The 288,358-nt window shown below is 44.3% G+C and overlaps 3 protein-coding genes and 1 long non-coding RNA gene across 5 annotated transcripts; 1 reads left to right on the plus strand and 3 right to left on the minus strand.

Moving 5' to 3' along the window:
* Window positions 1–23,184: 23,184 nt before the first annotated feature.
* Window positions 23,185–162,156, minus strand: LOC147700738 (olfactory receptor 5V1-like). Of its 2 annotated transcripts, XM_086929739.1 has the most exons (4): window positions 162,029–162,133; window positions 48,036–48,102; window positions 46,611–46,714; window positions 23,185–24,365 (listed from the first exon to the last, which is right to left on the minus strand). In XM_086929739.1, exons 3-4 carry the CDS (start codon window positions 46,612–46,614, stop codon window positions 23,389–23,391), a joined length of 981 nt encoding a protein of 326 aa, XP_086785865.1. In that variant the 5' UTR covers window positions 46,615–46,714; window positions 48,036–48,102; window positions 162,029–162,133; the 3' UTR covers window positions 23,185–23,388. The 2 variants fall into 2 exon arrangements, 1 of the variants encoding a protein (XP_086785865.1); XR_015297408.1 differs by lacking the exons at window positions 23,185–24,365; window positions 46,611–46,714; window positions 48,036–48,102 and adding an exon at window positions 153,943–156,032 and having other exon boundaries at window positions 162,029–162,156.
* LOC147700739 (olfactory receptor 5V1-like) lies at window positions 146,895–147,827 on the minus strand. The gene has a single exon (XM_086928470.1). It carries the CDS (start codon window positions 147,825–147,827, stop codon window positions 146,895–146,897), a length of 933 nt encoding a protein of 310 aa, XP_086784596.1.
* Window positions 153,301–165,342, plus strand: LOC147700740 (uncharacterized). The gene is made up of 2 exons (XR_015297409.1): window positions 153,301–154,815; window positions 162,041–165,342. It is a non-coding gene; the product is annotated as an uncharacterized LOC147700740 (long non-coding RNA).
* Window positions 165,343–272,255: 106,913 nt separating this feature from the next.
* LOC147700741 (olfactory receptor 5V1-like) lies at window positions 272,256–273,188 on the minus strand. The gene has a single exon (XM_086929206.1). It carries the CDS (start codon window positions 273,186–273,188, stop codon window positions 272,256–272,258), a length of 933 nt encoding a protein of 310 aa, XP_086785332.1.
* Window positions 273,189–288,358: the final 15,170 nt, after the last annotated feature.

The following is a 288,358-nucleotide window of genomic DNA, read 5'->3' on the forward strand; positions in this document are numbered from 1 at the left end:
CCACAACAACCCTCATTATTTAAAAGTAAATAACTCCCGTTTGCTAATAAAGTAAAGTCGGGACAATAGCAGGCACCGGTGTACCTTTCAAAACACACGCCAAATTAGGGCGGTCCTGGTTACAGGAGCCATGCAATTGGATGTGTCTACACATCAATGAGTGATCTGGTGTTTCTGTACACTCTTCTCCTTTCAGATAGACCTCTTTCCCGTCCCGAAGGCATCTGTAAGTGAAAGGGAGAGACCAGGCTTCATGTAAATAGGAGGTACCAAGCGGCTCGTACCTGCCAATGGCAAAATAGTTCATGCAATTTGTAAACTGGAAAAGCGCAAAAGGTAAAGTTATTAACCCGTGGATAAGCCACGTTGCAGCTGTTTTCTCTGTCACTGAAAAGGGTAAAGACTCTAAGCGTTCAATGTGTGACATGGAAAAAGAAGCATCTCTAATTGAAAGCAAATATTGTTTTTCAGTTAAATTAAAAGGAGCAAACAGAGATGTAACATTAATGTAAATCCAAATCACTTTTCCGTTTTTTAGAGTCTGTAGGGTCCATGCAAACTGCATAATAGAACGCAATTGATTTTGACCATGGTATAAAACAGATACTTCATCCTGTACAATTTCAACAACAGATGACACAATATTATCCAATGTGTAAATTCGGGAGGAAAGGGTGTTAATGCTGTTATCCACATCTGCAAGCACTTTTTCCAAATTAGCTTGTTCAATATCCCTGAGGTGGATAGCCGCTTCAATCTGTGATGTTTTCCAGAGTTCATTATAAACGGCATAGATCCATCTTTTAGATCTACCTTTAGCCGAGCCCTTTATGAAGTAATTGAAGTCAACCTCGTCAGTCAGTTTACACAAATGTAATTTTACTGACGCCAATGTAGAGTGTTTGAGCCAATTCTGACATAATTTGCCTACTGAATAAGTGGTAACAGAATGATCACTCTCAAAACGGGGATCAACTCTGACCTGTGTAAAACCCTCAGCTAGGCCCAAAAAACGATGCTGGTACAAATCTGCACTTCTGTGCCACATCAACCAACCCTTGGGATCCAAACTGGATATGTTAAAGGATGAATTTAGCAAAAGGGTCTGCAACTCTCTAATTGAAATTTTAGTTGAATTTTCCCAACCCGAATATTCTTCCAAATCTGGGAAGGAAGGAGAATTACATTTTTTAGAAGTAGCCAATCCAAAGCATGTTGTCTGTGAGATAGTAGAATTCAAAAACAACATATGATTTGAGAAGAGACATGCACGGTGCAAAGCCTCAGTGCCTCGTACCTGCCAACTTTTAGAACCCCAAACTTATTTAAGGTCAATTGTTTCCTTCCACAACTCGTAGCCACCTATCAATCAATCAATCAAAAAATGTATAGAGCGCGCTACTCACCCGCAAGGGTCTCAAGGCGCTGGGGAGGGCGCTATTGCTCGAAAAGCCAGGTCTTGAGGTGCTTCCTGAAGGAGAGATGGTCCTTGTAAGTCGCAGATGGGTGGGGAGGGTGTTCCAAGTCTTTGCCGCCAGGTAGGCGAAGGATCTTCCTCCGGTGGTGGGTCTGCGGATCCGTGGGACGGTGGCGAGGGCGAGGCTGGCGGAGCAGAGCTGGCGGGTTGGCGTGTGGAACGTGAGGCGGTAGTTGAGGTATTCGGGGCCTGAGTCGTGGAGAGCCTTGTGTGAGTGGGTGAGGAGTCTGAACGTGATCCTCTTGCTGACTGGGAGCCAGTGCAGGTCCCACAGGTGGGCGAAGATGTGGCTGTGTCAGGGGATGTCCAGGACGAGGCGTGCTGATTCGTTCTGGATGCGCTGGAGTCTTTTCTGTAGTTTGGAAGTGGTCCCAGTGTAGAGGGCATTCCCGTAGTCAAGACGGCGGATGACGAGGGCTTGGGTGACCGTTTTCCTGGTTCCAGTGGGGATCCAGCGGAAGATCTTACGGAGCATGTGGAGGGTGTTGAAGTAGGAGGAAGCAACAGAATTGACTTGTCTCACCATTGTGAGGGAGGAGTCAATGATGAAGCCCAGGTTGTATGCGTGGTCCGTAGCCTTGGGTGGGGGGCCCAGGGCGGGGGGCCACCAGCAGTCGTCCCAGGCGGAGATGGATGGTCCGGGGATGAGGACTTCCGTCTTGTCTGAGTTCAGTTTCAGACGACTGAGCTTCATCCAGTCCGCGATGTCTTTCATGCCGTCCTGGAAACAGCTAGCTGGTCTAGAAAGGACTTTGAATACAATAACTTAGTATCGGTATGTCTAACTTTGGACATGGATTTATCTGTCATTTTAAAATAAAATGAAGCGGTATTGGACTGATTAAAGTCTGTAAAATAAGTGTACTTTTTCAAAAATGTGTTTGGTCTGCCTCTTAAAGGAGCTGGGCAATGTTCCCACTGGGTATAATTCCCAGTACTCCTCCTAGAATTAGTTTTGTGTAAGTAATGATTGCCAAAATGCTGGAAACAAAACAAATCACCATAATTAGCAGATTCTAAATACAAATCCTCAGGATCAAAGGCAGCATAATATTTCAAATCAGCAAACAAAGCCTCTACGGCCTGAACATCCCAATCATCAGAACGTATGTTTTGTTGAACTACATCCCCCATGTTTACTCTAAGTACATTTGGAACGTTAATAACTTCAGTCGGGCCATGGATTTGAAATTTAACTGCATCCTAGACTATTCCATCCAGGACAGGCCATGCGGTGATGTTAACGAAGGTCAAGTCTATCTTCAATCTGTGTGCTGGATGTGATGAGGAGTGGGGAGCCAATGTTCCATTCAGATGTCTAATGCATGTTCTCTCCTCGACATAATGTCCATTTATAAATCAAAAAAAATAAATAGAGAGCAAAAAGCCCCAGCCAAATGTAAGTTCAAGGGGGGAATCAAAAAAATGTTTTTTAAACAAATTCGCGTAGGCTCTCAACCTTGTGTACTTCCCTGAAGTATGTGAAATAGTGTCAAATGAAAATCTGAATTCTGTGGCTAAACGAGTTTGCAAATCACGCATTGATAAGTCAGTTGGGTAGGTGTAATCTGTATCATCAAGGCGAGTACCAGCCAAAGCACTCAATAAAGGACTTGAAACTGCAGGCATCTCAAGGGCCACCTCCTGTGCACAATCCGAAGCAGTGGCCAAAACAGAATTTCTCACTATCGAAGGACATGAGACTGTCGGTGTCATGCTAAGAAGAATCGGCCACTCTGTGTAAAAAAAGCTATGTTAAAAAGTATACAAAATAATAATGGTTACATGGTTTAAAACACTAAGCGATATGACCAGAAAACGTGAACATTTGTGTAACGCTAGCATTTTCAAGAAGCAAACGTAATTGCCAGTTAGTTTCTGATATGGCCCCTCGGTGATTACAAGACTGTTAATTTATATTGAGTCCGACTATATACAATCAGTTTCGAAATGTTCTAACACAGTCTCGCTAATTCAGTTGTGATAACAATCTCATCCTAACTCAATCGCTATCTCAAATGGAAAACATTGCTATTGTTTACAAAATCTTGTCTATTAAATTTTCTCAAGCCGAAACGACTCGCGTTTCATGTCAGTTACTCACGGAAATGCTCCTGCACGCTCTGCTTCTAGTTTCCACCAATGTCAGTGTAGCTGAGATAACCCAGATGGCTATTATCTCTTATTTTATTCTTCATTGGTTGGTTGCGCGATCACGTGACCGCGATTGCTCAGAGCATGGGAAATTATATGCTGAGCTATGCAATGGTAAACAAAACTTTCTAAGAGTGCTACGTTTCCCCTAATCAGTATACTCACTCGGTTTTTTTGAAAAGAGATTTCAAATGCAAATCATAAAATACATTCAAAATCATGCTATGAGTGAACTTGAAACAAAAATGATTAGTTGACAGTTAAACATTATTACGATGATAGCGTGTCGGCCATGTTAGAGTGGAGTATAACCAAGGTTCAGCAGAGTGAACAAATGACCGTTTTCATGATGTTAACATGTTATAATGAGATATGACCAAGGTTCAGCAGAGTAAACCGGTGTCAAATTTAGGAAAAACAATTAACTTCCTGATATTTATAGAAAACATGATAATTCTAATCTGTCATTAAGCCCATGTGGCTGAAGGCTCCCCATCTTTTTTATCCAGAAATATTCAGCTCTTAGTCTCATTTTATGTGTATCCATATCTGAACGTGTTTCAATTACTTCCAGTATTGTAAAGCGTAACTGAGAAATATTGTGTCCTGCTTCTGCCCAGTGTGCTGCCACTGTTGATTTTTTAAACGGATGTTGCTCTTATGTTCTGTTATTCTTATCTTGATTTTCCGTTCTGTTTGCCCAACGTATAACTTACCGCAGGGGCATTTAACGCCATAAATCACCCCTTTGGTATCACAGGTGCTCGAATGTCGTAGTGGAATCAGTTGCCCAGTTCTAGGATGAGTGAAGGATGGCCCTGTCATCACATTATTACAATGCGTACAGTTCTCGCATTCGCGCATTCCTTTATGGACTGTCTCTTTCTGATTCATTTTTTTCTTTTTCAATAGTTCTTTTACATTTTTACATCTGTTATAGGCAAATGTTATGCATTCTGCGAACAGTGGTTGAAGATCAGGTTCTTGAATGATGATAGACCAATGTTTTCTCATGATATTGGTGATTTGACATGCCTGCATGGAGTGTTTAAGAACACAAACTGTAAGTTTCTGGTTGGATTTGTCCTTTTTTGTCAGTAAAGACTCTCTAGTCATGGCCATGACTTTGGTTTTTGACTCTTGCAGTAGTTTGGTTGGATATCCTCGTTTTTTGAATTTTTTGATCTGTTTGTCGATAGTGTCTGAGACATCATTGGAATCTGATGTAATTCTTTTGTAGTGGATAAATTGAGATAATGGCAAATGACTCTTAAGAGAATAATGGTGAAAGCTGGTGAAGTTCAATCCGCTATTCCGATCAGTTTCTTTTATGTGTACATTCGTGGACATTTGACCCTGTTTTATGGAAATTTTTACATCCAAAAAAGATAGTTGATGCTGATCAATCACATGTGTGAACTTAATCCATTCATGTTGCAAGTTCAACATCTGAATGTTTGCTTCCAATCTCTCCTTCTTCCCTCTCCAAATGATGAAAATATCGTCTATATAATGTTTATAGACCAGTAGTCCTGTTTTCCAATTTGGGTTGTCAAGTATGTGATCACTCTCAAAATTGGGCATGAAGATGTTCGAATATGACGGTGCCCCAGCAAAACCCATGCTGGTGCCACTGCATTGTGCATAGTATTCTTGTTCCCATTCCAAATAGCTATGAAAAAGTGCAAAATGTAGGATTTCCATCAGAATTTTTTTTTCTGGTCCTTCTATTTCATTCTGGAGTAAACACCACTCCATTGCTTCTAATCCCTCGTTGTGGGGGATCGAGGTGTATAGTGCAGTTACATCAGGGGCACTAAGAGTAATTTTTCTAAGAAAGGATGGAATACACTCAAATCTTTGAAAGAAATGACTGAAATAACTATACAGAAAGCGGACTAAGGGGGAGCCCTAGTGGTAATGAATTCGACATTTTACAAGGAAAGTGTAAGTCAACATTTGGAAGATACTAATATCTACCATAAACTTGATCAAGACCCTACGGAAATCTTTGCAGCCACACTCAAAGAGATATTAGATAAAGCTATGGAGATAAAATGGTCACTAACAAAACTTACCAATTTCTCAACATAAAACATCCTAGGAGGCCACAGTTTTACATGTTGCCAAAGATGCATAAACATCCTACACGACCACCATTTAGACCTATTGTATCTGCCTGTGGTTCACTTTCAGAACCAATCAGACAATATCTAGACTGGTTTCTACAACCATTAGTTCAAAATTGGTGTACCCACATAAAAGACACTACTGCATTTTTAAACATCTTACAGAGCGTTGAAATTCCACAAAATGAAGAGATATGGCTAAGTTCAATTGATGTAACTGCACTATACACCTCGATCCCCCACAACGAGGGATTAGAAGCAATGGAGTGGTGTTTACTACAGAATGAAATAGAAGGACCAGAAAAAAAAATTCTGATGGAAATCCTACATTTTGCACTTTTTCATAGCTATTTGGAATGGGAACAAGAATACTATGCACAATGCAGTGGCACCAGCATGGGTTTTGCTGGGGCACCGTCATATGCGAACATCTTCATGTCCAAGTTTGAGAGTGATCACATACTTGACAACCCAAATTGGAAAACAGGACTACTGGTCTATAAACGTTATATAGACGATATTTTCATCATTTGGAGAGGGAAGAAGGAGAGATTGGAAGCAAACATTCAGATGTTGAACTTGCAACATGAAAGGATTAAGTTCACACATGTGATTGATCAGCATCAACTATCTTTTTGGATGTAAAAATTTCCATAAAACAGGGTCAAATGTCCACGAATGTACACATAAAAGAAACTGATCGGAATAGCGGATTGCACTTCACCAGCTTTCACCATTATTCTCTTAAGAGTCATTTGCCATTATCTCAATTTATCCGCTACAAAAGAATTACATCAGATTCCAATGATGTCTCAGACACTATCGACAAACAGATCAAAAAATTCGAAAAACGAGGATATCCAACAAAACTACTGCAAGAGTCAAAAACCAAAGTCATGGCCATGACTAGAGAGTCTTTACTGACAAAAAAGGACAAATCCAACCAGAAACTTACAGTTTGTGTTCTTAAACACTCCATGCAGGCACGTCAAATCACCAGTATCATGAGAAAACATTGGTCTATCATCATTCAAGAACCTGATCTTCAACCACTGTTCGCAGAACGCATAACATTTGCCTATAACAGATCTAAAAATTTAAAAGAACTATTGAAAAAGAAAAAAAATGAATCAGAAAGAGACAGTCCATAAAGGAATGCGCAAATGCGAGAACTGTACGCATTGTAATAATGTGATGACAGGGCCATCCTTCACTCATCCTAGAACTGGGCAACTGATTCCACTACGACATTCGAGCACCTGTGACACCAAAGGGGTGATTTTTGGCATTAAATGCCCCTGCGGTAAGTTATACGTTGGGCAAACAGAACGGAAAATCAAGATAAGAATAACAGAACATAAGAGCAACATCCGTTTAAAAAATCAAAAATCAACAGTGGCAGCACACTGGGCAGAAGCAGGACACAATATTTCTCAGTTACGCTTTACAATACTGGAAGTGATTGAAACACGTTCAGATATGGATACACATACAATGAGACTAAGAGCTGAATATTTCTGGATACAAAAGATGGGGAGCCTTCAGCCACATGGGCTTAATGACAGATTAGAATTATCATGTTTTCTATAAATATCAGGAAGTTAATTGTTTTTCCTAAATTTGACACCGGTTTACTCTGCTGAACCTTGGTCATATCTCATTATATCTCATTATAAAGGCCCATAGGAATCAATGGGAATTGCGAATTCGTAAATTAGAATTCGCAAAATGTTGATGCATTCCATGGGTGGCGGGGGGGTCCAAAGGACCCCCCCTGCACCCCTGAAATGTATTTTGAAGTGCATGTTTCAAACACACATGTCCTAAGGACATGTGTGTCTGTAACATGACAGTGTTTTGAAATGCAAATTAGCGCATTTTAACACATTTTCGCAAATTACCACAAGGTTTAACCTCGTGGTAATGTGCACCCCCTATTTGCGAATTCGCAATTTTAAAATTTATAATTCATTGCCTTTAAGGAATCGCAAATTTGCGATTCCTTAAAAGCAATCGCATTTTTGGAATTCGCTAAAAATAGAGATTTCACCAAAAATGCTTGATGCATCCCAGAAACCTATTTAGGAATCGCAAACGGCCGAATTTTGCGATTCGCACCGTTTGCACTTCCTAAATAGGTTGATGCATGTGGGCCTTAGTCATTTCACTATCACTGCAACCATCCTTACCTGAAACTGAGACTCTCTTTTATATTTATATATCTCTTTTAATATTATAGATAGCCCATGGAAGATGGCGGTCCCGGGACGCGGAGGGCCGCTGAGGTCCCCTGCATCACTATTTACATTTTCCCCTGGGACCTGGCCCTCCTGGGGGCCTATATTAAACAAAGCATGGGAGCCTGTGATTCATTTTTTTTATTTCCATTTCTGTTGGAGTCAGAGATCCAGTGCTCCCAACTCCCGACAAAATATTTTATACAAAATGTTTTTTTGGCCTAGGGGTCCCCGTCGTCTTTCTACCCTGCACCCTTTCCATTTCTGTACATTTTGTCTTGTGACTGAGTCACAAGATGGCCGCCAACATTTGCTGGTTTGAAGTGTTGACAACCAATCCTATCTCAGCACAAGATTGAGAGGGGCTGCATATCCACAACATCCCTATTTATACTACTGGAGATTTTTTGAAATTTCTCTATAACTACTGAAGGGATTTGCACCAAATGACAATAAAGCACATCCCTGGACCAAAATCAACATTCCTGCCATTCTAGGAATTAACTTTTGGAAAATGCTTTTAGGCCCCCTCTGGTTCTCAGCCCCTGTTTGACGGATCACTAGGAGAATTTCAAAATTGCTGCTGAGGTGAGCATCGCATTACTTTTGAAAATGTTGGGAAGATTTGATAAACAGATTTGATAAACAGCACAAAAGTTATTGCCTAATCATTTCCTAAACACTTCTCATTTGTTTTCCCTAATGTTGAGACCAGAGGCTTACCAAGAAGAATTACGTTATAACTAAGAGACTTTAGGAACTTCCCTGGTAGCATTTAGGTTTGCTGTTCACTTACAATCTATTTGTTATGTTCTTTGTTTTACTGTTTATACTCACCCACCCTCCCCCCTTCCACTCTTTTCCCATCCTTTGGCTTCACCTAGAATGTTGCCACATGGGGCAGCAGGTACTGGTCTTTCTCTCCCTGAATGTTGAGATATATTATTAAAGTCTCTATTTACTTTAACTAGTTCTCTGGCCCTCTCTCTGCAGCATGATTAAGGGCCTGTTTACGAGTTTGGGCGGTACTCACTCCAACCTGCTGGATTACAATTATAATCCTTGGTGGACAGGTGGTGCTGCAGTGGTGTCACAGCAGTTCATGTCTAAAGGCCCACGTATAAGCCTCAGATAGAAATTGCTGTGATACTGTCACAGCATGTTTCTGCATGGTAGGGCATGCACCATGTGGTGCATGTTGCACCATGCAGGAAATGGGGTACAAACCTTCAGGCAGCACACAATATGCAGCTCTGTATGTAGACCCATGCCCAGAGGCAAAAGAGGTCCATATTAGAGTCCCATGTGTTGCCTCACTGCCAACCTTTCCAAGGCAAGCTTACTCACAGTCTGAATAGATGATTTAGTGGGTGGATGACTGACTGTATGAGTGTGTGATTAAATGTGTCTTAGTGAATGCATGGGTGAATTACTAATCTGTGTGAATGTCTCTATCAGTCTGTCAGTTGGTGTGTAAGTGGCTGCATGGGTTGGTGACTAGCTACATGAGTGTTTATATGGGTTGGGGGCGTGGCTTGGACGCCGATCGGATGGCGGCGTGAGCTTGCAGCTCCGCGCATGGTCCCGCTATTTCTCCTGAAAACCACACCATTGGCGCTCCCTGAACGGCGGTTTCTCCGTGGGAAGTGTTGAAGAAACATCGGAGAGTGGCTGGGGGCTTCCAGGAGACCAAACATAGAGCTGAGACCCAATGACGGAAGCCGGAGGTGCTGCACCGAGAGTGAAGAAAATGGCGGCGTAGGGAGCCAGCAGAATCTGCTCGAAGGGCGAGGCGGGTCAGAACCGAAACGAACTGTAAGCGTCTTCCAACGGGGCTCGAGGAGCTAGGGCCCATTTGAACGGCTTTGCGGAGAGGACTTGGAGGTGTTGGGGCCCGCGTTGGACTGGGGCACGGCAGACACGGCATTCGCTTCTAGCGCCCCTCCCTCCCAATCTCTGCCAGGGCGATTGTCTGTGAGGCGGCCCCGGCTTCCGGTGGCTATCGGTACCGTCGCAGGAGATCACGGCTCTGCAGCCCAGTTAAGGCATTTAAACGAGGACCGACAATAGTGGGCGAGGCTCCCGAGACGGGGATACGAGGCCTGGTGGTATACCTGAGGCGGCCGTATGACGACACACGAGGCAGCTAAGATGGCGGCTGCTGGCGGGGCCTCCGCCATGGAACAGGGCCGGGAAGACTCGGCCGCGCTGGCTCGAGATGGCGGGGCTCAGGCTTTCCCGGAGGTGACGGAGCAGGAACAGACGCTGAACCAGCGACTGGACAACATTTTGGATGCTATAACAGCGACCAAGGAGGCTTTGCATCAGGACATTGCACAGGTCACCACAGGGCTGGGTCTCCTGAAAGCGGACCATGCCAAGCTATCGGACAAAGTAAAAGATCATGAACAATTGCTTCAAGAGCTGAAACCGGAGGTGGTGACTGCGGAACATAAACTGACTGATATCCTCAGCCGCCTGAACACGCTAGAGAGACGAACAGAAGATGCAGAAAGTCGTAATCGGAGGAACAACATGAGGGTAGTAGGTCTTCCGGAGAAAATCGAAGGGGACAACGGAGTGGCCTATATAGAGAACTGGTTCAAAACGGTGGTGGCGCCGGAGGGCCTATCTCCTTTCTTCTCCCTGGAACGGGCACACAGGGTACCAGCTCGCCCACCAATGCAAGGCCGACCACCTAGGCCGATGGTGGTGAAACTCCTGCACTATAAGGATCGGGACCTGTTAATACAGAGGGCTTGCACATTGGGCCCCTTTCAGGTAGACAATAGCCGGGTTACGGTCTTCCCGGATTACACACAGGTCGGTCCAAAAGAACGGAGCGTCCTTCCTGTCTGTGAAAAAAGAGCTGAGGGAGGAAAGCATTCAATACTCCTTGCTTTTCCCGGCCAAATTACGTGTAATCCTGGATGGGAACACCCAATTTTTTCAGACCCCGGATGAAGCAGGGTCGTGGCTTGAGTTGTATTGAGCCGGTACGGACCAAAATGGCAAAAATCAACGGGAGAGACATAAACCGCCCCAGATCCGAAAATCGCAACGTATCCGCTCACGAAACAAGCTCAAGAGAGCGGTGCAGGATGGTCAGATGGCCGCGGACAAGAAGGGGGCTCTGGCTGCGACAGCGAGTATCACGAGGTCGCAACGGGAGAGGGCGCTAGTTAAATCGGACTCTGGTGAGGACGGAGGAAGATCTGGAGACGAAATATCGGAGGCTGAAAGTACGAAGGGCCCTGCAGTCACCCCACAGACATCGGATGGACTCTTTAATGAGTGACTATTATCAGGGCTGACCAATTCCATTGTTTCTGCGGGGGCAGGCTCTCCTAGTGATTGTCGGGCTGGCAGGTATGGTGCTGTAAGAACAGTGTGGGATTGAGGGCGCGGGGCTTGGGCTCTGCCTGCCCTGGGTCGGCGGTGACTCACCCCCTTGTGGCCCTTATGGCCTTCTTTGGTGGCGACCACAGATTAGTCTAATGTGTGCTGTGTTACAGGTTTGGAACAGGGCTGAAACTGGGTTAGTAGGCTCTGTCCTGGGGAGTGGGGTTTGGGGAGTTTTTTCAACAGTTTTGATAGGGGGAAGCAACTGCACTGATGTGGGCAGCAACTGGTTGCCATTGAACTGGTACGGTAACAATTACCATGGGGACGTTACCTAATCTGAAATGCATAACATGGAATGTCCGGGGACTACGAACAATGGTCAGACGCCACAAGGTGCATGCTTATCTGGTGAGGCGAGGTGTCCAGATTGCAATGTTACAGGAAACTCATCTAACTAAGCAAGAATGCACTGCACTGCAGAAGAGATGGCGGGGTCAGGTATTTGGCACCACGTATTCGGCGTTTGCGAGAGGGGTGCTGATATGGGTAAGGGCGGGCATACCGTTCCAGGTTACAAACCAGTTGGTGGATCCTGAGGGTAGATATGTGGTGGTGGAGGGGAGGCTATATGGCAGGGATGTGACTTTATGCAGTGTGTACACCCCCAATGTCGATCAGGCCCATTTTTTTGATGACCTGACGAGTTCACTGGCCTATTTCCTGGCGGGCCCCATCATTCTGGGAGGTGACTTCAATTCAATTACTAATGTGGCGCTTGATAGGTCGCACCCGCCGTTGGCCGATTCCCCGGTACGCAGGTTAGCCACACATAGGAAGGATTGGCAAGAGAGGTGGGGATTGCTAGATGTATGGAGGGAGCAGCATCCTGATAGTAGGGATTATTCCTTTTTTTCGGCTCTACATGCATTACACGTCAGAATAGACTCGGTCCTGTGTAGTGGCCCCATAGCTGCCATGGTCACTCATACGGAATACCTGACTAGGACCATCTCAGATCACAATCCCTTGCTGATATTGGTGCAGTGGCATTGTGCGAGATCAGCGGTTCCAACATGGCGTATGCGGCCTGACACATTGGAGGATTTGGTGTTTAGTGATACGGTCCAACAGGGCATAGAGCACTACTTTGAGGAAAATGAGGGTTCTGCTACTGCGAGATCAATAGAATGGGATGCGATGAAAGTGGTGGTGAGGGGAGTATGCATGGGCAGGTTCTCGAATGCAAGAACGTCAGTTTTGAATGCGCGAGCGAAAGCGGAGGATGTATTAAGGGACTTGGAACAGCGTAGGCCTGAGCGACCGGAATTACAAGAACGGTTACTAGAGGCTAAAGAGGTAGTGGCGACCGAAACGGAACGGCTGCGGAGTTATGATTATAAGCAATACACCATTAAAGCACATGCTGAGAGGGATAAAGTGGGTACGCTCCTTGCCAGGATTGCTAACCCGGACATTAGAGGCTGCCCCATTATGAACATAAGAATGGACTCAGGAGAGATGGTCTCCTCGCAGGCAGCGGTGCTGGTGCATTTTCAGTCTTATTATGCTAAGATGTATGAATGCCAACCAGAGGTGGAGGTATCTGAAATCAGGGAATATCTGGACTCAGTGCCACTGCCAGTGCTGGATGATGACGAAGCGAAGGAACTGGGAGGGCCCATAACGCTAACGGAGATTAAAGTGGCCATTAAACAAATGGCAAGGAACAAAACACCTGGGGTAGATGGCCTGCCGATAGAATTCTATCTGAAAAATATTGATATTTTGGCGCCCAGACTATTGGTGGTGTACACTGAGGCTGGAAAGCTGGGGTGCTTGCCCAGATCAATGAGGGAGGCACTGGTGGTGCCACTGCTGAAACCCGGTAGAGAGGCATCTGATTTAACGTCCTATAGACCTCTGTCCATGCTAACTGTGGACTATAAGATATTGAGCCGTATCCTGGCCACCCGATTGCTTCCACACATGACCAGATTGGTACACGGGGACCAATCAGTGTTTATTCCTACTAGGAACACATCACTAAACATACGCCGACTGATCCGGATATTGGACAGTGCTGAGGACACTGACAGAGGACCTGCGGTCTTATCAGTTGATATTGAGAAAGCTTTCGATAGCCTTGAATGGGCTTACTTGGATGAGGTGCTGGGGAAGTTTGGTATAGGTGAGTGGTTTGGCAGATGGACAAGAGTGCTGTACTCATCAGCCACAGCAAGGGTACGACTGGGTTCGATTGTATCCTCAGACTACCCGGTCCGTAGAGGGACAAGGCAGGGGTGCTCGTTGTACCCACTGCTGTTTGTCTGGGGTCACGGGCGACGCAGAGTAGCATTGAATACTTTGATTGAGGACCAAGCTCGAGGGGGGGATGGCAGTCCCCGATTTTGAGCTATATTACTTAGCAGCGCAGCTTCAAATATTCACACAACACGTTGCCAGGGAATTCAGAGGACCGGAGCACGAACCAGGGACTGGTATACAACGCCACATCCTGGCATACATAGTTATGCAACAGAAACTAGAAATAAGGGACCTTACAATGGAAGAAAAGATGATCAGGCTATGTTGGCAAAGAAGCCTGAAGAGAGCAAAGAAGGCCCGGCCGTATGCCCCAGAGATACCACTGGGAATGTTGACTGCTCTGCCGCATGGGGTTGATTGGTCCCCGCTGTCAGAATGGGAGGAACTAGCCTTACAGATGGTGGGAGATCTATATGTTGACGGAATGTTGGTCCCCTTTCAGACGTTGCAGGAACAGTGTGGTCTACCGGACGGGAGCTTTCTTTTACATGCGGCGGTGGTAGCGGCGATTCAAAAACACTGGAAAGGAGGGCTCATTGAGCCAGAAACGACCATGGCCTGCCAATATGTAGTGATGGCCGCGGGTACGTTTAAAGCGGTGGCCTGCTTCCATAACAGGATGTTAAATGAGGGATTGGAACCGCTCCTGGCGCTGAAGTCGAAATGGGAGGATAGTATAGGTAGGCCCATTCCAGACACGGTGTGGGGACATATTCTGAAACGAACATGGAATGGGACAAGGAATGCACGTTTTCAACAGGTACACTTTTATATCCTGCACAGGGCATACCTGACCCCGGAAAAGATTAAACTGTACTTTCGGGTACATGAAGCAATGTGCCCGAGGTGCCTGGCGCCTGAGGTTGACATAGACCACCTGCTGTGGAGTTGTCCAAAATTCGGGACATATTGGCCAGAAGTGGGGAACTCCTGAATGTGGTTACCAACAGGGTAGTGGACTTTGACATGGCGGCGTGCCTATTGCTTTGGTTTCCGCACACAAAGTACACAAAAATAACGAGCAAATTCATTGATCTAGGGCTCATGTTGGCGCAAAGAGAAATTACCTGGCACTGGAATTCCAAGGAGGGTCCGTCAGTAAGGAGATGGATGAACGAACTGCTGAAATGGTCTGGATGTGAAAGTGTGCTCCGAATGAGACAGGCTGTCAGGACTGACAATGACAAGAGCTTGGAAATGGCTAGAGCGTGGGAGATGATAGTCCAAGCGTTGCGTGACTACATGGTGGAGGATGAAGAATAGACACACTATACACTTAGGGCACCATGAGGCTTGAAAGAACGAAGGGACCACCCGATTTGTAGCATGCTCCATTATTATGATAGCGAGACTAGGCCCACATCAGCAGCGGTTGGGGGGGAGGAGGGCAGAGGGGATTGTTTGGGGAGGGTTGTTAGGCACCGAGGCTTCGCTCTGGGAGAATCTGAAGCTGAATCTAGGGCTAGGTACATTGCAAAGGGTTCCGAGAGGGCCCGAAGAGGCTACCAGGGGTGACAATAGATATACCCCGGACCGACACAATAGGCGTCCACTGGTCGATAGGAACAGGACCAGGGCTATATATAAGATGTCGCTTATATGGATCGCCGGAGCGTGCTGGCTGGTGTAAGGGGAGGGGCGGGAGTTTAGGGGGGTAAAATGCAGATACAAAATGATGCTATTAACCAGCTATCCCTCTAGGATAATCACTGTGACGCTCTTGCTGGACGAATCGATGCGCCGCCCGGCCTCCGGGTTGTGGGCTAACTGGCTGTGTACGGAATTATGCTTACCTTGTCTATGCATTGTGACGCCATAAGTGTACTGATTGATCTATTTTGTGAACTGGTTTCTAATTCTGCAATAAAAACATATTTAAAAAAAAAAATGAGTGTTTATATGGGTTAATGATTGGTTGTCTGAGTACGTGTATGGGTGCCTGAGTGTCTGTGTGGGTGGGGGAGTGTGACTCCCTGCATGGATGTGAGAGTGTGAGCTTTACTGGGTGTATGGGTTCATGAGTGCATCTGCGAGGGGCTGTATGGGTAAGTGAGTGTGTGTATGGCTGTGTTGGTAAGTGAATAGATGTCTGAGTGGTATATGTGTGAGTAACTACATATGTGAAAGCCAGTATGTGTGACTGTTGGATTATATGTTTGATTACATGTGAGAGTGAGTGATTGTGAGAGTGGCTTTATGGATGAGTGTGTGTTTGTGTCTGTGATTGTAGAAGAACGTAAGTATGTGTTACTATCTGTATGAATAAGTGAAGGGGTGTATATAGAACTGTATAGATGTTAAATGGCAGCGTGATTGATTCTTTGGGTGACTGGCTAGGTGTGTGAGCAACTCTATGGGTAAGAGGCAGTGTATGAGTGTCTGTGTGGGTTTATGAGTACATATATCTGTGGCTGTATTGAGGATGAATGACTGCATGTATGAGTAAGTGAGTGAATGAGTGTATAGACCTATGAATCAGTGGGTGGGTATGTACCAACTGGTATTGGTGTGTTTATGGTTTCAAAAATGTTAGTCTGTATTTTAGAGTGGGTGTATGAAAGGTTATATTAGGGTGTGAGGAGGTGCATCAGATATTAAGTGGATGATGTCATCAGTGATGTCATTTGAGATGTCAGCAGTTGTCATGTTCCTCTGTGGGTTAAATAGACACACAAGGACTGTATAAACTACAAGTTCCGATATGCCATGGGTCAACGATCTGGTTTTCCCAGGGAAACAGGGGGAGCCTTTATAAGTCCTTCCCTCAGGGCACACTGGTGCTTGTCAATGTACACTAATGAGCCTTGGACCTTAGATTCTCTTTGATGTGTTTGCTGCCTATAGTTTTTCACCGCGCTCCGTAGGATTGGAGTCTTCCCTCTCTGGTTGAGCGTCTACTGACAGAGGGAGCCTCGCTGTTCCCAGTAATTGTTTTCTGTGCTCCATAGGATCAGAGCCCTCCCGCTCTGAAAGAGCATCTGCAGACTGTGGGAGCTGCTGCCTCACTGTTGTTGGTTTGAGTGCACATCACTCCACAGACAGAGACTATTCGCACTGTGTTGAGCTTTCACAGGCTGTGGGAGCTGCCGTCTCGCTGTTGTTTGACTCACAGGATTTTCTAGAGTCAGGACAGTGAAGTATCAGCGATACTAGTAGGCACAGGGGTTCCAAGATTTGGCAACTCGAATACTAGTGATAGAGCATTGTGGTCACTGTCGTGTTGGGGGAGGACAATGAAGTCACAGACTCTGGACCATAGCCTTGTCTCCACTAGGATGTAATCGAGAAGAGAAGCTTGGCCATATCTATTGAATTTTAGATTTCCTGGGATAAAAATACAATTCCCTTAACTTCAAGTGAAATTATCAATCCAGTAGTCGAATTAATTAATACGTCACTTCAAATAGAATACTTATTTGCATTTATTCAAAAGGTTAAAAAATGAAAGATAAACATCATGTTATGTAATGACATAATAGAGACTTTTTGAAACATGGAGATTGTATATTTTAGTATCTTTGTGGAATAGAAAAAAGTAACAGTCTGAGAATGGCAGATAAAGTAACTGTGTATTGTACAGAAAACTGTGATACGGTGTTTTAACTAAATAATCAAAGTACAAAATAAGTCTAAAATGTGGTTTGTACTACAGTTTCTATAATTGGAAATTGAGATGTGGGATATTAATGGAGAATATATAGTTTAAGCTATATTATAAAGAGCTGACGCTGAATATGTATCTGTCCTACATAGGATTTAAACAAAAACCATCAGGAGTATAAGAATAAGAGACAGAATTATTTGTGGTCTTGATAAAGATGGGAGTATTAACAAAATACCATCGAAACGCATCGAAGCTGGGGTCACACAATTCAAGGAACAACCTAACCTGATTAAATGTTAAAGGAATCAAAATATTGATTGGGTGGTTTTCTGTCAATGTTCCAGAATGTGTATGAGTAATTGACAAGGGGTTAGGTCATACTACTATATTGTCTCTTTTTCTTTTTATGCTGGTCATAAGAAGCAATTGGAAAGCCATTGTGGTAGAGTTTTTCTATGTTAGAATTTCAATATACATTGAATGTTCCAATTTTATGTGTTAATATGAAATGTCTTTTTTAAAATGTTTTGTTTTTAAATTGTAGTACGTAGAAAGATGTTTATCTTTCATGTTTTACCCTTTTGAATAAATGCAAATAAGTATTCTATTTGAAGTGACATATTAATTAATTCGACTACTGTATTGATAATTTCACTTGAAGTTAAGTGAATTGTATTTTTATCTTAGATTGGTACCTTATTTCCATATTCCATATTTGCAGGGACCAAAACAAGCTAGTTTGCAGGAAAGTGCAGACTGCAGGAAGCCGAAAGCTTTGGGGGTCATCATTTCTGGTCCACAGAGAGAAGAGGATGAGGCTTCTAAAGCAGAACAAGTGCTGGAGTCTGGGTTGCTTCTAGAGCTGCAGGATTTGTTAGATGCTGTGTGTTCTACTCGGTTAGGTTTCTGCAAGGCACAGAATGAGTTCCTTATGTTCATGGAAGGAAGCCTGAGAACCGGCCAGCAAGGAAGTATTTCGAAAACACCATGGGTCAGATTTATTTGTTATGTTATGTTATGTTATATAATTTATTGAGCACACTGTTACCCATAGGTGTCCTGGCGCTATGTGAAACATTCTTAGGAATGAGCCCAAAGTTATGCTTGTCCGCAAACAACCAAGGTTTTAAGGCTTTTAAAAAACCCCAGAAGGTTTGACATACCTCTCAAATACAGGGGGAGCTGAGTCCAGGCTCTGTCTGTATTGACTACAAATCTTTTGCCACCACATGTGTTTTTTTTACAAATGGCACATAGACCAGTTTGGCATCAGATGAACATAATGGTCTATTAGGAATGGACCAGTACAGATGCTCCTTTAGATAGGCCGGTCCAACTCCGTCCAGTGCCTTATGAACCAGACACAATGCCTTGAACTGGGTACGCTTCGTAACTGGCAGCCAGTGCAACTTCTGTATCTCTTTCAGTATTGGGGCATATTTTGGGATGCCCAACACCAGTCTTGGCAGCAGCATTCTGCAGAAGCTGCAACCTCTGCAATAATCCTTCCCGCATGTTAAAATACAGACTCTAGCTGCATTGACTACAAAGCTTTTGCCACCCCATGTGTTTCTTTTTACAAATGGCAAATAGACCAGTTTGGCATCAGATAAACGTAATGGTCCATTAGGAATGTACCAGTACAGATGCTCTTTTAGATAGGCTGGTCCAACTCCGTATTGTGCCTTATGAACCAGACACAACACCTTGAACCAGGTAAGCTTCTTAACTGGCAGCCAGTGCAACATCCGTATCTCTTTTGCTATTGGGGCGTATTTTGGGATGCTAAAACCCGTCAGGCAGCAGCATTCTGCAGAAGCTGAAACCTCTGCCATAATCCTTCCTGCATGTTAAAATACAGACTATTGAAGTAGTTCAGCCTCGACATGGTGAGAGAGTTCATAACTGTTTTTTGTCCTTCTATGGGTAAATATGACAGAATTTTCTTGCAGGACCTGAGCACAAAAGACGTGGCAGAGGTCACTGCATTTATCTGGTATTTAAAATTGAGCTTCTGGTCCACCCATACACATAGGTTTTTAACCTTCCTGTTCAGAGCTGGGAGAGGGCCCAGGGTATCTGGCTACCATTCTGGGGTCCACAAATTAGGATCATAGCCAAAGCATAACAACTCCGTCTTGCTTATTTAAGGCAATTTTGTGCCATCCAAAGCCCTATTGCATTCATACACTCTTTAAAATGGCGAGCCGTGCCCTTTGCCTCAGATGGAAGAAGAGAAACCACAATTTGCGTATCATCCGCATACGTAGTCAAACTAAAGCCAAATGACGGAGTAAGAGGTGCCAGCGAGGATACATATATATTAAATAATGTCTGACTCAGTGAGGACCCTTGCGGGACCCCACATGGCCATGAAAAAGGGTCTGATACAAATTCCCCCAGCACCACCTGCTGACTCCGGGTCGACATGAACAATCCTAAGAGTCTCCCTGCTGCCCCCTGTATGCCAATCTCCTGCAGTCGGTCCATCAACAAATCGTGATGGACTGTGTCGAATGCTGCAGAGAGATCTAGCATAATAAGAGCTGCCTTGCCACCTTTATCTAAAATAGTCCGAACCTCTTTGGTGGATTTCAAAAGTCCTGCTTCATTACTGTGGCCCCCTTGAAAGCCATACTACGTTTGGTCAAGAGCTTGAGTGAATTCCAGAAATTTGCTAAGCTGCGTATTTATATGTCTCTCGACAACTTTCGCTGGTATTGGAAGTCTTGATATTGGCCTGAAATTATTAGGATCTTTAGTGTCGAGGTTCAGGCAGAATGGATGTTTTTTTCCAGTCCGACGGGTAATAGCCTTCTTTATACATCGCATTAAAAATGGGTGTCAAGGCTCGAGCAACCAACTCTGCTGCTAACTTTAAAATCACTATCGGACAAGGTTCCAAAGGGGAACCAGATTTTACCTGCATCAGGAGGTTGACAGTATCTGTGGTAGTAAGCTGAGCAAAATTGTTCAACAAACTTTTTTTTCGAGTTACAGGTTATCTGCTTGGTCTGCCCTAGTTTTGGGAATTAAATTGGTGAAAGCAGAAAAGATGGTGTTCACTTTCGCATAAAAGAAACTGGCCAGAGTTTCACAGAGCGCCTGACTATGTGTAATTGCAATAGCCACTGCATTGGCCAGACTGGTGACTGTATTGAATAATTCCCTAGCAGGGTTGGTAGCTCTATTGATCTTCATGGAATAAAAGAGAAGTTTGCCTGATGGATCTCCTGTTCATATATGGCAAGACCTTGTTTATACTCCTCCTTGTCGCTATTCTTGTACTCCGCTCTCCATATTCTATCCAGATGTTTGCAACTCAATTTCTTTTCCCTGAGTTCCTGTGTGTACCAAGGAGCGGAGGGTTGCCTTCTAGTGGGATAGAACTTATTGAGGCCTTGAGTTGCCCTTGTGACTCTCAAGGCAACGTAAGGCAAATCAAGCCCCTAAATCCGATTTATTATGCCACTCAGCACAACCCCACATTGCCCTGCGTGGCATAGTAAAGCTGGAGTAAGCCAAAGCATAGCAGGTTGCTGCCTTGCGTTAATGTGTGTTGGGAAAGCATTCCATAGGTACAGCATGGTGTTGCCACACATCCAGCAATCATTTTTGGCGCATTCCCAGATTTACTAAGTTTAGTAAACCTGGGAATGTGTCAAGATGGTAAGCCTTCACAACAGAGGCATAACCTTCCTGGTACTACTACAGGGCCACAAAATCTAAAGAGGCTTGCGCTGGCAAGATGGTAGCCACAATTGCTTGACAGCCACCGACCATCAAAGTGCAGCCCAGCAGACCAAGTCTTGATGCTCAAAAATTGCACATGAGACTTTCAGAGTGCAGTAGTTTGTTTGCCCAAGATGGACACTAGCTTCACTTAAAGGGAACTGCTGGTTTCACTGTAACCAGATACCCGAAGACCACCATGTTTTGTGGTAAAAATTGGACCACCATGTTTGTGAATCAAGAGGTGGCCACAAGAAGATCCCTGTCACTGGATCAGCTTCCTCAACATCCTTCTGTATCTTCAGTACCCTATATCCCTTGCATCAGGACCACTCATTTGAAATTGATGGCGGTTCTCCCATAGACCCTGGAACTGGACTGGAGACTGCTTTGTCTTCAAGGTAACTGTTCTACCAAGTGTTTGAGGCCCCTGTGGCTCACTTCCTGCAGGTGCTAGTCATAATCTGTGAGTCGGAGAAGCCAAACCCTTCTTTACAGAAGTTTTCAAAGTCACTGTAGTAGTTGCTAATGCTTGTTTGTGAATTGAGTGAAAATCAGTGGTTTACTATTTGCATAATAATTTGAATCTCCAAATCCGTCCAGGGGATTTTGTTTGTTTTGTTATCTAAGGATTCATATAAAAGTGAGATCTATTTTTCTTATTTACCTGATTTTGTACCCTGTGCATGTGTTCCTTTTTTAAAGCCTGACTACTCAAAGCCACAGCTGCAAATATTTGACTAATGATTTTACAATTAAGCTTAACTCAAGATGGTTGTCAGTTTATTACATGGTGATTTGGCACACCCACTATATTTAATAAACTGCTTTCCTCATAGTGACCTACGGCAAACAATCCAACAGTGCCCCTCTGTACCTAAAACATGATGGTATGTCCTTTCTTTCCCTGTATCGAGCTTCTGTGCCCAGCCTAGAGGTATAGCCAGGGAAATGAGCAACTCTTCCTCTGTGCTCACTCAAAACCAGTTTTGGTGTACTTCCTCTCCCACTGAGATTGGTGCCTGGCTGAATAACAAGACGTAGGGGTGATAAGGACTTGGTGTTAGCTACATCACACTGTGACAGTGTAGGTCGCTTTAAAGTTAATTAAGTTCTATGCTCAGCCCAAATAGACATTCTGCCTGGTGAACAGAACACCTCCCCATGAACCCTTTGTCTAAGCTCTGGGAGTAGGGTCACATCTCATCAAGGGGGCTATTTAGACACCGGGTGGCAGTTGTAGCTAATGCATCCCATTTCCTCTTATATTCAGCACCCCACTCCCTAATTTACAATATACTTTTGTTATATCATGCCTATTGTATGACTCTTTGACTCTGTAAAGTGCTCTGGTACCCTAACAGGTCAAGTTTGTGCTCTATAAATAAATAAAATTTAGGGAGGGAAAATGTAACTTCCCAAAAGTAACTTTTACAAAATATTTATTACGAATTCAACTTTTCTAATGCATTGTGCTTGTCATAAATACTTCAAAAGTCAAACCAAAGACTTTGTAATAGTTTGTCAGCAGAAGATAATAATTCTTAATATAATATTGCATCCCAATGCTTTATTATGGAGAAACCAACCCTGCTGCAGCAAATGCAGCTTTTAGGGCATTTTCCATTTTCACTGTAAATATATTTTTACCACTAAACATTTACATGTCCTATTTTTAAATACCATACACCCCACCTTCAGGGGAGTACAGCATACTTAGGGATGATTTATAATATTTAAAAGGGAAGCTTAGGCCCAGCAAAAAGGGTTATTTTAACAGGTCAACTTTACAGTTTTAAAACTGCACAGGCATACTACAGATAGTAAGTCTACAGCCATGTTTACACGGTCACTTTTTCTTGTGACATATAAATGTCATCGGTATACTTTGCATCATATACTTTTGACTCGTAGGTAAATTAACTATGTCAACCAGGGGTAAACCAGTTTCAAAATATTGAAAGGTGAGCACAGTCACTTTACAAATGGTTAGCAGGGCTGTAGTGCACAGAGTTCCACAGCCAGCAATAAAAGAAAAGTTGAAAATCGGGGTGAAACCAGGAAGAAGATGATGATTTCCATCAGAAATATTTAAAGATGCAACAGGTCAAATCTGAAAATTCAAATTGTCCAACATGAACACATGTTATAATATAATGAAATACATAACGGCAAAATACAAAAAAATAGAGTTTATTGTTCCTGTAAATGAGTCCTATAATTCATTTAACATGGGATTTGTGAAGACACAACTGTTTTTCTGAGTAGACTTGGAGGAATACTAAAGGGCACTATGTGCTAGGTAGGTTATCACTAAGTAACATTTACTTGTATGCTACATGATTTAAGACCATATAGAGACACATGTCAGTTCTTTGCTTCTAATCAACTATGTAGTCTATTCTTAGTCTTCCGCAGGGTATTTTTAAACTGGTTGTTTTTCAGACTGTATATAATGGGGTTACACAGAGGAGTTACAGCCACATATGACAGAGACACCAGTCTATTCTCATTCATTGTAAATATTGATGTTGGTCGCATGTATGTAGAAAGGATTGAACCATACAATAAAATTACCACAGTGAGGTGAGAAGCACATGTCGAAAAGGCTTTGCGCCTCCCTTCTGTGGACCTGATTTTCAGGATTGTTGAGATGATGTTGATATATGATGTCATAATTAAAACAAAAGGCCCCAGTCCGATGACCACACCCGTGAAGTAGGTCACTTTCCCAATTGTAGCAGTGCTGCTACAAGAAAGTGCCATCACAGCTATTACTTCACAGAAGAAGTGATTGATTGTGTGAGACCCACAGAAGGAGAGTCCAGACAGTAGTGCAGTATGTGGTATTGGATCTATGAATCCAACTATCCAGGTTCCTACTGCCAGTTTAATGCACATTACGTTATTCATGACATTTATGTACCGTAAGGGATTGCAAATGGCCACATAACGGTCATAAGCCATCACTGAAAGAATGAAGAATTCGACAGACACCAAGGACATGAAAAAATACATCTGCGACAGGCATCCAGTGAAAGAAATTAGTTGTCTTGCCAGAAAGAAATCTGCCAGCATTTTGGGAAAAATTGTTGTTGTGTAAGTGATGTCAATAAAGGCTAAGTTTGATAGGAAAAAATACATTGGTGTGTGCAGTTGTTTGTTGGAATAAACAATTGCCATGATAAGAAAGTTCCCAACCAGTGTTGCCATATAAATTAACAGCAGGGCAAAAAAGATTGGAAACAGCAGATGCGGTAAATCCACAAAACCTTTGATTAGGAACTCATTTTCTGAGGTCTGATTTCTTTTTTCCATTTGTCTCGTGGTGTAGCTTCTCTGTATTGGAACCTTGTGACTTTCTACAATTAAAAGGACAAGATTCATTAATATGGGAAACTCAAAGGTATTGATGTTTAATGGGATATGGGCACTTGGCTATCATCATTTCACATTTCCAATTAGATGAAAGCTGTCAAATTATTGACATGCACATATACAGGAGTACAGAAGTTACAAAGCAGTTTGGATTGTATTAGTTACTTTTTTCCGAAGGACAATAAAAAAGCCTCACATGATCTATGTTCCTGATTTCAATGTTAGGTAAATATGTTGAGTCCAGATGTTACTGTTCAAAGCTCTTTCAATAGATAAATCATTTCTACACATGAATATTATGTAGAGATTGCCCCAGATAATACATTTTATTATATTTTATTTCACAAAGCGTGAAGAAATTGAGAATATAACTTTCATAATGAGGACATAATCGTGTTGGCATCCTTGACCTACTACTTCCGACTGAAACTTAGCTCAATGGACCCTTTTTAGCCAGAGTTTGAATGATTATCTCAAAATAGTATTCGATCATTCGCCTTGATAGAATTTGGAAAAGTAGTGGGAGCTACCAATTACCTGCAGAGTACTATGGATTGAAAAGGTCTGAAAACTGTTCAATTCTAAACATTAACAATGGAAATACTATCAAATTCCACAGTATATACCCTCTGTCTAGTTTTGTGACCAAAGGGTAACCAAGAAGAATAGAGCTATAAATCAAAGACCTCAAGAACATTTATTGAAGCATTTAAGGTCCTCTTTTACTTACAATCTATGTGTTATGATTATTGTTTCCACCTTCAACCTCACCCATCTTCTTTCACTGCTTGCATCGCTTTTCCACCCTTTGGGTTTACCTAGAATTCTGATGCGTGGGGTGGATGGTACTGGATTTTGTTGCCAATCTATGAGTGTTCATATTTTCTATTAAAGTCTGTGTTTACTTTTACTATTTCAGTGGTGAGCTTGACTGTGTGTAGTGGACAGGAAACAATGCATTTCTGAGAGGTCTTGTCGCCCTTCAAGTCTGCCTTCTCCAACAGCCCTCTGAAGCACATGATGTACCGTAGCACCTCAACCCACACTAATGAAAAGGTACCGCCTCCAAATTTAGTAATACCACCATCTATATTCTATTACATACTTCAAAGGATCATGCAATTCAAGCCTCATTTTGACACATAGAGCGCATTTTTAAATTATTTGCTCATCAATGATAAATGTGGTGTCATACACCACAGATGACATTTTGTAAAAAATCATTCAAACAAAACTGAGGAGATTTATGAACTACACAACATTTTCTCTCCAATTCATTTATGGAATTCCATCTACCAAATAAACTTTAAAGGATAATATAAGAACCAGCACAAGCACATCATTCACCTCTAAAGATGCCTTGTAATGCAGTTCTCTACGTACATTCTAGAACAAGGAATCACTTGGCCTACAAACACATCTGAATGATATTTAACCCCCCCCAAAAAATAATGAACAGTTCTGTAAGCTGCTGTTCAAACACTCTCAAGTTCCATCTATTTTATCAATCAATCAATCATGGATTTTTAAGCATGCTACTATCCTGTGAGGGTATCAAGGAACTGAGGGAGGGATTAGGGGGGTACAGCTCTGGGTCATTCGAAAAGCCAGGTCTTGAGACTTTTCCTGAAGGTGTGCAGAGTAGGGGAGCATCTGATGTTGACTAGGAGCTCGTTACAGGCCTTGGATGTGCTTCTGGAGAAGGCCCTTCCACTTTCTCTGCTTCTGTGGATGTTTGGGTTCTCAGTTAGGCCGAGGTCAGCGGAACAGAGGTTTCTTTTGGGTACATTTAAAGAGATGTGTTCTTTGAGGTATTTAGGTTTGATGCTGTGAAGGGGTTTATAGGCATGGGTGAGTAGCTTGTAGGTTACTCTCTTCTTGATGGGGAGCCAGTGGAGGTCTTGCAGGTGTTGGATCATGTGCTCATGTCATGGGGTGCAGAGGACGAGTATGGTTGCAGTGTTCTGCGTAGGGGACATTTTAGTAGTTCAGGCTTCTAGTTATGAGCATGTGTGTGATGTTATTTCTGTCTTCATGGGGGATCCACTTGAAGGTCTTGCTGAGGATGCAGAGCGATTTGAAACATGTCGAGGTGACATCGTTCATCTGGCGAGTCATGGAGCAGGAGGAGTCTAGGATGATGCAGAGGTTCCGGGTGTGGTCCGTCAAGTTGGGTGGGTTTGCGAGGGTCGAGGGCTACCAGGTGTTGTCCCAAGTAGTGGGGGAGGGTCCAAGGACCAGGACCTCTGTCATCTTCAAGTTTAGCTTTAGGCAGATGTTGCTCATCCAGGCTATGACGTCTTTCATCCCTTCCAGGAACCTGAGTCTGGTGTGTTCAGGGTTCTTTGTGAGGGAGAGGATGAGCTGGGTGTCGTCAGCATAGGATACTATTCTGAGCCCAAGCTGTCTGATGATGGTGGTGAGGGGGGCCCTGTAGATGTTGACAAGCGTTGGGCTGAGTGATGATCCTTGAGGTACTCCACTATTGATGTCTATGGGTTCAAATGGGAAGGGTTGGAGTCTGACCTTTTGGGTTCTGTCGGCAAGGATGGAGCGGATCCACTGAAGGGCGGTTCCCCGTATGCCCACTTCATGGAGTCTGTCTGTCTACGTCACAGCCGCCGCGCTCTCATTGGTCAGGGTGCCGCAGCATCATAGCAGGGCCGCGCACTGATTGGTTGAAGGGCCGTAGTGTCTTAGCAGAACTGTGATTGGCTGAGCTCGTGAAAGCAGTGCTCTGATTGGCTGGAGCGCCGTGCTCTGATTGGCTGAGGCATTTGTGACACTGTGATTGGCCGAGGTGTTGTTTACTTCTGCCCAGAGTATTAGGGCTTTGATTTTCCGAGCGCTAGTGCCCAGAGCTTCGTTTTGAAATCTATCACGACATTGGTAGTGAATATCACAGCAGCCACCCTGGTTAGGACAACAACAGCAGAGGTGAAAAGGACACTGGTTTGGCTATTAAAATACTGGGTAAAAGCAGATAACTAGCAGCTGCCATTAGAATTGCAAATAAAGATAAAGTTATAGCAGCAACAACAGTCATAGCATCAACGAGCACTGTACACTAGAAAGAAAGGCTACCAAAGTATCCTCAACAGCATTGTGTCACAAACATGAGTTATTGGAATGATTATGAGAAAAAGCCTTCATGGTTTCAGAAGGTGAAAAATTATTTTAAACCTGATAAAAAAATTGAAACGCGTGGTGGTAAATTACTTCATAAGTACAAAACACCTGCAGCCTATATGGAAGGCGAATATGGTTATCATACTGTAATTTGGTTTGATAACTGGATGCATTATACCAGAAATGTTGGCGTACTAGCCTGGCCAGAAGATGGGTCATTTAATTTGAAAGTTTTACAAAATCTGAGAGGAAAAATGATGGATCTTCTGCCAAAGCCAAGACCTACACAATTTGAAGCTTTAGTTGAATGGGAGATTGAGATGATGGAACTTGAACGCGAAAGCAAGTGTTCAGCACCTAAATATTAAAAATATGTTGTAAATAAAGAAACACATGAGGAAAAGGTGAAAAGCTGGAGAAAGGCAAACATGTATGATGGTCTGTATCCAGTAAGAATAATGATTACTGAAGATTTAGAACAAAAAGCTGGTAGGAGAATTGATGAGGAATTAGATGATGCAGTTTTAGAAGATATTTATGCTGCTAAACCCAAACCGCCACCTTATCTAGCAGGTTCACAACCTACTCTGAGAGTTTCTACTGAAACCTCTCCAAGTGCACCTCCTAGAGAAGCTGAGGAAGGTTCTCCCAGATTTTTAAAATTACCTGAAAGGGTAGGGTCAGTAAATCATTGTAGCACACCTAGAGAAAATAGATTCCAGCAACAGGAAAGGAGAATACCTGTTGATATTCCAGAAATTTCTAGTTATAATAAAGCAAAGGAAGATTTAATTCAACAATTGACAAAAGGCATGGAAGCAGTGACAGTACCAGTATGGCTGAGATACCCGCCACCCCCTCTCAACACAATCCCCAAGGATGGGAAACCGGAAACAGTTCTGAAGTTTTTGGAGACGGGAGGGAGTGACCCTCCCGGGCCGTATTTATTAAAATATGAAACAAAATTAAAACATTAAAATAAACAGTTTCATATTATGTACAATTTCATTACCACATTGCGATGTTTGGCTAACCTTAACATATCCTCTAGTACAAAGGTTCTCCTAGCCGAACTAACATCCTACCAAACATTTACTTAACTTTTGAAATTGTACATCCTAACGTTTAAGGGCCAACGGCAAGGTCGTAACCGGTGTCAAGATCCCTAACCCAGACATATCCCCCTCACTTGAGAGGGGCGGCACGGAGGCTTACCTCAAGTGCAACTACCAATTTCCCTTGACTTGACGGGGGCCCCAATAAAACTCGACGCCACTTAAAGGTCGTACGAGGACTCGTGTGAGGTATCTAGAAGGTAGCGTAGAACCCCCCCCAAACCCCACACAACTTACCACATCTGCCGTCGCAGACGTACTGGCCCCGGGAAATTCCCCAGGAGGGGGCTGTAACCCCTCCTACCCATGAAGGGGCCTTGACCGCCTTCCCTTTCCTTTCGGCGACCCATCCTTAGAAGGGACCGCCTCCCCGTTGAGGGGCCAATGGCCACCTCCCCCGAGCGCCCCCATCCGTAATGGGTGACGCCCACTCATAGGGATCTTCCAATTAGTGCTCACCGATCATGACCTTACCGCCCGACCAAAATAAATACGACAATGATAACTAAATAACTAAAGACTAAATATAACAGACAGTAGCAACAACAACTTTATTCAAAGCATGCCTACTGATGAACACTAAAGCAGAATACTTTATTTGCAAAACATAACACAAAACAATCATTCTTTATTGCATACTCAAAATCTTCACGATAATACCGCAACCTGTAAACGAAAATCAGAATTATCAATCAAACTTTATTTAAAACCACTCGCTGTCTTCAGGGGCTGGTGGGTGGGTCAAAAATGGCTCTTCGTTCCGTCTCGAGCTCACGTGCAGCGAGGAGGTGCAGCTTCAGAGCACAGGAACAAGAGGATGCTTTCTGGTCTTGTTCCTCCTTTTATCCGTCTTCAGGGCGGGCGTAAACCCGCCCCTGCCTGCCCCAAGGGTGTGGCCAGCCGCGTCAGTGTCTAGGCCAACCCACTCTAGGGCGGGAAAAGGCGCGCCCCGGCTACGCCGCTTCGGGCATACCAGCCGAGACACGCCTCCCGCCCAAGATGGCTTCCCGGGGGGATCGTGGTACTCTGCCATACGTTCGGGGGGACCGATTGGTCGCCCCTTGCCATATGGCTGAGATACCCGCCACCCCCTCTCAACACAATCCCCAAGGATGGGAAACCAGAAACAGTTCTGAAGTTTTTGGAGACGGGAGGGAATGACCCTCCCGGGCCGTATTTATTAAAATATGAAACAAAATTAAAACATTAAAATAAACAGTTTCATATTATGTACAATTTCATTACCACATTGCGATGTTTGGCTAACCTTAACATATCCTCTAGTACAAAGGTTCTCCTAGCCGAACTAACATCCTACCAAACATTTACTTAACTTTTGAAATTGTACATCCTAACGTTTAAGGGCCAACGGCAAGGTCGTAACCGGTGTCAAGATCCCTAACCCAGACATATCCCCCTCACTTGAGAGGGGCGGCACGGAGGCTTACCTCAAGTGCAACTACCAATTTCCCTTGACTTGACGGGGGCCCCAATAAAACTCGACGCCACTTAAAGGTCGTACGAGGACTCGTGTGAGGTATCTAGAAGGTAGCGTAGACCCCCCCCCCAAACCCCACACAACTTACCACATCTGCCGTCGCAGACGTACTGGCCCCGGGAAATTCCCCAGGAGGGGGCTGTAACCCCTCCTACCCATGAAGGGGCCTTGACCGCCTTCCCTTTCCTTTCGGCGACCCATCCTTAGAAGGGACCGCCTCCCCGTTGAGGGGCCAATGGCCACCTCCCCCGAGCGCCCCCATCCGTAATGGGTGACGCCCACTCATAGGGATCTTCCAATTAGTGCTCACCGATCATGACCTTACCGCCACAGGTCCGGATAGTTGACCGGCTATCCGGACCCCCCACCACACTCCTACCTAAAGGTCATGTTTAACGTCTTCAGCCAAGCTATGAAGTCTCCTATGAGTAACTCATTCCCCATCCGAGACAAATGAACACCATCCCCCAAGTACATACTGTCATCATTAATACATCCATGCGCGATAGAATGCAGTGCATTGGAACGGAACAACCTACGTACTTTGTTATTAATCTTTCTTACAGAGTGATTTAAAGCAGAAACCGAAAAAGCCCCCCGCCACACTTTTCGTGGGATCATATGGGACCACGCAATCGTGCACCCTGGAACTCTCCTCGCTAACCAACTTACAGTGGAAAGCATCGCTTCCAGGAGAAGTCGTCTACCAGTGGTGACCAAATCATTGCCCCCAAGATGTACTATGACTACAGACGGCGGTGACCTCGTCCGCCCTAGCAAACCCTCGAAAAATGATTGGAACTGGTCAATACAGAGACCGCCCTTTCCGTAGAAGGACACACTGTACCCGTATTCCCCAGCCACGTGCACCATGTCACCTGCCTTGAATACGTCTGCGGCACGCCTCACGTATGAGGGCCCACGACCCACACCTCCTTTTTAACAGCCGGTGATGTCTGACCGCTGGCCCGGTGTTGGGTCGACTGCATAGTCCGCCCCGCCTCGTAGGCTTGCGTAACTGAAAACCAAACAAAAAACATGAAGCGTGAGTACATCATTACGGCTTCACAACATGTGCAAACGCACATACCTTTTATAACAATTGGAGGACCAACGCCCCACACGTTTAACTTGTTCCACATTCAGACCCCTTGCTGTAGCCTCTGTAGCAGCCCCTATCCGAAAGGAATGGGTCCCAAATTCACCCGGGTTCAAGCCCGCAGCTGTAATCGACATCGCAAGCACCCGCTGAAACTGAAACCTCGTCAGTGGGGTGGCGTCCGCGTGTCTCAACAAGGTCCCCCCCCATGATGCCACCCTTTGTGTTAAATAATCCTCTAAACACTTCACTGGGCACATGGACGACCCGGGAATCCTGCGTACAATTATGCAGTCACCCATCCCACTCTGGTCGGTTTTGGACCTCACAAACGAGACAGTCATCGTCTCACCTCTGATCTGAACGTGCTCTGCGCACAGTCCTCCCGTCACATCCTGCTTGTTCCTTGCCACTAATTCGCTTACCCGCATAGCCCCATGAAATGCCAGCGTAAAAGCGGCTCGGAATAACACTGCCTCAAACTGAGATGAACAAGTTGTAGGGAGTCTGGATAATAACTGGGCCAACCTATCCAAACCTATCGGGCGCCTCTCATCTACTCTGCGACCCTCAAGGCGTTGCCACCCACGTAGCGCTTTTTGCACAACGAAAGACGCTGTCGGGTCCTGGATCCCATGAGCCCTAGCAACAAAGGAAATGGCAGCCCGATGCCTCTGGGCCGTGGCCACCGTTTTCCCTGCCAGATGTAATGACATCAGAAAGTCCACAACCCCTTCCTCCTGGCCCCAAAGCTCCTCCCCAGTAGTCCCCAAAAAGGCTAAATAGGACCGGAACGCCCCTTCATATGCCTTCCTCGTCCTGGGTGCTAAACTCTCTCCCACGAGGTTACGAAGTTCGGGGCACCGAGAGACCAAAGAGCTTCGGGGAAGGGTGCCGGCTCCGGGTCCGCTGTGGGCAGAAAACCCCAGAAGGCCTGCATACGAAAACGAGAAAGGGAATCAGCCGCCTGGTTCATTACCCCAGGGACATGTCTTGCTTTGAACAACACATTCAGTTGCATACACAGTAATACGATTTCCTTGAGCAGCCTCAAAACCCACTTGCAACGTGCTGCCTGACTATTGATACACTCAACCACGGCCATATTGTCAGACCAAAATACCACAGAGTGATCTCTGAAACCTTCGGGCCACGTTCTCAGGGCCACGAAAATGGGGAAAAGTTCCAGGAAGGCAATGTTACTTGTCAGTCCACTGTTATGCCACCATGCCGGCCATTTTTGTGCAGACCATCGAGCACCGAAAATGGCACCAAAACCTACACTCCCTGCCGAATCTGTCCACAGCCCCAGCTCCTCAGAGGACACGGCTGGTTTATTCCAGACGACTCGACCATTGAAATCCGCCAGAAATGCCAACCAAATGCGCATGTCCTGGCGGACCTCGGCCGAGAGCCTCGTGCGATGATGGCCCTCCTTCAATCCGACCATGGCTTGAGCGATCGAACGGGAAAAGGGGCGGGCCATAGGTATAACTCTCATGGCAAAATTCAACTGTCCCACTAACTGCTGTAACTGATGCAGCTTAACCTTAGCTTCACTCAAACACATTTGCAGGGATGCCCTGAACTTTAACACTTTATCACTTGGTAAACGAAGACAACCTTCTCCAGAGTCTAACTCGATCCCCAGAAACTCGAGGCAAGTCGAAGGACCCACCGTCTTACCTGGTGCCAATGGCACGCCAAACTGATTCATTAAAACACAAAATGCAGCCAAAGCTTGCCCACATTCTGGATCCCCGGCTGCCCCCAGGAACAAAAAATCATCGAGATAATGCATCACATGTTGAAAACCCGTCTTCTTTGTGAAGACCCATTGTAGAAAACTACTGAATTTCTCGAAATAGGCACAAGAAATTGAGCATCCCATCGGCATACATCTATCCATATAATACTGACCCTGAAACATGAAACCCAGTAGACGCTGATCGTCTGGATGTACCGGGAGCAACCGGAACGCTGACTCGATATCAGATTTTGCCATCAGCGCCCCGGGCCCCAGGCGATTCAAAATGGCCACGGCCTCATCGTACCGCACCGAACACATTTCCGGGTCTATCGCCTCGTTTACGGAAAGACCACGTGGGGCTGACAAATTATGTATCAGCCGAAACTCACCCGGGTCCTTCTTGGGGACCACTCCTAAAGGCGAACAGACAAAGTTAGCCATCGGCGGTACACTAAACGGACCGGCGACTCGACCTCGAGTAACCCCCTTCCGGATCTTTTCCTGTACCACGGTCGTATGCTGCAAGACTGATATCTGATTTTTGCATTTTTCCACACCCTGAAAGTCCCCCACTGGGATGCGGAAACCATATGAAAACCCGTTCCGCAACACCCCAGCAGAAGCACGATCCGGGTATTCACTGAGCCAGGGAATCATTGCCAAGGTATCAATCGGGGTAGGTAAAGGTGCCCCTCGGACTATGTTAGACCTGTTTGGCACCTCCTCTACCCCCGTTATCACCCGTTTTGGCTCTGCACGTGGACTCAGGATGGGATGATTGCCCACACCCACTACATTCGTGTTTAAATTTGCACGATCCCTGGGGCCTAGTACATTTACTCCTGTTAAAATTCCAGCAAACCCCTTCATTTTGGACCTAGACACAGAATCATAACAATCCCAAGTTAAGTTTTTATCATGTTCTTTTGATTTTCTGAACAGATTATCATAGCAAAACCAATGATTACCCTTGTGTGATACCGAGTAGCCCATGATCCTTGACTGATAACTCGGCAACTCGGGTAGCAATTCGGGCCTCCGTTCTCCCAAGATCGATGTGAAAATTCCCCATGCCTTGCCCCAATTGCCAATGTTTTCATTAACCTTAAAGGCGGCCATCTTTGCGCGCCAAACACTCGGATGCATGAGATCCTTCTGACCTTTAACATGCTCCATCTCATAATGATCAGTAAGCAACGAGAAGATGTTTACATATTCCCCTGCCCATATCTTTTCTTTAATAGCTAAAGGAACATGCTGCCCCAACCTCTCCCTTCGAGAGGGAGCCGACTCTTCCCTCGCAATCGGCAATGGCCGCTTACCTGAACTGGACGCTGTCTCTGCGACTAAAACCGTCCCTTGTGGCTTCTCTGCGGCCGCAGCCGGCGTGGATACCTTCGCTGCTTCACGAGTTTCCCGCAGTTGCTTCATTAACACCTGCGCGTCAACAGCCGTGGCGCCCTTGCTACTTTTACCCAACCACGCTGCTACTTGTGCTGCCAGCTCGGGCGGCATGTCTTCCCCGGACACGGGGGTGACCACCACGGGAATCGGATTCCCCTCTCCTGGCACAGGAGTGGGTACTTCGAGCGGGGCACTGGGACCCGGGGTATCTCCCCCAGCTGCTCCTCTCCTGGGCCTCTTGCCTTTTCCTCCCGGGGCCGTTCCCTCCAAAGGACGTTTCGGGCCCCCTTCCTCGTTTTTATCCATCCGCCTCTTTAGGTCGGTCATCTCCTTCATGAGAACACGCAGCATCTGTTCGGTAGTCATCCGCTTTCCCGCCTTCTTCGGCATTCTCCAACAGAGTATCTGTAACACAAACGAGAAAGATTACAACGCTCAAAAATGGCTCTTCGTTCCGTCTCGAGCTCACGTGCAGCGAGGAGGTGCAGCTTCAGAGCACAGGAACAAGAGGATGCTTTCTGGTCTTGTTCCTCCTTTTATCCGTCTTCAGGGCGGGCGTAAACCCACCCCTGCCTGCCCCAAGGGCGTGGCCAGCCGCGTCAGTGTCTAGGCCAACCCACTCTAGGGCGGGAAAAGGCGCGCCCCGGCTACGCCGCTTCGGGCATACCAGCCGAGACACGCCTCCCTCCCAAGATGGCTTCCCGGGGGGATCGTGGTACTCTGCCATACGTTCGGGGGGACCGATTGGTCGCCCCTTGCCATAACTATTGGTCCTGTTGTACCAGTTTTTGATCAAGGAGACAATAGACAAACAGCTTTGACAGTTCCAGTAAATGCAGAAATTCAAAAGGTTGCTGAAAGACTTTATTCAGAACTTTCAGAGATTCATAGAGAAAAATCTATGATGCCAAATTTAACTTTAAATGGAAGTTTGTCGAGTTCTCAAACACCAACTGTGGCAGATTCAGATTCAGGTTTGTCAGAGAAAAGCTTAAAAAGAACAGAAATATCTCAAAATGGATTGTCCCCTGTAGCTCCTGATTATAAAAAGCTTGATGTAGCTAAATTAAAGGCTGACCTGGAGGAATTAATCATTGGCACAATTGGTACTGACAATTTGAAATTGTATCAGGATGATGAATTGCTATTTATTTGCAAAAGTATTCAGTGGAAAACTAAAAACAGGTATGAACAACTGGAAGAAATGGCTGCTGAGTTAGAAATTGATTTGAGCAAACAGAAACATTTACAGAAACATTACAGGGTGGATTTCTCTGAGAGGGACATTGACAATCTAAATGCTGCTGGAAGAATGACACACATAAGAGAATTAATAGGTTTTCTCAGAAAATTTGGTGAATTAGGTAAATGGAGAATAAAATGGTCAAAGAAAGAACAGGATAAAAGACTAAGAAATGATGTAGTTTCTGAATTTCCAATGAGAGAAATAGCTGGAGGAGGGTATGTGCATGTTCCTTGGTCCAGACAGGATATTCTCCTGTTTACTAATGATTTTCCACGTTTGAGGGAAAAACCAGTTGAGTGGTACCGACAGGTAGACAGATTTATAAGTGTCAAAAGTTCTGTGGATTGATTTGGATGGATTCTTTGACATTGCTGTCCCATCAGATCTTTGGACAGAATGCAACATTTCTATAGATTGGCCTAAAGAAGAACCTCCCCGAGACCCGGTTACAGGTGCCCCAGCAAAAGATGTCATGGACATTTATAATAAAATAATGTATTGGCTGAAAGCAAAAGTTCACCCGAAAGAAGTGGACTGGGTTAAAATAGACAGAACAAACCAGGAACCAAAAGAATCAGTTCATTCATTTTATGAAGGGTTACTGTTAGTTTTTAAACAGTACAGTGGCTATGAAAAATTAAGTGAAAAAGACATGAGCCACTTTATATACAGATTTGTATATGGCCTGAGACCTGAAATTGGTGACATGATTAGAAATGGAATTGTTTGTTGGCAAGCACTTTCAGTTGATGACATCCTGAGAAAAGCAAAATATTGCAGTGATGAGATAGACGCAAGGCAAAAGAATCTCAAGCAGAAAGCGATGTGGGCACAAGTGAAGGTAGCTGAGCAGCAACAACAACAACAGTTAGCCTCTATGCAACAGGGAAAGGTCAAGGGTAATTTTAATAACAATAAGCCAAAATTTAATGTAAATGTTGAAGAGCTGAAACAAAAGCTTCCATGTTTTAATTGCGGCGAAATTGGACACTGGAAACGAGAGTGTAAAAACCCGTCCAGAAATTTTAAAAATAATTCGTTGAATCCACAGGTGCAGTGTGAGTTAAATACGCAGCAACAGCAACAGCTACAATAGCAGCTGAATGAGTTAAGTCAGCACCGACAGCTACAGCGACAGATAGCGAATCAGCAGAGCCAGACACAGCAAAGCCAGTTTCAGCAACAGAATCAGGTACAGCAGAATCAAATTCAGCAGAGTCAGATACCTCAAGCACCATTCCCTGGTAGTGCTAACACACAGAGATTTTCTCCTGAAACAGGTTTCTGTGGGAGTAATTCGGTTAAAAATGTGTCAAAAGTTAACATGTCAAATGCTTCTCAATTTTGGTTAAAAGACAAAGAGGAGAGTGATTCATCAGAGGATTACTCATGACGGTGCCTGAGAGAGGAAGAAGAGTGTGTGCTTGGACCCACTCTTGAGGTGGATCAGTCTGGTCCATTTGTGAGTGGAAAAGTTAATGATGTAGATGTTACCTTCCTTGTGGATACAGGTGCTACCCGTTCTACTGTTAGATCAGCAGAAATAGAAAACCTTCCTCTCTCTGGTGAGTCCATCCAAGTTGTAGGTGTAGCTAACCAGCAAATTAAAACAAGTTTAACAGAACCAGTAAAAATAGAAATTGGCAACTACAAAGATAAACACAGATTTTTAGTTTGTGACAGCAGTCCTGTTAATCTGTTGGGTCGTGATATACTGTGCAAAATGAATTGCAAAATATATTGCTCACCAGATGGGCATTGAAATGCAAACTGCAGAAGAAGATGAGCTTTATAAATTGACTATGCTAATGGTTGATGAAGAAAAAACATTACTGTTTCCGGTGTTTGATAAAAATGACTTGCCAGAAGAACTCAAAAAGCCAGTTAATCCAACAATTTGGGACCTAACAGGTAATGATATGGGTCTCATGAAAAACATAGATCCAGTAAAAATCACTGTTAAGCAGGGAATAGTTTTTCCAAATGTTCCTCAATATAAAATGAAAGCTGAGACAATTGAGGGTGTCATTCCAGTGATTGAAAAATTCATAAGTCAAGGTGTGTTAAAGGAAATTGAAAGCAGCCCATGTAATTCACCGATTATGGGTATTAAAAAGCCGAATGGAACATACAGAATTATTCAGGATTTGAGAAAAATTAACCAGATTGTTGTTCCATGTTGTCCCATTGTTCCAAACCCCGCAGTAATTCTTTACCAGATTCCACATGATGCAGAATGGTGCACGGTCATAGACCTGTGTAATGCCTTCTTTACTGTTCCCTTACATCCAGAAAGCCAGCAAATTTTCGCTTTCAGGTTCCAAAATAGGATCCTAGCATGGTGTCGTATCCCTCAAGGGTATACTGAGAGTCCTTCTATCTTTAATCAATTGTTAAAGAAATCCCTGGAAGATCTGATATTGCCAGGTAATTCCACATTGGTGCAGTACATTGACAATTTGCTTGTGGCAGCCAAAACACGAGAAAATTGTGTTACTGATACCATAACCCTATTAAATCGTTTGGCAGAAGAGGGACATAAAGTGTCACCAGCAAAATTGCAGTTTTGTAAACAAGAAGTGAAATATCTTGGTCACAGAATTGCAAAGGGAAAGAGAAAAGTGACAGTTGAGAGAATCAAAATGATTCGAGCAATACAACCACCGACAACACAAAGACAGTTGAGAATGTTTCTGGGAATGGTTGGTTACTGTCGACAATGGATTAGTGGGTTTTCAGTAATTGCAAAACCACTTCAGAGATTAACAAAAGAAGACATAAAAGATCCAATTAGTCTGTCAAAAATTGAACTGGAAGCTTTTGAGCAGTTAAAAAAGAGCTTATGTGAAGCTCCTGCTCTGGGTATGCCAGATTATGAAAACGAATTTGAACTCTACTGCAGTGAAAGAGAAGGTTGTGCATTGTCAGTGCTAATTCAGAGGCATGGGAAGTTGAGAAAACCAATTGCATATTTCTCAGCTGTTTTGGATCCTGTTGCAAAAGCTTTGCCAGGTTGCTTAAAAGCAGTGGCCGCAACAAGTGTAAATCTTGAGCAGAGTGAAGATATCATTATGGGATTTCGTGTAAAAGTATATGTACCTCATTCAGTTGAGATTCTCCTTACCAGAAGCAGGACTCAACATCTGACAAGTAGCAGACTGACAAAATACGAGAAAACAATTCTGGGTTCAGACAATGTGTCAATTGTAAGGTGTGTGAATTTAAACCCTTCTACGTTATTACCAGATGGAGTTATTACTGAGGTAAGTAACCAAAATGACATTGATCATGAATGCCTGGATGTTGTAGATTACTGCACAAAACCAAGACAGGACATAAAAGATGTTCCTTTACCTGAATCAGACATAATCTATTTTGTAGATGGATCTTGTTTGAGAAATGATGAAGGGATTCTGAGAGCAGCATACTCAGTGTGCACAGTCTCAGATGTTGTTGTAGGTTCACCTCTGAATGGAATTCGTTCTGCACAAATTGCAGAGCTAATTGGCGTAATTCGAGCATGTGAAAAAGCAGCAAGCAAAAGAGTAACCATAGTGACTGATAGTCAATATGGTTATGGTGTTGTTCATGATTATGGACAACTGTGGTCCCAAAGAGGTTATTTAACTTCTGCAGGAACACCGATGAGAAATGCGAAATTGATCAAGAGATTGATTGATGGCATTCAGTTACCAGAACAAATTGCTGTAGTCAAATGTGCGGCTCATAAAAAAGGTGATGATTACATCACCAAAGGAAACGCATATGCAGATGAGATTGCAAAGTACTGCGCTAAAAACAATTACTCAATCAATCGGGAAAAAGACGAAAGTCACACAATGAATTCTCTCATGCTAATTTCTGTAGTTGAAACATGGCAGGAAGTAAAAGACTTACAAGATGAGGCAAGTGAGGAAGAGAAAAACACATGGTTAAAAAATGATTGCAGACAAAGAGAGGAAGATGGAATTTGGGTACACAAAGATGGAAGGCCTGTAATACTGGACTGCATGATTGCTGATATGGCACGGATGTGTCATGGTCCAGGACATTTAGAAAGAGATTCCATGATTAGATTATTCAGAGAAACATGTTTTAACACAAAGTTTAGAATAATTGCGGAGTCACTTTGCCAAAGATGCTTGACCTGCCAACAGATGAATCCCAGCAGAAAAATTGTTGTAAGCCTGGGAACCATAGGACGGGAGGGTTGGTCCTTTTACCAGATTACAAATGGATTTCATTGAGATGCCGATGCACAACAGACTAAGATATGTTTTGGTATTTGTTTGTCTGTTTTCAAGATGGGTGGAAGCTTTACCAACTCGTCACAATGACTCAGTTACTGTGGCAAAATTATATCTTAGTGAGATCATACCTAGGTACGGATTTCCAGTCACCATTGAAAGTGATCGTGGAAATCATTTTGAAAACAGATTGATGAAATTGGTTTGTGAGGCTTTGAATATTCAACAGAAGCTGCATTGTGCATACAGACCAGAAGCATCAGGTGTTGTTGAACAAATAAATGGAACTATTAAGAATAGAATTTCAAAAATGTGTGATGCTACAGGAGTAAAGCGGACAGATGCACTTCCACTTGTCAATGAGAAGCATTCCAGACAAAAGGACAGGTCTTAGCCCACACGATATAGTGATGGGTAGAGTAATGAGACAAGCCTTTGTTCCAGTTGGCAAACTAATGAGTATTAATGATAGTGCAATCATTGAATATTGCCAAAACCTGTCTGATGTAGTGAATTCTATATTTCATCAGGTGGGAACAGATGTAATTTCAAAGGAGAAAGTACAAGCCCATGATTTGTTACCTGGAGACTGGGTAAGGACCAAAGTTCATCGAAGAAGAAACTGTTTAGTCCCAAGGTGGCAGAAAGCAAGACAAGTTATTTTAGTTACAACAAATGCAATCAAGTGCAGAGGACTAAAAAGTTGGATACATCCAAGCCATACAATTCGTGTGCCACCTCCTGAAAATCCTGATGAGGACAGTGACACAACAACTGATTCAGATTCAGAAGGAGACCCAGAAGATCCTGAGTCTGATGATCAACAAGAAAATCAACATCAAGAGAATCTGGATGAGAGTCAGAACTTGAATGAAGAAGATCTGAATATCGAAACTGGAGATCGAGGTGTTGATGATGACGATCTGCTTGAAAAAGAGTCTCTGAAAGATAAGGGAGATTCAGAAGAAGCAGAAGATTCGGAGAGAGATGAAAATCTGAACCAGAGTATTGAAAGGCGAAAAAGTAACTCTGGGATCAAGAGCAAAAAGCCTGAGACTGGGAAGCTGAAGGTGATTCCTGAAGAAGAAGAAGAATTACCAAGTACCAGTAAAGGTATTGTTTCGAATGGAGTGAAGCTGCCGAGTAATGAAGTTCCTAGGTACAGATTTGAAGTCTCTGATACAGATACTGATGAAAGTGATGAAGAATCTGAAATAGGAAAACTCAGAAAAAGAGCTTGGAAATCTAAATGTAACGAATGTGTGCCAAAGAAAAAAGTCTTGAGAAAAGGAGACATTTGGCCTGAAGACAATTTGAAATTCAAACTAGTGAAGAAATCAAAAGATCAAATCAACGAGGTTTCTAGTCAGGGAAGTGAATTTGAAAAGAAAAACGAAAACGAAAACAAGAAAATTGAGGTATCACTCGAAAGACAAAAAGAGTAGTAAAGCCAAATCAGAAATATAAGTCCCCAGAGTGGACCTATATTATTATTCCACCAATTGTTGAGGTGGAAAGTAGCAGTCAGGAAGATTTAGAAATCAGTGACAAGGATTGACATTGTTAGAAATTAGATAAAGGTTTATTTCCTGGCATAAGGCTGAAGAAAATCTGTTAGGTAACTTTTTGTTTCCTGGCATAAGGCCGAAGAAAACTTGTTCGGTGACTTTAGGTCAAAGAAATTGTGTTTAGTTGGAGAGCACATATTTATGTGACATAAGGTCGAAGAAAAGGTGTTTAGGGTTTTATTCTATAAAAAAAAAAAATTTAAAGGGGGGATATAATTTTTGTTAGTTACTTACACTTGAATTTAAAATTTTTGTTTTTGAATTTTGAAATGCCTAGATCAGATACTTCTAGGTGTTCGATTTTTAAGAGATGCTGTAAAATGACTTCAATTTGTGTGATATTATTAATTTTACTTTGGTTAATTTTAGCTGTGGTCTATCCTTTTGATGTTAATAAGCAAAAAGCTAAAACTAATATAACTAGTAAGGTAGTGCCTAAACATGAGAAACATGCTGGCAAGTCCAGCAGAGTTATTAATCATGATCCTGAGTCTCATCAAGATAGATCTATTGGAGATTTTTCAAGCAATTCATTTTCAAGGCTTGTGTCTGAATATGTCAAAGTAATGAATGTCAAGGATTGCTATGTTTGTGTGAAACTGCCTGCTTCTGTTTCAGAGGGAGTTACATATAATATGTTTCCTCTCACTTATGGCATTACTTGCAGTGTAATTGCTAGTCTGTTTTATCAAACTGGTCGTTTAGAATAATATTATTCAGACTTTGATGAGGTTTTTGCAAATCTCAAAGTTGTAAACAGCTTGAACAGAGTGAGACCTGGGAAACAGATGAGGGAATACTTTTTAGTTACTAACAAACTCAATTACGAGTATGCTTATAGAAATAATTTAACGTGCAAAATGAGAGCTGACGAAAAGACTTTCCTGAACATGGTTGAGGAGAGAAGGGCTGTTTACAAGAGAAATGAAATGCTTAAACATGCTAAATCCAAATACTGGCAGATGGAGGATGCAAAACTAAATGGTGTTAATACTAATGATGCTATTCATATTGATGAACCAGTTAGTGGTAAATTTTGTATCAGAAGAGATAACACATTGTATGATAATTATTTTGTGGGTGCTAGTCAATGTGAGGATACATATCGTATCATTGGGGGATGGGGATTTAGAGGTGGTAAGGATCCAATTTTTCCTGGGATTTATTTTATCTGTGGCAATAAAGCATATTTTAGCCTCCCAGACCACTGGTATGGGACATGTTACCTTGGTTTGGTTTTTCCAAATTTTTTTCATGTTGACAGAAATGAAAAGGGTACTTTTGAATTTGGTGAACATCTAAATCTGAATAGATACAAAAGAGAAAGTTTCTCAGAAATCTTGGGAGATATCTTACCATGAATTCAATTAAAATCAGAAAGGTTTCTACATTTTTAGATAGATTGTCAACTGATACTGCAAGTGGTTTCCAATTAGTTAATACTGAACTTGTTGCTACCAGAAGTATGGTTATGCAGAATCGTCTTGCTTTAGACATTCTGCTTGCAAAAGAGGGTGGAGTCTGTGGGGTCTTGCATGTTCAACATTGCTGTACTTATATACCTGACAAAAGTCGGGATATAGAGTTACTTGTTAAAAACATTACACATTTTCATGAAGAAATAGAACCCATGGAGGAAGAAAGTTTTACTGAGAAAATTGGAAAGAGAATGGAGGCTATCAAAGAATAGTTTTCTGAACTTGGTAGTTCAATTATTGGCAAAGTGCTCTATCCAGTAATTGTCATTAATATAGTGATAATGCTGCTAAAAATTAGTTGTTTGATCCACAAGAGGAGGAAGCATCAGAAAGAAATGAGAAGGATTTATAAACTCAGAAAGGAACAAGAAAAGGAATATGAGTTAGAGGAAATGCGAAGGGTTCAGTTTGAAAGAGATGATCAGACAGCTGAAACAGGGGTTTAGGGAGACTAATATCGAGAGAATCCAGTGTGTGTTGTCTCCAAAATGGGTGAAAAATTCTGAAATTTTTGGGTATTGTTTGGTGATTTTAAAATCACCAGATGAGGGAGTTGATGAAGCGAGCTTCAGAAAATATCTTATTCTGACTCGTGGATTTAATCTCCCATAACATGAACTAATTTATTAATGAGCTGTTGCATGATTTGTTTAATTAATTCAACCTAGATTAAGTTTGCACCACACATGAATACGTGGGAACTAATAACATGTGCTCTTGTTGCATGTGCAAGTCTGTTTTGTAACATGTGATTAATATTGTTTTGTTTGTCATGTCTGTCCTTTTGTCTTTGTCACTATTAATATGCGGCAGATTATTCATGGCATGTGCTTTTTATATGTGCGTACATGTTTGTCTTATGTTGTGATTGTCTGTCTGTGTATCATTTAATCATCTTTTTACTCTTTCAGAAACATAAAGCTGGATTACATGAAGAATGGTAGATATTTTATGTGCTGCTTTATTTGTTTGCTTTTGCTAGATGTCTTTTATTAGTGGGTTAATTAATAATTAGTAAGGGTCGGGTGGTACAGAAGGGTTTGCTTTACCTGAATTAATCACTCTTTTTGTGTTTGTTTAAATATTAGCCAGAGAGTGATTTGAGGCCTAGCCTCTGATTCTGAAGAAAAGTTGGTCGGCCTGTACGTGAGCAGAGTTGGAGCCAAATACAGTCATCTTGGAAACTTTCCATGGAATCAAGATTTGTGCTTCACCTTTGAAAAGACTGTGGCTTTAACAAAAGAGACTTATTCATGAACTGCTCTGGATGTTCTTTTTACAAGGCTGAGGAAGTGACAGGCATGATTTTGCCGAGCTTTGGTGGCGATACGCTCGGAAGTTGTTGTCAGCCCATGAGAATGAACAATAATGCAATGACGTTTTCTCCCTGGAAGGAGTGATTTTGGTGGTCTGACAGCCATCAACCAATCAGAGTGCTGAACTTTTAAAAAGAAATACATTTAGTTAAATTAGAGAGCAAAAATGATATAAAAATTGGACCTCTTGAAGGGATTGGGGCTGAATGTTTCCTGAGGGCGAAGTGCTGTCCGATTTCCTATGGACTGTAAGCATTCAACTGTTTATTAATTTGTTTCCCTTTCAGGTCAGAAAGCTAACTTAGGGAATAAGGTTTATGTTTTTCTTGATTCATTATTTTGAGCAATGCTGAATTGACAGTTATCTTGGAGCCAATGTTTAATGCATTAAACTGAATTAATAAAACTAAATATTTGATTCTAATAAAGAGAGTTAATAAAGATTAACCAATTATGAATTTTAAATAAACCTTTAAAATGACAAGCTGGTCTTGTTTATTGTAGTTAGCATCAAATCAACATATTTGATCCATTCGCCTCATGATTCAGCTGCTCTGTTGTTTTTTTTATGGGCCTGGTATTGATTGGTAGGTGTGGTAGTGGATTGTGACGTCATTTATAAAGAATTTTAGTAGGAGCGCTGGATCACAGGGTAAGGGTTTAGATGGTCTTATGTGGGTGTTTGTGTTCATAGCTGGTACAATCGTTTATGAGCATGTTCTGAACTAGAGCTCCTGGGTACTCGATTCACTCCAGTGTCAGTGGTCAGCTGGCAAGAATGTATGACTGTATAAGCCAAAAAACTCAACAAAGAAGGCACCATTACTTGAATGAAACAATAAGGTGGATGAAAATGAACTGAGGAGGGATCCAACTCTTATCAAATGCCTCCAAATTAAACAATGACTTGTCTGGAAGTCTTAGCACTTCATTAAGAGGTTAGTGGAAGTGCTACCAAAAAGCCCCAGTCGCAACCCACCTTTCAAATGTTCCCACTGTAGTAGGAGGGATTTTCAGTGAGTGTTGCACAAATGTCAAAAGCACTTTCAGCAAAAACGCTGAATAGAGGCTTGGCAGTCATTTCATGGCACCATGGCAGATGGGCTTGTATTTTCTTCATTTTGTAAGCCTTGGGGACTTTCTAAAGGTACGTGGAGCACCATTTTGATTTTTTTGCCTGCCTTGGACTGCCTTCAGGCAGACAAGCAATAGCAAAGCTGATAAGTCTGGCTTATGAATCTGTGTCATTGATTGATTTAGGCACTCAATAACTCATCTTAGTTGCACTCTGTGACTCATCGTTGCACTCATTCATTTATTCACCCATCCACTCATTCTTGCTTTCACCATCAGAAAAAAATGCAATAAAAAACACACACAAGCTAAAAAAATGCAAACTCATTTAAAAGATTACAGGTACAAAAAGAAAACATGCTACTGTCTACATGTACTTACAACAACAACCCAAATATAGCAGTGGGTGTCAATCTTGTAAAGATATTGTAAATTGTCTACAGTGGTTTTTATAGTTCAAGTATGGCGACCACATTCAAAACCAATGTTTTGTCCATCTTTCAATGGTAAAACGATGATACTCTATGAACAGCATTTCATAATTGTTAACTGGGTTAAGAGTGGCCACATCTGATGCGGAACCCTGCAGATGAAGTGAGCTGCAAACAAGGGACCTGTTACAGCTGCCTAGAGAGGAAGAGATATCCTCCTAAGAAACATTAGAATAAAAAGAAGAGAAAGAACGAAATGAAAGAGAAACTATAAAAGGAGACAATTCAAGAGTAAAGGACTGAGCAAACCAGCCCTGACACTAAAGTGCACTGATTTTCAGGTGGCTGTGAACATGTGATCCTGGTATGGCTTATGAAGGTGATTAATTGATTTAGGCACTCAATAAGTCATCTTAGTTGCACTCTATGATGCATCGTTACACTCATGCATTTATTCATCCATCCACTGATTCATACTTGCTTTCACCATCAGAAACAACCACAATATAACCACACAAGCGAAAAAAAATGCAAAATCAATTAAAAGAAAACAAGTACAAAAAAAACAACATGCTACTGTCTACAAGGAACATGTGCCTACAACAGCAAACCAAATATAGCAGTGGGTATCAATCTTGTAAAGATATTCTAAATACTCTACTGTTTTTTATAGTTCAAGTAAGGCGACCACATTTAAAACCAATGTATTGTCCATCTTTCAGTGGTAAAACGATGACACTCTATGAACAGCATTTCATAATTGTTAACTGGGTTAAGAGTGGCCACATCTGATGCAGCACACTGCAGATGAAGTGAGCTGCAAGCAATCAATCAATCAATCAATCAATCAGGGAATTGTAAGAGAGCTACTCACCCATGATGGTCTCAAGGCACGGGGGAGGGGAGGTCAGAAGGTCAGCAGTTCAGTCTAGTCGAAGAGCCATTTCTTGAGAGCCTTTCTGAAGGTGTTATCACTGCCTGGAGAGCAGGAAATATCCTCCTTAGAAACATTCAACAATGAAACTCTATGATCAGCATTTCATAATTGTTTACTGGGTAAATAAAGTGAGCTGCAAACAAGGGACCTGTTTTAGCTGCCTAGAGAGAAAGAAATATCGTCCTAAGAAACATTCAAATAAAAAGAAGAGAAACAAAGAAATGAAAAGGAAACTATTAAAGGAGACAATTCAAGTCTAAAGGACAGGGCAAACCAGCCCTGACACTAAAGTGCACTGATTTTGAGGTGGCTATGAACATGTGATCAAACAATGTCATAATTCACAGTGCAAGAAACAAGAGAGCCAATAATGGAACAATTATTCCATACAGTGGCTTTCATGGATGAAAGCAGAGTGTAAACAAAGACACTCAGGAAGACCAATGGCAAAACAGGGCTGACCTAGAGACCCTCTATTTTTCTATATCAATATATATTCATTAATGAGGATGTCTGTAGTATTTTTTTGTTTAATATAAGACCGAGCAGACAGCTAAGAAAGGTTACTAGCATGAACTTTTCCACTGAAAATCTTTTCCCCTAGGGTTTGTCAGAGGCGGTAACTAAGACCAAAATCATTCCCTACATAGTTGATCAGTGACATTTCATGTAACAAAATTAATTCCTGTAGGGTTTAATGTAGAGAAACTAATCCGGCTTTTAAAAGCCCATTGGTTTTACTATAACTTTTTCACAATCAATATGTCACGTGTACTGAATGTATCATACATTGAAATCATAAACCGATCAGACCTATGGCTACATTCAGCCCTGTAGCTGTCATCATTGGCTTATCACCATAGAAAACCTCCTGTGCTGAGGGTGACCTGTCCCGCAAGGCCACCATCAGGCAAGCAGTCGTACAATTGCATGGTATATAAAATTAAGTTTAGCAAAGCAAAATACAATATCTCCTAAGAGGGTCTAACAAGCATTACGGCTGTACAAACATTATATACCCAGGACTGTAAGAGGGAGTAACCAGCACAAAAGCCCTGGCCTATCATGTTAATCTGCGAGAGTCTATGTAACTAAATACCTCTCTGTAGGCTTTAATACAGAGTATTACCCATCTACCTTGAAAAGCCCATGTAACTTTCAATGTAAACAATCAGCCCTGCAACCTTTTTCATTGGCTTTCCACCGTAAACAACTCACACTCACTGTGATCAGCTATCCGACCAGGGAACAATCAGGAATATCATAATAACATTTCAAATATGTACAAAATACATTTCCCAAAAGAATGTAAAGTCCCTACTCATAGTCCCTAATTGGAATTATGATAGTGCATATCCATACCCATGGTTTGATCAGGAGGGTCACCAACACAGAAAGCCATGTCTTCTACAGTGATGTGTGAGCTTCTCTGTAACAAAACACATACCTCTTTAGCACAATTTAATAACAATCCACCCTTAAAACATACTTTATTTACCACATGCCTTTCACAATAAGTAAGGCATACTTACCTTGTCATAATATTTCGCTATGAACAGATCGCACTTAAGCAAACTGACATATATTTTCCATGCAAAGCAATAGGTTCTCTAACCTTCACCACTGGCTTGACACTGTGCACAACCCAGACCTACTGATGTGTACTTAAACTGGCAAACAACAGGCATACATTTAGAAAATTACAAATCGCACACAATTACAGTTAGCATAACAATATAGAACCCCTTTCCATAGGGCAAACAAGAAACATCACAGTGAAATTCTACTCCCAGGGTCTGTCAGAGTCGATGACGAACAACAAAAACCTAGACTACTATGGTATTCTGGGGAATTACATGCAACGCATTATCTGACTATGACCTGTAACATGATGTGAAAAAATGCACTGTTAGCGACTATTTGGCTTTAAATTACCATATGCTTTTCACAGTTAATAAGTCAAAGCTACTACCTGTGTGAAAATATTTGTTAATAATCAGGCCAGACCTATGACATCTAGCATAGCAATTCCCTGCACACCAAGCAAGCCTACTGCTTTTATCATTGGCTAGTCACCATTACCAAGCACATAGTCAAAAATACCACATGTAGGAAATGACACTTGAGTCCACAAAATACAATCTTGCCTAAGAGAGCCTCACAAGACTTATTCTCAGTTCTAGAACTTATGAAAGAGAGTCAAACCACTGTATGCTTTCTGGAATAATGGATGGCAGCAAAACCAAATCCCATCAGTTCAAATAATTTCAAAGGTGAAGGAGTCTGAAGCCCAACTAGGTGGACCTTTTGACAGCGGGACCGAACTGGGGGATTGTTGGACTCAAACACAGGCCCGTCAGCGAGAAGCTATGAAGGAGCAGGATCAGCACACATGGCCAAAGGCAAAGGCCTGATAAGTGCTTGGAGCGGTCAGGGAATCTGGAGAGTGAGAAGCAGGAACAGAGAGGGATTGGGAAAGAAACTGTGGGAATGGGTGTGGGAGCAAGCAATAAACAAAAATTAAGCCCAGAAAACAAGAATAGCCCAGTAAAATAATTTAAAAAAAATTGTAAAACAAAAACTTACCACAGTAAAATAAAATCCACTGAGCAGGGATTTAAATAAATAAATGAAAAGCCTACAAGTCAAGGAGTCTGAACCTCAACCAGGCAGACCTCCTGGCAGCGGGACCTCCTGGCAGTTGTGGGGACTTGAACGCAGTTCCAGTAAGTGAGGAGCTAGGCTGGAAAGCGGTGCACACGACCAAAGTCCAGGGGCTACTTCATATCATAATGTTGCCATATCTCAGCACTGTAAAGAATGTGAGGCAGTAGTTCCCAATATGATGTGAATCTATCGACTTAGGAAGGATGGAAGGCTTAGCAAACTTTGCCATGATTCTATGTCATGAACTGCAGGTCTCACAATTGTCAAGAGTAGTTGATGCATGGAGACATATTGATGGCAGAGGAGCATTGTGAATTCCATCCCTCAGGTTTGGAAAATATTGGACAATGGAGAAGCTACATATTAAGCATGCAAAAACTGAATTTTCGGTGCATTTATTTTTCATGAAAGAAATTAATGTTAAAGTGGAGTTAAAGCTAAAGAGAAGACATAATTGTAATAGTGAAACAGTACACCACCAATAAGGAGAGGAAGTCCATAGGTTATTGTATTACATATACTTACTCCAGGACAAGGGTGTTTTGCTACCCTGAGGTTGATGATGAATTTACATTACGTTTGGAAGGATTGGTGTGTATTTATTTCTGGACCAAGCTGCTGTCACTAAAGCAACACTAGCTACCAGCACAACAGGCACACAGAAGTGACAGAGTTGCAGGTTCAGTTGCCAACAAAGTGGTAAACTCTAGCTGCAGTAGACCCTTCAGCAATGATTCTAGCAACTATGACATAAAAATCGTACCTGCCATATCAGCAGGATCACCAGCTCTGCCAACAACAGAGGTCAAAGCAGGGACTACAGCTGGTGTAACAGCACAGAGTATGACTACAAAATCACAGGCGCAATTATGTTTGCCAGCACGTCAGTGTAAACCAAAGCAACCACAGCAGCAACAACAGGAGTAATCACAGCTGCCACCATGGCAGGGACAACAATAGTGACAACAGCAGCAACAATGGTAAAACCAGCAGCAACCATAGGTGAAACTACAGCAACAACCACAGCTTCCATCAAGTCTGGCACAATAGCATAGACAAAAGAAGCCACAATAGCTAGAACCACATAAAAGACCACCACGGCAGGCTGTGCAAGATCAACCAGAGGCGGGAGCATAGCAGCAACAAGAGTAATCAGAACTGCAAGGATTAGAACAGTGCGAACATATGCCACCTCAGTACACTTATACATTCCACAGCAACTGGGACCACAGCTTGGACCCAAGGAGATGCCAGAGAAGCAGCAACAGCTGCCCCCATAGCAGGGTCCACCAACTTTTTTTTCTAATGGACAAACGCATGGAGGCAGGCTAGGGACAACTGATGAACCTCTTTATTTTCCTCTATAGATGCATGGTATTTATCAACTTATTATTAAAACTGCTTGAGAAATATATTTTCATTTTCTTTTTCAAAATGATTGTGCCTTTTTATAAACACTTTCAAGGCGCCTTGACTCTGTCCACCTAAGAAAATATGCTTAAAAAATAGTATTGGGAATTGTTTATACAAATAATTATTTCCTGTCATGTGCTTTCCAGACTTGAACTCTTATGAGTTCTTCATTTGAGCGTCTCACTCACTTTCTGTTTCCACACATGGGAAGATATATATTAAGTGACTGTATTTATGCAGCCAAATAATAAGGCCACACTTTCTATTACTGACACATCCTGCTATCTTAACTCAATAAGTGGAAATAGAGTGGTAGTGTACACTGAGGATCATTACCACTGGGGATGATATCACTGATGACATCTCAAATCACATCACTGATGATATCATCTACTTATTATCTGACACACCTCCTCACACCCTAATATAACATTTCATGCACCCACTCTAAAATATAGACTACCATTCTCGAAACCATAGACACACCAAAACTAGTTAGTACATACCCACTTACTGATTCATAGGTCTACACACATCCACTTACTCACCGATACAGTCACACATACACACAGTCACTCATCAATATATCCTTTGATATATGCACTCATCTACCCATACAGACACTTACATACTGCCAGTCATCCACAGAGATACTCACACACCTAGTCATTCACCCAAAGACTCAATCACACTGCCATTTACTCACCAATAGTTATAGTCACACCACCTCACTTATTCATACAGCTACTAACACGTACTTACTCTCTTATAAAATCACTGACACAAGCACACACTCATCCATATTGCCACTCTCACACTCACTCACTCTCACATAAAGTCAGTTATATACTCCAACATTCATATATACTGACTTTCAAATATGTAGTTACTCACACATATAACACTGAGACATCCATTCACTCACCAACACAGCTATACACACACTCACTCACCCATACAGCCCTTCGCAGACAGACCCATGAACCCATACACCCACTTAATCACCCACTCAAACATTCATGGAGGCAGTCACACCCCATCCACCCACACAGACACTCAGGCACACATTCATGTAATCAGATTACCAAAGGTTATCTGATTACATGAACGCTGCGAACGTCAGTTGGCCGACGGTGCCCCACCAGTTTTTTGAACGTTCAGCACTGGAGCTGAACGTTCGACGCAGGCAAGGTGTTAATGGCTCTATGAGAACTGGGGTCACCAATTCCACAGGGGGTAGCTTGGCGCAAGCAGGCAGGCACCCGGAAGCTTAGGTGTAAAGTGACCATACAGCACACACACCCACTGAGGCAGGAAAAGCACACAATAATGGACACCACAACAACTGGTTAGAAAATCAATACACTTTTATCTAAGTTAAGTTCAGGGTTGGCACATCATCCATTGGAATTAACTCATTGGCAACATCTCATGGTAAAAGCATTGGAACCTCAGGCGACATTTCTTTAGTGAACCAAGGTAAACAATTCATCAAATAACCATAGGCAGGAATGACCATTTCACTAGACTTATTGATCAAGAATAAGCATGGCATGAAGCAAACAAAAACATTTCCTTGGGGACTCAGGTACCACTTCCTTATATACACACCTGCATTACTACTCCTCTAGTGAGCAGTCAACACCCCAGCTCACTATCCAGGGGGTAACTCCTCCTCAAGTTCAGTTCCCAAGGCCTAATTCGGTTTCTTCCCCAGTCCACAGAACTCTATGGGCATAACTGGGCCCAACGGAGCCCAACTGCAGTCTCTCCCACGGGGAGGGGATGCTCCTCGGGGGCCTACTCTTCCTCCTGGCTTCCCGCCCTCCTCCCCGGGGGTTTACCTTTGGCTTTGGCCCTACCCGCGCCCTTGGGGTAGTTTTTGGCTCATGGGAAGCCCTCCGGTAGGCATCACATGGCCTGGTGCTGCCTTGGCTGGTCGGGGAAGCTTGGCTGGTCGGGGAAGCTTGCGGTCCCTGGGGAACCCCCGCGCCGTGAAGGAGTCGGTCCCCGGCCTCTCGCCGACTCCTGGGGCCCGGGGACCAGTCAGGAACAGCCTCAGGGACGGCGCGCCTGCAGCCGCAAATGGAAGTGCGGCCTGCGGGGGCGCGGCAACCAAGGCCCAATGAATAGGCAGCGCTGGCAGGGACAGAGTCCAGGACGCGACCCCGTCACATGATGCTTACTTAACTGATTCGGTCACCCTCATTTCCGATCTAGAAACTCTAGGGCTAAAACAACGGGTTACGTCCCCTACCCACCAAGCTGGCCACATCCTAGATCCCATATTTTTCAACTTAGAAGGCCTACAAATAACCAACATCTTACCCATGCCTTGGACTGACCACTATGCAATTTTTGCAACTATAACCACCAACATTTGTCGTAATAACAAACCCCTTCCCATCCCCAAACAGCCCTTTAAAGATTGGAAAAATATCAATCAGGACGACTTAAAGCTAATACTGGAACACACTCGTCCAACGCTGTCCACAGAGCCTAACTTAGCACTTCAGCAATTTCACACTTGGTTGGGCCAAGCCACAAATCAGTCAACCCCTACCAAAGAACTATCCAGAAATAGATCCAAACCTACTGCCCCATGGTATAATGAAAAACTAAGGGCACAAAAGCAAATCAACCGTAATAAGGAAAGACTATGGAGAAAAGACTATGACGCAGCTAGCAAAGCAGCTTACAAGGAAGCCCTGGCACTCTACAAAGCTATGATCGCTAAAGCCAAAAAAGACTACTACACTGACCAAATCCAGAAAGCCAAAAATTCTAGCAGATTACTGTTTCAAATCACCAAAGCACTGTCAGGCAAATCCCCCGACCTCACTCCTCCCCCATCACAACTTTTATGTGATTCTCTAGCTTTTCTTTACCAAAGTGGATGATATTTACCAGGCTTTTTCTGCTAATTCACTTGCGAGGATAGTCAACCCCCCCATTTTATCTCCAGTCAACATGTTCCCCAGCTTCCAAGCAGTCACCACCGACCAAATAAAAATTACAATGTCTACCATCAAATCAGGATCACCCCTGGACCCCTGCCCACTCTCAGTACTCCTGCCGGTAATGGACTCTATCATACCACTACTCACTCAGGTCTGCAACTCCATTCTCCTATCAGGTAACTACCCAGACCCCCTTAAAAACACTCTACTAAAACCCCTGCTAAAAAAACCGTCCCTGGATAAAAGCGAGCTAAAAAACTACCGTCCCATCGCGAGTCTCCCTTTCATGGCGAAGGTGATTGAAAAAACCATGAACATTCAGATCTCTGAATTCATTGAAAAACACCATCTCCTGGACAACACGCAATTTGGATTCAGGAAATACCATGGGACAGAGACAGCCTTGATTAAGGCTGCTGACGACATCAGGGTAATCAGGGATCAGGGGGGCACAGCCATTCTAGTAATGCTGGATTTATCAGCAGCTTTCGACACGGTCGACCATACCATCTTGGTCGACCGTGTCGAGGGATTTGGCATCTGCCACACTGCCAAAGACTTAATTGCGTCCTTCCTTGCCAAAAGAACGCAGGCTGTCATCTTAGGACCCTTCCAATCGGCCCAACTTTCATCTCCATGTGGAGTACCTCAAGGCTCATCCCTGAGTCCGACACTTTTTAACATCTATGTGTCGGACCTTGCTAAAACCATCAAAGCACACGGGATGAGCCTAACCTCCTACGCCGATGATACCCAACTTGTGTTGGCGATCAAGGGGGACGGAGATCTAGTGGCTGAAAAATTCAAGAAGGGACTTGTAGACATAGGAGAATTGATGGCTACCAACTGCCTCAAATTAAACTCAGAAAAAACCGAGGTGCTCATTTTCGGACCCCTTTCGCCAGCCTGGCCATCAAGCTGGTGGCCAGAGGCCTTCGGTACCCCGCCCATTCCAACTGCTAAAGTCAGGAACCTCGGTATCATCTTCGACGAGGGTCTAAATTTCATGGATCACGCCAACAAAACAGTCTCCATAGCACACCTGAAACTGAAGATGATAAGGAAAATACGTCCTTTTCTTCCTGACTCAGCCATCAAAACACTGGTTACCTCTCTTGTCCTTTCTTCTCTGGACTATTGTAATGGTCTCTTCCTTAATGCTCAATCCAGAGTAATTACCAAACTGCAGACTATTCAAAATGCAGCAGCACGTCTGCTCTCTGGCAAAACAAAATACGAATCAATATCCAACAGTATAAAGGACTTCCACTGGCTCACCGTGCGAAACAGAATCCTTTTCAAGTCCCTCTGTATTGTGTTTAAAGCGCTCAACAACCAAGGACCCCACTTTTTGAAAGAACAGCTACAACAATACAAACCTAACAGAGTTCTACGATCAGCCACCCTCAATCAACTGGTCATCCCTCGCACTAAAACCGTCACCTAGGGCGACTGGCGCTTTTTGGTGGCCGCCCCAAAGCGCTGGAACACGTTACCCCTATACATCAGGGAGAGTTCCTCTCTCTTCCAATTCCATAAACTTTTAAAAACCTGGCTGTTCGCTCAATGATTACTCCTTCCTCCTGTTGACCGTTACAAATAACTGGTTTGACTAGCGCCAAGACGCCCAAGGGTAAATGATGCGCTTTACAAATATTAAAAATAAATAAAAATAAATAAATGCTGGGTACAGGCTTCGGGGCCTAGCGCGGCCCACTCCAAATTCCGGCGGCCCTCTCCTGACACTGGGGGCCGCCGCAATGATGTCAGCCACAGCGAGGGCCTCCGCAGGCAAGCGCCAAGGGCGGGGCGATGTCAACAGGGCCCATTGCACTCCCAAGGTCCTGGGGGCAGCAGCAGCACCTCTACCGCACAGCGCCGCGCCGCGCCGGTGAAGATCGGGTCGCCCACAATGATAACGCGCTTCAGGGGCTCCCGGGGGACGCGAGGCAGCGACGGTGAGTGCCCCCCAATTAGCACTTCCCGGCACAGCGCACTTCAAAGCAGGATGGCGTTTGTAGTGCCTCGGGGGTCACATCGCTGGGGACGAACAGGCAAGTCCCACGGAGCACAACGCTCAGGAGAAACAGAGCTTGGGGCCAGACAGCAGTTTAGGGTTCTAGCGCTAGGAAATGAGCGCTTGGATGTTCAGTGCAGTTCCAGCTGTTTAGGTAGGTCAGGACCACACTGGGCAGCTTGGGGAGAGACACAGTCCAGGCAGTGCAGCGCAGGGACACAGGGCACATGGCAGGCGCTGGTTACCTGGTTGATCCCCAGTAGTCCTTTTCAGCAATAAGTGTCCTCCTGGGTGCTTGATGGCTTTTGTGCCCGGTTTAGATGGTTCCGTGGGGGATTTATATGATAAAGGGGTGTAGTGTAGTTCCTATATACCCAATAGGCTCTGCGCATTGGAATAACATAAACGATAGTTTAGACGTAGGACTGAAGTCGACTAGGTCTCTATTGAATATGTTAGACTTAATTGTGAATGCCAGCTAGCTCAGAGGTCACTAGAAACTTTCTTTAATAAACAAGAAGGGATTCGTTTCTGACAACTGCATAAACATGACAACTTTGTTCCCCAAGAATAAGAAATATATCTCTAAAGTCGCGGAAATAATAGATTGCTATTTCACTCAGTCAATCGTGCATGCTTCGTTTCACCAGATTTGCAGAGAAATAGAGAGACGGCGTTTTCAATAAAACAGGTTATTTATTGAACAGTCTTCCTCTCGTGCAAGAGAAATGAATTGCTACAATCGCAATACTTGTCATGAAGTAAAGTGCCTACAGTAAAAAGAGTATTATGAAATAATACTGTAAAAGCATGATATGGTTTTTACACCATAAGATACATAAAATGGATAAAATACATACAATGATAAATAACGACTAAAAGTACTCAACCGGTGCTTTCTAAAGTACGCCTATCCCGGTGTACGTAACCTAAGTCTAGTACTAGGGAAGAAGTAAGTGAGGTATAATTAAGTTCAGTATTTTTTGCCAATAATCTATCCAAGATTTCTCTATGGGTCTAATCAGCTCCGTACCTTGGCTTTAGAATGAAGGAGGTCTTGTATCTCTCTCCCAGGACTCGATTTCCCAGTAACCCGAAAGGGTAGCAGGGAAACACTGGAGCTGGATTTCTCGGCAGGAGAAAAGACAGCATCTCTCTCAGTGCGTCAGCTGGAGGGTCGGCTTCTTTCGGCACTGCTACAGCAGTTAGTCGATCTGCTCCAAACCACTGTGTGTTTGCTAGGTCAGATGCGGTTATATTTATACCGGGAAGGTGCCGAGTTTGACGTAAGGTTGGACACAATAACATCACTAAGAACTCCATAAGTTCTTGGACAAATCAATACTTAAGCAGGGGGAAGTCCCGTACTGCTGAAGGTTAATTTCTCCAAGAATTTGTTGTGGATTCTAGGAACTTGTGGAAGTAGCCATGCCGTATTTGGACTTCATTGGCTATGTCTAAATATGGTTATGATTCTTATGCCTATATAAGGATATGATAAGTTATACCTATATAAGGGCATGAATCAGGAAAATTACACTAGAGTCCTAGATTCATCTACTATAGGGGGGGGGGGTTGAGTTGGTGGCTGGAAACAAGCAGATCCTTTCAACTCACTGCAGGTGGGTCCCTGGGTTCCCCTCACGCTGGGCCAGATCAGTGGGTTTGGTCAGAGTCCCTTACACAGCTTAGAAGGCAGCGCCTGGGCCCAGTCACTTCTAGTGGTATAGGTTCCCCGCCTAAGTCTCCAGCGTAGGGTCCCCCATATCAATGATGCCCCAACTATCTAAAAAGTTTCCCTCCTTTCCTTAAATAATCCCAGGTCAGGTGACCACTCTCTAAGGTTGCAAAAGAAGACCCCTCACCTATTCCGGAAGGTTCCAGGAGCTTCCCTAGTCTAGCTATGGGCAGAAAAGGTGGGCTGGTGTTGCAACAGTATCTAAGGGTCCCAGTCAGCTAATGGCTAAAAGGGTGCTACTAAAAAGACCACTCCGCAGTAGCAGGGGCCTGTGGCAGCCATGTTGGGAGTAGAGAGCACCTGCAGCTTAGCACTGATTAGCAGTGTTAAGGCGCCCGGAGACCTAGGAGACCTAGGTCCAACGAAAAAGAGGGTGGTGAAAAACAAGGCAAGAGCGAAAAAACGGGGAAAAACCACCCTAGGGCTAACAGGTCTAACATGCGCCCCCCCCCCAGCTGAAAGTGGGGAGAGCTCCCAACCTCTAGGGAGTTCTCGTCACTAAGGCGGAAAAACCGGGAGAGACCGTCAGCATTGGTGTGGTCAACTCTGGGCCGATGTTCCACCCGAAAGTCCATCCTCTGTAGGGAAATGGACCACTTTAGCAACTTTGGATTCTCGCCTTTCATTTGCATGAACCAGCGGAGGGGTGATCGGTCGGTTTGAATGAGGAAGTGAGAACCAAAGAAGTATGGCCTCAACTTCTTCAGGGCCCAGACCACAGCAAAGGCTTCTCGCTCGATGGTACTCCACCATTGTGTCCTGGGGAGGAGCCTTCTGGAGATAAAGGCCACAGGTTGGTCTTGGCCGTCGTTGTTCAGTTGCGAGAGAACGGAGCCCATGCCATGCTCAGAGGCGTTCGTCTGCACGATGAATTCTTTTGAAAAATCAGGTGTTGCAAGCACCGAAGTGGTGCATATTGTGTGCTTCAATGTCTCGAAGGCCTCTTGGCAAGCAGCCATCCAGATCACTTTTCGTGGCTGCTTTTTGGACGTCAACTCAGTCAGGGGGGCTAAGATGGCACCATACCCCTTGACAAACCGGGGGTAATATCCAGTGAGGCAAAGGGAATCTCGCACCTCAGTTTAGGTTTTGGGGGGCTCCCAGGACATGACCGTCTCAATTTTGGCCTGGAGGGGTTGCACCTTACCCCCGCCCACCAGGTGTCCTAGGTTGACGACAGATCCCTGTCAAATCTGGCACTTGCTAGCCTTGATAGTCAGGCCAGCACGTTGCAGGGCCTGTAGCACCTCCTGGGTATGCTGCAGATGGTCCTCCCAGATGCTACTGAAGACAGCTATGTCATCCAGGTAGGCAGCTGAGAAGGACTCCAGGCCAGACAGCACCGGGTTCACCAACTGCTGGAAATTGGCCGGAACATTCTTGAGCCCGAAGGGCATCACCCTAAATTGAAAGTGGCCCTCGGGGGTGGAGAATGCTGTTTTCTCCTTTGCTCCATCCGCCATGGCAATCTGCCAGAACCCCGATGTTAAATCGATGGTACTGAGGTACCGGGCTGCTCACAGCCGGTCAATCAACTCATCCGCCCTTGGGATCGGGTGAGCGTCTATTTTGGTGACAGAATTCAGACCTCGATAATCCACACAGAACCGAAGTTCAGGTGTGGTGCCCGGTGGGGCTGCTTTCGGCACCAACACTACTGGACTAGCCCAAGGGCTGCTGGAGGGTTCAATCACCCTCAGCTCCAGCATTTTGGCCACCTAACCCTGGATGCTGTTCTTGATCTTGTCGGACAGCCGGTAAGACTTGGTTTTCACAGGCGGACTGTCCCCTGTGTCCACGTCGCGTCACAGATGCATGATTCCAGGCGTGAGAGAGAACAACGAGGCATACTGCTCCAATACCTGGCGGCAGTCCCTCTGTTGCTCCAGGGTCAAGGATGGGGAAAGAACCACTCCCTCCACCGATCCATCCTTATCGTGGGCCGCCAGAAGGTCAGGAAGAGGCTCACTCTCTTCCTCCTCGTTCCCATCCGTCACCATGAAGAGAGCAATCTCAGATCGCTCATGGTGTGGCTTCAGGCGGTTGACGTGGAACACCCGATGGGGCTGTCGGGGGGATTCAGATATATGACATAAGTGGTCTGGCCTCGTCGCTCCACAATCTTGTACGGTCCAGTCCACCGGTCCTGAAGGGCACTAAGCTCCCCAGGCTCCATGACCCACACCTTCTGTCCAGCGTCCAACTCCACCGTCCGAGCGTTGGGTCATACCACTCCTTCATGATGGCTTGGCTAGCTTCCAGGTTGTCTGAGGCTTCCTTCCAAATCTTGGCCATCTGTCTGTGGAATGCCAGCATGTAGCTGACTACATCACGGGGAAGCTTCTTCGAAGTCTTCTCCCACCCCTCCTTCACAACGCTTAGGGGCCCCCTAATGGGGTGGCCATAGAGCAGCTCAAAGGGGCTGAACCCGACTCCCTTCTGTGGCACCTCGCGGTATGAAAACATCAGGCAAAGGAGGAGGAGGTCCCACTTCTGCCTCAAGTCCTCTGGCAGGCTCCGGATCATCCCCTTCAGAGTCTTTTTAAAGCACTCTACGAGCCCGTTATTCTGGGGGTGGTAAGATGTGGAGAACCGATGGGTCATTCAGCACTCCTTACACATGGCCTGCATGTAGGCCGACATGAAATTCGTGCCCCTATCTGACACCAGGGCCATGGGGAATCCCACTAAGGTAAAAATCCCCATCAGGGCCTGCACCACCACAGGGGCAGTGATGGTACTCAGAGGTATGGCCTCTGGGTACCGGGTGGCGTGGTCCACTAACACCAAAATGAACCGGTGTCCCGAAGAGTTCAGAGGTTCCATCGGCCCGACAATGTCAATACCGACCCGCTCAAAAGGGATCCCGACAACCGGGGGTGGTTCCAAAGGGACCTTCACCTTAGTCCCAGTCTTGCCACTGGCCTGGCAGGTCTTGCATGTCTTGCAATAAGTGTCAGAGGCAACTTTCATCCTGGGCCAATAAAAATGCGGGGCCAGTCGTCCAAAGGTTTTGTCCTGACCCAGGTGTCCAGCTAGTGGTATTTCATGTGCTATTTCTAGCAAAAAGGCCCGGTAGCATTGGGGGACCACTAAGGCCCTCGAGGATTCATGCACCGGAGCCTTAGGCTCACTGTAGAGGAGGCCATACTCCCAGTACACATGGTAACTGCCGGTCTGTTGGTTGGTTGCTTGGGTTTTGGATCGCTGCCGCATGCCTTCAAGCGTGGGGCACTCTCTCTGTGCCCAAAAAAATTCCTCCTGGGTAGGCCCTCCTTCTACATGCCACTTGGCAGGGATCAGCAGGTCCCCCACGGGAAAAACACCCACCTCCGTGGACTCCGGGGTTACCTCCACGGGCTCCCCATTCATCACATGGGGCGTGTCCTCCACAACATCTTCTCATTGACCAGCATTGGGTTAGGCTGTAGTTTCAGGCTCCAACCCGGGTTGAGTTCCTTGCCGGGCAGCCATGGACCTCGTGACCACGCAAGTTCATCCTGGTAACCCCAGCATCTCAGTATGGGCTTGAAACTCCATTTCCAGAGGGTGGACTCCAGATCGCTCCCGAGCAGACACTCCACTGGCAAGGCAGGGCTTACAGCAACTCTCAACGGGCCTATGACTCCTCCCCACTCAAAGGGAACTTGAGCCACAGTGTATTGACTCACACTGCCGTCAGCCAACACGGCCGGATCGAATACGTCCGGGATCACTTGCTCAGGGGACACCAACCATCTCAGCACCATGGTCATACTGGCGCCCGTGTCCCTCAGAGACTCCACTTCCTGTCCCTTAACCTGCACCCTCTGGCGGTACTTGGCAGTGTTTGATGGTAAGGGCGTCACTGGGACGAACTCTCTGTCCTCGAGTGAAACCAGGGTCAGGCCTGTCCACTCCCCTTCCCTATCTAGGGGAAACTCCTCCCCCAGTGCTACACTAGCCACCCCGGGACTCTTACCTCCTGTGGGGGCTGGGGGTTTCTTGCGACCCTGGGGATCCCCCTTGTAGTGTCCAACCTCCCCATACTCGTAGCACCGGATAGTTCTTGGCTGCTGACTCTTGTCAGGGTGAGTGGGCTTTGGGGAACCAGATTGAGGCGGGCTACCTACTCCTCTCCCAAACTGTCTATTTTGTGGGCCTCATGAGAACTCCTTTCTTTTATCTCCCCCCTCTCTCTTCTGGGGAAATCCCTGTCTGCCTTTCGGGCTATCTTCCCCGGTTCCCTTGTGGGACACCCGGGTGCTAACCCAAGTATCCGCCTCCTCCACAAGTTCACAAGGATCGGTCAGCTTATCGGTCCACCAGATGTTTGCGCAGCTCCGGAAAACATTTATCCACCAGGTGCTCTTTTAAAAATAGATTGTACAGGCCTTCATAATCATGCACCTCGCTGCCACGTGCCCAACCTTCTAAATCCTTCCGGACATAATCAAAGAAATCCACCCAGTTCTGCGTGTGCAGCTTATGGCTGCCACGGAATCTCTGGTGATACCTTTCTGGGGTGAGGCCAAACTTCTTAAGTAGCGCCTCCTTCATGGGGGGATATCTGACTCGGTCCACCTTGTCTAAGTACAGGAGTGTGTCCCTTACTGCGGGTGGTATGTATCGGTACAGGCCACCCTCCAGTAGTTCTCGGGCACCCCATGGTCTGTCAAGGACACCTCATATGCTTCCAACCACTTGTCGATGTCATCCCCCACACAGTAACTAGATATCACAGCCTTGGGTAGATAAAACTTAGGTTCATGTGGAACCTCTGGTACGCTGCCACCATTAGTATTCCCTTGCGCACCTATCTGCAATGCTCACAGTTTCAACTCTTTAAGGTGAAGCTCGTGTGCAAGTTTCTTCTCCTCCATTGCTAACCTCTTATCTTCCCTTTCTTTCTCCATTGCTAACCTCCTATCTTCTCTCTCCTTCTCCATCCTGGCAAGCTCCAATCTAAATTGTCTCTCCTCCCTCCTGTCCTCATACTCCTCTGGCGACGCACTCCTCCTAGACACACTACTGCCTGCCCCGGAACGTCTTCCTGGCAACAAGTTTTCACTAACATCAATGCGCAGTAGGTCTAGCTCTTCTGGTGTGCCGCCTCCCCTGGTGCGCCCTGCCCCTCCTGTCCCCCATCCCTTCTCCCCTCCGGGTGGGCCATTACCCATGCCCTTAAGGCTTTACAGAGCTACTCTCCTTTGGCTCTCCGCCCAACAGACACCCCCATCCCCTGACAGAAGTCCCTCTGATGCACCAATGTATACTCTTCAAGGTTGCCCAGCTGGAACTCCATTCTGACAGGTGGGGACCCAGACAATTTAAGGAGAAGACACTAGGATGTAGGCATGGAATTAGCACAGTACTCTGTGCACTCAGTTTAGACAGTGGGGGTCAATTGATTTGGCTTGCATTTACAACAGGTGTCTAATTGCGGCACACGCTGTCTCACTGGAGGATGCTGTATAGCCACAGGTCCTTAACCCGCCGCTGCACACCAATGTAAGAACTGGTGTCAATAATTCCACAGAGGGTAGCTTGGCGCGAGCAGGCGGGCACCCGAAAGCTTAGGTGTAAAGTGACCATACAGCACACACACCCACTAAGGCAGGAAACTCCCACAATAACGGACACCACACCAGCTGGTTAGAAAATCAATACACTTTTATCTAAGTTAAGTTCAGGGTTGGCACATCATCCATTGGAATTAACTCATTGGCAACATCTCATGGTAAAAGCATTGAAACCTCAGGCGACATTTCTTTAGTGATCCAAGGTAAACCTTTCATTTAATAACCATAGGCAGGAATGAACATTTCACTAGACTGATCAGGAATAAGCATGGCATGAAGCAAGCATAAACATTTCCTTGGGGACTTAGGTACCACTTCCTTATATACACCCCTGCATTACTACTCCTCTAGTGAGCAGTCAACACCCAGTTTACTATCCAGGGGGTAGGGTAACTCCTCCTCAGGTTCTGCTCCCAAGGCCTAATTCGGGCTCTTGCCCAGTCCACAGAACTCTATGGGCATAACTGGGGCCAACGGGGCCCAACTGCAGTCTCTCCTACGGGAAGGGGCAGCCACGGGGCTCACTCTACACTACTCAGGGGCCCTGCTCTTCCTCCTGGCCTCCCGCCCTCCTCCCTGGGGGTTTACCTTTGGCTTTGGCCCTACCCGGGCCCTTGCGGTGGTTTCTGGCTCGTGGGGAGGGCTCCGGCCCTCCGGTAGGCCTTACTCGGCCTGGTGCTGCCGTGGCTGGTCGGGGAGGCTCGCAGTCCCTGGTGAACCCCCGCGCTGCGAAGGAGTCGGACCCGGGTCTCTCGCCGACTACTGGGGCCTGGGGACTAGTCAGGAACAGCCTCAGGAAAGGCGCGCCCGCAGCTGCCAACGGCAGTGCGGCTTGGGGGGGTGCAGCAACAAAGGCCCAATGAATACGCAGCGCTGGCAGGGGCGGAGTCCAGGACACGCCCCCGTCATGTGACGTTGAGTACAGGCTTCGGGGCCTAGTGCGGCCCACTCCAAATTCCGGCAGCCCTCTCCTGACACCGGGGGCCGCAGCAACGATGTCGGCCATAGCGAGTGCCGAGGTCGATGTGATGTCAACAGGGCCCAGTGCACTCACGAGGTCTTGGGGGCGGCAGCCGCACCTCTACCGCACAGCGCCGGGCGACGACGGTGAAGTTTGGGGCGCCCACAATGATGACGCGCTTCAGGGGCTCCCAGGGGACCCGGTGCAGCAGCGGTGAGTGCCCCGCAATTAGCGCTTCCCGGCACAGTGCGCTTCAAAGCAGGATGGCATTTGTAGCGCCTCGGGGGTCACATCGCTGGGGACGAACAGGCAAGTCCCTCGCAGCACAACACTTGGAAGAAACAGCGCTTGGGGCCAGACAGCAGGTCAGGGTTATAGCGCTAGGAAATGAGCACTTGGCAGTTCAGTTAATTTCCATCTGTTTAGGTAGGTCAGGACCACACTGGGCAGCTTGGGGAAAGACATAGTCCAGGCAGGGCAGGGCAGCGCTGGGACACTGGGCAAATGGCAGGCACTGGTTACCTGGTTGATCCCTAGTAGTCCTTTTCAGCAATAAGTGTCCTCCTGGGTGCTTGATGGCTTTTGCGCCCGGTTTAGATGGTCCCTTGGGGGGTTTAGGTGACAAAGGGTGGGGTTGAGTTGGTTGAGTTGGTGGCTGGAAACAAGCAGATCCTTTCAACTCACTGAAGGTGAGTCCCTCGGTTCCCCTCACGCTGGGCCAGATCAGTGGGTTTGGTCAGAGTCCCTTACACAGCTTAGAAGGCAGCGCCTAGGCCCAGTGGTTAGGTCTAGTGGTTTAGGTTCCCCTCTCTGCCCTACCGCCTAAGTCTCCTGCATAGGTTCCCCCAGGTCAGTGATGCCCCAACTATCTAAAAGGTTTCCCTCCTTTCCCTAAATAATCCCAGGTCAGGTGACCACTCTCTAAGGCAGCAAAAGAAGACCCCTCCCCTATTCCGGAAGGTTCCAGGAGCTTCCCTAGTCTAGCTATGGGCAGACAAGGCGGGCTGGTGTTGCAACAGTATCTAAGGGTCCCAGCCAGCTCCTGGCTACTAGGGTGCTACTAAAAAGACCACTCCGCAGTAGCAGGGGCCTGAGGCAGCCACGTTGGGAGTAGAGAACACCTGCACCTTAGCACTGATTAGCAGTGTTAAGGCGCCCGGAGACCTAGGTCCAACGAAAAAGAGGGTGGAAAAAACAAGGCAAGGGCGAAAAACGGGGAAAGACCACCCTAGGGCTGACAGGTCTAACAGGCTCTAATATACGCTTTTCACAATTAATAAGGTACCCCAACTGCCTTTGTCATAATATTTCATAAACATGCATAAGAGACCATAGGCATAGGACATACAGTTTTCAGTCCTCCAAATAAGCATATCATGTTACCATTACCAACTCAGATCTACAGTTTTGAATGTAAGATTTTCCACAAATCAAAGTTGGCTAAGCTGACAGAGAAAACCTTTAGGTTCATGGTTAATCACAATGGGTGACCAACACCAAAAGAATTAAAAATTAATCTGCAGGCCTTAATACAAAGTAACAACGATCCATTCTTAAATTCCTAATAGATATATACTTTTTACAATAAATGTGTCAGGAATATTGCCGTTATTATAACATTTCAAAGTAAACAGATTAGGCCTATAGCCATGATCAACGACTTTATACCGCAACAAACTTAGGGCCGAATGTAGGTAAAGTCAATTTTGCAAGTCCTAATTAGCGTGTTTTACAGAATCGCTAGTAAGTACTCATAAAATGTAATGTATGTATAATTGCGATTCCTTAATATTCCTTAATTGTGAATCGCAAATTGAGATTCGAATTCAAGGAATACCTTCCCATTCATTCCTATGGGCAAAGAGGCCCATCGACACCGCCAGCCATGTTAGTGCTTTTCGGCCGCGGACGAGAGGCGACCGTGGCGGAAAAGCTCAGACTGAAAAACGATCCCCCAGCCATCCTAATCTGGCGGGAGGTCTTTTTCAGTCTGCTGTGGATTTCCCGCATCCTCCGGGCCGGCTGTGGATTCCGCCTGCCCGGAGGATGCGGGAAATCCGCAATCCTAATCTGCCCCATAGTTTGAATGGATGGATGCCTGGATCATGGTACTATGTGACTCTTAGATAGCATATGTGTATCTAGAGAGAGTAGACGGTCACTGGATGAACTAAGTGTTACTTTGAAGAGCATGTAACACCGCACCCGCACGTCCGTCCCAGTGTAGGAAAGGCAAGGGAAAGAAGTTGTAATTTTGTCCGAATACTACCATGAATAGTAGCAGTAGTTTGTATTGGAAGCACAGCATATATCCGGCTATTACGATGGCCACTCACTACCTCTGTTAATACGTTTAGTAGAACTCGGTCATTCATGTGGGGATGTATCACTGCTCACTCAATAAAAAGCAAATCACTTAAAGTCATCCCATAGTAAGCAAATACATACCATGTGCAGTGATAGATAATCAGAATATTTATCTTCTTCATTTTCCTTTTCTAGTATTCATTGGCACTGTAGGGTGAAAGTTAAATTAATTAAGCAGTAGCCCTTGTAACAGAGTATTCTCAGTGCCACCCGTAATAGAAAAGTAAGAGCATCCCCACCTGCATGTACTTGACTGGTACAGTAACGCAAGTCTGTCTCACTCATCATGGCGGGCGTCTGTTTTTCTCGGGTGCAAGTTGACTGCGCTGGCATTATGCCGGCTTGCAGAAGTTAACGTACCAATTTTGCTAAACAAGAGAGAAGAATAAGACTGGTGTACTGTCATAGTCGACTCTAATGGAGTGAGTCCAGAGTGCTCGTAGAATTGATTCCTTAAACTCCCACTAATGTTAGAGCAAGGGTGAAGAAGTGGGAGGTTAGATAGATACTGGCCACAATAGTTATGTACTGCACTTGCAAGTTGCTAGTTCTACTGTGACACAACTTTCTGCTGAGTCATTTTGTGTTAATCTTAAAGAGCATTGGTTACAGACAAGGGGGCAGATTTATGTTAACTGGCGCATCCTCAGGGATGCGCCAGTTAATGTGCGCCACAGTGTGCCACAGCTACGCCACCCATGGTGCGCCGCATTTACAATGCGGCGCACGATGGTGCAAAAACGGCACAGATGCGTGACGCATCTGTGCCGGAAATGTGACGCATTGCTGGAGTTGCGTCGCAAGCGCGACGCAGCTCCAGCAAGGCTCGGGGGTGCCCCATCTTCACAATGCTTCGTCAAGACCTACGCCTGCTTCAAGCAGGCGCAGGGTTTTGACGCAGCTTTGGCCTGAAAGTGACTGAGTGAAATCTCAAAGATTTCACTCAGCCACTTTCAGGAGGCGTTCCTGCGCAGGAACGCCCCCCCCCCTGCGCAGGAACGCCTCCTTATGGCGCAGGGCTTTACAACGTGACGCATCTCCTAGATGCGTCATGTTGTAAATAGGGCGCATTGTTTGCGCCGCCGTTGCGTCAAATAAAGTGATGCAATTGCGGCGCAAAGAGGCGCAAGGGCATCATAAATCTGCCCCTATGTCTTTCTTTCTTCATATAGATGCTCCTTCCAAACCAACCCGGAAGGAGCTGGCTAGAAGGGCCCGGCAACGAAGGCTGGAGGCCACTGTCGCTGAATATTGGCGTCTGGTGGCCCAGGAGGAGGGGGACACGCAGTCTACAACAATATCTACCGGCACAGCTGCATCCTCCTCCGCGCTCCCTGTGTCACCCAGTCAGCACAGCAGGTCTCCAGCGGTACGGAGCCGGGGTGCCGCAGCCACCCGCCACCGCCGAGCAGCAAAGAAATCAGCTGCCCCCCACAGCGAGTTGCAAAAAAAACGGATGCACCGCCTTTCCCTGAGGGTGTCCTACCTCGAGCAGGAGCTCCTCAACACCAAAACCCTGCTCGAGACCCTCTGCAAGGAGCATTCCGACCTGGCCCGGAAAGTCAACAGCAGCAGCCAGCAGTAGGAGGAGACTGTCCTTTGCCCCTTTTTTAAAGACTTCTGGGGGGTGGGAATTGGGAGTTGGTGTTTTTTGGACTTTTCACAGACATTCGTTGGGGTTAGGGAGTGGGGGTGGGTTGGGTCTTGCGGGAGATTATTTTTGTTAGGGATATAAATATACTTTAAACTTTATCTTAGCATACATGTTTTTTTTACTGCTTTTGAGGCTGGTGGGTGGGGTTTTAACAGTAAGTTTGTTTTCCTGAAACTTAAGTGGCATCTTGATTCAAGTTGTGTATTTAATTGCCCAAATGTTTTCAAAACTAAGTGCCTCTCACAGAGTAAGTGAATTCAATAGTCCTAGGACTTTACTAGTACTAGCGTCAGTCTCTCGTCTCCCCTAATACTCCATTATACTTCCTCCCCCAAACGCTTATCTTACCTTTAATTTGTGTTTGGAAATAGGACTAGGAATAGGGCTGGCTGCACGGCAAATGGCGATTAAGGTTGGCAATCCTGGGCGGATGAAATGTCATCATTGCGTTGGTACCAGTGGTGTTACACAGTGGCAGTTGCAGCATCTGAAAAAAAAAGAAAATGAAACCTTGTTTGTCCTTACCGTAGCATTAGAACGGTACGATAGAGAATATAGCAGGTGACAGTACACTAGAACAGTGCCACAATGTAGCCTAACAAATGGTAAAGTATTGAAAGTATAACTATTACTTGCGTTGAATTTCTTTGACATTGGCTACTACTACAAGAAATAGTACCGAAGGTGAAGGACACAACAGCGTAATAATTTGCCACGTCTAGGAGGAGGATGTTCTTGATGACCAATCAAGTTGATGGCGCACATGAAAATCTGCTTTCATTTGCCAATAGTGACTGAGTGTCAAGCTGAGTAAGAACAGAATATATCCTCGGATTCCTTTACCAGCCTGTTGCTACGACCTTATCCTCCCCAGCAAGTGTGTGGAATTATTGCTGTCATTTAGACACACATCAATCAAAACCACACAGTCCGGGGGAAGAGGGTTAGGGTTTGGAAAATGGATGGGAATGGGGGATTTTGGGAAAGTTTTGTTGAGAGAAGAAAAAAAAAGCACAGCATGGACAAACAATAATTGAAGATAAAGAAATCTTTGGGTACAAAGCTAACCATAAATCTTTTAAGTGACATAAAGGAAGTGCATGCACTTCTGCATGCATGGTTACTGAAAAATAAGTAGTACTTTCGACAACCGTGAATGAAAGAATGCGACAGTACAGGGCTGCAGTAATAATTATGCGTTTTCACTTGCCTATCTCTGCACTCAGAGAAACACTTCTTACATTAAATTAGGTTTAAAAAATAGCAGAAGTAAAACCTATAGAATGGCTGTAGGGATGAATTTAGAAGCAGAGATCAAAGAAATGCAGAGTCACACTCATAGAAGTTCACAGCAATAACATTACTTAAAAGATAGTTAGAAAAGAACAGATACTGTATCTGTATGTTGTTGTAGTTGTCCTGTTGAATTTGGTAAGTTGCATGCATCAAACCATTCCTCTTATTAGCGGGATTCCTCCATTCCAGCTGACGCTCCGTCCATCAATGTTGGTGACCAGAAGACACCCTGTCCACTGCCTGCCTGGCGGATGCTGAATTGCGGCTCGCTAATGTGAAGCCTGACTTCATCCTTTTTTTCCCATTGCACAGACTGAAACCCGGCCTGTAATTATTGATGGAAAAACAGGAAGTGATAATAGAACACCACTGACAAATAAATATAAGGTATGTACGCTGTGTAGTGCAAAAAGTCACACTTTGAGTTTCCTAATAGACAGTACAATATTTTTGAAAGTGCGTACTCTGTCTGAGTCTCCTTTTGAAGGATAAATAAGTATGGGCAAATTAATTTAGCGGATCTTTCCCCTCAAGCTAGGTGTACTGTAAAATGTGTTTTAGAACAAAATTAGACTTTCCCAGCAGTGCTCCCAGACCCTTACTAAAGCCAGTCGCAAAAATGTAGAAGACCCCCAATCAGATCTCAAAAAACGAGGCCTAGTAGAAAACTGGTGACAAAACGTACTTTGAAAGTAAAAGTAGGCCCAAATCCCCCCTTACCCACCGTGGATTGTATTCAAACCATTTGCAAGCAAGCAAAAGTACCCATACCCAGCATCGCTCCAAGACTCGCAAACCCCCCCACAAACAGCCCCCCGCCCAAACACATGCAATACAAATACTGCTAACCCTAACGAGCCCTAAGTTAAGAATAGTGGCAAACGCTTTCTTTAACTATGCCAAATCCCCCCTTTCCCACCATGGATTTTCTTCAAATCACTTGCAACCAAAATTACACATTCCCACGAGTGCTCTAAGACCCCAGAACTCAGTTGCAAAAATCTAGAACACCCCGAAACACATGCAATCCTGCTGCTAGTGCTAACCCTAACGAACCCAAAGTTACAAAAAGTGCCAAAAGGCTTTTCCGCATGGATTTTCTCCAAACCACTTTTATCCGGTATTAGACCTTCCCAGCAATGCCCCAAGACCCGCCAACCCACCCGCACAAAAGCACAACTCCCCCAAACAGCCAAAAAGCAAAAATGGAAGATCTCATACTTACAATATTTTTCGGCCTCCTTTCAATTCTGTCCAAACGCGCTGTGCAGCTAGGCCATAACTCCCGTTTTCCACCATGGATTTCCTGAAAAGCAAATGCAATCAAAATTAGACTGTGCCAGCGGTGCTCCCAGACCCCAAAACCCACCCAAAAACACCCGGAAGCCCCCCAAAGAGCACCTCAAAGACAAGCAAGTCAGCAAAAACGCCAAAAAAATTTGCCTCTGATTTGGTCCAGTTTTATCCGGTGTTAGACCTTCCCAGCAATGGCCACAGAGCCGTCAACCCAGGCGAAAACAAGTAGAAGATCCCCAAACAGCCAAAAAGCAAAAGCACAAAAATGGGGACTTAATCATTTTCAGGGCAATTTCCAAAATCACTCCGCGCGCGCTCTGCAGCTAGGCCCTAACTCCCCTCTGCCACCATGGATTTGCTTCAAACCTCTTGCAATCAAAAGTATCCTTACCCAGCAGTGCTCCCAGACCCCGAAACCCACCCACAAACACCAGGAAGCCCCCCAAACAGGCCCCCAAAAATGCTAAATTGAGCGAAATGTCAGAAAAAGCAAAAACCTTTTCCTCATGGTTTTGGTCCAAACCAGTTTTATCCGGTATTAGACCTACCCAGCAATGCCTCAAGACCCACCAACCCACCCGCAAAAAAACACAACACCCCCAAACAGGCAAAAAGCAAAAATGGAAAATCTCATACTTACAATATTTTTCAGCCTTCTGTCCAAACGCGCTGTGCAGCTAGGTCATGACTCCACTTTTCCACCATGGATGTCCTAGAAAACAAATGCAATCAACATTAGACTGTGCCAGCAGTGCTCCCAGACCCCGAAACCCACCTACAAACACAAAAAAGCCCCCCAAACAGGCCCCAGAAAACATGATAGTGAGCAAAAAGGCAAAAACGTTTTCAAGTCTGATTTTGTCCAAACCCCTTTTATCTGGTTTTAGACCTTCCCAGCAATGCCCCAAGACCCGCCAACCCACCCGCAAAAAAGCACAACACTCCCAAACAGGCAAAAAGCAAAAATGGAAAATCTCATACTTACAATATTTTTCGGCCTTCTGTCCAAACGCGCTGTGCAGCTAGGTCATGACTCCACTTTTCCCCCATGGATGTCCTAGAAAATAAATGCAATCAACATTAGACTGTGCCAGCAGTGCTCCCAGACCCCGAAACGCACCCACAAACACCAGGAAGACCCCCAAACAGGCCCCAGAAAACATGATAGTGAGCAAAAAGGCAAAAACGTTTTCAAGCCTTATTTTGTCCAAACCAGTTTTATCCGGTATTAGACCTTCCCAGCAATGCCCCAAGACCCGCCAACTCACCCTCAAAGAAGTAGAACACCCCCACAAGTGCAGAGTTTTTCTTCATTGGGCGTAATCCAGCCCTCTGCTTTGAGGGAAATAGGAGTCTGGAGGATGAGGATAGAGGAGCATGTTCTTGTGAACTTGTGAACCTGAGGAATGCAGACTGCGGCACCTTCAAATCAATAAGCAAATAAGTGAAGACAGTTCAACTGATGGGCTTGTTTTTGTGATTAGGTGATTAAAGTTTGTATTTATATTGACTGTGCAAAACAAAGAAATACAGACACACAGGAATAAAAGTGAATAAGGACGAAAAAGAAAGTTATTGATTCATTGGCTCATTTTCAGGGCTCCGTGTCAGGGATTAAGAGTTTGTCCTCATACTCTGCGAATTGAGGCGGGAGTAGGTCATCTAACAGAGAAGAAATTCCTTCATCTAAGTTGCTGTCCTCCTCGTCTTCTTCCGGCGTGTATTCTCGTACTTTGTAATCTGGTGGTATGAGGTGCTGATTCATCTTGATCATTGTTAACCTCTCCACATTTTTGGGCGAGAGGCGGGTCCTTTTGCAAGTTACAATGCCACCAGCAGCACTGAAAACACGTTAAGAAGACACACTTGTGAGTGGGCAAGACAAGTAGTTTATAGCCAGGTTGGAGATCTCTGGCCAAAATTATTTTTTCCCATGCCAATACGCCAATGGGTCATCATGAACATAGACCTCTGTTGAGTCATTCAGATAGTCCTGCACCATCGACTCAAGGTTCTCCACGGTTCCTCCACTTTTCTTACTTTTTGCTGGGACCTTTTGAGAAGCAAACCCAAGCTGAGTTAGCCAATCCTCTTCTTCACCCAATGTTACTGTTGTGTCTGGTGCAGATGATCCGGATGCCGGTGTCTTTAATGGCTGAGAGGTCACTTCTGCCACAGCCACAGGTGCAGAAGTGGATTCTTTTGACTGGGGATGGCCTGCTGATGCTGATGTACTGCTTTTTCCTTCAATTTTCTGCCGTTCTCTTTCAAACCTCATGGATGACACAGCTAGCCAATGTTTGTACATTAAAACTTGTGCGTCACCAAAAGCAAAGAATGCTCTGCCTGCCAGTGCCTTTTTGTAGCGTGGATCCCGAATAGTAGCACAAATGTTATGCTGTTCGGAGTGGATCAGTTGAAGACGTTCATCGCCAAGTAGGCGCTGTAATAATTTCTCCGCCAAAACAAAAGCTTCTTGCTTTTCTTCATCTTTTTCAAACATAGACGACACCGCCTTCAGTTGGTGCTCTAGCATACGCAACAATGGGATAGCTTTTCGCAAATTACAGTCCTCCCTGCTGACTGCACATTTGAAGACATCAAAAGGATGAAGCATGCCTGTCAGGCTTTTAACTAGCTCCCATTGTGCCGCATCTAGCCTCAGGTCCTTCATTGCTGTACCCAGTGATAAGAAATACTGATCGAGTACCGTAAACGGCTCATACAGACGCTCAAGCATGTAGAAGGTTGAGTTCCAACGTGTTGGCACCTCCTGGATGAGTGCTTTCACTGGCATTCGACGTCATGTAGCAGGCCCCTCAGATGCTTCCGGGCCTTAAAAGAATGGCTGAAATGTGTGCACATTCTATGGTAGGTGTTCACTAACTTGCACACTGGACTTTCTTTACTCAAGAATCTTTTAACAACCAGGTTTATACAGTGCGCCAAACACGGCACTCTGAAATATTTAGCCTGCTCCATGGCCTTAACTACATTGGCGCCATTATCCGTGTAAACATAACCAATCTTGCGTTTTTTTGGGGACAGCCATTGAAAGACCTTTGTGTTAAACTCCTTCAAAATGTTTTCTCCAGTATGACTTGTCTCCATGCCAAACATGGCTAGTGTTGCATGTTTCCGAGCAGTTTTAAAAACGTTGTTCGGGTCAACACCTGCCCTTATCTTTGCTGGAACTCCTGAAAAAGAGACCCAGTGTGCAGTGATGCACATGTAATCAGTGCCTGCACCACTGGTCCACATGTCTGTTGTCAGATGTATAGTGTGAACAGCACTCTTCTGCAAAGCTGCCCCAATCACCTCCAGCACATCTTCATGTAGTGCTGGAACCGCAACTCTGGCAAAATAGAACCGGCTAGGAACCTTCCATTTAGGGCTGAGCGTTGCCACTAATTCTAGAAAACCAACCCCTTCCACAAAAGAAAAAGGGAGAAGGTCCAGAGCTAGCATTTTAGCCAGCTTACTGTTATACAGACGCGTCAGTGGGTGGTTGCGATCAAATGGCGCTTCTGAAAAAAACATGCTTCTAATGGTGGGCTGGACCATGATTTTACGGGATGATGATGATGACTTCTTTGACCCAGTTACGCTCGGTGATGATGAACTTTTTCACATTGGTGTCTCACTCTCTCCCACACTCTTAGTGTGGCTCACAGGGGGTGTGCTGCAGACAGGGGTACTGGGTGTAAGTGAAGTGTTTGACGCTTCTTCCTCCTCGTCATCATCAGATGAAACATCAACGCATACAGTTTGTTAACTTCCAATTCGGCTTCCTTGATCTCCTTTAGGTGTGCATGCCATTGGACAGTTTGCTGTCTCTCAAGATGACCTCTCTGGCCCCTGGTACCATAGTTGGTACCAAACTTACCACGACTAACTGCATGCTTACAAATGCTACAAATGGCTATGTTTTCCCTTTTTGGGCAAACACTAAAGAAGTCCCAAACTACGGACTTGAAATGTCTGTGGGGGGCAGAGGAGGCGATACTGGTGGTCATGCTGCTAATGCCAAATGAAGTGGAGGATATGTGTTGCCGAACTTTACTACGTTGTGCACTTGCACCACCACTATTTGAGGTCGAGGTGGATGGAGGTCCCTTCTGGCAAGAAAGAAATATGGAAGCGGTAGGGGGTGGTGTACTAGTTAACTCCAATGATGGTGTTCCCATTGCCTCCTCGTCGACAACATCACGCTCAGCAGCTTTTCGGGCTAGGGTCAAAATGTCTGTTTGCTGCATGCCTGCTGAGGCTGGAGTGGCGTGTATGATGATTGCGTCGTCGTTGTGAGAGTCTTCATCAGCAGGAGTAGTAGACGCCACTTCTTCTTCAGCACCACACTCCATAAGTACGAGAGTTTCGGGGACCTTCCTTTTACGCTTAGCTACCTTTGTCAGATCATGGTGTGCCTCACTCTCAGACGGCAGTGGTGGTTCCCAAGTTTGATCCATATCATCAAAAGGAGGTGGGCTTGAAGAAGATGTAGACACCATTCTTTATCTTTTCCTTGCTAGGGATGTGGAAGACAATGAATGATCAGGAGGAGTGGCTTCCTCAAATGATACCTCGGATTGAATGTCGATTTCCTGATGTGCCCCTACTTCGGGAGGAACAACTATTGCGGGCACTTGTGCCCCTCCATGCACCTCTGCTTGCGCATCTCCTTGCGCTGCCTCTCCTTCCACATGTACTTGGGCTTGTACTTGCACATGTGGTTGTGGTTGCGGCTGTGGTTGTTGAACACTCGTCAGATGAGTTACAACAACCTGTGTTGATTGAGGGACATTGCTGCTACTTTCTTGCGATGAGCCAACATCACTGGTCGATGGTGATTGAACAACTAGACTGGCTGCCTCTGCAGCACTCAAGGGCTTGGACTTAAGTTGGCATGGTGGTGGTGGCACTAAGCCCAATGGAGCGGGGGTGCTGCTCCCAGCGTGTTCCCCAGCAGATCCCGCTGCTGCTGCAGGCATACTTTTTTTTATTCCCAAAAAATGTGGCGGGCGGCACACCAGTCTCCTTGGTAACTTGCTTCTTCTGCTCCTTACTGGCAACTTTCTTGCTAGAGGAGCTACGGGGAACTTATTTTGGGGCCATCTTCTTCAGAGGTCAGAACAGCAGGCCACAGTTGCACGAGTTGCAGAGTTGTCTGTCTTGTCTGTGGCCAGACGTGATGTCGCGTGATGTTATGCTGCACACACACACCGCTGCAGGACTTCTTCTTGGCACTGGTGGTTCTCTTCAGTCTTGTGCACCTAAAAGCAATGGAAGACAGAGGAACATCAGTTATACACCACAAAAAGTCGAAAAACACATAAAAATCAGCACAATCCCATGCCATCCATGCCCTCAATGATGTTTAAATTCAAGACAACCCACAGAAAGACTAGGCCCATGCACCACTCACTAGCCCTGGGCAAAAGGCCCCAACAGCAGCCAAAGAAATCGAAAAACACACAAAAATCAGCACAATCCCATGCCATCCATGCCCTCAATGATGTTTAAATTCAAGACACCCCACAGAAAGACTAGGCCCATGCACCACTCACTACCCCTGGGCATAAAGGATAAAAGCTGGGCAAAATGGGTGCAGGCCTGAGAACACTGCCTGCCTTCAAAATGGCCCCTTGCCCCCAGCACATGGCCAGGGCCTGTTTGTACCAGCACTCAAAATGGCCCCCACCCACATGGCCAGTCCCCAACAGCATCCAAATAAATAAAAAAAACACACAAAAATCAGCACAATCCCATGCCATCCATGCCCTCCATGATGTTTACATTCAAGAGACCCCGCAGAAAGACTCAGTCCATGCACCACTCACTACCCCCGGGCAAAAGGCCCCACCAGCAGCCAAAAAAAATCAAAAAACACACACAAATCAACACAATCCCATGCCATCCATGCACTCAATGATGTTTAAATTCAAGACACCCAACAGAAGGACTAGGCCCATGCACCACTCACTAGCCCTGGGCAAAAGGCACCAGCAGCAGCCAAAAAAATCGAAAAACACAAACAAATCAGCACAATCCCATGCCATCCATGCCCTCAATGATGTTTAAATTCAAGACACCCAACAGAAAGACTAGGTCCATGCACCACTCACTAGCCCTGGGCAAAAGGCCCCAACAGCAGCCAAAGAAATCGAAAAACACACAAAAATCAGCACAATCCCATGCCATCCATGCCCTCAATGATGTTTAAATTCAAGACACCTCACAGAAAGACTAGGCCCATGCACCACTCACTACCCCTGGGCATAATGGATGAAAGCTAGGCAAAATGGGTGCAGGCCTGAGAACACTGCCAGCATTCAAAATGACCTCTTGCCCCCCAGCACATGGCCTGCCTGTACCAGCATTCAAAATGGCCCCCACCCACATGGCCAGTCCCCATCAACACCCCAAAAAATAAAAAAACACACGAAAGTCAGCACAATCCCATGCCATCCATGCCCTCCATGATGTTTACATTAAAGAGACCCCACAGAAAGACTCAGTCCATGCACCACTAACTAGCCCTGGGCAAAAGGCCCCACCAGCAGCCCAAAAAACCGAAAAACACACAAAAATCAGCACAATCCCATGCCATCCATGCCCTCAATGATGTTTAAATTCAAGACACCGAACAGAAAGACTAGGTCCATGCACCACTCACTAGCCCTAGGCAAAAGGCCCCAACAGCAGCCCAAAAAATCGAAAAACACACAAAAATCAGCACAATCCCATGCCATCCATGCCCTCAATGATGTTTAAATTCAAGACACCCCACAGAAAGACTAGGCCCATGCACCACTCCCTACCCCTGGGCATAATGGATGAAAGCTAGGCAAAATGGGTGCAGGCCTGAGAATACTGCCTGCATTCAAAATGGCCCCTTGCCCCCCAGCACATGGCCTGCCTGTACAAGCACTCAAAATGGCCCCCACCCACATGGCCAGTCCCCATCATCAACACCCCAAAAAATTGAAAAACACACAATAATCAGCACAATCCCATGCCATCCATGCCCTCAATGATGTTTAAATTCAAGACACCTCACAGAAAGACTAGGCCCATGCACCACTCACTACCCCTTGGCATAATGGATGAAAGCTAGGCAAAATGGGTGCAGGCCTGAGAACACTGCCAGCATTCAAAATGACCTCTTGCCCCCCAGCACATGGCCTGCCTGTACCAGCATTCAAAATGGCCCCCACCCACATGGCCAGTCCCCATCAACACCCCAAAAAATAAAAAAACACACGAAAGTCAGCACAATCCCATGCCATCCATGCCCTCCATGATGTTTACATTAAAGAGACCCCACAGAAAGACTCAGTCCATGCACCACTAACTAGCCCTGGGCAAAAGGCCCCACCAGCAGCCCAAAAAATCGAAAAACACACAAAAATCAGCACAATCCCATGCCATCCATGCCCTCAATGATGTTTAAATTCAAGACACCCAACAGAAAGACTAGGTCCATGCACCACTCACTAGCCCTAGGCAAAAGGCCCCAACAGCAGCCCAAAAAATCGAAAAACACACAAAAATCAGCACAATCCCATGCCATCCATGCCCTCAATGATGTTTAAATTCAAGACACCCCACAGAAAGACTAGGCCCATGCACCACTCCCTACCCCTGGGCATAATGGATGAAAGCTAGGCAAAATGGGTGCAGGCCTGAGAATACTGCCTGCATTCAAAATGGCCCCTTGCCCCCCAGCACATGGCCTGCCTGTACAAGCACTCAAAATGGCCCCCACCCACATGGCCAGTCCCCATCATCAACACCCCAAAAAATTGAAAAACACACAATAATCAGCACAATCCCATGCCATCCATGCCCTCCATGATGTTTACATTAAAGAGACCCCACAGAAAGACTCAGTCCATGCACCACTCACTACCCCTGGGCAAAATGCCCCACCAGCAGGATTGTCAACTATGCTGATGACACGCAGATGATCCTCTCCTTGGAAGGTGAGGACTCAACATCTGTGGAGGTTCTCCACAACTGTCTGCGTGATACGTCTCGGTGGCTAAAGGACAACTCCCTCCAGTTCAACACAGGGAAGACGGAGGTGCTCTTTAGTGCGGGGACTAAGATTTCCCGACCATTTCCAAACAACTTTTGGCCCCCGGAAACAGGGACCAAAGTACGGCCGGTGGAATCAGTCCGCAATCTAGGGGTCATGCTGGATCAAAGGCTAAGTATGGAGACGCATGTACAAAAGACGTCTGCCTGCGGTTTTGCCATCCTTCGCTCCCTAAGGAAAGTCCTGCCTCTCCTACCAACCCATGCCTGCGCCCAAGTGGTAAGATGTACCATCCTCAGCAGGCTGGACTATTGTAACACCCTCCTGCTAGGGTCCCCTGGGTTCCTGTTGGACAGGCTCCAAAGGGTCCAATCAGCAGCTGCTAAGCTGGCCTTGGGTCTTCCGAGAAGATCTCATGGGCCGTCCGCTCTGGGCAAACTGCACTGGTTGCCGGTGAGACAGAGGATACAATTCAAGGCCCTTTGCATAGTCTTTAGAGCTCTCCATGGAAATGGCCCAGCCCCCTTACAATCGAAATTTGCATGGTATACTCCTACCAGACAGCTTCGATCCTCTGAGGCCAAGCTGGTAGTTGTACCCAGATTCAGGAAAGTCAGAGTCGGAGGCAGATCCTCTGAGGTGGTAGCTGCCAAACTCTGGAATACTCTCCCAGCCAAGATCAGGCACATCACTGAACTCCTTCCATTTAGAAGAAGGAATAAAACCTGATTATTCCCGTGGTAACCGCTTGAAAGCTCACACTCCCCGTGATCTCTTCCGTTTCCTCTGATCTTATCAGCCCCAGGATGCCTGCAAGGTGACAGCTGCGCTTTACAAGTTCTTAAAAAAAAAAAATCGAAAAACACACAAAAATCAGCACAATCCCATGCCATCCATGCCCTCAATGATGTTTAAATTCAAGACACCCCACACAAAGACTAGGCCCATGCACCACTCACTACCCCTGGGCATAATGGATGAAAGCTAGGCAAAATGGGTGCAGGCCTGAGAACACTGTCTGCATTCAAAAGGGCCCCTTGCCCCCCAGCAGATGGCCAGCCTGTACAAGCACTCAAAATGGCCCCCAACCACATGGCCACTCCCCATCATCAACACCCCAAAAAATCAAAAAACACACCTAAATCAGCACAATCCCATGCCATCCATGCCCTCCATGATGTTTACATTAAAGAGACCCCACAGAAAGACTCAGTCCATGCACCACTCACTACCCCTGGGCAAAAGGCCCCAACAGCAGCCAAAAAAATCGAAAAGCACACAAAAATCAGCACAATCCCATACCATCAATGCCCTCAATGATGTTTAAATTGACACCCAACAGAAAGACTAGGCCCATGCACCACTCACTAGCCCTGGGCAAAAGGCCCCAACAGCAGCCACAAAAATCGAAAAACACACAAAAATCAGCACAATCCCATGCCATCCATGCCCTCAATGATGTTTAAATTCAAGACACCCAACAGAAAGACTAGGCCCATGCACCACTCATTAGCCCTGGGCAAAAGGCCCCAACAGCAGCCAAAAAAAACGAAAAACACACAAAAATCAGCACAATCCCATACCATCAATGCCCTCAATGATGTTTAAATTGACACCCAACAGAAAGACTAGGCCCATGCACCACTCACTAGCCCTGGGTAAAAGACCCCAACAGCAGCCAAAAAAATCGAAAAACACAGAAAAATCAGCACAATCCCATGCCATCCATGCCCTCAATGATGTTTAAATTCAAGACACCCCACAGAAAGACTAGGCCCATGCACCACTTACTATCCCTGGGCATAAAGGATGAAAGCTAGGCAAAATGGGTGCAGGCCTGAGAACACTGCCTGCCTTCAAAATGGCCCCTTGCCCCAAGCACTTGGGCAGGGCCTGTCTGTACCAGCACTCAAAATGGCTCCCACCCACAGGGCCAGTCCCCAACAGCAGCCAAAAAAATCAAAAAACACAAAAATCAGCACAATTCCATGCCATCCATGCCCTCCATGATGTTTACATTAAAGAGACCCCACAGAAAGACTCAGTCCATGCACCACTCACTACCCCTGGGCAAAAGGCCCCAACAGCAGCCAAAAAAATCGAAAAGCACACAAAAATCAGCACAATCCCATACCATCAATGCCCTCAATGATGTTTAAATTGACACCCAACAGAAAGACTAGGCCCATGCACCACTCACTACCCCTGGGCATAATGGCTGAAAGCTAGGCAAAATGGGTGCAGGCCTGAGAACACTGTCTGCATTCAAAATGGCCCCTTGCCCCCCAGCACATGGCCAGCCTGTACAAGCACTCAAAATGGCCCCCACCCACATGGCCACTCCCCATCATCAACACCCCAAAAAATCGAAAAACACACCTAAATCAGCACAATCCCATGCCATCCATGCCCTCCATGATGTTTACATTAAAGAGACCCCACAGAAAGACTCAGTCCATGCACCACTCACTACCCCTGGGCAAAAGGCCCCAACAGCAGCCAAAAAAATCGAAAAGCACACAAAAATCAGCACAATCCCATACCATCAATGCCCTCAATGATGTTTAAATTGACACCCAACAGAAAGACTAGGCCCATGCACCACTCACTAGCCCTGGGCAAAAGGCCCCAACAGCAGCCACAAAAATCGAAAAACACACAAAAATCAGCACAATCCCATGCCATCCATGCCCTCAATGATGTTTAAATTCAAGACACCCAACAGAAAGACTAGGCCCATGCACCACTCATTAGCCCTGGGCAAAAGGCCCCAACAGCAGCCAAAAAAATCGAAAAACACACAAAAATCAGCACAATCCCATACCATCAATGCCCTCAATGATGTTTAAATTGACACCCAGCAGAAAGACTAGGCCCATGCACCACTCACTAGCCCTGGGTAAAAGACCCCAACAGCAGCCAAAAAAATCGAAAAACACACAAAAATCAGCACAATCCCATGCCATCCATGCCCTCAATGATGTTTAAATTCAAGACACCCCACAGAAAGACTAGGCCCATGCACCACTTACTATCCCTGGGCATAAAGGATGAAAGCTAGGCAAAATGGGTGCAGGCCTGAGAACACTGCCTGCCTTCAAAATGGCCCCTTGCCCCCAGCACTTGGCCAGGGCCTGTCTGTACCAGCACTCAAAATGGCTCCCACCCACAGGGCCAGTCCCCAACAGCAGCCAAAAAAATCAAAAAACACAAAAATCAGCACAATCCCATGCCATCCATGCCCTCCATGATGTTTACATTAAAGAGACCCCACAGAAAGACTCAGTCCATGCACCACTCACTACCCCTGGGCAAAAGGCCCCAACAGCAGCCAAAAAAATCGAAAAGCACACAAAAATCAGCACAATCCCATACCATCAATGCCCTCAATGATGTTTAAATTGACACCCAACAGAAAGACTAGGCCCATGCACCACTCACTACCCCTGGGCATAATGGATGAAAGCTAGGCAAAATGGGTGCAGGCCTGAGAACACTGTCTGCATTCAAAATGGCCCCTTGCCCCCCAGCACATGGCCAGCCTGTACAAGCACTCAAAATGGCCCCCACCCACATGGCCACTCCCCATCATCAACACCCCAAAAAATCGAAAAACACACCTAAATCAGCACAATCCCATGCCATCCATGCCCTCCATGATGTTTACATTAAAGAGACCCCACAGAAAGACTCAGTCCATGCACCACTCACTACCCCTGGGCAAAAGGCCCCAACAGCAGCCAAAAAAATCGAAAAGCACACAAAAATCAGCACAATCCCATACCATCAATGCCCTCAATGATGTATAAATTGACACCCAACAGAAAGACTAGGCCCATGCACCACTCACTAGCCCTGGGCAAAAGGCCCCAACAGCAGCCACAAAAATCGAAAAACACACAAAAATCAGCACAATCCCATGCCATCCATGCCCTCAATGATGTTTAAATTCAAGACACCCAACAGAAAGACTAGGCCCATGCACCACTCATTAGCCCTGGGCAAAAGGCCCCAACAGCAGCCAAAAAAATCGAAAAACACACAAAAATCAGCACAATCCCATACCATCAATGCCCTCAATGATGTTTAAATTGACACCCAACAGAAAGACTAGTCCCATGCACCACTCACTAGCCCTGGGTAAAAGACCCCAACAGCAGCCAAAAAAATCGAAAAACACACAAAAATCAGCACAATCCCATGCCATCCATGCCCTCAATGATGTTTAAATTCAAGACACCCCACAGAAAGACTAGGCCCATGCACCACTTACTATCCCTGGGCATAAAGGATGAAAGCTAGGCAAAATGGGTGCAGGCCTGAGAACACTGCCTGCCTTCAAAATGGCCCCTTGCCCCCAGCACTTGGCCAGGGCCTGTCTGTACCAGCACTCAAAATGGCTCCCACCCACAGGGCCAGTCCCCAACAGCAGCCAAAAAAATCAAAAAACACAAAAATCAGCACAATCCCATGCCATCCATGCCCTCCATGATGTTTACATTAAAGAGACCCCACAGAAAGACTCAGTCCATGCACTACTCACTACCCCTGGGCAAAAGGCCCCAATAGCAGCCCAAAAAATCGAAAAACACACAGAAATCAGCACAATCGCATGCCATCCATGCCCTCCATGATGTTTACATTAAAGAGACCCCACAGAAAGACTCAGTCCATGCACCACTCACTATCCCTGGGCAAAAGGCCCCAACAACAGCCAAAAAATTGAAAATTCAAAAATTGTAGTTGCAGCAACTGTAATGCCCCAAACAAACTTACTTTTGAAATTTCTAATCCAAAAGTGATCCAAAGAAAGTCAAAAACGCCTCAAATCCAAATATCCAGCAGCATCCACAAAAAGTAATCCTTCCAGGTCAAGATCCAAATGAAAGTGACCAGCACATGAAGAAAGCACTGGGAGGAGCCTTCTGGACAGGAACAGGTAGTTGGAGATTGTGGGGCACTTCCTTCCTCCAACCCCCCCCCCCCCAAAATGGACTCCTTCCAAAAAAAAGTGCCGGCAATTGTCAACCTGAGGAGTTATTCTGATAAAAATCATCATTTTCAGAAGGTTTATGCTGCTTGCTGGTGGATTTCTTGAGCAGAATTGCAAATTTTGTCATTTCACGAGTGCGAGATTGTTGCTGCCCGCCGAATCTACGTGTTTGCAATTGCGAACTCCCGCGATACGTGATCACGGCGTACTCGCGTTGACAAACTCTCGCTGTGCAAGGTGGCAGCCGCGATGACGTAATCGCGGTCGCCAAACTCCCGCAGCAAGATCCAAAATGGCACAGCACTCGCAAAATATTGAGAAAAACAACTCGGCAAACGCTGAATGACGGTAAGTGAACGCTGCGCGCCGCAATATTGTATCACCAAGCAAAAAAAATAGCTGCGTGCGAATTTGCGGATTTTCTGCAAATTTGCAAGAGTTCGCGGATTGCGAATTTACCGAAAATCCACAAATTCCGCGAGCGGAACGGATTTTACACCCATGCTTACTTAGGTCCACACATTTGGTTTGTTTAATGGGCAGGTACACTCCTGACCTGTGGAACAGGGTCAGATAGATCTCGCCGTAGCACCTGGAGGACCTCAAAGCTTCTCTCACTCAGATGATTCATAATAGGCAGGGTACATCAAAGAATATGAGCAGACCTAGACACTACAGTTGGATTGGTTGTGCATTTGACACACGTGCTGTGCTTGGAAACTATGCAAGGATGGATTGAGTGGCTTTTCTACCAATCTTCAACCACCTATGCCCTTCAAGGGTCCATATTCATCAGAGAAAATGCAGACTCAGTTCTAGAATGTTTCAAAGAGAGTCAAATACTGCATGCTTTATGGAATGATCGACGGCAATAAAAACACATCCTATCAGTTCAAATAATTTCATATATGAAGGCGTCTGAAGCCCAACCAGGTGGACCCTCTGACAGCGGGACCAAACTGGTGGATTGGTGGACTCAAACACACTTCCAGTCAGCGAGGAGCTATGTAGAATGTGGTACTGAAAATTTTGGACCCGTGTTATAAACTTCGTCGTAGCATGACGATTTTGATATTGGCAGGCCGCAAATGATTAGAATACCATGCACAAGCATTTTCATCATATTCGGGTGACGAAATCACCCTGTAATCAGAGTTTCCGTCCTGAACCCTTGGGTTCCATTTTGTGAACGGCAGCCATTTTGTGATTGCCCTCACATAAGCAAATGACTAAGGCCAGAAACGAGTCTGAAGGACACGTACACCTTTGCTGACTCCTCTGTGACCTGGGCAAGCTGACTCCACTGCCTGAAGCCAAACCTGTTCGGCCAGTCCCTCTCCCAGTGGCCGAATGAGATTAGTATCAAGGCGCAACATGTCATAAACCTTTCATCGCACACAAACCATGCCTAATCTTATACATACCTGTCCCTGTTTCTTTCTTTATGACTTGCTTTACGAGGAGGAGGTGCCCGTTTTTATTGGGGGTCCGGCGATATCTGATGAAAATACTGGCCCTTGCCGGGTAATTGATTGAGGGCTGGACAAACTGAAATGTGGGCTTGTCATCATGACTCTGCTTTTTCTTTGTAGTGAAAATATGTGAATAGTCAACTGTAAAATAAGGAATGTTTGCCTAAAGCATAACATTTCGTATAAAAAGAGAAGGCTGGCTTTGTAAATTTGAGCAGTCTCCTGAGAACATAAACTGTGTTGTACTTCTAGGATACCTGTTACTGGCTGCAGCCAATAAATACGATCTTTGACTTCACCAAGAAGACTCTGTGTTTCTGTAGTCTGAAACAGGAAGAACTCGAAGTCTTAGGGTGCGTTCCCTGGCACCGATGGGTTCTAAAAACCCAGTACTTCATTTGGCGCCCAAGGTGGGGTGATTTCAGCGGTACCGGTCCAAGCCAGAGGTTCGTGAGGAGCTTCGTGTGAAAATTCTGGAGGAAGGCCGCCACTTCATCGACCCCTGTATGTCGACATGGTCCGAAAGTCTTTGCTGCGAGGTTCCCCGCTTCCCGACGGCTACGAAGGACTGCTGCCCTGACTATCGCCCTGTTTTGGACCCTTGATGATTGGTAGAGCGAAACGTTAGACGAGTGACGTCATCAATACCTCAGTTAAGTATAAGTGGAGCGTCTCCTAGTCCTTAGTTTGGTTCTTAGTTTGGTATCCCCTTGGGATCTTTGATTTGGAACTTGCAAGTGCCAAAGCCGAGGGACTCGTGTATTCACAAGACTATCGTATTCGATAATCCTTTGAAGTTTGAAGCTAGACTAGAGAGCGAAGATGCCTGGTTTTAGCAGACTTGGAAATTTGTTTTGTCTTAGTTGTAATAGGGATTCCCGATTGGAGGACTCGTGTCCGGTTCCTCCGATTGGAACTCCAACCTATGAATTGTATGTGAAACATGGGGTAGGCCCATCACATATAATGAAGTATGGATCCGATACACCAGGAAAGATGGTGTTTTAAAATGGCCACAATATGGTAGTTTCGACGCTGAGATTTTGCATAATCTGGAGGTTAAACTTTTTAAGAAGAAAGCCCGGCCGGCAATATTTGACTCTTTTCGCATATGGCGCAAAGAAGCCAAACAGAGAGAAATTAAATTAGCGAAGAAAAATAAACGAGAACGAGGTATGTCAATGGTGCAAGCTGCTGTTGCGTTTAGGAATAATGAGGAAGAGCAAGAAAGTGAACAGATGCTTAGGGTGAAGAAGTTAGCGGTAGACAGATGCTACCCAGTTTTGCCGCGTAAAGAACAGGAAGGAAAGAAAGATCTTGAGAAAGATCCTTTAATGTCGCATCTCTTGAGTTCGCCACCTCCCTATGCACAAAATGCTACGGCACCACCGCCACCAGCTGTCGTTGCACAACACCCAGTTGTTGTACCTCCTGTGATTCCACCACAGCCAGCTCTTTTTCCGTTGGCTACTGTTCCTTTGGCGCAGCCTCCTCAGGGGCCGCCACCTTTGTCTCCTTCTTTGCCTGCTACTCCTACGCCTGTTCTTAATGCTCCCTCCATTCCGACTTTGAATTCTTCTGCTGTTGTTCCATCTTCTCTTATTCTTTCACCTTCTTCTTCTGCTAGACAACGAATGACTACTGCAGTTACTGGTTTCTTTTCTTCTTTGTTGGGACAATTGGGTTTGTCCCCTGCTACTGAGCGTAGACAGTCACGTAGTCAGTTGCCGAATATGGATGAGCGTACGATTTTGGACCGCATGGCGCGTAAATGGATTGTGTACGATACACAGTATGATCTTGAGGGTGTCATGCATGTTTTCCTTCAATGGGAAGCGCCAAAGCAACGGTATGTTTTCGATATGATGTGTGCTTTTCTTGTTGAAAAATGGGATGAGGAAGTGGGAGCTCCTGACGAGTTGTATAGCATACGCTCCGAATTTGCAAAAGGAACTAATGTGAGTCCATCTGATGTTGGGAAAGCAGTCGCGATGTTGTTGTCATTGAGGAGTGAGTCTCCTTCTCGACAATTGCTCAGGCCTGATTTGTCAGTTGGGAGAAAAGCATGACAATATCCAATGAGAAAGGTTCCTCCGGTGTGGAAGGAAGAAGTGCCTGCTGGTGCAAATAATAATCCACCAGCTGTACCGGCTCATTTTCAGCGTGTTTGGGTGCATGTTCCATGGAAATGTGCTGAAGTTTTAGCTATTAAGCAGTCTTTACCTGATCCACGCAAAAATCCAGCAGGGTACTATAAAGAGTTGACTCAGACTGTGGGTTCGTGTATTATGAATTTGGCAGACATCGACATGTTGTTTGGCAATGTTGTTCCACAACCTATTTGGAGTAAGATTCGTCATACGGATCATGTGGTTGAATTGGGTGATACATGGGTTAATCTTAGAGATGCTGACAATAGGCACGTAGGCGGTGCTAAGCCTGAGGATTTGATTACTGAACTTCCTGATAGGATTATTACGTATATGAAGACTTTAATGCCCGAATTGCGTGTCAATTGGGACAAGTTGTCTGCATGTAAGCAGAAGAAAGACGAAACGGTGTCTGACTTTTTCACGAGGTTCGAAGAGACTTTCATAGATCATAGTGGTCAGGATATGGCTACCGAGGGTGGTCAGAGATTATTTGTTGACAAATTTGTGCATAATTTGCTTCCTGAATTGTGCAATAAGTTGAAGGATTCTGAAAGTGCTTGGGCTGTTTCTACGTCAGCACAGATTTTAGCTACGGCTCAGTACTATGAAAATAGGTGCAAAGACGAGTTAGAGAAAGTGGATAAGAAGACTAAGGAATTGAAAACTAAAGTTCTTCTACAGCAAGCTTATCCACCCCGTACTAATAGTCAGCGCGATTACCAGCAGCCTCAGCAATATTCGGGAAAATCGCGAATGAACGAGTCTACTCAACAGCGTTCCCCGTATGGTCCTAATCAGTGTGCGTATTGTAAAGAAGAGGGCCATTACAAGAATAGTTGTCAGGTTTTGTTGCAGCGCACGAATGGTGCTTCTGGTGTATGTGGTAGAGGTGCTCAACAAGTGTCTAGAGGTAGAGGTCGCGGACAGAACGTACGTCCTTTGCCTACACAGAACTCAATGAACAGTTTTGACCAGCAGCAAAGTTTGTCTGGTAGAACAGCGCAGTATTATGTAGATGATGGTTACTATGTTGAAGGTGACGAAACGAATGGTAATGATTGTTAGGACAGCCATGGACAAAGAGAGGGAGTTGTTTCAGTTCCAGTAGATCAGAATGGACCTTATGTTGAGGTGATTACATCAGGTGTGTCAGAGCCTTTTCTGTTGGATACTGGCGCTACGGAGAGTTCTATTATGCACTCAAAACTCCCTGGCGCACCTTTGTCTGGCGAAATGAATGTTTCAGTAGGTTTTTCTGGCGCCCCGGCTAGGAACCCAATTTCTAGTCCTATGTCCCTTTCTGTTGGACCTTATGAATTGGAAGCACCCCTTATTCTGACAACAGGTTGTGGGGAGAACCTTCTGGGATTGGATCTGTTGAAAAGATTGTATGCGACGTTGTATTGTTCTCCTTCGGGAGTACAACTTACACTGGGTAGGAAAGTGATCTCTCCAATGTATTTGTTGAAGGATAACCTTCCGACCGAATTGTCGTTTCTTCCTGATACTCTTTGGGCTACTGGTCCTAACGATGTGGGTCTTTTGGAAATACCGCCATATGTTGTGACATTGAAAGCCAATGTTAGAATGCCGCGCATTCCCCAATACAAGATCTCTAGCGAAGGTGAAAAGGCGTTGTTAGCGATTATTTATGATCTGATTGAAAAAGATGTAATTGAAGAGACAAGAGGCAACGTTTGTAATAGTCCTGTTCTGCCTGTTCTGAAATGTACTGACCCTTCTCAGCCACCTGTTTACAGGTTCGTGATTGATCTTAGAGATGTCAATAAAATAGTTGTGCCACAGTTTCCAGTTGTTCCTGATATCACTGCCTTATTGACTATGATTCCAGCATCAGCCACTTGGCTCTCGGTGATTGACTTGAAGAATGCTTTCTTCAGCATCCCGATTGCCGAGGAGAGCAGGGATATTTTTGGCTTCAGTTTAGGAGGCCGAAGTTTCCGCTTTAAACGCGCTCCTCAAGGCTACTGTGAAAGTCCATCAATATATAGTCAGGCTTTAAAGACACAGCTTGATACGATTGTTTTTCCTGATGGAGCTACCCTTATTCAGTACGTCGACGATTTACTAGTCGCTGCAGATACTGAGGAGATTTGTAAAGAAGCCACGTTGTCGTTGTTGCGTCATTTGTCTGAATTACATCATAAAGTGTCTCTTTCAAAACTGCAATATTTTCGACAAGAAGTGACCTACTTAGGTCATCTCTTATCGAAGGAGGGAAGGAAACTAACCCCAGCATGAATTCAGGCAATTGCAAAATTGAGTGTGCCAAGGACACAGAGAGAAGTACGTGCTTTCTTGGGCATTACATCATATTGCAGACAAAGGATACCGAATTTTTCTTTGTTGGCCAAAACTTTGGTAGCATTGACCTGTAAAGATACACCGAATCCCATTCCATGGTCTGAAGATTGTCAGAAAAGTTTTTCTGAATTGCGTAATGCATTGTGTTCGGCTGCTGTGTTGGGTACACCCGACTACAGTAAGCCCTTTACACTGTATGTCCACGAGAAAGAAGGCTGTGCATTGTCAGTGCTGACACAGTCTTTCGGAGACAAGCAGCGTCCATGTGCGTATTTTTCGTCGACTTTGGATCCGGTAGCTAAGACGTTGCCGAGTTGCTTGAGAGCTACAGCGGCAGCGGCTGTTTCTATTCGACAGTCTGCTGGGTTAGTGATGAATAACATGTTGATTGTGATGGTTCCACATGCAGTGGACACTTTGTTAAACAGAACCAAGACACAGCACTTAACTAGTGCTCGTCTGTCAGGTTATGAATTGATACTGTTAGCGAGTCATGTGCACATAAAGAGATGCAATACGTTGAATCCCGCCACGTTATTGCCGATTTCAGTAGAGACAGATGATGTCGAACAGCACAATTTTTTTCTGAGAACTGAAGAAGAAACGAAAGGGAGAGTAGATCTTAAAAATACTCCTCTTCCTGAGTGTGATGGTACTCTGTGGGTTGATGGTTCATGCTTCAAGCTTCCGAATGGTGATACGACTGCGGCATATGCTGTCATGACTTTGCATACGATTGTTGAAACTGCACGCGTACCACATAATTCAGCTCAAGCAGCAGAATTGATTGCACTTACGAGAGCGTGCGTGTTGTCAAAAGGAATGAGAGTGACAATATATACTGACAGCCAAAACGCATTTAGCGTGGCTCATAGCTTTGGATGTTTGTGGCGTGAACGTGGATTTTTGACTTCGCATGGGACAAAGATTCAGCATGGTCAGTTGGTGAATGAGCTTCTTGAGTCACTGACCTTGCCGTTACAAGTTGCGATTGTGAAATGCAGTGCCCACAAAAAGGCGCGAAAGAAACAGCAAAAGATGTGATGATCGAATGTATGTCGCAGGCCCTGCAAGATGGATTGGTGACGTTGGAATGTGTGAAGACACAATAGAGATTGTGAAGTCTATTCAAGCCGAAGCTTCAAAGAAAGAGTTGAGTGTGTGGAGAGAAAGTACGGGTAAATTGGATGCAAGTGGTTGTTGGGTCGACTTGTCAGAACATCAGAGATGGTTGTTACCCAATGCGTATGTGCTTGCAGTGGTGACAATGGCTCATGGAATGGCTCATATCAGCGTGAAAGGGATTTGTAAGTTTCTGGCTCCAGTATGGCAAAATGCTGGCATCCCTAAGTGTGCAGAGAATGTGGTCAAGAATTGCATGGTGTGTCTGAAATACAATCCTGGTAGGGGTACCCCAACTCCAGCTGGTCATTTTGCTCCTCCAACGTATCCGTTCGAGGTTTTGCAGCTAGATTTCATCCACATGGAAAGGTGCAACAATTTGAAATACGTACTCGTTGTTGTGTGTGCCTTTTCGAGATGGGTAGAAGCATATCCCTTAAAAGACAACACTGCCTTTTCCACAGCTAAATCTCTTGTCAAAGAATTTTCCCCCATTTTTGGAATGCCGAGAGTGGTCTGGTGTGATAATGGGAGTGAATTTGTGGGTCGAGTGATGAAGAAAGTATGTGAAGGGCTAGGTATCCAGAAAAAGTTTCATGCTGCAAATCACCCCTAATCAGCTGGACTAGTGGAGTGCTATAATGACACATTAAAACGGAACTTGGCCAAGATACAAGCAAGCTCTGGTCTTAAATGGCCTGACACTCTGCCTTTAGCACTCCTATCAACAAGGATGACTGTGCACTTGAGGGTATGACTTAGTCCTTATGAAATTGTGTTTGGCTGCCCGACCAACGTATGGGGAGTGGAGAGGCCAACAAAATTTAGTGAGATCAAACACCCTGTACTGCTTGATTATCTGTATGAATTGACGGCTAAATTGCGTGTTTTACACCAACAGGTGCATGATACCCTGCCTCAGGTCTCTGAAGCTCCAGGACATCCAATCGATCCTGGATCATGGGTGCTGGTCAAGAACTTCCAACGGACAAAGAATGACCAGCCTCGTTGGACCGGCCACCACCTCGTCCTTCTCTCAACAAGATCAGCTGTTCGGGTAGAAGGGAAAAAGCACTGGATCCACGGCGTACACTGCAAGAGGGTCCCTTTGCCTCTACCGTATGACTGTTGGGTCCAGGAGGGTATCGCTGACTCTGAGACTGAGACTGTGCCTCGTTTTCTGCCTTTTAGCGATGCACGTGTAAAAGGAACACTTTCTGAACAGGAAAGCGACAATATCTTGCAAGAAGCTGTGCCACCGTCAGTTCGATTGAACACTACAGAGCCTGAACTCTTTTTCCAAAATCACACAGTATTTGGAAAAAACCGTTACAATTTGAGACCCAGAACTATGGACAAATAAAAATTATTTTTCTTTGCTATTTTTGACTGTGCAGCTCTCTCGTCTGAGAAACTTGCTTATTTTTGTTTTTCGAACCGCCATCCGGGTTCTGCTGCTAGGGTCGCGGTTGATTAAGTCTTTGGAGTGCAGCTGAAGACGTTAGGTCGACAGTTCTGGTTGGTCTAAGGGAGTTGCCCTGGACTGACAGAGGCACTCCTTAGCATAGAACACCCTACCGCCGAGGTCAGCAAATTAGAGAGGATGGAGTTTTAAGATGGAGACACCTGCCAAACTGAAAGACTTTAAAGCCAGAATGTGTATATTGATGACAAAGAAAAGATTTTTGATATTATGTATTTTCGTGTTGTTTAGTGTAATGGTGTTTTTAATGGGATATGTCTTCTTCTCTTTTCAAGTGACCTTTACACCCACTACACAGTCTACACCTCCTTCTACTGTTTCCTCACATTCTTTTCACCCTTTCCCTGAACACGAATCAACTAGAAGATTAGAGTTTATTAATAACTCCTTTGTTCTGCTCTTACACCAACACCAATTAGTAGTGAACACAACTAATTGTTGGGTGTGTGGTCTTATGCCACATACAACAGATAAGGGTATCCCATACTTGGTCTTACCATTTAGCTACAATGGTTCTTTGTGGGCATTTCAAACGATGTTTATATATGCCATCAAACCAAATCCCCCGCATTCCACGAGAAGTAACTCGAGCAACAAAGCATTGGTAGTAGGAATCACAAATATGAGCAGAATATTTGACTCATATAGAATGATTCCCAGAGATGAGTTGCGAGCTTACGATAGATGGAATGTAACAAAATATGGAGTTACTCTGAGTGAGAACCAGCCAGCAAAGAGATCCTCCTCGATTTGGATTGTACCCCATCAGGGTCACCTATGTCTGCAAGGTAATGGCAAGAATCCCAGAGCTCAGCTAGGGAAAAGTATCTGCACTGAAGTTTTTGTGTCTCGGACTTCCCCTCCGTTTCTAGCAGCTAAGGGTACCTATTTCATCTGCCAGGATAGAGCCTATACATGGTTGCCCCCTGACTTTTCGGGCACATGTTTTGTTTTGTTCCTGTTGCCTCCCACCTACACGGCCACAGCAGATTACCACAAGACAAGGATAGTAAGAGGTGTCACCACAAGGAAGACACTGCAGGACAAGAATTTGGAGATTTTCTAAAGGGTTTTCTGCCGTTTTGGGGACCTATGGTGAACAGCAGGAACATAAGGCAATTGACAAGGGTGGTTGAATCTACTGTGATTGAAACTGCCGGCGCCCTTAGTAATTTGACAGCTGAGCTCCAGTCGGATCGCCTTATGACACTTCAGAACAGGGTCGCATTAGACGTCATACTTGCAGACCGAGGTGGGGTATGTAAAGTGATCCAATCAAGTTGTTGTATTTTCATCCCCGATAACGCTCCGACAGTTTACCAGGCCATTTCCAAATTGCATAAGATCTCTGATTCTATTCACGTGGATAAAGGAGAATGGTCACTGATGGGGTGGTGCTGGGAACTGATATCCGCCTGGGGATGGAAAATTCTGATGGTCATTAGGATGATCTTAGCCATTCTTTTCCTGTTCTGTCTGTGTGTACAGTGTGCTCCTGCAATATGTGGCCTCTGTGCTACATCATGTGTAAGGAAACCTGTATCAAGAAACAAGCTAAGTAATAGAATGATGCTACAGCAACATCTCAATGACTTTATGAATATAGACCTGGACTCAGATTAGCGAGAGTATAGGTTGTTGCCTATGTAAGGGCAAAAGGAGGGTCTGTGGTACTGAAAATGTTGGACCTGTGTTATAAACTTCGTCGTAGCATGACGATTTTGGTATCGGCAGACCGCAAATGATTAGAATACCATGCACAAGCATTTTCGTCATATTCGGGTGACGAAATCACCCTGAAATCAGAGTTTCCGTCCTGAACCCTCGGGTTCCATTTTGTGAACGGCAGCCATTTTGTGATTGTCCTCACATAAGCAAATGACTAAGGCCAGAAACGAGTCTGAAGGACACGTACACCTTTGCTGACTCCTCTGTGACCTGGGCAAGCTGACTCCACTGCCTGAAGCCAAACCTGTTCGGCCAGTCCCTCTCCCAGTGGCCGAATGAGATTAGTATCAAGGCGCAACATGTCATAAACCTTTCATCGCACACAAACCATGCCTAATCTTACACACACCTGTCCCTGTTTCTTTCTTTATGACTTGCTTTACGAGGAGGAGGTGCCTGTTTTTATTGGGCGTCCGGCGATATCTGATGAAAATACTGGCCCTTGCCGGGTAATTGATTGAGGGCTGGACAAACTGAAATGTGGGCTTGTCATCAAGACTCTGCTTTTTCTTTGTAGTGAAAATATGTGAATAGTCAACTGTAAAATAAGGAATGTTTGCCTAAAGCATAATATTTCGTATAAAAAGAGAAGGCTGGCTTTGTAAATTTGAGCAGTCTCCTGAGAACATACAGCGTGTTGTACTTCTAGGATACCTGTTACTGGCTGCAGCCAATAAATACGATCTTTGACTTCACCAAGTCAAGTCAAGTCAAGTCAGGAGATTTGTATAGCGCGCTACATACCCGGAGGGTCTCAAGGCGCTTGAAGAAGTGTGGGGAATTACTTGTCAAATATCCAAGTTTTAAGTTGCTTTCTGAATGCTAGGTGGTTCTGAGTGAGACGAAGGTGAGTGGGGAGTGAGTTCCAGGTTTTAGCTGCGAGGTAGGAGAAGGATCTACCTCCCATGGTGGTTTTATTGATGCGAGGAATGGTAGCAAGGGCTTGGTTGGAAGATCGTAGCTGGCGAGCGGGGGTGTAGAAGGAAAGTCGTGTGTTGAGGCATTCGGGTCCAAGTTCGTAAAGTGCTTTGTGTGCGTGGGATAGGAGGCGGAAAGTAATCCTCTTATTGACGGGAAGCCAGTGGAGGTTTTTCAGGTGGCTAGAGATGTGGTCTTTACGCGGGATGTCTAGTATGAGTCTGGCTGATGCGTTCTGGATGCGTTGGAGTTTTTTCTGAAGTTTTGCGGTGATACCGGCATAAAGGGTGTTTCCGTAGTCCAGGCGGCTTGTAACCAGTGCATGGGTGACTGTTTTTCTGGTTTCGGTGGGGTTCCAGCGGAATGTTTTTTTGAGCATGCGGAGAATGTTGAAGCATGATGATGAAACGGCGTTGACTTGTCTGTTCATAGAGAGTGAGGAGTCCAGGATGACGGCCAGGTTCCGTGCGTGGTCCGTTGGGATGGGTGCTTTTCCAAGGGCCTCTGGCCACCAAGAGTCATCCCAAGCGGAGGGGGAGGTACCTAAGATAAGGACTTCCGTTTTGCCTGAGTTCAGTTTCAGACGGTTGTGCTTCATCCACTCGGCTACTTCTTTCATTCCTTCATGTAGGTTGGTTTTGGCGGTGTTAGGGTCTTTGGTGAGGGATAGGATCAGTTGGGTGTCATCCGCGTAGGAGATGATGTTGAGGTTGTGTTGGCGTGCGATGGTCGCGAGGGGGCTCATGTATACGTTGAAGAGGGTGGGACTGAGTGAGGACCCTTGGAGTACGCCGCAGATGACTTCAGTGGCCTCTGAGTTGAATGGTGGGAGGCGGACTCTCTGGGTTCTTCCGGTGAGGAACGAGGTGATCCATTCCAGTTTTCCTTGGATTCCGATGTTTCTGAGGCGCTGTAGAAGAGTGCTATGGCAGACTGTGTCGAAGGCTGCGGAGAGGTCGAGGAGGATGAGGTGTGACTGTGTCTCCATTGTCCAGTAAAGTTCGAATGTCGTCTGTTGCTGCGATGAGGGCGGTCTCCGTGCTGTGTTTGGCTCGGAAGCCGGACTGTGAAGAGTCGAGGGATTTGTTGGTTTCGAGGAAGGCGGTGAGCTGGTTGTTGACTGCTTTCTCGATGACTTTGGCCGGGAATGGAAGGAGCGAGATGGGGCGGTAGTTTTTGAGTTTGGTGGGGTCCACTGTGGGTTTTTTCAGAAGGGCGCTGAGTTCGGCGTGTTTCCAGCTTTCCGGGAAGGTGGCGGAGTTGAGGGAGCAATTGATGACGTCTCGGAGGTGTGGTGCTATGATGGAGTCTGCTTTGTTGAAGATGTGGTGAGTGCATGGGTCTGTGGGGGATCCTGAGTGGATGGAGTTCATCAGGTGGATGGTGTCCTCAGTGGAGATTGGGTTCCAGTTATTAAGGATGTTCAAGGGGGGTGAAGGTACGGCAGAAGGTTGGGTGGGATGGTCTCCGGGTTGGTTGTCGAAGCTGTTGTGGATGTCTGCGATTTTGTTGTGGAAGAACGAGGCTAGGGAGTCGCAGAGGGCTTGAGAGGGGGTGATATCATTGGAGTTGGCTGAGGGGTTGGTAAATTCTTTGACGATGTTGAATAATTCCTTGCTGTTGTGGGCGTTGTTGTCAAGTCGGTCTTTGAATGCGGTTTTCTTGGCAGATCGGATTAGTTGGTGGTGTATGCGGGTGGCGTTTTTGAAGGCGTCCCTGGTGCTGGTGTTTGGGTCTTTTTTCCAGGCCTTCTCGAGAGAGCGACAGAGTTTCTTCGATTTCCACCAGCAAGCCAAAGCATGAGCAGGAGCTGGGATCAGGGAGCGTGGGGGGAGCGACCGTGCTGGAGCAGGTCCAGGCGATCACAGCGCGTCACAGGAGGTAGGGAGCCCTCTATTCGTGGGTGGGAGGGGCAGCAGCTGGGAGGCGGTAGCGGGGAGGAGGGGCGGGCCAGGGAACACATAAACAAGATGGAGGGTCAAAGGGAGAGTAAGGCAGGGGCAGCAGATGCACCACGGCACCGGGGGCTCAGACGAAGTCCCAGGGAGTAAATAGAGCCTCAGCAAGTGTCGCGCTGCAGAGTACAGCAGAGCGAGCTAGAAAATCAGGTGAGGTACTATGCCTAGAGTCGCGCTACGAGGCAGCTCTGTTAAAATGCGGAAACAAATGAATACCAATGCACAGCCAAATGCGCGCTACACGAGCGCGATGCAAATTAAATAAATATATGCGGTTAGAAATCAGCAGTCCAGATACGATACCACCAGCAAGCCAAAGCACGAGCAGGAGCTGGGATCAGGGAGCGTGGGGGGAGCGAACGTGCTGGTGCAGGTCCAGGCGATCACCAAGAAGACTCTGTGTTTCTGTAGTCTGAAACAGAAGGAACTCGAAGTCTTAGGGTGCGTTCCCTGGCACCACTGGGTTCTAAAAACCCAGTACTTCAAGAAACAGGAGAGCAGCAAACATGGGTAAAGGTCAGCAGCTACTCACTGGAGCTGCGCAGCAGCCTCTGTAAATAGCATTGGTAAGTGGTAGGGGCTGTCAGGGGAGCTGAAGAGTGAGGAGCAAGAACAGCAAGGGGGGCAGGAAAGAAACAGTGGGAAGAGGTGGGGGAGCAAGCAATAAACCAAATACAACCCAGAAAAAAATAATAGCCCAGTAAAATAATAAAACAACAGTAAAACAAACACTTACCACAGTAAAATAAAATCCACTGAGCAGGGTTTTAAATCAATAAATTAAAAGCCTACAGGTGAAGGAGTCTGAACCTCAACCAGGCTCAGGCAGACCTCCTGGCAGTGGGGCGTCCTGGCACTGGTGGGGACTGGAACGCAGTTCCAGTCAGTAAGGAGGTAGGCTGGAGAGAAGCGCACACAAGCAAAGGCCAGGGGTTACTTCATATCATAATGTTGCCATATGTCAGCACTGTAAAGAATATGAGGCAGTAGTTCCCAATATGATGTGAATCTATCGACTTAGGAAGGATGGAAGGCTGAGCAAACTTGGCCATGATTCTATGTCATGAACTGCAGGTCTCACAACTGTCAAGAGTAGTTGATGTTTAGAGACATCTTGATGGCAGACCACAATGTGAATCCCATCCCGCAGATTTGTCCAATGAGCTACATATTAAGCATTCAAAATCAGAGTTTTCTGTGTATTTATTTTTCCTGAAAAAAAGTAATGTTAAAGTGGCGTTAAAGCCAAAAAGAATACATAAGTGTAATAGTGCCAACAGTACACCACTTGCAAGGAGATGAAATCCATGGGTTATTGTATTACTTATACTTACTCCAGGACAAGGGTTTTGCTACCCTGAGGTTGATGATGAATTTACATTATGTTTGCAAAGATTGGAGTGTATTTATTTCTGAACCAAGCTGGTGTCACTAAAGCAACACTAGCTACCAGCACAACAGGCAAACAGAAGTGACTATGAATGCTGCTACAGCAACCAACACAGTGATAAAGTCCAGCTGCCGTCGACCCTTTAGCAACAATTCTAACTACTATGACATCAAAATCGTACCTGACACATTAGCAGGGTCACCAGCTCTGCCAACAACAGAGGTCAAAGCAGGGACTACAGCTGGTGTAACAGCACATAGAATGAATACAACAATTTTCACAGAAGCTATATTGTTTGACAGCATCTGAGTGAAAACGAAAGCAACTACAGCAGCAACAACAGGAGAAATCACTGCTGCCACCATGGCAGGGACAACAATAGTGACAACAGTAGAAACAACTGTGAAACCAGCAGCAACCAGAGGTGAAACCTCAGCAACAACCACAGCTTCCATCAAGTCTGGCACAATAGGATAGACAAAAGAAGCCGCAATAGCTAGAACCACATAAAAGACCACAAATGCCCCCATGGCAGGCTGTGCAAGATCAACCAGAGGCAGGACCACAGCTGAGACAACAGTAATCAGTACTACAAGGATTAGAACAGTGCCAACATATGCCACCTCAGTGGACTCATAGATCCCACAGCTTGGACCCAAGGAGGTGCCAGAGAAGCAGCAACTGCTGCCCCCATAGCAGGGTCCACAATAGTAACCACAATTGACACTACAAGGGGGACATCAGCATCAAAGGCGTATTTTCAGGTAAGGAACATTCTCCTCCCTCTGATCCGAAATGTTCCTTTTTCATAGTTCTAGGGTTTAGGGGGCTATGCTCTACCTCACTGACTCTATTTGGGACAGTAGTTGCTTGAACGTGGGACAGAGAGGTAAACCAATATGACACAGGCTCCAACAGACATTAGGCAAAAAGGTAGAACCCCTTCGGCCTATCTCCATGGCATATATGTTTTGTGTACATACAAATGCCTTCACCAACTCTTTTTTTTCTAATGTACAAATGCATGGAGGCAGGCTAGGGACAACTGCTGTACCTCTCAATGTTCCTCTATAGATGCATGTTATTTATCAACCTGTTATTGATGCAGTCTGAGGAACAGATTTTCATCTTCTTTTTCAAAATTATTGTGCCTTTTGTGCAAACACTTTCATGCCATCTTGACTCCATCTACCTATTCATTTAATTTTAAAGAAAATATGCCTAAAAGTATTTTAATGGGAATTGTTCAGTCAAATAATTATTTCATGTCATGTGCTTTTGAGACTTGAAGTCTTGCTGAGTTCTTCATGTGCGGTACAAAAGGGGGTGGTGATGGACGGAGCATCTGAATCAATCAAGCACTCACACCCAGTCAAAAGATCTGTGTTTAATCCATCACCGTTCTTTAGCCCACTCTGCCACCCCATTTCAGACTTGGCTATATGCAAATCAGTCTGACCCTGTGCCTCATGGGAACGGTCCAGCCCGAACTGCCAAGCCATGTCTTCCCTGCACCGGAAACAAGCTTCCGAGGACCGATTTCTGGCATTCCAGCCGTCTTCAGCCCGGCTTGCTTGAATCCAGTGGCAAAGTGAGCAAGGGACTCACGTCTGAGCATACCCTGCCACACTTATGGCGGCCAAAAGTGGTACAAAAGAGGTGGTGATGGACTGAGCATCTGAATCAATCAAACACTCACACCCAGTCAGGGAGTTCTTCATGTGATCATCTCACTCATTTTCTGTTTCCACACATGGGAAGATATATATTAAAATGACTGAATGTATGCAGCCAAATAATAGGGTCACACCTTCTATTACTAACACTCCTGCTATCCTAACTCATCAAGTGGAAATAGAGCGGTGTGGTGCACTAGGGATCACCCAAGAACCACCACATCCACACTTCTACCCAGGAATGCAATAGACATTAGGAATAAAAGCAAACTCTGGATCAGTGAGAGGAGAACTCACAGTGAAGAATGTGTGGGATGTGCAAATAGCATGTCAGTTATAAATAGCAAGACAGGAGCTCACACACATCACAAAATTAATATTATTGGAGAATTCTATTATGTGAGAAATGCTGCTCATTTGTGAAGTGCATATCTATACTACTATTATAAAGAGAGAGCCCAAACCTTTGAGGCGGGTAAACTCAAGAACTATAGCACCAATCGGAACACCCAATACAACATTGCAAACTACAGTATCAGCAGATGGTCATAGGCTATACAGCAGCCCAACATATACATTAGAAGGGGAAAAGAACGTTTTGTGAAAAGTAGTCCGTTGTGTGCTTTGTGGGATTCGGCAAAAGAGAAGCGTTCTGTGTGGGAGTAGCATTCGAATACGAGTGGGCGTGTCCTTTACCATTGTTGTGGGCGTTGGACGTTCACGCGATGTTGTGCGTCTAAGTGGAGTAGGCTGGAGCGGCCAAACACGTTCGGGGATGAAGCGAACACACACGTTTGCATATTGTAGTGGCGTAGGCTGGAGCGGCAAAACATGTTTGGGGATGGAGCGAACACCGGTCAAACACGTTCGCGGATGCAGAGTGTTAAGGTACAGTGGCATCGGCTACAGCATGCCCGGATGCGTCGGGACGGGTTGCTGGTGGCAGCAGCGTGTTAAGGTACAGTGGCGTCGGCTACAGCATGCCCGGTCAACTTAGGGACGGGCTGCTAGTATTAAATAAAGCGTTCCCGTAAAATGAAAGTACATGTGACATTTTTGTCTAATTCGAGCAATCGGGCCTCCAACATGTCGGCAGTGTCATAGAGTTGCAACGTCCTTTGCAGAACATGCAGGAACCCACTGAGCTGCAAGTGTATTGCAACATTGGGTCAAACCAGAGAACAAGTGAAATGAAATATATAGTACTGTTTTTTTGTTGTAAATGGGCTTGTGTGATGTCAGCTGCTACCCATGCTTTGCCTGACCTTTTCTATCTGTTGACTTAAGATAGTAGTACTGTCATGTTAGGGTTATTGTGGAAGTAGATGCTTTTAGACATATCTTTTTTAATGAGATATTTTACCTCTATAGATGCAATACTGCCTTGCTTTTCCTTTTGATTGGTGTAGGACAGTTCAGTGTGTGCTGACTTCTGGCTCATGAGAGACATGGTTGGTCTGAATCCCCTGTCCTTTCTTCTTATGGCCTTAGAGTGGTACTTGAAACAATGCAGTGAGCACCAGACAAGGGATACAACTGTAGCCAGAGATCTATATGGTGTAGGGACCCTGTAGGCATGTTGTATGTTCGGCCACATACATTACGCAATTAAGTCAGTCAGTCAAACCATCTTTATTTGGATAATCAAATTTCTAAACTCACATTAAGAAGATGTGAAAGCATAAAATATAAAATATGTAATGAAGCATAATTCATTACACACAAAATACAACATATCAAAACACTACATTTCCATTGGACAATCTTAAGTGGAAAACATGGTACAGAAATAAACCACAAAATATCGCACACGAAATAAAAATGAACCTATGGCGGCATGTATAATCACAACAATTTAAACAGGGCCATCTTTATCAGAAAGCATGGTATGCCGGGCTTCAACAGATGCTTTAAGAAAAGAGCCTACACATTGGCTTGTCTCGTCATCTGGCAATTGTATGAGAAAACTGAAAGCTGTCTTAAAACCGGTAATCTATTTATTGAAAAATGCCTAATGCTTACAACTTTTAGACAGGGCATACTGAAATGCGCTGAGTAAATATACATTTATCTACAGTCTGGTGAGTTCATACATTTCATTACAATTTGTGCATATGTCCAGAGACTTGCTCCCTGTAGGACACTTCCCTCTTCTGACCTTCTTGCTTCCTCTATCAGGGAGACACCGATCCCTCCCGTACATGCCTTCCACTTCACCCACTTGTTGTCCTATTTTACTGGGCATCCTCTATTCTTTTATATATCTTTTTCTGCGAACATGGCTCTATTTATGACCTTCTCCCATTTGCCCAGTGTTGGTGCGTCCTCTGCCCCCAATTTCTGGGTGATATTACGCTTAGTTAGACTCATCCCCAAGGATACCCAAGATTGTTCTGTGTGGGTTTAGTCAATGGCCTCCCATATGTTGAGTAGGCTTAGTTTAGGGGTAGGGTCCATCTCCTTGCCACAAACTCTTTGCAACTTTGATGTTATAGCTTCCCAATATTGTCTGATAGCAGTGCCATCCCAAATTATGTGGTGGAAGGAGCCCTCCCGGGTACAATAGCGGAGTTCTCTCTTTTCCCCATTTTAACCAACGTCCCTGCCGATAAATACGACCTTTGTAGGATTCTAAGTTGGATAAGTGAGACTTTCTGTGGGATAGCTACCTCCCGTGGGGAAGCCAGCGCCTCTTGCCATTCCTCATCCTCCAAGTTACCCATGTCTCCCTGCCAGAGGCCTTTCTGCCGCGGAATGGCTCAGGTAAAATATTTACAGTGTTTTCATAAGTCATGTACATATCCTTGTGGTTCAATGGTTCCTGTAGGAGTGGCACATTTGCAAATAATATTACAGTTAAGTGCTTGCCACTATATATTCTGATTGCAGATTGGCGAATGGATTGACCCCTTTTCTGGTCCAGAGATCTTCTACTGTTGAGATGCTACTTGTATCCCACTTACCAAACCCTTGGAAGGTGCTCAATCTGCCTAATTGTTGTGCTTCCCACAGAGGTATTGCATGCATTTGTTTGTGCCAGCCTAGATTCTTTATCACTTGGTGCCAAAGCTTGCAAATCTGTGGGCTATGTGGCCTGCTAAGTTTTGTCAGTTGGGATTTGTGTAGAGGGCTCTTTTATATCCTCGCGAGCCCATAAGCCATCTGTCCATCTGGTATCCTGGTTCTGTATTCTGGCAGTGTACCCATTGATTAACCACCACCAGTTGGGAGGCCCAGTAGTATAGTTTGGTGTTGAGCATACCATCCCCTCATTAGTTCATTTATTGATATACATGGGGGTGCTAATGTCTATTTTAATGAGCAGAAGTAAGACGTGCTTTGTGTATCCTAAATAACAATTTGTGAAAAATGTGCTGCAAGGAATAACCAGAATTCCAATCACAGGGGCAATGGCATGCATCAAGGTTCATTTGAAAACCCAGGGGAAAGCATAAAAGGTATTTTAATGTACCAGCCCTACACCAAATTAGCCTCTTCTTGCTGTAAAGAGACAGCTGCTTGTAGTGCTGAGCACAGCCATGTTAAATAAGCTGTCAATATTGACTTTTCCATCCTCATTGAATCTGGTGGTTCATTCAAAATTAAACAGGGTTTGTTGCTCAAATGTCTTGTTTACATTCACAACATTTTCAGGGTCTTTGAAGAAACGTTGTAACCTAATCTTTCAAAAAACAGACTCTACAGGGGCTAATCATGAGATTTGGCCTTATATCACTCAGTCTAGGTTAACTTGTCTAGTGTGGTTGGCTTACTATGTAATCTATCCCAGCCAGTAGGAGCTGGCATTCTTGGACCCCTTTTGTATACTTAGAAATCTCAGTGCTCGCCTGTTGCAACATATGGAGCAGGGGTATTGGGCATCTCCAACTGCTATGCTATACAGACCAAAGAAAGTAGGTTCTGTTGGTTCCTATATCATAGTCCTATGTGTACTGCCACAATGAACTGGGCTTAACATATAAAGAAGAGCAAATTCGAGCATACCCTGCATTGCTGTGGTTAACAGTATGCAAACATGCAGAAGTCTCTTTAAAAAGGGATATTATTTGGGACAGTATTTTGTGTGAAAGTGGACCACAAATTGCATGCTTAGAAGCTGTGGATTCTCTTTTTTGAAAGATTGGGTCGCAAACATGCTCTCTACATAACCATCAATATTAGCAAGCACTGGCAAAGCCAATAGGTCTGGGCTTCTTAACTGAACATGTTCTTTATTGTAAACGTCTGTTTCTTGTCACTTATATGAGGCTGAACATACAAGATAAGATGCCTCTAGGTTCCCTATACCTCACACCCACATGGATCTACGGCTCAAGCTGTACCCTGCGTCTGGTGCTCACTGCATGGTTTTAAACATTCCTTAATTGCTACTCGCAAATTGCTAGTCGCAATTAAGGAATGCTGTCCCATTCATTCCTATGGTCCTACATGCCCATAGGAATGAATTGTAGATTGCATGAGCAACTTGCCAGTACCAGTAGGTACTGGCAAATTGCTCATGCAATTTCAAGGGTGCAAGGGTGTCATAATGACACCCTGTTGCACCCTGAAATCGATATGTGCACAAATGTTGCACACACACATGCGCTAAGGGCATGTGTGTGCGCAACATGAAACTTTGAAAAATGCACAAAAGTGCTTTTTTCAAAGTTTTAGCAAATTACCATGAAGTTCAACTTCATGGTAATTTGCTATTCCTATTAGTGAATTCGCTATTTTTTTGACTTTCATGCATTGCATTTAGGGAATCTCAATGTGGGATTCCTTAAATGCAATCACAATTTAAGGAATCTTAATTTAGAGAATCCTTAAATTGCGATTTTTGCATTTGGGATGATGCATCCCAAATGCAAAAATACTGCTCGCAAAGGGGCAGATTCTGAGAATCTGCCTGTTTGCGACCAATATTTACTTTGATGCATGTGCCTGTGAGAGTTTAAGATGCACAAGCACTTTTCCCACTTGGGGTAATCTTTGCTGCTTCTGGGATAGGTGGAAACCCACACTGCGGGTATGCAGTGAGCACAACGCCGGAGTACACTGCATAACCCTACGGGGTGATTCAGGTGCTTTACCTGCAGTGTAGTTTTCCATCTATACCCAGATGATGGGACCTCACCTGAACCTTTGATTCTACAGGGAGAAAATTAAAATTTGGTTATCTACATACTGGAAGTTTATAATATCCCCACTGAGACCCTGTCATTTTACCACGAGGGATGGAGCAATGGATTTGCACAATCAATGAACTAGTACACATTTCGGAAACTTATCATTAAGAGTCCTGATGAAGTTGCGAATGCGACAAAACATATGTTGGCTACATTTACAGTGAAGGCTAATGCGAAGAGCCATTAGATCTATAATACACTACTTGTTAAACGACAAGACTTATGAAACCAGGATTGAAGACTACATTACTGTAATTGTTATATATAAGGGCTAACGTGTACCAGATGAAGGTATATCATTCTCCAACTGGGTCTAATTTCAGGATGTTCCTAATCTATGATACTTTTTTGTGTTCATGCACAATTGGCAATTGAAAACCCATCACTGAACACAACCCACAGTATCTTATTTACACAATTCCCAGGTTGCAACACAGGGGCACTAACCTTGCAGAAGAAATCACTGAGCAATTAGAGTGGAGCCTGGAGAAGACCCATCTAAAGGCATTTCACAATCACCTTTCAGTATCAGTGATGGAAGAGAAGAGCTGTCTCCAGGCTAAAAAGCTCCAGACAAATCTGAAGAAGCCAAGGTGAAGACTGTCCAGCTACAAGAAAACTGTTTAATAAATAGAATACAAATAGTAAATATGTAAATGTTGACTACCTATAAAAGTAAAAGAAAAATGTCGCCAGCATGAAATCTTCTGCACAGGTTTCATTTCAAATGCTGCAGGCATTTTATAGCAGTGTGGATTCTGTCTCTCGGGATTTGATCCTTAAAGTTGGATGAGGAAAGCGTCTAGAAGGCAGCCACATATGGAGAATAAATGCAATTAGAAGATTTGTGTTAATTAACAGTTCTGCAGTCTGTCCCAATAGGCATTCAAATGTGGCTTTGCAAAAGACAGTTAGTAGCTGTAGAAGAAAAAGTAATTAGTTAACAATCATTTCTTCACAAAGCGAAGGTTTGCTTATTAAGGTACATGTTGGTGCAGGGATTGGGAGAGTTTCTCTATTTCATATTTCATACTTAATATGTGTAAGTATCATGGTCATCGTTGACTGGCTTCACCTAAAAAATACCACTAGCATTCAGACCGCGGTAATAAAGGGGCATCTGTAGTTTCGGTGTAGTTTATGTGTGGGATGTGCATTTTATTGTGGTGTAGTACAGGAGCCACACACTTTTGTTGCAACAGTTTTGCATTCAAATATGCACTAAAAACTCTCTGTGCTTTACTAAAGCAGAAAAATATTGCTTGAAAATTGTAAGTAAAACACTGTTTAGTTTTTGTAGCAAAGTGAAGAGAATTCTTTTTAAATATTTAATTAGAAGTTAAAGTATTAATAAAAATATATTTCACTTTGTCAAAAAACACTAACAATATTTGGATATTAGAGATTCTTGGAGCTTCTAGCTGCAAGGTTTAAATAACATTGGCCACTGACAAATGTAATGTTTAGACAATAATGAATCAGAGGGAAGAACATAAGAATGAAACTAGAATCTCAAAAGATTAGATATATTTTAATAGGATTTTTATTGTGAAATAACGTCAAATTAATGTGAAGCGTAATTTACGAAAACTCTACTTTTTTACAACAGCTACAGGAAACCATAACATTTAAAGAACATATCAGAGTTAACTAAGTGGGCACATTGTCCTCTCATGCAGGCAGTGACCCTGGTTGACTGAGGTTCAGGGACAGGTAGTTCCTCCGGGGATTGTCATCCTCTTGTTCCTCTGGTGTGGCCTACATTCTCTTGACCTCGTTATAGACATGCAGGGTATCTGGGGGTCCAGCTTTTTTGTCCTTTTCCCTGTATTCGGCCTCCTCTCCTTGCAAACCTAATGTAGCTCAGCTCTGCTAAGGAAGTCAATATTGAGCAGCTCTTCTTCATGGTACAAGATAGGGGGAAGGGACATTACATTTGAAAATGGAAAAACAGCCAATCAGAAAGTAGGGAGAATTTAGAAATGGCTCAGATTGGTCTCGGATTACTCATCTGGGATTTTTAGTGTAACGTCAAATTACTGTGTGGAACTGCAGAAACGCAATTCCTAATCCTTACCACTGAACACCCATGTAAGAAATTAGGTTACTGGTTGAGGGTGGTGAAACCCTACTCAAGCTGCAACCACAATCCTAGTAAGGGTGACATCACAAGCAACCCCCAAAATAACTTGTGCTTAACACTCTGCTAGCTGGCAAACAAAGAGGCAACCTATGAAGTATTTATTAAGCACTTCAAAAAGTAATAAAGTGAAACACAAACACAAGAGAAATCCAACAGCAATTCAGAAAAATAGAGCCAAATGGATACATAAAGTAAGACTAAATTACATAAATACATCATTTGAACCAGAGATATGTAATTTTAAAGATGTAGGTGAAAATAGTGTTTTAAACTTTAAAGCACATAGCACCAACTGTGGTCATCTTGTCACGCCAAACTGGGACAAAGTCACAAGTTACGTCAGACCACAATGGAGTTTGGGCCAGATACAGGACCTATGTAGGCCCGCTGAACAAAGTACATTAAATGCTGGTTGCAGAACAGTGCGAGGTCCCGCATCGAGGATGCGTAACACACAGTGGAGGTTCAAAAGGGCTGCGAGGGGCGAATCAAAATCCTGCATTGAGGATGAGTTGGACAGCAGTGGATCCAATGAGCTGCATAGGTCCTGCTGGGACCACAGCTGGGCTGTCAGAACACCCTCAGGCCCACTTCCTAGGGTCGAGGACTGAGACTCTAATCAGGAGACCAGCCATTGGTGTAACTTGGGTGGTCCTAGGTTCAAGACTCCTGTTAACTCCTTCTCACTCCGGCAGCAGGGCAGCAGAGTAGCAGTCCTTCCTACAGCATATCAGCACATCAGTCCTCCTTTTGAGTCCTCCTCATATTCCAGATGTATACTGAAGAGTAGGTCTGAGTTGTTCCTATACCTGGTTCCTTCTTTGAGGTGGGTGAAGTTTTGAGAGTTTTCTCCTTTACATGTTTGAAGTTTTATACCTCCCTGACCTTGATCCAGGCTGACTACTGGGAGTACGAATTCATTTGTGTGATGGCAGTGCCCACGTATTGACTGTGCCCAATTCCGCCCAACATCCTGCCAGTGTTAGCCAAATGGGCATACCTGAGCTCTTTATTTTGTGGCATCTGGGAGGAATATACAAAGTTCAACTGCTCACGCTCATTACCGCTGTATTTACGCCTGCACTAGGACGCTCGTGTGTTTTAAAATTTTCCCGTTTTGGTCCTTTATTTTAAATTTCTGTTGCACTTAGTTTTCCCCTGGTTTTAGTCCCGCATTGACATCGTCCGCATTGCCTCACGCTAATTGTCCCCTTACCGCTACTTTGGCGGGCCGGACCCTCGCTTCCAGATTTAGGTGGGCGCCATCTTGGGTGGGTGTTGGGGAAGCGCTGCACTGATCGGCGCTCTAGCAGTCAGGTGGACTGGCTAGAGGCTGCTCTGGGCTCTACTTAAGGAAGGCAGAAGGTAGGCTCTTCCTGCTCAGGCTCATTACCGCTGTATTTACGCCTGCACTAGGACGCTCGTGTGTTTTAAAATTTTCTAGTTTGGTCCTTTATTTTAAATTTCCGTTGCACTTAGTTTTCCCCTGGTTTTAGTCCCGGATTGACATCGTCCGCATTGCCTCACTCTAATTGTGCCCTCACCGCTACTTTGGCGGGCCGTCCCTCGCTTCCAGATTTAGGTGGGCGCCATCTTGGGTGTGTGTTGGGGAGGCGTTGCACTGATCGGCGCTCTAGCAGTCAAGTGGACTGGCTAGAGCCCTACTTAAACCGGGTATTATGGCGCGCAGCGTGTGCGCGCTGCGTGTGCGCCGCAGTGACGCCGGAGTCACGCCAGAGTCCAGCCCGTCTGCGCCCGTCCACGCTGAGGACGGGCTGGACAGCTGGACGTTTGGCATTGAAACCTCTGACTCCCCATATCTTAGATATACCATTCAGACTCTGCTCAAGCTTAAACCCACGAGGCGCACATGTTTTCATACTTGTTCACCTGATGATCTTCTACGCCCTCTACCGTGTGGTTGCCAGACATCAGACACAGTAAGCTCCACCTCCCTACCATCCAGGCATATGCCTAAACAACCCACCTCCCCTAGAGTCAGGGCATGGAAGGAAGACTGTATTCTCCTAAATGCCCGCTCGCTCATTAAAAATAACATCTTGTTTAGGGAATTTATAGCAGATAGGAAGCCTTCCCTGGTCTTTGTTACGGAAACCTGGGCAAAGGACTCTTCCGGTCCAGATCTCATTGAAGCAATCCCGGAAGGATATTGCTTGGCTCGACAAGATAGACTGGGCCGGGTGGGAGGAGGGCTAGCAATTCTCTACAGGGATCATTTCCACTGCCATACTGTTGCTATTTCTGACCCAAAGGACAGCTGTCAAGCACTTTCCTTTTCCATAAAAAGTGGCCATAGAGCCCTTCTTAACGGAATCCTGGCATACCGCCCCCCTGGTCCACGAACTGGAACCCTACTTTGGTCAAAAAGATTTTACGGTTCTGGGAGATTTTAATTTCCATTTAGAGAGGCACAACATCAAGTATACCATCTCCTTGTTGGATGCCATGTCAGCTTGCGGCTTTGTCCAGCTGGTTAAAGGGGCTACTCGTCGAGCTGGACACACGCTCAACTGAATTTTTTCCAATGACGAGAGGCTGACGGTCAAGGACTCTATTCCTCTGTCATGGTCCGATCATCTGGCCGTTCCATTTGAGCTAGTCTGTCCGCTCATTTATGCGCCCAAAAATCTACCCAGAAAAAAGGAACTTCGTAGGAACTTCAAGGATATTTCAAATAGCTCCTTTTCCCCGTGGGCACCCAATTTGTTTTCACCTCAAGAAGAAAGTGTTTCTACAGCTGTCATGCAGTTTGAAAGAACTATGACTGAGGCACTGGATGAATTAGCCCCGTCCTAACCCTGCCGCCGAGCCAGAAAAAGGCCCTCAGCCCCCTCGTTTTCGGAACACCTTAGACTCCTGAGACAGGAGGTAAGGAGGCGGGAGCGCCTCTGGCACTCTGGATGGGACCCAAAAGATAAGGAAGCTCATAAGACTCTGTTGAGGAAGTATAAGGCTGAAATCATAAAGGCCAAACAAGACATTTTATGGCCCTGACAACTTCATTGTCGTCCCCTAAAGAGCTCTTTAGGGTTGTGGACTCCCTTATAACCCTCCAAACCCCAGATCCTGTAGTAGCATCCCAAGAGCTTTGTAACAACATTGCCTCTTTCTTTCAGGCAAAAATATTAGATATCTAGTCTGCCTTGGAGCTGCGAAAATCTCTCATGAGTGGGCCCCCTGCCTTAGGGGCTATGGACCATGCCCCGGCTGAAAAACTCCCTTTGGGAATTCTAGATTCTTTCCCCCACTTTCTTTAGAGGATTTGGATAGCCTCCTTAATAAAACTAAATCGGGCTCTCCTCTGGATGTAGGCCCCCTCAGGATTCTTAAACAGTGCTGGGAAACTGAGGGATGGCCTCTTCCCCACCCAATGGAAAAGCGCGGTGGTAAAACCTCTTTTAAAAAAGGCCTCGCTGGATCCTTCGGTTTTAAAAAACTTCCGGCCCATTTCATTACTTCCAGCTCCAGCAAAGATGTTAGAAGCGCATCTTAACATGCATCTTGCTGCTTTTGTAGAGAGCTCGGCCTGTCTTGACTCCTCCCAACATGGTTTCAAGAGGGAACACAGCACTGAGTCAGCCCTCACAATAGTGTTGGACAATATCCGCACGCGTGTTGATGAGGGCCAGACCACCCTTCTGATCCTTCTGGATCTGACGGCGGCCTTTGATACCCTTTCTCCTTCAGTATTAACAACTCGGCTGAGGGAGATTGGGGTGCAAGGTGCAGCTCTAGATCTACTCACTTCTTTCCTCAATCATCGAGTGCAAAGAGTGAAGTTGGGGGAGTATCTATCTCCATCCCTACCTGTGCAATGTGGGGTCCCCCGGGGGTCGGCTCTTAGTCCGACCCTATTTAACATCTATGTGACCCCACTTGCCAGGCTCATTAGATCCTTTGGGATGGAGATAGTTTCCCATGCAGATGACACCCAGATCCTTGTCTCTCTCTCCCAGTCTAGCATCCCGACTGCCTCCAATTTTAGATCTTGTATGGAGGCAGTCGGTCAATGGATGATCCTTAATTCATTGAAACTGAATGGAGAGAAGACGGAGGTAATGGTGTTTGGAGGGAAAGATGACGTATGGTCATCCTGTTGGTGGCCAGACTCATTAGGAGTCTGCCCCACCCCTACCTCCTTTGCAAAAAATCTCGGGGTCATGATTGATCCTGCCCTCAACATGGGTAAACAGGTCAGCAGAACCATCTCCACCTGCTGGGGCATTATCCATGTCCTGAGGAGGACCAGGCATTACTTATCTCTGCAGGCAAGGAAACAGCTTGCTGTTGCCCTCATTGGCTCCCGGCTGGACTACTGCAATGCGCTGTATGCGGGAATGAATAAGGGTCTACTGCAGCGCTTGCAGGTAGTCCAGAACGCGGCTGCCAGGTTTGTCCTGGATCTCCCCAAACGTGCCTCAGTCACAGCGGCCAGAAAGCTGTTGCATTGGCTTCCAGTTGAGGACCGCATCCACTTCAAGACCCTATGTATGACATACGGGACTTTAGCTAAAAACAGTCCCACTGGTGTAGGATCCATCCTGTCCCGCTACATTCCCTCTAGGGATCTGCGCTCCTCTGGCAGACTTCTTCTATCTACCCCCCGATTCAGGAGAGCGAAATGGGGTGGCAGGGCCTTCTCCACCTTGGCGCCCAAGTGGTGGAATGCCCTCCCGCTGGAAATAAGATCCCTAGGATCAGGCATTCAGAAGCGCTCTGAAAACGCATCTCTTTGTGCAGGCTTATCTGTAGTGGTGTCATGCTTACATTTATGATTTGTTTTGTTAGGCGCCTTGATGCCTTCGGTTTATTGTTTGCGCGGTATACATTTTATTCAATCAATCAATCAAACTGTCAACTACAACCAATCATGTGGTCCAGGAAAAGGCTTCAGGCACCAAATGGTTAAGACGGAAGAATGGCAATTTTCTAAAGGTAGCATTTTCAAACTTCCAACTTTACCATTAAATGGAGTTTTTGCAATTTCTCACACATTAAACAGGCCTTTCCTACATGTTTCCAATCCAAAGTTAGCACATTTCAATGCAATAAGACATCCCATACATTTTGCATGAATTAAGTAGGACTGTGTATCAGGACAAAAGAAATGTCAGGATATAGTTTGCAATAGTATTTAGTGAATTGTTCAAGAATCTGGTCTGTTTGTTCATAATTGCATAAATCTGGGCCTTTAATTTGTTTAATCCTGGTTCTGTCTTTCTTATCGGCAACTTTACATGGAAGTACTTTGCCTATTCTATCCCCTCCTTCATACTGAGCCAATTTATAGTTATGGATTTTAGCGCTGTACCCTTCTCTTATTGACTTTTTAATAGAAGATTGTAGTTTTAACAGCTCTATTCTTAGTAGTTCAATGTTAGGTGTTTTTTTTGCGGCAGCTTCTGCTAATTGTTGCTCTACCCGCAAAATATTAGAGATGGTTAACTTGGTTTCTCTGCGACTTTCAGCGTTTTTCCTAAAAATATACTGTTGGGCAAAGCCCCTAATGCTGCACTTACAAGCGTCCCAGACTGTATTTACCGGAACCGTGTTGGTGTTTAAATCTATATATTCCTTAATATGTTCCTTTAAAAGTAATACAAATTGAGAGTCGCTAAACAAATGCTTTGGAAATGTAAAAAGTTGTACAACTGGAGTTTGCTCAGTAATTTTAAGTTCCATAAGTATCAGGTTGTGATCCGAGGTAACCCTCAGGCATAATTCTATCGTACAGTTTTCTATCATATGATCAGAAGCCCACACCATATCAATTCTAGAGCAAGATCGATGAGGCGCAGAATAATAAGTGAAGCCAGCGAGTTTGGGGTGTTTTGAGCGCCATATGTCTTTCAAATTATGAATTCTACCCAGCTCCGTAATAGCAGCCCTAATCTTACACATCCTCTTAGCACATGCCTAAACCGGTAGTGTCTATTTTATTATCCATAGCACAGTTAAAATCTCCCATTACCAAAACGTCACCCTCCCAGTCCAATAGCTCAATGTTTAGCTGCTCAGACATTTTAGGATCATCAATATTAGGCCCATAAACCAGACACAAGACGAATTTCTTAGTTTCCAATTGAATTTGCGCTATCGGCCATCTTCCCCATACGTCAGAAGCCGTTTAACATCACTAAGCTTTTCTGCTTGAGTATAGCAACCCCAGGGATCGAAGCTCCTAAGGACGAGCTAACAACCAAGTCATAGCCCATTTGGGACAATAGCTTTCTGTCTTGGTAACTAATGTGTGTTTCAGACATAAGTGCTAGATGAGGCTTATACATATCAATTTCCTCTTGTACCAATTTTCTTTTCTGTTTGTTATTGAGACCAGCAACATTCCAAACTAAAAGTCTAATTTTCGACATTTCCTATAGTCATACAATTGTCTGTCCTCTGCACACGCAATTTTATTAATACAAACAATTATAGTTTATGAATACCTAATCAATCCTTCCTTCCTGCAATAAAAATGTTTCCCCCTTTTTTACCCTACCCCAAGCCAAAGCTCCACCCACCCCTACTCCATACCCCTCCCCTCCCGTCCACTCTCCTAAATCCCTCCCCCCTGTACCTACCCGGAAGCCTCCCCCTATGTTCTACTGCCACTGGAGGGGCAGCCAACCAGAGAGGATTCCCCAGGAATCCCAACCCTCTGTATTGCTCTCATACAGAAAGATCAATGACCCAAAAATAAAGAACGAGAATCAGAATAGAAGAAGGCTGCCCTAGTCAGTTATAGACATGAATAACAACCATAGCAGATTAGTCTAATGTAACTTATTTTTTCCGTCTCCTTCTATCCCATTATTTTCTTAATTAAGTTTGGAAATCCATTTTTGAAAGAAAATGCTCCGCCTCTTTAACATCATGAAAAAAATAACGGTGTCCGGACATAATAACTTTGAGGCGAGCAGGTTCCTGTAGATACACCGTTGCACCATGGGCCTTAATGGGTTCAATCAACTTACGTAGCCCCCATCTTTTATCCATAGTAACCTTGCTGAGATTGGATTTTACAAAGAAAGTTACATTATCTATTGTCACTGGAGTTCTTGGTCTGGCTTTCATTGAGATTGCTTGTCTAATTGCCAAAGTAGATTAAAAAGGGCCGTGGGTATTTACTCTCATGGGTTCTGGTAATGATAGGGAGTCTGTGTACCCGCTGGAGTTGAGAATACCAGTCCCAGTCAGATAAATCCGGGAATGCCCTCTGTAGTATTTTTACCATGTAAACCCTTGCATCAGCTCACTCAGATCCTTCAGGTATCCCAAAGAGTCTCAGGTTCTGCCGCCTCTGCCGGTTTTCCAAATATTTCTTCATTATGTCGATCTGATGAAGCCGTAGTAGTAGCAAGGGTTTCCTCCACTTCGACAACTCTTTGCTGTATTTCCTCGATTTCTTTTGTTACGCCGCTCAACTTATTAGTGACTTCCTGGAGGGAACTGTGGATTTTAGTATTGTCTTCCCGTAGTTGTCAGAAATGGTCTAGTACCTCTTGGCGATGATCCATTAATGTTTTTAGGATTAAATCCAAAGATGAGACATTAGCATTAGCAGAACCGGTGGAGTGGAGATGGAGATAATAGGTGTTATGCGTTGGCCCGCTATGGGGGGAAGTGAGTGCAAGAGGTTTGTCTTTCCGAATACCACCGATACACCCGCTAGTATCAATATTGCCGTCAAGAATGTTCCCAATAGATGGTGTAGTCGCAGGAGCAGGAGCAGGAGTAGAGGGGTCAGTTGTAGGTTGTAGAAGGCAACAGCCGAGGCAGCAAGTCAGAGTCTGTATTTTCTGGGACCACACTCATGAGCGGAGTAGCTTGCGAGTTGTTTAAATTGTTTTTAAGGCTTTCTCCTGCAGTAGGATTGTCTCCTGATAAGGTTGGCGACAAATTTTTAGCCCCTCTCTTTTGAGCTTGAAGCCACTTACTCAGCAGGCTCTGATCTGTAAGCAGTTTCCCTCCGCTGATGGTTGGTAATAATGTATTTAGTAAAACAGCAGGGCTCATATTTCTCGCCCCTTTCTTAACTTTATTTTTTGCTTTTCCCCTTTTTTTGAAGGCAGAGGATCTACTAGCCTTTAATTGCGCAGAGCTGTATTCTATGTCCTCGCCTATGTCTTCTCCTCCCTCAGTGTCTCCTCCTTCAACTAGTTCCTCGTATTCCGCATCGTCAAAGGTAGCCTCTAGGCATATCTCGTTGTCAGTGCCATCATTCCCATCAGCGCCATCGCAGTGATTATTGTTTCTCTCATCAGCTATAGTCTGATCTAAAACTGGTAAGGACTTAGTTTAGTAGTAGCATCTGTAGTATAAGCTCCCATCACAATGTTCTCGTTATGTTCAGCCTTATTCAACTTGTCCACCTTGTTTGTACCACTCCTGTCCACCATATCTGACATCACTTTACCGTCTTTGGCTAAATTATCAATAGATTTATCAGATTTGTTAGCGGATGTTCCTGCTACTTCATTTTTATCTTTCCCTTTGTCTTTATTTTTAGCAACTGCTGTAGTGGAGCTAGTTTTTGTAGGTGTATTTGGAGAAAGTTGAATAGCTTGCTGTTTATCAGTTTGTCTATCCGTATGGCGGGACATCCTGGCTACCACTGCTGGTGAAATCGGTATGAATATTGGTGAACTCCCCTCGTCCACTCCGTCTTTCATGGGGGTGCCTTTGGTTAACTTTCCCCTGACGTATTTGGGTGCCATCAGCAGAATGTGCCTGTTTCTCCCAGTAGCATAGTAGTAGTTAATAGCCAATAGTTACTGTACTGGCGTAGTTACTGGAGCCAAAAGCCTAGTATAACTTCTCTTTCACTTCTCTTTCACTTAGCCAAGCCAAGCCTTAAACCTTAAGCCTTGAGTTTTAAAGCCGCCCCTAGCTCCGGCACAGTTGCTTGAGGTATTACAGGCAAATCAGGCAAAAGACCTTGGGGAATCAGAGAATCAGAAAATCCCCCTGTACATTACCCGGTGCAGTCAGTCAATCAGTGGAGGCAGTCACACTAGCTCAGTGTATCGTCATCCAAAGAAGTGTTTCACGGCTTTCGAATCCCTACCGCCGCCTCTGCTGCCTCGGCCTCTGCCTGTGGGTGTTCCCAGCGCTTGCCAGTTCCTCCTCTCAGGCAATTCGTCGCAGCTGCCGCTGCCGCTACCGCCAGGTTTCCTCCAAACCTCCAACCACATTTCCACGTTTTCCTGAGCCCGAACCCGAGCCACAAGTGTCGAGCTCCAGCGCTCCACAACCAGCGGCATAACAGGTAAGCAAGTTTCCGCTCAGAAAGTTGAAAATCAAAAAGCCCTGCATAGGCAGTATAGCTTGCAGCTTGCAGCCTGCCGTGCCTGTAACTTTGTAACTTTGTAGCGCTGTGTAAAGCTTCTGTAGCACTACCGGGGCACCTTCTCAGCGCTCTGAAGATTTGTTTTTTTCTTAACAGCCAAACATCCAGAGATCAGAAATCAGGCCGTGGTTATCTCGGGAGCATACTCGGCATTTCAGACACCTGAGAGCTCGAGGGTCGAGGGTTCACAGCGAGATACTGAAGCTGTGCACCAGCTTAATTGTAGAATAAATAAATGAGGCAACCCTCGCCGTACCCTCTGGTAAAGTGGCAGTAGAGGATAGTTTGCCTATAGAGCTTAATAAAGTATGTGCACAAGAATTACTCCCTCTTCTGGAAACAGTGATGGACTCTATAACGGAGTCTAGAAAAGCTCCCATGTCCTGGCAAATTGCTAAAATAGTATTCTTTTTACAGAAAACAAGCCCCCGGAAGAATGTGGCTCATATCGGCCGATTTCTTTGATTAATTCTGATGTAAAAAATGTTGCCAAAATTTTGGCTAAACGTTTAGCCCCTATAATGCCAGGTTAAGTTAACACCCAGCAACACGGTTTTGTGCCAGGAAGGGATACCACAGCCCATGTAAATATGGCAATAACAGCCTTTGAAGTCGCCTCAACTGCTCACACCCCACTCGGGGTTGTAATGTTAGATGCTGAAAAAGCATTCGACCGAGTGGGGTGGGAGTATTTGTGGGAGGTTTTGAGGAAGATTGCTATCGAGGGCCCCTATTTTGATTGGGTCTGCTCGCTCTACGATACACCACGGGCAAAGATCAGTTATGGGGGATGGGACTCAGCTTCGTTTTTGATAGAGAGGGGAACAAGGCAAGGTTGGCCTCTGTCCCCTTAACTTTTTGCACTATCTTTGGAACGTTTTTTAAATGCATTGACAGCTCAGGATAGTATTATACCTGCACAACATGGTGGTAAAAACCTGAAGATAACTACTTTTGCAGATGATATAGCGATATATACTACTGACTTGGTTACAGCAATTCCAGCAATAATACAAGAGGCCGGAAATTTTGGAGAGGTATCTGGTTATAAACGTATTGTAAGCAAGACACAAGCTATTGCTAATTACAAACCATCAGCACCAATTCTGGGTTTATGCCAAAGCGCGACCTATCTTGGAATCAAGTTGGCAGCTAATATAGACAAGGTGATAACTATGAACTATGACTCTATGTTAAAGGAAATTATGTTACTCTTAAAAAAATGGCACAAGATACCGCTCAGCCTAGTGGGGCGTATCAACTTAATTTAAATAAGATCCTGCCCAAATTAATATATTTATTTAGATCAATCCCCTTGCAAATTAACAAACTTTTCTTTAAGAAACTAGAAGGCATCTGTAGTAGCTTTGTGTGGGGCTATAAAAAAGCGCGAAGATCTATCAAATTCTTGGAGTTATCAATTGAAAAGGGAGGCTTGATGTTTCCTGATTTTAGAATATATTATTTCGCCACTTTTTTTCAACGCATACGAAGCTTGCTGAAAAATGAGAATTCTTTATTTTATCACCACTTCATGCTGGGACCTGACTGCAATCAATTCTTATTTCGGGTACACGATCCTGATTACTTCAAAAGAGGTTAAATTTAAAACCGCTAGGCATATTAAAAAAATCTGGGACCAAATCATGACTCTAGGAAAAATTCCTTATTATAATACTGAGCTTAGACTGTGGGGTAATCCTGGGAGACTTTTATGGCCCAAATTGTTTTCTAGATTTTGGCTTACTTAAACATATTTTTGAATTAAATGACAATATATATTTTAAATATATCCAAATCAGGGATTTTCCTCCGCAAGATGAAGGTTGTAGAAGTATCACATTCGGACTTTCTAACGTGTATCTACTCAGACAAAGTAAAAACACTTATAAGCTTAAGCTATGGCCATTTGATTGCAAACAAAAGGGACGATAGTGGGAAACTAGCGGCTAAATGGTCAACCAGACTAGGAGTTAACATTAACCATAAACAGATTTCAGCCTCATTATGCCAAATAAATCGGGTAGTCCAATCTTCTAACTTGAGGCTCCAGCTATATCGAACAGTTACTCAGCTATACTACACTCCACAAAGAATATTTAGTTGGACACATGGCAACCACTCTAATGATCGTACCAAGTGTCCGCAATGGGATATGGAAGCAGCAGGTATTGAGCATATGTTGGTTTTATGCCCAAAGCTATCTATATTTTGGAATGAGATTATTGAAGTTCTATCGTGGAAACAAAATAATACTCCGCCGATATCGCCACAGTTAATCTTACTTGATTTTCATGAAAACTTTAGTCAGCATAGGGATCTATTAACTATAGTATATGCATGTGCTAGTCTAGTCATAGCTAGATCCTGGATCTTAAAAGATCCTCCTAGTGTAATGGAATGGTGGAGTTTGATAAATGAAATTAATGTTATCGAACTCTCTTTAGCAAGACTTAGAGGTCCTAATGTTTTGAAAAAGAAAGAAAAAATCTGGGGAACTTTTTTTGAATTGTAAATATGTTTAAAGACCAGTGGTAAATCTGTTGTTATAAATACGCCTTGCTAAAAAGTATTTTTTATTAATTATATATCTCTATTCTCTGCTTTAGCTGCTAAAGGAGAAATTAGTATTTTTCTTTCTTTTTGTATTGAAATTTGATGAAGATGTTCTTCCTGCAATAATACAAAAATTAAAAAGAAATGTCAGGATATGGTTGCTATGTCTATCCATACCATCAGAATAGGTTGTCCCAATTCAGGTCTAGCTCACACTGCCCCATCCAGTCCCCTAACGATGACATGGTTCTAGATGGTGTCTGTAACCTCAGAATGTGACCACTCTGATTCCCCAAGGATATCATGGAAACAAGTCTATTCTCTCACTTGTTACTTAGGCATTCCCAGAGGAAGCTTTGATAGCCATGAAGCCTCCAAAAGGAGGCAAGCTCACCTCAAAGCAGCAGTTCATCCTGGCAGCATAACAAACAGAGGGCCAATGGCGGACTCCAAATGCCACACTGACCTCTATCTATTACCCAATGGTCGCTTTGCGTGTCCCTAGTTATATGGTGTGGACAGACAGCTCCTGTACCCGCTGTTGAAGGGTACAGCCCTTTGCCGGGAAACAAAACTGCAAAGATGATGGAGCGGTGCACTGCCAGAGTATTAGAGATAATAATAAAGTTTGATCAGTTCCTTCGTAGAAAAAGCCTTTATTTAGGTAAATCAAAATGCATAGACATAAACATCAGCCAACACGTTTCGTTCTTGAAAAGAACTTCGTCAGGGCATGAATGTGTGGATGGGTGGTATCGTTCGTAGGTCTGTTCTGAAGATTATAAGGTGACGTCGCTCAATAAGGTCACCAGGGTGATGTAAAGGCCTTTACATCACAAAACCCGTTGACTGATGTTTATGTTTATGCATTTGGATTTACCTAAATAAAGGCTTTTTCTACGAATCATGCTTCATTATTATCTCTAATACTCTAGTATTGTACCACTCCATCATCCTGGCAGCACAACAGCTCTTCTTCCAGGCAGAATTTTCTCAATCCAGAAGTGTTCTGAGTATATGGTGTAAGAGGTTCAGTACTTATACCCATTTCAGCCTTTGAAGTAGGGAGACTTCAAAGAAAGGTCTTTGTACTGAAGGGAGGAAACCCTGCCCTTCATGTTCCTGGATCCAGGCAAACTACAGATGGGTATGTAGCTCTTTTTGTGGGGACATGCACAGCCCTATTAAGGTACAAGTGACAACTCCTCCCACTACTCTAGCTCAGAAAGTGTCTTGAATTGTATTCGATTTTTGATTGTTAACCACTGCAGATTCCGAATTGTTTGGGCATTTGGTTTAAATTTAGGAGTCCTGGAAAGCAGTCTTGCCGCAGCGTTTTGTGCTGATTGCATTTTGTTAACAACCCGAATTTGTGCATTTGCAAACAAGCCATTGCAGTAGTTGAGTGATGTTAGTACGAGTGTGCTTACCAGGGTTTTACCAGCGCTGTCAGGTAGAAACTGAATGATTTTTTTAATAAGTTTTAGCTTATGAGCAGCTGTTGGAGCTATTTGATTAGCGTGAGCAGAAAAATTGAGATTTTCATTGAATACAACTCCTAAGTTCCTGACCTTTGGGACGGGGTTAGGCAAGGTTCCAAAGGCTGACGGCCACCAGACGGGGGACCAGCATGGGGAGAGTTTCCCGAAGATCACTACCTCGGTCTTTTGGGAGTTAAGTTTAAGGGAGATGGAGGACATCCAGTCTCCAATCGCCAGCATACCTTCCTGGAAGCGTTCCGCCACCTCTTCTCCATTGTTATTGATGGCGAGAACTAGTTGGGTGTCATCTGCATAGGAGGTAAGGCCCATCCCATATTGCTTGATGACTTTAGCTAGGTCCGACAAGTAGATGTTAAAATGTGTCGGACTTAGGGATGAGACTTGAGGCACCTCACATGGTAGAGAAAGCTCACTCGATTTAAAAGGACCTAGTGTAACTGCCTGAGTCCTTCCAGATAAGAAAGAGGCAAGTAGGTTCTTTGCTCCCAGTTGGATTCCCATCTTTCTGACACGGTCGATCAGGATGGAATGATTGGCCGTGTCGAAAGCGGCAGATAGGTCCAGCAGTACAAGCACTGCCATTCCTCCCTGATCTCTGATGACTCTAATGTCATCAGCTGCCTTGATAAAGGCCGTTTCAGTGCTGTGATATTTGCGGAACCCAAACTGGGTGTTATCCAGCAGCCAGTGTTCGATATAATCCGACAGCTGGTGATTCATGACTTTCTCTACTACCTTAGCTAAAAATGGAAGCCTGGCTATAGGTCGGTAGTTTTTTAAGCCGTCTTTGGCATGATGTTGTTTTTTTAAAAGAGTATTTTTCAGAGCATTAGTATAGATCCCTGATTTAAACATGGCATTACATATTTGCGTAACTACACGAGTTAGTAGGTCCATGACAGGTGGAACATTTTTTGATGGACATGGATCTAAAGCAGACCCTGTTTTTATGGTGTTGATAATGTCCAGACTTTGTTGCTCAGTCATTTCCTTAAAGTGAGTTAGGGAACAAACAGGGGGTGTCGTACAGGCGAGACGTATGATGGACCTATCCTTAGAGGAGAAGGCCAGATAAATGTTGTTAACCTTATATAAAAGAAATTGGCCAGTGCGTCACAGAAAGATTGGGAAGTTGGGGGTGCTAGATCGGGAGTTTTCCCTGCTAGTTCCTTCACTCCATCATAGAGTTGTTTACTGGTGTTCTTAGTATTTTCTATTTGATCGGTATAGAAATTCCTTTTTGCGTTGATGGTCATTTTTTTATAGTTAGCAAGTCTTTCCTTGTAACGGGATTTACTTTCTTGGTCGTAGGTTTTTCGCCATAGTCTCTCGCAATTCCTACAATTTAGTTTTTGTTTCCTGAGTTCTTCTGAGAACCATGGCGCAGAGGGAGCTGTCCTGTTCCTAGATATGGTTTTGTAAGGTACCAGCGCATTTATAGCATTGCGTAACCAATCTGAATATTGATTCATGGCTATATTTGGGTCTACTGAAATCATCGGGCAAGTGCTATTCAGTAATGGTCTAAAGTCTGCATTATCGAGATCCTTCCACGCTTTAAAGGGTGCGCGACCAAGATCAATCGGTCTGTGTATTGGAGCGTCGCTAATAGAAATAGCACAGAGAATGGCATAATGATCAGACCAGGGGAGTGGGAGGACGTCTTGTACAAGGATCCCATTAAAATTAGAGAAAATGCCATCCAGAGTGTGACCAGCCTCATGTGTGGGTGAGGAGACTAATTGGGGAAGTCCTAATGTTTCCATGTCTGACAATAGTGCGTGTGTTTCTTTATTGTCTTGTTTATCTAGGTGAAAGTTGAAGTCACCTAAAACTGTATAGGAATCCTCAATTGCTAACGATTAAAGCATTGAGTTCAGGTCAGAGAGAAAATCAGTGCATGTTCCAGGCGGTCTGTACAGGAGCACTCCTTTGAAATTATGCGAGGGTGTCAACATTTGCAAGTTGATGACAGTATAGGCGACGTAGTCACCGAAAAGATATTACGGGCAATTATTGCCAAACCACAACCCTCTTACTCTGTCTGTCCTGTCGATAGACCTGAAATCCTGGGGGAACTGCAACCACTAAATCAGGATCTGAGGCACCATCCATCCATGTCTCTGTGACAAACAATATGTCTAGTTTCATATCTTTAATGAAGTCTGATATTTCCTGTCGATGTCTAACTAGTGACCGAGCATTAATGAGAGCAATCGATATATTAATGTTTCTTTCGGCGCTCTTTTTACTAGAAGTGACATTTTTCGTAAGAAAAGGGAGGGAGGATTTGCAATAAGGACAGCTGCTAACAGTCATTGAAGGAATGGATTCTGGGTCATGCTTTATACAATTTCTGACGGAGAGTGGTCGGTATTGCGTTAATTCCGCCTTGGAGTAGGGGATTCAGCCCTGCTTTCGGCCAGGGGTCATGACCGTAGGCCCGGTCCCGGCACAGATGGGTGCAGACGGGCTTGCCTTTGGCGCACCTTCGGTGCGCCGCCGGCGCGCCCGCTGCGCCTGCCTGCTGCGCGGACGGGACAACATTGACCTTATATGTGGTCATGAGGTGGGCGGGAGGCGGCCAACAGCTGGACCACAACCCTTTCCTCTGCTCAAGATGGCGTCTACAACCCTTTCTCCGAGGGCGTCAACACCTAGTCGTGTGCGCCAGTGATCGGGGTTCGAGCATGACAGGAGGCAGGTCACGAGAGTGCAGGTATTAAAATAGAACAGTAATTCACGACGCAAAGTAAAATAATTGTAGTTTAAAACAACAAAGTAATGGCAGGCTAAACCCCCGTCTTCCGCCTCAGGGGAGAAACATGAATTAAATCAGCGCGCTGCGCTTTCCAGCTGTTTATTTATCCTAGGAGGGTGGGAGGCGGCCAACAACTGGACCGCAACGATTTCCACCACTCAAGATGGCGTCTGCAACCCTTTCTCTGAGGGCGTCAACACCTAGTCGTGTGCGCCGGGGATCAGGGTTCGAGCGTGACAGGAGGCAGGTCACGAGAGTGCAGGTATTAAAATAGAACAGTAATTCACGACACAAAGTAAAATAATTGTAGTTTAAAACAACAAAGTAATGGCAGGCTAAACCCCCGGCTTCCGCCTCAGGGGAGAAACATTAATTAAATCCCCTCATGCCCCAACTTATCTGTAAAGAGCAATGTGGTTTTGTCAAGATGGACTTACCTCTGACAATTCCCGTCTTTTCCTTAATGTTTTAAATAAAATTCCTTCCTTTTCCATTTCTCTGGCAGCCATCTCTGTGAATGCTGAGAAAGCTTTTGACAGAGTAGAATGGTATTCCTATGTCACGGTTTCGGCCCTAAATTGATCTCCCTTATCTCCTTATTACACTCCTCTCTTAAAGCCTTGGTATTAGTCAATGGTCGAGTTTCATCTTATTTGCCTCTCCAACGAGGCGTCTATCAGCGTTGCCCATTATCCCCTCTTCTTTTTTTTCTCGCACTTGAACCCTGTTTGTCCTCTATTCATTATAATGATTTCATCTCAGCTTTTCTCATGGTGACCAACAGCTAAAACGTTCTGCTTACACGGACGATATTCTATTATTTATTTCTAACCCTGAATCCTCTACCCCACCTTTTTTTGCTTGAATTTGATTCTTTTTCGCAGGTATATGGCTACAAAATTAATTCGGATAAAACAGAAATTCTCCCCCTCACAAAATGTTGTCTTCCCCATACCTTTTCCCCCACTGGGTTCAGTTGGAATAGTTTCAAAATGAAATATCTAGGTATTTTATTTTCATTTATTTTTCGGATTTCTAAAGCGCGTAGCTACCCTAGGGCGTCCCAGCGCTGACATAAACCTATTATTCCAGAGGGGGAGAAGGGAAGGTGAGGAATTATGGGAAAAGCCATGTTTTTAGTTGCCTACGGAAAGCGAGCAGATTGTGTTCTCTTCGAATGGACAGTGGAAGAGAGTTCCACAATTTTGGGGCATTGTAGGAGAATAATCTCCCCCCAGATCGGGCCTTTTTTATTCTGGGTATACTGGCCAGAGAGAGAGAGTCCGACCTGTCTGTTCAAGTGGTGGGGTTTGATGAGGGATCTCAGAATTGGGGGGCCTCCAACTTGCATTATCTTGTGAGAAATGCATAGGGTCTTAAAGGTGACCCTTTCCTTGATCGGGAGCCAGTCGAGGTTTTTGAGGGCAGGTTTGCCGAGCATCTGGATGAGGTCCCTGTTAGGAGTCTGGCGGCCACGTTTTGGGCGAATTGCCGTCTTTTTATGACTGAAGCAGGGGCTCCTAAATATAGGGCATTTCCATAATCTAGTCTGGAGTTCACCAGACCCTGCATAAGCAGTTTCCTGGAATGGAAAGGGAGCAGATGGAGGATCTTCCGTGCTTTTTGAATGAGTCCGAAGCAGATGCCAGAGCTTTCCAATTCCATTGCCTCTTCTGGTAAACTAAATATGTCCACAGTGTTGTCCCAAATTGAAAAATTGTTCTCCTCTTGGAACCCACTTTTTCTTTCTTGGTGGGGCCAGTTAGATTCAATTAAGATGATGATTGGTCCGATTTTAATTTATACACTCTCCATGCTCCCAATTCATCTCCCATTCCTCTACTTTAAGCGTATTGACTCCTGCCTCTCTAAATATCTTTGGAAAAATAAACATGCCAGAATTGCCTTGTCTTCTCTTCGCAAACCATAATCTAATGGTGGTGTATACTTTCTGGACTTTCGCCTCTGTCACAAATATTTTTCCGTCCGTCAGGCCTCGAATTGGCTCATACCTGATCTTTTTCCTCTTACCCCCTCTGGCTCTCCATTGAACACACTTTATTACCCTTTTCTTTTAAGGAAGTTATGGCTTTGTCTGCAAAAACCCCTCATACCTCTCTACCTCTATTTAGACACACCTGCTGCTCCCTTTTGAAACCAAACTCTATTTATTTGGAATCCTTCTTAGTCTTCTTAATAACAGGCCTATTTTTTGGAAACCGTGGAGATTTAAAGGTATTTCTCCATGCTCCATTCCCCAATTTTATGCTTTATTTCATTGTCCCTGTTCCTTCTGACAGAAATGTACTAATCTTGTGGTGATTATTCTTGATGCTTATTACTCCCTTCCCTCTTCATCCTCTACTAATGTTCAAAACTCTCTTCTTAAAATACTTTTCTCCACCCAGAGCCTCCCTTATATACAAATATTTCTTAGCCCCTAATCCTGATCAAACAAAATCTAAATTGGAACTCTCTTGTGAATCTGATTTGGGATGCAAACGGTCTATCAACTTCTGGGACAAACTTTGGTCTAAATCTTTAAAAATATCTTGTTCTGCTTCCCTTACCCAATCGATGTTCTTTGTTTATCACAGACTTTACCTTACCCCTGCCTCAACAGCCCGATTTTCCTCGTCTATTGATTCTAACTGTTGGACTTCCAACGCTGATCCCATACAACTTCTCTTCCTCTGTCCTTCAGTTTCCAATTTTTGGGAGAAGGTCTGGTCAGATATCTCCCGATTGCTTAAGATCTCCATTTGCTACTCTATACGCCTCCTATTCACTGGTAGTCTTTCCGATTCCTCAGATCTTCCTTCACACATTCACGGTCTCCTTGATCTCATGCTTGCTCTAGCCTTCCAACACATTTCTCTCAATTGTAAATCGCTCACAAAACTTTCCATTTAACACTGGTGGAATAGCCATGTGACTCAAGCAGTGAAAAGGGTAACACATAATAATCTCCCATATGCAGTACAGAAAATGAAATGAAGTAGAAATAGATTAAGGAAAGAGCTGACTAATCTCCCAGATAAAGAAGAAATTAAAACCGCCCTAAAAGAGGCAAATAACAATTTAAAGAAGATAATATGGAATGAAAAAACTGAAGCTAATAACATTCTTTGGACTTGTGTATTTTATGCTAGTAACGAAGGAAACTCAAGGGAGTTCTGGAAGATGATTAACAGCTTAACAAGGCCGGATAAAGCGGTAGTCTCATCAGTATCGACTGAAACAGAATGGGTAAATTTTCTGAGTCACCATCTAAATCCACATCCAACAGTACACAGAGCCAAGGAGCACAGCCCGTGGAAGGAAATTGCAATAACAAAGCAAGAACAACTCCTGGAAATAACACAAGAACAGATTGTTAAACTAATAAAGAAACAAAAAGAAGGAGCACCAGGACCGAATGGGATACCCCTTGCTGTATACAAAGAAGATCCGGAAACATGGGCAGAACTTCTTGTAAAGGTCTTTAAAGAAGTAGTTAATAAAGGGGAGATACCGGAAAGCTGGAGAGGTTCTTTAATATCCCCGATATTTAAATAAGGAGATTGGGCGCCTCCGAAAAACTATCGTTTAATAACGCTACAGGACACCGATGCAAAATTAATTGCAGCACCTCTGCTAACAATCTTATCCGACTGGGTAAAGAGGAATTGCATTCTTCAGCCAATCCAAACCGGCTTCATTAAAGGACTTGGTACAGCTTCCAATATCCTGGCACTATCTATTTTAATGGAAAAAACAATTTCAAACAATGAATCATTATTCTTATGTTTTGTTGATTTTAAATCAGCTTTTGACTGTGTCTGTGTTTGACTATTATGGGAAAAGTTACATGCACAAGGGATTCCCCCACCTTTAATATATATGATCAGTCTCCTGTATACAAAAACTTGGGCCATAGCTCGTATTGGGAACGGCAGATCATTAACTGAGGAAATACCAAAGCTAGGGGGAGTGAAGCAAGGCTGTGTATTGGCACCTTTATTTTTTAATCTGTTTTTAACTGATCTAACTGGAGCCTTGAACAAGATAAATGCACACCCACCTAAGCTTGCGGATAAACACATCTCAAATCTGCTATATGCAGACAATGTCATCCTTTTAAGTGGAACAAAGGTAGGTTTGCAAAGGTTAATGACATGTATACAGGAGTACGCAATAGAAAACAAAATGGTAATAAATGAATCGAAATCCAAAGTTATGGTTGTTTCAAAAAACTTAAGAAGGAAGTACAACACAAAATGGTTCTTAGGAAAGGAAAAACTGGAGCAAATTAAAACCTATAGATACCTGGGAGTGGTTTTTGATGATAATGGTAACTTTAAGCCCCAGAAATTGGATATCGCAAGAAAAGCAAACTCCCTAACAAGTGCATTTGGGATTATAAAAAAGTCCACCAGTAATCTAACCTACCAACCTCTACTCAAAGTCATATCTGCAAATGTACTACCTTCCTTAACCTATGGTAGTGAGGCGTTAAATGGAAAAGATGCAGTAACAATAAACAAAGAAATCTCAAAAACTTTCCGATCCCTTTTTTGTTTACCTAAAAATGCTTCACAATCCCAAATTAGACTGGAATTCGGCTTGAACAACCAACTATATGCTCGAATGGGTAACATAATTAAAGTATGGAACAGAGTAAAAAATGACAAGGAGAATTTAATTTCACAGCTTTTATGGAAATAAAAAGAAGGCAATAACACATCATCTGTTTGGAAATATCTTGAGAAGGCTTTGGATGAATTTGGGCTTACGGCGATTTGGATGACTACTATTCCTCAGCAATCTTTTTAAAAAATTGTGAATAAGACAACTGATCTCCTATCGTTTGTAAGTGACAAAGATTCCCTGGTTAAAAGGAAGCATGCTTGGTCCATAATAAATGGTTACAAAAAAAAGAGCCCTCAACAATATTTGAATACAGCTTGGACTTGGAAATATAAAAATATATTCATGAAAGCACAATTTGGAATATTACCCGGAGAATCTCATGCACTACCATGGAAAAAACTCGAAAATAACATTTCATATCGGTTGTGTAACACAGGAGAAGAAAACATTATACACCTACTGTGCCTCTGTCCAGAATTAAAAAACGAAAGATTAACACTGTTAAAAAGGTTATTCAACCAAAGATCAACAAGGACTTGCAGACAAGCACTGCTCGAGTGTCTTTGCCCAGACGATATACTCATTAACTCTGCCTTCTCAAAATTCTTAGCATTTGCATGGAAAAAACTGGAATTGTTATAATATTAACTGTCATACCGTTCATATTTTTCTCTTCTAAACTTTTAAACATATGAATTTACAAATTTAAAACAGTTTTATAATCCACGTGTACTATTTTAAAAGTTTAACGCTTTATTTTTAAAATCACTTTCTTTTTACCGTATTATCATAATTGAAATGTTTATACTGTGCATTCACTCTTTGTAAATATTTAAAATAATCAATCAATAAACATCAATCAATCATTAATCAATAATCATTAATCATTAAAAAATCAATCATTAATCACTGGTGGAATAGCCTTTGTCATTTTCAAAGACTTGATGTCGCCTTCGCCTCCTCTTGTAAACCAATGGTCAATTGAAATTCCTTCTGGTTTCCCCTTACTACCTATTTAAATCCGATTGTTTTACAAAATAATTCACCTCTGCCCTCTGAAAGTGTTAAACCACTTTGAAGATGTCATCTCTGTTCTCTATTTTACTACCTATTTAATTTAATTTATAGAGTTAATTGTTCAATAACTCACTCACATTGAATATGTAATATGCAATATATTATGCAACTTCCTTTATGCTAGTGTACTGATCCTGCCCTCTTACTGCTCTTCTTCCCTCTACCTCATATAAAACTCAAAATCTGCTTTTATTTTTCCCTTCATGTACTAGCCAATTCTTTTGTTATTTTTCTATTGATACATTTTGACTCTTTTTGCTGGTATGTAGTATTTTCTTTATTGATTATGAAATAAAAAAAGTTGGAAACCCTTTTCGAATGGCTGCCAGTGAAGCTCTCTCAATTGTGGAGGGAGGGATTGTCTAAAAGGGGTTTTCAAAATCGATCTTGCTGCTGCGTTTTTTACCAGGTGCAACTTGCACATCAGATGCACACTGAAACCTAGGTAAAGTGCATTGGTTTAGTCCAATCTAGAAGTTCCCAGAGAATGCACAGTCATCATAGTAGTAGAATCAGGAACCAGACATAATATTTTCTTTAATCATCCAGGTAAAGCTAAAAAGTAGAGCTGACTGTAACCCTTTGGAGAAACAAAAGAAAGGTCTGTCCCAAATGTAATCCTCAGATTTCTGGTGTGGGAGTCAGGTTGAGCGAACTGCCTACTTCTGTGGGCTATCATCAGTTAGATAAAAGAGTGCCCTTCCCTCAAAGAACACAACTTCGGATATGTCTGAATTAAGCTTCAGACAACTCTCCTTCATCCAGTCTGCCATAGCAATGAGAATCCTTTAAAAAAACAGAGAAGACTTAAACCTTGATGATGCGAGGCCCTGGATCCCTAAGCTCATTAACTATTTGAACAGGAGATACAGTGTCAAAAGCTTCTGACAAGTCCAATGGCACAACCAGAACTGAATGATATTGGTCCAGGTTCATTACAAAGAACCACTGTAAGCCAGGCTGATGCCATGCTCTTACAAAGGCAGCAGCCTGATTACTTCTTATGGAGCAAGCTATTCATTTCAAGATTGCAAGTAAAATGCCCAATAACTAATGTCTCCAGCATTTTGGAAGCAGCTGGCACGAGCAGAATAGGTCTAAAATTGCTAAAAACTGTTGGAACGGCATTTGATTCTTTTAATGAAGGTATACGAATTGCCTGTATCCAACTTAATCCTACATCACCAATGCCAAGACTGACCCACTTTTAGAATCTACAATTAATCAGTCTATGATCAATAAAAGCAGTTACTGTTTAATATTTTAAACACAATCTTTGCATCTGCCTTCTTGTCACAAATAACAAATGATCAACAATATTTTTCCCTCCCTCCAACATTATTACATACACAACAGTGGATACTAAACATAAATTAAATCACAATATAACACACAAAACAATATTATACACAAAAACACAGGTCCAATTCATCAATGTATCAGTTCCTATTTCAAGAAATATCTAGAGCATACTCTGGGGAAAAAAAAACATTTGCCCTAAAGCAAATCTTCCAAGAATTCAAAAGCTCCCTAATTTTCTGGACAAGGAGCCCCTGTAAAAACGTTATTATTTCCCAGGGGCATTTCTTATAAAATCCTACTTGGAAAATCCGTGGGTTACAGCATCTCTCAATGTTACAAAACAGTTTTTATTTGCGACAGTTGATCCACTGGAAATGGTTGACGAAATGGCACCACTGCTGTCTACATTGAGTGGTTGAAGAGATAATTGAGGCAGGAATTGATAACAGAACTTCAAAAACTAAATATGTGCGGTGGGCAAGGATCCACCAGGGAAACTGCCCTGCACTTCAGTACTCCCCAAACAGAATCTGTTAAAAGATTTAAGACATGATTTGAGGATGTGGTTGCATCAAATGAGGAAGCTACTTGCTTAGACTTACTACCTTTGGCGAACACCGCGTAAATGTTTTCTATATTCTTATAGAATAATCCAGAAAGGTTATTGTGGAGTTCATCAGAGGGAGAATATTTTAGCTGAAACACAGTAGGTGACAGAAAGGACTCAACACGTTTTATATTTCTGAACAATCCTTGGAGAGAATGATTAAATCTTGGCCGTCCAGATGGATTTGTTGAATTTTTCAAAATGTCATTGTATATTTATTTAGCTTGATTATTATAGTGTTTACATCATCTTTTCTAACATATTTAAAAGTGGATCTTCTCTTTGAGATCAGCCGAACATCATAGGGTTGTTGGTTTTTTTCTTACCCAATAACTGATGAAGATCACTGCTCTATTTGTAAACAAGTGTAAACAAACATTAAGAAATGTGAAGTTCTCCCAGGGCGCAAATAGCAATGTGATAATATAGGAGGGAACATGACCAATGATCCTCCCACTGCTGTGTTAGAGAGCATCTCTGTCAAACAAAAGCATGTTAGCAATGTGTGGGCTGTGATCCTTTCTCATAAGAAACATTTATATTTGGAAAGGGAACTCAATAGCCAGGTCATCTGCCAAAACACTCTAATCCACATTTTACTTTTCCTAAACATGTATTGATCATTGTCCATGTCAAAAGAATGACCAAAACAAAATACCATTAGAACAACCTGATGAAAACTTGAACAAGATATAAGCTATTAGTACATGGGCTCTAGGTTTTTCGGCCTGGAAAGATGTTTTGTTTCTAGTTTTAGGTTTATGATTTTCACATTACCTAAGGTATTTTATAGATCATGACACATACATCCCTGCAATGCCCAAAAATCTGTTCTGAAACCCCGAGGACCAAATTTTGCCAATGAAGCCATCAGAAGTATTTAAAACATTCAAAGAAAACTCTGCATTGAGGAATTTTTTCAGGGACAGAATATTTTTGGCTGGGACCCTAGCTAGTTGATTGATATATACACAACTTCTGATGAGTTTCCTCATACAGCTCATGGACACCAATTCTGGTACCTAGGCCACTGAGGTGTGCTGTAGGAATTTGTGATCCAGTTTTGCAACATGTTGTCATCCTCCTTGGACTATGTGTGCTTCCTATATGATGTTAACAGTGTTTTGTCCTGCCTTCACTCAGGATACTAACTAGTAACATTTTGCACTACTTCTTCTGTTGTGAAACTGCTTGTTGGTTCTGTAGGATGTCTCTAATGTACTTGGACTTCACTTGCAGAGCAAGCTTGTCTCCTTTTCACTCCATCTTACTTTGCCTTACTCTAATGTGCCGTCACAGAACCTAATGTTTCACTCCATTCTGGCCGGACTGCATCACCGGTTGCATTTCTTTCTCAGCACTAGTCAAGCCTCAATTGTAGTAGGTGGCTATCACGTGTGCCTGCATGTTTGCTGTGGTCCTGTATGCCCATCATTCCCACCTGTGTTGTGAGGACCTACTGAAGTGGATGATCTCGTATAATCAGTGTTCATTACCCTTAATCTTGCTGACCTCTTTATTGAAACAAAATGCAACACACAGCGCTTGGATGTTCATCTTGTATTTAAGGGAGGAAAGATATCCTACTGCTTCCCTTGGCTTGAGTGCTCGAACAATACAGGGGGTGCCCAATTAAACTCATCAAACTTGGGCGCACTAAAGTAACAAAGGAAAAAGGGGTTCTCCATAGGGGTGAATGTTGACATTTTACTAAAATGACATTATTATTTATGATCAGAAATCAAACTAAATGTCCCTGCATATTCTTTCTAAACATGTTTCTTTGCACAGCATTTATACAACAGTCACAACATAGTCAAACACGACACTAACATACTGCAGTATACAAGACAACATTTTAATATATCAAAATACAAAAATCACTTTTATTCATAAAGATCAATTCTCAGATGTATCATTGGATATGAGTACAAAACAACTTCATTGTAGTCCATCAGGGATAAAATGAAGAAGAAATCATTTTTTTCCGTTATATTTGTACATAAGGTCGATAGATTTCACCCAAGGACGGGGTTATGCCTCATCAGGACATTGAGGGACAAGGTACTTGCTGGACTTGACGAACACTGCAGGGTCACTCCAAAAATGTTTGCCCTTACCCTCCTGTTTTCTGGACTTGTTTTTTTAGCTTTTAGGAGTCTGCAAAGTGCTTGTGCTCTCTCCTTTAAATATGGTAAAATTGGTGTGCACCTAATTGCACATGTAAATAACTTGTAAGTGCCTGGTAAAGTGGTATACCTAATACCCAGGGCCTTTAAATTAAATGCTACTTGTGGGCCTTCAGCATTTATTGTGCAATCCACTTAAACAGTCCTTTAAAATGTTACTCGGAACTGCCATTGCAGCCTGTATGTGCAGTTATAAACTATCATTGTAACCTGGCAAAAGTAATCTTTTGTCCGGCCTAAACCTTCCCTTTTAATGCCTATGTCAACCTAGGTTAGGCCCTAACCAGCCCATTGGTCAGGTAAGGAATACTTTAAAAATTGTGCATGTACTCTGACGTTTTACATGCCCTGATAGTGAAACACACCTACATTTGTTTTTCCCTAATGTAAGGCCTACCTCTCTTATGGGATAACATTGGGTTGCCTTATTACATTTAATAAGTGATAGCTTTTGATTAGGAGCAGGTGGGAAGATCATGTTAGCTGTCTGACAAACCGTCATTTAAACATTTAAAACCCTTTTAAACTGTAAAGTTGCATTTTAAATCACAATTCAGAAAATGCCTGTAGAATGTTTCCTGTGTCATATGACAAGGAGTAATTGGCAGTTGACCTCTGTGTATTCTTCCCATACATTCACACAATAGCGAGACTAGCTGTGCTTGGGTGGGCCATCTCAAATAGGATGGGGAGTTGAGCTGTGGACAGCCCAACTTACAAATCAGCTAGCCATTGTTTGATATTTCTGTACAGGAAACCGCCAAACTTTCTCCTACTTTAAATAAGACACCATGTATAGGAACAGGCCCTTTAAACCCACTCTTCAGATCACTTCTGGACCTGTGAAAGACTCAGAAGGACTGCTCTGCTGCAAGAAGGACTGCTCTGCTGCAAGAAGGACTACTCTACTGCCCTGCTAACCTGCTGCTCTGCCTCCTTGTTGCTTTAGTACGAAGGGTTGGACCTGCACCTTGAACCCAGGACCAACAAAGTAAATCTAATGGCTATTTGTATGGCTCGGGATCAGAGTCTCAGGGACAGAAAAGTTTCCAACTATCTTGAACCCTGCACCAGGACTCTGCCTGCTGTGAGTCCTTACCGCCTAAGTGGCTCCCCTCCGTTCCTTAACCCTTGGAAGTGGAGAGAACAGTGCCGTGCCAGCCCAGCTGTGCTTGTCACCAGAACCAAAACGATATGATACAAACCTGATGCAGATCTCACAGATTCTCATCAGAACAGACAAAGTGCAATGTAGCCTGGATTGCGGGTTTCACAACTCTTCATTGGAAACAACTGAGTGTGGCACAGCCTCGATGCAAACCCACAATCACAGCCCTCGCAGATTTTCCTCCAAACGTATGCAGTGCAATGCAGCCTTGATGCAAACCTGCATTACTACATTCGCAGCTCTTCAAAGGAACCTCTGCAGAGTAATGCAACCTCGGTGCGAGCCTCGCATCACTCTTTGAAACCTTTGTTGCATGGAGAAACTCTGTGCATCCTGGACTTACGGTACATTATTCAGAAGGCCTAACTTGGTCTCTGTAGCTGGCCAGCCTGAACTTGTGACTTTGCCTTCATCCCGCATGTCCAGATGACCACCGTTAGCTTTTAGCCACTTTTTAGGGTACATATTTAACCCCTTGCATGCATAGGACGGTCCCCTGCCATCCAACGTCACGTTGGGTGTGTGCATAGGACGGCCGGGGGCTGTCCTAACCGCACATGTGTCGAATTCACCAGCACCATGGGGGAATTCCGGCCATGCCCAAACTTACATGTCTCTGGTTCTGCAAATTGATTTGATGATTACATTTTACTCTATTTTTCTTAACTTTTGTGGGATTTTTTGGGTTTTGTGTTTTCACTTCATTACTGTTTATGCGGTACATAAATACTTTACTCATAGTCTCTAGGTGAAACCTGACCACTTTGTGCCAAGCTACGAGGGAGTCAAGCACAGGTTAAATTATAAATTTTTTGTGGTTCATCCAGACCGGGATTGTGGCTGTTACTTGAACAGGGCTTCCGAACCTCTCAAGCAATAACCAATAACCAAGAAACTCACAAGTGGAACACATTCTTTTTAACTGCATCTTGGTAATCCATATCTGATGGCATGCAAAGCCCTGAACACCAGCAGTACACAGACAAGATCCCCAGGGTGGGCCTCACGGATTGTGACACTTCTATGGTTTGGGAGTCCAGAGAAGGGTGCTCCTGGATCTCCTTATCATAGATCTATCCAAGAAAAAATTGAAATCTGTCTCGTAATATATTTTCAAGAGTGTCCTAGATACACCCCCCTTCAAGTTCTAGAATGCACCTGATATGTCCACCACTTTGAATTTCTATGGTACCACTGTCTCTGAAATTTAAAAAAGATTTATATAGAGTTTTATATAGCGCGAACTTTACCCAAATCGGGTATCAGAACACTTTACATAGCACCAGTTGTATTACATGAGGACACATTCATTTGTGCTAGGCACAGGGAGATTAAGTGATTTGCCCGGAATCACAGGATGTTCAGCATCATTGCCGAGACTCAAACCCAGTTCCCCAGATTCGAGGTCTACCGCCCTAGCCATTAGGTCAACTCCTCTCCTGGGTGAATTGAGTCCAGCAGAGATTCCGCATTTGCAGTTGGCGCTCCAGAAAGCTAAAGATGAGCACAAGGAGAAGGCCAGGGAGTTTGATAGCAAGAAGCTGATGCTGGCTCACAAGGAATACGAGGAGGGGATGTAGGAGGTTGGTGGGAGAGACTATATTCAGGAATAGAAGCAAAAATAATACGAGGAGAGTAAAAGGAATGATACAGAGAGCTGGAAATGGAATGAAATGCCCTTGATAGTGAGAAGGTTCGCATGGATGCCATAACAACTCTGGCATGATAGTCCAGACCTCCAGTTTGGGACAGGTTGTAACCAAGTTTCAAAGAGATCTCATTCGTGTGTGTCTGGAAAGTCATGACATCCTAAATTGATTTTAAGCTTTGAGGTCGCTTGTAAAATGTAAACCTTGAAGGAGGTGACTAAAGCAGCTACCCTAATGTATTGCTTGCTGCTGGAAGGGGCATCCATTATTTGGGAGATTCCTATGGCAAATAGATGGTGTATCAGCAAATGAAGGAATCCCTAATTCAAACGTTTTGTGTGAAGCCAACTCACTACCTTCAAATGTTCAAGATATGTAGGAGAGTTAATGGTGTTCCATTTGAGACATGGATTCTTGCAGTATTGCAAGACTGGAATGACTGTTTGAGAAGGATAGAGGCCAAGGCCTGTCAGTCCCTCAACCAATTGATAGTGACAGAGTGGCTCAAGGAGGAGTGTTCTACCTCACTTAGGGAATTCCTCTCAGAACAGACAGAGAAGGATCCAGGAAAGTTGCAGTATTGGCTGACAAGTGGTTGGCTAAAAAGGTGAGTAAGGGGCTGGTACAGCATGGTTTCAAACCAAGGGAGGAGAAGAGCTCTATCAAGTCTGGTGCAATACATGGGGGTTAAGGCCAGGATGATTACCAAAGTACCTACGGAGGGTCCAAGAGGAATGGGAGTGATAATGGTGTGTCTGGCAAGGAGAATCATAAGAAGGGAGGACAGTGAATGCCTTCCTAGTCCTAGGTGATGGCTTGCTACAAGTGCCTCTAGGTGGGACACTTTGAGAGAGACTGTCAAATGAAAGACCCTGTATCAGCTGTTCCCTTGATTGTGAGTGTGCTTCACTAGGGTGAGGTGACCAGGGAGTGTACAGTTGTGCTCAACCGTGTGACTACGAACAGCTGAGAGGGAGACCCAGATGTTCAGTGGCCCATTCATCAATGCAAGTTGTGGTTGATGCAGGAAGTTAGTAGGACACAGGGTTGGCAGGCAGGGCAATGGGCATGTAGTACCTGCTTGCCCAGTTGAGATTGAACTCCATGGCATGGCAGCCACGGTCCATGTTGGGGTAAGGGACAAGTTAGTCTGTGGTTGTCTCTTTGGCAATGATTTGTTTGTTCCTGGCTTGATGCCAGGACCAGAAGCTTTTATGGTTGTACCTCATCAGCTGTGTTGACCAGAGAACAGGTAGCACCTCAATCTCTGGAGGAGAGTGGAACAATTCCAGATTTGCAGGAACCGAAAGAAGCTAGTTTGCAGGAAGCCGCAAACTTTGGGGATCATACTGTCTGATCTAGAGAGAGAGGAGGATGTGGCTTCTAAAGCAGAACATGTGTTAGAATCTGGGTTGCTTCTAGAGTTGCAGGGTTTGTTAGATGCTGTGGGCCATACTTGGTTATGTTTCTGCAAGACACAGGAAGAGTTCCTTATGTTCATGGAAGGAAGCCTAAGAACTGGCCAGCAAGGAAGTAGTTGGAAAACACCATGGGAGAGATTTATTAAGGCCTTTTGCTGGCCTTTTGACTCTCAAGGCAACGCAAGGCAAAACAAGCCCTTAAATAAGATTTATTATGACACTCATGACAACCTTACATTGCTCTGTGTCACATAGTAAATCTGGAGTAACTCAAAGCAAAGCAAGTTACTGCCTTGCATTAATCTGCGTTGGAAAAGAATTCCGTAGGTACAGCATGGGTGTTCCACACATCCAGCAATCATTTTTGGCGCATCCCCAGATTTACTAAGTTTAGTAAACCAGGGAATGTGTCAAGATGGTACGCCTTCAAAACAGAGGCATAACATTCCTGTTACTACTGCAGGGCCACAAAAGCTAAAGAAGCTTGCCCTGGCAAGATGGTAGCCACAATTGCTTGACAGCCACTGACCAGTGAAGTGCAGCCCGGCAGAACAAGTCTTGATGCTCAAATGTTGCACATGAGTCTGTCGGAGTGCAGTTTGGTTGCCCAAGATAGACACTAGCTTAAGTTAAAGGGAACTGCTGGTTTCACTGTAACCAGAGACCCGCAGGCCAGTGGCAATGGGTTTGGCTGGATTTAACCCAGACTTCGAAGCACATCAGGTTTTGTCGTAAAAGTCGGCAAACCATATTTGTGACTCAAGGGGTAGCCACAGGAAGACCCCCATCACCAGATCAGCTTTCTCAACACCCTTCAGTATGTTCAGTACCCTGTTTCCCTTGCATCAGGACCACTCAATTGAAGTCTATGGTGGTTTTCCCATAGATCCTTGAACTGAACTGGAGACTGCTTTGACGTCAAGGTAACTGTTCTACCAAGTCTTTGAGGCTCCTGTGACTCAGTTCCTGCAGGAGCTAGTTGCCCTCTAAGGGCCAAAGTAGCCATACACTTCTTTACAAAAGTGTTCAATGTCACTGCAGTAGTTGCTAACGCTTGTTTGCGAATTGAGTGAAAATCAGTGATTTACTATTGTCTAGTAATTTAAATCTACGAAACAGTCCAGTAGATTTTGTTTGTTTTGTTATCTAAATATTCATAAAACTTAGATCTATTTTTTCTTATTTACCTGATTTTGTACTTCTAAATGTTTGCACTTGTTCCTTCTTTAAAGCCTGACTGCTCGAAGCCACAACTGCACATATTTGACCCACAATTTTATAATTATGCTTGACCACTAAATGTAATAAACTGCTTTCCTCATAGTGACCTACTGCAAACAATACGACAGTGCCCCTCTGTACCTAAAACATGATGGTAGATCCTTTCTTTCCCTGAATTGCGCTCCTGTCCCCACCCTAGAGGTGTGGCCAGGGAAATGAGCAATACTTCCTCTGTGATCACTCAAAACCAGTTTTGGCGCACTTCCTCTCCAACTGGGATTGTTTTCTGGCTGAAAAGTGGAACGTAGGGGTGAGAAAGCCTTGTTGTTAGCTACATCACACTGTGACAATGTAGGTCTCTTTAAAGTTAATTAGGTTCTTAGGCACAGCGCAAATAGACATTATTTATTCAATCTTTATTTCGGCCATATGGCCATAAAAGATATACAACAACAGTAAAACATGTACAACCATGATAAAATCCACAACAATAACAAAACAGCACATGCTATACACTATAAAATCATTCCGGTAAAAACTACCAGAGTTACATTTTAAAAGATTTGGGATTAACTTGGGCCTGTGATTTCAGAATGCGAGTGCGGGTATGCCAGACATTGGTGAGGAATTTTGCCAGTACAAACGCGGTTAAACTCGAAACATCGGTTTTCAGAATTCTATACATTGGCAGGTACTCCCTACAACCAAAGTTCTTAATAAGTGGTAAGAGCCAGTACTTCCTAGCTTTCATATAGGTTGGGCAAAACAGGGCCACGTGTAGATCACTCTCCTCTGCGTAGGAGCATGTCGGACACTGCTTAGAAGAGGACGGGGTTGTCCAGGAGCTGGTAAAAGATCGGAAGGGCAATGTTCCGTATCTCCATTGGAGAAACAGCTTCCTGGCCAACACGGGGGACATTGCGTCCAAGACCCTTTCCAGCCTATATGAGTCCTTGCTCAGCATGAATGCAGATGTTAATGATCCCTCCCACTGGCCGTCCATGGCAGATGATAATTTCTGGTCGTGGTAGACCTTAACCAAAGTTCTGCGTCGGATGTTTAATGAGGCGTTTGCAGGGTCGGTCCAGAGATCAGAAAACCCCAATGCTGTGCATGATTTTTGGATGTATTTTACCCAGGGGATTTGTGAAGCTTTGGGATGAGTTAGAAGCTCACTCAGTTCCGCCCTATAGGCAGATAGTTCTTCAGTACTCCACAGTCTTCGCCAGAAGACTATGGGTCTGAGACCTATTTCATCAGCTATTGGTCTCAGTCCCAGATCCAGCCTCAGAGGAAGGAGCGGGGTGCTGGCCGGAAGTGCAACTATCTGTCTAATGAAATTGTTCTCAGTTGCCGACAGACCACGAGTTGATGTGTGTCCCCACAATTACGCCCCATACATAGTGGCGCCCCTAGCCTGTGCTTTATAGATCTGTATGAGCGGTCCCAAAGGCCGGTATGTCGAGCTCTTCATCATCCGTACAATACCCCCAGTGGTCTGCACTAATTTGAGGTTAGCTCTAGTCTGATGTGGCCCCCATGACATGGTCTCATTCAAGGTTACACCTAGATATTCAAAGGTGGAGACTCTCTCTAGCCTTGACGCTCCCAGTAGTGGATTCGGGCGCAATTTCTGACTAGGATTCAGGACCATAAATTTAGTTTTTGTGGCATTAATTTCTAGACCCCTTTCTGTACAAAAGGCCACAAAAGAGTCAAGAATCCGCTGAATCCCCATTGGGGTTTTGGAAAGGAGCAGAGTGTCGTCTGCAAACATAATTGCAGGCACCCTGCTGCCGTTCAGTTTTGGGGCATCAGTGTTTTCAGGACCATTCAGGTGGGCGATTACCCCGTTGACAAAGAGGCAGAACAGGGTCGGCGCAAGCACACAGCCCTGCCTAACCTCCCTGTGAACGGGGAATCTGTCCGTCAGTTCCCCTGACTTCCCACACCTCACTCGGGCATAGTTGTTGTAGTGTAATCTCTGTAAGATTATCAAAATGTCCGCGGGTACACCCATCTCTGACAGGACACTCCAAAGTTTACCTCTGGGCACCAAGTCGAAGGCGGCCCTCAGATCCACAAATATTGTGTATAAGCTGCCGCCATCGAATATCGCTGCCTCCAATAGATCATATTCAATCTAAAAACCTGGTCCACTGTTGAAACCCCCTTTCTGAATCCTGCCTGATAGGGGCTAAGGGCACCCGTTTCTTCCTCCCACTCCTGCAGCCGATTCAGCAATACCCTACCAAGCAACTTCTGTGGTACATCAATTAGGCTGATTGGTCTATAGTTGGCTGGGAGCAGGGGCGAGCCCTTCTTATATATGGGAACCACCTCTGCCCCCAGCCAAGTGCTAGGGACCTCCATGCCGCTCAAAACTCTGTTAAACAGAACAGCAAGGTAGGGGGCCCAGACGTCGGGTTCCTGCAGGTAGGCCGTCCAATCCTGGCGCATTGCCCGGTGTCAGGCCTGCTATTGCTGCCCTAACCTCTCCTACTGTTATTGGTTCCCCCTCATATACTGCCTGGCCACCCCCAACATCATTCGTGGTTTCTCCCAATTCAGAGCTATAAAGGTATTGGAAGTGGGTCTGCCATACCCCTGGTGCGATGTTAGGCTCAATAGCTGAGTGGAGATTCCCCGACTCCCCATTCACTACTCTCCAGAACGTCCTGTGATCTCCTTTCACAAGGGAATTATTTATCTCCCCCCATTGATTCTCCTCCCATTCAGTTTTAGCATGGGCCAGGAGTTTTTTATATACCCGTCTACTTTCTCTTACCTTCTCTCCTCCTTGACCCTCCTTAATATTTCTAAGGAGTTCTTCCTTTGCCTTTTTGCAGGCTTTATTGTACCACGAGGATTTGTGTACCTGCCCCCTCTTCGAGTTTTGTACATTACTAAATAGGATGGGGGCGGCACCCTTTATGAGATCCTCATGTGCCTGGTGTAATTTACCCAGTGTATCTTTATTGCCCACCCCGATGGCTAAGTCTCCTACTCTCTCTAGAATAGGGATTAATCCTGCATACACCTTCGGAAGCTTCTCCTGACTCAAGGCTATGTTTTCCCACCTGATTCTTCTTCTGTTGTTAGCCAGTAGAAGTTCAGGTTTGTTTCCCTCACTCGTAGTTGCAGGGGTTTGAAGGCCAGGGTGGATAAGATCAAGTTCTAAAGCATTGTGATCGCTGTCTGACCTTTCAGTCACCCTAAAATCCTTGATAGTGGGCCAATTCGCTATCTGTACCAAAACGTAATCCAGTCGGGATTCTCTTCCTACTCTATTGTAGGTGGTTCTACTGGGTACGTCTGAGTTGGCACGCCCATTACAGGCTCTAATTCCGAATTTTAGGGTGAGGGCTGTGATCTGCAATGCTACGGGGGTCCATGCCTTTGGGGGAGGGGCTTCTACGGGAGGTACTAACCACCTAGTCTCCTCTTCCATCGGGAATCCATCTAGAAGGCCTGGCAGCGGCTCAAAATGAGAATTTAGGTCCCCCCCACTATGTAGGGTAGATTTCCTGATATTTCAGCTAGATAAGCTGAAAGTTCATCAATGGTGGATGACTCCCTGGCAACCCCCACTGGCCTTGAGTAGATGTTAATCAGAACAAGTTTTGCATGATTCGGCCAGGACAGTAGGACCGCAAGAATATCGTCAGATGGCACCAGTAAGCGTTGGGCCTCACACCCTAGATGAGATGCCACCCACGTAGTTAGTCCTCCAGAAGGGCGACCCTTGCCCTCCCACCTAGCCGGGATAGAGAATGACTGATATCCCTGATGTGTGTATTCCTCCCTTGCCCAGGTCTCCTGGAACATACAAACATCCCCAGTCTCAATGTATGCTGTCCAGTCTGGGGTGATCAACTTGTTGGCAAGTCCGGCCACGTTTCACCAGATAAGTCTCAAGTGCTCAGTAGTAGAGGTTGCAGAAAAAGTAGTGTCCGGGGGAGCAACCCCAGATGCCCCCGCGGTTGCTCCACCGGGGACGTTGTCAGCTGTAGATCCAACTACCTCAATGACAGCCCATCGGTCAGTATCCGGGGTCACATAGCTATGGGCTGGGTTTGAAGACAGTCAATCAACCCCGTCCAACCCACCCAAACAATTAAAACGATTGTAATGAAAAAAGGGAGTGCCCGGCGGTTGGTAATCTGGGCGTGCCACGTGTTCCTTGTATCTGTGTCTCCGTTCTACCCTTGTCCAATTGCCTTGTGCTGGCTCGTAATGCATACGAGTGGAGGGAAAGAAGAAGGAGACTGGCAATGACGGTATAGTGGAGTCCAGTGATCTGTTTGACCCTGAGCAAATATGCAAAACAGTGCCCGGATCTCGAAAGGACACCATAATGCAATCCCCTACAATTGTTTTCTTTGTCTTCCCCAGCCATGGTACCCTTCTGACCATGATGATCTTGTTGTTAAACTGGGGCGGTAAGGGTCTGTTCCAATTAAGCCACTTGATGACTTTCTTCTTAAGTGACAGGAAATTTTCATTTTCATCCCTTTCAAGAGGGGGGGGCACCCGCCAATACCACCATAAAGTTGTTTGCTTCCGGGGGCAAGTCCGGTCTCCGGGGTCTGGGATCGGGCTTTACCGGCGGAGGGGGTGAAGTACTTAGGTTTGGTGGGGCCCTGTGAATTGTGCCTAGAACTGAACTATGAGAAACTGGAGCTATTATCTGGGGAGGGACAGTATTAGGTATGTTCGATGGAACTGGGACTTGGATGGACATAAGTGGTTGCAAAGAGGCCGCGACAGCAGCACCCTGAATGGGTCCTGCGTTGGGAGGAGGTTTTTTTTGATGGGTGGGGGTCCCTGCAGGAAGATTGGGCCCTGCGGCTTTTGTCTGCTTACTGACCGTGGAACTCAAACTAGTTAGGGTGGCTTCTAGGATTGTGAGCCTGATCTCTACTTTTTTTAAGCTCTCACTGATAGGCAGTAAGAGTGATTTTAGTAGAAATTCAATGTTCCCCAGGGATTTGGCGGGGGCACTATATTGGGTAGATTGGCCCCTATGTCACTATTGGCAACTGCAGAGGTCATGGTAGTGCCCTTTGGGGAGGCGACTACAGGCACCTTTTGTATAAGCCTGTTTGGAGTGTGTGCCGGTTTATAATTTTTCCCAAAGTCTGAGTGGGGAATTTTGGTCTTTCCCTGGCCCCCCCTCGTCTTTCTTCTACGCTTTTTGGGTGGAGGACCATGTACCTCCGCCACAACAATTTACTTGGGCTTGTTTTGCCTAGCATTAGCTGCCGGGGGTGTTTGAGTGACCAAATCGACAGTCATGCTGCTAGCAGTTAGGGGTTGAATGGCCTGCATGGTCTGTTCAGGGAGTATAGCGGGGTTAGGGATAGTATCCCGTAGTAGTAGGGGGACACCCTCTTGGGTAGATAAATCCTGACTACCAAAGCGGGGCTTTCTCCTTGGGAGATAGGGTAGGGAATTATATCGCCAAGAGGTCTGTTTTTCATATTTTCGATGGAGCGGCGGCGGTCTGCCCTACGCTTCTCAAGGGAAATTTCCTTTCCCCCTTCCCCCTTCGCTGATTTGAAGTAATTATCTAGCGTCCCAGTGTTACTACCCCCAGCCCTAGAGGGAGTTTCACTTAGGGCCGGAGATGACATGGCCGGGTCCTGAGCACAGTCCAGCTAAGGTAAGGAAGATACAGGCGAAAGAGTGTGGGCCCAGCCCGGCCTCCTTCGGCCCCGGACGGCCACAGACGGTCCTGCCCTTGTCCCGGGCTTAACCCCGGGCTCGATCCCGCGCGCGCGTTCCGCGTGCGCGTAATAATGCTTCCTAAAAATAGTTGGCAGGATGGTGATGATAGGAGGGGGAACGGCGAGGGGGCGGAGCGAGAAGAGGACCCAGGTGTGGCCACTGAGGTTGAACTTGGCCCCCTGGTCCTCGCAGTCCCGCTGCACGCCCGTGCCAAACTCGCCCGGTAATCCCTTCAGGAATTGGAATCCGCAGCACTCCTCAGCAGCAACAGGGAAGAAACGGCAAAGTCAGTGGCCTGCGAGCGGCTCCCGCAGAGCGGGGGCCGCGAGGCGTTGAAGTAGGCGAGGGGGCGGAGCGAGAAGAGGACCAAGGTGTGGCCACTGAGGTGGAACTTGGCCCCCTGGTCCTCGCAGTCCCGCTGCACGCCCGTGCCAAACTCGCCCGGTAATCCCTTCAGGAATTGGAATCCGCAGCACTCCTCAGCAGCAACAGGGAAGAAACAGCAAAGTCAGTGGCCTCCCCCTCCTATCATCACCATTATGCCAGGTGAACAGAACACCTCCCCATGAATGCTTTGTCTAAGCTCTGGGAGTAGGATCACATCTCATCAAGGGGGCTCTTCAGATCCCAGGTGGCAGTTGTAGCTCATGTAAATGGACCTTTAGAGGCTTTAGAGAGGGAAAATGTAACTGCCCAAAAGTAACTTTTACAACATATTTATTACTACTCCAACTTTTAAAATGAATTCTGCTTGTCATAAATACTTCAAAAGTCAAACCATAGACTTTGTAGTAGTTTGTCAGATGCAGATAAGAACACTAAATAATATTGCATCCCAATGCTTTCCTGCAGAGCATTCAACCCTGCTACAGCAAATGCAGCTTTTATGGCTTTTTCACTTTAAATATATGTTTACCATTAAACATTTACAAGTCCTATTTTAAATACCATACAACCCACCTTCAAGGAAGTACAGCCTACTTAGGGCTGACTTATTAATATTTAAGATGGAGGGCTAGGCCCAGCAAAAGGGGTTATTTTCACAGGTCAAATTTAAAGTTTTAAAACTGCACAGCCAGACTACAGATTGTAAGCCTAATGCCATGTTTACACAGTCACTGTCACTTGTGACATATACATTTTATGTCCTGGGTATACTTTGTACCATATACCATTGAATTGTAGGTAAGTTACTATGCTAAACATGGGTAAGTCTCGGGCGTGCCTGAGCTCACTAACAGCAAAACTGAAAGACCAGCAGATCTGGCAAATAAGGTGTCTTTCTGGCTGACAAAGAATAGACCCGTACCACCCAATAAAGATGGAATGATTTTAAATGTTAGAAGGGTAGGGTGGCTGGGATCTTTCCCCAAGGACATACCGGGAGACCTGGTTTTGGTCAATTTTAGGGACTCCCGAGTCATCCAATATCTCCGAAGTTGGCAGCCACAAATGGGCGATGGCCCAATTGGAACATGGGAACTGTGTGACTTTTACCCCAGAACTACATATCTGCCCCCTGCAAGATCATACAAACAAAATAACTTTGGGACGGGTAGTAGTGGTCCAGGATCTAGTAAGCACATACTACCCACCCATAATCGATTTGCTTTATTCTAAGGTATAGACTTGGTGCCCTGACTTGTTAAATCCGTTCACAGAAGGGCTCTCGTAAATAATTAAAATTGATAACGACTCACACTAAGTCCGTGGATGGTCTTCATCAAAGGAACAACTTATGTATTTCGCTCCTTTATACTCTCTGAAGCATATCTGTCTTATTTTTAAACGTGTCACCATAAAATTCAAACATACCCTATTTCTTAAGCGACTGATTTAATTGATATTGACATGATCACGCCTTGTAACAAAGCTGCTAGTGTTTGTTCATGATGAATTGTAAAAATGATTATATTAGTATAACAAATTGTTGTTAACTTTGTACATATAGTGACCTTGTAATTAATATAATTGCTGTCTGCTTTTATTGTGTTTTTTTTTAATCCTGTATGCTTTTATGAATTTTTTACTGAATTCGAATAAAGCTTGTTGACTGACTGTTGATTGGGTAAGTCAGTTTCCAAATATTGAAAGGGTGAGCACGGTCACTTTACAAATGGTTATCAGGGGTGTAGTGCACAGAGTTCTAAAGCCAGCAATAAAAGAGAAGTAAAAAATCATGAGTGAAACTAGGAAGAAGATGGTGATTTCCTTCAGAAATATTGAAAGAAGCAACAGGTAAAATCTGAAAATGAAAACTGTCCAACATGAACACGTGTTATAATATAATGAAACAGATAATGGCAAAATACAAAACCGAGAGGTTATTGCTCCTCTAAATTAATCCTATAGTCCATTTAACATGGGAATTGTGAAGACACAACTGTTTTTCTGAGAAGAGTTGGAGGAATACTAGAGGGAACTACGTGGTAGGTAGGTTATCACTAAGTTACATTACTTGTATGCTACTTGATTTAAGACCATATAGAGACACATGCCGGTTCTTTGTTTCTAATCAACTATGTAGTCTATTCTTAGCCTTCCACAGGGTATTTTTTAATTGTTTGTTTTTCAGACTGTATATAATGGGGTTACACAGAGGAGTTACCACCACATATGACAGGGACACCAGTTTGTTCTCATTCATTGTAAATGTTGATGTTGGTCGCATGTATGTAGAAAGGATTGAACCATACAATAAAATGACAGCAGTGAGGTGAGAAGCACATGTGGAAAAGGCTTTGCGCCTCCCTTCTGTGGACCTGATTTTCAGGATTGTTGAGATGATGTTGATATATGATGTCATAATTAAAACAAAAGGCCCCAGTCCGAAGACAACACCCGTGAAGTAGCTCACTCTCTCAATTGTAGCAGTGCTGCTACAAGAAAGTGCCATCACAGCTATTACATCACAGAAGAAGTGATTGATTGTGTGAGACCCACAAAAGGAGAGTCCAGACAGTAGTGCAGTATGTGGTATTGGATCTATGAATCCAACTATCCAGGTTCCTACTGCCAGTTTAATGCACATTACGTTATTCATGACATTTATGTACCGTAAGGGATTGCAAATGGCCACATAACGATCATAAGCCATCACTGCAAGAATGAAGAATTCGATAGACGCCAAGGACATGAAAAAATACATCTGCAACAGGCATCCAGTGAAAGAAGTTAGTTGTCTGGCCAAAAAGAAATGTGCAAGCATCTTTGGAAAAATTGTTGTTGTGTAAGTGATGTCAATAAAGGCTAAGTTTGATAGAAAGAAATACATTGGTGTGTGCAGTTGTTTGTTGGAATAAACAATTGCCATGATAAGAAGGTTCCCCACCAGTGTTGCCATATACATTAACAGCAGGGCAAAAAAGATTGGGAACAGCAGATGCGGAAAATCAACAAAACCTGTGATTAGGAACTCATTTTCTGAGGTCTGATTTCTTTGTTCCATTTGTCTCGTGGCACAGCTTCACTGTATTGCAACCTCATGACTTTCTACAATTAAAAGGACAAGATTCATTAATAAGGGACACTTACCGGTATTGATGTTTAATGGGATATGGGCACTTGGCTGTCATCATGTTACATTTCCAATTAGATGAAAGCTGTCAAATTATTGACATGCACATATACAGGAGTACAGAAGTTACAAAGCAGTTTGGTTTGTTATAGTTACTTTTTTCACAAGGACAATAAAAAAGCCTCGCATGATCTATGTTCCTGATTTCAATGTTAGGTAAATATGTTGAATTCAGATGTTACTGTTCAAAGCTCCTTCAATAGATAACACATTTCTACACATGAATATTATGTAGAGATTTCCCCAGATGATACATTTGATTATATTTTATTTCTCATGAAAGCATGAAGAAATTGAGAATATAACTTTCATAATGAAGACATAATAGTGTCAGCATCCTGGACCTACTACTTATGACTGAAGCTTAGCTCAATGGACCCTTTTAGCCAGAGTTTGAATGATTATCCCAAAATAGAATTCTATCATTCGCCTTGATAGAATATGGAAGTGTAGTGTGAGCTACCAATTACCTGTAGAGTACTATGGACTGAAAAGGTCTGAGAAATGTCCAATTCTATAAACTAACAATCGAAACACTATCAAATTCCGCAGTCTAGTTTTGTGACCAAAGGGTAACCAAGAAGAATAGAGCTATACATCAAAGACCTCAAGAACATTTATTGAAGCATTTAAGGTCCCTGTTCACTTACAACATATGTGTTATGTTCATTATTTCCACCTTCATCCTCACCCACCCTCTCTCTTTGCGTGCGTTGGTTTTCCACCCTTTGGGTTCACCTAGAATGCTGATGCGTGGGGTGGATGGTACTGGATTTTGTTGCCAATCTATGAGTGTTAATATTAAGTCTGTATTTACTTTTACTATTTCAGCTGTGGCTTGACTGTGTGTAGTGGACAGGAAACAATGCTTTTCTGAGAGGCCTGATCGCCCTTCAAGTCTGCCTTCTCCATCAGCCCTCTGAAGCACATGATGTACCGTAGCACCTCAACCCACGCTAATGAAAAGGTACCGCCTCCAAATTTAGTAATGCCACCATCTATATTCTATAACACACTTCAAAGGGTCATGCAATTCAAGCCTTATTTTGAAACCTAGAGCCCAATTTTAAATTCTTTGTTCATGAATGGTAAATGTGCTGTCATACACCACATCAAAATAAAACTGAGGAGATTTATGAACTACACAGCATTTTCTCTCCAATGCATTTACGAAATTCCATCCAACTCAAATTTAAAGGATAATATAAGAACCAGCACAAGCACAGCATTCACCTCCTCTAAAGATACCTTGTAATGCAGTTCTCTAAGTACATTCTAGAACAAGGAGTCACTTAGCTTACAAACACATCTGAATGATATTTAACCCCCCCCCCCAAAAAAAATGAACAGTGCTGTAAGCTGCTGTTTAAACACTCTCAAGTTCCATCTATTTCATCAATCAATCAATCATGGATTTTTAAGCATGCTACTTTCCTGTGAGGGTCTAACGGAACTGGAGGGGAGGGGGTACAGCTCCGGGTCTTTCAAATAGCCAGGTCTTGAGAATTTTCCTGAAGATGTGCAGAGTAGGGGAGCATCTGATGTTGGCTAGGAGCTCGTTCCAGACCTTGGATGTGATTTAGGAGTAGTCCCATATGCCTGCTCTGGTTCTGTGGATGAGCAGGGTCTCTGCTAGGCCGAGGTCGGCAGAGTGGAGATTTCTTTTGGGTACGTTGAAAGAGATTTGTTTGTTGAGGTATTTGGGTTCGATGTTGTGAAGGGATTTATAGGCGTGGGTGAGTAGCTTGTAGGTCACTCTTTTCTTGATGGGGAGCCCGTGAAGGTCTTGCAGGTGTTGGGTCATGTGCTCATGTCATGGGGTGCCGAGGATGAGTATGGCTGCAGTGTTCTGCGTTGGGGTGTTTCAGTAGTTCAGGCTTCTAGTTTGAACATGTGCATGATGGTCTTTCTGGCTTCAGGGGGATCCACTTGAAGGTCTTGCAGAGGATGCGGAGGGATTTGAAACAGGTCGAGGCGACAGCGTTCCTCTGGCGAGAACTGGAGATGGAGGAGTCTAGGATGATGCAGAGGTACCGGGTGCGGTCCGTCGGGTTGGGTGGGTTTCTGAGGGTCGAGGGCTACCAGGTGTTGTCCCAAGTGGTAGGGGAAGTGCCAAGGACCAGGACCTTTGTCTTCTTCAAGTTTTGCTTTAGGCAGATGTTGCTCATCCAGGCTGCAACGTCTTTTATCCCTTCCTGGAAGTTTAGTCTGGTGTGTTCAGGGTTCTTCGTGAGGGAGAGGATGAGCTGGGTGTCGTCAGCATTGTATACTATTCTGAGTACAGGCTGTCTGATGATGGTGGTGAGGGGGGCCATGTAGATGTTGACAAGCGTGGGGCTGAGCGATGATCCTTGAGGTACTCCCCCATTGATGTCTGTGGGTTCAGAGGGGAAGGGTTGGAGTCTGATCTTTTGGTTTCTGCCGGCAAGAAAGGAGTGGATCCACTTAAGGGCGGTTCCCCGTATGCGCGCTTCATGAAGTCTGGCTGCAAGAGTGTGGTAGGAGAGAGTGTTAAAGGCTGCAGAGAGGTCTAGCAGGATGAGGGCTGTGGTGTGGTCCTTGTTGAGTAGCACGAGGATATCGTTGGTGTTGGTGAGCAGGGTGGTCTCGGCGCTGTGATCGCTGCATAGGATGACGTGCTCATCGATGAAGGTGGTCAGCAGAGCATTGACTAATTTCTCTGTGACGTCAGCTGTAAAGGGAAGGAGAGAGATTGGCTGGGACCTTTTCAGGTCCGTTGGGTCAGCCAAGGATTTCTTGAGGAGGGGCTTGACCTCAGCCCACTTCCAGTTGTCGGGGAAGACACCGGATTCGAAGGTGGCATTGATGGTGTAGCATAGTTTGGGAGCCAGGGCAGCGGTTGCTCTGTGGAAGATGTGAGGCGAGCAGAGGTCCATGGGGCTCCTGATTGAGTGCTCTTCATAGTCATGGTGGTGTCTTCAGTGGCGACCGGTGTCCAGGTGGTGATGGTGGGCTGGCTGTTATTGCTGGAGGGGAGGGGGATTTCTGGAGTATGTTTGCTGAAGTTATCGTAAAGGGCCTTGGTTTTTAGGTGGAAGTAGGAGCCAAGCTTGTTTCAAAGGTCCTGGGACAGTTTGATGTCCGTGGCTTTGCAGGGGAGTTTGGTGCACTGCTGGGCGATGTTTAGGAGCTCCTTTGAGTTGCTGGGGTTAGAGAAGATTTTGTTCTGGACGAAGGTCCTTTTGGTGGCCCTTAGGGGATGGTGGTATTCTGTCATGGCTTGCTTGTAGGTGGTCTGGTCTTCTGTGGTTTTGCTATTTCTCCATTGTTTCTCAAGATGTCTGCATGAGCGTCTGGTTTCTTGTAGGTCAGTGGTGAACCAGGCGGCTTTCCCGGGGCGTTGTCTGTTGGGGTGGCGTAGGGGCGCGAGTTTGTCTGTGCAGCTGGTGATCCAGCGGTGTAGTTTCATGGCTGCAGAGTTGGCTTTGGTTGTGGTGGAGGGGTGGTTGTGGATGAGGATGGAGTTGAGGTGCTCCTCTGTGACATTGCTCTAAATTCTTTGTGGCGGGCAGGGGGCAGGCTTGTGTGCGGTGGTGGTTTCTCTAGAAGGGCTGCGAGGTGTGACTGAAATGAGTGTTGGTTCCTGCTGCAAAGATGGGGTTGAGGGTATGCTCAGCCTTGTGGGTGGGGGTGGTGATGAGCTGCTTCAGTACAAGTTTGGTGAGATTGTCCAGGTGGGCGGTGGAGTCAGGGTTGCCGTCCTTGTCAAGGTGGTAGTTCAGGTCTCCGATGAGTATGTAGTTTGTGCAGGTGATGGCGTGCGGTACGATTAGGTCAGCAATGGTAGTAGTGAAAGCAGCTGGGGCTCTGAGGGTCTGTAGGAGAGGGTGCCACTAAGTGTGGTTCTGGGTCTGGTCTGGATCTGAAAGTGGAGGTGTTAGGTGTTGGAGAGGGAGTCGCTTGTGCTGGTGGTGGAGAGGTAGAGGGACCTCTTATGTGCGCTGCTGAGTCCTCCTCCTGGGCAGTAGGGGTGGTCCTTCCTCTGGAACTTCTAGCCATCTGGATTGGTAGTGGCAATGTTTGTGGCAATGGTAGTGGCAGAGGCGGTGTTTGTTCAGGTTTCTGTGACAAAGGTGACTTCTGGTGAGATGGTGTCAAGGAGGTCCCAGATCTCTATGACTTGTCTGTACAGGGAGCAAACATTGAGTAGGATGCACTTCGGGGCTTCGCTGGAGCGGGCATTGGATGAGATACAGAGGTCTTGGGGGTGCAGTAGATGGTGATGTCTGCAGTATCGGCAGGAGAACTAGCCGTGGGTGGTGTTAGGTGTGGCTCAATGGTTAGAGCGGCAGACCCTGATGCAGAGGTCTATCCCGGGACCAGGGTTCAATTCCCGGCCTCGGCGGGTCTTGGGCTCAAAATTCCACAGACCTGATAATTCTCACCTCAGTCCCACTCTGCAACTTTGGGCAATAGCTTGCTTAATCTCCACAATGGCCCCCACAACGCTAAGGATGCCTGGCCTCCACCCTGGGGGGTGCCCAGGAGTGGACACCTCACAGGGAAAGCCAGGACGGGTTCCACAGCGGTATTCGTACAAGCGCCTTGAGACCCTTGCGGGTGAGTAGTGTGCTATACAAGTATCAATTTACATTTTTTTTAGGTGTCAACAGCTGGCAGTTGTTATTCTTTCCTGGATTGCGTGCAAAAAGGGCAGCTAGTTCATAGTGGTGGATGGTTGGAGAGCCTAAGGCTGGGGTGCTGGTCAGGGTCAGGTCATGAATGGGCGCAGACGGGTTTGCTTCTGGCGTGCCAGCGGCACAGCAGCCGCCAATAAATAGGAAAGGGGGCACAGCTGGGAGGCAGGAGAGGGAATTGACAGGGGGAAGGGGCCATGGGGGCAGCAGAAGCAGGAGAGGGAAACTGGAAAATGGGCAGAGAGAGCAACAAAACAGAGAATGGTACAATAAGGCAAGGAATATGGCTCAATAAGGCAAAACAGAATGGCACAATAAGGCAAAACAGAAGATGCATAATAGGCTTGCAACAATCCAGTCAAAAAATAAAGGGCACAGTAAGGCAATAGATATCAACCAAGAGCGACAACAAAACTGGCACAATACAATCTGGACAGAGGCTTAAACCCCTACCTGCAGTAAGCACTGCACAGGGCAGCGGCACAGCACATCAGCGGAGTTGCAGAGGTAGAGAGCAGGACTCTGGCCATGAGGCCAGGTGACATATGTCTGATCCTGTAAATGCATAAATGATACCTTTGATTCTAGCATAAGCCCATGGTTGCAGGTGGCAGGGATGGCAATGTACACTGCTCAAGCACACATATTTGCTGCACTTTGGATTCGGGGAGAAGATTATAGTGACGAAGCAGACATTTATATGATACCAAATACATATGTTTTCAGGCCTATAGTCTTCTTTGAACTACGAAAGAAAGACACCAGCAGAAATCCACAGAGTGGTCGCACGCTCTACTCTGTGTGTCAGTTAGCTGCAACGTGCAGAGCGAACGCAAGGCTTCCGAGAAATGACATGCCAGCTTCCAGCTTTTAGCTTGCTATTGCCAAACCTCATATCTTTCAGTAAAAGATGTCGACATGACATGACCTGCCCTTACTGGTCAAATACGTGCAGAACCCACGTACACAAAACGCTGATTTCACCTTTATGGAAAAACCCAATTCTGCTCTTGTAAGATGACACGTGGGTAATGTAAGCACACTTTCGAGCCTTAAAAGGGTATCACACCATATGTGCACTTCACTGATTGGTCTAGCAGGTCATACCCTCATCCAGATTACGTATGCTATGATGCCCATCCTGTGGGGGCATATACCTATAAAATGTCTCTGCACTGTCATACCAATTGGGCACTCAGTGAGCTTTTGCTGAGGTCTCCGTGTGCACGTATCTTGCATTGTGATTACTTTCTAATTGGGTTCCCAATAAATCTTGCATACTCAAACATGCTGAGAGCGAATTGTTTATTGAACTGTTGTCATTGATCTTTTTATTCTTGCAGTTAGTCATTGAGGCTTCAACATTTGGTGAAGAATGCTGCGGGCCCAATACAGCTGACTGGCTACACCGACGGAGCGGACACTGGGTCGGACCCTTTTGGCACCCTTCTGAGGGCGGGATTTGAGGTGATAACGTTCTGTTTGTTTATCTCTCCCCGGCCTGGTTGGTTGCTGGAGGGGGTCGGATCCTGTGGATGATCCGTGTGTGACCTCTCTGCTGTCTTTGGTCTTGTCCTGCTATTTTTTCGCTCTCGGCACGCTTGTGTTGTGTTTCGGACTCTGCTGACTCTTCTTACTCTTGGCTCTCTATGTCTGACGAGGTGTGCCTGTGTCCTGGGGATATTTACAAGGCTTGTTCAGACTCCATGTCTTTCGTGGTTCCTTTTCTGATCACCTTCTTCATTCTGCTGTTTCTGGCTCTGATGGTTTACGTGTGTTTTTGTCACCGCACGACCCGGGAGGTAGCTCCCGTCTAGCTCTCTTTTCCTTTCCTCCAGCCCTCGGTGCTGTTGACCTTTCTGACGTTCTGTGCCACGGGCGTGTGTTCACCTCTGTCATTGCTGCCTGAAGTCCACTGCCGTCTCTCACATACATTTTTTTTATCTTATAGGGTCTGACCTTGGTCCCCTGCGTTTCCTGGCTGGCTGGTGACGGCAAGCTTCTGCAGGATTCCTGGCCAGCAGTAACTCTTTGGTGACTTCGTGTCAGTGGGCCCTTGGCCAGCCATTGAGGGCGAAGGTCTGCAACCCCTACCCCGCCGCAGAGAGTCACCGGCAGCTGGAATGCGGGATACCATCGCCAGACCATTCCCAGCGGGTGCAGTGGACGTCGGTAGGCTCTAACAGACTGGACGAAGCCCGGTGAGTACACTTGGGAGGGGACTTTAACCCTCCGGTATTGGGTTGTAGCAGTTGGCCCCTCATTGTGAGCTGTGGCAGTTTGTGCTCCCCTGTGGGTGGTAGCAGGTAGCTCGCCGTTTTAGGACGTGGCAGTTTCGCTCCCCAGATTGGCACATAATAGTTGTGCCTGTTGAGTATCGCGATACGAGTGGCCAGGTTGGCTACTAGATTTAGTTTATACTGTGTATCTGATAGATTGTGATTTTTGTGTTCTAATGAGCTCTGGCCTGGGTCCAGCACCATCGCCCACGCGCAGCTGGCCTAATATTTTGGCATTTATGAGGAACGCCCCGGGCGCTCCTGGCTCTCTTGCTAACGCCAGTCGCCCTGCCTGGGTTCCGCCTCCACCCTCCCCCTGGAGACGTCCACCTAGGGGCCAGAGTGGTTCTAGGTTCGTGCCAAGGGGATATACTCGGCACGAGGAGGGGGGTGTGACGCCTAGTACAACAGTGTTTCTTTTCTCAATCATTATAGGTTTCATTGCATTTTTTTATTGTGTACTTGTGATGTGCTTGGCCTATGTAGTGGCCAAATATTGCTAGGAACGGATGAGTATTTTGTTGGCTAGGTCCTAGGTTACCATTGCCGGCTTATCCATTTAAAACGTATATTAAGAACATTACTGAAGGAGATCTGGTAGAAAACATCCATCTCACACACCCAGTTACCAACGTTGCCAAATAAGTACTCCCGCCCACAATACCCCTGGCCTCTGGAAGGGACTGGCTGGAAAGACCGATTAAAGTGCACCTCCCGAGAAAAAAAAAAAAAAAAAAAAAAAATTTTGATGGTTTCTGATAAAAGTTCTAATATTCCCCTCACTTTCTTTGGGACTAAGCACAGCAGACCTACACACATTCTCTGCACAGAAGGGTTTTTCTACAGCGCTGCTGCGTAGGATCCCCGTATTTGTCCTAGATGTTTTTGTGATTGACTGAACAGAGTGAAACAATTCACCACTATCGCTATATTGTTGAATGCCAGCACCCTGTGCCACAGCCGCACACAGGGTCTGTTTTCCTATCTTACCTGCTTCTCAGGCCGTCAAGGCCCAAACAAACAAAATAGGATCTGGCTTCTTTCTCCCTTGTGAAAATGCTTCGGTGAATTGGCGTACATGACCTGTTGGGGTGATTGATGTATGGCTTTCTTGTTGCCCTCTTGCAAATACTGTACGGCTGAAATATAAGTGAAGTATTTGTCAACCTATTGTGTCACATGTTACTCTATTGACGTCCACCCCGCAACCCATTTGTCTGGTATACTTGAACAGTTATTTGTAAAGCGGTTAGGACTAGCTGCTACACACGACTCAATCATGGGAAACCTCAATAGTAAAAAGAATTTAAATACGACTCGGCCAGCCCCACCCAAAAACTCACCTGCATATAATGTAGCTATAAAAAAAGGCTTAAGCTCAATAATGTACACACATAAGTGGCATGATCTGACATCTAAAAATAAGGATCTCCAATTCCCATGCAATGGCACATATGACATGGCCAAACTATCATACTTACGCCAAATGTTAAATATAAAAGGAAGGAAAATTAGAACTTTAGAGTGGGAGGCGTACCATAATTGGGACTCCGTGTTAAGCGATATGCGTTCAACAAGCGCAGTAAAATCTAAAGTCCACAGCGAACTTATGGAAATTAAAAAAAATATATTACAGGCAAAATTGGAGGGGAGATGGAGAAAAGAGCAATTAGATACAATAGGCGCATTCCCATGTGTACAAGTTAAAGAAGAAGAGGCAGAAGACCAAGTCTTAGAAGATATTCTTTTGGGATGCCTGGGCAGTGAGTCACTGCAGCAGGTACCTGAGCCAGAACACACTGAGCTAGCTCCCGGGGAACGAGACGCAGCCATAACCTTTGTACGCAGAGCATTGAAAGATAAGGTTGCGAAACCAGAATTGGAAGCTATCCAAGACCTGGCTACGCTGAAATTGATGAGAAAGATAGCTGTCAAAGCCGCTTCAGATTACAACGAGAAGAAAAATAGCGTTCTCAAACAATGTATTAAAAAACAGATTAAAATACCTAAGCTAATAGACAGTCCGTGGCAGCAATTATTTGAGGATGGATCACAGGATGACTCACTCAGCAAACAACAATGGCATTCGCTAATATGGGATGCATTTACATATGTCCATCACACAGAACACGACATTTCCACACTAGAGCAGTGTTTGACAGAAACAGAGCCAGCTCCAGAGAACAAAAGAAGAGGCAGTTTTGGGGGAACGGTGGGAGGGGCTTCAGCATCAAATCCAAATTCACCAAAACTGATGTTAAAAAGTGATTCTTTAAAGTGTCAGGCGCTACTACAGCAGCTTGTTGAGGGCTCACTAACTGTGGACTCTTTTATAAAAACACAGCATAGGAGATATTTAGAGAAGACACTGTCCTTAGCACGCGCAGAGTTAATGAACAAAGCACCCCAGGCCCACTCAGCATATGCAAAGCAAGTTGACGCCCAGACGACCACAGGTAGTCGTGCCAAACTTCCAGAGAAATATGATTGGGAAGTAGGGAAGTTCGGATTCACGGACCCAGATTTAGTAACATGGGAGGAGTCTAAGTTGCAGGACACGCTTGAATATGCTATAGATAAATTGCAGCAATGGAAGCAGCTAATTCACACATGTGCAGTAATTGACGTAGCCCACTCCCTGGCCCACTCCATCGCCGCGGCCAACACAACAGGCAACTCTACAACAACAGAGGCCCCATCACTTATTATGCCCCTACGAGAGATACCACCACCACCTGGCAGCGCGCCAAACGATGTAGCATATGTTTATGTCCCATGGTCAAGGCAAGACATTAGCGCCTTCAGCAGAGACTTCCCCCGTTTACGCGAGGAGCCCAGGAGATGGTACGAAGAGCTTAGCAGAATGACATCATTAGGAGGTTTACTGTGGCGCGACCTCGACACGCTCTTTAACATTATCATCCCAAAAGATCTGTGGGAGGATTGTAAAAGAGCGATTGAGTGGCCAGAGGCTGAACCAAAGCGGGGGAATGGAGGGACACCAGGCCCAGAGGTAGATGAGTTATACAAAAAAGTAGTGGGACATTTGAAGGAGAGGGTGCCGGAAGACAGGGTTGATTGGAGCAAAATTACAAGCACCAAACAGGAAAAGGATGAAAGTGTGAATGCATACTTTGATCGCCTCCTGCAAGTATATAGGCAGAACAGTGGATTGAAAGACCCCATGGGAGATGCAATGCCAGCTCTGGTAACTACATTTGTACAAGGCCTCGCACCACCCATCAGGACACACCTTCAGACTTCATTCGTCTGTTGGCAGCAGGAGAAAATAGAAAAAGTGCTGTCAGCGGCGAAATATTGCGCAGATTTCCAGGCTAGCGCTCAGGCAATGGAGACAGAAAAACTGAAGAAAGAAAAAGTCAGGTTAATGGTGGCACAGGAACGGTTCTATAGCAATAACAGAGGCAGGGAAAGGAGCAGAGGGGGGGGGCGAGGCGTAGGAAGACAGCAGACCGGTAGGACACCTTCCTTACCCCGCAGATCAACTTCCCTGCCACCCCAAGGAACAGCATGCTTCTATTGCAAGGATCCTAATCATTGGAAAGCAGATTGTCCAATATTAAAGAAAAGAGGTGAGGACAGTAGGTACAAACAGAACAGCGGGCAACAGGGCAGACACCAGCACGCCAACTACACTCAGCACACAGAGTACAGAGACAACACGCCACATGAAAATGAGTCCCAGCAGCAATGGGCAGGAGGGGAGGGATGGACCCCAGTAACGAATGACTGGCCCCCACCCCCACCCCCACCACCATTCTAGGGATGCCTGAAAGTGGGAAACTGCGTGATAATAACAGCACCAGCAATATTAGTAGATCAATCCGGACCATATGTAGAGGGAGAGGTATTGGGCAGGGTTGTTCCATTTCTAATTGACACAGGGGCTCAAAGATCAATGCTGAAGGCACTAACAACGCCTGAAGCTCCACTTTCTAGGACTACGATAACCGCAGTAGGCATGACTGGCCAACCGATTACAGAATACCTTACTGAGCCACTACAGTTTGTAGTAGGCACGATAACAGTGCACCACCAATTCATCCTTAGCAGGTTCTGCCCCGTGAATTTGCTGGGGAGAGATCTGTTATGCAAATTACAATGCACCATACACTGCTCACCAACAGGGGTCTTTTTAGAGAGCAAGGCAAATGGTTTAATGGTACAAGCATTCATGACATGCCCCGACCTCCAAATACCGCCAGAATTACGACATTGTGTGCCGCCAGAGGTCTGGGCAACAAGTGCCAATGACGTAGGGCGGGTATTGAACTACCCACCGGTACAGATAAAACTGAAGCCAGGGGCAGTTCTCCCAAGAGTGCCACAATACAAAATCTCAAAAGAAGGGGAGGAGGGCATCGCACCAGTGATACAAGACCTCCTGAAGCAAGGAATTTTAAGGGAGATTCAATACAGTCAATGCAACACCCCGATACTTCCTGTGAAAAAAGGATCCAAGGGCCCGAACGGGGCCCCTGTCTATCGATTTACTCAGGACCTCCGAGAATTGAACAAAATAGTCTTACCATCTTTCCCAGTGGTCCCAAACCCAGCGACAATATTATCTAATATACCTGTGTGGGCTAAGACTTTCACTGTGATGGATCTTAGCTCCGCCTTCTTCACAATCCCCTTGCACCCTGATAGCCAACACTTCTTCGCCTTCTGCTTCCGACAAAAAAGATTTTGTTGGACACGGCTCGTTCAGGGCTATACAGAGTCACCATCCATTTTCACACATGCCCTAAAAACAGATTTAGACTCCCTGGTACTGAAGGAGGGATCCACACTTATCCAGTACATTGACGATTTGCTATTGGCCTCACCTTCAAAGGAGGCTTGTGTGAAGGACACCATCGCTGTCCTATGCCACTTAGCATTGAAGGGATATAAAGTCTCGCCAAAGAAGTTACAGTTTTGCCTCACCTCTGTGAAATACTTAGGCCACGAGTTAACAGAAGGAACAAGGAAGCTGTTGCCAGACAGAATATCGACAATAACACATTTTCCCAGACCCCGCACTCAGAAGGAAGTTAGAGCTTTCTTAGGAGTTGCAGGATACTGTCGCCATTGGATACCAAACTTCTCTCTCATTGCAAAACCTCTGCAGGCACTGACACACAAAGGCATACCTGACACTGTACCCTGGTCACAAGAATGCGAGGCAGCCTTCAATGCGCTAAAAAAGGAATTAAAAGAAGCACCAGCATTAGGCATACCAGACTATGGGAAAAACTTTCATTTGTTTTGCCACGAGAGGGGGGGGTGCTCGACGGGGGTCTTGGCTCAGAAACATGGAGCTTTCTACCGCCCCGTGGCATACTATTCTGCCACTCTAGACCCAGTGGCTGCAGGGCTCCCACCGTGTCTGAAAGCAGTAGCTGCTGCAGCACTCGCCGTGGAACAATCAGACAACTTAGTGCTAGGACACACACTAGTGCTGCACGTGCCCCACGCCGTGGACACACTTCTGACATCCACTAAGACACAGCACCTCACAAATGCACGCCTCACCAGGTATGAGTTGGTACTCCTGACACCACACATTATAATCAAGAGGTGTACCACTTTGAACCCTGCATGCTTGTTACCCACGCAGCATGAGCTGGAAGACTTTGACTCAGATGATTCCTTCCATGATTGCGCATTGGCAATAGACAGGCACACTAAGATACGACCGGACCTTAAAGACACACCACTCCCAGATGCTCAAGGGGATCTATTTGTAGATGGGTCATGTTTAAGGGATGACACAGGAGTACTACAAGCATCCTATGCAGTGGGCACAGCAACTAAATTGTTGGAAGGAGGGAGACTGAAAGCAGCAAAAAGTGCACAAGCAGCTGAACTTGTGGCACTCACCAGAGCATGTGCATGGGCTGAAGGGAAGAAAGTAAATATATACACAGACAGTCAGTACGCATTTGGGGTGGTCCACGATTTTGGCCAGTTATGGTCAATGAGGGGGTTCCTTACATCAGCAGGCCAGCAAATACAGCATGCACAATTGATTTGTGACCTCCTCCAAGCACTGCTATTACCTTGCAAGGTGGCCATAATAAAATGTGCTGCCCACACTTCCTCAAAAGACCCCATCTCCAGAGGCAATGCCTTCATTGACCAAGAAGCAAAGAGAATAGCGCTTACAGGTTGCGAGCAAGCTATGGTACAACTAGTAGGCAACAAGACAGGCACAATAGAGGATGAGGGTTCACTGCATTTTGATCCAATACGTATTCAGAGGGAGGCAGCTGACAGTGAAAGAGAGGAGTGGAACCAACAGGGATGCAAACAAACTGAAGAGGGGCTATGGGTAGGACCTAATGGCAGGATATGCTTGCCTTCAACCATGCTCCCTTCAATGAGTAGATTGTTCCATGGACCCTCACACGTGGGGCGGGATGGCATGGTCAGGTTATTCTCCCAGTGTTGGTACAACACGAAATTCCGCCAGACAGCAGAGAGGCTGTGCAAGCAGTGTGCTGTCTGTGCGCAGTACAACACTGGAAAAGGTATCCCAACTGCGCCTGGCCACTTTCCACCCCCCCATGGACCATTTGAAAGCCTTCAGCTTGATTTTATAGACATGCCCCCCACCCAGTCATATAGGTTCGTTTTGGTAATTGTTTGCATGTTTAGCAAATGGGTAGAGGCCTATCCCACCAAAAATTGTGACGCCCAGAGTGTGGCAAAGTGTCTACTTAAAGAGCTACTACCCAGATTTGGGGTACCTTCCGTCCTGGCATCCGACAATGGTCCTGCATTCATTTCCAATGTAATAAAAGGGCTTTGCAAGGGATTGGCAATTAAGCAAAGGCTACACTGCGCCTATCACCCGCCGGCGGCAGGGGCTGTCGAGCGCAGAAATGGAATTTTGAAAAGTAAAATTGCAAAGATCTGTGCGTCAACTGACCTTTCATGGGTAGACGCATTGCCTCTCGCACTTTTAGCAATGAGATGTACGCCAGACAGAATAACAAAGTTAAGCCCCCATGAGATCATATTCGGCCGCCCCATGAAAATACCAGGGCATATGTCAACAGCCCCCCTGTCAGTAATGGACGACTTATTGCTATGTTACTGTAAAGAGTTAACACATGTCTTACGTTACCTCCACTGCCAGGTGCTGACGTCCCTTCCAGATGCAGTGACACCGCCACCCCATGATCTAAAGGCTGGTGATTGGGTTTGGATCAAAGCCCACACACGGAGAAACTGCTTGCAGCCGAGATGGAAGGGGCCAAGGCAGGTCATCCTCACGACGGCCACAGCTGTAAAGTGTGAAGGCGTAGCGTCGTGGATTCATGCCTCACACACAAAGAAAGTAACGGGCGGAGAAAAGACACAACCGATGCAGGTGGCAGCCACCGGGCCCAGCCAGGGATACAACCTTCGCTCCCACAGCAAACAGAAACATGACCAAGGGAGTTAATGATCAACGGGCTGCTGGCTAAATGCAATGCTCCTGACAAATAGACTTCGATCTGTGTCAATACAAGCCTGCGGACAACGGTCCAGGATACAATTAACTATTTTATGTCCGGGAAAAAACATAACTGCAACTCTGACCCTCCTGGTACCGAGGCCTCTATTGCTCAGTGAGCTGATACATTTGATTTTCAATGATATTTCCTTTCCGGCGAGCCAAGAGCAAATTCCTGAGCAAGAGTTAACAGACCTACGTTTTGACATTCTCAATAGTTCTATTTTTGCGATACAGAGTTCTGGTTCTAGCATTATTCAAAACCTTGAACACCACCCATTGTGCCGCTTTTGCAACAGAAATCACTGGTCATAGGCCTGCTTGAGACAGTGAAAGCTGAGAGAAGAGCAGTGGGTAAATGCTTGACTCTAAGGGCAAGCCAGCATAGCGCCAAGTGGACCAACTTAGGGCCTATTCACAAGAAGATTGCATAGCATAGGAAAGGGAGAGATTTGTACAGAGTCATGCAGTCCACTGAGAGACATACATGTAATTGGAGAGCAGTGATTCTTGCAATATTGTTACCAATTCCAGCGGTGATAGTGACGGCAATTATAATAACATATTCTAATGAGCTTGAAATACCACACCTAAATGGAAGGGTGGGGGATGGTAGTGATGGAACTGAGCCAACAAAAATGCCAAGAGACTATGAACAAAATATAACAATGAACATTACTGGTGTGGGGGTGGATGTGAATAAAGGGGACAAAGAAGGATTGTGGGATACCTACGAAGGGAACCAATATGTGGAAATGTTGAAACTGTATGTGACAATTTTGAATATATCTGACTGCTATGTTTGCACACACCTGCCCACAGACACCACACATAGTTTAAAGTACAACGTCCTGCCATTATCCAAATATGTAGGCTGTGTCCTCTTGCGAGACATGTTCCAAAGTCAACACGGCATGTCTGCGTCAGTATCCATAGGTACACCCTCTTCTGAAATACTGACTGTTGATCCCCGCGGCAGCAAGGGCTATAGCTATAGCAGGAAGACAACAGACCCCCCTCCCAGACCTAAGAGGATCCCTTGTATGAATATGCAGCCAACCAAGGGAGACTTAGAGATGCTAAAGGGATTTGACAGGGCGTCCAGAAACAAGGAATGGAATGGCAGAGCAGGTTGGGATGACATAGAAACAGGTCACTTGAAAATACCAAGGTTCAGGGTAGGGGAAGTCCCAGCCCCCTCCTGCATCCTCAAGGAAGAAGTAGTAACACCCAAGAGAGTGCCGGTTCTTCCAAAGGGGGCTACCAGAACATGCACCCTTTCAGAACTGCTGTCCAAAGACAATTGGAAGGAGTGCATCTCATTTGGATGTACCTTCGAGGAGGTCGCTCAAGGAGAGCAGGGCCTATTTGATTGCGAGGACAGGATAAACAGGATAAAAGGCATACCACCCATAAAGACAGTTCCCCAGATTTACATGGGAATGAGCAGCTGTAACCACACAACCAGACTAACTCGAGTTAGGAGTCGTGACGAGCCGTCACCAGGTCTGGTAGGTTACAAAGGCCTTTTCTTTGTTTGTGGTCCATGGGCATACTTCTACCTGCCCCCAGGATGGTATGGAAGTTGCTACTTAGCCTCCATCATCCCAAAAATGACCCACTTCACAAATCTAGTGCCAGCAGAAAAACCAAAGATGACACTGGCGAGGGCCAAGAGAACGCCCGCTTGGGTAGACCACGTGTTAACAGGTGTTGGGGCAATGGTTCCAATACTAGGCAATATCTATACTTCAGAACGGATACACCAGTTGTCCAGGATGATTGAAGACCTAGCGGACTCTACCACTGACGCCTTAGGGAACATAACAGAAGAGCTCACCTCCATGAGGGCTGTCGTAATCCAGAACCGGATTGCTCTCGATATGATTCTGGCAAAGGAGGGAGGAGTCTGTTCCGTCCTCCATGAGGCATCTTCCCAAGCATCTCCCCTGGCTCCGAGCCAATGCTGTGTATTCATTCCGGACAACAGTGGGAATATAATAAAAGCTATTAAAAAAATTAAAGATATAAGAGATGAAGCCCATGGGATACACACAGGTAGTCTATGGGAAGAGGTGATTAAGTGGTTCGCCGGCTGGGGATCATGGATACTTGAGGCAGTTATAATAGTGATAGCAGCTATTTTGACACTGTGCCTCCTGATAAGAATATGCCCATCTTGTTGTGCAGCAATTTTTAGGTCCTGCGCTAACTGCATATTCAGGAAAAGTGGTTCACAACACCACACTCACAAGGATGAGGATGAGGATGAGGAACAGGAGATGATAAAGATGAATGACTTCTGATTAACATATGATTTAGTATCAGATTTGGGGATGACGAAGCAGACATTTATATGATACCAAATACATATGTTTTCAGGCCTATAGTCTTCTTTGAACTACGAAAGAAAGACACCAGCAGAAATCCACAGAGTGGTCGCACGCTCTACTCTGTGTGTCAGTCAGCTGCAACGTGCAGAGCGAACGCAAGGCTTCCGAGAAATGACATGCCAGCTTCCAGCTTTTAGCTTGCTATTGCCAAACCTCATATCTTTCAGTAAAAGATGTCGACATGACATGACCTGCCCTTACTGGTCAAATACGTGCAGAACCCACGTACACAAAACGCTGATTTCACCTTTATGGAAAAACCCAATTCTGCTCTTGTAAGATGACACGTGGGTAATGTAAGCACACTTTCGAGCCTTAAAAGGGTATCACACCATATGTGCACTTCACTGATTGGTCTAGCAGGTCATACCCTCATCCAGATTACGTATGCTATGATGCCCATCCTGTGGGGGCATATACCTATAAAATGTCTCTGCACTGTCATACCAATTGGGCACTCAGTGAGCTTTTGCTGAGGTCTCCGTGTGCACGTATCTTGCATTGTGATTACTTTCTAATTGGGTTCCCAATAAATCTTGCATACTCAAACATGCTGAGAGCGAATTGTTTATTGAACTGTTGTCATTGATCTTTTTATTCTTGCAGTTAGTCATTGAGGCTTCAACAATAGGAGTAAATAAGAAGTTATAGATTTTTCTGAAATGCATCAAGTCTTTGAACTGCTGCAAGAGAAGACAGACATCTTAAGTGCTGTTGTATATATTCCACACCAAAGCCCAAATCGATGCTTGGCTTCAATTCTATCAGGTCATACTTATGTTGTTGTCCTCGGTCAACGATCTGCTTTTGGCAATCTAGGACAGGTGCAAGCACTTTTTCTTGGCCATTCACTTTCTTGGTCTTCTGAAAACCTACGCATGAAAGCAACAGTGAAATATAAGTTGGAAAACCTGTTCAGTAAAAACTCCTGCGGAAAAGTAAACCAGATAAAGCATCTGAATGAAGTAAAATAAGGTAAATGAAAATCAAGGCAACTCAATATCAGATCAACTACAACCATATGTAGTATGTACGCATTTTCTCTCAAAAGTAATACGAGTGATCTTTTTTTTTTACGTTTGAATTTATTTGAGAAAAAAGAAAATCAGAAAGGAAGGGGGGGAGAAGAAACAGGAAATGGGATATGAGAACAGTATACATCATACAGAGAAAACAGTTGCAATTGCAAGGGGGAATGTACAATAAAGAAATATCACTGGGAATAAATTACAATAACAAAGAAATCAATGAGAAAAATTTAACAGCAAGCATAAAAAATTCAAATCCAGAAAATAAACAAACAATGATATAAAATAACAGAATAAGAAAAAAGTTGCCTATGATGGAAAAAAGGCAAAGGGGGAAATCAAGGTGGCTTGCGTACTTCAGCTGAAGCAGGGTCTGGGGAAGCAATAGCGGGAGCAGGCGGGGAAAGATAATTTACCAGGGGAAGCCAAAGTAAGTCCCGTTTAATGGCTAGGGAGATGGGGAAAACGTAATTAGTATCCAAGCGATGATGAAAACAGACCGCGTTCCACCAAGAGCAATATGAGACATTGGCAGCCTGCTTCCAATTAGAGGTAATGGTATGGAAAGCAACAGATATCAGGAGATCCATGAGGAGATAATGATGGGAAGGGGGGGAGATCAGGGGAGAGAGAACCTAGAAAAATGCATGAAGGAGAAAAGGGTGTTTGGAAATGGAGAATGCGTTGGATTTGAGTCCAAACTGAGTTCCAAAACTGGGAAACAGGAGGGCATTCAAATAACATGTGTTTTAGATCAGCAGAAGGGCAAGGGCAGGACCAGCAAGTAGGGGAGATATCAGGTGAAAAGGATGACAAAATAAGCGGAGTAAATAAAACCCTATTATATATGAAATAAAGAGTTTGAGTGGTATGAGCAGTTCTAGAGGCCTTTTGAAGTTTAGTCCAACTTCTATCCCAGAGAGGAACAGGCCAAACCTGAGATAGATCGGATTCCCAGGCAAGTTCAACTTTAGTTTTTGATCTACCTGTATTGACGCGGAGAGAATCATAAAGGGAAGAGGCAGAGGGAGAAGAGTCCAATATTGAGGAGGTAGATCTAAAGGCAGCGGGGATGTCAGTAGAGAGAGGTAAGGACTGGAGATAAAGAGTAAGAACAGGGTACAGTGAATTGTATTGCGACCGAGCGCTGGATGGTAAAGAGAATTGAGATTGAAGATCTGAAAAGGAGATGGGAGAGTCTTGAGAAAGAAGTTGGGAAATCCAACATAGACCACGGGAATGCCAACTTTTCCAGAAAACAGTACGGTTGCGGATTTTGAGCTTTGTGTTATACCAAATGGGTTGTTCATGTAATGAAAGACGAGAAGGGTAAAACGAAGATAGGAAAGGAAGAAGAAGTTTATGAGAGAAAGAGAGGATAGGATTATGAAGAGGAAGCAATTTAGATGTGAAAGACAAAAATTTGTGGAGATTGAAGGGAGAAACAAAGGAGGATTCCATAAGTAACCAGATGGGAGGGTAAAAAGGGAGGTCAGGTGAAGCCAGCGGGCCAATTGTAGAGAGAGAAGACACGATGATAAACTCGAAAATCAGAAAAACGAACACCGGCTTGAGATTTGTCCTTCCGTAAAGAAGTGAGGGCGATATGGGATCGCTTACCGTTCCATAAAAATTTTAATAATAAGGAATCAATGCGTTTGAAGTAAAGGTCCGGAATACACATCGGAATCATAGAGATAGTATAAAGAAGAATGGGAGAGAACATCATTTTTATAGAGCTTAGGCGACCCCACCAAGATAAAAAGAGTGGATTCCAACGAGTGAAGGATGACTTCATCTTCTTAGAGATGTAGCCAAAGTTGATTTTAAGAGTGTCGGATAAAAGAGGTGCAAACCATACTCCTAGGTATTTGATTTCGGTGGGTTGCCAAGAAAAACCAGATTGGGTAAAAGATGTTTTTGACACAAAGGATTCAGAGGGAGGATTTCACATTTATCAACATTTAAACGATAACCAGATACCGCGGAAAAGGAGGAAACCTGTTGAAAAAACGGAGGAAGAGAGGATAGAGGATCAGAACAATAGAAGAGAATATCATCCGCGTAGACTGAGAGTTTCACTTGACGAGAGCCAAAATGAAAGCCAGAAATGTTATCATCCTAATGGAAAGGGGTGACCACTCGGTCCCCCCGAACGTATGGTAGGGGGCCGGATCCCCCCGGGAAACCATTTTGGGCGGCCCACCAGCCCCTTATGGCAATGTTAGTACTGCAATAAAAGTGATCTGCTTTGATAGCAGCCTTTTTCCCCCTTTTTCGTTAGCGGTTAATAACATGGTAATGTTAGTACTGCAATAAAGTGATTTGCTTGATAACTTCTTCTTCCCTTGGTTTAGCGGATGATAACGGTCTAGTTCAGTGATGTGAAGAATGTCTAGTAGTATTGACAAATAGTGCAATGTACATTATAATTTTCTTCCTTAGTAGGTAAACAAATGTCGTATTTATTTTTTGGTCGGGCGGTAAGGTCATGATCGGTGAGCAGTAATTTCAAGGTCCCTAGAGGGGGGGGCGCCACCCACTATGGATGGGAGCGCCCGGGGGGAGGCGGCCATTGGCCCCTCCCATGGGGAGGCGGCACCTACTAAGTATGGGTCGCCTAAGGGAAGACGGCCATAGGCCCTTTCCAGGGGAGGAGGCGGCTAGATGCCCCTCCTACGAATTTCCTGAGGCCCGGATATCCGCGGCGGCGGATGTGATAGACAGTGTGGGGTAGGAGGGGGGTCCACACTGCCTTCTTACAGACACCCCACACGGGTCCTCGGACGACCGTTAAGATGGTGTCGAGTTAAAATGGGGGCCCCCGCAAGACAAGGGAAATTGGAGTTGGCACAGAGGGCACAGTCCTCTGCGCGGCTGCCCTCACACCGTGAGGGGGAGAGTTCTGGTAGTAGGGATCTGACACCGGTTGCGACCTTGCCGTTGGTCCGTAATGCTAGGATGTACAATTTTAATTTAGAAAATATGCATTTGCAGGATGTTAGACTCGGCTAGGAAAACCTTTGTACTAGAGATTTGTTAAGGTTAGCCAAAGAACATGTCTTCATCAAAATGTAATAAATGAAAATTGTACATGATATGAAACTGTTATTTTAATGTTTTAATTTTGTTTCATATTTTAATAAATACGGCCGGGAGGGTAACTCCCTCCCGCCTTCCAAAAGTTCAGAACTGCGTCCGTCTTCCCATCCTTGGGGATTGTGTTGGGAGGGGGTGACAGGCATCCCGGACATACGGATTTTAGTTAAAAAGTGTTCTAAGGCTAAAACAAATAATAAAAGGGATAGTGGACAACCTTGTCGTACCCCTCTTTGGAGAGAGAAATAATCTGAAGTCTTACAGTTGTCAAAAATGGAGGCTTGAGGCCCGGAATAAAGCAAAGAAATAATGGAAATGAACTTGGGGGGAAGTCCAGCCCATCGAAGCGCTTGAAACATAAAATCCCAGCCAATTCTGTCAAAAGCCTTTTCGGCGTCTAGGGAAATTGCGGCTAATGGAAGGTCCAAAGAAGCTGCCTTGTGAAGGATATTAAAAAAGACAAGAGAATTATCGGAGGAAAGGCGTCCTTTAATAGCACCCGATTGTTCGGGTCCAATCAGATCTGGCAAAAGAGGATCCATACGTAAAGCTAGAATCTTGGCTAAAATTTTATAATCAGTATTAACTCAAGAGATAGGTCGGTAATTTTTACAGAGGGAATGGTCTTTGTCTTCTTTAGGAATCAAGCATATCAAGGCTTGTTGAAAAGAGCCACTTGATGAACCGTTTTGAATAAAGTATTGGAAAAAAAGTAAGAGTTTCGGTAAAAGGAGAGAAGCAAAGTGTTTATAAAACTCAATAGTAAACCCATCCGGGCCAGGGGCCTTACCCTGATGCAGTTTAGAAACCGCCTGGGAGATTTCAGAGAGTGAGATATCTAAGTCAAGATCATGAAAGTTCACATGGGAGGAAGGAGGAGAGGGAAGAGAATGGAAATAAGAAAGAAGATCCACCGGTGAAGGTACTTGTTCAGGGGTGTAAAGTGTCTTGTAGAAATTAACAAGCTCAATGAGAATATCCGCATCTTTAAAACAAGAATCACCCGAGGAAGACTTAATTAAGTCAATCTTAGTGCGTTCCTTCCTAATCTTCAAATAATTAGCAAGAAGTTTCCCCATTTTGTTCCTGCCCCCATAGTAGCGAGAGTTACATTTCAAAAGGAGATTAGAGGCAGCCTCAGTTGTGAATTTATTGAAAGAGATTTTGGCCTCAATTAGTTCTTTAAGGGAAGATTGCGAATTCGAAGAATGATAGGCAAGTTCCAAACGTTTGATATCGGCGAGTATTTGAGCTGATTTAGCCTCTCTAGGGCCCAGATGTAGGTAAAATAGATTTACCGATTTTTAACTACCGAATTCTACCGATTCGGTAATTAAAAATCGGTAAATCTAAGGGGTGGATATGTAGGAAAATCCAGATGTTCCTTTTACCGAATCGGTAAATATCTGTATTTACCGATTCGGTAAATACCGACCGGTAATGCCCCATTCATTCCTATGGGCTTTGAAGCCCATAGGAATGAATGGGGCATTACCGGTCGGTATTTACCGAATCGGTAAATACCGATTTTGACAAGGGTGCAGGGGGTGTCACTTTGACACCCTCTAGCACCCCCAAAAAAGATTCGGGGGCCATGTGGCAGGCATACCTGCCCTAAGGGCAGGTCTGCCTGTAATATGGCACAGGTGTGCATGCACACATGTGCATGCACACCGGAATTGGTATTTTACCATGAAGTTGGATTTCATGGTAAAATACCGATTCTGTAAGGCTTGTGGGACTCAGAAGAGTCCCACCTACATCTCATTGTTACAGAATCGGTAAAAATACCGATTCGGTATTTTACAGATTCGGTAAATTTACCGATCGGTAAATTTACCGAATCTGTAAAATATGTGGCCCTACATACCATTTTGTGAATCTCGGTCAGTAACGGCCGAAAATACCGATTTTCGGCCGTTACCGACCGACCTACATCTGGCCCTAGATCTCTTCTTTCGTGAGACATAACTTATAATAAAACCCCTGGAGGCTGCTTTGAAAGAGGCCCAAACCATGACAAAGGGTGAGTAAGGAGTATGGTTAAGTAAGAAAAATTCTGTGGCAAAAGTAGTGACTTCAGAGCAAAAAATGGGATCGAGGAGTAAGGTATTATTGAATCTCCACCTGCCAGAGTGGGGAGAAAAGGGGAGAAGGTCAATGTCAACGAGAACAGGGGCATGGTCAGAGATCAAAATGGAGCCTACTTCAGAGCGAATGGCGTGTTGGGTCAAAGACTTACTGAGAAAAATATGGTCAATGCGGGATTGGGAGTGGTGGGAGGGAGAAAAGAAACTGTATTCTCTGAGGTTGGGGTTACATAATCTCCAGATATCAACTAGGGCATTATTCTGAATTGTGTTAGTAAATTGGGAATGTATTCTGAAAGGGACAAATTTAACTTTTGAGTGACGGTCAAGGAAAGAGTCCATAATTTGGTTACAGTCACCACCAAGTATAATGTAATCCTCGGAGAGAGAGGCTAACTTATTGGATATTGAAGGCCAAAAGGATTTATCGATTCCAGTAGGAGCATAAACATTAAAAATCACAATAGGAACATTATCAATGAGAAGTTTTACAATGACCCATCGACCATTAACATCACAATCGTGAGAAATCGAGGAAACATTTAACTTTTTATGAAACAGAACTAGTACCCCATTTTTCTTTTCAACAGTAGGAGAACAAAAAACATGACCCACCTAACAACGTTTAAGCTTTAGTGACTCCTCCTCCGAAAGATGGGATTCCTGGAGCAGGGCCACATCAGTTTTGGGTCTGGCTAGGTGTGATAACACCCATTGCCTTTTAATTGGATTATTTAATCCTTTAACATTCCAAGTTGTAACACGGAGTGTGAAGGACTGGGTTCTTTTGGACCCAGCGGTGCCAGGGCACAACACCTGAAACCTTCGTGGGTAACCTGTTCCGGCGTACAAGTCACAGAGACACGGGACACTTCCTTCGGCGTCAAAGAGTCAAGGTTTATTTACTGCAGGGAACACAGAAGTCACAGGAAGTACATCGAGTGTAGTTCGGGGAGACTGCTTCAAATTGGTTATGTGGATCGCTCCTTTTATACAGTTTTTACCCATAGGCTAACATTGAACACAAAGGTTTACAACTCAGTTCCCACATCTAGCTCCCAGAGGGGTCGTTTTGGTCGCTTTCAAACATGCAAGGTCCGGAACATAACTGCGGAAACATTTGGCGGTTCCCAACTGTAAAAACCCATCTTCCCACCATTAGCAAATTCCAATCAGCAATCAAGTAGATCGAAACAGGAACGAAGACAGGTGCAGAGGAAGACGGAGACAGTGGGGAGATCGGAAAGGGTGTAAAAGGGGAGGTGTCGGGAAGCACGAGATACAGGCATCAAAGGGACGTGCCTAATGAGATGCACGGCTGAGACAATAAGCCCGTGCGGCAAGATGAGCCTCGAGCGGCGCCACCTGCCTTACAGTAGCAACCCCCTCGTCATAAAGACACTTTCAAAGGACATGTGTCTTCCGCAAATATCTTGGGAGTCCCAGGGTCGCGAAGCGGACAGCGTCCGTTCGCTGACTACTTGAGGGCAAGAGACAAAATGGATGCCGTATCTAAGATGGAACCCGTGGGTACAGATGAAAAGCCCACGTAACAAACGAACGGTTTAAGTTAGCACAGCGAAACTGCACACACTTACTAAACTCGTCATTTGCGGTTCATAGATACTAGACTCGACCATATTCGTGCGAGTCGAAAACACCACTTATAATTGTCACGGAACCTCAGACGCTCCTTTTGCCCTCATGTAGGCAAGCACTAGTCGGAATCATATTCGATATTCATCAGACCATCAAGATGTCGTTGTAGCATAGCCTTGTCCAACCGAGTCCCCTTGGTAACAGGTGGTTGTCTCATACACGTTGTAGCACAGAGGCCACATAAGGCAGGACCACACTGCACACAAAGGCAACACGTGAACAGGAACACTACCACAACCCCGATGATCATCAGAATCTTCCAACCCCAAGTCGACATCAGGCCCCAAAACCAACCGAGTAGCGTCCAATCCCCTACATCCACGTGTATGGATTCGGAGATCTTATGCAACTTTGAGATGGCTTCATAGACAGTAGGAGCATTATCAGGTATGAAAATGCAACAGCTCGAATGGATCACTTTACATACCCCACCGCGATCTGCCAAGACGACATCTAAAACCATACGGTTTTGTAACGTCATAAGTCTCTCCGCCTGAAGTTCTGTGGTGATATTACCAAGGGCACTGGCAGTAACATTAGCTGTCGATTCTACCACTCGAGTCAAATGTCTCAGGTTCCTACTATTAACCATAGGTCCCCAAAACGGGAGGAAACCCTTGAAAAAGTCTCCTGCCTCTTGACCGGCAGTATCCTCTTCGCTAATTACGCCTCGTACAACTCTAGTCTTATGGTAATCGGCATCTACAGTGAACGTCGGAGGCAACAGATTTGCAACAAAACATGAGCCCATAAAGTCTACGGGCAACCATGTGTATGCACGATCATGACAGATGAAGTACGTACCCTTGGCAGCCAGAAACACAGGGGTCGGGGACATTGGCAGAACGTAACTTTCAATGCAAGCACTTACTCCAAGTGAGGCTTGCGAACCACGACCCACAAGACAAAGATTACCAGTGTGGGGTACGACCCATATTGGAGACGAGCTTTTAAGCTGCTTTTCATTAGCGAACATACTATATTCCCCTCTACTCAGGACCCTATAGGCTTGTACCTCTTCCTTAGGGATGAGAAAAGCATCATAGATCTCATCTTCCATATCCTCTATTGCCATCGATAGCACCCACTGGTACGAGGTAGGACCAGGTTTGGGGGAACGTTGTTCTGGAGTGGGGTGGAAACCTAGTGCGCTTCGAAGCATTGTTTGGAATGCTCGAGCTGACCCTTGGGAACTATACGGTAACACCAGATATGGAATTCCCTTACCCGTAGTATGTGGCATCAACCCACACACCCAACAATTAGTAGTGTTAACCACTAACCGATGCTGATGGAGGAGCTGGATAAAGGAATTGTTGCGGAATTCTACACGTCTAGCCTGTTCGTGTTCCGGTAAAATGTGAAAGGAATGGGGAGAAGCAGTAGTAGCAGTAAGAGTAAGATTAGGGTAAGGAGTAGGAGTAGGGGTAGGAAGTAAAAAGTAAGACATAGCGTAATACACCCCACCCGCCAAGAATGCAGAAGCAGTTAAAAACAATACAAACAATTGGAATACAAAACATTTAGTACGACTGAGTTTCTGCAGTTTGACTCTATATGCCTGAGCTCCTTCCAAATCGTTCAGCTTCGAAAATGCCATTTCCCTACGACCGTCCGCAACGTTTCTTGACGCACTTCGTTCTGTGCAGCAATAGTCAATCCCCAGGAGTTCCTAGGAACCGACGGCCTTTAACCTAGCGTCAAGACCTACTGTCCAGAAGGAAGTACGCGCGCGGCCCTACGGCCCTCAATACACAATATGTATTTATTTAGCACAATAATTCAGCTGTGGAAGGAAAAAAATTCGAGGAAGAAGCTTAATATATATACAAACAAGTTTCAATGATACGAAATGTTCAAAGTTGATCAGGGGAAACGAGGATATTGCAGGTATCAATTTCAGCAAAACAAGAAAAACTTTATTTGTCCTTAGTGTGAGAACGCAAAGAATATCGATGTTTCCCGGGACGTGTCTGCTCGTCGAACAAAGGATCCGTTGAAGAGACAGCGTCCTGCTGATCAGTTTGTTGATTTGGTCTTGAGTCTTTTGCTGACAATGTTTCAACAGTGGCTTTCTGCTGCGCTGAGTGTTCACCAACAAGCTGTGCGTCGCTAAAAGGTACAAACGCCGGCAATGTTTCTGTTTCTGTTGACGCAATGCCTTTCCTTACCCACGGGTCTGCCGGCAAAGGAATAGGGACTCGTTTACAATGGGTAGCATGTACCCAATTCTTCCGCCCCTCAAGACGAACGGCAGTCCTCGTGGCCAGGAGCACCTGGAAAGGTCCAACAAAGCGGGGGTCCAGATTCTTCTTGCGTGAGAAGTTACGGGTAACTACCCAATCACCGGGTTGGAGCTGGTGGCCTGGACCCTCCGTCTGCGTCGGCAAGGCGTCGTAAACCTGTTGATGAATTAACCTCAGTTTAGCAGTCAAGTCATGTAAGTAGTCAATCAACATCGGATACTCAAGATCAACGAATATACCTGGCCTAGGAACCCCCCACACATTCGCAGGACGGCCGAACACTATTTCATAGGGACTAAGCCCTATTCGGGAGTGTACAGTCGCCCTAGTTGACAGTAATGCTAGAGGCAAAGCGTCGGGCCAAGACAGTCCAGTCGTAGCCTGAATCTTCGCTAATTTTAGTTTAAGGGTACCATTGTACCCTTCAACCAATCCCGCTGACTGAGGATGATTGGCGCTATGGAATTTCTGATTAATTCCAAGGCCCTTACACACACTCTTCATCACACTTCCAACAAACTCACTTCCATTATCTGACCACACGACTCTAGGCATTCCATACCGAGGGAAGTATTCCTTCAGTAGGATTTTCGCAGTAGACAAAGCAGTATTATCTTTGAGGGGATAGGCCTCGATCCATCGGGAGAATGCGCAAACCACAACCAAAACATATTTCAAGTTATTGCATCGCTCCATATGGATGAAGTCCAATTGAATCACCTCAAAGGGATACGAAGGAGGAGCAAAACTGCCAGGGGGAGTTGGGGTTCCTTTGCCAGGATTGTACATTATACACACCATACAATTCTTCACCAGACGTTCAGCACACTTTGTAATGCCATCATTCTTCCACACAGGCGACAACAACTTGCAAATGCCTTTCGCGCTGATATGTGCTAACCCATGTGCCATTGTCACAACGGCCAGCACATACGCATCAGGCAACATCCATCTTTTCTGATCCGACAAATCAATCCAACAACCATTCACATCCAACTTTCCCGTACTTTCTTTCCACTTCATCTTTTCCGTCTCGGTGGCCTCATTCTGAATTGCTTTCACGCTCTCTATAGTATTCTCACACATACTCGATTCTGTAGGCCACCTAACCGAACTCGTCACATACATTCGAGTGCTAAGGTTCCGGGCAGTCTCCTTAGCAATCTCATCTGCAAACGCGTTACCACGACCAACATCATCCGTCACTTTACGATGCGCACTACACTTAACAATCGCAACTTGAGCAGGCAAAGTCAATGCATCCAAAAGATCATTCACAAGCTGGCCATGCTGTATTTTCGTACCGTGTGACGTCAAGAAACCACGCTCTCGCCACAATCGTCCAAAGCTATGCGCTACACCGAAAGCGTACTGGCTATCGGTGTACACATTCACACGTTTCCCTTTCGCTAATACACATGCTCTAGTAAGAGCAATCAGCTCTGCAGCTTGGGCAGAATTCTGATTCAATCTCGCAGTCTCAACAACAGTATTCAACGTCACAACAGCATAAGCAGTAGTCACATCACCATTCGGCAATTTAAAACATGACCCATCCACATACAAAGTGCCGTCAGGGTCTTCCAATGCGGTGTTTTTAAGGTCCACTCGACCTTTTGTTTCCTCTTCTGTACGCAAGTAGCAGTCATGTTCTGTTACTTGATCTGACTCTGCACTAATCGGTAACAAAGTTGCCGGATTTAGGACATTACAACGTTTTATTTGAATGTGGCTTGCCAAAAGCGTCAATTCGTACCCAGACAACCTCGCACTCGTCAAGTGCTGAGTTTTCGTTCGATTCAAAAGAGTATCGACTGCATGCGGAACCATCACCGTAAGCATATTATCCATGACCAATCCTGCTGACTGTCGGATGGAGACCGCAGCTGCCGCAGTTGCTCTCAAACAACTCGGCAATGCTCTAGCTACCGGGTCTAAGGTCGAGGAAAAATATGCACATGGACGTTGCTTACCACCAAAAGGTTGCGTTAAGACACTCAACGCACAGCCTTCTCTCTCGTGAACATATAATGTGAACGGTTTACTGTAGTCAGGGGTACCTAACACAGGAGCCGAACACAATGAATCACGTAATTCAGAAAAACTTTTCTGACATTCTTCCGTCCATGGTAAAGGAGTTGAAACATCCTTGCACGTAAGAGCCACCAATGGTTTCGCTAGCAATGAAAAATTTGGAATCCACTGCCTACAGTACGACGTGATACCTAGAAAGGCACGCACATCTCTTTGGGTTTTTGGCACAGCCATTCGCGCAATAGCTGCAATTCTCTCTGGGGTCAATCTCCTTCCCTCCTTTGACAATAAGTGACCTAGATAGGTTACTTCTTGACAACAATATTGGAGTTTAGAAGGTGACACCTTGTGATTTAACTCACAGAGATATTGCAGCAACGACACCGTAGCAATTTTGCAAATGTCCTGAGTATCAGCAGCCACCAATAAGTCGTCGACGTATTGGATTAAGGCCGCACCAACCGGCAACCGAAACGCATCCAGTTGTCCCTTCAAGGCTTGACTGTAAATCGACGGACTTTCACAGTAGCCTTGAGGAGCGCGTTTGAACCGGAAGCTACGTCCACCAAGAGAGAAACCGAAAAGGTCCCTGCTCTCTTCGGCGATCGGGATGCTGAAAAAGGCATTTTTCAAATCGATCACCGAAAACCATGATGCAGTAGCTGGAATCAGAGTCAGTAGCGCCGTGATGTCAGGCACAACAGGGAATTGAGGAACCACAATTTTATTCACCTCCCGTAAATCGATAACAAAACGATAAACAGGCGGTTTGGTAGGATCAGTACGTTTAAGAATGGGCAGTACAGGGCTATTGCACACGTTTCCCCGAGTCTCCTCAATAACATCTTTCTCGATCAAGTCATAGATGATCGCTAACAAAGCTCGTTCACCATCAAGGGAGATACGGTATTGGGGAATACGCGGCAACCGCACATTCGATTTCAACTGAACAACATAAGGGGAGATATCAAGTAGGCCCACATCGTTTGGACCCGTCGCCCACAAAGACGCAGGAAGAGAATCCAATTCCGGTGGAAGCTTATCGAGGGACAAATACATAGGAGAGACTACTTTCTCCCCAAACGTAAGCTTTACACCCGCTGGAGAACAATACAAAGTTGCATACAAACGTTTAAGCAAATCCAGACCCAAAAGATTTTCACCACAACCAGTGGTTAAAATCAACGGAGCTTCGAGCTCACGAGGCCCAATTTTAAGGGGCAAAGGGCGCGAAACTGGATTGCTAACGGGGGCGCCAGAGAATCCAACGGATACATTTGTTAAGCCAGACAAAGGTGCGCCAGGGAGTTTCGAATGCATAATGGAACTTTTCGCTGCACCAGTGTCCAACAGAAAAGGCTCAACGACGCCCGATGTAGCAACTACGACGTAAGGCCCTCTCTGATCAACCGGAACTGATACCACTCCCTCTCCTTGTCTTTGGCTGTCCTAGTAATTACTGTCGTCAGTTCCCTGATCGACGTAATAATCGTCTACATTGTACTGCGCAGATCGTCCTTGCGATGATCCACGTTGATCGAAACAGTTATTAGAATTTGATGAGTTGTCAGAGCGGTCATTCTGAGCACCACGACCTCTACCACGTGATGCATTCTGTGAACCACCACGGCCTCCTCTAGACGAATTACCATTATTACGATCATTTAAAGCAGGACAATCAAATTTAATGTGTCCCTCCTGTCTACAATAAGCACATTGATTGTACCCCAACGAAGATCTGTTGAAAGAGGAATCATTACGCGACTGCGATCGATTCGATTGCGACTGTGATCTATTCTGCTGAGACGCATTCTGATTAGAACGCGGCGGATATGCTTGTTGTAACAACACTTTAGTTTTCAGCTCTTTTGTCTTTTTATCAGCTCGGTCATTTTCTTCTTTCTCTCTATTTTCATAATATTGTGCCGTAGCCAGAATCTGAGCTGAGGTAGAAACGGCCCACGCACTCTCCGAATTCTTCAATTTATTGCACAAATCGGGCAATAAGTTCGATACAAATTTATCCACAAACAGCCGTTGTCCACCCTCAGTACCCATATCCTGTCCACTATGATCAACAAATGTTTCCTCAAACCTTGTAAAAAAATCTGAAACACTCTCATCTTTCTTTTGCTTACAGGCTGACAACTTGTCCCAATTTACCTTCATAGCTGGCATAAGCGTTTTCATTAATGTAATGATTCGCTGGGGAAGAAGTGCAATCAACTGATCTGGTTTAGTAGCAGCCGCTTGTCCAGCGTCTGCCGCTGTAATGGCAGCCCAATCACCACCTAATTCATTTGTGTGATCTTGATGACGAATCTTGGCCCATACCGGTTGCGGTACGACATTGCCAAACAACATGTCAATATCGGCAAGATTCATTACCGTAGCATCCACAAGCTGCGATAATTCTTTGTAATACCCCGCAGGATTTTTTCGAGGATCAGGCAAAGTTTGTTTCACCTGAAGCACTTCCGATCGTTTCCATGGGAGATGTATCCATACTCTCTGGAAATGTGCCGCTATTATGTTATTAACATCAGTATTATCAGCAGGTACCCAAACCGGCGGAACTTCACGCATAGGGTATTGGCCAGACTCAGCTTGTTGGCGTTCAAGATCCTCAACAAACAGTGCGTGAGGAATAGGAGCAAGGCGATAAGACAGCAACTGCTCAATAGCTCGTCGGACATTAGTATCGACTATCAGTCCAGTTGCGAACTGAAGCCGAAGATTAGACAGGGCGGTTAGCACCTCGTCAGGCGCAACAGCCGCTATCTGATCATGTAGGAGTTTACACATTTCGTCAAACACATATCTCTGAGTCGGTATGTTGAATTGACTAAATGTTTCAAGAACGACTCGGGGTGGATTTCTTTGCGGATTGTCCATCCAACCCATCGCCATATTGTATAGCGCAGCGCGTTCCCTATTACCGGGAAGCTGACTACGTCTCTGTGGTGGACCATCAGAACCAGCGGACCCAAAAACAGGTCCGAGCGACTGGAAAAAATTTGTCGCAATGGGAGAACTACGGTTACGAGTAGAGGGACAAGAGTAAGACACAGGACTAACAAGAGGAGGAATAGAAACGTTAGCAACAACAGGGGTTAACAACACAGGAGCAGTAGCATGAGTAGGAGTATGTGGAAGCGGAGGAGCAGTAGGAATAGAAACAGGCACAGGAGCAGGAACAGTCGGAAGAGCGGGTGCAGGTTGAGGAACGGGTGGAGGAATAACAGGTGGAAGAACAGGTACGGCAGGGACCACAGGAGTTGCGGTACCCTGTACGTACGGAGGTGGCGACTTCATAAGATAGGACATTAAAGGATCCTCAACTGCCTCTTCCTTCTTATCCGACTCCGTAGGCAAAGCAGGATAACATTTATCTATGGTCATACGTTGCAACCTCTCAAACACTTCCTTATCCTTATCCTCCTTATCACGCTGAAACTGCTCAGCTTTCTTCACAATGGTAGCAACATTATCTCGCTCACTACGTTTATTCTGTCTGATCTCTTTCTGTCGGGCTTCTTTGCGCCACAACCGAAAGGCATCAAACATAGCCGGCCTAGATTTGCGTTCGAACAACTTTATTTCCAAATTATCTAAGATCGACGCTTCGAAGCTACCGTGAGGTGGCCAACGAAGATCGCCGTCTTTCTTTGTATATTTTATCCAGTAATCGTTAAAAGCAATCGGGCCTAGCCCATGTTTGCTATATAAGTCATAAGTAGGAGTTCCAACCGGAGGTATCGGACACGAGTCCTCCAGCAGGGAATCCGCACCACAAGGTCTACAACAACTGAACAAAGTACTGCGACCAGGCATCTTGCACACTAGCCGAGTTTCACAAACTTCAAGGGTTACGGGATTTACCAAGTCCCAGCAAGAACAAAACCCTCGGTCTTTGGCGGCTGCAGTCGTCAAACAAGTACAACAACAAAGTACGCTAGCAAAGTGTCACCGACAAAAACACTCACACAGCGTGTACAACAAAAACCACTAGTGTTTACAACAAAGACACTCGCTGAAGTGTCTACAACAAAAACACTCGCTAAAGTGTTTACAACCAAGGATTCTGGGAGCGACCCACAAATACTTAACTCAAAGATCAATGGCGTCCTCAGGAAGGCCCGTCTATCGTCTCGCTATACCAAGGTCTACGCCAGGCGCCAAAACAGGTCTACAGTCAGGGCAGCAGTCCGCCGCAGCCGTCAGGAGGCGGGAATCTTCGCGGGAAAAGTCTTCGGGCCACTTATTTCGACAACAGGATCGATGAAGCGGGGTGCACCTTCCCTCGGAGATTTCACACGAAGTTCCTCACGATCGTCGGGCTTGGACCGGTACCACTGATGCAGCCCCACGTTGGGCGCCAACTGAAGGACTGGGTTCTTTTGGACCCAGCGGTGCCAGGGCACAACACCTGAAACCTTCGTGGGTAACCTGTTCCGGCGTACAAGTCACAGAGACACGGGACACTTCCTTCGGCGTCAAAGAGTCAAGGTTTATTTACTGCAGGGAACACAGAAGTCACAGGAAGTACATCGAGTGTAGTTCGGGGAGACTGCTTCAAATTGGTTATGTGGATCGCTCCTTTTATACAGTTTTTACCCATAGGCTAACATTGAACACTAAGGTTTACAACTCAGTTCCCACATCTAGCTCCCAGAGGGGTCGTTTTGGTCGCTTTCAAACATGCAAGGTCCGGAACATAACTGCGGAAACATTTGGCGGTTCCCAACTGTAAAAACCCATCTTCCCACCATTAGCAAATTCCAATCAGCAATCAAGTAGATCGAAACAGGAACGAAGACAGGTGCAGAGGAAGACGGAGACAGTGGGGAGATCGGAAAGGGTGTAAAAGGGGAGGTGTCGGGAAGCACGAGATACAGGCATCAAAGGGACGTGCCTAATGAGATGCACGGCTGAGACAATAAGCCCGTGCGGCAAGATGAGCCTCGAGCGGCGCCACCTGCCTTACAGTAGCAACCCCCTCGTCATAAAGACACTTTCAAAGGACATGTGTCTTCCGCAAATATCTTGGGAGTCCCAGGGTCGCGAAGCGGACAGCGTCCGTTCGCTGACTACTTGAGGGCAAGAGACAAAATGGATGCCGTATCTAAGATGGAACCCGTGGGTACAGATGAAAAGCCCACGTAACAAACGAACGGTTTAAGTTAGCACAGCGAAACTGCACACACTTACTAAACTCGTCATTTGCGGTTCATAGATACTAGACTCGACCATATTCGTGCGAGTCGAAAACACCACTTATAATTGTCACGGAACCTCAAGTGTCTCGACAAAGAACAGCAAATATCGATATTATGCTTGCTGAAGTCAAAGAGAGAGAAACGCAAAGAGTAGTGCAGAATGAGTAATACAGATGAAGAGGAGAGCAGAGAGGAAAAAGAGGAACTAAAGAAAGAAAGAGGATAGAAAAGGGAGAAGGAAGAAAGAGAGAAACAGATAAGAACAAAAAAGACAGTACAAGTCTGAGACAGACGACTGAAGTACATACTTACGAAAACAATTCTTCAAAAACGAGACGAGGGAGGTGGGGTCGAGAGATAACGACGAGATCAAGAGCGGACTCCGGCCTCCATAACTGCAACACCAGAGAATGCAATGAAACAGACACAAAAGGATGTGTAGGATGATAAGGGAGGTGAAGACATCTGCAAAAAGGAGAGGAGAAGATGTGAGCTACCAGGAATAAAAAGAGAACAAGAGGATGATGAGACAAAAATTATCAGACAAAGGGTGCAAACAACCGAATGAGACAACAGCAATCAGAAACACAAATGGAGAACAGTATTAACAAAATTAGAAAACCAGCAAAAACCATCAAACAGGTCTAGTAACTTCCATGGTCTCGGCACTGTGTTGTCGAAGAAAAGCTTGCAGGACTTCAGGGTCGTCATAAGTGGTAGTTTTGTCCTTGTAGGTCACCTTAAAGAGGCATGGATGACGAAGCCCTTATCTAGCATTGAGGGCCCTCAGTTGAGGGCGCAAGTCCAGAAATTTCTTCCGTCGGTCTGCTGTGGCCTTGGAGACATCCTGCGATAGATAGCGGCGATGGCGCTCCCACATAATTTGTTTCTTGAGTTTGGGGGCTGAAAGAACCTGCAAAAGGTCAGTGTATTGAAGAAACAACATGATGACCCCTCTAGGTTTAGTAGAAATTTTTGGACCGAGGCGGTGAGCTCTCTGGATGTTGACAGAGGCTAGTGCAGGAGTGTCTAAGATCTTTGGTAGAAAAGATTGGAAGAAAGTGGTGGGGTTAGACCCTTCTACAAGTTCAGGAAGACCGTATAAGCGGAGGTTGTTCCTACGATTTCGGTTTTCTAAATCCTCCGTCTGTTCCTTGAGTAGGAGTATCTCCGCCTCCATGGAAGGTATGTGAGAACAAGAAGACTGAATAGAGTCAGTAGATTGTTCCAGAATGAGAATTCGCGAATCCAAAGAGGACCATTTGTCTTGCATAGTCTGTAAAGTTTTGGTGGTTAGTTCCATAAATGGCTTAAGAGCGCGCAACTCCTCCAGAATAAGGTCCATGGAAGAAGCAAAGGAAGAGCCCCCAGGGGACGGAGGATCTTTCTTGAGACGTTTAGAGGAAGCCAAGGTCGATATAGCCTTGCCACCACCACTGGATTTAGGAATAGCGCCATGCACTGTAGTAGACTTAGAAATTGCGCTGTCCTCCATGTCCTGAATGGGTGTGTCCGAATCCGCACAGGCGGATACCTTTGAGACTGTGGATAATTTCAAATTGCGCAATTTCCCCATGAAGGAGTCCAGTCAAGAAATGGTAAAAGTAAAGAGCCTGAACGACGCCAATCAGCAGTACAATCACAGCGTAGAATAACTGGAAGAAGACTGAAGAGAGTCAGTAGAGAGAGACAGATAACAGCACCAAGCCGCCAACCAATCAGTGGGCACTCAGAGATAACTTCCGGAAATATCCAAAAGAATTGCACAATAAAAGACATCCACGTGTTGCATGAAAAATTCTCTCAGGAAACCAAAATAGGAAAGGGAAAACAAGCACTGGAGTCATTGAACATTCAGAGTAAACAAAAACATCAGCACGCCTGATGGAGGCAGCAACACATGAAGGCAGTGAAGCACGACAAAAATTATGTCATTGAGAAGGGAGTGCATTGAAGAGAGAAAATGGCGGCCGGGGCCAATAAATGAAATTTTATCGAAGAAATAGACATGCAGTGCTGAAGAATGGAGGATGAAGAGAGCGCTGGGTTCAATTGACATAAGAAAACATTCCTGGGAGCTCAGTGCAAGACCCAAAAGCAAGCAGGCAGGCAGAAGCAACAGTCATAATTGATAGCGTTATTTGAAATGGCGGCTTGAGTGACTAGCTCCAAAGTGCAGCAAGAAAGGGCTAAAAGAAACTTCCTCCAGGAAGCCCGTTGCATGAAGGACTCACTGCTTGCTAAAATAAGGATGTCTTCATGTTCAGGAAGCTCTCCTGCGAAGCGAGACTATGACTGAATAAACCATACAGCATGCTTAATTTGGTATTATAGTCAAGAGAGCCACTTTAAATAAATAATTTTGAGGCATATTCGTGTAACATTGCAGGCTCTGAGAGAGGCAATTAAGAAATACATATGGTTTCACATACACTGACTGGCCACACAGAAACAAGATTTCTGAGATACTTTTCTAAAGCATATTAGTACCAGCGCATGGAATTAAGGTCCAAATTCACTTTCCTGTGTAGCTTCTAATTTTGAACATAAATAGTCAGTAATCCAAAACCAGTAAATGAATGAAGCATTACTCTTTCTGAAGAAACAGCGCGGTGAAAAACATTCTCCTCAGCATGCAAACTGCTCGAAAGACGTAATTTCCAATATTTGAGTCTGGAAGTAATAGGATTCACAGAGGAAGCATTGCGTGTCGAAATGAGGCCATCAATCACTGCAGAAACTTGTCTTTAAGCTTTGTGAGGCATATTTAAATCTGTGCTGCTTGTGAAGGTCCCACACGCAAAAAGAAAACAGCTCCCTCAGTGCGCAAGCAACAATTAAGCAGCTGGTACAAATACCTCCGCTGTGAGCAAAAGGGTCACCAACAGGTCAGAGTTTGTCAGAAAAGAGACGAAAACACCTCTATCTAGAAGTGCTCACATTCCGACCTCGACTTCTGCAGTTTTGTCGACCTTCGAGGCTCAGATGAAGCCAGAAAATCCCTCAGAGAGCTCCGTCATCTCAAGTGAGTCACGGGAGTGCCGCCATCTTCCTCAGGCGCTAGCCACGCCCCCCAATACGAGTGATCATTAACGTGATAAAGAATTGCCTGAGCGCTTAGTAAAGTCTATGTTCGCACATTTGGGCTAAATAATAAAGAGTGTTGAGCCAAAATGTTGAAAATTGATTGATATTGGAAAACACAAACACATAATCCGGTACCATGAATGCATTTGGAAATTTCCCATGTATCCACCTATGTATTTTGGTGTATTCTCGTATTTACTAAGACTGGTAAACCTGGGAATGCATCAAAATACATGTCTTCCTGATAGAGGTGCAATGAGGAGAAATATGCTTATGTCTCCTTGTTGTGTTCTCATTTTATGTATGCTGCAGTCAACAACTCGCTTAAAAAGCAGGGATCACCTCTATATAATGATTTTGTGTCCCTTCCTGCAAAAAAAAATCCTGCCTGCAACCCAGGCCCCCTTGCATCAATGCACAAGGGTGCCAGTGTTGGTGCTAGACAGCACACAGTGCGTTATTGAAGTAAGAGACAGGCACGCACTATATTGTGATAGATATAGTGCATTCCTGACTTCTCCTTCTGATGCAGTGCACCCCTGCAAGTTGACTTGCTGCCATGTGCTGCTTCAAATAATTATTAATTCTGCTCCCAAGTGTAAGAACATAACTCAGTGGGACAGAATATAGGAGAACTGTTCTTGAATAACTGCTTTAATTTGGAATTTTGTCTCAGCAAAATATAATGAACTAAAATCCAGAAACCAGTTTTCAATCTTAAAGAGGTACATGTGAAAATTGTAAAAAAGACCTGGGCTTTATTTAGAGTTTAGCATCAAAAAGTTGCAAACAACTAGCCCATCCAACTAAGGGTCTGCTTACAAATTCAGCGGTCCATTGGTGGAGGTACAGTGGTAGTCGGTGACTGCCACACCATCAATCTGACTGCGGTATTATGCCTACTGTGGTCGGACCGCTATAGTATCACTGTAGCAGCAAGGGAACTGCATTCCCTGGCAATGGTGCAGTGGATAGGGGCTAACAATATGCATGTTATGAGTTTCCTGAGTCTCATGGAGCGTCTTACTACATGAAAATGCTGATGGCCAAGAAACAAAGGGGGCCTACAGGGCCTCCCTTGCCCCATGCATTATGGTGCATGCAAGGTGGCACATGTTGTGTCCCTCTGTGTGCTGTGTGCATGTCAACCCGGCTCAAAACATGGCATGGACTTCACAGTCTATTCTGTGCTGGAACCCGCTGTGGCTGTCCTGTGGCAATGCAGCATTATTGCTCACATTTGAGCCTTTTTCATGCACCGCTGTGGGACCGCCACCCCCCCTGTTCACCAAACCACGATTTCACTTGTAATCTGGCAGGAGGGTGAAAGCCCTGTTTGGTGGTCCTGGAGCGGGTCAGCATTGTGGCAGCCTGCTCCAGGACATCAAAACTCATATTTGGGCCCTAAGTGTGCATAGAGCCACCAGGCATCTAAATAGGGTTGACGGGATATCTGCTGCTTCATAGTATATTTCCTGCACCTGCCATACTCTAATTATGAACCTCTGTATTGAATAAATAGTGCATATATTATAGTAAAATCTGCCAGAGTTCCATTGTCTTTAACCCCATGTTTGATCACTTTGCTTGGATATTCTGAAATCATTGGCAATCCACGCGGAGATGCAGACATTGGTGTTGGAATAATTTTAATCCTAGTCAAGTCAAGTCAAGTCAAGTCAGAGAATTTATATAGCGCACTACATACCCAGAGGGTCTCAAGGCGCTTGAGGAGGGGTGAGGAATTACTTGTCAAATATCCACGTTTTAAGTTGCTTTCTGAATGCTAGGTGGTTCTGGGTAAGGCGAAGGTAAGTGGGAAGTGAGTTCCAGGTTTTAGCTGCCAGGTAGGAGAAGGATCTACCTCCCATGGTGGTTTTGTTGATGCGAGGTACAGTGGCAAGGGCTTGGTTGGATGATCGTAGCTGGCGGGGGGGGTGTAGAAGGACAGTCGTGTGTTGAGGCATTCTGGTCCGATTTCGTAGAGTGCTTTGTGTGCGTGGGTTAGGAGCCGGAAAGTGATCCTCTTATTGACGGGAAGCCAGTGGAGGTTTTTCAGGTGACCAGAGATATGTTCTTTACGCGGGATGTCTAATATGAGCCTGGCTGAGGCGTTTTGGATTCGTTGGAGTTTTTTCTGGAGTTTAGCGGTAGTACCGGCGTAGAGGGTGTTTCCGTAGTCCAGTCGGCTCGTGACCAGAGCGTGGGTGACCGTTTTCCTAGTTTCGATGGGGATCCAACGAAATGTTTTTTGAGCATGCAAAGAATGTTAAAGCAGGATGAGGAGACGGCGTTGACTTGTCTGTTCATTGAAAGTGAGGAATCCAGGATGACGCCCAGGTTCCGTGCGTGGTCTGTCGGGATGGGTGCTTTTCCAAGGGCTTCTGGCCACCAGGAGTCGTCCCATGCGGAGGGGGAGGTACCTAAGATGAGGACTTCTGTTTTATCTGAGTTCAGTTTCAGACGGCTGTGTTTCATCCATTCAGCTACTTCTTTCATTCCTTCGTGTAGGTTGGTTTTGGCGGTGCTAGGGTCATTGGTGAGTGATAGGATCAGTTGAGTGTCATCCGCGTAGGAGATGATGTTGAGGTTGTGTTGTCGGGCGATGGCCGCGAGGGGGCTCATGTATACGTTGAAAAGGGTGGGGCTGAGTGAGGATCCTTGTGGTACGCCGCAGATGACTTCAGTGGCCCCTGACTTGAATGGAGGAAGGCGGACTCTCTGGGTTCTTCCGGTGAGGAACGAGGTGATCCATTCTAGTGCTTTTCCTTGGATTCAGTGGTGCTAGGATGTCGGCGCTGTTGGATAACCATAGGGTGAGGTTGGTGGCGGCTTGGTCGGGGTTTGAGGAGTAGGCTGGGGGGTTTAGAAGAAGCGATGAGGAGATCTGGTCGATGGTGATTTTGTTCCAGTTTCTTTGCAGAGTTGGTTGTGGGTGGTTGTTGGGTTTGGGCTTGTTGTAGGTAAAGTGAACGCAGCTGTGGTCAGTCCAGAGGAGAGCCGTAGTGTGGCTGAAGGAGACATGATTGCTGGAGGTGAAGATAGGGTCGAGAGTGTGACCTGCGATGTGGGTGGGGGAAGTGACCAGTTGTTTAAGTCTGAGGTTGGCGAGGTTGTCCAAAAGGGTGGTGGAGTTGTGGTCGTTGTTCTTTTCAAGGTGAAAATTGAGGTCTCCCAGAAGGATGTAATCTTTGGAGGGGAGCGCGTGTGGAGTGATGAAGTCTGTGATGTCCTCGCTAAATTGTGCGCTGGGTCCTGGTGGCCTGTAAAGGAGGGTGCCTCTGAGTGTGGTCTTGGGGTCGATGTGGATCTGGAAGTGAAGGTGTTCAGAGTTGGCGAGATTGACGTCAGAGCTGGTTGAGATGTGGATGGATTTCTTATGGACGATAGCGATTCCTCCTCCTGTGTGGCCGGTACGGTCCTTGCGTATGATCTTGTAATCTTCTGGGATGGCAATGGTGATGTCTGGGGCGGAAGAGGCGTTCATCCATGTTTCTGTTAGGAAGGCGACGTCCGGAGAGATGGTGTCTAGTAGATTCCAGAGGTCAATGGCGTGCCTGTGGACCGATCGGGTGTTGAGCAAGATGCATTGTAGGTGGTTGGGGTCGGGAATCTGTGGTGTGATCGAAGCGGAGTTGTAGACGGTGCCGATGAATTTGCAGGAGTAGCATGAGAAAGGTCCATGGGTGTGTCCAGGAGCGGCTTGGACGCAGTTGGGGGAGCGGCCGGGGTTAAGGGCTAGGAGGGTGGTGGCATCGTAGGTAATGCGGGAGGACTGGGCAATGCGAGGACCAGGGGCTCTGGCGCTGGGCGCGGTCTAGGCGCGGACGGGTGTAGACGGGCTTACCTTTGGCGCACCTTCGGCGCGAATTGGGCGCGATCGCTGCGCGTGAACGCTGCGCGCGGGAGCAACTGTCATATATGAATAGTGGAGGAGGAGGGGCGAGGGCGGCTCAGCTGGGAGGCGGGGCGGGCTACACAAGACGACAACAACAAACAAAATGGCAGCGGAGGGGGGAGCACAGCAAAGCGCTTGGGGAAAACGCGCAAACACAGTTAAAGTAACGATGGTAAATCAAAAGTGCATTAAAAGCAAAGCGGCAACTAAGGCAGAGCTGCAGGCAATAATAATGAGGCGATATTGACAATAAGCGCTGTCCAACGATACCAATTGTCGCCAGGGACACTGGGAGCGACCACTCCGGCCAAAAGCGAAGAGGTGTTGTCATCAATGTACATCACTGAAGTAATAATGATTGTAAAAAAATCCAAGCATCACATAAAGAACAAGTGTCTCAAATAAGCAACAACCATTGAGTAAGAGAGTAATGTGGTTTGTAGCCTTTGGTGCATTTTGGAGCACACTGTTGCAAATATATTACTAAAGCATGGTGTGGTAGCGCACTGTCATTTACAGACAGCTGATTCTCCATTGAATGTTTCACTAAAGTTGCACAGGCAGGCAGGTTTACTGATAAAAGTATACAGGGCACAAATGATAATGTGTGGGGTTTGTGTGAGTATTTATAATTTAGCTCGCCAAACTAAATGAAACTAATTCTGTCGTTACAATTGAGAATAAATAGTAAAACAGTTACTGTTCCCCCTTTTTACAGAAAGGTTGGTTTGAATTGGAATGCTTTTAAACAGAAGGGACCTTTAAAAGACAAAGCATTAAGGTAACCATCTGTGAACTCTAGTGTAAGCGAAACCGTGCTAACGTGCATTACGAATAGATAATAATATTGTTACCTTTTCATAATAGGAGCAGAACAAGGGCACTTGAACTAATATGAACGAAAAATCGATATGCAACAGTGGGTTCTGAGCCCATAACAACCACTTTTTAGGTAAAAAGCTATAGATGGGATCACATGAGATGCAATACCACTCATGTCAATACAATTCACTAATAGGCTGTTTTCATAATTCTTATCGTTCCACTAACAGCCTGGGAGTCTAAAATTGAAGATAAAGTAGACCCAGTGTGGATATAAATTGAACAGTTTTTCTTTCACCCAGATGCTTTTGCATAGGTGAGTGATACCTAAAACCCTTGATTTGTTTATGAATGATGTATAAAGGATGTTTGTGAGATTGAATGTATGGGTATTATAGAGCTGGGAAGTGCTGTAACTAATGAAAATAAAAAGAATAGCTTTTTTCCCTTCTTTTCCTTTAAAATTTGGCTTATTCCTCTACTTGTTTGGAATACAGAGTACTCTTGAGAAATGCTATAATCAATGTAAATAAAAAGAACAGCATTGTTTTCCCCCCCGTTTTAAATTTTGGTTTATTCCTCCACCTGTTTGAAATGTAGAATGTTCTTTGGTACAGATAAGAAGCTAGCCCTGTGGGGGTTCTCTCACAATACACTATAAATGTCAGCTAAATGTCAGCTAAATGTCTATGGCGTCATGGAAAAAATGTTAATATAATGATGAAATGTATAGGTTGTTTTAACAAAATACAGGAATGTGGCGGTTTCTGTTTTGAATTATTTTGGATTCGATGTATCAGCAACTTCACAAAGGTTCAAGAGCAGATGGGCTCGCCCATAGAAGGGTATTAATGTCAGGGAAATGTTTAAGCTAATAAAACAATATGTGAGAAAAAATATCAACACAATGATAAAATATATATGTGTTTTAGCAGCATATAGGCATATGTCGGTTTTAAATTGCTTTTGATTTGGGCTATTGGCTATTTGACTAAAAGTACTAGTTGAGATGTGTTAGCTAATACAAATATTTTATATACACTAGGTGAAACGTTACAAATTGGAGAAATCAAAAAACATTGTCCTGAAGAAGGAGACCACAATCATCAAGGGTCTCCGAAACGCGTCGACGCAAACAAAAACGTTTCAATTTGGAGTTGCCAATTAATAGTTGGGTATAAGAAATGTATATCTTCCCATTGTTGCCAACAAAGTGTCCGAATTAACAAATACCAAGACAAAGTTTACTGTTTCGGTTTATATTTCTCCCTTTCCACATTAGGTGGTTTTTATCATGTATGGTATAGTTTTAAATGAAATTGTAGATTGATTTATATGTCTTTTTAATATTAATAAATTTGTATACTGTGTATAATTGTTTTTGTTTTCATTATAGAGCCTTTCCCAAATGAGTTGTTAACATACAATTGAATGTGAGTAAGTGACTGAATACAGTGAATGTTTTAGTTGGTAAATATTTCTACCCCCCAAAAGGAATACTTTGTTTTACTTAATATTTATAATTTACGCCGTACTGAGTAAACTGTTTTGATTTGTTTTGATCATATTGAAACGTTTGTTTCCAAACACTTTAGAATTGCAAAAGTGTGTTTCATTTGTACAAAAATGTAGTCAGGAAAAGAAAAGTAAACATCAACCTCCATGTTTAAAGAATAAGCTACGATTTGAAAGAAGACATAGGGGCAGATGTAGGTAAAATCAAATTTGCAAATCTTTAATAGCTAATTTTACTGATTTGTTATTAAGGACTCGCAAAATTGAATGTAAGCAGGAATGGCTAAAATATTAGCGAATCCTTAATATTCCTTAATAACGAATCGTAAATTGAGATTTGCTAATAAGGAATGCCTACCCATTCATTCCTATGGGCTAGAAGAAATTCTCCATTTGCGATTCGCTATTAGTGAATAACAAATAGCGGGCACTATTTCAAGGATGCATCCCTGAAATGTGCATGTGTGCACATGTGGTGCACATACATGCCCTAAGGGCATGAATGTGTGCCACATGGCATTTTAAAAAAGGCAAAAAAGTGTTTTTGTCAAGGAAATAGCTAATTACCACCAACTTGAAGTTGGTGGTAATTAGCGATTGTTTAGGGCTAAAGTGCCCTTTCTTTTGTGCTACCTACATTGCATTTAGGGAATCACAATTTGCATTTCCTTAAATGCAAGAGCAAAATAAGGAATTGCAATTTTGTGATTCCTTATTTTGCTAGTAGGTTTAAACTCACATACATTGCTCGCAGCCAAATAGCATCACAAATGCTGAAATTCTGGAAATTTCAGCGTTAGCGCTCGCTATTTGGCCACCTACATCTAGCCCATAGTCTCACATCTGACCTCTGTCTTTGACCACCTCAAATGTGCCAAGATAAAGATGTGAAGCCTTTTTTGTTGCTAATTCCCCTCTTACACTCCAGTATGGTTATTCTATGGTTGCTGCTGCACCCACAGCACCCCCACTTCCGATTCTTTTGGGAGCAGATGAGGATAAGTCAGAGCTGAGTATGTCTCTGTCTCTCTCCTGTGGTCCTCCACACATGTTTAACACCATCAATGCTAATGGTTTTCCCCCCTCCTGTGCTGGCCCTGCTTTATTCCCTTTGTTCATGACAAGCTCAGCTCGCCATGAGTGTACGAGAGGTGTACCTCATGATGAGCTGAGCTCATCATGATCATCGAAGGGGTTGATAATCTGTTGTTGCTGTGACGGGGTAACGGTTTAGATGGTATATATTGGGACGATCTCCGCGCCCTTCCATGACAAGGGAATAGGCTGCCCCATAATAATTGAGTTTGATAGTAGATTATGGTATGGGCCCCATACATCCGGGGCATGTTTGAATAAATCCCCAGGGATTTTATCTGGTCCCAGCGCTTTGGACTGTTTGATGGCAGCTATAGCTTGTTCCGTATCTATACTACTACAATGTAGGGGTTCATGATGACTAGACTCCATCAAGTCTTTATTGGTGCCCAGGTGCTCGCTTACTAGAGGCCCTGAACATGCATATAGTTGTGCAAAGTGGCAATACCAGGTTTTGGGGTCTAAATTGTGGTCCTAGACCGGTTTACTAATATTATTGCAATTGGCAACTATCCTCCAAAATAGGTCTTGATCGCCTGGAATCCTCCCAATTTCTGCTTGCAGTTTTTAATACCTGGTTATAGATTTTCCTTTCTAGTCGAGCCTTTCCCAGCTCTTTCTTCCCTAATGCCTTAATCAGGTTCGGCTTCGCTTTCCTACAGTCATCATTAAACCACGGATTGAACAGGGATATACTAGTGCTTTTTGTACATTTTCTACTCCCTGACTTAGTTAAATAGGGTTTAATGCTTTCAGTTAGTAATGTGTGAATTTGGGTTAACAGTATGGGGTTTGAATGCTTCTTTAAAAGGAAAGAAGAAAGAAGATCATTAAAAAATATTATAAATGGAGGTGAGGGGTTCAAGTTTCCTAATATAATAGGCCATTGAACTGACCTTTCATTATTGGACATTATTGGTTGCGGGTCCTCTTAGTTTATTATGGGCAAAGTCTCAAAGTGTTCCCCCTTGAGATCTAGGCAAAGTGGGATGTGATCACTTTCCGTCCTAGACTCTACCCTGAAGTCAATCAAAAACGGCCAGTGTACAGCACTGATCATAATATAATCAATGCAGGAGGCCGATTATCCTCTTGAGAACGTGTTGGACCGCTTAAAATCAGAGGGGCATCTTCCGTTGCAAGACCGTAATCCTTTTCCTACCGTTAGGTCCAGGATCTGTAATGCGGATACAGTACACCCCGCCGATTTTTCGGTTCTAAGTAGAGGGATTCCCCATGCCAAGTCCTCTTCATCGAGGACAGTTTCCATTCCATTTAAAGGCTCGTATCAACAATTGTAGTCACCACCAATTATAATCAGGCTATCGGATGGTATTACATCTAAGATTTCTTCGAATTGTTTAATTAGCAGTGATTCTTTAGAGCGAACTCTTGGTCTTACATATATATTAAATAAAAGAGATCCTCAATTTATTAGGGAATTTTAGACTTAGGCCCTGGATATCATTAGAACCAGTGGGTATGGTTTGGATTACTGCATTTACATGTTTTTTACTCAAATTAGCAATCCTCCCGAGGGTCTTCCTCTCTTCGGGATTTCAGCTTCAATGCTAAAAGTTCTGTAGCCTTCCTTATAGAGTGGTTCCAATGCCCAAGTCTCTTGAAAGAGACAAATATCGTTATTATCTACATAGTCCTGCCAGTCTTGTTCCTGGAGTTTCTTAGTAAGTCCCGCTACATTCCAAGATAACATTTTCATTGGATTTACTTCGGAAGTGCTACACTTAGAAATATTTACCCCTTGGGCCTTAGTTTTATTCGGTCCTACTTTTGTGATCAGAGTAGAGCCTGCTGAAGCAGTTCTCCCTTGATCATGGGGTTTCAATTACTTGATTGAATCAATAGGGTGGAAGAACATCAACCGTGGAGGGATCCATACTCTTATCAAATGCCTCCTAATTAAACAATGACAGTCCCAGCTGCAACTCACCTTTCAAATGTTCCCACTGAAAAATGAAAAGAGCAATATCGTTGAAGCATGGGGGTTTCTAAAGTTATGTGGTGCACCATTTTGCCTTTTTTTCCTGCCTTGGACTGCCAACAGGCAAACAAGCAATCGCAAAGCCAATAGGTCTGGCATATGAATAAGTGTCATTGATTTATTTAGGTACTCAATTACTCACCTTGTTGCACTCTGTGACTCATTATTGCACTCATGCATTTATTCATCCACCCACTGATTCATTCTGGCTTTCACCATCAGAAAAACCGTAACAAAACACACACAAGCTACAAAAAATGCAAAGTCAATTAAAAAAATACAAGTACAAAAATAAAACATGCTACTGTCTACAGGGAGCATGTGCTTACAACTACAAAACAAAAAATAGTTGTGGGTGTCAATCTTGTAAAGATATTATTAATAGTCTATGTTAGAAATGGGGGTCTCTAGTTGGCAGAGGTAGGTACCAATTTCCAAATCGGGACCCTTGATTCTAGTCAGGGTAAGGAGGAAACCCTGGGGGGCAGTAGCCCCAGGTGCTTGGCACCCTTTGTCCACTCCCTCTCTTGTCAGGTCAGGTCTGACACTCTGGCACTGACCCATCAGCCCCGGACCTGTATCCGGCGGCTGAACAGGAGGCTGAGGTGGGCTTCTCCACACCCGGTCATCCTCTTCGTTGGGGCTCTGTACCCTCCAACCTGGAGTAGATCCCCCTTCTAGAATAGTCAGGGTACCTGTGGCAGGCGTCCTGCTCCATTCACCCACCAGTTCAGGGGTTCTATCCTGCAACTGGTGTTTCAGGCCAGGGGGGAAACCCCGGACCTAGCCCTCAAACCTAGGCTCCAAAGCCTCCAGGTCAGACAACACCTGAATCTGGCTTCCCCACCCAGGGACCAACCCCTGCGGTGGAACACTTGCCTGGTGCACCAGGACTTCACATTCTGATGTGCCCACACTGGTAGACAGTACCCACCTGGCCAACATAAGGGTATGGCCTAGTCCACCCCCAGGTTGAGACTCCTGCCATCCTTCCAGGGGCAACCCTGTTCACCAAGACAACCAAGAACACAACTTTCCTACCAGTTCAGAACCTCCCTCCAGCAACTGGTCTCCCAACCTAGGGTTTAACCCCTCAGGTTGTACCGGGGTCAGAGGCGAGGACTCCCTCCCTCTGCACCCCCTTCCAGAGCGGTGCACCCTCCATACTGGAGGGGTACCCCTGGGAACCATATTGCTCAGGGCACTGTTACAGATGGCCTTCCTTCCAGGTCAGGCAGATCCTGAACTTTGTCTCCCAACCCAGAGACCAAAACCTGTGGTTGTGCACTTGCCTGGCACACCAGGACTTCTGGAGACTCACATAGTACCCGCTTGAGGGTGACACAAAACTCATGTGTCCTGTGACAGTCTGCCTGGTGCAGATCTCTGGAACCCTGATACCTGACAGTGCAGGAAGATCCCCCAGGACAGAAGTGGTGTCACCATGGTCACTCCTGGGAGACTCAGCCCTTCTGACTGGTCCCTGACCCCCTGGTTCTCCCACTGGGGACTCCTTCCCCCTCTCATCCCTCAGTCTAGACTTCTGCACCCTCCCAACTGGAGTGGCACTGCCGGACACCAGAACTGATCGAGGCCTGGTTACAGACACTCCCCGTTCAACAGACACTAGGAGATCCTCCTCAAATGGCCTACAAGTGCAGTCTAGGTCCCCAACCTGGTGTTCCCTTAAGGAACCCTCGAGGCCCTGAGACTGGGTTTCGGGCACCGTGAGACACACCGTCCCACACTCATTCCTTCTCCACTGAGACTGGACATGAGTCCCCTACGCCCATCCCACTACACTGGGACCTAACTGGGCTACACTGAACCTCTTCCACCTCGTAGGTCTGGAAGATATCTGAGCCACTACATTTGGGATCACTCCCCAATGCCTCCTCAGACTCTCTGGAATCCACCAAGAGGTCTGCCTCCAACGCAAGCTCTCTGGGGTCAGAGAACTCACACTCCACCGGGTGTTGGCATAGCTCTGGAAAAAGGGACTTAAAATATGCTCTCCAACAAATGAATCACACAGCCCCCCACAGTTGTTAACCAAGCTACCCTTTGCCTCACCCTCCAGTGCCTCACACAAGTACCCCATACCACTCTCCTGAGACTGGCAAGGCAGTATCTGACTGTCTCTGTCACACAACCCACACTCTTCTGGCTGGTCTTCACACACACACACACCAAGGTTCCTATCATGGGGGAACCCTTCTCCCTGTACCTCTCATCTAGAGTCAGTAGAGTGTCCCCCCCACCACTAGGAATATGGTCCTCTGTGCCAGTCACCCAATCTACTTCAGGGACACTGCACTCGACTGGAACTACATCATAAACCTGAACCCCCTGGTGTATGTTGACCCCCTCCCTCAAGTCAGGCGCCACATCTCTGGGTGTTTGTACCTTTCTCTCCACACTAGATATCATAATCATGCTGCCACCATCTGAGCTGGACTCCACCTCCAGCTCAGCAAAGCTCCTTCCTTGAGCGTCCCAGTTTTCTTTCTGGGCTAAGGTCCACTGGATTATACCTTCCTTGTTTAGCGGTCTAATTCTCTGCACCTTTGATCAGCAGCAAGGAGCCACTCATCTTTCTCTTTCTCACTGTCAGAGAAGTCCTCCTCCTCAGAATCATCTGCTAATGTTGCTTCCCAAATTCTGGCCTCATGAGAATACAGGCATGCCTCAAGATCCCTCCTTGTGGAACCTTTCTCCACGGGCAGCCCCCTCTTCTTGCAAAAGGCTTTTATCTCCTCTTCTGTGTAGATGCACAGGTGGAAAAGGTTGACTTCCATATTGGCAGGATTTAACAGGTGCAACACTAGCCAGTGTCTCAATATCCAAAAAATACTTGCAGGAGGACACCTGAAAAAACAAACAGTATGTGGTGGCATAGTGGTCTGCACTCACTAGTGATGTACACCAATCACTGTGGGTCTAGTACAAATACAAGTTCAAATCCCCACCGCTGACCAACAATGTTAGATCTGGGGGTCTCTAGTTGGCAGAGGTAGGTACCACTGTCCAAATAGGGACCCTTGATTCTATTCAGGGTAAGGAGGAAACCCTCTGGGAAAACCCCTGCTCACCCTCTAGGTAGCTTGGCACGAGCAGTCAAGGCTAATCAGAAGGCAATGTGTAAATTATTTGTACCAACACTCGCAGTAACATAGTGAAAACACCACAAACTGACTCCACAACAGTTTAGAAAAATAAAGGTATTTAATCTAAACTACACAAGACCAAAACGACAAAAATCCAACATACACAGTTCAAGAATATGGCTTCAAAAGAGTTTTTAAGTAATGCGTTGCTCCTGAGACCCTGGGGAGGCGATGCGACAGCCCCGCTGCAGCAAAGGACGTGTTGCGACAAATCCGGTCTGTATGGGGAGGAAGGCCACTTGTATGGATTCCGGTGCGTATGTTCCGTAGGAAGTTTGTTCTCTCAAAGGCACAATGCGACGATCTCGTAGGGGCTGCAACGATCTCCGGGGTGACGATGCGCGGTCCAGCAGTGATCCTCTCTCTCGCAGCTCCTCGATGCGATGATTTCGGCGATGACTCTCGCAGAGGCGTGATGCGGTCCGCAAGCAGGCGGTGCGGCGATCTCACCCAGCAACGACAGGCTCTGCGACGACATTCACAGCAATGTTAGACTTCCAGCACCGATCGGGTGCGTCCCGCAAACAAAGTATGCAACGGCTTTGACAGCGGCAACAGGCGCTGGGACGATCTCGACCTTCGTAGCGGCGGGAATATCCTCCCACTGTGGGGGATGCGCTCCGCAGCGAGCGATGCAATAACTTTTCTGTAGAAAAGTCTCTCAAATCTTGGTTACCAGCTTCCCAGCACAGGTACAACTTCCAGAGGCACCACACATGGGCAATGCACTCCAGGAAGGACAGAACTCTCTCAGAAGTCCTTTTGTTCCTAGGACTTCAGAACAGGGAGCCAGCTCTTCTCAGGCCCTTGGAGATTCCTCCAAGCAAGGGGACACAGCACAGCAAAGTCCTTCCCCTCTCCTTGGCAGCAAAGAAACAGCAGTGCAATCCAGCAGAGCAACAGCTAGACAATCTTTCTTCTTCAGTTTCAGCTTTCTCCTTGGCAGAGGTTTCTACTTGATTCCAGGATGATCTAATTATCTGTTGTCAGGGATCCTGTGCTTATACCCCTAAAAGTCTTTGTTCTCTTCGTGCAAGTGGGCCCTGAGCCCGGTCTGAACCAGTTATGGGTGTTTCTTGAGCACTTTGTTTTCCTGGCTTCTCCTTTCCTTTCAGAGTGAGGGGCAGGGTTGTTAGCCGCTCAGCAGGAGGTGGAGCTAGATTTTTGGAAGGCAGGCACACCCCTATTCAGGCCCAGGTGCTATCTCCTCCCACCATTCAAGTTGCAAATGCAGCCGTTCAGCCTAGGGCTGACTCAGCCAGCCTCCTGGGGAATCCACAGCCACTGTCACTTACAAACCAGACAGTCAATACACAAACAGGCCAAGGCACACAGAAGGGTCAGACAAGAGAACAGCAACTTTCTAAAAGTGCTGTTCTCAAACACAGGATTTAAAAACAACATTTCCTAAAAATTGTGTTATTAAATTCTGAGTTCAGGGATACTAGACTCTTATGTTGTATCTTGTTCCTATGGGAGGAAATGCTGGTGGCCACTGTAGCCAGAATCCCCCATGTTGACCTATGGAGCAAGATAGCCTTACACTAGTGAAAAACGAATATGGCTGTAATTCACTACCAGAGCATGTCACCTGCACCAGTACATGCTCTACCTTTCACATACACTGCACCCTGCCCAGGGAGGTACCTTGGGCCTTCCATAGGGGTGACCAATCTGCACAAAAAGGGAAGGGTTAGGCCTGGTCAGTGGGGACACTGAACAGGAGGACATGGCAGTTCACAGACTGCACACAGGCACTGCAGTGGCAGGCCTGAGACACCATTTTGGGGCTGCTCATGTGGGTGGCACAATCAGTGCTGCAAGCCCACTTGTAACATTTGTCATCACCAGCCCTGGCACACTCAGGGCACTTTACTAGGGACTTCATGGAGATACAAATATGCCAATCATGTAGATCCAATCACAATAACGATTTACACAGAGAGCATATGCATTTTAGCACTGATAAGTATTGGTAAAGTATTCAGAGTCCTATTGCCAACAGCCACGGGTCAGGAAAAATAAGGGAGGAAGAAGCAAAAAGTTTGGGGATGACCCTGCAAGAAGGGCCAGTTCCAACAGTCTACAGTTGTTTTATAGTTCAAGTAAGGCGACCGCATTTAAAACCAATGTTTTGTCCATATTTCAATGGTAAAACGATGACCCTCTATGAACAGCATTTCATAATTGTTAACTGGGTTAAGAGTGGCCACATCTGATGCAGCACCCTGCAGATGAAATGAGCTGCAAGCAAGGGACCTGTTATTACTGCCTAGAGAGCTGGAATTATCTTCCTAAGAAGTATTAGAATAAAAAGAAGAGAAAGAATAAATGTAGGAGAAACTATAAAAGGAGACAATTCAAGACTAAATGACTGGGCAAACCAGCCCTGACACTAAAGTGCACTGATTTTGAGGTGGCTGTGGACATGTGATCAGAAAATGTCATAATTCACAGTGCAAGAGACAAGAGAGACAATAATGGAACAATTACCCCATGCAGTGGCTGTCATGGATGTAAGCAGAGTGTAAACAATGACACTCAGGAAGACCAATGGCAAACAGGGCTGACCTAGAGGCCCCCTATATGAATATATATTCATTAATGAGGATGTCTGTATTATTTAAAAAAAAATATATATATATATATATCACAAGACTGAGCAAAAAGCTAAGAAGGGTTCTAGCATGAATATTCCAGTGCAAATCTTTCCCCTAGGGTTTGTCAGAGGCGGTAACCAACACCAAAATCATTCCCTACATAGTTGATTAGTGACATTTCATGTAACAAAGTCCATTCCTGTAGGCTTACATGTAGAGAAACTAATCAGGCTTTCAAATGCCTATTGGTTTTACTATATACTTTTCACAATCAATATGTCACATGTACTGAATGTATCATACATTGAAATGATAAAAAGATCAGACCTATGGCTACATACAATCAGTCCTGCAGCTGTCTTCATTGGCTTATCACCATAGAGAACCTCCTGTGCTGAGGTTGACCTGTCCCGCAAGGCCACCATCAGGCAAGCAGTCATACAATTGCATGGTATATAAAATTAAGTTTAGCAAAGCAAAATAAAATATCTCATAAGAGGGTCTAACACGCATTCCGGCAGTACAAACTTTATATACCCAGGATTGTAAGAGGGGGTAACCAGCACAAAAACCCTGGCCTATTATGGTAATGTGTTTGAGTTCATGTAACAAAATACCTCTATGGAGACTTTAATACAGAGTATTACCAATCTACCTTGAAACGCCTATCAATTTTAAAATATGCTTTTCACACATTCTACCTTTATCCTAAGATTTCAATGTGAACAATCGGCCCTGCAACCTTTTTCATTGGCTTGTCACCGTAAACAGCTCACACCTACTGTGATGGATGATCAGCCTTCCCACAAGGCAACAATCAGAAATATCATAATAAAATTTCAAATATGTACAAAATGCATTTCCCAAAAGAATGTAAAGTCCCTCCTCATAGAGCCTCATTAGAATTATTATAGTGCATAACTATACCCGTGATTTGTTCTGGAGGGTCACAAACGCAGAAAGCCTTGCACTCTACAGTAATGTACACAATTCTATGTAACAAAGCACATACCTACAGGCTTTAGCACATTTTAATAACAATCCACCCTTAAAAATATACTTTATTGAACACATGTTTTTCACAATAAGTATGGCATACTTGCCTTGTCATAACATTTATCTACAAATGGATCACACATAAGGAATCTGACATAACTTTTCCATGCAAAAGAATAGGTCCTCCAACCTTTACCAATGACTTGATACTGTGTACAAACCAGGCCTAAGAAGTGCGCATAAACGTGGTAAATTCGTTGTTGTCTTCAATTGTCTCTCAGGAAGGGCCACTGTGATGCATTATCTTCCTTTCCCTCATTTTCCTACACATCCTTCTTTTTCCTATTTTGTTCTTTCAGTCCCCTGCTGTGCGTTACATGCAATCACTTGTTTTTGTATAGTGTTTCATATCCTGATGTTGCCCTCTCTAAGCACTATAACGAGTACCTGGATAACTCAACGCCTGGAACCCAATCACCACTGAAGACACCATCCGCCTAATGAATTCCATCCACTCTGGCTCGCCAACCAACCCATGTCCCCACCACATCTACAACAAAGCTGACTCCATCATCGCACCCCATCTCCGTGACGTCATCAACTGCTCCTTCAACTCTGCTACCTTCCCAGAAAGTTGGAAACATGCCGAAGTCAGCGCCCTCCTGAAGAAACCCACAGCAGACCCCTCTGAACTTAAAAACTACCGCCCCATATCCCTCCTCCCATTCCCGGCCAAAGTCATTGAGAAAGCCGTCAATAGCCAACTCGCCACCTTCCTAGAATCCAACAACTCCCTCGATCCATCACAATCCGGCTTTTGAGCCAAACACAGCACCGAAACCGCCCTCATCGCAGCAACAGACGACATCCGAACACTACTGGACAACGGAGAAACAGTGGCCCTCATTCTACTCGACCTCTCCGCCGCCTTCGACACTGTCTGTCACAGCACCCTCATACAACGCCTCAGCAACATCGGCATAAAAGGTAAAGCCTTGGATTGGATCATCTCGTTCCTCGTCGGAAGAACCCAGAGAGTCCGCCTCTCCCATTCAAATCAGAGGCCACCGAAGTCATCTGCGGTGTACCACAGGATCATCACTTAGTCTCACCCTCTTCAACGTTTATATGAGTCCACTCGCTTCCATCGCGCGCCAACACAACCTCAACATCATCTCCTATGCTGACAACACCCAACTGATCCTTTCCCTCACCAAAGTGAGGAAATAGAAATTTTTAGGTAGCCAATGTGTCCCCCACTCGCACCCCATCCATGCATCCATGTTCCATGTATGTCGTGTAATTCCCTTCCCGTGCCTGCCATGAAGACGCATGTGCATTTGCGTCCAACGTTAACCTGTCAGTTATTCAGTTCTCCAAGAAAACCACGTTAATTTGGCTTTTAGGCCTATGGTGCCAACGTCTTTACATGGTACACTTTTAAAATATTGCAAAGCACACGTTCTTCACGTTTTCCTGGCTCAGTCGAGCCAGGCCCTTAATTGAGGCTCTGAGTCTTTTCTGCCTCTGAAAGCTACAGTTTAGGTATGCATCCCTGACCTTTACCTTACTTCCTGCTCAGACGAGCGGTGCCCGGCTCGGCCTGGCCTGCCTGCCAGTGAGGTATTTTGCCTACAAGTTATCTGCTCAGCCTCCGCAAAAACACATTCCAGTTCAGTGAAATAGGTAAACATATTCCAGCCTGCAGAGCCCAGCTTTCCTGTTTCCTTGCACGTAATTTACTGCAACCGTTACCATGGTAGACCCATGGCCCCCGCGCATTACATGAAGAACCATATGCACGCACCAGCATTCAGTATTGAACGGCCTCTGCCCGAGAGACCTTTTACTTCAGACAACACATCCTCCAAACATAAGATATCAGATATGTTATAGGTGCAGGTCGTTCTGACACCCCAGACACCAGACTCCTCTACTAGTGCTAAAGTCAAGCCCCCCAGCTCTCCCCAGTTACACGTCATGCTTAGTTGCGCACGCATCCAGGACAAAGGTTTCTGCTGACCCTGCAGAATCTCTCTATGCATCCACCCACCTATGACACTTCTGTGACGTTTCCTGCACACACCTCCGTATACGCCCCTGTACACGCCTTCTTTTACGCACACGTGTTCTTATCTTCTCTCTTTTCACTTGTTACGCCTACTGTATTCATTTCCATTATACAGTTTTACTATATATAATGTGTGATGTTAATAAAATGTTGAATATCCCTTCCTGAACCTTAGTGGTGATGGAACTCGATGTCCAGTATCTCGAGATACTTAATTAAAGCCCGAATGACTCAGATACCAGGTCCCAGGCACTCCGCACCACTTGGAGTCAAGCTAGCCGGGCTGATGAGAGGTGTTACCTCGAAACCGGTCCTGTCCTCGGATGCTTGATTCCGTTCTGGGAAGGACATGGCTTTTGTAGTTCGGACTGGACTGTTCCCATGGGGCAACAGGGTCAGAGCTGATTTGCATATCGCCATTGTCTAACCCAGGGTGGTGTGGAGTGCAAAAAAACGATGGATTTGGGCCCAGATCTTTTGACTGGGGGAGTGTGTGACATTGATCCACATTCAGTCCATCACTTGTTGTTTTTGCAATTGCCGCCCTAAGTGCGCTGGGGATGCCCAGACGTGGGTCCCAGGCACTCCACACCACTTGGAGTCAAGCTAGCCGGGCAGATGAGAGGTGTTACCTCGAAACCGGTCCGGTCCTCGGATGCTTGATTCCGTTCTGGGAAGGACATGGCTTTTGTAGTTCGGACTGGACTGTTCCCATGGGGCAACAGGGTCAGAGCTGATTTGCATATCGCCATTGTCTAACCCAGGGTTGTGTGGAGTGCAAAAAACGATGGATTTGGGCCCAGATCTTTTGACTGGGGGAGTGTGTGACATTGATCCACATTCAGTCCATCACTTGTTGTTTTTGCAATTGCCGCCCTAAGTGCGCTGGGGATGCCCAGACGTGGGTCCCAGGCACTCCACACCACTTGGAGTCAAGCTAGCCGGGCTGATGAGAGGTGTTACCTCGAAACCGGTCCGGTCCTCGGATGCTTGATTCCGTTCTGGGAAGGACATGGGTTTTGTAGTTCGGACTGGACTGTTCCCATGGGGCAACAGGGTCAGAGCTGATTTGCATATCGCCATTGTCTAACCCAGGGTGGTGTGGAGTGCAAAAAAACGATGGATTTGGGCCCAGATCTTTTGACTGGGGGAGTGTGTGACATTGATCCACATTCAGTCCATCACTTGTTGTTTTTGCAATTGCCGCCCTAAGTGCGCTGGGGATGCCCAGACGTGGGTCCCAGGCACTCCACACCACTTGGAGTCAAGCTAGCCGGGCTGATGAGAGGTGTTACCTCAAAACCGGTCCGGTCCTCGGATGCTTGATTCCGTTCTGGGAAGGACATGGCTTTTGTAGTTTGGACTGGACTGTTCCCATGGGGCAACAGGGTCAGAGCTGATTTGCATATCGCCATTGTCTAACCCAGGGTGGTGTGGAGTGCAAAAAAACGATGGATTTGGGCCCAGATCTTTTGACTGGGGGAGTGTGTGACATTGATCCACATTCAGTCCATCACTTGTTGTTTTTGCAATTGCCGCCCTAAGTGCGCTGGGGATGCCCAGACGTGGGTCCCAGGCACTCCACACCACTTGGAGTCAAGCTAGCCGGGCTGATGAGAGGTGTTACCTCGAAACCGGTCCGGTCCTCGGATGCTTGATTCCGTTCTGGGAAGGGCATGGCTTTTGTAGTTCGGACTGGACTGTTCCCATGGGGTAACAGGGTCAGAGCTGATTTGCATATCGCCATTGTCTAACCCAGGGTGGTGTGGAGTGCAAAAAAACGATGGATTTGGGCCCAGATCTTTTGACTGGGGGAGTGTGTGACATTGATCCACATTCAGTCCATCACTTGTTGTTTTTGCAATTGCAATGATTCTCTGTCATGAACTGCAGGTCTCACACTGGTCAGGAGTGTATGATGCATGACGACATCTTGCTGGCAGAGCAGCATTGTGAATCCCATCCCAGGGGGTTAGAGAATATTGGACAATAAGGGAGCTACATTTAAGGATGCAAACAGAGAATTTTCTGTGCATTCATTTTTTCTGAAAAAAGGTAATGTTAAATAAAATCCATAGGGTAATTTATTACTTTTAATCCATCACTCCAGTGCAAGGGTTTTACAACATTGTTTTGTTATGTTATGTTAAATGTATTTAATATAGTGCTCAACTCACTAGAGGGCATCTCACAGCAGAAAGGAGGCAGTTAGAATACATTGGATTTGAGTTTGCTGATGTATTTATTTCATGTTCGCAAGGATTAGATTGTATTTATTTCTGGACCAAACTGGTGCCACAGAGGCAACACTAGCTGCCAGCCCAACAGGCAAACAGAAGTGACCCCAGTTGCAGCCACAGTCGTCAACACAGTGATAGACTCTAGTTTGTGACAGTAAACCTTTTATTAACAATTCTAGTTGCTATGACATTAAAAACCCTACCTGCCACATCAACAGATTGAACAGCTCTGCCAACAAGAGGGGACTTCAGATGGTGCAACTGCACAGAGTATGACTACAACAAAAGTTGTCACACAGGTATGATGGCAGGAGCAAGAATGCTTGCCAGCATGTCAGTGAAAACAACAGCAACCACAGCAGCAACAACAGGAGTAATCACTGCTGCCACCATGGCAGTGGCAACAGCTGCAACAACTGTGAAACCATATACAGGGTCTGGGCTTACTGGCAATAAGGACAAGCCTCACCAGAACAATGATAAACCAAGAGCGGTACCAATATTGCCACGTTACTTATGTGCTGGATCTCGGGTGATCACTCGAATAACTGAATTAAGCAGTAATTCTCAATGAACCATATTTCAGACTGAATCAGTTTTGTTTTATTTTTTAACTTAGATGCATGTATCAATTCAATATGCAATTTTTTGTTTTTTTGAATCAGAAAACATTTCTTTAGTTCCACATCATAAATCACAATGAACACAGATTTTAAACAAATAACAATACGCAAAACAATATTTTGACAAAAAATCACAACTTGCAATCACCATTCATACCACACAAAAAATATCATCACTAGATATATTACAGTTATTTACAATCTATACAATGTCACAATTGAAAAACAGACAAAGCATTGGAAATAAGCAAGTACACAATGTTGTTATTTTCTGAAATAATCAAGGGTTCCTAATGCTGAATAGAAGAGGTCTACGTGTTTCGATAACCCCATAATCCCCGGGTAACCAGGAAGTGAGTTAAAACAACCGAACGCGAGAGCAAGTTTACCGACTGGAAGGTGCCGGTCACTGGACTAACGAACAGAGATCGAAGAGCGCAGACCCCCCGAGTTAGAGCAGGCAGACCCTGAAGCAGAGGTCAGACTCGGGACCAGGGTTCAATTCCCGACGCTGCAGGGTGTTGAGCTCAAATGTCCACGAACTTGATAATTCTCGCTTCGGTGCCTGACCTAATCATGGGTTCACACTCTGCAACTCTGGGCATTAAGCTTGCTTAATCTCCACAACGGCCCCCCGCGGCGGGATGCCTGGCTTTCACCTTGGGGATGCCCTGTAGGGGCTATCTCACAGGGAAAAGCCAGGACGGGTTCCCAAGGCAAGCGCTTAGAGACCCCTGGGTGATAAGCGCTATATAAATCCAATATACTATACTACTACTACTACTTTTCCTGGCTGTAGTATTTAGGGGCACATGCTCCACCTGACCAATTCTATTCGGGACAGTAGGTGTTTGAAAGTGGCACAGAGTGGTGAACTCATCTGATACAGGTTCCCACAGACATTAGGCAAAAAGCTAGAACCCCTCCCGCCCATCTCCATGAGGTGCTGGATTATATGCTTTGTGTATATACAACTGCTGAACCTCTTCATTTTCCTCTATAGATGCATGGTATTTATCAACCTGTTATTAATACAGACTGAGGAACAGATTCTCATCTTCTTTTTCAAAATTATTTTTGTCTTTTTATAGACACTTTTGTGACATCTTTACTCTGTCTTCCTTGTCATTTTTTTTGACAGAAACGGTGCTTAAAGAAATTATTTTGGGAATTGTTCCGACAAATACTTCTTTCCTGCCACATGCTTTTCAGAAGTTTTTCGTTTGAGCTCATCGGTCACCTTTTGTTTCTACACATGGGAAGGAAGATATGTATTAATGTATGTGAATTTATGCAGCAAAATAAAAGTCCCTTGTATGACTGTCACAACCTTCTATCTTAACTCCTTCAGTGGAATCAGAGGGATGGGGTGCACTGGGAATCACCCAAGAACCACCAAATCCACACTTCTACCCAGGAATGCAATAGACGTTCAGAAGAAAAGCAAGCTCGGAATCAGTTTGGAGGAAACAGTGAAGAATGTGTGGAACATGACAATAGCATGTCAGTTATAACTAGCAAGACAAGAGCTCAAACACACCACAACATTAATATTTTTGGAGAATGTGTTATTGTGATTAATGCAGCCCATTTGTGCAGAAAACAAAGTTGTCCCCTGAAACAAAAGTACATATGGCATTTTTGTCTAATTCGGGAAATCTGACCTCAAACGTGTCTGTAGTATCACAGACTTGGTCTGTCTTTCTCAAAACACACAGCAACCCATTGAGCTGCAAAGTATAGTTCAAAGTTGGTCTACACCAGACACCAAGTGGAATGAAATACATTAGTACTGGTGTTTGTGCATTGGAAAGGGGCATGCGTGACGTCAGCTGCTGCCCTTGCTATGCCTGACGTCTCCTCCCTGTTGACCTAAGATAATAGTACTGTCATCTTAGGGTTATTGTGTTGACGCTTTTTTAACTTGTGCTTTTTCAGGTAAATCAGCAGTATATAACAATGGCAAAGAAAGAGTACAACTAGAAATGTATGTCAGAAAAGCAATACATATTTCAAAACTGGTAATAAGAAACGAAGCTGTTTAACTTTTTCCTGTTTTGGGGAATAATAGGGAGAAAGGGAAATTAAAAATGAAAGATATCAAAATTGAAGAACAAAGTCATGACATTAATATGCAATATAGAATATAAATATTCAAGAGAATTGAGTTAAAAAGGAAATCAAGAACAAAAGCATATGCAGCGAATTGAACATGTCATGGTGGTTTGCTATGTTCAGAGGAAATACAAATAGTTTGCTAGTGAGCGACAATGTCCAGAAATGAAGTTCATAGCAACCAATACAACTCACTATTAACATATGGAAGAGACAATGAGCTAAAGGCTTAATCTAATATGACAATAATGACAAACATTATACCCCTAGGCCTTTAATGATATATTAGAACAACATTTCCAATTAATTGTAACTTATTGAAAAGCTAAAGGCAACATGAGATCTAGCACATATTGTTATAAAAATGTCAGGTTCTTCAGATAAGACTACCTCTAGAGACATGTGCCTGCCTTGCTTTTCCTGAACTTGGGATCCTCTGTGATTGGTGGAGGAAAGCTCAGTATGTGTTTATGACAGGCTCATGAAAGAAGTCGCTCTATTCCCAGAACCTGGTATGGTCCTTTAAACCATGCAGTGAGTTCCAGCTGAAACCTGAGATTTATGAGGGTGTGAAATTTACCAAACCTGTAGCATGTTGTATGTTCAGCCACATACTTCACACAATGAACAGACATTACAATAAAGAATGTGTCCAGTTAAGAAGCCCAGAGCTATTGGCTTTGCCAGTGCTTGTTATTATTGATGGGTTTGTGGAGAGCAGGTGGTAGGTTTTTACTTGAATAACATTTTAATTATTAAAAGTACCGTATTAAGCCCCTTCTTTGATTGAACTTTGCCTATGTCAGAACTCTCCCTCTCCAGTTGCATTTCATGGATATGATCTGGTGCAATTTTGCTTGAACCGATCTAGAGAGACTAAAATCTGCTGGTTTTGCCTCCCAGGTGCAGTAAACTATTGCCTGTTTAACAAAATACTATACACAAATTACACACGCTTTCACATTTAATCTTTATTGTGGCAAAATACAGATAGCATTGCAGCTTTATTATTTTAAAACTTTACTGTTCCTGACTAGTTTTAAAAGTACATCTTGAGGTTCCCCTCCCACTCCAGTCCAAAACAGTTGGTCACTGGGAAAGTGGTTCACTACAAGTCAATGAGATGTGCACAGAAACGCCTCTTCCTCATCCAGGCAGAAAAGAGAAATAGTGTTCCAGGCCCAGAAGACCTGGGTTACCTGAGTGAAGGTCGTTTACGGACTTGCAGCCTGATTCATCAAGGTACCGTTTTGCGAGTCTCTAATAGAGAATCATAAGGAATCGCTATTAGAGACTCGCAAAATAAAATGCGATTCCTACAAATTCCTTATTTGCGATTAGCAAATTGCTAATCGCAAATAAGGAAAAACTCCCCATTCATTCCTATAGGCCAAAAGGCACATAGGAATGAATGGGGAGTATTCCTTATTTGCGATTAGCAATTTGCTAATCTCAAATAAGATAGCGATTTGAAGGGTGCCAGGGGTGTCCAAAGGACACCCTGTAGCACCCCTTAAATGCACATTTGAACAGGTGTTGCGCACACACATGTCCAAAGGACATACGTGTGTGTAACATGCAAAAGAAAAAAATGCACTAAAGTGCTTTTTACTCTTTTTTCGCAATTTACCACCAAGTCAACTTGGTGGTAAATTGCGACCAAATATTGCGATTTCGCATTTTCTAATTGGTTGATGAATTGGATTTAAGGAATCTCTATTAGAGATTCCTTAAATCCAATTCCTCGCAAATATGCGATTTCGGTAATAGCGATTTTTGCATTTGGGATGATGAATCCCAAATGCAAAAATCGCACCCGCAAAGGGCCAGATTCTCAGAATCTGGCCCTTTGCGAGCGCAAATCAGCTTGATGAATCAGGCTGTATGTTCGCTCACTCTGTGCGGGTTGATATAAAAGCAGTTTTCAAGGCGCATTTTATCTCCCAGCCTGTGTATAGTAAGGGGATATATTTATCATCATAGCACCCAGCTCATCGAGTCACCGTGCTGCATTGCGTGATAGCAAAAGAGCGGGAATGTGTCACACTTAACATTGCATGGTGCATTCCTTCCTTTTCCCAGCGCTGCACACAATGTGCTGCCTAGAGTCAATGTGGGCACTGTTGCACCATGGTGCAAGGCTGACTGCATTGTTAGCAGGATTGTTTTGTGCAGGAATGGACAATTTCCTGCACAAAAATAATCCTCTTAGGGATTTTTCACTTTGTAAGTGTGCTGCAAAAAGCAACACACATAGAAAGAGGAAAATAAACAGGAGAAATAAACATATTTCTCCTCGTTACACTTCTCCTGGGAGGCGCAGCAGTATTGACACATTCCCAGGTCCACCACTTATGGTAAATCTGGGAATGTGTTAAAATCCAAGGGTTTTGCTTGGAAACACCCACGCTCCACCCATGGAACACCCCTGGGGCAGAGAACCCAATGAAGTGATTTGCACCACTTTGCGTTACTCTGGATTTATCGAGCCTTTTAGGTCCACACAGGGGGGCCTTGCGTTGCTTGATAAATCACATCTGAAGCGCTGCGTCACTTTTGCACCCGTCGCATGGAGCACAAGCAAAGCAGCCCTTTGATGAACATGGCCCTTATTGCTAGTGGCCTGGGCAGTCAGGAAGTCTTTGAAACAGACAATATGTTAGTGGTCCGACACTGGGGTCACATGAAGGAGAAGTTGGTGCTTTACTGTGACAGGCAACCCCTGTCAACTGACCAGGACGTCATTCCAAATGAGAGGTGTGAGAATCACAACCATTATCCAACGAGGTCCAATTACAGGATGCTCATAATCACATAGACATTTGTTATGTTCATGCGCAATTGGTACTCAAAAAACCCATCACCGAACACCACCCACAGCTCCCATTTTACACAACTCCCAAATGACAACCCAGGGCCACTAACCTTGCAGTTGAATCACTGAGCAGTTAGTGGCAGCTAGGAGAAGACCCCTCTGCAGGCATTCCACAAACACCTTTCAGGATCAGTGATGGAAGAGAAGAGCTGTCTCCAGGCCAAGAGGCTGCAGACACGTCTGAAGAAGGCAAGGCTCAGAGCTGTCCAGCTGCAAGAAAACTGTTTAATAAATAGAATACAAATAGTAAATATGTAAATGTTGAGTCCCTATAAAAATAAACGTACAATTCTCCCAGCATGATATCTTCTTCACAGGTCTCATGCTGCAGGCATCTTATAGTGTGGATTCTGTCTCCAGGGATCCGATCCATGAAGGTGGACAAGGAAAGCGCTTAGAAGGCAGCCACCGCTGGGGAACAAAAGCAATTAGAAGGTTTTCGTTAATTAACACTTCTGAAATTTGTCCCACAAGGCATTAACATTGGGCTTTGCAAAAGTTAGTGAGTAGCTGCAGAAGAAAAATAATTTGTTCTTAATCATTTCTTCATTAAGCAGTGACTTTCTTGTTAAGTTACATGTTGGTTCAGGGATAAAAAGAGTTTTTCTATTTCATATTTCATACTTAATATGTGTAAGTACCATGGTCATCGTTGACCAGCCTCACCTAAAAAATACCCATAGCATTCAGGGTGGTTATGGGACTGGTAATAAAGGTGCATCTGGAATTTCTGTGTGGAATGTGCATCTTTTGTATGGTTTAGTACAGCAGCTACACACTTTAATTGCAACAGCTTTGCATTCATGTATGCACTAAAAAAATCTGTCCTTTTCTAAAACAGAGAAATATTGCTGACAATTGTAAGTGGAACGCTGTTTGCATTTTGTAGCAAAGTGAAAAGAATCCTGTTTAAATATTTAATAAGAAGTTAGAGTTTAAATACAAATATATTTCACTTTGTTAAACAAACTTAGAATGTGCAGATATTCGTGATTCTTGGAGCTTCTAGCTGCAAGATTTAGCTAACATAGGCCACTGACTCCAATTTGATTATTCAGGTTTTGTTTTATTTAACCCCTTCGACGCTGATGACGAGCTGGGCTCGTCATGGCGTAGCCTCCTCGCACGCTGATGACGAGCCCAGCTTGTCACGTAACATGCGTTTCCGCAAAACCCAGCGTGCGAGCGGAATTCCGCTAGCGCGCATGGTGTTAAAACAAAGACTACGCATTATAAAGAGGACACATGTACTATTTAGACAATAATTAATCAGAGGAGAGAACATTAGAATGAAACTAGACTCTCAAAAGATGAAATACATATTTAATTGGATTTTTTGTGAAATAACATCAAATCAGTGTGACCCATAATTTATGAAACCTCAACTTTTGTGCAACAGCTACAGAAAACCATAACATATAAAGAACACATCAGAGTTAACTAGGTGGCCAAAGTGTCCTCTCATGAAGGAAGTGATACTGTTTGCCTGAGGTGCAGGGGCAGTGAGTTTCCCCAGGTTTGTCATCCTCGTGTTGCTCTGGTGTGGCCTACATTCTTTTGACTTCCTGACCCCGAGGCTATCTGGAGGTCCAGCTGTGTGGCCCTTTCCCCTGTATTCAGCCTGCTCCCCTTGAAGAACTAATGCAGTACTGCTCAGCCCTGCTGAGGATCGCAACATTGAGCAGCTCTTCAGCATGGTACAAGACAGGAGGCAGGGAAAAACAGCCAATCACAAAGTAGGGAGAATTTAGAAAGACTCGGATTGGTCTCTGATTTTTAGTGTAACATCAAATCACTGTATGGAACTGAACAAACACTAGTCCTTATCCTCACCACTGAGCGCCAATGTAAGAGATTAGGTTGCTGGTTGAGGGGAGTGAAATCCTACTCAAGCAGCTACCACAATCCTTTATAGAGTGACATCACAAGCAAACTCCAAAATATCTCGTGCTTACCCTCTGTAGGCTGGCAAAAATGCAGTCCTGCTTAACTTAGAGGCAACGAGTGAAGTATTTATGAAGAACTTCAAACAGTAATAACGTGAAATACAACACCAGAAAATCCCACACCAATTAAGAAAAATAGATCCAAATGGGTACATAATTTCAAACCAAAAGACATGAATCCAATCAATTGAACCAGAGATATGTAATTTTAAAACTGTAGGTAAAAATAGGGCCTAAAAGCACATAGCGCCAACTGTAGTTATCTGGTCATGCTAGACTGGGACAAATTCACAAGTTAAGGCAGAACACAATGGAGTGCGGGCCAGATACAGGACCATGGTAGGCCCGCTCAACAAAGTTCCTTGAATTCTGGTTGCAGAATATTGCGAGGTCTCGTATTGAGGATTTGTCACACAGTGGAGGTTCCAAGGGGCTGAGAGGGGTGAATCATAATCGTGCATTGAGGATGCATTGCACAGCAGTGGTTACGAGGAGCTGCAGCTGTAGAGGTTCTGATGGGGCCACAGCTGGCCTGCCAGAACACCCTCAGGCCCACTCCAGGTCCAGGACCGGAGCTATGAGCAGGAGATCAGCCAACTTGCCATTGGAGTCACTTGGGTGGTCCTAGGTTCAAGATGCACGTTCAGTCCTTCTCACTCAGGCAGCAGGGCAGCAGAATAGCAGGGTAGCAGAATAGCAGTCCTTCTTGCAGCATATCAGTCTTTCTTCTGAGCCCTCCACATATTCAGATGTGTACTGAAGAGTGGGTCTGAGAATCTTGTTCTTATACCTGGTGCATTCGTTGAAGTGGAAGAAGCTTTAAGAGTGTTCCCATTTATGTGTTTGAGGTTTATTATCTCCCCTGCCCTGGCTCCAGCCTGACTACTAGGAGTAGGAAGTCATTTGTCTGAATGTAGTGCACACGTATTGATTTGCAAGTGAGAATGTGCCCAGTTCTGCCGCACATCCTGCCAGTGTTAGCACACATGGTCTCTCTATTTAGTGGTGTCTGGGAGGAATATACAACATTCAACTGTCAACTGAAAGCAGCCATATGAACTAGGAACAGGCTGCAGGCATCAAATGCTCTTCACAGAAGAATGCTACTTATCAAATGTAACATTTAAGATCCAACCTTACCAATAAAGGGAGTTTAAAATTGAAATTTCTAAGACATTAAACATGACTTTCCTACATGTTCCCAATCAAAAGGTAGCCCTTGTTTTTGTAATGAGGCATCCCGTACAGTTTCTATGAATTAATTGGGAGCGTGGATTCAGGCAAAATAAATGTCAGCATATGGGGACTGAGTCTATCCATACCATGAGAATATTTTACCCCAATTATGGCCCATCCAGTCCCCTAACCATGACAGGGTACTAGATGGTATCTGTTAACTCAGAACGCAACCACTCTGATTCCCCATGGGCGTTGTAGAAACAGATTTATCATTTCATTTGTTAGTTAGGCATTCCGCGAGGGAATCTTTCATAGACCTGAGACCTCCAACAGGAGGTAAACCCAACTCAGAAGTGACAGTCACTCCTGGCAGCACAGCAGCTATTCTTCCAGGCAGAATATCCTCGGTCCAGGCTTGTTCTGAGTATATGGTGTAGGAGGTTCAGTACTTATACCTATTTTGGCCTTTGAAGTAGCTTGACTTCTAAGGAAGTATTTGTAGTGCAAAGGACCCTGTCCTTCCTGTCCCTGGCTCCAGTCACACTCAAGGGGGTATGCAGCTCTTATTGTGAGCACAAACACAGCCCTATTCAGGTGCAAGTGTCACTTCCTTCCACCACTCAAGTTCAGGAAGGTTCATCAGCCTTGGAATGGGTCATCAGGATATTCAGGTGCAACAAAGAAACAGTGTCCTGAGAGGTACGGATCTGTAGACAATTAAAACATGCATGCACATAGCATTACTTGTAAAGAAAGAAGGAGAATATTCGTTGGTATGACAAAAGATAGTTAATCATTTTTATATTGTAACATTAGTTTCATGGTCGGGTATTATACAGTTAAAGGCCTTGATCCAATTGTGGGACACTACAGATGCCAAAATTGCAGTCTGTGTAGCTTGACCACAAATACTAAAGAATTTACAGCCAACGGTCGCTCACATAAACTGACGAAACACACAAATTGCAGATCTCAAAACGTCATTTATGCGATCAAGTGCCCATGCGACCTTATCTACATTGGGCAAATAACACAAATGATCAAACAACGCATCATTCAGCATAAGAGCCGTATTAACTGCAAAACATTGACAGCTCCTTTGGTATCACACTACCTGCAACATGCCACCTGGACACTGACATTCATTGGCAAGTGGTAGAAAAACCCATACTGCCCACCCGAGGAGGTGACATTAAAATTCTCCTAAACAAGGCGGAATGCAAATGGATGATCATTTGCCTCTCGATCAATAAAGGATTGAATACCATCGACGAATGGAAAGGCACTGTTACCACCTGACTCAGCTAATGCTCAGCAACTAATCTGTACCAAGACTTTATTCATCAGCTTGTTACCCTCATAACTATTGAACAGTCCGATAGACTATGTGATCCGATAGTCCTAGTCCGACTCCCCTTTTAACCACCAAACCAGTAAACCTTTACACATCAAGTGTGCTCATGCTCCAACATTGCCTCTCGCAATACGTTTACAGACACCCTTCCAATGTATAACATGTTCTCATGCGGTTCCAAGCACTTCAAAGATCCGCTAAGCATAGGCTACGGTATCATTTATTTAACTACTAACAACAGTAATCCCTAGTTATAACATGAAAGATAATGTGATGTATAACATTGTTATTTCTCAAAACTCTGAATCTTTCCGTTGGCAAAGGTTGTAATTGCATTATGGAGTTTTAAACTAACCACAGGTTGCTCCCTTACGGACAAATGTTGCTAGATGTTGTAATGCGCCAGATTCTTGACTGTTTCATTTTTAACTTGCTTCAAACCAATTCCGTCCCTCTGTTGCTAGTACACGTTACGACAGCAACGCCCCTCCCTTTCTGACGTGCCACTGGTGTTTTTCCACGTCGTGTCAAACACGTACCCGCTGACGCGCATTGACATGCCCATTCTCCGCCCCCTGCCCCTGCTCTAACTCCACCCAACGCGGAAGTTATACTCTCACCACTCACTTCAACCGGCTTCCAGACGCTCGCTTCCACTGAAGCCGCCGGACACACCGATTCAGTCAGGTAAATGCCCCAACTAGCTGAGGTTAATTACCTCTAGCCCTCATGCTCCCGTATAGCTAACTACTAACACGGGCGATCAATCTCACTCCCCCTTTTCCCTCTGCGTTTGTGCTTGAACACAGCTTTACCAAGATAGCCGAGCAACGCACAGATCAGCCAAGGTACTTGTAGCTTTGATCCTCAAGCGCTCAAATTATTGCCTAATGAGTCAGCGCTTTACTGTTTTTTGATTTTTGATATCAGAACGCTGGTACTTCATAAACATAGCTCTCCAGCTCGATTCAATTTTTCTAACGCCATGCTCCTCTAAAATAATGATCCCCATACTCTTCCCTGTCTCCCCAGTGCCCACCTGCAGTCCTCAAACGAACCATGATTTGGTCTGCATAAGTTGCTACAGACTGCACTTCCCTTTCGTGAATAATTGATAGATAGATGATTCATGCTATCCGGAACCTATTACAGGTACTTTACTCCCCCTGACATGCCCTTCCTTTCTCAACTCCTGTAACCTCACCCCTAACCTCCTTACTTTCCTTACAGCACGCCCCAACTCAGACAACCTAGTCCTGATGACGATCCGAATTTACAAGGATCGAAACGCCGTCGACCTAACAGCCTGAATAACAGGCGCACTCCTCCATTGTGGCTCTACATCTAAATGAAAGAACTTTTACCTATTGTGATATCACTTGTCACATGCACTTTTGAGCCACTCACTGTAAATTATCTGCACCTTATTCACAGTGCGCAGTCCACGCTGTTCACCTTCACTTGCGTCGCCACTTGCACTTTATACACTTTTTTGCACCAAGTTTTATATGGTTGTCACCAATTGAATTTATGCAGTGCTGTCTTTAACTGTATAATATAAAGATGATTAACTATCTTTTGTCATACCAACGAATATTCTCCTTCTTTCTTTACAAGTAATGCTATGTGCATGCATGTTTTAATTGTCTACAGATCCTTACCTCTCAGGACACTGTTTCTTTGTTGCACCTTACCTACCCAGTCCTGAATTGGTATATGGGTTATACTCCTGTGAATTTTACAAAATCAGGATATTCATGGCACAAAACAGCTCCCTTTGTGTGTGACTGTCTAAAGTAAATTCACAAAGCCTAGATGTTATCCAGGCCAGGTGTGTATTCTAGGGACAGGCAGAGACCCAGAATGGTTAAAGTAAGAAAATGTCAACTTTCTATAAGTAATATATTAGGACCAGCAATTTAAACAAGCATTTACAATGCAACAGGTATCGCATTTCAATAGTTTGAGCTATTGGTATTATAAATGACAATAGCTCAAACTCTTGGAAATGCTAGACCTATTGCATTACAAATACTAGGTATAGAAAATCCTGCTTCGCGTTGTGCAGCAGAGTTTTTTCCCCTCTCGCTATCGTGAACGGTAAGTTCGCAAGTACGAGCAGCAATTTATACTCGAGTGGCAGGGATAGCACCACAAACTGCAATTCGCACTGCACTCTGCTACTCGCAGACATTCGCAGAGGATTTTGTAACTTAGTGGAGTTCCATGTAGCAAAACTCTGCAAACTATGCCTAGGCCTGGCAAATACCTCTTTTGTAAAAGACTCATGCCATGCTTTCAATTTAATAGAGGCCATGCCCCATTCTTTAGATGAGCCTCGTGTAAAGAATGATCTGCAGATGCAATTAAAGTAAAACTGCATGTGTTTGTCAAGTTAACAAACAAATGTTTGTAAAAGCACCCCATGCCGCAGATTCACTTTAATAGCTGTTGCAAACATTTCTTTGGATGTGGCTGCTCTGCAGTAAGGGGAGTGGCATCTTTTAACGTAAAAGTGCGTCCTTGGGTGCTTATAAAACAAAATAAAAACAGTGAATAAAAAGGGAATAAAATGCGGCTGCATTCGGCACAGCTAATAAAACAAAGGCAGGGCCGCCATGCAATTAAAAATTGATAATAATAAAGTGTTAGGCAAGAGCGTGCGTTGCCTGCAACAGAAGGCAGGAGAAAACCCGTGAAGTGCTCAGAGTCTGTAATTAAAGCCTCCCAAGTAAAAAACACACGGAACAGGGTGCGTCATATGGAAGGTTACAAAATGAGAGAAGGCGGTACTAAGAGGGACTACTAAGTCTTTTGAGCATTGAACAGCCACAGTTTACAGTGGACAGTGACACAAGCCAATAAAAAATAAGGACGGAGCGTGGGCAGAGCTGCAAGTCCCAACCTCAATTCAGGATGCCTCTCAGAGCAGAACATTTGCTGCCCAGGCTCATCCTAAAATGAACTTCACTTAACTGTGAGTCCTGAGAAACTCTACATTTCTATCTGCTCCCAACTGGAAAATACACTTGAATGATGCTCCCAGGCATTCCCCAAGGTACCCTATGGGAGAGATTTGCCTTGCTTTAGTGAAAATCAAATGTAGCAGTTTTTCACTACCCGGACATGTAAAAATCCAAATTACATATCCTACCTTTTAAAATTTGCTGCGCCCTGCCCATCGATCTATCTGGGGCCTACCTTAGGGGTGACTTATATGTGAAAAAAGGGAAGGTTTGGGCTTGGCAAGTAAGGGATCTTTCCAGGTCGAAAGAGCAGTTTAAAACTGCACATGCAGGATCTGCAGTGACAGGCCTGAGACAGGTTTTTAGGGCTACTTGTGTGGGTGGCACAATCAGTGCTGCAGCATTTGATTTACAGGATCTCTGCACATGTAGTGCACTGTACAAGAGACTTATCAGCAAATTAAATGAGGAGTTCAGTGATGTCAAAGGAAATATAGAACATATAGAGAAGAAAGAAGTTGACAAGAAACAAATATTTGCATTGAGGGAGACAAACTTGGTTACTAGCTTTCAACCCCCTCAGGTGTCACCTGCTATGTAAATGTTGTTCTAAACATACTTTTTCAATGACCTCATCCTGTACTTATGCAATGAATAGAAACCACAGAAGTGATTGGGTTTTGCACGGTGTGCTTTCTCACAACTTTTACATACTGATAAGACTACAACACTTTGAGCTTGCCATATTCAAGACCTTGTTACCTACTGGCGGTTACCAGTAGGTAGTTATAGTTAGGACCAAGATTCCAAAGGAAGAACATTTTTTGTTTTGCTTATAACTTTGGCGTCGTTTGATGAATCTTCATGATATTGTCCAGACCTATTATTTGTCCATATCAGCTCCTATGTTTAAAGTTTGGGGGACATTTATCAAGGGGGGGGCTGCGAAGAAAGGGGGGTCCCAAACGTACATTTTAATTTCCATAGGAAACTTTAGACAAGGCTACAGGTCGAACGGGTGAACGTAATTACCCGAAATTTGGCAGGGAGAAGGGTCTTGGTGAAGAAAGTACGCCTTTGTTTATTTGGTGTGTATCCGTTCAGTAGTTTTTGAGAAATATCAAAATATACAGATTTCGATATTTGGGAATTCTGCCATCTGATTGGCTGAGTCTTTATGAGCACAAGCTTGCTGCTTATTGGTTGCAAGCAATGTGAGCGGTTGCAACTAGGAAGTATTGGCCACCATTTTGTGATTCTGCTGAAGCGAGTAAGGGGAAAAGGCAAAGAAAGTAGGAAAGAGAAGGGTAGGAGCACTGTAATCTCTGTGGGGTGTATGGGGTGTCTTATGGTGTGAAATCATGTGCCCTGGCCGCTGCAGCACACTTGTGGAAGTAGTGTCAGCGTGTGTTTATACCTACTAGGTTAACCCCTTAAGTGCTGCTGACGGCCAATGGTCGTCAGCAGCGCTACCTCCCCAGTGCTGCGCACGACCATTGAACGTCCATTCAGCACTAGTTCTAATGGACAGCGCAGCACTGGGGAGAAATGTTTACACGCAGCTAAGGTGTTAAACTACTGACCCCTACTGGTCTGAAAGTCCTTGGGTGCGGAAAATATGTGAGGTATTGTCTAGAGTCTCATGGTGCTAAGCTGAGCTGCTACCGGACTCTGGGATTAAAGCATCAGTCTAAACTGTGTCATATGCTGTGAAGTCATGAGCTCTGGCTGCTGTGCCACATCTGTCCAAGTAGTGTCAGCATGTAGTTATACCTACTCGGAGGAAGTTTTGTTTCGAACATTGTAACTTGTGTATGGTGCTTAGGAGGTGTTTTACAAGGAGTGCAAATGTAAATTAGCGCGTATCAAATCAATTCGGTATTTGTAAAGTGCAAACTACTCACTCCTATGGGTCTGTTGGCGTTGGGGGCATAAGGTGAGCTGCTGCCAGACTCAGGGTAAAGCAGCTAAACTACTGACCCCTATTGTGAACATTTAACCTGCAAGTGCTGTTAAAGAAAATGTTTGCAAAACAATATTGTTGGGTTAATAAAAATTGATGAACTTTTAACCTGCAGGTGTCATAAAATGTTCCAGAAAGTGTGATGATGAAGTAAATTGAACTTCTGACCTGTATGTGAAGCGGAATATGAAGAAGCTTTCCATATGGAAAATTTGATGAAGGAATTAAGTATTCTGATTTGTTCTTTACATGTATTTATATGTAGAGCGACAGAGAAATTGTGCCATTACTGGTTCCATTCTTGATGAAAGCGGTGCATTACATGTACTGTGTGACAAAGAAAGAATTACATGCGTCTATGGTAAGCGCTGTGCCATCCATCCAGCCATACGCCCATATATCCATACATACATCTGTGCCAGAACCAATCCTAAGCATCTATCAGTGCACCCGTCTATCCTAAATACTGGTCCATGCATCCATTCATCCTTCCATCCATCCATATATCCATCCACCCATTCATCTAGCTATCCATACATTCATCTAGCTATCCATTCATCCATCTGGCCATCCATCCACTCGCCCTTTATTCAACTATCCGTCCTTATTTCTGTGCATCCTCCGCCCGATCCTAAATACCGCGTAATCTTAGGTGGCCGAAAAGGCTGGCGATTAGCATTGACAGGCAGATGTTTCTGATAAAGAACAAGAAAGTTTTGAGTTGCTCTTTGTGGAGCATCATTTACCACCCTTCTCTGGTGGTGTTTTAAACAAAGGTTGATCCAGTAAAAGTAATGTAAAGCAGCATTTCAGTGTAAGACGTTAATTTAGATTCATAACGTTTTGTCCCTTTCTATATAAATGTAAATGTAAATGTAAATGTAAGGTGTTTTATAGCGCGCTCAATTACTACCGGAGTATCCTGGCGCGATTGACCGCTGGGGAACCCGTCCTGGCTTTCCCTGTGAGATGGTCCCATGCTGGGTATCTCCAAGGTGGAGCCAGGCATCCCCGGCGTCTGTGGGGGGCCGTTGTAGAGATGAGGCAAGCTTAATGCCCAGAGTTACCGAGTGTGATCACTGCCCAGAGTGGGCACCGAGGCGAGAATTATCAGTCCGCTGACCCTGATCCTCGACCCTGCCGCGTCGGGAATCGAACCCTGGTCCCGGGCCGTTCTCAGCCTCCGGGTCTGCCGCCTCTAACCAGTGAGCCACACTCTCCATATAGGAACACTACTTTATACTGGCTGTGACTGACAGATACTGAATACCTGTAGTTCTTACATTTGAGAGAGTATACCAGACAGCTAATTTGGGGTGGTGAGAACCTGCACTTCTATATTTCCATGTGAAGCACAGTATAGGAATATAAAGGTAATTCCAAAGCTACTATCTTTATATTAAAGAGGGGGTGTGAGAACTAAGTGAGCCAGACAAAGTGTGTGTTTTCGTAGCACTAAAACAAGACACTGAGAAAGGTCAGAGCAGGGTCGTGCTGGAGTTGGCTGCCTGTGGTCGTCTCCAGAGGCGCAACCATGGCGAGTTTTCATGGGACGCTAATTGTTTCAGCAATAGGCAGAGTGGGGATGTAGGGGCTCTAAAAAGGGGTGAAAAAGAACAGAGCCTCATTTACAAGCAAATGGTCATTTGAAGACCTGTGAAGTACTCTGGTGCAGCTCTGTGTGTGCGCCCGGGAAGCTGTCTCAGGGAGTCGAGGCAATGGGCGTTGCGTACCTGGTGGTCTCTCTGCTAAAAACCCCATGATGATGTTGCTCCTGCGCTGCAAAAAGAGAGGGGAAATCCTGGGAGAAAATGGCTCTCTTTAAAGGATTTCCCTTCTCCTACAACATGACTCACCTGGCATGATGTCTGCACTTCTCAGTAGTGAGCAATGTGCATGCTCTCACAGTCTCACTGCAGTGCAATAGGAAAAAAAACAACGGACTACCTTTGCGAGGCCTGGAAATTGAGTCCCATAGAGACCCGTTTTGAGGTCCCCAAAAAAAAACTGCAGTTGCTGACCCCCACAGACCCCACCCCCAACTTAAAGCTTTGGGTGCAATGTTATGTTTGTGAAATTGTAGATACAATTGTTAGGCTAATAATGGTAATTTTTGTGTGGGCCGTTTGGTTGATAATATCATCCTAAGTACATGGATTACAAGTTTTTTCAAATACTATCCATAAAGTTGTCTGCGGTGGTTGCAGAGGGAGTGATGTGGGGTCGTGGGGTGCAGCGGAGAGGTGAAAAGTGCGAGGTAGTGAGTTACATATAAATTGTAAAGGTGTATGTAATAATTAAATAAATACTTGCTGTATGTTCCATGGCACTACCCGTCATACTACTGCTCCCTGCCGTGCTCCATCATGTTGCAGCAGTGCCTCTGGAAGCCATTGGTAGAGCTTATATAATTGTGTATTATTATTTTAACATATTGAACAGATGTAAAAAATAATTGAATCAATTTTTTGTTTTTCAGAAAATTATTTTGTTTGGATTAAAATTTGAAAATGCCTAGAAGAACTGACAAAATAAGGAAAGAGAAAAATATATATATATTTGAACAAAAGGAAAGATTTTCAATTAGAAACAAATGAGAGTACTACACGAACAGGTTCTTCTAGTTAAAACACTCGACATTTTCTTTAAAAAAATATTATAAACATTTAATGAAAAAAACAGCACACAAAGCAAAAAGATGCATTTTTCAAGCAAGGAGAAGCAGACTTCAACTTCAAATACCAGGAAAAGGAAACATGATAAAGAAACAGTATCTGTTACCCGGAGACAAACACAATTTCAAGAAATTCATCAGAGACATTTTCAATCTAGAGTGATTCAAAATTTAATGAAAACATGCTGCTAATATAAAAAGAAAGTACTGCAATTTAAAAAGAAGAAGCACATTGGATACTGCTTTCAATTTAGAAGTCATTCATTCTGTTTTTGAAGAGAATCAAAGTGTTGGATAAAATAGTCAAAGTGTTGAAAGACAAAAGTAGAAGGAAAAGACTTGTGAACAGAGCCAACTTTTGCAAAATCTTTAGTGGACATTGAAAACATACTCCTACTAGTGAGCCTTTATTTAATGAGGAAAGTTACTTCCAGAAAAATAGTTTACCATTTGCAGTTGATACTGGAGGTCGTTGCTATGAAGTTCAGGATGGTAGTCCTCTTCCAAAAGAGGAAATGGTTGGTAGAAATGCAGAAGAGTTAATAGCTGAAGAAGTGCAAGATAAACGTACACGAGCTCCTGTGTATATGTGGTGTTATAGCAGTATTTGTAGTATTCAACAGGAATCTATTTATATAATGCAACATTTGCTACAAGAATATACACAGAAAACTATTAAACAAAGATTAAGTTGTTACAAGGACTAGATCCATGTAAGAAAATATACTGAGAAGTATGGGCATTATCTGGCTTGTCTTTCAAGAAAAGAGTGTAAAAACGTTTTTGATCACTTGAGCATGTTAGCAGTACACCATTCAGAAATGCGGAAGTTTGTAAGGAAACTGTACTATGTAAAAAGTTCTGCAATATGTTTATGTGAACTGAATAGAGGTCTTTTACATTGTTCTTTATCAGATGTTCAAAAAAGTGTGATGATATGGAAATGCAATATTTTGGTTCAGAACAGCAGTCCATAGAAAGTGAAAGAATGACAATTACAGATGTTGAAGGAGATGGGAAAGTGATTAGCACTGATCAGTTTGAAGAAGGAATTGGAAAGTTTAATGTAGTGTGCTCTGAAATAACAAACTATGTTTGTGTTTGTTGTCGACATACTCATTATAAAAGTCAAACTAGGAATGTTGATTTGTATTTGAAAAGTGAAAAGGAGAACAATGGTAAGTGGGAAGAATTTGCAACTTTCTTGTGGGTGGAAGGTCGATTTGAGTTAGGTAGTGATCAACGCATATGTAAATATTGTTACAACAAATTAGAAGGGAACAAAATGCCTGCTGGAGCAGTATATAATAACTTAGAGATAGTAGCTGATACGGAGAAAGTGAATTGAATACATATGAGTCTGTTCTAATTCAATCTGTTCATCCTTTTCAAACTATAATTCAGATGGAGCCTAAAACAGGTAAACTGCCACCAACAGACTTACAAAGAGGGCTGAAAGGAAGCGTGGTGTACTTACCTTTGGATTTTAAGAAAAATATTGAAACTATTGCTGGAGAGGAAGAGGAAAATGAGGCAGTAGTCATTCTAGTAAATGGTGCCCCAACAAAGTCGGAAAATCAGCAATAATTTCTGGATGTTATTAAAGTTGAAAAGGCTTCCTTATATCTCATAGAGAACAATATTTGTTACAAAACTGTAAATGTAGATTAACAAGTAATACGTTTTGAAGATGAATCTGAAATTTCAAGTGGTCAAATAGAGAAAGTGGACAAGTCAAGGACTGACGAGATTTATGAACATTACACACAATGTATTAGGAAGCAGCATTGAGTTATTTCAAATGAAAAAAGCACAGGGAACTCCAATGAGTGCATGGGAGAAAAGCTTGGAAGCTCATTGTTTTCCACAGCTGTTTCCTACTGGAGAAGGTGGATGATATGATGACCGACCTGTACTGATTACAGCTTCAGAATATCGGTCAACAAGATTATATTCTAAAGATCCTAGATTTTGACAGTGCATTCCATACATATTTCCCCTTTTGTTTGAAAGTGATCTGTCTTCTCTGTCGTATGCAGTGAACCACATACTTAAAACTGGAGTTCATCAGTCACTTCTTTATGGGAAAGAATTTGTGAAGAAAGTTCAAGAAACTGATGAAAATTTAGAAGCACAGTTAATCAATTTGATGGCATGTCAAAGTGGAACAAATGATTATTGGTATCGTTGTCATGGAGAACTCAATCGTATGTTATGCAACTTAGGTACACCAACATGGTTTGTCACACTTAGCTGTGCAGAGTATGCAGGGGAAGAATTGCTTGAGTTTCTAATAGAAGCGAAGTCCAATATAAAAAATGTTGAAATAAAGACTCCTGGTGAACTGTGTTCATTGGATCCTGTAAATGTGTGCTGCTATTTTAATCATAGGTTTCAAGCTATGATGTCTCTTATCTGTAATAAAAAAGAATCCACCTCTTGGAGAAGTTACCAATCTCTTTTGGGGAAGAGAGTACCAAGCAAGAGGTACACCTCATATACATATGCTACTATGGATCAAGGATGCACCTACATTTGGAACTGATTCTGATGAAGCAGTATTGTCTTTCATTCAACAGTATGTGACATCTGAGATTCCAAGAGAAGAAGGAGAAAGAAGTTTGAGGCAGCAAGTTTTACGTTTCCAGTCTCACCGTTGTGGAAAGTACTGCAGAAGAAAATACAAGTCTAAAGGAAAGTTTTACACCATATGTTGGTTTGGTTTTCCATGTCCAATCAGTAAATTCTTTTTTTCTTCTGTAAAGTACACAATAACTCGGAAATCTCCAAAGAATACCTATAACTTAAAAAGAACAGCAGTGTCAAAGTATATTAATGACTACAATCCAGTCATTTTAAAAATGTGGAATGCGAACTTGGACATCCAGTATGTTGCAGATAATTCATTTGCTGTTGCACGTTATATAACATCGGAAATAACAAAAACAGAAAAAACTGAGATGAAGCAAATGTGGGAAGAAATTGTACAAGAGCCTTAGCAAAAAATTGTACAGCTTTACTTTGAAAATGCTTTCCCACTGAGAAATTGGATCATATGAATGTTCAGACCGCTTGTGCTCTTCAAGTTTATATTCAGAGTCACGAGGAATCATTTGGGTAAGTTTAGGTCTTGCCTGCAAACGAAATAGAGTGTTGAAATCATTTGAAGAAATTGAAGAATAAGCAACAAATGAACCAGACAGTACAGACATTCTTAAAACGAATATGTTGGACACGTACTATCCGAAAAGGAGTCAACATCTGGAACAGCTATGTCTGTATGAAGTACTTCAACATTACAGCTTCAAAACAAATGTTAAACAGAATTTAAAAGAAGGAAAATATGCTGTAGTTGGATGTTATGGTTGTTTAGTTAAACATGCAAGGGGTAATCTTATAAACCACAAGACACGCAGTTATGAAATTCCAGAAAAGCAAGAATTTTACTATTTAGCACTTCTCCAACTCTTTAAACCATGGCATAGCGAAAGTGAATTACTTTGAGACTTTGACTGCTAAGAAGATTCTTTTAATGCATGTAAAGATAGTATTGCATGCACAATTTTCCCTACATATTTAAAAATGTTGAATGATGAAGTTGAACAAGAAAAGACTATTACAGCTGAACTAGCTAATGAAAGTTCTCAAGGTAGTCAAAGTAGTGGTCCATGTACTCAAGATCCTCTTTAACAACCAATAGTGGGAAATGAAGCAGTGATTGATATGCACGAAGTTGAAATTACAATGCAACAAGCACACGAGGAGAATATTACATTGGAAAACTTAGAAGAACAACTAAATGTTGGGAAAGAAATATATGTACAAGTGAGAGAACAGATAGAAAATGGTTTGTTGCATTAAAAAAAGATTGTGTGTATTTAGCTTTTAAACCTCTTCTGATGTACATCAGTGGACAAGCTGGGACAGGTACAAGTTTTTAAATTAAAGTTTTGACCAGTTATCTTCAAAAAACTACTAGTTCACATTTATGTTGTGTGGCAAAGCTTAGCTGCACACAATGTTAAAGGAGTTACTTTTCATAGATTACTGATGTTACCAGTAGAGCATGATCATGAATTAGAATATCAGAAGTTGTCTGGAGACGCTTCTTATGAAGTGTCAAGAGTGCTGAAGAAAATGACATTTTTAATTAATGATGAGGTGAGCATGGTCTCAAGCTAAATGCTTGCTTGTGTACACTTAAGAATGCAACGAGTATTAAAAACAGATTACGATGTTCTCTTTGGAGGAAAACAATTATTTGTATTTCTAGATCTGCTACAACTAACCCCTGTAAAAGGAGAACCAGTGTTTACAACTCTTCTACATGAAGAGTCTAAGAAATCTTTGGGAAGTATTGGAAGTGTGAATCTGTGGTTACATTTTGAATATAAAGAACTCACTCAGAATATGCGATAGGCAAGAGATGAATATTATGCAAATATTCTAAACGATGTAAGAAGTGGTGTTCTAAGCAATCATGGTAACCAAGCTTTTCAAAGTCGTCTACTAAAGAACTTGTTTACAAATGAAAACACACTAGCAGAAGTAATCTATACTAATATAATAAAGAGAGAGCCCAAACCTTTGAGGCGGGTAATCTCAGGAACCACAGCACCAATCACAACACCCAACACAGCATTGGAAAGGGCAGTTGCAGCAGAAGGACTTAGGCTATGCAGATGCCCACCATATATATTTAAAATTTAAAAGAACCATGCTGACAAAGTAGTCCCTTCTGGGCGTGGGTCTGTGTTGTGCTGTCGGCGTGTGCTGGGGCATGACAAACGCTGGGGGCATGTGGTACATTCTGCCCTTCATGCCATGTCTCATATCGTGTGCTGTGGGCTTGTGCTGGGGGCGTGGGCGTGTGCGGGGTGCAGGATTACGGAAAAAAATAAGCGAGCGATGTGCCCAATATTTCATTGTTTTTTCTTCCCAGGTTCTGTGCATTCCAGCTCCGGGTGTGCTTGCCCCACGCTCCCAGTGACGTGCACCTGCTTTACTGTATGAAGGTCAGGCATGGAGCTATTCCCAAGGGCCAGAAGGAGCGCAAACAGGGGCCATTGTGCTAGAAATGTAATCTCGCCTTAACTTCCGGTGACGCCTGAAGCGCACACTGGAGATTTTCCACTTCTGTTGCACACAGGCCTTCCGCCACGCACATCCACACACCAGGCCGACCTCCACGGAAATAGCAAGAAAGGGACTATCCCTCCCCTAGGAATATGTGGTGATATTCCGCAAACCAACATCCCGCATACCATCACTCTGCAATTTTTATAACGCAGGACTATTACTCTGCAAAGACATCATTTCTAAAACGTTTACAACGCATATAACTTTATCATGCATGCCATTATAATGCAAATGCATGTGTGGTAAAGTCATATACATTGTAAAAGTACATTATTAAAACATTAAATATATGTATATTATACACGATGCAGAATTAAAAAGCTAACAGCACTCGGCCCACTTGCGAAAACAATGAGCACCACAAGTACCATGATGCCACTGGAGTTGCAACGCCCACTTAGGAGGACTTTAATCCGTATCAGATGTTTAAAAGTGAGCCGTTAGTTGCCTGCAGAATCCTAAGTCCCTGATGAAATGCTGTCACAAGAGTGAAATGCGTCGGACGGAGAGGACAATTTACGCAGCATGAGTCATTTCCTGTACTCTGCAAACCTCCAATAAAGAATTTGAAGCTCTACTCACCTGCTGTGCGACTCCCCCACATTGGGCTCTCTTTTGACTTTGTATGTAGCGGCCAAGCCTAGGTCGCGGAGGAGTCCCGCTGTTGATACACGGACCTGCGGTTTCTAATGTCACAAAACCGCAATAGGAGCAGGAGCTGTTTGGTAGTTTATGTAGCGCAGGTATGAGGAATTGATTTTACCTGCAACCCACTGAAGAAACACGATGCAGAATTGAAAAGCTAACGCCACTCGGCCTACTTGGGAAAACAATGAGCACCACAAGTACCATGATGGCACGGGAGTGGCGACGCCCACTGAGGCGGACTTTAATCCCTGTCAGGTGTTTAAAAGTGAGTGCCATTGGTTGCCTGCAGAATCCTAAGTCCCTGATGAAATGCTGTCAAAAGCGTGAAATGCGTCGGACGGAGAGGAGAATTTACGCAGCATGAGTCATTTCCTGTACTCTGCAAACCGCCAATAAAGAATTTGAAGCTCTACTCACCTGCTGTGCAAATCCCCCACATTGGGCTCTCTTTTGACTTTGTATGTAGCGGACAAGCCTAGGTCGCGGAGGAGTCCCTCTGTTGATACATGGACCTGCGGTTTCTAATGTCACAAAAACGCGATAGGAGCAGGAGCTGTTTGGTGGTTTCTGAAGCGCAGGCCTGAGGAGTGGATTTTACCTGCAACCCAATAAGGAAACACAATGCAGAATTGAAAAGCTAAAGGCACTCGGCCCACTTGGGAAATCAATGAGCACCACAAGTACCATGATGCCACGGGAGTGGCGATGCCCACTGAGGCGGACTTTAATCCCTGTCAGGTGTTTAAAAGTGAGTGCCATTAGTTGCCTGCAGAATCCTAAGTCCCTGATGAAATGCTGTCACAAGCGTGAAACACGTCGGACGGAGAGGAGAATTTACGCAGCATGAGTCATTTCCTGTACTCTGCAAACCGCCAATAAAGAATTTGAAGCTCTACTCACCTGCTGTGCGACTCGCCCACATTGGGCTCTCTTTTGACTTTGTATGTAGCGGCCAAGCCTAGGTCGCGGTGGAGTCCCTCTGTTGATACACGGACCTGCGGTTTCTAATGTCACAAAACCGCGATAGGAGCAGGAGCTGTTTGGTGGTTTCTGAAGCGCAGGCATGAGGAGTTGATTTTACCTGCAACCCACTGAGGAAACACAATGCAGAATTGAAAAGCTAACGGCACTCTGCCCACTTGGGAAAACAATGAGCACCACAAGTACCATGATGCCACGGCAGTGGCGACACCCACTGAGGCAGACGTTAATCCCTATCAGGTGTTTAAAAGTGAGTGCTGTTAGTTGCTTGCAGAATCCTAAGTCCCTGATGAAATGCTGTCACAAGCGTGAAACACGTCGGACGGAGAGGAGAATTTACGCAGCATGAGTCATTTCCTGTACTCTGCAAACCGCCAATAAAGAATTTGAAGCTCTACTCACCTGCTGTGCGACTCCCCCACATTGGGCTCTCTTTTGACTTTGTATGTAGCGGCCAAGCCTAGGTCGCGGTGGAGTCCCTCTGTTGATACACGGACCTGCGGTTTCTAATGTCACAAAACCGCGATAGGAGCAGGAGCTGTTTGGTGGTTTCTGAAGCGCAGGCATGAGGAGTTGATTTTACCTGCAACCCACTGAGGAAACACAATGCAGAATTGAAAAGCTAACGGCACTCTGCCCACTTGGGAAAACAATGAGCACCACAAGTACCATGATGCCACGGCAGTGGCGACACCCACTGAGGCAGACGTTAATCCCTATCAGGTGTTTAAAAGTGAGTGCTGTTAGTTGCTTGCAGAATCCTAAGTCCCTGATGAAATGCTGTCACAAGCGTGAAACGCTTCAGAAGGAGAGGAGAATTTACGCAGCATGAGTCATTTCCTGTACTCTGCAAACCGCCAATAAAGAATTTGAAGCTCTACTCACCTGCTGTGCGACTCCCCCACATTGGGCTCTCTTTTGACTTTATATATATATATGTATACATAGCCGTCGTAGGGGACCCCCGAGCCTGCAGGGCGGGCTTGGCTTAGTGAGAGACATAAATTCCCAGCAATTAAATCCAAAAAACAAAGTGCCAAGCGCCGGTTCTGGAAACACAGCATTTATTTCAATTGAGCAGGCACAGACAAGGTGTGATGAACCTGACGTGTTTCAGCAAACTGCTTTTATCAAAGGTTTTCTCATCACATTAGTGCAGTGTCCCAGGTGACATTAATGACGATAAGTGCCTCACTGCCGCCAAACTTAATTAATGTCTCCTGGGACACTGCATGTCATGAATGATGTAATATGTGACATCATCAGCAGTGGATTGCGGGTGCGCGAAATATAGTTAGTACAACTAACTATATAGGAGCAATTTCAATGGTTTTTTAAATGCTAATTCCTAAATATATAAGGCCTGAAACCTATGTTTTTTTAAGTGAATTTGCAAGGTTTTTAAAATGCTAGTTCCTAACGATATAAGGCCTGAAACCTTTGTTTTTTTAAGTGAATTTGCAAAGTTGTTTAAATGCTAATTCCTAACTATATAAGGCTTGAAACCTATGGTTTTTTCATTGAATTTGCAAGGTTTTTAAATGCTAACTCCTAACTATACCAGGTGTGAAACCTATATTTTTTTTCAATAAATTTCAAAGGTTTTGTAAATGTTAGTTCTATTAGCGGATATATGTTATTATCCTTCTGGGACCACTTGAGCAGCCATCTTATTTCTCAGGAGAAGTAAGGCACAAGAGAGCACAAAACAAGAGTGGAAAACATAAAAAGGGGGCAGGGTTGAGACCCCCTGACCACCTAGCCCTTCTCAGGGAGTCCCAGAAGGACCACCAAGTGCCCAAAAAAGTATTATTGCTGATATAATTCCTGAGCTGGCGGTATGAATTACATCACTATAACTAAAAACAACATCTAATAACCCATATACACACAAATGTAGCTACTCACAAACCCATGCAGCCACTTATTCACAAAATGAAACACTAATACATATATTTAAATATTTAAACATTTCTCACTAATATATGTATTCACTAAGATACACTTAATAAGCCAGTTAACCAATCAATTAAAAAAAAACATCAATTTAGACAGTTATTTAAACATTTATTCTTCCATTGACTTTTACATATACATATAGAAAACATATTTATTCTTAAGAAAGACACATATTCACTGGATGGTGTCATCAGTGATGTCATGAGTGGGAATTTCAATGGTTTTATGTCAGTAAAATGTCCAGCTAACTATAACTGGTGTGAAACCTATGGTTTTTTCAGTGAATTTTATAGGTTTTTTAAACGCTAATTCCTAACTATCACTGGTGTGAAACCTGTGGTTTTTTCAGTGATTTTCAAAGGTTTTTTAAATGCTAATTCCTAACTATAACTGGTATGAAACCTATGGTTTTTTCAGTGAATTTCATAGGTTTTTGAATTGCTAATTCCTAACTTTAACTGATGTGAAACCTATGGTTTTTTCAGTGAATTTCACAGGTTTTTTAATTGCAAATTTCTATAGCTATGAAATATAATAGTTTTTTTAATGAATCCTATATTGTATATTTATTTAGTACTATTTTTTATATGTATATTCTTCATTTAAAAAAAAAAATTGCCCTGGAGCACTCTCGGTGCGCGTCCCGGTGAGCGCACCGGTAAGCGCAGTCTTGCGGCGCACCCCAGGGCGCGTACCGGTGAGCGTCCCGTTAGCGCTATTGACGCGAATGAAAACATCATTGTGACGTATCGTGTAGCCGCGTCCGCGTGATACGCACGGCGTAAGCGCATCCGGAAGCATGCACGCACATACGAACGCGCTACGGTCTTCCAGCCAAGCCCTCGCCACTGTACCTCGCATCAACAAGACCACCATGGGAGGCAGATCCTTTTCATACCTGGCTGCTAAAACATGGAACTCACTCCCCGCTTACCTGTGCCTCACCCAGAACCACCTAGCGTTCAGAAAGCAGCTTAAAACGTGGATATTTGACAAATAATCCTCCTCCCCTTCCTAAGCGCCTTGAAACCCTCTGGGTATGTAGTGCGCTATACAAATTTTATGACTTGACTTGACTTGACTACGTAAGCGCCGCTGGGCGTGCCCCCAAGCGCGCACCGGGGCGCGTAGCGTAAGCGCGTCGGGTCATGTGACCTGAAAATAACACTTTTTATTGGTTCAGAACAGTTTTTTTTTTCAAAATGATGAAAGCCCCCACCTTTTTCCTCATTCTCACTTTATTCTTTGAGTGAGGAAGACCTGCTTCTATTGATAGTGAAATGGCTACAATAGCAGCAGCAGCTGGAGCATCTGCACCACCACCACCACCACCACAAGGACCACCACAACATCACATTGGTGGTGAAGAGGAGGAGGAGGAGGAGGAGGAGGAGGAGGAGAGAAGGCAGTACCTCCATGAAGACAATCCCCCATATAAACCTAAGGAGCACTGTATATGGGATTTTTTTTTACATCCCAAGGGGTTTCAAAACAATTAATGCTGCAAAGGTGTCCTGTCTCATCTGTGGCGCTGAACTTTCCAGGGGGAACCCTGCAAAAAAATATTCATTTGGGAATCACACAATGCTACGTCACATGCAACGAAAGCATTCCAATAACTATTCTGCAGCAGAGGTCAGAGAACTGACCAGAAACCCTCCCCAATCTTCTCCGAGCACCTCTAAACAACCCACTCCATCGGATCCTGAAACTAGAGAGATGGTCCCATGCATCCAATGCCAGTTTGGAGAATACAAGATTACTTGTATATTTTGTGGGACTACCATTTCTTATGGGGAGCAGAGCATCAAACCGTGCTGGAGACAACCACCGGTGACTAAAGAACTCTTAATTTTTTCCTGTTTTTTTTTGCTCCAGTTGAGCTGTTTACAATTCCCTTTTTTTTGTTTGTCCCCATAAAAAATACAAAAAACAACAAAAAGAAAAAAAACCCAGTTCTTTTTGGAACTACCTCCAATTTATAAAAAAAGGCTACATTTTTTTAAAACTCTGTCATTCTTTTTTCCCCATGGTACGCTCCCCGGTCCGATCCCCGGTGTGCATACCGGGCACTCCCCTTGTGCAAATCGAAAAAAAAAATTGTTTTTTTTGCCCTGCTGGGCCCTTTTATGGCCCACACATCAAACCTATGCGGTCAGGGGGGTCTATCCTGCCCCCTTTTGGTCATTTCCCTCTTTGTTTTTGCCACCTCTTGTGTCTCGATCCTACCGAGACACAAGATGGAGGCCGCTCCGGACTGTTTAGTATGTTTACAGACACCCGAGAGCCAATCATCTTTCCGCGCACGAACTCGCCCCGGTGCGCGTACCGGGGCGCGCTTATAGATATATATATTTTTTAAACCTAAATTACTCAAAATCCACTGGAGCACATATCTTGAGACATAGCAAAGGCACATCGGGCTACCAGTCCCTACAATTTTGCCAAGTTTCGTGGAAATCCATTCAGCCGTTCGGGCTAAAAGTGAGGTTGACCGCCCTATGGAAATTAACATAGGAAAAACTGGTTTTGGGACCCCCTTTTTTCTCAGCCCCCGCTTGACGAATCCCCCCCAAACTTTCAGACAAGGACCGGAGCACGCGAGGCAAATTTGAGGAAATTTTCAGGCAGATTCCTCAACCGGCGCCAAAGTTATTCCCAATAGAATGTTGCGATTTCCCTATTGAAAATAAGTCTAACTATATCTACCTACTGGCGATCACCAGTAGGTAATATACATTTTACTTTTTGTAAATAGAAGGGCATTAATCAACTTAAAACATTCGATTCATGTATCAACACGTGGAATTATAACATATTGTTTGTTTTTCCCATCAGACACATCTGCATCTTCATAACTCCTCCGCATAGGACCTCCAAAATAGAGATAAGACTCCCAGGGATTGCTCAAATAGAAACTGAAACTGCCCGGCCCTGCTCTCAAAGGAACAACAACAGACTGAGGACTACTGTCCCTATCGCCCTTACATGGAGGCCATCTATTACAGTATTACATTTCTAGTCGTTTTTTGTACATTCTTAATCATTGCACTTTTTATTATTATTATTGTTATTTTTCACTTGATATGTTTTGATTGCTACCTCATATATTTTGGTTGCTCACTATTGTCACTTTTAATTCATATATCGTGTATTGTCACTGTTGATTCATGTATCTTGCACTTTTTATTATTATTATTGTTATTTTTCACTTGGTATGTTTTGATTGCTACCTCTTATATTTTGGTTGCACACTACTGTCACTTTTGATTCATGTATCTTCAGTTTGCATCTGTATTTCGTTCACGACTGCATATAGATGTGTCGCATTTTTGTAACCTGCACCCATTACACTTTTCATTCCCATATGCACTGATTACTACCTCATATATCGTGCACTGATTACTACCTCATTCACTTTGGCTGCTCATTAGTGTCAATCTTGTTCCATGTAATTTGTGGTTTGCATTTGTATTTTGCTCCGGTAAACCAATATTGTGCACCCCACATTTTGTTTGCATCTCTGTTTACATCTGTTTTTCATTCTCCACTGCATATAAATCTGCCAAATTTTCGAAACTTGCACCCATTTCACTTTTCATTCCCATATGCACTGATTTCTACCTCATATATCTTGCGGATTGGTGTCAGTACAACGCATGTTATTACAACGCATGCTTTTACATCGGATTTTTTACAACGCAACTGTTATTACAACGCGTTTTTTTACAACGCATGCTATTACATCGTAAAATAGTGTAACTGATTCAAAAGTACTATTACAACGCATTTTAATACAACGCATACCATTACATATTTTTTTTTTTTTTTGTAAAATAAAAACTGGCACGGGATGCAGGGAAATTAGGGGTTTTGGGTGGGTAAGTGTATTAAAAAACGGGTAATTAAACTACTATAATATCGCGAAATCGTTTGATTTATTTATTAAATTAATACCCGAGTATTAAAAAACATATTTATTTATTTATTAAATAAATACCCGAGTATTAAATAAATTATACATTCCAAAGCATACCATTACATATTTTTTTTTTTTTTTGTGAAATAAAATCTGAAACGGGATGCAGGGAAATTAGGGGTTTTGGGTGGGTAAGTGTATTAAAAAACGGGTAATTATACTACTATAATATCGCGAAATCGATTTATTTATTTAATAAATTAATACCCGAGTATTAAAAAACAAATTTATTTATTTAATTAATAAATACCCGAATATTAAAAAAATTATACATTCCAAAGCATACCATTATATATATATATTTTTTTTTGTAAAATAAATTCTGGCACGGGATGCAGGGAAATTAGGGGTTTTGGGTGGGTAAGTGTATTAAAAAACGGGTAATTAAACTACTATAATATCGCGAAATCGATTTATTTATTTAATAAAAAAATACCCGAGTATTAAAAAACATATTTATTTATTTAATAAATTAATTTAATAAATTAAAACCCGAGTTTTAAAAAAATAATACTAATTAACATGGAAGACTGTAATAACACACCCAATAATAAATACATAAATTTTATGAAATAATACGTAGAACTGCTTACATACAAAATAGAGTTTAAGGGTAGCTTAATATCTTTAAAGATGGGTTCAAAAATCAAAATAATAACACGATACCGATTTAGACCATTAATAAATTAATACTCGATTACATATAAAAAATACTGTATACCATAGAATTCTTTAACAACGCAAAAGAATATATATATATTTTAAGAATATAAAGAAGAAATAAGAGTTTCCAAAAGTCGATAGATATAAATAGTCACCTTACGAAGAAATGAACGCCATTTTAAACACAGCAATGAAAAATAATGTCCATCTACTATTTCAATGCCCTCCAATGTCAACAAGACATTCAAAATGGATGCTAAAACGGAACGAAAGTTTGTTGAACATACTTTTAAATAAAACAGTTTAAATTATATGTTGAAAGAAAACAATATAATTTACGAAAAATATAATGCTATTTAAAAAAACTTATAAATAGACGTAACCCACCATTTTGAAAACAGTTGATTATCAACTAGCGGAGTAATCAGACGTGAAAACCTGACCCTCTGACCTCTTGAGATAAATATCACCAAAAACAACCGTAGAAGCATTTCTATTTCACTGAACAGTAAGTTATTTAAAGCGATTTAGTAAAATGATGTAACTTCACATTGTCTTAGCGAAATATTTTCTAAAACAGTTCCAATTTCGTATTAATTAATATAGTAGTATACATTAATTTAGTAATACTTAGAACATAATATTTTAAGTTGATTCGTTTTTTTGATAAGATAGTGAACGGTAATAAGAGTTAAAAATTATTTTAAGAAAAATGATATATATATAATGAACCATAAACAAAATTTAATTAATTTAACGATTTAAAATATTTCGTGAAGCAAAAAACTGTTAAAAAATGTATTTATAGAAACGCCAACATTTCTAAACTAATGAGAAATTACATAAAAATAATATTTCTTAAATTCGTACATCCAAATGCATAATAAACGATTTAATAATAACTAATACCTATATTTCAAAAGAGGAACAACAATTACAACGCAACTATTAATCCTTTTTAAAAAAAATTTGAAATAATATCTCTGCCAGACCTAACTGAAATATTTATATACAAAAAGAAGGTTCCATTCCATCGGAAAAAAATATAAAGTAATACAAAATCGTATGATAATGTGCAGTAATATATAATTTTTCAAATTAAAAATGAATCAAAAACACCACATTTAATTTAAAGTTGTGAAATTGTATTATTATACAGCCAAACTGAAGAATTAGCAAAACTCACAGAACGTTTAAAAAACAACCAAAATCGAGAATATTTTGAAGCATTTTGTAAAAACCACCTTCAAACACAAAGGTAATTTCCATGAATATATATATTGCATTTATAGATTTCATAGCAAATAAAAAACAATGTAGTAAAAAATATAAGTGCAGTATAATAATAACATTTTCCATATTTCTAACCATCCTTCAAAGTAAATATTTTCCCCCCACATATATATATAGAACAGCCAATAAAAATGGTACATTTTCTAAGCATTGACCACCTTTTCTACTTGTTTTCTTCACAGCCTACCAGAAACAACTGCAAGGCAAATATCCTCAAAAAGCCAACCTATTCCACATCTACATACAAATGTTTTTCGAAAAGAATCCTCCCTCAACCCAAGGTAAATTCCCTGAATAAATACATCTAAGTATCATATTTTAGAACATTTAAAAAATCATTGGGAAACGCATTATAAGTTCAGAATAATAACCAGTAAAATTACCCAATTATTATCTTAACTCTGTGAAAGTGCAAGAGTAGGTAAAGTGCAGGATAGTATCCTATTCTTAGTTACTATTCTAACTCCAGGTGAGTGCATATTCATAGAAAGTTGTAACTCCAGGTGAGTCATATTCAGAGAAAGTAAATGGTTAGTGAAAAAATGCAAATTACTATTCCCACTCTGTGAAAGTGCATGTGTAGGGAAAGTGCTGGATACTGTCCAAGTTCCATTTACTAATCTAACTCCAAGAGAGTGCATATTCTGAAAAGGTGCTGGTTAGTGAAAAAGTGCCAATTACTATTCCCACTCTGTGAAAGTGCATATTCAGGGAAAGTGCTGGATAGTGTCCAAGTGCCAATTACTATTCTAACTCCAGATGAGTGCATATTTGGAGAAAGTGCAGGTTAGTTAAAAAGTGCCAATTACCAAAGTGCATGTGTAGGGAAAGTGCTGCATAATGTCCAAGTGCCATTTACTATTCTAACTCCAGATAAGTGCCTATTCTGAAAAAGTGCTGGATACTGAAAATGTACCCCTTACTATTCCTACTCTGAGCAAGTGCATGTGTCGGGAAAGAGCAGAATAGTGTTAAAGTGCCTCTTACTATTTTAAACACCACATCATTGCATATTGAAAGAAAGTGCAATTTAATAATAACATGTGCCATATTTATAATCATGCATAAAGGTAAATGCTTTTCCCCCCAACATATATATATGGAACAGCCAATAAAATAATACATTTTCTAAGCATTGACCACCATTTTCAACTTGTTTTCTTCACAGCCTACCAGAAACCACTGCAAGGCAGATATCCACAAAAAGCCAGCCTATTCCACATCTACATACAACAGTTTTTCAAAAAGAAACCCAAGGTAATTATCCTAAATAAACACATCTAAATATCATATTTTACAACATTTAAAAATCATTGTGAAACGCATTATAACTACAGAATAATAACTAGTAAAATTATCCTATCACTATCCCAACTCTATGAAAGTGCAAGAGTAGGTAAAGTGCAGGATAGTGTCCTATTGCTAGTTACTATTCTTACTCCAAGTGAGTGCATGTGTAGGGAAAGTGCTGGATAGTGTCCAAGTGCCAATTACTATTCTAACTCCAGGTAAGTGCATATTCAGGGAAAGTGCTGGATAGTGTCCAAGTACCATTTACTATTCTAACTCCAAGTGAGTGCATGAGTAGGGAAAGTGCTGGATAGTATCCAAGTGCCAATTACTATTCTAACTCCAATTATTATTATTATTAAAGGGGCTTATAAAGCGCCTGGTGACGCCTCCCGGCGTGTCCCCGCGCTGTGTGGAGAGAGAGTCTTGGCCAGAGATCAGAGAGACTGTACATTATAAAGTAAATAAATGAGTTTTCAGCAGCTTCCTGAAGGAAGCCTCATTTTGTTCTAATCTGATGGCTGCAGGGAGGGCATTCCATTTCCTAGCCGCAAGGGTGCGGAAGGACTTTCCACCCATCCTGGCTTTTTTTTATGCGCGAGGTTTTAAGAAGCCCCATTCCCCTAGAGCGTAGGGTCCTGTTCGGCTCATATGGTATGGCTAAGTCAGACAAATAAGACGGGGCATTTAGATGGATGATCCTGTGACACCATAGGAGGGCTTTAAATAGTATCCTATGTCGGATGGGTAGCCAATGAAGGGAGGCAAGGGAAGGTTTAGACGGAGCCCTGCGAGGAAGTCTCAGCACAAGGCGAGCCGCTGAGTTTTGCAGGACTTGCAGCTTTCTAATGTTTTTATCCGATGTTCCCAGCAGAAGTACATTGCCGTAGTCTATACGGGAAGTGATAAGTGCCTGAGTCATTGTGCGTCTGGAATTCAGGGGAAGCAGATCTAGGGTGCGGTTAAGAGTTTTCATAACTCCAAAACATTTGCCCACCGTTTTTTTGATATGGCTGTCATATGATAGCTTGTTGTCTATCCAGACACCCAGGTTTTTAGCTTCTTGACTAGGAGTAGGTACAGGTCCCAAACTAGTGGGCCACCAATCTTTTGTCCACAGAGAGTCTCCTCCACCTATTACCAGTACCTCCGTTTTAGTGCCATTTAATTTGAGGCAATTTTCATTCATCCAGACAGCCAGTTTACTCATACAAGATTTGAAGTTTTCAGCCTCTGCGGATGGGGATTGTGAGAGGGAGATCAGTAGTTGGGTATCGTCGGCGTAAGAGACCAGCTCTACGCCGAACGATTGTACCACCTCTGCCAGCGGAGCCATGTACAGGTTGAACAGGGTGGGACTCAGGGCAGAGCCCTGAGGTACCCCCTGTGCAAGTGTCATGTTATCTGAGAGGAAAGTCCCTCTTTGGACCTGAAAGCTTCTGTTGGTAAGAAAAGCTTTCAACCAACCCAGAGCCTCTTTGATGACACCTGCTCGGTTTAGACACTGTAGCAAGATGTGATGAGCTACAGTGTCAAACGCGGCACTGAGGTCTAGCATAATGAGGGCCATAGTTTTGCCATCATCGGCTCCTTCCCTCATAGTTTCGGTGGCTCTCAGGAGAGCTGTTTCAGTAGAGAATCTGGGTCTGAAACCGGACTGAGATGTATGAAAGGCATTATGGGCTTCCAGATGTGCCATAAGTTGGACATTGGCAATTTTCTCTGCCAGCTTGGCCAAGTAAGGTAGCAGGGAGATGGGACGTAGATTCTCTAACAGATCCTGACTAACATTGGGTTTTTTTTGATGGGGAGGACTATGGCTTTCTTCCAGGCTGCGGGTAGGCAGGCAGTGGAGAAGGAAAGTTGCAGGATGTGCCTAAAATGGGGCTCCAGAACTGACAGACTAGCTGCTAAGATTTTAGGAGGGGCTGGGTCACTAGGAGAGCCGGATTTAATGCTTTTGCAAGTAGATATTAGAATGTCGGCAGAGGGAACAGAGAAGGCGTCTAAGCAATATTGAGTGCTAGTACGATCTTTATATTCTACAAAGTCAGAGCCAGACATTTTACTACCAGAAAAGCTCGCATATATCTTCTCGATTTTACCAGAGAAGTAATTTGCGATTTTGTTGCAGGTTTCCACAGAATCAGTGTGGGAGACAGGGCTGGAGTCAATTATTGATATTTCCTTAAATATCTGGAAGAGCTCCTTAGAGGAGTTCTCGGCTTCTTGAATCCGGTCGTTATAGTGAGAGGCTTTAGACGCACGTATCAATTTATTATATTCTTTTTGTGCGGCTTTATAATGGATTTTTTTATCCGGACAAAAGTTTAGGCGCCATTCCCTTTCAAGTTTTTTGCAAGCAGTCTTGGCTTTTTGTAGCTCCTGACTAAACCAAGGGGCCGATTTAGTTTTCCTCGTGGCACTAGTCATGACGCGTTTGGGGGCAGTGCTGTCAAGGGCCTTAGTGATGCAGGTTTGAAGGTGATTATATGCTGTGTCACAATCCCGACCTTTAGGCGGTCCAGCCTCTTGAAGGATTTTACTAAAGGAATCAATAGAAAATTGTTTCCATTTCCTGCAAGTGTATTGTTGTACACTTTGTTTGTGACGTTCATTGCCGTCCATTTGGAGTCTTATCGGGATGACAAAATGGTCAGACCAAGGTATTGGCTGGTGAGGAAGGACTTGTACTCCCTTCCAGTTCCCAAAAACAGGATCTAATAGATGTCCTTGTTGGTGTGAGGGTTTGGAGTTTTTTAACTCTAATTGTATGGAGAGTAGCTCCACTATAATATCAGCTGCCTCCTTGTCTGTGGAATCCTCAAAATGGACATTGAGGTCGGCTAGTACCAGTAGGCGATTTCTCCTGAGAGCGAGATGAGTTAGGGACTCCATGAGAGTGGGAATAAAGTCGTAAATCCTGCCCGGGGGGCGATACATAAGGATACCCGAGAGAGAATGATTAGGGCCTGTAGTAATTGTGAAGGATCCAGCTTCACAGTGGTCAACAGATATGGTAGTTAGGGTGCATTCAAACGGTGTTTTAGTAGCGACAGCGATTCCGCCTCCTCTACCATTCTGTCTATCCAGTCGTGATAGGGAGTACCCAGGTGGTAGGGCCTGAATAATATCTGGGTCTGAATGACTGTCCAGCCAGGTTTCTGTGAGAAACAAGATATCAATATTGTCATCCTCAAGTAGATGAAATATCTCTACACAATGTTTTCGCATGGATCTACAATTCAGTAATGCTGCTTTTACTGCGCTTAAGGTTTTGCCAGAAGTCATGTTAATAAGGGGCGTAAACATACATAATTTACATTTCTTCAGTGATAGAGCGCTCATGGCATGGTTGCAACACAAGGGAGTGTGGTGCTGTAAGTCTAACAGTTCCTGTCTGCCATACCTTATAGTGTCAGGTGTAAGAGAGCCAAGGGTTTGTGCCCCATGCCCCGTCCTGTCGCGGACGGGCGCAGACGGGCAGGACTTAGGCTCGACTTCGGCTCGCTTCCGGCGCGCCCGCTGCACGCGTCCGCTGCGCGGACGCTGACCCAAGCACATTTATAGAGGGAGGAAGGGGTCGCCAGAGCGCTGCGCTGTGAGCCCTGAACCCGGAAGTTCTGGGCTCCTCCTCACCCTCCGCTCAAACGCCCAGGATTGGACGCGGCGGACCAGGGCGGGAGTGGGCGGACTATGTAGATTCCCTAAGCTCTGACTCAGCCTGGAGAATTACGAGGGGAGCAGGTATAGTGCAATGCAGTTTTGACATTCAAATTCAAGTTTTTAAAAACAGTATCAACATACACAGTAAAAAGTTTTAAAGGAAACTTCAATCGCAACAATTAAAAGTAGCGCGCTAAACGAGCAGCGCTGTCCGTGCAGCTGATCACACCCAGAGCGCTAAGTGGATTGAGCCTGCCTCTACCACCGGCAAGACTCTACTCCATTGAGTGCATATTCTGAAAAAATGCTGGTTACTGAAAAAGTGCCAATTACTATTCCCACTCTGTGAAAGTGCATATTCAGGGAAAGTGCTGGATAGTGTCCAAGTGCCAATTACTATTCTAACTCCAGATAACTGCATATTTGGAGAAAGTGCAGGTTAGTTAAAAAGTGCCAATTACCAAAGTGCATGTGTAGGGAAAGTGCTGCATAATGTCCAAGTGCCATTTACTATTCTAACTCCAGATAAGTGCCTATTCTGAAAAAGTGCTGGATACTGAAAATGTACCCCTTACTATTCCTACTCTGAGCAAGTACATGTGTCGGGAAAGAGCAGAATAGTGTTAAAGTGCCTCTTACTATTTAAACACCACATCATTGCATATTGAAAGAAAGTGCAATTTAATAATAACACGGGCCATATTTATAAACATGCATAAAGGTAAATGCTTTTCCCCCCAACATATATATATGGAACAGCCAATAAAATAATACATTTTCTAAGCATTGACCACCTTTTCAACTTGTTTTCTTCACAGCCTACCAGAAACCACTGCAAGGCAGATATCCACAAAAATCCAGCCTATTCCACATCTACATACAACAGTTTTTCGAAAAGAATCCTCCGAAACACAAGGTAATTTTCCTAAATAAACACATCTAAGTATCATATTTTAGAACATTTAAAAATCATTGTGAAACGCATTATAAGTACAGAATAATAACCAGAAAATTAATTCAATTACTATCCCAACTCTGTGAAAATACAAGAATTGGGAAAGTGCTGGATAATGTCCTATTGCTAGTTACTATTCTAACTCCAGTAAAATACATTTTCAGAGAAAGTGCTAGCTAGTGAAAACGTGCCAATTACTATTCTAACTCTGTAGAAGTGCATAAGTAGAGAAAGTGTTGGATAGTGTCCAAGTGCCAATTACTATTCTAACTACAAATTAGTGCATATTGAAAGAAAGTGGTGGATTGAGTAAAAGTGCCAATTACTATTCCCACTCTGTGAAAGTGCATGTGTAGGGAAAGTGCTGGATAGTGTCCAAATTACTATTCTAACTCCAGGTGAGTGCATATTTGGAGAAAGTGCAGGTTAGTTAAAAAGTGCCAATTACCAAAGTGCATGTGTAGGGAAAGTGCTGCATAATGTCCAAGTGCCATTTACTATTCTAACTCCAGATATGTGCCTATTCTGAAAAAGTGCTGGATACTGAAAATGTACCCCTTACTATTCCTACTCTGAGCAAGTGCATGTGTCGGGAAAGAGCTGAATAGTGTTAAAGTGCCTCTTACTATTTAAACACCACATTATTACATATTCAAAGAAAGTGCAATTTAATGATATCATATGCCATATTTATAATCATACATAAAGGTAAATGCTTTTCCCCCCAACATATATATATATATGTAACAGCCAAAAAAATAATACATTTTCTAAGCATTGACCACCTTTTCAACTTCTTTTCTTCACAGCCTACCAGAAACCACTGCAAGGCAGATATCCACAAAAAGCCAGCCTATTCCACATCTACATACAACAGTTTTTCGAAAAGAATCCTCCGAAACACAAGGTAATTTTCCTAAATAAACACATCTAAGTATCATATTTTAGAACATTTAAAAATCATTTTGAAACGCATTATAAGTACAGAATAATAACTAGTAAAATTATCCTATCACTATCCCAACTCTGTGAAAGTGGAAGAGTAGGTAAAGTGCAGGATAGTGTCCTATTGCTAGTTACTATTCTAACTCCAGATGAGTGCATATTCAGAGAAAAAGCTGGATAGTGTCCAAGTGCCAATTACTATTCTAACTCCAGGTAAGTGCATATTCAGGGAAAGTGCTGGATAGTGTCCAAATGCCAATTACTATTCTAACTCCAGGTAAGTGCATGTGTAGGGAAAGTGCTGGATAGTGTCCAAGTGCCAATTACTATTCTAACTCCAGGTAAGTGCATATTCAGGGAAAGTGCTGGATAGTGTCCAAGTGCCATTTACTATTCTAACTCCAAGTGAGCGCATGATTGGAGAAAGTACTGGATAGTGTCCAAGTGCCAATTACTAATCTAACTCCAAGTGAGTGCATATTCAGAGAAAGTGCTAGCTAGTGAAAAACTACCAATTACTATTCCCAATCTGTGAAAGTGCATGAGTAGGGAAAGTGCTGGATAGTGTCCAAGTGCCAATTACTATTCTAACTCCCGGTGAGTGCATATTCAGGGAAAGTGCTGGATAGTATCCAAGTGCCATTTACTATTCTAACTCCAAGAGAGTGCATGTGTAGAGAAAGTGCTGGATAGTGTCCAAGTGCCAATTACTATTCTAACTCCAGGTAAGTGCATATTCAGGGAAAGGGCTGGATAGTGTCTAAGTACCATTTACTATTCTAACTCCAAGTGAGTGCATGAGTAGGGAAAGTGCTGGATAGTGTCCAAGTGCAAATTACTATTCTAACTCCAAGTGAGTGCATATTCTGAAAAAGTGCTGGTTAGTGAAAATCTGCCAATTATTATTCCCGCTCTGTGAAAGTGCATGTGTAGGGAAAGTGCTGGATAGTGTCCAAGTGCCAATTACTATTCTAACTCAAAGTGAATGGATATTCAAAGAAAGTGCTGGATTGAGTAAAAGTACCACTTACTTTTTCTACTCTATGAAAGTGCATTAGTAGTGAAAGTGCTGGATAGTGTCCAAGTGCCAATTACTATTCTAACTCCAAGTGAGTACATTTTCAGAGAAGGTGCTGGAAAGTGAAAAGGTGCCAATTACTATTTCTACTCTGTGAAAGTGCAAGAGTAGGGAAAGTGCTAGATAGTATCCAAGTGCCATTTTCTATTCTAACTCCAAGTGAGTGCATATTCAAAGAAAGTGCAATTTAATAATAACATGGGCCATATTTATAAACATGCATAAAGGTAAATGCTTTTCCCCCCAACATATATATATGGAACAGCCAATAAAATAATACATTTTCTAAGCATTGACCACCATTTTCAACTTGTTTTCTTCACAGCCTACCAAAACCACTGCAAGGCACATATCCACAAAAAGCCAGCCTATTCCACATCTACATACAACAGTTTTTCGAAAAGAATCCTCCGAAACCCAAGGTAATTTTCCTAAATAAACACATCTAAGTATCATATTTTAGAACATTTAAAAATCATTTTGAAATGCATTATAAGTACAGAATAATAACTAGTAAAATTATCCTATCACTATCCCAACTCTGTGAAAGTGCAAGAGTAGGTAAAGTGCAGGATAGGGTCCTATTGCTAGTTACTATTCTAACTCCAGATGAGTGCATGTGTAGGGAAAGTGCTGGATAGTGTCCAAGTGCCAATTACTATTCTAACTCCAGGTAAGTGCATATTCAGGGAAAGTGCTGGATAGTGTCCAAGAGCCAATTAGTATTCTAACTCCAGGTGAGTGCATATTCAGAGAAAAAGCTGGATAGTGTCCAAGTGCCAATTACTATTCTAACTCCAGGTAAGTGCATATTCAGGGAAAGTGCTGGATAGTGTCCAAGTGCCAATTACTATTCTAACTCCAGGTAAGTGCATGTGTAGGGAAAGTGCTGGATAGTGTCCAAGTGCCAATTACTATTCTAACTCAAAGTGAATGGATATTCAAAGAAAGTGCTGGATTGAGTAAAAGTACCACTTACTTTTTCTACTCTATGAAAGTGCATTAGTAGTGAAAGTGCTGGATAGTGTCCAAGTGCCAATTACTATTCTAACTCCAAGTGAGTACATTTTCAGAGAAGGTGCTGGAAAGTGAAAAGGTGCCAATTACTATTTCTACTCTGTGAAAGTGCAAGAGTAAGGAAAGTGCTAGATAATATCCAAGTGCCATTTTCTATCCTAACTCCAAGTGAGTGCATATTCAAAGAAAGTGCAATTTAATAATAACATGGGCCATATTTATAAACATGCATAAAGGTAAATGCTTTTCCCCCCAACATATATATATGGAACAGCCAATAAAATAATACATTTTCTAAGCATTGACCACCATTTTCAACTTCTTTTCTTCACAGCCTACCAGAAACCACTGCAAGGCAGATATCCACAAAAAGCCAGCCTATTCCACATCTACATACAACAGTTTTTCAAAAAAAATCCTCCGAAACCCAAGGTAATTTTCCGAAATAAACACATCTAAGTATCATATTTTAGAACATTTAAAAATTATTGTGAAACGCATTATAATAACTAGTAAAATTATCCTATCACTATCCCAACTCTGTGAAAGTGCAAGAGTAGGTAAAGTGCAGGATAGTGTCCTATTGCTAGTTACTATTCTAACTCCAGATGAGTGCATGTGTAGGGAAAGTGCTGGATAGTGTCCAAGTGCCAATTACTATTCTAACTCCAGGTAAGTGCATATTCAGGGAAAGTGCTGGATAGTGTCCAAGTGCCATTTACTATTCTAACTCCAAGTGAGCGCATGATTGGAGAAAGTGCTGGATAGTGTCCAAGTGCCAATTACTATTCTAACTCCAAGTTAGTGCATGAGTAGGGAAAGTGCTGGATAGTGTCCAAGTGCCAATTACTATTCTAACTCCAACTAAGTGCATATTCAGAGAAAGTGCTGGTTAATGAAAAACTGCCAATTATTATTCCCGGTCTGTGAAAGTGCATGTGTAGGGAAAGTGCTGGATATTGTCCAAGTGCCAATTACTATTCTAACTCAAAGTGAATGCATATTCAAAGAAAGTGCTGGATTGAGTAAAAGTACCACTTACTTTTTCTACTCTATGAAAGTGCATTAGTAGTGAAAGTGCTGGATAGTGTCCAAGTGCCAATTACTATTCTAACTCCAAGTGAGTACATTTTCAGAGAAGGTGCTGGTAAGTGAAAAGGTGCCAATTACTATTTCTACTCTGTGAAAGTGCAAGAGTAGGGAAAGTGCTAGATAGTATCCAAGTGCCATTTTCTATATGGCTGAGATACCCGCCACCCCCTCTCAACACAATCCCCAGAAGGAGGGAAACCGGAAACAGTTCTTGAAGTTTTTGGATGTGGGGAGGGAGTGACCCTCCCCCGGCCGTATTTATTAAAACAAAGAATTAAAACATTAAACGTTTCATTTTATGTACAATTTCATTATCACATTGCGATGTTTGGCTCACCTTAACATATTCTCTAATACAGAGTTTCTCCTAGCCGAACTAGCATCCAACAAAACATTCTCTAGAAACACTGAAATTGTACATCCTAACGTTTAAGGGCCAACGGCAAGGTCATAACCGGAGTCAAGATCCCTAACCAGACTTACCCCTCCCACTTGTGAGGGGCGACAGCACAGAGGCTTACCTCAAGTGCAACTACTAACAATTTCCCTTGACTTGACGGGGGCACTTAAGACTGGACGCCATTTAAAGGTCGTTCGAAGACTTGTGTGTGGTATCTAGAAGGTATCGTGGACCTCCCCCCATCCCACACAACTTACCGCATCTGCCGTCGCAGATGACCCTGGCCCCGGGAAATTCCCCAGGAGGGGGCTGTAACCCCTCCTACAAAGGAAGGGGCCTTGACCGCCTTTCCTTTACTTCCGGCGACCCGCCCTTAGACGGGACCGCCTCCCCACTGAGGGGCCAATGGCCACCTCTCCCGAGCGCTCCCATCCGTGTTGGGTGACGCCCACTCATAGGGATCTACCAATTAGTGCTCACCGATCATGACCTTACCGCCTACCAAAAATAAATACGACAATTTTTATTCAAACCTACAAAAACATTGGTCGCTACGACCGAAGGAACATGCTAAAATTGCAACACTACATCAAATCATTTTAATCGAAAACAACCTACACAATATTCACCATACTTTATTATGATCAACAACAAACTGATACTTTCACAGCCTGTAAACGGAATGGAAAACGAACTTATCAATTCACTTTATTGCACAACCATTTGCTGTCCTCAGGGGCTGGTGGGTGGGTCAAAATTGGCTCTTCGTTCTGTCCCGAGCTCACGTGTAGCGAGGAGGTGCAGCTTCGGAGCACAAGAACAAGAGGACGTCTTCTGGTCTTGCGTCACTTTTTATCCGTCTTCAGGGCGGGCGAGAACCCGCCCCTGCCTGCCCCTAGGGCGGGGATGGCTACGTCGGTGTCTAGGCCAGCCCACTCTAGGGCGGGAAAAAGCGCGCTCCGGCTACGCCGCTTCGGGCATACCAGCCGAGACACGCCTCCCGCCCAAAAATGGCTTCCCGGGGGGATCGAGGCACTCCACCATACGTTCGGGGGGACCGAGTGGTCGCCCCTTTCCATATGGCTGAGATACCCGCCACCCCCTCTCAACACAATCCCCAGAAGGAGGGAAACCGGAAACAGTTCTTGAAGTTTTTGGATGTGGGGAGGGAGTGACCCTCCCCCGGCCGTATTTATTAAAACAAAGAATTAAAACATTAAACGTTTCATTTTATGTACAATTTCATTATCACATTGCGATGTTTGGCTCACCTTAACATATTCTCTAATACAGAGTTTCTCCTAGCCGAACTAGCATCCAACAAAACATTCTCTAGAAACACTGAAATTGTACATCCTAACGTTTAAGGGCCAACGGCAAGGTCATAACCGGAGTCAAGATCCCTAACCAGACTTACCCCTCCCACTTGTGAGGGGCGACAGCACAGAGGCTTACCTCAAGTGCAACTACTAACAATTTCCCTTGACTTGACGGGGGCACTTAAGACTGGACGCCATTTAAAGGTCGTTCGAAGACTTGTGTGTGGTATCTAGAAGGTATCGTGGACCTCCCCCCATCCCACACAACTTACCGCATCTGCCGTCGCAGATGACCCTGGCCCCGGGAAATTCCCCAGGAGGGGGCTGTAACCCCTCCTACAAAGGAAGGGGCCTTGACCGCCTTTCCTTTACTTCCGGCGACCCGCCCTTAGACGGGACCGCCTCCCCACTGAGGGGCCAATGGCCACCTCTCCCGAGCGCTCCCATCCGTGTTGGGTGACGCCCACTCATAGGGATCTACCAATTAGTGCTCACCGATCATGACCTTACCGCCACAGGTCCGGATAGTTGACCGGCTATCCGGACCCCCCACAAAACTCCTACCTAAAGGTCATGTTTCAACGATTTTAACCAAGCTAAGAAGTCTCCTATGAGTAACTCATTGCCCACCCTCGACAAATGCACCCCATCCCCCAAATACATACTGTCATCATTAATACAACTATGCGAGATCGAATGCAATGTCTTGGAACGGAACAACCTACTCACTTTGTTATTCAATTTCCTAACCGAATGATTTAAAGCAGGGATCGAGATAGCCCCCCGCCATACTTTACGTGGGATCATATGAGACCATGCAATTACGCACCCCGGAACTCTCCTTGCTAACCAACTTACCGTGGAAAGCATAGACTCCAGGAGAAGTCGTCTACCGGTGGTGACCAAATCATTGCCCCCCAAATGCACTATGATTATGGACGGCGGTGACCTCATCCGCTCTAACAAACCCTCAAAGAATGCCTGAAACTGGTCAATACAGAGACCGCCCCTTCCGTAGAAGGACACTCTGTACCCGTATTCCCCAGGTACGTGAATCATGTCACCTGCTTTGAATACGTCTGCGGCCCGTCTCACATATGAGTGGCCCACGACCCACACCTCCTTCCTCTCAGCCGGTGGCGTGCGACCGCTGGCCTGGTGTTGGGTCGACTGCACAGTCCGCCCTGCCGCGTAGGCTTGCGCAACTGAAAACAAACAAAAGACAAGAAGCGTGAGTACATGATTACAGCTTCACAACATGTGCAATCGCACGTACCTCTTATAACAATTGGAGGACCAGCGCCCCACACGTTTCACTTGTTCTACAGTAAGACCCCCGGCTGCAGCTTCAGTGGCAGCCCCTATCCGAAAGGAATGGGTCCCGAATTCGCCCGGGTCCAAGCCCGCTGCGGCGATGGCCATTGCAAGCACCCGCTGAAACTGAAACCTCGTCAGTGGGGTGGCGTCTGCATGCCTTAACAATGCCCCTCCCCATGATGCCACCCTTCGTGCTAGGTAATCTTCTAAGCACTGTATCGGACACATGGATGACCCGGGGATCCTGCGAATGATCGTGCAGTCCCCCCTCCCATCTTGGTCGGTCTTGGACCTGGGAAAGGAGACAATCATCGCATCGCCCCTGATCTGAACATGCTCCCTGCACAAGCCCCCCGCCACATCCTGTTTGTTCCTTGCAACCAGCTCACTAACTCTCATAGCCCCGTGAAACGCTAGCGTAAATGCAGTCCGGAACAAACAGGTCTCGAAGGGAGACGAGCATGTATTAGGGAGCGAGGCCAGTAACTGGGACAATCTATCAAGCCCTATCGGTCGTCTTACGTCTACACTGCGACCCTCTAGGCGTTGCCACCCACGCAGCGCCTTTTGAACTGTAAAAGACGCTGTTGGGTCCTGGATGCCATGGGCCCTGGCAACGAAGGAAATGGCGGCACGATGCCTTTGGGCCGTAGCCACCGATTTCCCAGCCCTACGTAAAGACATCAGAAAAAGTATTACCGACTCCTCCTGACCCCAAAGTCCCCCTCTCTCTGCCCCCAAAAAGGCTAAATAGGCCCGAAACGCCCCTTCATATGCCTTCCTTGTCCTGGGTGCTAGACTCTCTCCCACGAGGTGACGAAGTTCGGGGCACCGAGAGACCAGAGAGCTTCGGGGAAGGGTGCCGGCTCTGGGTCCGCTGAGGGAAGGAAACCCGAGAAAGCCTGCATGTGAAAACGAGACAGTGCATCAGCAGCCTGATTCATCACCCCTGGGACATGTTTCGCTCTGAATATCACGTTCAGTTGCATACACAGTAAGACAATTTCTTTGAGCAGCCTCAGAATCAATTTACAACGGGCTGCCTGACTATTGATGCATTCTACCACGGTCATATTGTCGGACCAGAACACAACAGAATGATCTCTCAACCCTTCTGGCCATGTTCTCAGGGCCACCAGAATGGGAAACAGTTCAAGGAAAGCGATATTACTCGTCAGCCCTTTCTCGTGCCACCATAGGGGCCACTTTTGTGCCGACCATTTTGTGCCGAAGATGGCGCCAAAACCTACGCTTCCTGCTGAATCTGTCCATAGCCCAAGCTCTTCGGAGGACACGGCTGGCTTGCTCCAGACGACTCGGCCATTGAAGTCCGCCAAGAATGCTAACCAAATCCGCATGTCCTGGCGGACCTCAGCCGATAACCTTGTGCGATGATGACCCTCCTTCAGGCCCACCATCGCTTGGGCAATTGAGCGGGAAAAAGGGCGAGCCATTGGTATCACTCTCAAGGCAAAGTTCAATTTTCCCACTAATTGTTGCAACTGATGCAGTGTAACTTTGGATGCATTTAAACAAACTTGGAGTGCTGCCCTGAATTTTGACACTTTGCTTGCTGGTAAACGGAAGCACCCCTCCCTTGAGTCCAACTCGATCCCCAAAAACTCGAGGCAAGTCGTGGGACCCACAGTTTTACCCGGTGCCAATGGCACGCCAAGATGACCCATTAACACACAGAATTCAGCTAAGGCCTGTGCACATTCGAGATTACCGGCGGGGCCAAGAAACAAAAAATCATCAAGGTAGTGCATTACATTTCGGAAACCCGTTCTCTTCGTGAACACCCATTGCAGGAAGGTACTGAATTGCTCAAAGTAAGCACATGATATAGAACATCCCATTGGCATACACCTATCCATGTAGAATGACCCCTGGAACCCGAATCCCAGAAGACGCTGATCGTCTGGGTGTACCGGGAGCAACCGGAACGCTGACTCGATATCAGATTTCGCCATCAACGTCCCGTGCCCCAGGCGATTCAAGATGGCTACTGCCTCATCAAAAGATGCATATCGCACCGAACAAACCTCTGGATCAATTGCGTCGTTCACCGAAAGACCATGTGGAGCAGACAGATTATGGATCAAACGAAACTCACCTGGGTCCTTCTTGGGGACTACCCCTAACGGAGAACAAACGAAATCCGGTACCGGGGGTACACTAAACGGGCCGGCGACCCGTCCCCGGCTAACCTCTTTCTGAATTTTCTCTTGTACTACAGATGTATGTTGTAAAACGGAAAGTTGGTTTTTGCACATCCCCACCCCCTGAAAGTCCCCTACCGGGATGCGGAAACCATGTGTAAAACCGTTCCGCAGCACCCCGGCAGAAGTACGATCCGGGTATTCGCTGAGCCAGGGAATCATTGCCAAGGTATCAATCGGGGTTGGTAAAGGCGCCCCTCGGCCTAGCTTAGACCTGTTTGGCGCCTCCCTTACCCCCATTCTCACTCGTTCTGGCTCTGCACGATGACTCAGGATGGGATGACCCACACGTACTACATTCGTGTTTGAATTTACATGATCCAGGAGGCCTGGTACATTTCCCCTTGTTGAAATTAAAACAGAAACCCTTTCTCCCTGTATTACCTGCGGGCCTCGACTGGTCGTCGGTGCTCGTACTTGGTCGAAAGGCCGACCCCACGTTTTGGCGGGAGTAATCAACAACATTGCTCCCGGCCAATGGCATTCTTAACATTCCCGATTCCTTCATTTTATCCCATGTTAGAGAATCGTAACAATCCCAAGTTAAACTCTTGTTATGTTCCTTCTCTTTCCTGAACAGATTATCGTAACAAAACCAATGGTTACCTTGATACGTTGTCGAGTAACCCATAATCCTTGATTGATAAACGGGAAACTCCGGAAGCAACTCGGGCCTACGTTCCCCCAAAATCGATGTAAAAATACCCCATGCATTGCCCCAATTGCCAATGTTCTCATTTACCTTAAAGGCGGCCATTTTTGCGCGCCAAACACTCGGATGCATTAAGTCCTTCTGACTTTTCACATGCTCCACATCATAATGATCAACAAGCAAGGAAAAAATATTCACGTATTCCCCTGCCCAGATCTTTTCCTTTATAGCTAAAGGCACATGTTGTCCCAATCTCTCTCTACGAGAGGGTGCTGACTCGTCCCTTGCAATCGGCAATGGCCGCTTACCTGAACTGGACGCAGCTTCTGCCGCTTGCGGCTTGTCTATCCCCGCCAACGGCGCAGCCACTCTAGCCGCCTCTCTCTTCTCTCGAAGCCCTTTTATCAGTGCCTGTGCCTCGGCAGCCGTGGCGCCATCACCAATATCCCCCAACCAAGCCGCCAGCTGTGCTGCCAGCTCGGGGGGCATGTCTTCCTTAGATGTCGGGGTGACGACAACGGGGATTGGATTCCCCTCCATCGGTACTGGGGTCGGCGCCTCGAGCGGGGCAGAGGGAACCGGGACGTCTCCACCGGCTGGAACCTTTCTCGGCCTCTTCGGTCTCCCGTCAGCCGGCGCAGGGGCCGTACCCTCCTCCCCATCTCGCTCCGCCAAACGTTTCTTTATGTCGGACACCTCTTTGCAAAGGGCCCGGACCATCTGGTCGGTCGTCATTCTCTTTGCTCCTTTCTTGGGCATTTCTCCGAGGAAGAATCTAGAAGACAAAGAAAAAGATCAAAACGCTCAAAATTGGCTCTTCGTTCTGTCCCGAGCTCACGTGTAGCGAGGAGGTGCAGCTTCGGAGCACAAGAACAAGAGGACGTCTTCTGGTCTTGCGTCACTTTTTATCCGTCTTCAGGGCGGGCGAGAACCCGCCCCTGCCTGCCCCTAGGGCGGGGCTGGCTACGTCGGTGTCTAGGCCAGCCCACTCTAGGGCGGGAAAAAGCGCGCTCCGGCTACGCCGCTTCGGGCATACCAGCCGAGACACGCCTCCCGCCCAAAAATGGCTTCCCGGGGGGATCGAGGCACTCCACCATACGTTCGGGGGGACCGAGTGGTCGCCCCTTTCCATCCTAACTCCAAGTGAGTGCATATTCAAAGAAAGTGCTGGATTCAGTAAAAGTGCCACTTACAATTCCAAGTAGAAAAATGTACATTTCAAACTTAAAATCAACAGTAAAAGCAAATAAATATTTTTCAAATTATGTTTAAATAAAAAACTTTCAAAATGTGTGTATCTTAAATAGAATATAATTTAAATTTCCTTTTTTCAACAGGAAATGGCAAGCCAAAATACTGCAACATACACCAAATCTCGCAAAGGGAACAGACTCCTGAAACATTGTGGGTATATATACTGTAATGAGAGGCTAAGTGAACCCAGGAGACATTGGAGGTGTGTGCAATATTATACCGCCCATTGCAGCGGCAGAGCGGTTACTGTTGGTGAGATAGTGGTAAGAACCACAGAACATAACCACTCTGCCTCTGCAATGGAGATTGAGATACGCGATACTATCAATGAAATGAAAGATATTGCATCCACCTCCAATCAAACTCCTGGACAGATTTTGAGAGAGGTTGCTCAACATGTCCCTGGACATGTTGCTTGTAATATGCCCACAATCCCAAATTTGCGTAGAATTATACAAAGAAAAAAGCAGGCAAGTAACACCCAAACTGTTACTCCTCAAACTTTTGCTGACATTGTCATTCCTCATGATTTAACCCTTTCCTTCTCTAATGAACCTTTTCTACTGTATGATAACCAAAACCCTCTCAAGCGCATATTAATATTTAGCACTCCCCGTAACCTTTTTAAATTAGAAAATACAGAAATTTGGATGATGGATGGGACGTTTAAAAGTACACCCCATCCATTCACCCAAATTTACAGTATTCATGCTCAAATTAATAATAATGTAGTACCTTTAGTATACAGTTTATTACCAGATAAGCAATCAGCAACCTATACTGAGTTTTTATCAGTTATTAAAGAAAAAACTTCTGGAAAAAGTCCTAGGAAAATCATATTAGATTTTGAATTGACAATGATGAATGTCATCAACAAATTGTACACGGATACCCAAATTCAGGGATGTTTTTTCCATTTTTCCCAGGCATATTGGCGTAAGCTTCAAAAAACATCCCTGGTTGCTGATTACTCGTCTGATAGCAAATTACAAGTCGAACTTAAAAAATTAACTGCACTTTGTTTTGTACCACCTGATAGTGTAGATGACTACTACACAGCAATTTCAAAGTCAGAATATTTTGTAGAACATGAGGAAAAATTGGCACCCATTTTAAATTATTTCGAAGACACATGGATTGGACGTCTAAACAGATCGGGTCGCAGGAGGAAGCCACGTTACCATGTGGAGTGGTGGAATTGCTACTCAACCTGCTTAGAAGGTGGTGCAAAAACAAATAATGCCATAGAGGGATGGCATAACTCCTTCAGTCACACGATTGGGAAACACCATCCTAATTTCTACTCTTTCCTGAAAACTTTGAAGAAGGAGCAAAGTTTTCAAGAAATGAGACTTGCTCAGGCATTGTCAGGTATTCTAAACCCACGTCCTTCAAGGCAAACAAAGGAAATGTCTGAAAGACTATTGGGTGTACTACAACAATTTTCGTTGTGTGTGGCTTTGGATTACCTAGAGAATGTTGCTAATATTATACATATTTAACTATTTTTTATTTAACTTACTTTCCTGCTTTGCCCTAAATTATTTTTTCAATTTTATAATTCATTTGAAATTTTTTTAAAATTTTTTAAATTATTACTTGTCGGGTTCCCTTATCTTTTTTAGATTTTTTATTCTCTAAGTACAACAGTTAAAAATAATTAAAAATTATTTCCTTATCTCTTTCAAAAGAAGCAAACACTAAGATAATAGTTGTTAAAAATATTTTTGACAACTAGAATAGAAATAATTTGCATTCCATTTTTTTAAAAAATGTTGTAAACATTCTGAACGTACCAATATAATTTATAGTATACAAAATGGCACCCCTTTATTTTAGAAAATTGATGCTGGCTTGTAATAAATTATATTAGTAAACTGGAACTATTATAGAAAAAACTATTTGTTTCTTTATTACATTTTGCAAAAATTTCTGTGCTATTTCAAACAGAAATATTTTTTGTAAAAGATAAAATACTTTATTTTTCTAAGCTTAAATTAAAAGCATTATTTTATGTATTTTATCAAATTTAACCCCAATCAATTTGAATTTTTCATTATTTTTTTCACATCAACCTAACTGCAGTATTTCTTGCTAACTAAACAACCTAACTGCAGTATTTCTCGCTAACTTAAAAATTCACATTGGCATTTTTACAAAAAATAATTACAAGTTTCAATGAAAATCCTTTTTTTCCCCAATATGTAAACAATGTAATGTAACATAACAGACCTCAATATCAACTTTCTCTAACAAATCGATAACATCAAAATGAAACCAAATCAATCATTTGTAAACATTTTTCTAAATTCTCAAAAAAGCAAAGAAACGAAACCTTGCATGGTATTTAAACAACGAACTGTCTTATAAATTCAAAAAAAACAGTTTTCTCTTATACAAAACAAGCCAAATGCAATCAGTTTTCCAAAACATTATTTCTAACAATTCCTATCTGTGTTCATCTAATGAAAAGAATCCAAACTATTCTACCACTACACAAACCATATTACGTTCAAAATGTATACAATAAAAATCATCTCTCTATGTATTTAAACATATTTACACTTTATTTCTCCCGTAAAATAAACCCGACAATGGCATATAACGGTGAAATGTTCGACGACATGTTGTAATATAATCAAAACAACTATTAGTTTAATAAGCAACCTCTACTTAACCTCTCATTACAATATATATATCTATTTTAATATGTTTTAGTCTAAAATAAGTTCGAAAAGTTTCTTACCTTTAGCGCAGATCAGCTTCCTGCTACTTCCAGCAATCGGAAAATCCAAGATGGCGGCTTGCGTCGACGTTAACGTGAAGACGTCATCCAAAAACATCAAAATAGAAAATGGACAATTACATTATAATCTATTATATGTTTAAATTATTTTCTAAATCATTTATTTGTTAATAAAAAAAAAATAAAAATATTTGCAATTGAAATAAAAATATATATATTTTTTTACATGTTATATCATCAATAAACAAAATTTTAATCCAACTAAATGTGGTTTCTACTTTTTGTATTTTTACATTAAACGTTATTAATTACAATAAACACATACAAAATTATCTTTTTTATCACTTACCTTTTGCCTACCCTTATTTCCTTCTTCTCCCTCCTGCATCCGTTGTTTTAAAAGCATAGCAAACTGTCCCGCGGATCCCATTCAAGACGTCAACGAAATAAATGAAGGACTAAACGCTTCATTGAAATCAATTCAAAAGCGTGGGAAAAAGTATAAAAATGTATCTAAAAATAGTATTATAAATAATTTTAATTCATTTAAAATATTATAAACACTAAACAATATTAAATAGAATTTCTTATTAATAATGTAACATTTTACAATATTAAATTTTTTTTTAAATAAAACCTGAGTATTAATACTTGTTTTTTAATCTTCTTTACTTTTTTTCAAAATTAGAAATTTAATTTAAACTACCAAAAATAAAGTGTTACTAAACATGATTTTTAAATTGTTAAAAGTACATGAGTATTAATATTTAAATTTTAATTTATAATAAATAATTACCTAAATATTCATACTTCCTACATTTGTTAAATTTTAATACACTAAATATATATATATATATATATAAATATCCCCTTTATCCCCCCATTCTCAGTCCCCATTATCCTCTAACCACCTATGCAGAACACACCCCCTCTCTTAATTCAACCCCCCCTCCCCACAACAGGACCATCTCCAATCCCATTTCCCCTCCTACTCTCAGCCCCCACTACCCTTCCTGCACCCCCACCACTACTATCAGTCTCCCATTCTACACCTCGACCCCCCGCCTACCATCAATGTCCTCACTCATACCACCAACCTCCTCCCTACCTCATCCACACCTCTACCACCCAAAACTTCTCTCCTCCCAAACACCATCCCTTACGCTAACACAACGCAGCCCGGCTCAAACACCAACCCACTCTCCCACCTGCATGCGAACTCCCTGATCAGTCATTCACCTCTGACTGCCACCCCCACCTCCACCACCTACCCCTCGATGGACAGCATCATGGCCACCCTCATGCAGATCAAAGAAGAACTGCACATCATCAAAGAAATACTCTCCACACAACCCAAACACCCTTCACCCACCTCCACCTCCCCTCCCAAATTGTCCCCTACCCCTCCGGCTGACTCCCTCACACAACACGCCCTATATCGGGCGCCAATAACTGCTCATAGTCGCAGCAACTGCCCTTGTCCCCCCCGTCGCCCCTGCAACCCCTCACACAACTACACCTCCCCACCCAACTTGTCCTCCGCCCTTCCGATTAACTCTTTCACTCAACTCTCCCCGAACCGGACCTCAATCCCAGCTCGCAATCGCAACAACCGCCCTCGTCGCACCCACAACCCTACTTCTGACCTCGACACACTCACCATTCTCCGCTCCTATGACCCAGCCCCCCAAAATCACACATCCACCCCACACCTCACCATTCCCACGATACACTCAAATCCCCTTAGACCCCCCACACTAAACAGCAGATCCTCCATCCCCAATACCCTTAGAAAAATCCCTCTCTCTCTAGAACCACCGACCACCCTCAACACACCCCGTCTCAAATGCACTCTCCTCAACTGCAGATCGGCCTCGAAACATTCCGCCGCCATTGCTGATCTCCTATTGTCGCTGGACCTTGACCTAATCATCCTGACTGAAACCTGGTTAACTGAATCCTCGAAACCTATAATGAACATTCTAGTTCCTCCAAACTATCACATTATCAGGCTCGACAGATCAGGCAAAATTGGTGGTGGAATCGCATGCATCTACAGGAACAACCTCTCTGTTCTGAAAGTCAATTCCTCCACCCTACCAGCCCCAACATCCTGGGAATACATCTGCCTTGACATTATCAGTGAGGGCAAACCGATATGCTCTCTTCACAGCATCTACCACCCACCCAGGGACAACTTCACCTTTTCCCAACAAATCATGGATATGATCTCAACCAATTCCGGACGGCAGCTCACCCAAATATACCTTGGTGACTTCAACCTCCACTGGAACGACCGCAATGACGCGGTAGTAAATAGTCGTAAAAACTTCCTCGATGCCCTTAACCTTACCCAAATATGCAACAGCCCGACCCACGAGAAAGGTTCTATCCTTGACCTGATCATCTCCAAAGAGGAATCTATCCAACTCGAGTCCATCCAACCCTGTGACTGGTCAGATCATCATATTATCACATTCTTCATCAATGAAAAAGTTCAAATTAACGTCTGGAAAAGAGACATGAAGAAACTCAACCCAAACTCCCTACCCCCTAACAGTTGCAATCTCCTACTTCCACCGACAGGCGATACGGACGTTCACACCTTGACTGACCACTATCTCAACGCTATGACCACGATAATTAATGAGGCTGCACCTAAGCAGCTAAAAAGAGTCTCTACAAAAAGCTCCAATCCATGGTACGACAGGAGTCTCAATGAGGATAGACGAGACGTGCGAATGGCAGAGCGCACCTGGAGATCAGCTCCCTCTGCAATGCACCTAGAAGATCAGGAAAATAAAACGCTCAAAATCAGACTTCTTCAGCCTCCAGCTCGACCAAGCGAAAAACCGCCCGAGAAAACTGTTTGAGCTAATCAGATCACAATCCAAGTATCAACCCCAACCACGCAACACGGTGCGTGAGGCTCCGTCCTGTGAGGACTTCGCTGCTTTCTTCATCCAAAAAACTGACAACATAAAGAGTGATCTCCTCATTGACGCAAGCCTCTACTCCAAACCCCTGTGCCTAGCACCCATTGAACCAAAAAACAATGCTACATGGTCAACTTTTGGCACATACTCGGAAGAAGAAATTGGCAAACTGCTCAGCACCCTGAAACCATCCAATCACCTCACAGACCCCCTTCCTGCTACCGCAGTAAAAGACTTTACCCCTTTGCTTCTCCCTCTCTGGACTATTTATCAACAGCTCTCTCCAACAAGGAAGCATACCTGACTCCCTCAAAGTTGGTCAAGTCACACCTCTACTAAAGAAACCTAAAGCCGACCCCTCTGATCTCAACAATTACTGGCCCATCACCAATATTCCCACTCTCGCCAAACTGCTGGAAAAATGCGCACAACTACAATTGACTAAACACATTGAACAATTTGATCTCCTCAACCCTCACCAGTCAGGCTTCCGAGCAGGATACAGTACAGAAACTGCTATGACTCACATAATTGACGACGCACTTTAAATGCTGGACCAAAACGACACCTGCCTCCTCATCCTTCTGGATCTCTCTTCAGCATTCGACATCGTTAAACATGAGAATTTACTAGATCTACTAAAGACAAGAATGGGTTTATCTGGAACTGTTCTCAAGTGGTTCACTTCCTTTCTTAACAACAGGACGCAGAAATTCAAGATCAACTACCTGATGTCCTCGCAAATACCTGTAACGCTAGGCGTCCCCCAAGGATCCTCTCTATCCCCAACTTTGTTCAACCTAGTCATGGAACCTCTCACCACCCTGCTACAAGCATCCAATGTACACTTTCACATGTACGCCGATGACACTCAACTTTATCTCAAATTACAATCCCCAAAGACATCTTGCTCCTGAACTCAACGATCAGAGACACCCAATCCTGGCTTGCCGACAATCATCTCAAACTCAATGCCCTGAAAACAGAGTTCCTTCTGATCTCACCACCAGCGAAGATCTCCACTACGCAAATTTGGCTTAAACACCTAACTGCACTCAATGTACAACCCACCATCGTGGACTCAGCAAAATCTTTAGGCATAACACTCGACACCAATCTCAACATGCAGCAACATATCAGCAAGGCAACAAAGGGAGCGAACTTCCAGATCACTAGCCTGAGGAAACTTAAAGCCTTCCTCCCAGCCAAAGACTTCCAAACTGCAGTGCAAGCTCTAGTCATCCCTCAAATTGAATACAGCAGCACCGCCCTCTGCGGACTCCCCCTAACTACAACCGCACCACTGAGAGCTTCTCTAAACGCTGCAGCGAGACTCATCACTGGGTCAAAAAAGCACTCCCATATTACCCCTGACTTGAAATCCCTGAACTGGCTGCCTTTTGAAGCCAGAATACATCTGAAAATCGCCTGCATGACACACAAGGCGGTACACCTAAACTCACCCTGCTACCTCGCTCAGAAACTGACAATCTCGGGCGGAGCGAGAAACACTAGAGGCACAAACAATCTTCTGCTGAAACCTCGAAGATTCCGGAAGGAAAAAACACATAAGCGCTCCTTCTCGGGAATGGCGCCTAGGATCTGGAACTCACTCCCTCCCGAAACCAGGCTCATCTCCTCCACTACACTCTTTAAAAAAGAAGTAAAATCTATCCTCATGGCTAAATACACTTGAACTATTATCTCGAACTCTCTTAATACTCTGCACCAATCTGTACTACATGTTTGACCCCTCTGCTTATTTGTATGAGTTGTCTTATTATTCACATGACTGGCTTTGCAGCCACCTATTTGTACTGTTTGATTTATTGATTTGTATGTCTGACTTTGCTCCCTCATGGACCCCTCTATGTAAAGCGCTCTGATATCTGCAAAGATCTTGTCCGCGCTATATAAAACTTTCAAAATAAAATAAATAAATAAATAAATAAAATCTGATTTATCCATGCCACACAATGAATTGCTTTTGCCGATTTGCTTCTAACTATGTCTGTTACATATGATTTACCCCACTACATGTTTATATGGCATACAGAATTTGATCGAATTTGTGTTTACTAACTTACGCCAGTGAAACTGCCTGATGTAAAAATGGCGTCTTGGTGAGACAATTCCCGCGAGAACCAGTGAGGCGCTATATGTATATGTATGCAGCTTAATGGCGGCCGCTTGTAACTGATGAAGGCGTACCGCTGAAACGCGTCTTTATCTTTAATTTGTGTGCAATAAAATCCGGCTGGATTTGACCCCCGTGAGTGCAAGTTTTCTGTTTACACTGAACCATATATATATATATTCACTGAAAAAACCATAGGTTTCACACCAGTTATAGTTAGCGGGAAATTTTACTGGCATAAAACCAATGAAATTCCACGTTATAGTTAGTTGGACTCACTATAACTTGCGCGCCTGCAATGCACTGCTGATGACGTCACATATTACATCACTCATGACATGGTCAGTGACATCACTATCACAGTATCATCATAAACAGCAGGGGGAAAAAACAATCTACTAGATTGTTAAAAAAAACAAATGACTAATTCTTGAAAGCTCAATATGAAATGAGCTTGCCCAGTTGAGACTGAACTCAATGGCATGGCGGCCATGGTCCATGTTGGGATAGGGGGCAAGTAAGTCTGTGGTTGTCTCTTGGGCAATGAGTTGTTTGCCCTTGGTTTGATGGCAGGACCAAAAGTCTTTATGTTTGGACCTTGTCAGCTGTGTTGATCAGATCACAGGTAGCACCTCAGTCTCTGGAGGAGAGTGGAACAATTCTACATTGCAGAGATCATTGCTTTTCAAGGTAGTTTGCAGGAAAGTGCAGACTTCAGGAAGCAGCAAGCCATGGGGGTCATCACCTCTGATCCGGAGAGAGGGGAGGATGAGGCTCCTAAAACAGAGCAAGGTACTGGAAGAGTTTCTTAGGTCAATTGAAGAAATCCTCAAAACTAGTCAGTAAGAGAGTAGTTGGAAATCACCATGAGTCAGATGTATTAAGGCCTTGTGTTGTCCTTGTTGCACACAAGGGAAAACAAGCCCTTAAATCCGATTTAATAGGCCATTCAGCATGACCTGATATTGCTCTGCGTGGCACAGTAAATCTGGAGTAACTCAAAGCAGAGCAAGTTCCTGCCTTGCGTTATTCTGTCCTGGGAAGGCATTGCTTAGGTCGAGTGTGGTAGTCCCACTCATCATGCAATCATTTTTGGTACATTCACTTTTATAAGTTTAGTAAACCAGGGAATGTGTCAAGATGGTACGCCTTCACAACAGAGGCATAGTGAGTATGAATATATATGTTTTTCATATATATTTCCTTTTTCTATGTGTGCTGTATTCTACTGCACTTGAAGAGAGAAAGAGAAAAATGCACATGAGGATTGTTTTTGTGAAGAAAGGTGTCCCTTCCTGCACAAAAATAATTCCTACTTTTAATGGCATGACCCTTTCACCATGACGCAAGGGCGCCTGCTTTGGTGCTTGACAGCCACAAATGGGCCAGTGCAGAGAGAGAACAGAAATTCGCCATATTGTAGTAAATGTGGTGCATTCCTGCTCTCTCCATTTGACACAGCACAGCACAGTGCAGCAAGCCCTCTTACTGAGTTGCACCAAATGATGATAAGTCTGCCCCAATGTTTTATGAGATGACTGCCTACTGCACAGTGAGATAGTGGATCCTGAGGCAGGTTCTACCAAGAGGATAGTGGCTCCATAAGTGCACAGGAATGTTGTGTTTTTACTAGCATATGAATGAGCCTTGGCAGGACAACTGGGATTTCGAAAAACACAGGATAGTTTCAGCCCTCTGTTCTGCTGACTAGGATAATAAAGAGGCAAGGAGTTAGCTCTATAGAATCTGTCCCACTTGCCAGGTATGTTAAAGGTCAAGAGGGAGAACAAAGGCACAGTTGTTTTGTTCCATGTGAGGGCGTGTTCCTAGACATAGTTGGCCCATTTTACCTCCATCACAGTCAGCCAAGAAATGTATCTAGGTTACGGTGGGTCATACCACAGAATACCTTAAGGCAGCACCTCTGAGAAGTATGAAGGACTGGTGATACCAAAAGCACTCCTGGGTATTTTTTCTAGGGCTAACTTTTAGAGAATGGTAATCCCAGACAAGGAAACCATTTCATATTGTCTTACACGAGAGAGAAGTAGGAGAAAGGTGCTGTGACATCCCACTTCTCCACGGCATACCACTCACAAACTAATGCTTTGGTTTAGTCGTTTAACAAAATAATGAAGAGCATTATGGGAGTGTCCATCTTTTTCTTCTACTTCTATCATCATGCACACCACAGCACGCACCTCCTTCTTTTATCAATCTTTATTGCATTTACACAGTGTTCTTGCACTCTACGGTGACAAGTTGATGAACGAGGTTACACATGAGGCTCCTTTTCCAGGTAATACGTTGCACACATACTTATTCATGAGGTAGTTTTGTATATATTAGGTACAACCTAGGACTCAGTTTGTGTTTTTTTGGTTGTTGGACTGGATTGTTGCCCACTTATCCACGAACTGGACTGCATTGCTTTGAGCGGCTTTCTAATTCACATGGACCTGAGCGCACCTAGTTACACGCAACTAATCGATTTCCCAGGTATCTGTTTTCATGCCCACTTGAAGGGCTACATGGTTATGGCATTCTTCGTAATATATAGTTTTCAAAGCCATCAATCCTGTTTTTCAAGCTTGTGGTCTAAAGAATAACTATCAAGCTTCCTTCACTTTGGAATGCGTACAATTACTCAGCTCTATTGAGATGCATGCTGGGTAATGTAGTTCAAGTGAGAACTAGGCATCTATTTGTACATCACTCAGCTGCTTGGTTTCGGCACAGTGGCCTTTATGCTCATGGCTCATATTCAGTTCAGTATTACAAAGCATTTTTGTAAGGATTGGGAGGCACGATCCATTGCATTACATAGTGTGGGTTACTGCGTAGTTCGGTGTGACGTTTCCCATGGGCACTTTAGTTTCCAGTTTGATCTTAGGTTGTACTACGATGCAGACTGCAGTCCTGTTATGCTCATGGACAGAGGCGATCTTTCATCTCAGTTTTAATGTGCCACCCCGTTTTCTTATATGATCCTCTAATATACTCAATTCATGTTTTCCACACATTTTTGATCTATGCAATAAAATTCAAGTGGATAGGTGTCTTTATTTTGGCCATGACTAATAGGGGTGTTACTCACACAGATTACATGCTGGCACTTAAACTAAATAACCCTTATTGTGAGGTGAGTTCCCGGGCAACACTAGCATTACCACAACCCTCAAGGATCTTTTGTGAACACTCTACCTGACTTAGCAAGGTAAGAATCTCCGGTTATGAGTTAACCTTGTAGGACTTTAGAGGATACTTATATCACCTGTCTCTTTCTTTCTCTTTCACCCTTTTTATAAACCCATGAGATATAAGGCCACTTACTGTGTCTGATCAGTTTGCACGTAGGCTACATGAAACTTGTATAAATGTGTATATATATATTTTATCTGTGTATTTTTTCTTTTTTCACCTAATTTCAATTACTGCCAAACAATATAGATGCTGCGCTTAGGATGTGTTGAATTTGTATATATATATATAGATATATATTTATATATCCTCTCCAATCCCAAATTCACACACGAAAAAGGGGCACGCACACGAAGATTCACACATTGGCTGTTTTATTGAAGCGTGATGTCTCTAGACCTGGTAAAAGTTCACTGAGACGCGTTTCGGCTCCACTCAGCCTTTCTCAATCAGTAAATTAACATAATTACCAACTGTTTAAAAAGCCCTCACATCATGATCATAGAAAAGGTACTGCTTTAAAAATACGAAAACTTTAGCAAGCAGGAATGTTTTAACACATATAATACAACCGAGCGCGCTTAACCTATTATGGTACTGTGCACACATTTTGTGAAATCCGTGATCAAAGTGATCCATGTCACAACACTTGCACTGCTAGCGCTGCACGTTGTCAACAACATTAAACCTGCCAACATATGTTATGCTATTGAAATAGTTGTATAATCATTTGAAAGACCTCTTTTAATGTGTGTCTAATCGGGGCATTTAAAACATTATTTGAAGCGTTATACTTTGAACATAATAATACTTTCCCAAATGTACATAACAATGACGTGCGGTAAATCACGCACGCTAAATTTGCACGTAGCATCTCCACACAAAGTACAATAAAAGCGTTATTGCAGGAGTCCCATTGTCTTAATTACTCCTCATGGGATTTGTCGGAGTAACGAGGAACACCTAAACGCTCATCATAAAATAAGACCAAAATGGGTTTGCATGGTGTATAGTCTGCCCAAAGGGAAATCGTTCAAAGTTAGTAATTAAGCCAGAAATGGAGACATCCTTACCACAAAAATATAGCCACGAATCCTCACCGTAAAGCAACAATGTTGCATGGTGCCCAGCAACAGAGTATACTTCGGAACTTCCGAGGGAGACAGCAAGCTCGTAGCGAAAATTATACCTTTCTGCAACGCAGCCCTTTGGCGCATAGTGGAGGTTCCTCCAGTATGCGCCAGGGCACGCGTTTGCAGAGTGGTGCAAATTCTTTTTTTTATCGGCAGGGTACGCGTACCGTATGCGCACCCTGTGAACCCTTGTGGGACCCCCTAAGCAGGCCTAGGGGGTCAAGGTTTTTCTACCCTGCCCCCTTTTTACGTTTTGTGCCTTAGTTTTAGTGATTTCTTGTGCATCGGTTCTACAGAGGCACAAGATGGCTGCCAACACTTCCTGGTTTGGAGTGTTGACAGACAGTTTACAGCCAATTAGCATGCAGCTCGTGCTCGTCATGGTACGCGTACCGTCGGAGTGGTACTATGTCCATAGGTATATCTATGATTTTACTTTTGATTTTCTCAGGAACTACTAAACTGCTTTACACTATTTAACAAAAAGAATAATTTGCGAACAAAACTCTACCTTTTTGATAAATTTGGTATAATTCCGTTCAGCAGTTCGGGTCCCTATGGAAAATTGCATGGAGAAAACACGTTTTGGGACCCCCCCTTTTTTCTCGGCCCCTGCTTGACGAATCACCCCGAAACTTTCAGGATAGGAGCGGAGCAGAGCAGGCCAGCTTCTTGGAGAATTTCGCAAAGATTCTCTGACCGGCGACAAAGTTATTCCACATAGAATGTTGCTGGTTTCCTATGGAAACTAGGTCCTAACTATAACTACCTACTGGCGACCGCCAGTAGGTTTTATATATGTATATATATATAAACATGTGTGTTATTTTGTACATGTCGTTATCTAACAACCTGTTTCTGTATATTATTGTATATATTTGTAATGTGGTTTTTCTAGCAACTTGTCTACATTTTGTGTAATTGTTTATAACATAATCCTAGTATGCGTCATCTCAATGTTCTATAACATATGTATTCTGTGTAGTGTATAATGAGTGTAGATATATATATATATATATATATATATATATATGTCAATTTGTCATATCTGATTTATGTTTTTGTGTGTCGACTTATATTGTGTCTGATGTGATTGTTTCATCCCTGAAGAAGTTTCTTGTGCCAAAGAAACAAAGCTTGTTGGCTGATGGCTGATTTTATTTCTATCATAAATAAAGGAGAATAATGGACTAAAACTTGCAATCCTGATTACACTTCTGGTGCACCTTTCCTTCTAAAGTATGTCATTTATTCTGGATGCCAGTGGCGCTCAATGACGGCGAGTGCCGGGAGTAAATGCACAGGACAATTAATCTGACACAACAGCGATTGATGTGCTGAACCTGTGGTCAGCCATTGAAAGTATTGTTTATTTTCTCAAAATGCATTGGGTTACATCAGCAAAAAATTTAGGGCCACATGTAAGAGTGCCAAATACCGGTCGGTAACGTCCAAAAATCGGTAAATTTGCCGTTACCGACCAGTATTTGGCTTTTAACAATGTAGGTGGCAAAAGTTAAGGATTCAGTAATTTACCGATTCCGTATTTTAAGGATTCGGTAATTTACAGAATCCTTAAGATACCGAATCGGTAAATTACCGAATCCTCAATGTAGGGAGCACTCAAGTGAGTGCATTTGGTGGTAAATATCGAAAATCATTCAAAAAGCATATTTGTGCTTTTTGAAAAGTGCGATGTGGCAGACATACATGCTCTTAGGGCATGCACGTGTGCCACATGTGCACACAAGCACGATTCAGGAGTGCAACAGGGTTTCAATGTGACACCCTGCCACCCTTGAATGTGTTCCCCCTACGGTGATAGTGAATGGCGTCCCATTCATTCCTATGGGCCTCCAGGCCCATAGGAATGAATGAGAATGACCGAATTGGTAAATACCGATTCGGTAATACCGAATATTACCGAATCGGTAATATTTACCAAATTTTTTGCTTCATACTATTTACCGATTCTGAAATACCGAATCTGTAAAACTCAGTATTTTAGAATTGGTAAATAGGGATTAGCTACATATGGCCTTTAATTTTCAATTTCTGATACCTCAGCAACTTTAATCTACAAGAGTGGATCAACTTTTGTATGTGCATTGAAAGCTTAAAATCAACATGTTTTGAATAAACTTTGTATACCAGAATTATCATCACTTTTTCTACAAGTTGTTGTATATTGGTAACATTTGAATAAGGAATATTTTATATTGAAGCCCTAGGACACTTAGTGGTGCATTCTGTGTCTAGTTCACCTTTTGGTGAACTAGCTCACATTAAATTCAGAAATGTAGCACTCTGTTGCCCCACATTTTCCAGTGACGTTTACTGTTGCTGGCCACAACACAGCCTTCTGCCCTCCTGGAGGGAGGTGTGAATGTCTCTCAGGAGGGAACATAAGTGGGACTGCCATGTAAAGAGGTGTTACCTCTATCAGGCAGGAAGGCCAAACTTTGTGTGAGCCCAAAAGGCAGGCTTCAAATGGGAAGCTGCCTTTAGAGGGCAAATTGTGAACACAAATAGGAGGAGCTGCTTTTTTGTTTCCTGGTAGACAGGTTGGTGCCCGGGGCAGAAAGAGAGACACAGTTGCCAAAATAGTTTATAGCCCTTAGGTAACGACTCCTGTAGGGTGGTCCTATTAGTTCCATATACTGAAAGAGGGGATCTGAACTCATGGGAGTGAGAAGAATTCTTGGATAGCTGGCTGCCACACTAAGCAAGGAGTTGTCATCTGGCAGTAAGGGTCTAACTAGCCATCGGCTAGTAGTCACTTTATTCCCAAGGTCATAAATGCAGCACCCCTGGCACCCAGGCCTCAAATCGTTTCCGCACTGGAGGGAGCACTGCCTTAACTGGACTGCAACTGCTACTCCTGGGCTAGCAAAGAAAGGACTGTGCCTGTGGTGACCTGCTTAGGAAAATGTTATCCTGAAGCTCCTGATAGAAGAAGTGACACCATGTGTCAGATGCCTGACATCCTTTTAGTACTACAGGCACACAAAAGCTAAAGTAGTTTTCCCTGACAAGATGGTAGCCACAATTGCTTGACAGCCAATGACCATCGAAGTGCAGCCCGGCAGACCGAGTCCTGATGCTCAAAAGTTGCACTTGAGTCTGTCGGAGTGCAGTTTGGTTGCCCAAGATGGACACTAGCTTCACTTAAAGGGAACCACTGGTTTTACTTAACCAAAGACCATTAGACAACTGGCAATGGGTTCTGAATGGATTCCACCGGGCCTTTGAAGCAAATCAACTTGTGTGGCAAAAGTCATAAAATGAGATCTATTTTTGACAATTGGTGTCAGAGTTCTTTTGTTTTATTTTTCTTTCTTATTCACCTGAGTTTGTGCTTCTTAATGTTTTCACCTGCTCCTTCATTAATGCACAACTTCTCAAAGCCACATCTACACAGAATTGACCTAAGATTTTACACATGAACTTGACTGGAACAAAGATGGATGTGAGTTTATTACATGGTGAGGTGGCACAACCACTATAAGTAATAAACTGCTGTCCCCACTGTGACCTACTGCAAACAATCCCACAGTGCACCTTCTGCACCAAAAACAGGATGGTAGAACCTGTCTTTCCCTGTTTTGAGCTCCTGTGCCCAGCCTAGAGGTGTGGCCAGGAAAATGAGCAATACATACTTTGTAATCACTCAAAACCATTTTTTGGTGCATTTCCTCTCCAACTGGGATTGTGCCTGGCTGAATAGAGGGACATGGGAGGGAGAAATCCTAGGTTTTAGGTACACCAGACTGTGACTGTGTAGGTCTCGTTAAAGCTAATTAAGTACTTAGTCACAGCCCAAATGGAGATTCTTCCAGGTGAACAGAACACCTCCCCATGCAGCCTTTGTCTAAGCTCTGTGAATAGGATCACATCTCATCAAAGGAGTTATGAAAATGGGCCTTTAGAAGCTTTAGGGAGGGAAATTGTAACTTCCCAATAGTAACTTTTACAAAACATTATTACTAATCCAACTTTTCTAATGAATTGTGATTGCCATAACTACTTCAAAAGTCAAACCATGGACTTTGTAGCAGTTTCCTAGCTGAAGATAACAATATTACATTTGATAATGCATCCCAATGCTTTTCTATGGAGCGACCAACCCTTCTACAGCAAAAGCAGCCTTTAATGCCTTTCCACTGTGAATATATGTTTACCATTACAATTTTATATGTCCTACTTTAAAGCCTACTGATGGCTGACTAATTAATATTTAAAAAGGAGGGCAAGGACCATCAAAAGGGGATATTTTGACAGGTTGAATTTGCAGTTTTAAAACTGCACAGCCAGGCTACACATGGTAAACCAACCACCATATTTATACAGTCACTGTAATTGGTGGCTGCAGTCCATTATTGACATTTAAATGTCATGCCCTGGGTAAACCTTGTGCTATATACTAGTGATTTATAGGTAAGTTAAGTATGCCAAACATGGGTAAGCCTGTTTCAACATATTAAAAAATGGGGAGCACAGGCATTTTACCACTGGTTAGCAGGGGTATAGTGGACAGAAACCTGGGGTAATACTAGGAAAAGATGGTAATTTCCCTCTGAATATTTTAAAGATGTAGCAGGTGAAGTTTGAAAATGAACACCGTCCAGCTTGAACACATGTTATAATATAATAAAACACAACACATAATGGCAAAATACAAAAAAGAGAGGAAAGTGTTCCTCTCAAATTAAGCCTATAATCCATTTAACATGGGAACTGTGAAGGCACAACTGTTTTTCTGAGTAGACATGAAGGAATACTACAGGACGCTACATGCTGCATTACTAAGTAACAATTACTTGTATGCTATATGTTTTAAGACCATATAAAGACATATGCTGGTTCTTTGTTTCTAATTAAATATGTTGTCTATTCCTAGTCTGTCTCAGGGAGTTTTTAAACTGTTTGTTTTTCAGGCTGTATATAATGGGGTTACACAGAGGAGTTGCCGCCACATATAACAGTGACATCAGTTTGTTCTCATTCATTCTAAATGTTGATGTTGGTCGCATGTATGTAGAAATGATGATACCATAGAATAAAATAACAACAGTGAGGTGAGAAGCACATGTTGAAAAGGCTTTGCGCCTGCCTTCCGTGGACCTGATTTTCAGGATTGTTGAGATGATGTTGATGTATGATGTCACTGTGAAAAAGAAAGGCACCAGTCCGATAACAACAGCTGTGAAGTATGTCAATCTCTCAATTGGAGCAGTGCTGCTGCAAGAAATTGCCATCACAGCTATTAAATCACAGAAGAAGTGGTTGATTGTGTGAGACCCACAGAAGGAGAGTCGAGACACTAGTGTAATATATGGTATTGGGTCTATGAATCCAACTATCCAGGCTCCTGCAGCAAGTCTGATACATATTACATTATTCAAGATATTTATGTACCGTAAGGGATTGCAAATGGCCACATAACGATCATAGGCCATCACTGCAAGAATGAAGAATTCCACAGAGGCCAAGGACATGAAAAAATACATCTGCGACAGGCATCCAGTGAAAGAAATCAGTTGTCTGGGCAGAAAGAAGTGTGCCAGCATTTTTGGGGAAGTTGTTGTTGTGTAAGTGATGTCAATAAAGGCTAAGTTTGAGAGAAAAAAATACATTGGTGTATGCAGTTTTTTGTTGGAATAAACAATTGCCATTATAAGAAGGTTCCCCACCAGTGTTGCCATATAAATTAACAGCAGGGCAAAAAAGATTGGAAACAGCAGATGCGGAAAATCAACAAAACCTGTGATTAGGAACTCATTTGCTGAGGTCTGGTTAATTTGTTCCATTTGCCTCTTGGTGCAGCTTCTCTGTATTGCAACCTCATGACTTTCTACAATTAAAAGGACAAGATTCATTAATATGGAACACTTATGGGTATTGATGTTTAATCGGATATGGGCTCTTGGCTATCATAATTTTAAATTTGCAATTAGACGAAATCTGTCAAATTATTGACATGCACATATACAGGAGTACAACGGTTACCAAGCACTTTGGTTTGTTATAGGTACTTTTTTCACAAGGACAATTAAACAACCTCACATGATGTATGTTCTTGATTTCAATGTTAGGTAAATATGTTGACTCAAGATGTTACTATTCAAAACTCTTTCAATAATTAAAGCATTTCTTCACATGAACATTATTTATTGATTTCACCAGATAATAATGACATCTTATTATATTTTATTTCACATGAAAGCGTGTAGAAATTGAAAATATAACTTTCATAATGCAGACCTAAGACTGTCGGACAAGCTTGACCTACCACTTCTGACTGAAACTTAGCACAAGTTGATGCTTCTACCCAGAGTTTGAATGATTCATCCCAAGATAGTATTGTATCCTTCGCCTTGAATATGAAAGAGTAGTGGGAGCTAGCAAGTACCTGCAGAGACTGTATGGAATATAAAGGTCTGAAAAATGTCCAATTCTAAAAACTAACAATCAAAACACAATCAAATTTCACAATATTTACCATTTGTCTAATTTTGTGACAAAAGGCTAACGAAGAATAGAGCTAAAAATCAGAGACCTCAGGAACTTTTATCATAGCATTTAACCCCTTCCCTGCTAGGCCTTTCCCCCCGTTACTAAGCATTTTTTTGGCTATTTGGGGTAGTTTGCTCTTAGTCCTGTGTAACGTTTTGACCCCATAATGTATCCACGCCAAATTTGCGTCCTTTTCTTTCAATATCACAGGAATTCTAAAGGTGCCTAAAGTTTGTGGATTCCACTGGAAGGTACCCAGAAATTAGCCAAAATATAGCACAATTTACTTTTTGGGGGGACAAATGGGAAAAAGTGCTGCAAATGAAAGTGTCTGTTTTTTCCCTGCAAATGGTATAAACAAAGGGTTTGTGGGGCTGAAAAGACAATTTTCCCAGGTTTCATGGACTGACAGACTTTTGTCAGAAAACCAACATTTTTTTACACAGTTTGGGCATTTTACTGGGACATAGGATATTTTTGCTATTTTTTGTGCATTCAACCATTTTCCAGTTAATGGTAAAAATGGGTATGAAAGCAATAATGGAAAAGTAGACAAAATTCAAAATTCAGCAAGGGGTATTTGTGTTGATCCTTCAAGGTTTTGTTTAAAGAAATGAACAGTTGAATATAGAAAAAATTGGAAATGAGGTGAAAAAAACAGCCATTAGTGCCAACGTTTTCACCTGTAACTTCTTCTAATTATGACAGATGTTTGAAAGCCATATACTGTTACAGTTGCTTGACCTTTCTGGATGTGGGGATATATAGGACTTGTAGGTTCACTGTTAGAACTGGGGGTCTCTAGTTGGCAGAGGTAGGTACCTTTGACCAAATAGGGACCCATGCTTCTAGTCAGGGAAAGGGGATTACACTCCTGGATAACCCCTGCTCACCCCCTTGGTAGCTTGGTACGAGCAGACACCACACAGGTTTTATAAAAATAAGTATTCTTTATATAGCCTTAACACAAGACCAAAACGATAATAATCCACAATACTGTAATCCTAAATAATACTTCAAGTTGGTATAAATAGCTCAAAAATAGGTTATTCACTTAAAAGAAGTCTTTAGCAACAGATAACCCCAACTGGAGTTATCACGACATCGAGGTCAAAGCAATCCCAAAGTACGGCACCAACCGCAAGGTACGCGGGGTCTGGCCCCAAGTCAAAACAGACCCGCAAAGAACAGTACCTTGGAAGTGAAGTAGTGTGGCTCACTGGTTAGAGGCGGCAGACCCGAGAGCAGAGGACGGCCCGGGACCAGGGTTCGATTCCCGGCGCGGCAGGTTTCTGGACCAGGGTCAGCGGACTCGATAATTCTCTCGCCTCAGTGCCCACTCTGATCAGCGATCACACTCGGCAACTCTGGGCATTAGCTTGCCTCATCTTCACTAACGGCCCCACCAGACCGCCGGGGATGCCTGGTCTCACCCTGGAGATACCCATTAAGGGACCATCTCTCAGGGAAGCCAGGAAGGGTTTTGCAGCGGTCGAAGCGCCTTGGGACCCTACGGGTAAGTAGTGCGCTATATAAATGCCAATACATTTACAAGAGCGAAAACGAAGACAGCTCAAGGTTTCAGCGAGATGCGCCGCTGTGTGGCGTTGGTTCCTTGCTTCGGGAGTGGCAATACATCGGGTCCTCGATGCTTTGTCAAAGCAGGGGATGTGTCTGTTCCTTACTGGAGAGGAGGTGACGTCACGATGGCGCCGAAACCACAGTTCTGTATGATGTCAAAATGTCGATGGATTCTGACCAATAATGTTGATGATCGGCTGTGCGATGATATCTGCTTCGGAGCTGATCCGGCACAGCTGCAGGAGTTGGGCCTATGTCACAAGTCAGAGCAGCGCTCACAACTTATGGCAGGTTATTATGTCGCTCGCTTGCGGCGATGTGGAACGGTGGCCGGCGGCAGGTCTACGTTGCAAGTCGGAGCAGCGCTCACGGCTTTGATGTAGAGTACGGCGTCGTTCACCGGCATCGGTTTTGCAAAATCCTTCTGTAGCAGCTACATCAGCAAGTTCCAGATGCAGGCAAACAGAAGGGTTGAAGTCTTTTGTATCCCTGAGACTTTAAATAGGAGGCAAGCTCAAATTCAAACCCTTGGAGAAATATTCTGCAAGATGATGAAAGTTCCTTTAAAAGTTCCTTTCCCTTTCCTTGGCAATAAAGAAACAACTGCAGGACAGCCCAGCAAACAGCACACTGGCAGAGGGGCAGTCCAAACTCCTGCAGCTTCCTTGGTTCTTCTCCTTGGCAAAGGTTTGTCTTATTTTCCCAGAAGTAATCCAAAGTCCTGGCGTCTGGGACCCAATATTTATACCAGTGAAGCCTTTGTCATCTGAAGGCAGAGGGTCCTGTACCTAGTTCAAACCAGTTCTAGGTGCGTTCTGCCAGTGCACACCTTCTTCCTTTTTCGATGTGGGCCAGGGTCCTCAGACACACCACGGGAGGTGGAACCAGCATTGTGGAAGGCAGGTACAGCCCTATTCAGGCCCAGGTGCTACTCCTCCCACCATTCTACATGCAGTTAGGTTTATTCAGCCCTGTGCTGACTCAACCCTGTCTCCTGGAGCTTCCCCAGCCCCAGTCAATCACAAACCAGACATGCAATACACAAACTAGCAGAGGCAGGCTAGATGGGTAAGAAAATACCTACTTTCTAAAAGTGGTATTTTCAAACACAGAATGTTAAAACCAACTTCACTAAAAGATTTATTTTATCATTCTGAGTTCAGGTATACTACATTTGTATTTCTTGCATGTTATGTTATGATATGATATGTTATGTTATGTTAGAAGGTATTTATTAAGTGTACGTACACCCCTGGGTTTTATGGCGCTGGAAACTGGAGACTGTTACGGCCGAGACACTAACCAACCACTTGCATGAATAGCCATGTCTTCAAGGATTTTCTGAAGCTGACGAGATCCTCACAGCTTCTGAGTGCCAAAAGTAGGGAGTTCCAGAGCCTTGGGGCCAGATGGGAGAAACTGCAGCCACCCAGACGTTTCCGTCTGAAGGACGAGGTGGTGAGCAGGAGGTGGTGGTCTGAGCGGAGGCTGCGCCTCGGGGTATATTTAGTGAGCCTGCAGCTGATAAATTTGGGGCTGTTGCCATGCATAGCCTTGAAGGCCAAGCAGTCAGTCTTGAAGGACACTCTATGGACTATCGGGAGCCAATGGAGTTGTGCTAGGTAAGGTCTGGCGGACAACCGCCTAGGTTGTTTGTATATCAGTCTGGCTGCTTGATTTTGGATCGTTTGAAGCCTTTTTAGCAGACCGGCAGGTAGACCAAGATAGATGGTGTTGGAAAAGTCGAGCTGTGAGAATATTAGTGCTATTACCACCTGAATCAGAGCAGAGTGGGTAAGCAGATGAGCGATTTTCCTTATTTTCCGTCGCTGATTAACACTGGAAAAAAGCACAGCGCCCACCTGAACGAGAAGCGAGAGGTCGGCGTTGATGGTCACCCCCAGACTTTTCATGGAAAAAGAGGGGGCCGGGGGAAGCTCAAGTTCAGGCGGCCAAGGCAAGACCAGCTCTGTCTTGCCTGGGTTGAGTTTCAGATGGTTCATATCCATCCAGCGCTGGATGTGAAGCAGGGTGGAATGGAACTCGCTCACGGCATTGGGGGAGCTAAGGGAAAATATGATCTGGAGGTCGTCGGCGTAGTTGAATAGTGTAATATTTCTGTTTCTGAGTGAGTGAATCAAAGGTCTGAGGTAGAGTTTGAAGAGCAGCGGGGACAGAGAGGAGCTCTGTGGGACTCCGCATGTAGAAGGGAGTTTGGGGGCAGTGAATGCTCCAAGCCTGACTGCCTGGGTGCGGTCGGTAAGGGAAGATTTGACCCATTCCAAGGCAGATCCTTGCAGGCCGGCCTGCTCCACATGGTTTAGGAGGATGGTATGGTCAACCGTGTCGAACGCGGCAGACAAATCCAGGAGCAACACGCTTGATGTTCGCCCCTGTCTGCATTAGCCCTAGGAGTGTCCATTACTGCCTCCGTAGAGTGGGCAGGGCGGAAGCCGGATTGGTTTGGTTCTAGGTAATCTGAACGTTCGATGAAGTTGGATACACAGTTGGCAACATGTGCTTCCAGGATTTTAGCCAGGTTTTTAGCCAGGAAGGGTGAGAGGGAGATGGGGCGGTAGTTGATAAGATTGCCAGGATCCGCCCGAGGCTTTTTTAGAAGGGGGACGTCCGTGGCATGCTTAAAGGCGCTAGGGACCCTACCTTGGGACAGAGACACATTTAAAAAAGGAAGCACACTCTGGGGCAGGGTGGTGAATATCTCTTTGGAGACATGCGGGGGACAGCAGTCATCGGGGGAGCCTGATTTAACACGCTAAGGTTTTAGTACAAACGGGTTGAAGAGTGTCTAGAGTGCTTTGGTTTATTGCGATGTCTTCCGAAGGTTCCCAGTTCGAAGTGTTGGGGAGAGTAGCTTTAATAGCAGAAATTTTATCGAGGAAAAAGTGATTTAAAGAATTACAGAGCTCTTGGGTGGGGGTCTGTGTCAGCGTGGTTCTTGTGTCATTGCATAGGTCGTTAACAATTTTAGAGATCTCTTTAGTTTTATTGTGGGCATTGAGTAATTCAGACGAAAAATAAGCTGCTTTAGTAGTTGAGATAGCAGTTTTGTACTCTCTACAGGAGGTGACAAAATGTTCCCTGTCTTTGGTGGAGTAACTAGATCTCCATTTCCTTTCGGTGTGGCGCAGCTCAAGTTTTTGTTGCTAAAGGTCTTGGGTGAACCATTTGTGAGCCTCAAAGTGGCGGGCACGATAGAATTTGACAATAGGAGCGTGAGTGTTTCTTGCAGATATGAGCCAATCTGCAATTTTTCCCTCCATGGAGTTAACATCGCAGCAAAAGGAGGGTGCTGAGTTCTCCAGAGTTTTAATATAGTCAGGTTTATTTAAGGAGTGCCATTTTCTGGATTCCCCGCCCACTAACAGGGTGGGTTTTTTACGGATGGTGAAGGGGATAGTGAATTGTATCAAATGATGATCTGACCAGATGCAAGGCAAGATGTCTGGGGTAGGGAATGAAATGTTATGGGTCCATATGTGGTCCAAAATATGTCCCCCTTCATGGGTGGGGGTGAGCACTTGTTGGACTAAATTGAGGTTAGATAAAAGTTCAGATAACTCAGCAGACTGTGGGGCTCCGGATGCGTCGTTGGAACAGTAGTTAAAGACCCCTACCAGGAGCACCTTATCGTGGTTGATCACCAGTGTGGCCATTTGTTCGCTTAAGGTCATAGGAAAAGTAGGCTCTGATTTAGGAGGGCGATAGATAAGGACTAGAGCAAGGGAGCCTGACTCCATATTGAGTTGTATAACGAAAATTCTCAGTTTCTGGGAGTGCAAGGGCGGCCAAGGTTGTGAATTTGAGGGTTTTGTTAATGATGGCAGCCACTCCTCCACCTGCTTTCTTCCTTTCCAGGTGCTCAATTTGTCGACAATATGTAGTAGTCAGCCGGGAGAGCGGCTAAAACATCAGGCCAAGAGCCATGGGTAAGCCATGTCTTAGTGAAGAGGAGGACATCTGGCTTGTCCAACATAAGCAACAGGAAAACGTCTAGATGATGTTTTACCAGGGAAACCATTTTGAGATAGTTAAAGCGAAGGGTAGTTTGTGTGAGTTCGGCGCTAGTAATGACTTCAGCGGGGCGTGAACAAGGGGCGTGGAAGTGTTACAGTTCATGTGGGGGGTGGCGATACCATTAGTATTGATGCGACCAAGAGTTATGGACGCTAATGGAGGGCATGATTCCGCTGAGGGCCTCAATGATTTTAACACTTCGGAGGAATAGATAATGAATTGGCCAGGGTCCAAGACCCCTGGGCCCGGATGTGCGCGGATGGGCGCAGACGGGCTTGCCTTTGGCGTGTCTCGCTCTACCAGTCCGTCCTCCACACAAACAGCAGGCAGCTGCGGTGGACCGGGGCCAGAGCGGGAGGCAAGCAGCATTTCCAAGGTGAGCAGGTAATTTTTAAAACAACACACCAAACGCGGGGCACAGCCGGCAGTAGCACGATTTACAGCATTTCAGTTGCGCGTCCCTGGGCTAAGTGCCCTTTGTAGGTTTCTGGCAGGGGGCGTGTCTCGCTCTACCGGTCCGCCCTCCACACAAACAGCAGGCAGCTGCTGTGGACCGGGGCCGGAGTGGGAGGCAATCCTAACTTTCCCTGCGAAAGTTAGGATTATAAGATGTTATAATCAAACTGCCTATTCTGGCCTAAGCGGACAGGTGGTCTGGCAATAGTGAAAAAGAAAATAGGCTGTAATTCATTCTCAGGTCATTCCACACACATCAGGGCATGACCTACCTTTTATATACAATGCACCCTGCCCTAGGGCCTACCTATGGGGTGTCTGATATGTAGAAACGAGAAGGTTTAGGGACTGGCAAGTGTGTGCACTTGCCAAGTTGACATGGCAGGCCGAGACTACACACAGGCTCTGCAATGGCAGACCTGCGTTACACATTACAGGCTGCGTCTGTGGGTGACACAATAAGTGCTGCAAGCCGACCAGCAGCATTTGATTTACAGGCCTTGAGTATACATAGTGCACTATACTAAGGTCTCACAGGTAAATCAAATAATCCAATCATTGAGTCACTAATCAATACATGAATTCACAATAGGGAGCACATGCACTGTGGCATTGAATAGCAGTGGCACAGTGCTCAAAGCATCTAAACCGGCAAAGCATATCAAAAACAGAGGAGACAATCAGTGAAAAATGGTACCAGGTCTAACATGTGTCTCCTACATCTGAAAGGTGGGGAGAATTACCCCTCCCTTTGGAAGTTCTCTTCACTGAGGCGGAAAAATCTGGACAGACCATCAGCATTGGCACATTCTGTACCAGGGCAGTATTCCACTGTGAAGCCCATCCCCTGTAGGGAAATTGACCACCTCAGCAACTTCCGATTCTCACCCCTCACCTGCATCAGCCATCTGAGGGGCCTGTGGTCTGTCTGAACCCGGAAGTGAGTCCCAAACAGGTATGGTTCAACTTCTTCAGAGTCCAGACCACAGCAAATGCCTCACGCTCAATTGCACTCCACCTCTGTTCCTGTGGAAGTAACCTCCTACTCATGAAGGCTACAGGTTGGTATAGGCCCTCCTCATTAATCTGTGATAGAACAGCACCCACACCATGCTCTGAAGCTTCTGTTTGGACAATGAATTTCTTTGAGAAGTTGGGCACCTGAAACACGGGTGCTGTGCACATGGTAGTCTTCAGGGCATCAAAAGCCTTCTGACAGGTGTCAGTCCAGTTCACTTTCTTGGGCTGCTTCCTGGAAGTCAGCTCAGTCAAGGATGCAACAATGTTTCCATACCCCTTGACAAAACTCCTGTAGTACCCTCTGAGTCCTAAAAATGCTCTCACCTGTGTCTGGGTCTTGGAGGGTTCCCATGCCAAGATGGTGTCAATCTTGGGTTGTAGGGGCACCACCTGCCCGCTCCCTACCTGGTGCCTCAAGTACACCACAGAACCCTGCCCAATCTAGCACTTACTCGCCTTGATCATGAGGCCTGCCTTCCTCAGTGCCGTCAAAACTTCCCAGAGGTGGCGCAGAGGTTCTTCCCAATTAGTGCTGAGCACTGCAATGTCATCCAGGCAGGCTGCACTGAAATCCTCCAGTCCCGTCAACACCTGGTTGACCAATCTCTGAAAGATGGCAGGGGCATTCTTCATCCAACGGGCATAACACGGAATTGGTAGTGCCTATTTGGGGTGGAGAATGCTGACCTCTATTTGGCCCTATCGGTTAAGGCGATATTCCAGTACCCAGATGTTAAATCAAGTGTGCAGCCCCCAACCAATCAATGAGCTCATCAGCACTGGGGAAGGGGTGTGAGTCAGTCCTGGTGACTGAATTGAGTCCTCGGTAGTCCACACAGAACCAGAGTGCGGGTGTGGTACCAGGGGTAACAGCCTTTGGGACCAAGACCAGGGGGCTGGCCCAAGGACTCAATCACCCCTAAGGCAATCATCTTGGTGACCTCCTCCTTGATGTGAGTTCTGACCCTTTCAGTCACTCTGTAAGCCTTGTGCTTCACAGGAGGACTGTCCAGAGTGTCCACATAATGGACACACCACACAGTGACACCAGGAACCAGGTAGAAAAAAGCTGAGAATTGTCCCAACAGTTGGAGACAATCTTGCTGTTGTTCAGGGTTCAGTGTGGCAGAGAGGCTGACACCATCCACTGACCTATCTTGCTCTCTTGCAGACAGGAGGTCATTAAGAGGCTCAGTCTCCTCCTCCATCTGTTACTAGGAGCATGCCCATTTTGGACCTTTCTAAGTGGGGCTTCAGGCGGTTAACATGCAGGACCTGCAAATGATTCCTAGGAGACCGCAAATTCATCAGGTAGGTGACATCACTCTTGTGCTCCACCACCTCAAATGGTCCAGTCCAACTGTCCTGGAGTGCACAGGGCTCTACAGGGGCCATGACCAAACTTTCTGATCAGGTTGAAGCTCAATCGGAGTGGCATTATGATCGTACCACCGCTACATCTCCTCCTGGCTGGCTTCCGGATTTGCCTGAGCGAGTTGTCTGAATCGTCTAGTCTGGTTCCTGAAGGCCAGCATGTATTTGTATACATCCTGGGAAAGTTGCCTCGGAGATTGCTTCCAGCCTTCCTTGACCAGACTCAACGGTCCTCTTACCGGATGACCATATAGCAGTTCAAAGGGACTGAAGCCTAAGGACTTTTGTGGCACCTCACGGTAAGCAAACGGAAGGCATGTCAAGAGGACGTTCCACTTACGCCTCATGTGTTCCTCAAGACCCATTATCATGCCTTTGAAGGTCTGGTTGAATCTCTCAACCAGCGCATTACTTTGGTGGTGGTAAGGAGTGGTAAGCTTGTGTGTAATATCGCCCTCCTGCCAAAGGGACTTCATATAATTAGATATGAAGTTTGTACCACAGTCTGATACCACCTCTCTGGGGAAAGCCACATGGGAGAAAATCCCCATCAGTGCACATCCCACCACGGGGGCCGTCACTGTCTTGGGAGGGATGGCTTCTAGGTACCATGTTGCATGGTCCGTCAAGACCAGGATAAACATGTTGTCCATGGCTGTCTTGGGGTCCAGAGGCCCCACAATGTCAATGCCCACCCGTTCAATGGGGTACTGAGTACAGGGAAAGATTGGAGAGGAGCCCTGTGCTTCCTTCCACCTTTCCCACTTGCCTGGCAAGGTGGACAAGTCCTACAATGAGTGTCTGTACTACTGCACATCTCTCAAAGGCCTTGTCCTGCCCCAGATGCCCAGATGTCCAGCTAAAGGTACATCATGAGCCAAACCCAGTAGGAAGACTCTGAAGCACCAGGGTACCACCAGCACACAGGAAGACTCAGGCTCAGGAACCTTAGGCTTGCTATACAGGAGGTCATTCTCCCAGTAGATCCAATGTGATCCAGACTGATCACCTGCTGCCTGGTTTGTGACTTGTTGCCGCGAACCCACAAGGGAAGGGCACTTCTTCTGCTCCTTCCAAAATTCTCCTACCTGCTGCCAATGGGTCAGCTCATATGAGACAATAGAGACCACTGGCTACGTGATGCACTGCTAAAGACACCTAGTGTCTATTGAGAAATTAAACACTCTTTACTGTTTCTAAATCTTGTTTTCATGAATCTTCTAATAATTATTTATCACCAACATATCAAAAAATCATAGATGATATTCATTTGTCAAAGTGCAAAATTATAATACATATTTGTTCCATGTACCATGATCATTTCAATTCTCATAGAGTGCATTTAAATAAACACATTTTAACAAACTGAATAATAGCAAAAATAGCACTGTTCCCAATGCATTTCAGATTCCTCTGAACCCTTCTTCAGGGGAAGTACAGTAATTCGATGTAGAATAGTAATTCAAATCATCATGTCCTCTTCAGGGACCTACAGCGCAATGTTAAAAAGTCAATGAATAAAATAACCAAAGCCAATAGGATGAACACATGTAGAAAGATGCTGTTAGGATTTGCACTTGTGAAAGGCGTGATAACCATGGGCAGTGCGATTATTTTTAGACCAAAGACCCAATAATACAACCATCAAAACTCATCAAGGTCTGAAACGAGAACGTTCCCAAAAACACATGTGTATGACATGAAAAAATGGCGCAAAAATAGTATCACATAGAATTAGGAAGTGTGTCCACAGATTAGTGTTTGCAATATACTTTATACTTTATACTTAAGCTTACCGCAGCCTCTTCTAGGAACCCTTCTGAACCTGATCAACTAAACAAAGCACATAAATACTGAATGTTAGTTGTATGATCAAATTAACACCCATGGCCGTCCATGTAACAGTGCCCTGTCATAAGCCTTACCTGTGAGAAGCGTAAACCCTCCGATAACATTGTTCGAAGTCTCCCAAGGAACCCAGTTAAAAAATCTGTGAAACAAGTAAAACGATTCATTATCAGTGTGCCGTATTCCTCACTGCCTCGCTACCTCCTTCAAACTTTATATCGAAGTTCCCCAACACTCACCCGCTGTCAGTGCCTCCATCGTTAATCAAGAGCACTGCCCGTATGCGTGTTACTTCACGTCGGCGGTGCTGCTACTTCCGTATGGAAATTTAAAGGGGACCTGACGTATTACGATAGCATGGCCATTCAAATGCCGTATAACTTTATTAACCGGGAAGTGCTGTTCAACCCAAACCTGGGACCTATTCGCGGTGCCTTAGTCCCCTGGATACCGATTAAAAAACTCTATGTGTGCCAAACACTAAATATTAAATAACCTCATACTAATAGATCCTAATGTCTGACTCATGGTCAATACCACATCCTATCCATACTTAGAAAGTTCCCAAAATTATATATGTGAAAATATTGTTTAGATCTCTGAAGACTAACTCATAACAACCTCCTGTTCCAGAGTCGTAAGTAAACAAAACATACTGTGGGATGACCAAAAAAAAGAGATGTCCGGAAAAACAGGTGCTAAACATTAAATGTTCACCTCTATTATAGAGCCATACACAACTAAGAACTACCCCGAAAATCAGATTTTGTGTGGGTAAAACAAAAAGGAGTGCAAATCGTTTACAAAAATAGTTAACATCATTCATATAATGTCCATTTATAATTAACACAGTAACTCATAATGATCATTGTGACTGCCTGGGTGAACTGTACCTAACGTTTTTATCCAGTGCGTTTCCCTTCATGCTAGGGAGACATTAATGCCTACTCCTGACTGTGCATGGATTTTTTCTAGAATTATGAACCTCAGTTGTGGATTAGAATTTGCTGCATCTAACCAATATGCCACTAAATGTGAAGTGGTAGTGTGATTTTGAATTCTAGTTTTATGTTCCACGATTTGTGTTTTAATTTTGCGGCTTGTTCTTCCTACATATACTGACCCGCAGGGACATTTTACGGCATAAATGACCCCCTCTGTTACAGTCTGATGTGTGATGTAGTTTAATCTTGGAACCTGTCTGTGGGTGCTTGAAGGTATCCCCCAGGATCGCATTCCCGCACTACCCACAGTTGTGACAGTTCCTCATGCCTTTGTGCACCTGCTTGGTAGTGGTCTTAGTGGCTTTGAGAAGTTCCCATAAATTCTTGGATCTGTTATGGGCAAATAATGGTGTCCCCTGGAATAGCCCTGCAAATTCCTGTTCTTGCTCAATGATGTCCCACTGTTTCCTTTTGATAGTCTTGATCTTAGATGCTTGATTCGAAAATGTTAATACACACACTTGCCTTTTGTCTATAGTTTTTTGGTTTTTCTTCAGTAAGTCTTCCCTTTTTCCCTGAGCAACCTTGTGTTTAGCTGCATCCAATATTTCATTGGGGTAACCTCTAGCTTTATACTGCTCTAGTTGATCTTTAATCAAAGCTTCACAGGTGACTTTGTCTTAGGTTATCGGTTTGATCCTCATTAATTGTGACACTGGTAAATGTTGTTTTAAAGAGAAGGGGTGTGCACGCAAATAGTGTAGGGCATTATTGACATCTGTCAGTTTAGTGTATACCTTTGTCGTTAAACGTGAACTAGTTCTACAGATTTCAATTTCCAGGAATTAGATTTTTTCATATTGGATTTTGTATATGAATTGTATCCTCGGGTTATGTGTGTTCAATTCCATGATACATTCTTCCAACAGTGATTTTGTTCCCTCCAAATCACCAAGATGTCATCTATGTACCGAAGAAAAAGTGCAGCATTGTCAGACCATGTAGAGTTAGTGAGGATGTGCTGGTGCTCAAAATGTTGCATAAATGTATTAGCGTATGATGAGGCTCCAGGAAAGCCCATTGATGTACCTGTTTTCTGCAAATAAAACTTTTCTTGGCAAGTAAAATAACTATAGTAAAGCACAAAATGTAGTCATTCTGGAAGGAAAACGCCTTTTTTGTCAGATATGGATGATTGAAGTATTCTCCACTCCATCGCTTCCAGCCCTTCATTATTTTCAATGGACGTATACAACGCAACCACATCAATGGTACATACAAGCATCTCTTCATTGAAATAATGACGAACCTCCTCAAATTTCAATAAACAATCTGTTGTATCTCGGATGTAGGTAACCCAGGATTGTATCAAAGGTTGTAAATGAGGGTCAAGAAAGTATCCAACAGGTTCATGCAAGGAGCCACACCCAGCTACGATGGGGTTAAAAGGTGGGTGAAGTCTATCCTTGTGTACTTTTGGGAGCATATAGATATGTGGAACTCTAGGTGTTTGGTTCATTAAAAACTTGCCAGTTCTCATCAATGATGCCATTCAAGATGCCTCTTTGTACAATGCTGTTCAGTGTGGCCATCATCTCACTTGTGGGGTCATGGTCTAGTAAAACATACATGTCCACATCTTGCACATGTGCATTACCACTGTTATTGTAATAATCTGTATCCATAACCACCAAGGCTCCACCCTTGTCTGCTGGTTGGAATGTAATAGATATCTCTTGCCGTAGTGCATTCAGAATTTGGGATTCCTTCGGAGACAAATTTGGCCGTGTTGGTTTCCTCATGAACTTAAAGAATGATACTTCCATTTCTAGACTATTTGATGTATACGAGGGTACAAAATAAGTTCCTTTATCCAGAATTCCCAGTTACTACATGCTCAGTGGTCTATGGGAAATTTTTATTACCAGGGATCTTATTTTCTGAGATTCATCTGCGGTCAGTCAGTTTCTGGTGCCTTTCTTGTTTTGTCCCCTATGGCTACGCCTTCTGATGGTACCAGTGTTTTGTCTGGCGGTTCCCTTTGCCGTTGGGCCCTCCGCTAAAAAAGAAGACAGCTGGCTGCTCGATGTTGTTGCTGTTTCCTCAATCTGTCTCTAGTTTGTTGTATGACTACCTCTGCTGCAGGACATTGAAGTGATAGATCCTTTCCTCAGATAGGGTGGCTCCTGGTTTCTTAAAAAAAGTTTTTGTGCGTAGGCCTCAGCCAACGAGTACACCTTATCCAATTTATAATCTATTGTATCTCCGTGAAATTTGCGGCTCTTGTGTTCATTCACATCTCTCGCGTGTATGTCCAAATTTTTATTAATGTCCTCCAAAATTTTCTCCCACTCTTCCTGGTCCATATGACTGGAAATTTCATCCTGTAGCTCTCCAATATCATGTTCCAGTTCTGTGAGGATAGATGAAATGTCCTCAATTATTAGGAGAATCAGATCTAGCGAACACTTATTGAGTATCTCAGACCAACGTGACATAAAAGCCTTGTTAAATTTAAATAGCATTGGTCTTAACGCAATCCGTAGCCCTCTGGGGATCCTCTTTACCTTGTGATGGGTCAGCTCAGGCAGGTCCCCCAGTTCGGCCACTTATTCCCCTGTAGGTTCCAGGTCATTCCTCTCAAGGTCTCCCTCCTCCTGGATAATGGGAACTATGGAGGCCAGTTAACCATGCCCCCTACCTCTTCTCTATAAGGCAGGGGTCTGGTACATATTTTCAGACTCCAGAACCTCTAAAACACCCCTACCGGCTTCCATAAACTGAGTGGTCATACAAGCCCACTCAGGCAGGCCCAACATCTCCAAATGAGACCTTCTTTCCACCTTGGCCCAAGGTGATTTCTCTAAATCTTTGCCTAACAGACATGGCTGGCCTCACAGCTACTTGAAGAGTACCTGAGACGCCCAACTTAAAGGGAACTTGAGCCACCTCACACTGTCTCTGTGAGTTGTCCGTGGCAACTACAGGGAAAATGCATGGGGATAAATTGCTCTTTGGACACCAGCTGGCAAGTGACAGCTGTCAGACTAGCCCTAGAGCTTCCACCCTATGGCCATTTATGGTCACCCATTGTCTGTAATTCTTAGTGTTATCAGGCAGCTGGGTCTTAGGGACCTTCTCAAAGTCTACTAAAGAGACAAGGGACATCTCTGCTGGACCCCACCCACCTTGGATACCCATCTCCC

This window comes from Lissotriton vulgaris, chromosome 7 (assembly GCF_964263255.1).
Source record: "Lissotriton vulgaris chromosome 7, aLisVul1.2, whole genome shotgun sequence".
NCBI classification, from domain to species: Eukaryota; Metazoa; Chordata; class Amphibia; order Caudata; family Salamandridae; genus Lissotriton; species Lissotriton vulgaris.

Excerpts from the sequence above, each read along its gene's own strand:
- LOC147700739 (XM_086928470.1), bottom strand. The coding sequence starts at position 147,827 with ATGGAACAAAGAAATCAGACCTCAGAAAATGAGTTCCTAATCACAGGT.
- LOC147700741 (XM_086929206.1), bottom strand. The coding sequence starts at position 273,188 with ATGGAACAAATTAACCAGACCTCAGCAAATGAGTTCCTAATCACAGGT.